This window comes from Crocodylus siamensis, chromosome 1 (assembly GCF_052110815.1).
Source record: "Crocodylus siamensis isolate JL-2025a chromosome 1, ASM5211081v1, whole genome shotgun sequence".
NCBI classification, from domain to species: domain Eukaryota; kingdom Metazoa; phylum Chordata; order Crocodylia; family Crocodylidae; genus Crocodylus; species Crocodylus siamensis.
The window spans coordinates 140,475,737-140,764,094 of NC_143395.1; the positions used below are offsets into that span (position 1 = coordinate 140,475,737).

General features: G+C 44.0%; 3 protein-coding genes across 7 annotated transcripts; 1 reads left to right on the forward strand and 2 right to left on the reverse strand.

Annotated features, from left to right (window-relative positions):
* Positions 1-292: 292 nt before the first annotated feature.
* On the reverse strand, positions 293-84,691 carry TARBP1 (tRNA guanosine 2 -O-methyltransferase TARBP1). 2 transcript variants are annotated; one of them, XM_090044314.1, is made up of 30 exons: positions 83,817-84,691; positions 81,844-81,941; positions 81,047-81,116; positions 78,627-78,775; positions 77,177-77,229; positions 74,637-74,734; positions 69,643-69,778; positions 67,153-67,249; positions 64,871-64,960; positions 61,604-61,742; positions 58,817-58,913; positions 58,393-58,568; positions 54,932-55,029; positions 50,745-50,906; positions 48,932-49,125; positions 48,240-48,501; positions 47,954-48,142; positions 41,732-41,931; positions 41,250-41,321; positions 38,876-38,996; positions 35,899-36,009; positions 33,684-33,833; positions 19,961-20,047; positions 15,123-15,319; positions 13,694-13,775; positions 9,530-9,701; positions 9,067-9,258; positions 8,089-8,213; positions 4,278-4,414; positions 293-685 (listed from the first exon to the last, which is right to left on the reverse strand). In XM_090044314.1, the coding sequence occupies exons 1-30, from the start codon at positions 84,649-84,651 to the stop codon at positions 520-522; spliced, it is 4,755 nt and encodes a 1,584-aa protein (XP_089900440.1). In that variant the 5' UTR covers positions 84,652-84,691; the 3' UTR covers positions 293-519. The 2 variants fall into 2 exon arrangements, with proteins under 2 accessions (XP_089900440.1, XP_089900430.1); XM_090044304.1 differs by having other exon boundaries at positions 83,841-84,690.
* Positions 84,692-84,745: 54 nt separating this feature from the next.
* On the forward strand, positions 84,746-152,005 carry LOC149873412 (uncharacterized). Of its 4 annotated transcripts, XM_090044326.1 has the most exons (7): positions 84,746-84,962; positions 88,830-88,963; positions 90,476-90,572; positions 118,326-118,389; positions 124,902-125,083; positions 140,987-141,075; positions 143,696-152,005. In XM_090044326.1, exons 2-6 carry the CDS (start codon positions 88,880-88,882, stop codon positions 141,073-141,075), a joined length of 516 nt encoding a protein of 171 aa, XP_089900452.1. In that variant the 5' UTR covers positions 84,746-84,962; positions 88,830-88,879; the 3' UTR covers positions 143,696-152,005. The 4 variants fall into 4 exon arrangements, 1 of the variants encoding a protein (XP_089900452.1); XR_016441954.1 differs by lacking the exons at positions 90,476-90,572; positions 124,902-125,083; XR_016441952.1 differs by lacking the exons at positions 88,830-88,963; positions 90,476-90,572.
* A 43,492-nt stretch (positions 152,006-195,497) lies between these two features.
* IRF2BP2 (interferon regulatory factor 2 binding protein 2) lies at positions 195,498-200,095 on the reverse strand. Its single transcript, XM_090044355.1, has 2 exons — positions 199,007-200,095; positions 195,498-197,601 (listed from the first exon to the last, which is right to left on the reverse strand). The coding sequence occupies exons 1-2, from the start codon at positions 199,944-199,946 to the stop codon at positions 196,886-196,888; spliced, it is 1,656 nt and encodes a 551-aa protein (XP_089900481.1). The 5' UTR covers positions 199,947-200,095; the 3' UTR covers positions 195,498-196,885.
* Positions 200,096-288,358: the final 88,263 nt, after the last annotated feature.

Genomic DNA, 288,358 nt, shown 5'->3' on the forward strand with positions numbered 1-288,358 from the left:
TAGGCAGGGCACCAGCATATCAGGGCTGCTAAGCACCATAAAGCAGTGTGGGGTGGGGGGCAGCCACAGATGGACCTGCATCCTGGTAATAGAAGGGGGCAAGGGGTGGTCTGATTTTTGTGGGGTTTTAATCAGAGAATTTGTGATTTTTAGGCAACCAGAATCCCTAGTTATAACACAAATGTCATACATTTTGAAGCAAACTGAAAGAGAATCAAGGGAAGAAGGGATCATTAAAATCTTGTTATTTATGCTGCTATACTGATGTTGAAATAGCAAAAAGTCACCCATATACAAGTAAGAATATTTATTACTAATAAAACAGGAGTATACAATCAGATCATATGTTAAGGCGTTTAAAAAACAGTGTTTGCACAATACAGGAAAATAGTAAGACATGCGTAATTTAAAAACACACTCATTCACCCTGAGCTTAATTATTCCATGTATTTAAAAATATTTTATAGCACCATAAGAGCCATCCATCCAGCTGCACTGTAAGGCACAAGACTCTTCCAGCTATTTCAGTTGTTTCTGCTTGATCATTTGTTGTCTTGTATATTCCCAAATCAGCAGAGCTCCACTTACATGAACATTGAGTGAGCGAATGATACCCTGTTGAGGAATTTCCACACACACATCCAGCAGCTGAATCAGGTTTACTGGGATTCCTTCATGTTCATTTCTAACAAGGAGAAAATAATAATACAAAAAAACCCGATTACACCTCCAGAGAAAGAGGAATAGAAAAAGAAGTATCACTCGATCTGGTCTCTAAGGCAACATTTCCCAAATTTTTGATGCCCAGGACATACTTTTTTCTGGATTAAACTGGTAGAACACTTCACTCTCCAGGCCACAGGTCAGATGTGGTCTGTGGGACAAATCCTGTGTGTAGTTCTGGCCCAGCCAGGGCCCAATACAACTGTGCACAGGGCCAACACAGCTGGAGTTCCATCCAGCCCATTTTTCCTAGCAGGGTGAGGTCATTGCAAGTCCCCTGGCATGGCTTTACGAGCACTCGTGGTGCTCTGGTGAGGTACCGGAGGGCTGGAAGAGGGCCAACGTGGTCCCCATCTTCAAAAAAGGCAGGAAGGAGGACCCGGGAAACTATAGGCTGGTTAGTCTTACCTCGATCCTAGGCAAGCTGTTTGAGAAAATTATGCTGGCACACATCCAGGAGGGGCCAGCAGGGGACTGCATGCTTAGGGGCAACCAACACAGGTTCATCAGTGGCAGGTCCTGTCAGACCAACCTGGTGGCCTTTTACGATCAGATCACCAAATCATTAGATGCAGGGGTAGCAGTGGACATAATCTTCCTGGACTTCCGGAATGCTTTTGACACTGTCTCTCACCCCGTTCTCATTAAGAAACTGGGGGGCTGTGGTGTAGACACCCACACAGTCAAATGGGTCGCCAACTGGCTGGAGGAAAGCACCCAGAGGGTGGTAGTGGATGGGTCCTTCTCAACCTGGAAGGATGTGGGCAGTGGGGTTCTGCAGGGCTCGGTCCTCGGGCCTGCACTGTTCAACATCTTCATCAGTGATTTGGACGAGGGGGTAAAAAGCACCCTGTTCAAATTTGCTGATGACACTAAGATGTGGGGGGACGTGGGCACACTGGAAGGATGCAACAGGCTACAATCAGACCTAGACAGGTTACAAGGGTGGGCGGACGAGAACAGGATGGGTTTCAACGCAGACAAGTGCGAGGTGATGCACCTCGGGAAGAACAACCAGCACCATACCTACAGATTAGGGAAATCCCCTCGTGTCATCACGGAGGTGGAAAAGGATCTTGGGGTCATCATTGACTCCAAGATGAACATGGGCCGGCAGTGTGGGGAGGCAGTCAGGAAGGCCAACTGCACCTTGGCATGCATCCACAGATGCATCTCGAGCAGGTCCAAAGAGGTGATCCTCCCCCTCTATGCAGCACTGGTCAGGCCGCAGCTGGAGTATTGCATCCAGTTCTGGGCGCCACACTTCAAGAGGGATGTCAATAGCATGGAGAGGGTCCAGAGAAGGGCCACTCGTATGATCAGGGGACAACAGGGCAGGCCCTATGAGGAGAGGCTACAGGACCTGAACCTGTTCAGCCTCCAAAAGAGAAGGCTGAGGGGGGATCTTGTGGCCTGTTATAAACTAGTCAGGGGGGATCAGCAGGCATTGGGGAAGTCACTGTTCCCCCGAGCACTGCCAGGAGTGACCAGGAATAACGGTCACAAGCTGGCAGAGGGTAGGTTTAGGTTAGATATCAGGAGGCGCTACTTCACAGCCAGGGCGGCTAGGGTCTGGAACCAACTTCCAAGAGAAATGGTGCAGGCTCCTACCCTGGGGGTGTTTAAGAGGAGGTTAGATGAACATCTTGCTGGGGTCCTTTAACCCCAGTACTCTTTCCTGCCATGGCAGGGGGTCGGACTAGATGATCTGCTCAGGTCCCTTCTGACCCTAGAAACTATGAAAATATGAAATTGCTACTCTAAGGAAACTGAATGCTCCAGAATATCAAAGACAAAAATATAACTTCAGTAGCAAAAGCCACTCAGAAAACACTGTAGTGGCTGCCAGCTCCATCCATATTTGTGAAGTTTACCTGGCCAACTAATATTTACTTCACATATAGTAATTACTGATGATCTCAATACAAAAATGAAAAGAGCAGCAAACAAGAAGTTTTAATACATATATTTTTGCCACAAAGGCAATTTTTTTTTCACAGCAAAGCTTCCTATATTACTAGGGATAAGACAGATACAAGATGTTCAACCACTCCGCTATCCCTGGATATCCTAAATTATATTACCAATTTTATTCAAATCAAATCCTGCCATTTCCAGTGCACATCCTTAAACAGCGCTTATGCAAGCTGTACCTTTCAGAATGAGTTCACTGAAAATGACATACAGGTATTCAGAAGACAAACAGGTAATCTGAAGTGCGTAACAAAACTACGATGTGAAGGTGGAAGGGAAACAAAGGGAACAAGGGACTGGTGAATTATTACAAAAGAGTTATGAGTTTTATCACACTACATTGGCATGCCAAAAGACTCACTGAACGTATCTTTAGCTCCCTGGCCAAGTAATAGCCGAGATGCTCTAAATTAGTGATTTCCAATCTGTGGTCTGTGGACCCCTGAGGGTCCACCAACTACATCTGCAGGGTCTGCAAAAGAAGATTACTACCAACCAAAAGTATGTGAATTCCCACACTTACAATTCAAAGGGGTCTGCATCTCCCTTTGAAATTTTTTAGGGGTCCACAAATACAAAAAGGTTGAAAACCACTGATCTAAGTAAACAGTATACTCAGTTTCTGAGAGATGAGTAGAACTCTTCCATCTGAAGCAAACCCTGTAGTGGTGCAAAGGGAACTAATATCATTCAACTCTGAAAGTCCCATTCAGCATATCTCCAAACAAGGAAGATGGTCGTTGTGCCACAATGCTTTGTGGTAAGAAGAGAGACAGCAATCCTTTTACTTTTTTAATGGCAAACACTGATCCATAGTTTAATGTTGCCAGTCTTTATACTAATAAGCATATGCAGCCCGTACAGCACTTTTCATCTGTAGACCTCAAAGGGGGTTCACTATCATTTCCCCATTTTACAGACAGGAAAACTGAGGCACGGGGAAAAGTGACTTGTACAAGATGTCCAAAAGGGCCAGCAACAGACCTAGAAATCAAGTCCATCTCCCCTAGTACCCTAGCCACTAGGCAAGGTAAGAAAATCACTTGGGCCAGGCACACTATTTACATACCAGGGTAATTTATCTTGGTTTTAGTCCAGATTAAAATTAAACTAGTGTCCAAAGCAGAAACATGACCAGTTTCCTCAAGAAAGCTATTGCTCCATAGTTTTTAATACCTTGCCACTCAGTAGAAGGGGAGTAAGTAGTAGCTTGTGTGCAATGGGCAAATAGCTACTCTGGGATAAAACTGCCTACTGCTGTAAACATGACACTTACACCAGTATAACTCACTCCGTAAAGTTACTGCATTTTTTGGTGGACCAGAGTGACTAACCCCAGTGTACAAGTCATGTGTCCACCCTACTTTTGCCATAAAGTCAAATGACACTGGGGTAAACATGTGCCAGGAAAAAGGTGCGCCTACAATCTAAAACAGAGCATCTTTCCTAATCCTCACATTTGCCAACATGACTAGTTTTCAAATTATTCTACAAATTATTCTACCCACCAGGAAGGGTTAGGTATTATGCCAAATCAATCAATAGCTTCTTTTCTCATGTAGACGCTGATTGTAACTTACCCCAGCAATAACAAGGATTTCTCTGGAAAGCAATATTCTGTCAGGTCAGAACTTTTGGCTGTCTGCTCCACCCCTATGATAGTGTAGCCTTCCAATTTTTTCTGCTGTAAATAGTCTACAAGCTGAGATGGTTTCACCTGCACATTAAAAAGAGGGGAAAAGTATATAAACACTTAGATACTTCGTAAACCTACAAAACTATCACCCAAAAAACTCAGACTTTTTACTGATCTATCTGTATATTTTACTTCCAAAGTGTATCCTAGTTTCTAGATGTCTGAAGACATTTTCATTTAAAAATACTTAGGAGATTTTATATTGCCTACATTTTGGACTGTGATATCCAGAAAATAACTGCAGCCGTTTGATGTACAGCCCATAGGTTCGCAAAGCCTTCTCTCTGTTGACATAGCTTTCAACCCATGAGTGCTGTTAGCAGAAGCCACTACCAAATGCAGTAACTTGCAGAGTTGCAATCTATCAGATGTCCTGGACAACACCATGGACTAATAAGGCTTTTCTGCAGGAGTTTTAAATACAAACTTGAGCTAAACACACAATAATCTGGACTTCTACTTTTTTTCCAAGGCACTGCTCCCAATCTCTGACACCCCTAATCCTCTGCTCCCAATCTCTGACAATCCTTATCATGCAGGATAGTAATCTTCAATTCCTTTCTGGAATCATCTGATTCCTTTATTGGATTCCCAGACTCTTCCTGACTATAGTCTCACTTCTTCCTTTGCATCTCTAAAACCCCTTGTCCATCACCACTGCTAAAACATTAATGAATCTACTCTCACAACATGTCTGAGAGAACATAACTTACAGACAAGGAAAGGAAAGAGGAAATGGGTTCATTTTCAGAAGCGGCTACTGATTCTGGATGTTTAACTTGAGGCTAGATGCCCAATTTTCTGAGGTCCTCTGATGCTGTGAAAATCTGGCTTTTTCCCTTTAGCTCTGTGTAAGGCACCCTATGGGTCCTCTCCAGCAACTGTGGTTAGATATATTGTCGCCATGAATTTCACATTTGCAATGAAGGCAAACAGGAAGTGAAGTCCTATGCATCTAGGATTCTGTCAGTCAAGCATGCTCTGCCTTGGGTAAGATTTGGAGCAGCAGTGGCACCTAGGACTACCAAATGCAGTCCCAATGGACACTGTGAAACAAAGGATCTGATTTTGTGAACAAGAGACGCATGCACTATGCTTGGAATCCATGTGGGCAACATTTCATAGATTTCAAAGATTTCATAGACATTGGGGCTGGAAGGGACCTCGGGAGATCATCGAGTCCAGCCCCCCGCCCAAAGGGCAAGAAGTCAGCTGGGGTCATAGGATCCCAGCAAGATAAGCATCCAATTTACCCTCGAAGGTGTTCAATGTAGGCGCTTGAACCACCTCCGCTGGCAGACTGTTCCAGACCTTGGGGGCTTGGACAGTAAAGAAATTCTTCCTTATGTCCAGCCTGAAACGGTCTTGCAGGAGTTTGTGACCGTTCGACCTCGTCATCCCATGGGGCGCTCTGGTGAACAGACGTTCCCCCAGATCCTGGTGGTCACCCCTGATAAACTTATAGGTGGCCATCAGATCACCCCTGAGCCTGCGCTTTTCCAAGCTAAAGAGTCCCATGGCTCTCAGCCTGTCATCGTAAGATCTGTTTTCCTGACCTCTGATCATGCGCGTGGCTCTCCTCTGGACTCTCTCAAGCTTCTCCACATCCTTTTTGAATTGTGGAGCCCAAAACTGGACGCAGTACTCCAGCTGCGGCCTCACCAAGGCCGAGTACAAGGGGAGAATGACGTCCCGGGATTTGCTCGAGAAGCATCTATGGATGCACGCTAGCGTTTTGGTCGCTTTACTAGCCGCAGCATCGCATTGGAGGCTCATGTTCATCTTGTGGTCAATGATGACCCCCAAGTCTCTTCTGTAGTGCTATCCAACGTAGCACTGCTGAGCCTATAAGGATGCTGCAGGTTTTTCCTCCCAAGGTGGAGAACCTTGCATTTTTCGGTGTTAAACACCATGAGGTTCTCGTCTGCCCATTTGCTGAGCTTGTCCAGGTCAGCCTGGATCACCCGCCTATCTTCTGGCGTGGATGCTTTGCCCCAAAGTTTGGTGTCATCGGCAAACTTGGCCAGTCCACTCCTGACATATCTCTAGGAACCCCAGTTCTGTTCTCTCCTTACAGGCAACTTATTTCTTGAAGAAATTAAGTGGGATTTTTTCAGATGGCTCAACTCTGGAATACAGGATGTCTTACTAAAATTAATCTGAGAGGGGCTAGAGGGCAACCTGAGCCTTAACTACAGTATTTCTTCAAATCCAAGACTATCCCCCCCCAACTTAACGGAGGGGAAAAGCCCCTTGTTTTGGATTTGGGTACCAGGTGGTGAAGGACACAGTTACTATGGATGGATCTAGCTTTGTCCCTGACCCGTGGTTGGAGCTGCAGCTGCAGCCTGCCCCTCTGCTGTCTCTGCTCCCACTTCTCTGCACTACAGCCTCAAGGCCCCCTGACTCGCTCCTCCTTTCACCCCTGCTTACCCTTGTTCCACCAGCAGTTTCCAGCCCTGCTCCAGCCTGGGACACAGAAAATGTGGTTTCTCTGGTTGCAGCCCGCCCCAGTAGCAGTGGCAGCAGAAACTGGGGCTGGGGCCTGGAGCTGGGGCTGGGCTAGAGCAGGAGCCAATAGGTTAACCCACCCTGCCCTTTATATATATGAACAGGTTAATCCCAAACCTTTGGCTGCAGTATGGTTTACAAGGGCCCCTGGAACTCAGGTACAGACACAACAAGCTCTGTAATTCTGAATAAACCAGTCTCATAGTGTGAGATGCACATACATCACCAATGAAATCTGTGGACAATACTTGAAGACAAATGCCATGATTTTACTGAGAAAATATCAATCGCTCTTAAACTGCCTTTCTTTTTTTATATAGCGTTATGCTTTAATAGTTCTTAATAACTTATTTTCGTCATTTTTCCTTTTCCTTCCCTTTACGGGCGTTTTTTGGACTCATACCTAATAAGCTCCAGTTCTATCAAAGAGATATAAAATGTCTCTCACGGTGCTGCACATACATGGACATAGAAACTGTTGTTTAAATGTTTGTCTATTCGTATTTTATTCAGCTATAGTGCCGTATGACCAATATATGCTGAAAACACATCTGTATTTTAAATGCCAGGCGAAAATGTGTAAACACAGAAAACACTCCACATCAGAAAGTTAATTTTTCAGACTGCAAATAATAAATGAAGCTGACCTTGAAAATGGGTAGATCAATATAACCATCTACCAATAGCTTGCATATGTTGCTGAGTACTAGATCTATATTCAGAAGGAAAGAGACGCCTGATTTTGGTAAGTTAAAGAACACGCTCTGAAAGCTATCTTATAAATTGGTTTTAGGCAAACTGTGTGATTAATGATTCTCATTAAGTCACCAAAGGCAATGGGCCAAAGAAGATAAGTGATTCATTTAAATGTTGTTTATCTCAAGTTTTCCAAATGAATGGTAAATTTCAACACATAATCAACAGCTATAAAAAATTACACACAGAGCATGCTACAAAGAAGGCAACTAGTATAATCAGTTTCTTTACACAACAATAACCTTTGAAAATAAAAGCAAAGCAACCACTTAAAAAATTGCCACAAGGACTTCCAAAAGCAGCAGACCAACACAATATACTTGATACTAACAGGAAATGCAGTAGGAGGTACTTTTGCTAAGTAAGTAAGAGTTAATAAGCACCCTGACTTTTATGCATTGGTTAAATTAAATTTAGGTAGATCTCACCTCAAGAAGGGGAAGCCACTGTTCCGCAGAAACACTGAGCTGCTGAAACTGTTTATCATGTATATAACAAAGGCTGCCAACAACTAGAGCAGATGCCCCAAATATTTCACTTGTACGACACAAGCCTATAAATAAGCATAAGATTTAAAATATGATTACCGTATAATGGTTACTATAAACAAAACTAGGATATAGCAACTTGTGAAAAAGATAAGAATCTGAGAACAAATAATTGATAATATACTTCTTTTTTTTTTGCTTCCTCTATCATTCTTTTGCTAATCAACAAAAATCTTTCCAGGACCTTTTTATATCTATTCCAAATTATACCTCTCAACAAGAGTTCTGATGTCACCAGAAAAATGTTTTCTATATCCTATCAGAGTACTTTATATTTAAGGGAATATAAAAGCAATACTATGTCCTAGAAGATATTCTGAAATATTTCTTTCCAATGTTGTTCCAAAACTGTGAGTTAGCATGTATGTATGCATAGAGGGTTACATACATACATGAATACACACAAATGTGCATCTAATTTGCTCTAATTTCTATACTACCTTGCAGTATGTATCCAGTAGAGCACAACCCTGCAAATGTTATCAGTAGTGCTTATTTATCATGAATAGTTTCGCTGTAGTCAGGGGAACTGTCCATAGCAAGAAGCTCTAAACCCTGCAGTATGCATTTCCAGGATTTCCCCTGCTTATAATCAGAGAGTTAGGTTTTTAACATAAAGAAAATGTCTTTTTTGTAAGCAATGACAATAAAATATTCTTGGAAGACAGAAGGAATGGATATATTTTCATTTTGTGAACTAACTCTTCATTAAAATGGAAATGCCTATTTCTATCTAAAACACAAAAATGCATTTTCCATATGGAACAGACAAAATATGCAGACTTGGTAATTTTAAATTAGTTTCACAATTTGGAAATATGCAGTAACAAAGGATTAAAAACATGCATTCAACCTTACCTCCTAAATTTGTGGGTTTATCAATAAGTGAAGCCACTACAATCAGTCTACTGTTTGATTTACCAAGTTTAGCAGCACGGTCCTGAAATACCAGTTCCAGGTCTAAATCAGGAATGCTATTTTTCCAAGGGATAATCTTTTTCTGAACATCAGTCCATTCTGTTTGGTTATCCATTTCGACTGAATTTGAACCTAAGAAGATGTCAGGATTAGTTGTATAGATATGGAAAATACTGATATTATAATGCAACTCGCTCAGTGTCCTAGTAAAGTAACATGCCCCACAGAGTCACGTCCTCAATAATCTGTACACATTATGCTGATTTGGATATGAGATGCTATTAAGGATATCACACAAATAAATTTCTCTCCAAGATTTTAAAATTAAATTTTGTAGAGCAAATACACTGCTACCACTACTACACATCCATTATACTTAAAGTATTACATGTTTATAGTTTACCCTTGTCTTGCTGAGACCAATCACTTGGCTTTAGGTCAAGAAGTTCAGCTCGAGAATGATACCACTGATATGTTGATGGCAAAGGAATGCTAGTGAATCTGGTAAATTTACAAAGTGAGATCCATTCATCTTCAACCAGTTCCGAAAGGCGTGGAAGGGTGTAAAATATTGTCTGTAATGCAACAAAACAGTTTCAGTGCAATGTCATGAAAAATAGCTGTAAAAAGATATAAAACTGACGAGGGGTGCACCAGTATATTGGCTGGCTATTGGATTGGCACCGATAAAAGGAGAAATGACGTCAGGTATCGGCTTTTTTTGGTCGTTGTAGCCAATAGCTGTGTGCCCGGAGCACCATGGCGAGTGTAAACTGGTCCCTGTGCCCCCCTGCCAGCTTGGGCCCACAGCAGAATACTGGTCCTGGCGAGCAGCGGGAAGGGGAAGGGGTGCTGGGGAGTGGTCACGGGGCACTGCACTCAGCATCAAAGGGACCGTTCATTACTGGCTCCTGCTGCTGCTGCCACTTTCATGGCAACATGTGTGTGCAGCAGAGGCCTGAGTATCGGGGCTGCTGCAGAGACATCAGGCTGCGCATGGGCGGGGTAAGACACTATGCAAGGGATATTAGAGCTTGGAATTTTGGAGTAGAATAAATTTTTTAATCTATACATTTCGAAGACAATTTTAATCCCCTCCCCTACTAATAGGAATATTTGAACTCATACAAACAAGCCATAACCAGCCAAAATGTAAAACAAGAAAAATGAGGGGAAAAAACCCATCAAGAAAACCAGGTTGTTCTGCAACAGCAATGGGGCGTTCTGCTTATTCAGTAGAATTATGTCCCCTGATATTTTGGTATAATCACTGAACATCATGTTGGTTTGTAATTAAGAAAAAGTGCCAGCAAAGCTTGAATAAAATTATGCCCGTCTTAATCAAAACGTGGTGCTTCCTTTAGGGAAAAACATGAAAATCTACTCTGCAGGAAAATTAAACTGTAGTAAGCAAAGTAGTAAACTGGTAGTTAGAAGCTGCTGCAATTCTAATGAAAGTGACTCAACTTTGTGCTGTAACAGAAAATATTAAGCACTTTAGATAACCAATCTATTAATCCTCTGGATGGCTTGAATTACATACGCTTTTATAAAATGAGACATTTGTGAAGATGCTCCAAATCTATGGATTCTTAAATGACTGATTCGAAAACAAGTTTTTTGCTCAATGAGCAGAATAGAAGAAAGTACATTTTAAATCCTCCAGCCATAAAAACTCAGAATCTGAACTTCAACATATTTGATAAACCTGCAGTAGAACTGGTATAGTAAAATGATTAAGGGAGGTATTTTCCATTGACTGTGCTGAAACTTCTTAATGAGAATGCATATAGTGCTAGACAATATACCCCGACAACTCCTGTCAAACTTGGACATCTGACATGCTAACATTTTGAGAGACGACTGTTATAAACTGCTGCTAACAAATACTGCCCCTCATACATTTCCTGGCTACAGCAACACTCCAATGCTAGTACAGCAAGTATTGACTGACTTAGTTATGGATATAGGATGGGTTGAAAGCCAGTGGCAAACTCCCATTAAGGCATTACCAAAACAACTAACCATAATTAAATGGAGAAAGGAAGATACCAAAAAACAAAGCCAGATTTGTTGTAGAATTTCAGTTCCAGACCTTGGGACTGTGCCTCCTATGTTACTGAAGATGTTGATTCTGAAAGAATTTAATTCTCCTCCTATTCTCTTTTCCGTGCTGTTCAGAATTGTCACATTTTCCTAACTTGGCCAAATAAATCCAGAAAATGCTTCCTATTCTGAAATATCCAGATACCTTCACAGCTTTCTTACAAGCAACAACACCTCTGAGAGGAGCTGCTAGTTTTGCCAGATGTGTTCTTCTCATTTATTCCTCCTTCTCCCTTCATTCTCCCACTACTATTTCTCTTCATCAACCTTATTTGCCTTTCTTTCTCCTCCCCACTTGCTGACCACCTGGATTCCAGTTCTTTTGAGACATGGTGAAAAGCAGAAGCAGCTCCTCAAGGAGAGAAGAAAGCAATGTGCCTAAATTAATTCTGGCTTTAGCATCTGCTCTCATTGTATCTGTTAGGTCCCTAAATATTACCTTGTTCCACCCTGTTCAAGCCCCTGAAAAAAGACTATATTTTCTCACATAAAACATCCCTCAATTTTCTTTTTGAAAGGCAGAATGAAGAAAAGATGCTTCCAGAGTTAGGGCTGCATAGAGCAGGGGCAAAGCCTAATCTTCAGCTGACTTACTCTCCCTTTCCTGCTTAACTAAAGCTAAAATGCTAGCTGCTACTGAAGACTGGCTCCCATGGGTAGATTTATGATTCTGAAAAGCACTGAAGAGTCTCCAAGGCTGTGAAATAGGTGTCGAAAGACTGAGAGCAACTAGCAGACAGCAGAATTGCCATAAGGATAGCTTGATCAGTGAAACATCCAGACCATTTGAGCACAGAGGATTGAATCATACCTAGGCACCTAGGCTGAAGAGGTTCCCCTTTGACTTTGATGGAAGACAGGGTTTAGCCAAGTCACTTCAAAACACATTTGGACAGAACAGGAGAACCTGCTGTCCAGGCTGCAGCTAAGTTGGGGGGAAGGGGACAGAGTTGAGGCCCCCACAGGGAAGGAAGGAGCTGGGCAGGACTGGCACTGGGGCTGCTGCCCAGTTGGGGGGTGCATGGGGCCCAGGGCTGAAATGTGTGGCCGCCAGGCCCTGGGAGGGTGCGGGATGGGGCTGCTGGCAGCTTGTTTGGGGGGTAGGGCTGGCTCCCTGCCACCACATGCACTCTTGGGGGGGGTGGAAGGGGGACCCGTGCCCCCCAGATCTGTGCACAGGTAGAGGACAGGTTGCCCACTGCAGGCTTGGGCTCCCTGCCCTGCTGCCTTCCCTTGGGACCTCTGTGGCCCAGCGGATGGGACTCAGCACAGCAGGGTGAGCGGGTCCAGGAGGGGAAGCTCCTTGCCCCATGAGCCCTGTATTGACCTGACGAGGCTTCCCTGCCTGCCCAGCAGTAGTGAGGGGTACAACCTTGCGCCACTGCCCCCCATGCTGCCAGGCATGCAGGGGACAACTTGTCAGGGCAACACAGGGCTTGCAGCAGCAAGAAGCTTCCCCGCCTGGCCCTGTTCTGTCCTGCCATGCTCAGTCCTGCCTGCTGGGCCACAAAGGCCCCAAGGGAAGGCAGCAGGGTGGGGAGCCCGAGCCCACAGCAGGCAGTCCACCTCCACACCTGCCCCACACACTAGGGGGCACGGGTCCCCCTGCCTTGCCCTGGGAGTGCACGCAGCAATGGGAAGCCAACCCTAACCCCCCCTGCCCGAGCCTGCACCTGCCCCCCCCTGCAGACCATGCTGCCCACATGGGGTATGGGGGCAAGAGGAAGCCAGACTCCATGCTCTATTTCCCGCTGGGGCTGCTGCATCCCACAGGTGACACCTGGGGCTCAGGCATTGCCGTGAGGGGCAGGGGGCTGCAGACTCATGTCCTTGGCCCTGTAGCCCTGGCAGCTGGGGGGCCCCCTCTGGCAGGCGAAAAAGTTGTGCCAGCAGGCTGTGGTGAGGAGTGTGGGGTCTGGACCTGTGTTCTGTGAGCTAAGAGGGCAGGGGGGGCTCTGATTTTCCATGGTAAAAAGCCCAAAATCAAATACCAAAATTTACAGATATTTACGTTGTATTTTATTATAGTGACTGAGGCACTGGTAGGCTTCCAATTTGCTTTAAAATTGTAAATATATCAATAAAACATTGTGTTTAACTGACACCTATATTTATAGTGGTGTTCCATTTTAATCACAGATTTTGGGGGTTTTATCAGAGAATTTGTGATTTTTTTTATTAAAGAAAACCAGGATCCCTGCTGATCAAGCAACAAAAGAAAATATAACCAATAAGAAGTTAATCTAGCTGTTTCCTCCATATTAACTAATATACTCCTACATCCAAAGCTTTTCTTTTTGATACTTTAGTTTTCTAGACAGGACTACTGTAAAACAATCATCTGCATCTAAATATCTGATACCAATTACAATTGATCATACAGAAAAAATGTCCATATACAAATACAGCAGCAAAGCAGTAAAAAGGCATAGCCCAACAAAGCACAGTATTTTGTACTTGCCTCTAGACTGTAATCCTTAAGTGGATGAAATGTTGCAAAAAAGAAATGTTCTTGGATTCGTTGCCAATTCCTTTTAGCGTTCCTATAAATTGCAAAAATATGGTAAGACATACAAAACTGCTAAACAATTAACTTCTTCATTGTCAGATGGTAAGAAGTCAGTCCAAATTTCATCTATAATATATTGAATATACCCTACAGGAAATTAATTCATTTTGTGTTTCTAGTAAAGCACACTAGGCTCTCTGAATTACATTAGCTAGGAGGATCCTGCCCTGAGAAGGGTTTCATATGTACATCATATTTCTCCTGGAGAAATGAAAGATAAACTATTTCAAGAATTTTTAACTAGACTAGCGAATAGTGGCAGTGCAGGTAATTTGAAAATTAAATTAATTTTAAAAAATGTTAAGCTCCAAAATCATTAACTGGAGGAATGTTTATGGAAGTCAATTTATAAACAAGTACATTTCAAGAACAGCAGACAAATCAATGTCACTATTACTTCTCCCTTCTTTCACCTTCACTGGCAAATGCAATTACAAATAACCAGCTGCAGCCAATGTTTTTCTCCTTCTATTTTACTGTGCCATACAATTTTGCAGGAGGACCCCCATTTCGCAGGTCATACCAGGTCTGCATAGATTTGATTGGATGCAGGGTAAAGAAGCAAGCAGACAGATTACTAACAGCATTCAATTTTGCCTGTTTTCCTGTTTTCACTGTTTTCCTAGTGCAACATTATATGCAGCAAGGCTCATTACAATTTGAGCAAGCCTTTCTTACATGAAAGATCTTTGAATCAAAGGAACTCCGAACAGGAGTCAGACAAGTACTGACATTTCTTTTTATTTAGCCAGGAAATGCAAATTTTCTGGAAAATAATCTGTTAGATAAAATTTTTATAACATCTGTGCTTTGTAAACATATTATACTGACAAACCAGCTCCAATTAGCAATACAAAAGAATAAATTAAAATTTGCTCTAGATTTCTGAGCTAACATACTATGCCTGTTTTTCAGTCTGGGAGAACAAAGCCTGCAAGGAGTGATGAACCCTCTTTCCCAAGTGATTATATTCATCTCTGTTACACTGCTGACACTCTAAATAACAGTCTGTTCGCATTCTCAGACAGTTATTGGATGAATATGGAACTGTCCATTATGCATTCAGATTAAATGAAACCATTTGATTTCTGGACTGGAGAGAACACAGGATGGCTACTATCATTTCACTACATCTCATGTCAGATGACAAGTTTTTTCATTTCAGTTCTAAATATTCTACTTAAATATATGAAATAAAATTATCAAGTGCTACTTGTAAACAGTTTAAGAAGCTCCACATACATCACAAATTAACAGACCTCTGCAATCCAGTAAATACAAATGGATATGTTACATTGTTAGTCAAAAGTATTTTACTAACCCTGTGCCATGCATGTTTTCCACTTGATGGAGACTAGATTCAATTACTGGTGTTAAGGCCTCAAATTCTTCTACATGCAGTGTTTTGCACATGCCCCAGATCTTCTTAAGCGCTATTAATGCATAAAGCCGAACACTGAAATTGTGGTTGAAACACCACTGTAGAACAACAATAAGAGCCTTTTTCAGAACTGGTCTCTAAAGAGAAAAAAAATATTCATTAGACGACATTTTCTTTTGAGTTTTAGTCACAGTATGTGGCACTTAGAAAGCATGTATAATATTTTGAAATGATGAAATAAAAAAGAATCACACAATCATGGGTGGAATCATAAAAAGTAGCACTGGAAAGGACCTTAGGTCATTTAGTCCAATCCTTTACCCAAGGCAGGATAGTTCCTATATAAACTATCCTATATGGTGTTTGTCTAACCTAATCTTAAAACTATGCAAACAACCCTGCCGCACAAGTACCAGGCATATCGCCATGAAACACCAGGAACACTAACTCACCATAGCTAAAGCAGAAGGATGAGCTACTGAATGCTTTTACTAAAATGGTCAGCACTAACCACTGGCATTTAAATTACAATAATTTGTTTTCAGCTTTGAGAAGCCATTCAAACGTATGGGACAGTTCTTACATCTTAGCTAATCCTGAACAACCCTAAGTGAACATGCTTACTCCACAGTAAGAGTGCCATATTGCCTTTATCTCAAAAAACCTAAAAGCCCACAATCTCTTACCTAAGAATATTTATTAAAATAAAGACAATGTGAAATTTAAACACACTAAATACATTACTATTATTTGTATTGTGTTTGTTCCTAGGAAGCCTACTCACAGGCTGTGACCCAAATATACTATATGCTGTACATAAACAGATAACAAAAGATGGTCTGTCCTCCCTAAAGCTTAAAATGATAGAAACACGCTAACTGCAATAGTTCATCTTAAATTAAGAACAGTTATTGGTTTAAAGTAGGACTGTCCTACTTCACAGTAACGAGAAGCCACATGCCATACCAGTTTTAGGCACTGGGCTACACACCACGTAAGCCAAATGCTTTGGGGACCGCATGCCACATGGGCTCCCAGGATCCCCACTGCATGGGCAACACGAACCAAAGCCCCACTGTCACCACTGGGCAGGGAGCATGATCCCCCTGCCACCACGCAGCCAACAGATTTACCAGGCTCCCTCCCATTGTACTATCCTGCCCAAGACCCCATCCTTTGCAGCAGCAATGGAGTGGGAGTAGGTCCAGGTGGGAGGCCACAGGCTGCACTTAATCCCTCACAGGCTGGATGTTAGAAATGGAGTATTGTTAGAAATGCACAGCTTGCATCTTGCACCCAATAAGAAAGAAACACTGCCAAGGACTTCTTTCCTTTCCCTGCCTTGCCACAGCTTTTCTTATGCTAAATCGCAGACTCTCCCCCAGCTTCTCCCGAGCCTTTCTCATACAGATTACAAAAGCTGGAATTCAACTGACTGTGTCCTTGAAAGGGGGGGAGTTTGAACTCTTGGTGACCTATAGTAGTCTCTGAGCATGCTTAATTAGCTGATGTATATTTACCTCTCCGCCCTGCATACTTAAGTAGTTAATAATACTATACATGCGATGTATGTAGTGATATAACCACATGTATGCTTGTATGAAACAGAATTGAGCTGTAAGAGTTCCTGTTTCTGCACACGTGCCCAGGAGGGAGGAGATAAATACAGCCTGCAAAATTCCTTTGTGGGTTCAGAGTAATCTGAGTTTTTGACTCTGCTCTGACCCTATTTGGAAATACACCTTTTGTGCCATCTAATGAGTGTGTGTCTGTGATTTTGGTGGCCTCCAGAGAAACGAACCGCTTTATGCATCAGGATGTATGTAGCCTGTAAGATGCCAGCTGGACAGACCTAGTTTAAAGGATGACTCTTAAGTGCTCTAAAATTTGCATGACACTAAAACTGTCTTGCTATACTTCATCAGACTGAGGTTGGAACAGGGGAGAATTACTAGGAATGAGGGCAGGGAAGGGGAGAGATGTTGGAATAGGAGGAAGAGGGAAGAGAGGACACATAGGTGAGCGGAAAAAAGGAATAGGGAGGTTAGGGCAGGGTAGCCTGATAAACCCTTCTCATGGGTGCTGGGATTGTGGGAGCAGGGCACAGATTCTTTTTTTTTTCTAATCAGTTTAACTTATAGCAACCTTTAAAGAAAAAAAATTCAGGCATTTTTAACTTTTTTAAAACTAACAATGGTAATTTATCGAACCATTCATAGAAGGATGAACAATCCTGTGGATATTTACCATACAATTCAAAGAGAGAGAGAGCAGCAGATGAGGGCAGAACTCAAAGCGATGGATTTTCACTCCATTAGACTCTCAAAAATCATAGAGTAATAATAGTCAGTCACAAACGTAACTAGAAATGAACATTAACAGGGCAGATTTCTATTCACTTTGTGTATCTAACTGGAATTTACCAAGTTACTTAAGTGTTGCTTCTGACATTTATGCACAATTTGTGATTCTGGTCCCCCTACAGAAGGGGTAGGCAAAATGTCGCCTGCCAGGCCATTCTATCTGGCCTGCGGGGCCCCTAAAAAATTAAAAAAATTAATATTTCTGCCCCTGGCTGCCTGTCATGTGGCCCTTGATGGCTTGCCAAAACTCAGTAAGCAGCCCTCCGCCCAAAAAAAAACTGCCCGCCCCTGCCCCTACAGTGTGGGCGTCATGTGGACATGTATATTCTAACAATGCTCTGTGGGCCACACATTGATCAGACAAGCACATGGCTATGTGTGTGCATGCCTGAGCATAAATCTGGGAAAAAAGACAGGAGGAGGAGAAGGAGGACAGCCGGTCCGCATTTTAGCCAACAGTTGAGTAGTTAGGGCACTTGCCTAAGAAATGGGAGACACAGGCTCTAGGCCTCCTGCATGTCTCCAAATTCCTAAACACATGCTCTGATCAATCCACCACATGCCAGAAAACCATCATTTAAGCACACTAAGTGAAAAAGAATTCCACCATAAGAGCCCAAAATGTTAATACAGAGGTGGAAGCAGCAAAAACAGATATTAAAAACACATTAGTATACAACTGTCTATTCCAAAGCTATTTTATTTTCTCCCTGCATTTCTTTCAGAGTACTGCTTCAGATATACTACTGTGTTAGCCTTGCACTGAATGACCTTGATTCTGCAACTTCATGCAAACAGTATTCGTTGAACACAAGACGACAATTTATATGAGTAACAGATTGGAGGACTGCGCTGTGTATCTTTTATCTTCCATTTTAGGGCTTATTTACACATGAAAGTTAATCCAGAATAAAATTGGCTATAAATTTAAAGTGGAATAATTATTCCTAATTAATTCTATGTACGAACAGCACTTATGCCAGAATCATGGTACCTTTTTTCTGGTTTAACCTTAATCTCTTTTCAAAATCAATTAAACTGAACAAGAAAAAGCACTCTTATTCTGAACTAAAAGCATCCATACATGGAGTTAATTCAGAACCTAGAACAGCTATTCCAGAATTCTAATATAATAAAAGGCTTAGTCTGTCTGTATGTATGTCTGTCCATAACACTTCTGCCCTACTGTGCATGCACCAGTGAGAAGGCGGGTGGCAACTAGCTGGGCGACTCGGGCTGCATGGGCCTGAGCTTGCACCGCTGCCAGAACATGCCCCAGCCCTCTGAGCAGCAGGGCTTTCCCCTGCCTGAGGGCAAAGGCGGGGATCATGGTTGTAGTGTCCCACAAAACAGCTGGCAGGGAGGGGGAGGCAGCGGGCAAGGAGGGAGGGAGGAGAGCAGGATGGCAGGCAGACATGGGCCAGGCAAACCCAGAGCAGCGGGGTGGGGGAGCAGGATCAGACCCGAAGCAGTGCGGGGGGGGGGGGGGTTCAGACCCGAAGTGCTTGGCCAGGCCATGGGACGGGGCCATGGGCAGGCAGGAAACAGCATCTGAAAGCAGGACGAGCAGGCGGGGCCAGGATTGGGATCATGGGGCTGTGACAGCACGGGGTTGGGGCCCAGAGAAGAGCTGTCATCTGCTTCCTACACATAGCTGCCCATTGTAGGGATGTGTGGGCAGCAGATTGTGGCTCTGCCCAAGACCCTGGTCCCGTACTGTCACCACCCCATGAACCCAATCCCAGCTCCTGCCCTGTTCATCTTGCTCCCAGATGCCACTCCCTGCCTGCCTGTGGCCTCATCTCATCTGCACAGCCAAGTGCGCACCCTGCCTGCATGAGTCCCGAGCTGGTTTCTGTGGACAGCCTGTCCACCCACTCCATCCAGCGCTCCCAGTGATGGGTAAAGGGTGGATGGGACAGAGTGCCTGGGCAGCAGGGACAGGTTCAGTAGTGGCAGTGAAATCTGGCAACAGCAACTGGAAGGGGCCATTGCTGTGGGAGCTGCTAGGAAGCACGTCCAGCTACCCTGCCACCCCAGCCCTACTGCATGCCAGGGAGTGGCAGGACTAGCTGCATGTACCACAACCCAGGCTACTCCTGCACAACCCAGGCTGCTCCTGCACTATAAGCCAGATAAAATCCGCTGGTGGGTCAAATTTGGCCCACAGGCTGTACTTTGACCACCCCTGGTTTAGATGATTTCAGGAAAGTTAGTTATGAGACAAAAACCACAAGGAAATAAATAAATGGCTTGCCATAGCAATAGAGAAACTGAATAAATTACTAGGAGGAAGAAAAAACATTTCCAAGATCCTGCTGCAGAAAGTGTATTTTTTAAAAGAGGATTCCTATAAAATGCAACTGAAAAGTCCCTTTAATTTTTTTATTTAAGTTCTTAGACATTTGAATTTACCTTCTCCGAGGTATTTTGAAGAATAATATCGAAGTGTGACAACACTGATAAAAATGTACAGATACTAGTTTTAAGCTTTTCTTCATCCTGGGGGGAACAGAATACAGTGAATAAAAAAACCATGCATACAAACCTTTTTAATTATTATTATTTCATAAATAATCTGCAGGCTCCAACTATACTTGTAGATTCCAATTATACCTTTGTATCAACAATGACTATTATTAAAGATTTCTTAAAGATGGTGGGAAAAAACATGTTACCTCCACAGGAACACTTATTCAAATTATATTGTACCAGATTACATTTTTATTAATAGTTTTCTTTTCTAACAAAATAGCTGTTGACCAGTCCTATCTACAGTATAGTTTATATAAAATAATCTGATATTCTCAGCTTGGTGCAAATAAAAAAATAATCACAACTTTTTCTTTCCGGAAAGATCAGCAAGAAAAGTAAAGTTATTTGCAAATAACCTAACAAAGGAAACCAAACTGTTTTCTTATTTAGGCTTCTAGCTTCCATGGATAACCAAGAAGCAGAATGTCAGGGAAAGTTTTTGTTATACCTGTTCTCTAAATATACAAGAGAAATCTGTAAGTTATGTGACCATTCAGCACCTTTTCATATTACGCTCAAAATTCAACTATAAAAAATAAACCCACATAAAAAGGCACACAGGAAAAAATAATGCTTCCACAATTTCATTTCTCAAATTAGGATTCTGGAAGAAAGGCTGGATCATGCCGTCACTAGATCTGAGTGAAATGCATCAATGATGAGTGGAATATCACATCACAAAGGATCATTGAATAACCAAGTCTCATCCCCTAGACATAATGCTATTACATTTCTCCCACCTAACTCTATATTGTGCCAAATAATTTGACTGAAGTATATATTATGCTTGGATAATACCTATCTTACAAAAAGGTACCTAAGCTTGATTTGAGGATAGAAGATGAAGAATTCACTGCTTACTCTGATTATAAGACAACCTCCCGATAGTTAGATTCCATATATGGAAAACTCCTAAAATGTAATAATATTTTCAAGGTATACAACCTAATTATTGGAGGTTTGTTTTGAATTTGTCAACCTCCCACTGCTACAGCAAGGAAAAATAAATTTGTGGGGTCCAGTAGACTCCCCTGCAGTCCCTTCCCCTCTTCTTACTATCAGACCCTGCCCTCCCTGAGCACATGGAAGCGAGAAACAAATTTGAAAAAGCTGACCTTGAAATAAATTTAGCTGCAGAAATCTGTATATAGTACCCATAGACTTGGTTCACTCAGAAATGATACATTTTACTTTTTTCAAAGCTGCTAGTTTTAGCACAGGTACTCCTTTAAACACACTTATTTAATAGATTTCAAATACATTAGTGCTGGAAGGAACCTCAGAAGATCATCGAGTCCAGCCCCCCGCCCAAAGGGCAGGAAGTCAGCTGGGGTCATAGGATAAGCATCCAATTTACTCTTGAAGGTGTTCAATGTAGGTGCTTGAAGCACCTCCAATAGCAGGCTGTTCTAGACCTTGGGGGCTCGGACGGTCCTGCAGTACTTTATAACCGTCTGATGTCATCCCTTGGGGTGCTCTGGTGAACAAACGTTCCCCCAGATCCTGGTGGTCACCCCAATAAACTTATAGGTGGCCATCAGATCACCCCTGAGCCTGCGCTTTTCCAGGCTAAAGAGCCCCATGGCTCTCAGTCTGTTGTCATAAGGTCTGTTTTCCTGACCTCTGATCATGCGAGTGGCTCTCCTCTGGACTCTCTCAAGCTTCTCCACATCCTTTTTGAATTGTGGAGCCCAAAACTGGACGCAGTACTCCAGCTGCGGCCTCACCAAGGCCGAGTACAAGGGGAGAATGACGTCCCGGGATTTGCTTGAGAAGCATCTATGGATGCAAGCCAGTGTTTTGGTCGCTTTACTAGCCGCAGCATCACATTGCAGGCTCATGTTCATCTTGTGCTCAGTCATGACCCCCAAGTCTCTTTCTTCCGTAGTGCCAGCCAGCGTAGCACCGCCGGGCTTATAAGGATGCTGCAGATTTTTCCTCCCAAGCTGGAGATCCTTGCATTTTTCGGTGTTAAACACCATGAGGTTCTCATCTGCCCATTTGCTGAGCTTGTCCAGGTCAGCCTGGATCGCCTGCCTGTCTTCTGGTGTGGATGCTTTGCCCCAAAGTTTGGTGTCATTGGCAAACTTGGCCAGTCCACTCCTGACTCCAATGTCCACATCATGAATGAAGATGTTGAACACTATGGGTCCAAGGACAGAGCCTTGGGGGACCCACTGGTCACAGGACACCATGATGAGTGACTTCCATCAATTACAACCCTCTGGGTCCAACCACGGAGCCAATTTCCCAGCCAGTGGATCATGGTGGACCCAAGGCCACAACTGGCCAGTTTCGCCAAGAGGTGATCATGGGATACCAGATCGAAGGCTTTTTCGAAGTCAAGATATATGACATCAATCTCTTCTCCCTTGTCCAGGTGATAGGTCACCCGGTCATAGAAGGAAATGAGATTGGTCAAGCAAGACCTACCCACAGCAAACCCGTGCTAGCTATCCCTTAGGATGTTGGCATCAGCCAGTCCATTAAGGATGGCCTGTTTAATAAACTTTTCTAAGATCTTCCCCGGGATAGAAGTCAGGCTGATGGGCCTATAGTTAGCCGGATCCACTTTCCTCCCTTTCTTGAAGATCTGCACCACATTGGCCTTCTTCCAGTCTTCGGGCACTACACCAGAGTGCCAGGAGTTCTCAGAGGTCTGTGCCAGGGGCTGGGCTATGATGCTCGCCAGCTCCTTGAGTACCCTAGGGTGTAGGTTGTCAGGGCCGGCTGACTTGAAGGTATCCAGCTTCTCAAGATGAGCTCATGAGCTCAGCATTGATGGCGGGCAGGGGATCTCCCTCACCTGGACTGCCGTGTCTCGTGGTGGGCATGGGTGTCCCATGGGACTGATGAAAGACAGACGCAAAGTACGCATTGAATAGGTTGGCTTTTTCCTGGGCATCGGTTGTCAGTTGCCCCATCTGGTTCAGCAGGGGTCCAATGTCGCCCTTTTCCTCCAGCTCCCCACTTATCTGAAAAAGGATTTTTGTCCTTGATGCTCGAAGCTAGTTGGAGTTCAGTTGCAGCCTTGGCCTTCCTGGTTTGCTCCCTGCAGGACCGGACCAGTGTAGAATAATCCTCCTTGGAGGTGAATCCCGTCCTCCATCTTTTGTAGGCCTTTCTTTTTAGCCTTAGCAGGTCTGCTAAATCCCTGGAGAGCCAGCAGAGCTGCCGTACCCTCTTGCTGCCTTTCCTCTGAGATGGAATAGACTTAGCTTGTGCATTGAGGATAGTTCCCTTGAGGAGCAACCACTCTTCTTGAACTCCCTTCTCCCTGGTGTCACGGCTCTTTAGGGCCTGACTGACAAGCCTCCTGAGCTTGTCAAAGTCGGCTTTCCTGAAGTCAAGGACTTCCGTGTTGCTGACTGACTTGCCAGCTTTACAGCAGATGGTAAAGGTGATCAGCTTGTGGTTGCCAACTTCCCATCATTACTAGGTCACCAATTACATCATCCCCAGTAGCCAGTACCAGGTCAAGCAGCGCTTTGCCTCTTGTTGGCCCATAGACTTCTTGAGTCAGGTAGAGGTCATCCACGCACAAGAGGAAGCTTTGTGACCACTCGGATTTTGCTGAGTGATCCTCCCACAAGATGTCCAGGTAATTGAAGTCACCCATGACCACCATGGTCCTGGAGCACATGGCCTCAGCCAGTTCCTGGGCAAACTCCTTGTCAAGCTCAGGACTTTGGGTGGGAGGTCTGTAGTGAACTCCCACCATTGTGTCCCCTGTGCCATGTTCCCCATGGATTTTAACCCAGAGGGTCTCCAGTCATCCACCCTGGTCACCAACATCAGCGTGCAAGGACGCATAGCTTTCCTTAACATAGAGAGCTACACCCCCGCCCCTTTTATCTACACAATCCCTCCTATACAGGGTATAGCCATCTATACACATGGTCGTCATGGGTGGAGTCCCACCAGGTCTCTGTTATCCCTATGACATCATAATTATTTGCATTGAACAGGAGGATGAGCTCCTCCTGCTTATTCCCCCAGCTCCTGGCATTTGTGTATAGGCAAGCAAGTGTCCCCTTAGGGCTCTTACCTTGCCCACAGATTGTACCAGGGCTGGGGCAGAGGTGGGCTCCCTTAAGTGCCTTGGCCCGCTGGCTTTGCAAGGGCTGCTCAGTGGGCCAGCAGTTGTGGTAGTCCCTCCCGTGCCCCAGTAGGCTTAGTTTAAAGCCCGGTGGAGCAGGTCAGCCAGCCTGGCTGAGAAGAGCCTCCTCCCCAGGGGAGAGAGGTGGAGGCCATCTCTTCCCAGCAGCTCGCTGCCTCTCTCACCAAAGAGTGGGCTGTGGTCATGGAAGCCAAAGCCTTCCCGATGACACCAGCACCGCAGTCTTTGGTTGACTACATGGATCCTCCTCTCCCTCCTCAGCCCATACCCCGAGACTGGGAGGATCAAAGAGAACACCACCTGTGCCCCCAGACCCTTTAGCCCCGCTCCCAGATCCCTGTAGCACCTCACGACCTGGCTGGGAGCGCTCCGAGCCGTGTCATTGGTGCCCATATGAATAAGAAGCATGGGATAGTGGTCTGTGGGCTGGAGGAACTTAGGGATCCTCTCCACCTCGGATGCGGGCCCCTGGGAAGCAGCAGACTTCCCAGGCTAAGGGGTCGGGGCAGCAGATTATCCCCTTAATCCCCTCAGGATGGAGTCTCCCACAGCAAACGCTTTATGTTTTGTCTTGGGGACAGCGGGGGCAGTAGCTGCAGTTGAGCCTGTGTTGCTTGCGGGAGCTGGCAACTTAGCAGGCTCTGTTGGAGCAGCAAGAGGTGCGTACCTGTTGCTAAGCTCTGGCGGGGCAGGGGTCATGGTGCGGCGGGCCTTAGGGCCCTTGACCACCTTGGTCCATGCCCCTGACTGGACAGAATGGGAGGTCCCGGAGTCCTGTGTTGTCCTGGAGGGAGACCATGGTCTACCCTCCGGCTCCTGGGGGACAAGGGCCTGGCAGTAAGAGCCTATCTCCTGCTCGCAGTCCCTGATGGCACGCAGTCTCTAGACTGTGGCCTGGAGCTCTTCCAGCTGGCGCGCCAGAGACCCCAGTAGGGAGCAGACGCCACAAGGGGAGGTGGTCATGCTCCCAGGCCCCAGAGCCTGAAAAAGGGACAGGCAGCTCAAGCAGCCGAGAGCCGGGGCTCCGTCTGCATGGAGCCTGGAACCATGGGCTCCATCTGGCTGTCTCTGAGGTGCCGGTGTGGGGGGGCCACAGAGCCTGAGGGGACCCTCGGAGTGCGGTGCGTGCCCATCTGCAGCCATGCCGCTGGCAGGCAAGCTGGGCTTGAGTCTATCTACCCTAGGGGGCTCACAGGCAGGGCCTCGGGTCTTCCCACGCACCCTCCTGCGCGAACTTAAGTAGCACTTAAAAGCATCTTAGAGAGTACAAACTTTTTTTTTTTTTTTTGCAAAAAATATATATTTATGTTTCTATACACACACACCTATAACATTACAGTTGTCTTGTGACTGATCTGGTTCACTTGACAGTCCATAAAACACATATCAACCATCATTTATCCCTGTTATAATAACCACAAGTGTGCATCTGCATATCTGCATGCCCAATGCTATCTTTTTTAACTGTCACAAACGTACAAAACCACCTCCGCTTTCTGTGTCCTCCTCTCCCTCCTTTCCCCAACCCCCATAACCCCTCCATTTCTTTGCCCAATCTTTAATCTATATCGTCTTCATCACTGTCATCTTCCTCTTCACTCACCCCTGCTTTGTTGCTATCATTGTCGTCCCCGTTGTCATTATCATCATTTTCTTTGGAGGTCTTGTTACTGAACATGCTATGCCAGTCTCTCCTATTCCATGCTTCCTCCACCACTGTCTCCACTGTCTTTTCTCGTCCTCACATATTACACCTACAGATCCCTCGCTCCCATTCTGATGCAGTCCTCAACTGGGAGGTTTGTGTACCTGTTCATGAGCAGGTTTCTGGCCTTCCACAGGGTGTTCCTGAAGCAGCAAATGAACTGGCCAAAGCAGGCTGTTGAGGACCCTGGCTACTTTGTTAGGTGTCTGAACAGCACCATCTCCTTGCTCAGGATCTTGATCCCTGCCACCATCATGAGTATGATTACACTCCTCCACACCTCTCTGGTGTACAGACAGTTCAAAAGGAGGTAATCAATCCTCCTTCCTCTCTACACCCACATGCAGAGCGCTCAGCAGGTTACCTGCCAGTTCAAACCTCTTGGTTCTTTCTGCAGGTCCTTGTTAAAGACTTTCTCCCATGCAGCCTTGCAGATGTCACCAGGGAGTAAGTCCACAGGAAACAATCTGTCCCTTGCCTTTGCCACCCCCTGCATCTTACGGTGATATTTCAGGGGTGTCAGGTCTTCTGTCACTCATATCTGCTCTGTAACTGTTCAAATACACTGTAGAACCATGGCAGTTCCAAGGTCCACGGGCACATGTTTGGCAGCATGTACACACCAGCATACTAGCAGTTACCCCGCTAGGAAATGCTTCACAAAGCAGACTGTTTTGGAGTCTGCCCCACCTGTCAGTTTCCAGATCTGTCTTATGCACTCAGCTCAAAGAAAAAGCTGCACTTTGACATCTACTTATATGGAGTACAAAGCGCTGCATGATATTAGTCCAAAGCCAGAAGGCTCATGATTTATTATATGGCTCATTGGACTGGGCTCCGACATAGTAAGTACTATGGGGATCTTGTGGCTGCCTGCAAATTCATCAAGGGGGGGGAGCAAGGAATGGGGGATGTTCCATTTACCAGGGCACCCTTTGGAGTCACTAGGAACAATGGCCACCAACTGACGGAGAGCAGATTTAGGTTGGACATCAGAAAGAACTTCTTCACAGTAACGGTTGCCAAAATCTGGAACGGGCTTCCAAGGGAAGTGGAGCTCTCCCCTACATTGGGGCTCTTTAAAAAGAGGCTAGACAGGTACCTGGCTGGGGTCATCTGACCCCAGTGCTCTTTCCTGCCCAGGACAGGAGGTCAGACTCCATGATCTTGATGAGGGCCCTTCCAACCCAAACATCCATGAATCTATGAACTCAATTCAATTCATGGCAACCCTACAGCTTAGCACTGCTCAGAATACATGTGTACTCCAAATACTCCCCACAAAGGAGCCATCTGCTAATTAGCCTCCCAAGCATGACTGGAACTGGGTGTTCATCAAGAGTCCTGGAATCCTGCAAAAATTTACATGCAGATGAGGCACATGGCAACCTGGTCTGGCTTCACCTCATTTGGGGTGGGGCCACATTAATTATATGCAACAACTGAGTGACAGACCAACAGAGCGATTCTGGGTAAACTGGGGCCCCATTTGATGATGTTTGCCAGGCATTTAAGGCTGGTAAAGCAAAAGGAATAATTGGAAATGGTAAAGAAAGGTGCAGTTCAGTTGTGGGAATGAAGAGGAAGTTGAAATGCATGTAATGTAGTAGTCTACCATGAAAAAAACAAAACAAAACCAGTTGGCAGTGAGGGGGACTGCACTTAATGAGTACTACCATACATGTTATTCAGATGGGTTGCACTAACTTATCCTTGTGGGAGATTCCCACCAGCACTTCTGGCACCAGGGGAGGATGTTGGAGCTTGCTCTGGCCTCTCCAAGTGCCAGCCTGATATTGCAGTACCTCCAAGCTCAGTGCTCGTTCCCTCCTAGAAGAACAACTGCCCGTTTGCTTGTTTTTTAAGGGCCACACAAAAAAAGGGTTCCCACCAGCATGTTAGCTTTTTGTCTGGGACCAACCTGGCAGGGGAGACTCCATGATCACCATCTAGGTAGTTTTCTGAGGGTGAGACCTATCCCTTGCACTTGGGGAAGGCTAACTCCTGCAAGTTGCTCCAAATGTGGGAAACTCAACTGCACAATTTTATGGTAATGTGGACTGCTTTCTTGCTTTCTCCCTGGCTTGCTCTTCAGCCTTCAGCTAGAAGCAAACAAGATTAGGGGGCATCTGAATCCCAAGATCCTCAGGCCTGCGGCTTGCAGGAAAGATGCTTGTCATGACTTTGGGGAGTATCTGAAGTCCCCAACCAATGGGGCTGGGAGGGAGGATACTTGTCCAGTGGTAGAGCCCCACAGACTTAAACAATTCAGCTCCCTGCTTTGTTGAATTTTGGAACTTGACTCTTGAGATCTGCGCAAGTGAATTTGGAAATGATTTAGCCCGTGAAACAACAACAACAAAAAAAGCATGTTTGCCCCATATATACTTTAGTCATGCTCAATGTTGGCTGCATTTAGTCAACTTCATAGCTGGTTTCCATTACTGATCACCTATGGCTTTAGCAGCAGTTCAAAGATAAGCAATGTATTTAATGTAGTTTCCTTGAATGAGAAAGTAAAATGAAGGCCATTTCTCCCCCATGGTGATTGGGATGGGAAAAACCTCATCATATAATTGAGTAAATAAAGTATTTATATACTGTATTCAAATCAGCACTCAATTTTCTTTTTGCCTTAGCAAAAAATTTTTCTTCTGCTCATTCACATTTTTGTGGCCATTTTCTATGCCCTCTCCTAACTTGCAATATCCTTAAAGTAATAACTAAATTAAACTTGGTATCCCAGTATCACTTTCACCCGTGTTGTATTGAGAAGAAAAGTCATTTTCCTACTCCTACTCCCGAGTTTATGAATCCAAAGACTATTAGTCATTTTAGTCACAGCACTGCACTTGCAGTCCATGTTCAGATGCTTGTCCATCTGAAATTCCTTTCCAGAGTATCCATTCTGTAGGTATGTTCCTAGATGTATAATTATGCATCTGATGTGAATGGTCTTTGACAAGCAATCCAGATCCCCCTGCGTGACTACCTTGTCGTTATCATCATGAATCAGTCTGCCAATCTTTGTCTCACCTAAAAATTGTATCAGTAATCATTTTATGCTTACTTCCAAGTTTATGATGAAAATGTTCAAGTGTTGGGGTCCTGTAGCAGTGCCTAAAGAAATCCACTACAAACACTCATAACTCTTCCCTACACCCATTACTCCCCACTATCAAGTATTTTTTAGGTCTGTCAGTTTGCTAGTTCTTAAATCCACTGCGTGCATCATGGATGTTATATAGTGCCATTTTTTTTAGATCATGAGAGGCCAATTTGCTCAGCACACCGCCACCAGCCTGGGCTCTGGCCATCCGCTGCTAGCCACAGAGCCCAGGCTGCTCCCAGCACACACCTGGAAGGCTGCAAGCCGCCCAAGCTCCATAGCTGGCAGCAACTACCCAGAGCCTGGGCCAGCTGCAGGGGTGGCACCAGCCTCTTCTGGTGGAATGGCAGGGCTGACGGGGTACCGTTCTGTGAGAAGGAGTAGGGTGGGCTCAGCTGTGTGGGGCAGGCAGCAGGAGCGCAGGTGGCACTGGGAAAGGTAGACTCAGCTGAGTGGGGCATGTGGCCACAGCCCAGGCAGTGCTGGAGGTGGCTACAGGGGGTGGGGGGGGCAAGTTTTGGGGTGGTTATAGCCACCCCCCCACACACCACCTTGTGCACCAGGCTCTGGAGCCTAGTGCACAGGAGCAGCGCTAGGTGGGGACTTGGGGGACTACAGTCACCCCAAAATTTGCCTTAGCCCCCCCTCGCCCTCCAGCAACACCCTGGCCACCACTACCCACCCCATGCAGCTGAGCCTTCCCTGGTCCCAACCAGGTGGTTAGTGCTTTTTTGTCTCTTCTTTTTTTCTATTTCTTCTTTTTCTTCCACCTCTTTCTCTCTCACTCTCCCACTCTCCTTTCTCTCTCTCATCACAACATGCTTAAAACATATAAAACAAAGGTAGTACGTGAAATTTTATTTATCACCAGGTTTAGAATATTTAGAAAACCTGGTATTTACTGTGAAAAATGCAGCAACATTTATGATTAACTATCTTAATATGCAGCGCATCCTGCTATGTACCCCCCACATCAGTTTTGTTTTTCTGGCATGCTGGCCCTCCAGCACCTTATAAGGTATACATCGCAGTTTTTTCAGCACAGACCAAAAATGCTGCCCACCCTGTTCTAGTTCATGTTGGGGCTGACAACATACAGCCTGAAGAACAACTGGATCCAGCTCACACCAGAAGAATCAGTAGTGGCAGCAGCAGCCAGGTAAGCTCTCCTCAGACCTGAGCCACGGTTAATACAGCCCAACACTTCAAAACCTTGCTGACTGCAGTTCTAGTTCTTTATCAGTTGAACTGAGTATCAGGTTTTCCATTTTTCTGTCTGGAACTGATGTCAGAATAACTGACCAGATCTTCCCATCTGCCCCTTTTTCAATGTGGGATAGCATTAACCCTCTTCCAGTCTTCTGAAAGTTTCCAAATGACTTAGTTTACAGTAACTTGAGTCTTTCAAGGTGCCTTTGCCCACACAAATCCCACTACAGATACATGAGCATTTTTCATGCACAAGCCCAGTATCTTTAACCAGCTGGGGACACAAGTGGCCATTACACCTTTATGCATCTTACAGAATGGACATAAAAGTGAACCTAAATGATCCACAGTTCCTTCATCAATATAGTTAAGGCCAGATGATTCAATGTGATTGCTACCAATATGACGTATCTGAGAGCAATCAGGTTTCTCATCTCTGCAAGGGGAATCTACTAGCCAGGGTACTAAATGAAGCATCTTTGCAGCAGGAAGGGGCTGCTGCCAAGGGGTTTCTCCATGTCAAGGTAGATCCTTATAGATCTTTTCCTTAGGAACAATTTAGGTGGGCCTCTTGAGCAACTTGTGTGAGCACAGAAACAAAACTATAGCTCGCAAACTAAGAAAGGAGAAAAACCTGGGAAAACAGAGATTTCCCCTTGAAGGCTGGCAGAGTTTCAGCATACAAGAGGTAGCTTGGGACTGAGGAGTGGGAGGAGGGTGATCAGAGGCACGGGTACATGTGCATGTGGCCAGCAATGCAGCCAGACAGTGTGGTGGAGAACAGTTCGCTGCAGGTAAGTGTACATGGGGAAGGAGGATTAGGTGACATATGGGAAGGCAGGAGGACATAGGAAACACGTGTGGGAGCTTGGGAGGGCATGTGCCCCCCTAGATTTCTGCACCCACAGCAGGGCACAGGGACTGCAGCCTGGCTGTATTGGCATGGGCAGGAGATGCCTCCACAGCCCAGTGGGCAGGACCCAGTGTGGAAGGATAGAGCGGAACAGGGAGGCTTGGTGTTGCTTTGGTGGCCATGAGGCTCCTGCCAGTGCACAGCTGTGCCTCCCCACTCCTGCCAAACAGGCAGGAAGTACCACATCTTGACAACCATGCTGGCGTGGCACTCCTTCCTGTACCGGATCCCACCTGTTGGGCCATGAAGGTGGCTCCTACCTGGTGCTAGTCCAGCCAGACTGCAGGCCCATGCTCTGTTATGGGCGCAGAATACTGAGGAGGCACGTGTCCCCCTATGCCCTCCCAACGTGTCACCTATGGCATCACCTATGCCCACACCCCCACCGCTTGCCCCACATACTCTTCCCTACACACTAATGGGCTGGGGGGGAGGGGGGAAATGAATGGACAGACCACGGATCAGGAGTGAGGGGCATTGGGAGGACTAAGGGGATACAGGTTGGGTGTGAAGGGAATCAGCACGGCTGAGAATGAGGGGCAACAACATGGGCTGGGCACTGGTATATCAGGGCTCCTCAGCACCACAAAACAGCTGGGTAGGCCACAGCTGGACCAGCATCCTGGTGAGTAAAAGGAGCAGGGAGAACTCTGATTTTCCATGATAAAAAAACCAAAATCAAACACCAAAATACATACATATTCAAAATTGATTTATTATAATAAATTGACGCATTGGTAGGCTTCCAAATTACTTTAAAATTGTAAATATAGCAAGAAAACATTGTGCTCAACTGATGTGGTGTTTCATTTTAATCTAGGAAAAACATGGACTTTGAGTTGTTTAATCAGACATTTCTGGACTTTTAATCAGAGAGCTTTGTATTATTTTTTGAGAGAGAAAACCAGGATCTTTGCTAGTCTCTTTCTGATACAACTTGAGCATCTTGGAGGTAAGAACGGAGGGAGAACATTCACTCCCTGACAGCCCATCCAAGTGTGAGCTGTCAGGGAGCCTGTCCCCTATCTTTCCCATCACCTGATTGGTAGTGGTAGGCAGGGGGGCATTTTTCTGAGAGGGGAACCCTCTTAGACTCCTGGGAAGGTTTCTGCCACAGGAAGAGAGCTCCCACGTGATGCACTCCTTCAGTTTAACCCAGAGGTGTACAGCAGGAGGCAGATGCAGACTGGAGACCTCCTAGAGCCCTAGGATATTTCCAGCACTGAGAGAATTTTGCCCTTCTTCCCATACTGTCCATCAGCTGATTGACAGAAGAGGCAGGGAGACCATTCTCCTGTAAAGGAAATCCTCCTGGAGTCCCATAAGGGTTCCCACCATAGGAGAAAAGCCCCCACCTGTCTACACCAAGTTTTTGTTTTATTTATGTATTCTGTCTGTTAATCACATTAAAGCAGGGGTGCTCAACTTGTGGCCCATGAAACCATGGCATCTGGCCCATGGGGATCCCATAGGTCTTCCCATAGGTCAGGAAAATTGGTGGCAGAGGAGCAGTGGTAATCAATACTGTCAGCCTCCCCTACTACCAAATTCCTGAGGCCAGTTCAGCCTTATGAGGGCCAAGCCACACCCCCCCACACAGCATGCTCAGTTGCACCACACCCCCTTCCTCCCCACTCCCACAGGGCTGGCTCAGGGCCAGGCCAAGCCCCCTTCCCCCTACCACACACAGGTGGATCAGGCAGGGCTAGGCCAGGCCAGGCTACAGCCCCTGCCCTGCACTGAATCAGACCCCCCAGGTTCAGACCTGTGGAGGGTCAGAGCACTGTCCATCTGGCCTGAGGAGGAAAAACGTTGGGCACCACTGCATTAAAGCCTCATGGAGGATTTTCCTTCAGTGAAGATTGTAAATTATAGAAGTATTTTTAGCAAAGAAAGTGCAACATATTTGCAAAGACAGACATATGCAATTCTTAGAGGAATACAATATTTGTTTCCAAATTGCATAAACAGCTGAAGAAGACTGGCACATTAAAAGATGCAATTTGTCAGTGGGTCTATTCATTGCACAAAATAGGTACACTGGAGCCAGATTCCATCTTGCATTCTAAGGTGAAAGTTTGGAGAAGGGGGCAGGAGCAAAGATAACTATTTGCAACCCCTTTGCAGCTTAGCCCATAAGCATTGGTCAGAGAAACTCCAAAGCTTGCAGTAATGTTATGGAGCCATCCTTTCATATCCTGAAAGTCCCTATGCTGTTGAATGCAAGAAGGAACAATACTAAATCAATACACCAAGAATTACTCTGCATGGGGATCCAGGCTACACATGGAGACTCTCAAGCTGAAAAAAAATTCACTTAGTTTTAGCCCCTTTGATATCATAAAAGTCCTGGACTGGGTTGCAGAATCAGTTCCTGAGACTCACTGATTTTGTATTCTGTAAGCGCTCAATAAATCCACTGACTTAAAATGGAAATTTTGGATGCATGAGAAAAACCATATTAGCTACTATACCGTATCTGGAAAAACATCCTATATTTAGTCATTCAAATTAAGTTAATACATCAATGTGAAAATTTTTACTTACATAGCAAAAACAACCCCAGAATTTTGAAAGGAATTGGGGGTACGTGTGTAGAATCAAGATGATAATCCATTCTATCAAGTATTTTACAGATGCTTGATTGTTCTCAAATCCAGCTTGAAGAATCTTGTCAAGAGTCTCAGTCAAAAAATTCTAAATAAAAGAAAATTAGACAATAAAGTAATGTATTCTTTTTTAAACTGAAAGGAAGTTTCAGAATGTTGCTAACCTTGAAGACCAAATTTTACAAGGATATTTCTACCTAAGCGGGGCAGGGAAGCTCACTGGGCTGGTATGTAGTAGTGCCGGGCACTGCGCGAGCTTTCCCACCCCGCAGAGGTGCACCACTGCTCTCACCATGCTCCTGGGAGGCAATGGCACTCTGTCACCACGCACCCGCACATACCCCCTAGGACTGGTCCAAGTACCCCCGGGGTACACATACATCCAGTTGACAACTCCCGACTTAGATGCATCCAATGTCTATATATTGTATGTTCAAAGTGTGACAATGTAATATGCAATGGGAGTTCAGAAAGAAGTATGCTGCAGAACTGCTGTTTCAGTCTTACCGGCCAAATCTGTTAACCTCAACGCAGTAGAAAGTGTGTTTTTTAAAACCATATGATAATATTTTAAGGAAAGGAAAGGAAGTACTGTTTATATTTAAAAGATAAAACTGAATCAACAAAATGCATCTTATTTGCAAACAATCACTGTTTTATATAACTATTTATAGCTAATATAATATTGAGCATTACCTGTAATAGGGTAGTGATACATGAGTGTTCTATTATTAAAACTGTATTGCACTGCAGTACATTTGGGTCATCATTCTTCCTCTTCTAAGGACTGAACATAGCACCTGTACAATGCTAACAGTTTTCACTGATCTTTAAGATGGCTTCTGGAGCTATATTTTAGACAGAACAGCCCACTGTATTTTTAATCATTTTGACAGTTTACTCAAGCTATGCCAGGTATTCCATTAAAAAGAAACAAATCCAAACAAGTGCTGCCGTTTTAAAAAGCGATTCCTAAACAATCTTAGCATCTAAAAATGTAATATTTTTATTAAATGAAAACCAGCAGTTAACGCAGTTATTGGAAATATGGGGTTTAAGAGCACCAGTCACTCCAAACTTTTAGATACGTGAGTATTCATAATTCAAGGGCTGTAAATAGATCCAACCTAGTCACTAGGGCTACGAGAAACAGCACCGCTTCATTTCGACTTGTGTTTTGCCATTTTGAAGGGACAGTGTTTCATTTCGCTATTTCGAAGCACCGTTCCATTTTGTTCTGTCGAAGCTGTTTTGCTATTTTGACACATTTTGAAGTCTCACCCATAGGCTATAATGGGAAATCACAAAAATGCCTACAACTTTTGCCATTTCCTAATTCGAATGAAAACAGCAGGGATGGTAGCCCCTACTGAGGCCACAAAGCCTACCAAGTTTCAAGGAGATAGGCGGAGGGGTTTCTGGGAAACTGCACCTCAAGGTGCTGACGAGCAAAACTTGTGTCACGTGTGTGTATTATGGTGGAGCGAGGTAAAAGCAGCAGGCATGGTAACCCCTTGAAACCTGCCAAGTTTCAAGGAAATGGGTGCAGGGGTTTCAAGGAGATGGGCGCATAGGTGTTGAGCTGCTGGAAGACACGGCTCAGTAAGCTGACCCAAGGCACAGAGAAAGCTCAGTTCAAACAACGCTTTTTATGCTGTTTTTCCGTCCCTCCCTCACAGCATGGGATTGGAAGGGACTTTGGGGAAGTATCAGTCACTGGCCAGCTACATGTTCAATATGAGAGCAGTCCTTCCCCCCTACTTCCCCCTCCCTCTCCTTAGTTTCTGTTTAGCTTCAAGCCTAGTCACCTCCTTGTGCCTAAGCACAGCCCTCCACAGAACTGGAACTCATGTACAAGTTCCAACATTACTACTGTGCATGCAGATAATTGTAACAGCCAGCCTTAATTTAAAGAGATAAGCATTCAAAACACAGGTGGTCTAACAGAATTTTCTTACTATAAAAGTCAGCTAACATGTAATTTCATGTTGCAGGAGTCAGGGTTGCATCACGTAAGACTTTGCAAATAATCAAACCAGATGGAATAATTTAATAATGCATTTAATTTACTAAACATAACTCTAATTTAATATATAGTTAGAAACCTTCTAAAAGTCCTAACACCAAAAAATCAGAAATAATAAGGGTAATACCTGATCTAGCTTTGGTAAAAGAACCAACAGTGTCTGCCACAACCGGTTTTTAACTCTGTGCTGTAAAGAGTTTGCATAATAACGTGTTCTAGTTTTGGATATCAGTTCATCCTGCGAAGAAATGCAACATAAGAAGAAATGTTTTAAACCTGTAAAATTAAAAAAAAATGGAACACTATATACGTAAGTATTGTCTACTAAAATATTATTTTGAATTAAGCAAAATGTATTATCTTAAGTTTTTGATTCTTCAGAATTGTAGTTTAAACAACACACAACATAAAGGGAGCCAGTAAAAACATTAAGCAAGCTAGTAGCATATTTTTGTCTTTGTAAGAGCATACAAATCTTGTGTGTCAAGATGACAATCTTACTTTGAAACAATGTTTCCAAAGATGATCCAAGAGCAGTACCTAGAGCAGTGGTCTCCAAACTTTTTTTTGATCGTGCAACCCTATCAGTAAAAAAATTGAGCACGCACCCCCAATATATGTATATTTATATAAACAGAAATAGAAGTTCTAACATTTTCTTCCCGCACCACAATGGATCGCCATGTGCACCCCACTTTGGAGACCACTGACCTATAGCACACAAAAAATGTAAACAGAGAATCCTAGACAGAAACCCCTACTTACAGGGATGCACAGGTAAGAATCCATGCTCTACTTTAGGTTTAGGAGTTTGAAAACTGAGTTCAGCATTAACATGTTTGCAATTACTCATCTCTTGAATCTGAATCAGTTGCAAACTAGTTAAAACAGATATTAACTGGGATTCATCAACAAAAAATGACAGGAGAAACATGACAGAAAAAGAGTTGTACACAGCTTGTTTATGTGGCTTTAGGTCAGGTAAGTATTTCTATATATATTCTGCATTATATCATTAAATATTTTATTGCAAGGACTATTTCCTTGACTAATTTTTTATAGTATTGTGGTAGCTCAGTTATTATAATGGAACACAAACTTAACTTTTTATTTAGCTCATCTTATTTTTTTCACACAGTAATAGGGAAGGTCTGGCTACCTGAATGCTTAAAACAGAACTGCGCCATATTTCTTTGAGCAAGCCACTGACAGATGAGATTGAACCTGGAAACTCTCTGGACCTAAAAGCATAAGCTTCTACTGCCTGAACTTCAAGACCCAGCTCTGTTACTTCTTATTGTTGCAGTAGCCTTGTTAATCTCCATCTCTTTCAGGCAACAGACAGGGAGAATTGTTGATTACACTATGATCACCATTCTCAGCAGCATTAACTCAGCCTGTCAATAAATCAAAGAAACCACCTCATCCCTCACATCCTCTCAATGCTACTTCCCCTAAGCCTTCTTAAATAAATCAGTTTCGGATCATGTCCAGATCATCACCCAGTCTGGGCCATTTCACACTGAAAAACGAACAAGTTCCAGGGTTCTGAGACTTTCAAAAACTGTGCTGCATGAAGCCCTTTTGTATAACAAAGAGAATCCAACTCAAGCATTTCTGATGAACAACTGAGGTTTCTATACCTGTGGGTACTGTTTGGAATTGAGATAAAAATAATAAAATCAGAGACATTCAACTTTTCAGCAATGAAATAATGAACAATCTGCTATTACAATCTGTAGTTTTTAAGAGCTAGAGAGCTGGATCCTACAGCTAAATTTGCCATGGTAGAAGCATCAGACCTGTGCTACAAAGTAAAAAAGTTCATATTTTATGGCCAAACAAGTGCTCCAAGCAACAATTTAAAAATCTGAACTCAGACCTTCAGCTGTGGCATTCTATACACAATTCCACAAGCTGGGGACATAGCCCTCGACTCCTACACACACTTACGTCCAACTTTGACCTTTATGCCAGTAAAACGCAAATGCAGAAAAATGGGAATAACAGAGATGATCATGGACAAAAAGCTATTCAAAATATTAATGAATATTCAGATAATTTTTAGCTGTAAAACACTGGGGCTGGAAGAAAAGAAGTGAACATTGGATTTTCCCCCTCACCCTACCAAGATGGAATGGACAGACAAGTGAGTGCATCTATCTGGAATTTAAGTTTACACAACAGGTCTGTAAAGCTGTAAAAGAAAATAAACAATAGTTCAAAATAACAATCCCCAAGGATGGCTCAACCTAGCTTAGGAGTGAAGTTCCCAAAGTAGCTTTAAGCTACCATTGTATTCTTTCATCTTTAATCCAGCTGTCCACTACTCCAGTTCCTGAACAGAAATTAGAGCATCTTAAAGATTAAGCGTCAAATTACACCAACGGGATCTCTCACCATGTGCGGTGGTACACGGAAGGTACAGGCTCAGCCCCAAAAGTAACTACCAGAAAGGAACTTTCATCGGAGTTTAAAGCATCACCAAAGGGTCTTCCTAGACATGGGTGATGTTCTGGTGGCAAATACATCAGCTCCTGATTAGCCTTGTGCCTTGCTGAGGCAGAAAACAGTTCTGGTGAAGATTAGGATTATACCCATCCCAACCCCAACAGAATATTATTGTTTTATTATAATCTATTAGCCAATCTTCAAGGAAATGCCTACCCACAACCTACAGCTTACCAGACATAACACGTACTACATAACATGTTAAAAAGTGCTGATTTTGCCTTGCTGTTCCCAGAGTACAAGCAACCAAAATACAGATTCTCAAGCCAGTGATGCTTCTGATTGGAGTGCAATAAACTCAAAATAGCCCACCACAAACAGAGTAACAAGCCAGAACCTGGCTATTCAGACTGCTTCAGTTCTCGCTGAATAAACGCTGATCTCACCTTTTGGCAAAAATATAGCCAAAAAATAGTCAAACCACAAAAACAAGGGTTTTTGTAGAGGCAAAAAGGTATAGAGACACATAGAAGTAAAAGCTATGTATGGTTTAAAAGGAGGTTTTAACCATTTCACAGTATTACTTTAATTGTCAGTATCTTATATTTCAACTAATCATTAGTAGAATGCATTTTAAAAAAATAAATATTTACTTTATCAAGGAGTTTGGTGACAAGGTCTTCTACAAATATCTTGTGCGAGTTATTAGATTCATCCAACAAACACAGGAATTTGATGACACAAATTCGCACATAATGCTCATCTCGGTTCGTACTGTAAAACAGTTTAATAACAAAAAAGGAGAATAAAGTTATTTACAAATGAGCACTATAGAAAAAGCAGAGTTGAAAGGGATTTTATAAGGTCACCTAGCCCAGTCCCCTGTTGGATCATCTCTGACTACACCATCTGAGCCAAGTATAGGTTAAGTAAAGATTAAGTGATATAGCCCATGGGCCAGATCCAGCCCACAGAGGAGCTTTGTCTGGCCCGCAAAGGATCCCTCAGTCCCACCTGGCCCATAGGCCACCACAATAATACTACCTCAGTATTATTTTAAAAGGATATAGCTATTTACATATGCAGGTGAATACCTACATTTTGAAGAGTCACAGGTTTCTAGGTTTTCCATGCAACAACTGAAACACCTACTATAGTTAGGGACCTATGTAAAATGCACTTTTGCAGAAACTGTAAAAAAAAAAGGCAATCATTTGCAAAATTAACTTAAAAAATATTTAATAAAAATAAAACATAGCCCACCTGGGAGGAGAAGGCACTGGCTGACAGGGTGACATGAAGCCAAGATGGCAGCCACCCTCTCGTTCCCCCACCCCCTGGGGCCTCTCTGCCAATCAGTGGCAAGGGAAGGGGCCACCACCAGGAAGTGCCCATGAAAATCAGCTCTTTGTGCTGCAACCAAGCTGCAAAAATTCTTTTATCTGGTGGTGAATTAACTACACAATGAATTACAAGGATGGAGTACATCTACAATTATAGAACTGGAAAAAACACATCCTGACAGTCTTCCAAGTTGGAATTAACAAGGGAAGTGTAAGTAGGTCCCTAGCAATGGTGGGTGGGTACCACAGAGAAAAGGAAGTACATCTGACACCAAAGACCAAGTACTTGTACGGCCCTAAAGCTTTATGTAGTAAAACTGCCATATTTACTCAAATTTAAGATGAGCCCCCAGTGGTGTTAAGTTTCCATGTACAGAATTTAACTATTGAAGGGTTGTCTTAAATCTGTCCTCAACTGTTGCAGCAGAGCACACAGGCAATGGGAACAGGCAACAGGCGAGTCAAGTGGCTCAATCCCTGCACCTCACCCCCTGTCAACTATCTTCCCTATGTGCCTGTGCACCTTATCCACTGCCCCCTGAAGTACATGTCATTTTCCCCCCCTTCTACCTGCCCCCAGTACCTGACCCCTTAAGTGCCTACCCCTACAGCTCCATCCCTACTTTGGCCTGTGGCACATGGTTGCTCCAACCCAAACCCTGGAGCAAGAAGTGGGGTGGGTAAGCAGAGGGGCACATGACAGACACCTTGTTTTACATTCGAGTAAATACAGTAAACTACAAATGCTCAGAACCAGAGTTCAAAGGTTTGTCAATCAATTACACTGAAAAGTTACCATATACAATGTGATTTCTTTCAGTTGTGTGCATCTGACAGCTTACTTACTTAAAACTTCTATTTTTCTATAGCAAGAACAATACATTTTAAAAATTATAGCTGCCCACTGAATTTGGCTTCTGTGACAGCCATTATTCTATCCCTGCTTTCCATACTCATGAACTCATCAACCAACTCAAATATCACCATTCTCTGATCTCTACTGTAAGTTTTTTGACCACGCAACGTAAGACTACTCCTGCAGAGGCTTATGAACATGAGTAGTTTTATTGACAACTGCTCGCCTGTATAAAAAGATATGCTTGCACGTAAATTTTTACAATAAGAAGGCTCAAGAAAGTTAGTCATTAAAAATTATTCATACTTAAATTGTGATACGCCAAAAGTGTGGTCTAGAAAAGACTTAGAAACTTGACATTCAGAATTAAAGGTCAGTTTTAACTTCCTCTGCTGCTTAGCTTTATAAAAAAACACATCATCTGTGTCGTTTAAAATGGGTATATTATTAACGTCAAAGGGATATTATAAAATTTCAATTAATACTCTTAATATGAAGTCTTCAAATGAAAGGCTGCGAATGCAAACAGTCATATTGCATTTGTTAACTAAAATTCCTATATAACTAGCATGCGAATTATGACTTACGGAATTTCGGAAACTTCAGTAATTTGTAGAAAAGAATTATCCTTACAAGGTGAGTTAAATGAGTTTTTCCCAACCACTAAGAGCTGCCAGCAGCAGTATGTGCATGAAATGTGAAGTTTATTAATGTGCTCATAAGAATTTGGCTTCAAAAGAAAAACAATATAATTCCAAGTCTCAACATCAGTGAAGGATGCAGTACATAATATTACATATTACAAAGCCTATTTTTTTTAATGCTTACCTTTCTGTGACAACATTTGCTGCACAATTATCTCCAAGATTTTCTACAAAGGCATGTACATCCTGAATAAGTCTTTTCATATGAAAAATTATGCAAAAGAGAATGAGAATATAAAATTAGGAAACTAGGAAACAAAAAAACAGATTCTAAATCCGTTACCTATTTCAATGGAAGCCAACCTTTTTGGCATGTGTCATTAATTAGTCACGCACTCTCAAGTATCACTGCAATCCCCTTTATCTGCTCAATCTACTGTTCTTTTTTGCTCCCAGCCTGATCCGATGCATTGCTTTCAGCTTTCTGCCTTGTCTGCCACTGTGCTGCCTGTTCCCTCCCCAGTCTACCAAGTACCACACATGAAGGTTGCCTCTGCCACTTGTGGTATGTGTACTGTGGTATGTGGACTGTCCACCCCAACCTATTTTGTAACAAATACTAGAACACAAAATCACAGCCATAATGCAAAGCTAGTATTTTTATACCTTTGATCTCGCCGGAATACAGTTCCAAAGATACAAGCCTCCATAAGAAGTTCACTGTATTCTCCAGCATTTAAGAAGGGATTCTCTGAAATGTGTGTGTCATCAGAAGTAGAAAGTACCCAAGACTGACAGCAATAGCCAAGTACTATATTAAAGACTCCTGTCCTTGTAGTGGACATTTCAATTAGTCTGCTTATCATCTGAGAAAGGGATCAAAAAGAGAGAAAGAAGAGAGATCAAAATTTAAATTCCTAATAAAATATGTACATTCTCTGAGTGTACTGCAGTAGTATTCTAGTACGCTGGGTTTTCTTCTCGCCTGCATCCAAGATCTGCTCGGCATGTTGGGTATCAGGGATGTCATATAGCCAGTTACAAGTCCCTGATCTGTAAGTTTAACTGGGTAATAACCAGGGATTCTTGTTTTCTCCAATTAAAAAAAAAAAAATCCCCAAATTTCAAGTAAAAACAAAATAACCCAAAATACACATTTGTCCATGATCAAAATGAAACACCACTAATACATAGATACATATAATCTACACATTAGTGGTGTATGACATTTAATTTTAAAATTGAGGAAAAGTGTGAATTTGGGATTACTATTTTTTTAACCTGAAAATTGGGGATTTTTTTTTTTTTTTAATCAGAGAAAACCAGGCTCCCTAATAATGACTGCTCCATCCATACGTACACATTTTTATATAACAATCCGATTTTAACATATATGGAGTCTCATGTATTTATCTGAACTTCAAATAACTGAAATAAATGAATCTGAGTTTATTTCAATGGGTGGATATGCTTGGCACTGGACACTTAACATACCTAATGGAGAGATCTTATTTCTAGTCCCAAACACATTTATTTGTACATGTCTAAAGGCATCTTTCACAATTTATGTAAAGGTTTAAATCCACAGAGACCTTAAAGTTAAAACATTTGAATTACTCAAATGAAAAACAATTTCCATAACATGTGAAAATACTTTCCCCCCACTTTGACATTTCAAACAACTGAATACATTTTCAGTTTTTCCATAAAAACAATATACAAACATTCATAACTGTCTGGATTCAGTTTAAACGCAAGAAATTTCACGCCTAAAAAGCATAAGTCTTTTAAAAAAATTAAAGGAATTTAGAAAGGAAGCAGCTCAGCTGTGGCCAATGATATCTAATTATCATTTCTTCTGAGAATGGCGTAGCAAACCATAATAAGATTTAGAGATGGCAAGATAATTTATGAAATAAGGCCATTTAAAAAAAAAAAAAAGACAGTTCTTTGTTCCTATTATACAGCCAGTCACTTTCACATATGAACTTGTCTTTTGTAAACGAAAAAAACTGTGAATTCCTAATAAGAACTAAGCTACCTCAAAAGAAGGCTTTTTAATTAACTTTTGGATCATATTCTAAAGGGGAGTATCTTTCATGTAATTTAATCATTCTAGAAATATTTCCTAACATACTTACAAAAAAATCCAAACATATTAAACTTTCTTTACAAAATGCAAAGAAGATGGTTGTTGGAGGGAACTAAATTGTTGTCCTCTGATTTGCAAAAAGCAATCATTTGGCTCAGTAGTTTAAAAAGGATTTTCAATTCCCTCCTGAGACAATAGGGTGAGAACCCATCCCATAAAAAATAAGTTTAAAACCTTGAACAAATAACATCAATATGGACACAAGGGGGAAAAAGGAAAACACAGAGGAAATAAAAAATAAGCAAAGTGCTTTGAGCACCTCTATGGAAGCCCTTCTACATTTTATTAGAAAAACCACCCATTTTTAGCTCAAAACACCCATGCCCACTTTTGGCTAGTGTTAAAAGGCCAAATGAATGCACTGTAGCACACTGAATGCACTGTAGTACGTGGACATTTTACACATTTTAGCTGCATTTCCTAAGCTAAAAACTATATGTATACCGTACAGGAATCACTGGCAAGGAGCACTGCCCAGAAGTGAGGTACGTATGTATGTAAATTGACACCTACTTAGGACTTTTATCTTCATTTCCTTATGAAGGTGTACAAAGTAGCTCGGACCAGATGCCTTTAGTTATGTGACTTTCATTACCTCCTTGATGCCTGTGGTCATTGTATGTCCCACTGGAGACAATGGGATAGATGTCACAGACTCAAGACTCTCAACAATAGCTCAATTTTATACCTTGACATGGATGTGTTTAACACTAAGACAATAGCTACAAATATTTAAACAAATGATATGGTGGGGGGTAGGAAGGAGAACCCAGAATGGCTACAGCTCATAGGTTCAGACAACACCAAGTATGTGACTGCCAAGTGTGGAGGCCTGCAGAGTAGGAGACCAAACAGAGAAATCAGATATCAATTTCTAGTATTTGGAGATATTTTACTTTTATAGACTGAGGCAATAATCCATCTTCTTTCAGCTAGGACTTATACAAATGTTGCAACTGATAACCTTATCTAAATACTACTACGTTAATATGCTACTACACTTAAATTTTAACATTTACTGAAGTGCATTTTTAGGAGAATAAACTGACAGGAAGGAAAATAAATGCCCGTAAAAATCAAGAATACACTATCCTATTTACTCAATTTTAATATTAGGATTTTTCCCCATTTAACATGGGAGCAAACCCTTCACCTTAGAATCAGGTATAAGAGTGATTGGGGATGGGGTAGGCATCTGCTATGGCTCAGACTCCAGCCCCTAACCAGGGTTGAGGATGCAGCCACAGCCACTGCCTGAGCCCCCCATCAGATCTAAACCCTACCATCTCCCCCCTACAGCCTCTTCTTTCCCCTACCATGTCCCACCTTTATGCAGCCTCTGTACCCCTTACCCTCGCCCCACATTCGCAGGCTCCGTCCTAGGGCACTGAGCACAACCCCAGCCCAGCTGTTATGGGGCCTGGACTGGGGCCATGCTCCATGCCCCTGGCTAGAGCAGGGATGGAGCCTGCCTGCATGCAGCAAGGATAAGAACAGGTGGAGAAGCAGGAGTGGAGAAGAGTGGCCCTGACACTGCATTTGGGGGGGGGGAGGGGGAGGGAGAGACGGGCACAGCCAGGGAACAAGTTGCTTGACCTCCGCACACTACCTGCACCCCTGCTGCCTGCCCACCTGCAGAGGTAGGAGATGAATTACAGCCAACCATCCAAAAATAGATTGTATACATGGAAAATAATTAAAATGATGTACTGCATCCTTCATTTCCATGTATAGAATCTAATTATTGGGGGATAGTCTACATTCATCCTAGATTTGGGCAAATAAGGTATTTTAAAACTATGTCCAACGTCTATGCATTTATATAAGAGGATAAAAAATTTTAAAGAACCTAAATTTCCCATTTTACAGTGAACTTGTTTTCTTTGCCATTTTGCGGCCTCTTAGAAGGATATTTCAGTATGCCACAAAAACATACCATCTTCTGTTACACTCATTACCAAAGCATCTAAGATTATCTAAAGGAGACCTAGGACTCTTCTCCTTCTCTACCAACAGTAGAAAGACAGTGAAGTAAAAGATTTGTTCTATGCATCACAAACTGACCATATCCCCTGTCAGCTAAACATGACCATAGGCTTAATAAAAAAAAACCTCAACATTTATCCAACTACCACACAGTTGTACTGGAATACAACAAAAACTTCCTAATCTTAAGTATAAGAAAGCACCAATAGTCTCAGATTTCATACTGCATGTCAATTTTTGGCACATGGTGAATTTTAAATTCAATTTTTAATTAACACGTCAAGAAAACCTTCCCAAATTTTCACACACACACAAAAACAGAAGAAAGAAGAAACACTGTAATTTACACCAGATTGGACTAATAGTCATTAAATAATAAATTTACCATCAATAACTTGCATAGTGATATCAGGGGTGTGATGCCCTTAAGTTTTATATTCAATACAAACAATAAAAAATTATCTGGTATTAAAACACAGGAAAATAGGAACATTCAGTTAATTCTAAATCACCTTTAAGTCCCATTAGCCTAGTGAAAATTATCAATGGTTACTAGATGACTGAAGGATAGGAAAATACTTACCTCATCAAAATCAGAAAAGATTAATTTCCTGTCTTTCAAAATGAAAAGTAACCAAACAGGAAGGCACATAGCAGAATTGGCTCCAACATTACACTCATCTTTAAGATGAAAGAGTCTTTGCCTACAAGATTATGGAAACATTTGTAATCTGGAGCCCCAAAGGAATAGGAGTCTCTAAAGCGGCAGTAAATGATGGCTTTATTAATGGTGAGCAGTACAGACAGATCTTATTCCAATCGTTAGTGATCTAAGTGGCACTTAGGCTTCTCGGTGTCTATGCACAAGCCTCTTCCTCCCTGGTTCCCAGCCCTGCAAAACCTTTAACACATCTTTTGTAGCACACCTTATTTAGCCATAAGGCCACGTAATAAAAGCAGAACCTTTTTGCATTAACAGTTGTTCAGGGACTTGAGCTAGATGGTTTAGGAGCATACTTAAATACCTTAAAACATACCGATTACTAATAGATGGAACAGGACCTGGTGCTATATGTGCTTTAATCAAGTTTCATAATTTCTTGTACGTTAATATGTACATACTCTTTTTAAAAGAGATCTGCATTGATGCACTTTTCCAAGATCAAACTGGTCATTATAAAATTTGGAAATCCTGGACTGATATGCAAGATTGTCTGGTCTGTATGCAAGATATGGAATACTTGAAAAAGTGCACTAATCAGAACAAAAGGAACACTGTATTTGTCTTCATTAATCCAGAAGATACCGGATAGACAGAGAGGATAACCACTAGGGCTATGCAAAGCTTCTTCGGTCACTGATTCGATTCAGCGGTGATTTGGCCCGATTCAGCAGCCAAATCTCTGAATCCAAACCTCTGAATCAATTTGGAGAGATTCAATGATTCAGACGTAGACACAGCTTTAAATGTTTTTTCTACATACCTCAAGGTACCAGACAGCTCATGAGTGCTGAGATGGTGGGACAGATGGAGCATCCCCATGGAAGCACTGGGAGGGAAGGGGGGTTCCCAGCATGCTCAGCGGCAGACCCAGAAGTGGACAAGAAGCACTTCCGTCCACTTCTGGGTCTGCTGCAGAGCACGCAGAGGATTCCCCCCTACTCAGCGACTGGTGCCTTCTGGGTCTGGGACCAGCACCTGGGGTCCGCCCGTGGCCAATTGCTAAGTCAGGGGGACCATGGGGAGAGGTCCACAGCCAAGCACATGGGAGGGCCCTATGTGCTTCTGTGGGATACTCTATCCATCTCACCACCTCAGCATTCATAAGCCACGCTTGGTACCTCAACGTATGAAGAAAAAACACTTAAAGCTGTGTCTATGGCTGAACTTGCGTCGAATCTTCAGATTTGGATTCGGCTGAATCGAATCAGGACAGTGATCTGAATCAACAAATCGAATCGCTGTCCCTCGATTTGGGCCAAATCCAAATAGAATATGGCCTGTTTCACACACCCCTAATAACGACCTGCAAAATGAAAAATACAGAACCCTTCCTACCATGAAAAGGAAAACTGGATGAGTCAAACCATAATCAGATGTAAATCCTCTTACTTGTCCGTTATTATACTGAACCCAGCTCACATTGGTAATAACTAAAATCAGTGCCACCCAAGGATTCTCGAGTGAACCTCTGTGAAGTCATCTTTTCCATGTCGTTCACAGCAGTCTTCCCTCAATCACTCACTAATCCCCCAATAGAAAGGTTCAGGTGACAAAGCACTGAACAGAAGTAAAAAAAACAGAGCAACCATCTCTTATCCCTTCCAGATGGGGGTTGGAATTACACTGTACAGCTATTTTGAAGATCCTTTGGGCCCAATGTTCTGAAAACAGCACCTTTTTCAAGTGAAAAAAAAATCACTTAATTTTAAGAGGAAAAAATTACAACCATGTTTTAAAAAAGAAAGATGTCTCAGGCTAATAAAATAGAAAGAGATAGTTAACAGTCTGAGTCTGAAGTCAGGCAGAAGGTAAAGCAAGGTAGCACCTTAAAGACTTATTCAGAAAGGCATTAACTTTCATTGGAAAAAGCCTACTTTGTAATAGCATCTGACAAAGTAGGCTGTCACCTATGAAAGTTTGTCATTCTGAACAGAATCGTCCTTCAAGTTACCACCCATGCCCTGCCCTCTTAATGCAATCAGCTAGAGTTTTACAAACATTTACCAAAAAAAAAAAAAGCACTTACCTCTTTTATTTTTGCATATGCTTGACCTTTGCTACTTGCTGCAACAGCAAGAACCTCAGTATGAAAAACAACTTGAACAAAGGCTTTTAAATTAGACCAAAATATTAGCTGTGTGTTGCTCAGAGAGGATATAATTTTCCAACCCAGATCAAACGCTTCAATGCAGAGAGTCTCAGATGAAACCAGAAGCTGAAAACACAAGAGCAGGAAGCAGTGTTTTATTTTGGGGGGAGAAAAAATATTTCTGGCTATTACTGCCTTTAAACTGCTTTCTGTCTCTTCTTACCTTGGGGATAAGTATTTTCATGCAATGAAACACAGGTAAAACCTGCTCAGAAGGAAGAACAGTTAGAGCTTCCAAAGCAGACTGGAAAGTTCTTCTTGGTCTCTGAACTGCAGGCAAATCTAATTCCAAAGTCTCATCTTCTGATCGTGGTATATGGTTCTGATACTTTTTTAAAAGAAAATGAAGGCAAACCCACTGATCATGTATGTAGCAGGCAACTATTTTCCCCCATCCTTGACAAGAAGTTGATTCTTCAAATAAACTGCAAAAAGAGACCATATGTTCAAGTCCATACTAATACATCAGTTTCCCTACGCACAAACTATGTGATCGTGTACTACCCTAACACAAGCAGAACAGAATCAAAAGTATTTAATGGGACATGAAATTGCCATTTAGACAATTTCTAAGAGCCTTGTTACTGACTTCAATGAGTCTGACTGAGCCCTACATTCCAGAGTTACAACGGAATAGGCTGAGATAAGACAACCCATTTAATCTTCACCAAGACCTGTATCTAACAAGCTGGAAGACTATTTGGATAACTTGAACTCTTTATTTAAATTAACATAAAAAAATTTGTATCTTGTCAAATATTACTAAATAAGACAGGCATTTTAGATTTGCTTTATTTGGTGTTAAAAAATTTATCATGGAGAATGATTCATACATGATTCGTAGCACAAACATACCTACTTTTTTCTTCAATAGAAGATGGCTTCTTTAATACTTGATTAAGTTGAGCAGAAGAAATAAATCTTTTTAGGGTCTCAACAGGTTGCATAGATTCAAGTTGCAGTTCAGGTTTCTGATCAATAATCTCACACACCACAGTTAGCGATGCCATACTAACTACCTTCTGAATCTGTTCTCGAAGTTTTGGCTCCTGGTATATTAAAATTAAACATAAAGAGTAAAACAGTGCAATTTCCTCTGGTAAGGTAAAACATAGCAATATATCTGAAAACCTGACTACAAAATAAAATATAGGGAAAAACAAGTACGTACTGTATCCTGCAAATTACAGAAACTCACTCCAGAATATTCTTGCACTTATGCACCTACAGTTATGGTTGACCTGCAACCAAGGTCAACCTTAAATTCCTATTTTCTATTTACAGCAAATTGATTTTAAACAGATTATTCAAATAGTCACACATCAACTTCTCTCGTAAATTCTAAACTTAAATTCTGCTATGGAAAACTGAACCAAAAAGTAGAATTCAGGCACATGCAGTCACAATCCAAGCTTGTAACTAGACTACTTTAGTTGCTCTTGAAGACAAAAATAGTCATTCCAAAAAGGGAGATATATTCCATTTGAGAAGAGTGGGAAGCAAGAGAAACTAGGCCACTTCCTATAGTACAAGATTCAGTCTAGTACTAATTAAAGTGATTTCTGTATAGAATCATACAAGTTCAAGTGAGGATCAATGGGGCAGAGAAGCAGATTATTTAAAATTGACAATGAATACCGTCAGTGTGCTTGGCCATTTTCAAAACAAAGTTATAATGGTTATCATAAAATTTTTGCTGAATGCCTTTAGGTATCAGGAACACAAAATGGTTCCTCATTCCTTCCCCCAACAGATGACTGACAAAATCTATAGTATTCACTTAGAGCACAGTATCCTTCAAGCAAAACATATGCACTAAAAGATGGATTACACACACACAATCACAACTTAAAGACGCCCAACTGTAAAATTAACAACGGTTTCAAAAGAAGTAGCTGAATGAAGGTCTCAGATGAACAGTTTAGGTGAACACTTGTTGGTTCTACGAGCTTAAAAATTCCACTGAAAGATGCAGCAAATTGTAAGGTATGTAAGGCAAAGAAGTGTTAAAAAAAGAACAAGAAATCTTTTAAGTTCTTCTCCCTTTATGCTGCCTGCTAAAATACACCTTAGGAAATTAAATCCGTATAAAAATATTTTTGATAAAGCAAATGCTCCCAGATCAAAAACTCATTTCAGTAAATTACAAAAATGTAAGGATTTCTAGCAGTATTAATTCAAACATATTTCTCATATTTAATACCTTATTTTCTTCTTTCTGTTGCTAAACATACATTTGCTTTATATGTAAAAATATTTTAATACAGAAACTACAATATAAAATTAATCTTTATCATTGTGTACTTGATCTTGAAAATGTAACATTGTATTCATATGAGGCTTTGAGAGGAACAGGCTTGCAGTTTATTCTATTTTAAAGATATCAAACCTTTTACTGTAGTTGAAGAAAAAGCATTCAACATCATAATCCATTATTACAACCAATAAATTGCTTTCGTTACACAGCAGTTTTGTAAGTTAACAGAGAATTATAGTACTGCAATACTAAAAATGTCCTTTTGCAGCTAAGGTACAGAGCATTTACCTGAAATATTTAAACTGCCAATGAATTACATGAGTATTCTGCAAAATATTATATTAACTAACAAATGTTATCATATAATCAGCCATTCCTTAACCCTGTTGTTTGAAAGCATCTAAAAATTACCTGTTCATTACTTGCCTCCTGCAGAGTATGAATAGAGGCATTTGTCAAAGAAGAGATGAAATTCCAGATGGATGGTCCCTTTTTCCAACCAATGTTCAATGATAAATTTACCAGCTCTGATACTAAAGCCAAGTATAAATTACAACGATCCAAATCTGAAACCTCAAATGAAGAAAAAAAAATTAGCATTAAAAAGGGAAAATTTTCAACTAAAAATTAGACATAACTAACAACTTCTATAGAAAAAGTCAGGAGCAATCACAACCACTAAAATGTTTTCTTTTCCTGTAATTAGGGACAGTTTCTCTCCTTTTCTACCCAGTTCCCATCTACATCAAGGATCTCTGTCTGAGTAACCATTAGCAGCAAAAAACCCGACAAAACCCGACACACTGAAGTAAGTTTCCAATTTTCTTTTCCACCAAGAGCAGTTTTGCCTTTCTTCCCAATCAGTTTTATCAAACACACCACTGCCCTCCCTTCTCCTAAAGACGTTTCCTCATCACAGATTAGAGTCCCAGGATAAAAACAAGCTCTCATTTATCTTCTGTCTTACTTTGCTTTCCTACCACATTCATCTTTTGGCCTGTTGCTTCTGTCTCTTCAGTCCCTGATGCTCACACCATTTTATCTTTTTCCTCATTCTCAAGTGTGGGGTCAGTCTGCAGGTGCGATGCAGTGCGATGACCTGGTCCTGCATACTCGCTCTGCCACGCACACACCCAACCCTGTGCACCAATCCAATCCTGCATGTTAATCCTCCCACAGGCCCAATTCTGGCTGCAGAGCAGCCCGATGTGCCGTCATGACCTAACACACAGGGCCATGTTTGTCCAGCGTGCATAACCCCCCATATGGCTGGAAATTTAGCAGCAAAGTGGAAATTAGTGTTGCCACCACTCCCCCACCAAATTTCCAGACCTATGAGGAGTCCCGCAGGATGGATGACAGGTACATGGGCCAGAGGTTAAGCACCTCTGATCTAAAACATGCCAGACATATGCTTAAACTGCATAAAAGCTTCCAGTCATGGAGGAAAAACAGCTTTGAGATAATAAGTTCCAGTACTTAAAACACCCTCATCATTAGAATATTCTTTTTAACATATAAACTAATTCTCCCATGCTGTAATTCAAGTTATTTCTTGTCATATCATGTGTATCAACTGACTGCCATCCTCTTTCTAACCCATCCTATCAGTACTTGAAGATTTATCAAATCCTTCCCTCAGTCTTTTCTTCTTTAAACTACGTAATTCAAATTCCCACAACATTTCCTCATCTCATTGTTTTCTAGACCATTAATCATTTTTGTTGCTCCCTCCTGGATGCTTACAAATTTTGTCCACATCTTTCTTGAAACAGCAGACCCAAACTGAACAGACGACTTCAGGAATATAGTATAGTACTTTCCACTTGCCTTCAGTGTATTTCATCCTATTTATTTAACACACTTTTCCAATGTATCAAGGTGATTTTTTTCTCTAGAGCAGTAGTTTTCAAACATTTTAGCTGTTTACCCCATTTACCTGCAAAATACTGCTGATTGTACCCCTACACCTTGCATGTGCATCTTTAGAAAGTGTCAATACCAACATCTACATGCAGAAATGCCATTACTTACTGCATACAGACTAATCACAAGCTCCATCACCATTGTTAAAGTTTAGCATTGACTATCTCCAGGGGTACATGAACCTCAATTTGAAAACAGCTACTCTAAAATGCCTGTTACCTCACCCAGCTAAATGCCATTGACAAATTTGCTAAGCATACACGTACGCTCAATTCCATTCTTTGAAACATTAATAAAAGATACTGAACAGCAACAGATGCAGGACAGACCCTTATGAAACTGGAAATATCTCCTCCCAGGCTAACACCGAGTCATGGATGACTACTCTGTGAGCATACTATTCCAACCACTTACAAACCCTCTTAAAGTAGTTTCCTCTCTAAACTATATCTCTTTACCTCACTTGTTTGGTGAGAAATAGTGTCAAGAGCCTTACTAAAGTAAAGGTACATTGCATACACTGCTTTCACTTGGATTTTTTGTTTTATGGGGGTCTTCTTTGTTTGTTTGGGGGGGGGTTGGGGGGGGTTGTTGCTGTTTTTACAAGAGCCACCACGTTATCACAGAAAGAAAAACTGGGTTGATTAGGTATAATTTGTTCTTTACAAATCTACATTAGCTCCTAGTTAACACCTTGATACATTCTAGGTACGGGTGGCACCAATAGCCAATTTTTAATGAGCCATATTGGCCAATATGATTCCAATATACAACCCCACAGCGTGGAAAGCGGCAACCAGCTGGTAAGTCCATTGTGGGGCAACAGATGGGTGGAGGGAAGGGATGGGGGAGGCGTATGGAAGCCCCTGCAGTGAGCAAAGGAGTGGGACTGGGGCTGCCCAGCTGGGGTAGGGCAAGGCATGGGACGGAGTCACGGCTCATCGGGGGGGGCAGCTCCCACAGCTGCACACAAACCAGGAGGGCATGGGGGGAGGGGGAGATGGTGTCCCCAGATTGCATGCAAACTGAGGACAAGCTGCTGCCACTGGCTGGGGCCAGCACTGGCTCTTCCCAGCAGGTGGCTAGGCTGGGCTGGGCTAGGCTAGGCTAGAGGCAGACAGCGGCAGTGCTAGGAGAAGGGGGCTGCAGAAAATGTTGGGGTGACTAGCACCCCAGCCCCCTCCCAGCACCACTGCCACCACCCAACTCAAGCGCAGCCAGGCATAGCCCCTGCCGGGTAGAGCCCAGCACAGCCCCAGCCCAACAGTCACCCCCGCCCTGCACACATCCGGGAGCACCCCCCCCTCCCCCCAAATGCCCTCCCTGGGTGCGTGCAGCAGCAGGAGCTCACCTCCACCTCGGATGAGCCGCAGATCTGTCCTATGCCTTGTGCCATCCTGGTGGGCAGTGCCTGCCCCTACCCCACCTCTCTATCACTACGGGGGCCTCAATCTGCCCCCTCTCCCACCCCTTTTCTCACAACAGACTTACCAGCCGAACCAGGCTGCTCTCCACACCGCCAGGCTGCGCTCCTGTCCACCCATATGCTGTGCTGCAGCTGTGATCCGATATGGGACCCATGTATCAGTGCATCTCTAATTCTAGGTGGTTAGAAATTGATTGACTGATGGTATGCTTCACTATTTTTACAGGTACTGAGTTAAACTGATTGGTTTGCAATTCCTTGGATCCTGCTTTTTTTCCCATTTTTAAAGTTGGACACTGTTTGTCCTTCTCCAATCTTCTGAAATACCTCACAACCTCCACAATTGTCAAAGACTCCACAATTACTTAGCCAATTCCTGGATTACTCTAGCATAAATCCCACCAGGTCCTGCTGATTTGAAAGTATCCATCTTATCTATGTGATTTTTAACTTGTTCTTTCCTTTTACTAGCTGATTACGTACAGCTCATCCCCAAGACTGACTGTGCTCCTCATTTAATAATTAACTCTTTATAAGACTGAAAAAGTAGGCAGTAAACACAACAGCCTTTTCTGCGTAGTATATTATTAACTTACCTTCTCCATTCAATAAGGGACCTACACTTTTTACTCTTTGCAGAGTTCTGTGTCAGTCTGATGCATATAAATGATGATTAGCAGTTTTTTTAGGTAGTTAAACATTACTATCAATGCATCATTTTAAGACTTTCACTAATACAATAAAATGGGAAGATTTTAAAATTTTCACAAGCCTGTAATACACTACAATAAAATGGGAGCAGGACAATAGAAATGTGACTTCAGGAAGTACCAAAACACTCAAAACCTCAAACTGACAGATGTATACCTCCTAAATCTACTCAGTCAGTATCTCTGTTGGACTTTAGATCTGAGCAGTGACATACCATATGGGCAAATATAAAAAGCTCCTTGTCCTTTTCTGTTGCAAATGCCAACTACAAAGTCAATTTAATGGTTAAAAGAAACCAACCAATTTTTCATTTGTATTGTGATCTTTTCTGAATTCCTTTCACTGAAAAAAAACCCGATATGCCTCAGCAGGTTACTGTTAAAATAAGTTTACCATGACTATTTCTATGTAAAATGATGTTCTGAGGATGGGAAGTATTTTGTTTAGAAACTTGTAAAAAAATTCTGCTGAATCAGATTAACAAGCAAAAATGCACCAAAACAAGTAGACAGCAAGTCTTTCAGGAAATACTTACAGTATTTAAATCATCTGTAGTAAGCCTTCGAAGAACAAAATCTAAAACACTATCTACAGAAGTCTCAACACACTTCCAGAGAAAAGTTAATACCCCGTCTGTACAGAAAACAAACAAAAAAAATATCACTAACACAATGGAAAAATACTTCGTTTAAGAAATATTTATCATTTTTCTTCTTCTTAGCTTTAGGCATCCTATACTCCAGAACACATACAATGCTCTGTTTCTTAAAAAAAACAAAAACATTAAACTATATGTTGAAAATCCCTTAAATAAGTATTTAAAACATTTAGTATATTTGAAGGGCATTCAGAGTCCCAAATCAAAGCTGATATATTAGGGTGTCACACTAATAGCCAGGTAAACCTCTAGTTTGTCACTTTCTGTTTATCAGATGCCAATGTAAGTTTATACCAAAAGATGCTCAAATGCAGCAATCTAGGTTTTTTTGGTTATAGCTGGTCTAAGAACATATGCAGACAAGGTTCGTTTGGTAGATGTGATATCTTTTATTGAATCAACTGAATAGTTGGGGAAACATTTTTTGCAAGCTTTCAGGTATTATCACCCTTCTTCAGGCATATGGCATCTTTTCTGTTCTGAGACTCCAAGGAATAAAAGAATCCAGTATAACATCTGAGCATGTGCTTAACTTATAAGCACTCAAATAGTTTTTCTATCTAAGCATATACTCTAGGGTTTTACCAACTGGGAACCCACAGTAGTTAGAACTGTTCTCAAACTTCATTATATTGCATTATGGCATTCCAATAATCCTAACTATGTGTGAGCACTAATTTAATCTTTATTACAAGAGTTGCTCAGTCTTGACTTTGTACAGTAAAGATAAGGCTGTAGAACAGGTTCAATTCGCACTCAAATTTCCTACTTTTCTGAAACATTATTTATTCTCTACTCTCTCCACAAAAACATTTAGTTTCTTAAAAGAAAAAAAATAGAGCAAAATTCCTTCAACTGCCTTTGAAGCTGGAAAAGTGCCTTTTTATATTAAACTAAGATTATATACCTCACCAAGAAGATCATACTTGCAATCATACATATATGTGTTTGAAAAAATAATCCTCTGGCTGCAGGCAAACTGAAGAATGAGCATGCACATTAGAAAAGATCACTTAGGCAAAACTGCCACTTGTCCAATGCTTCCAAGGGACACAGTAAGAGGCACCTACATTTAGTAATTTGGCGACTGTGTGGCAGGTTGTGTTGGGGGTTTTTTTTGTTTTTTTTAATGGGGAATAGTTTTATATGAATACAGAAGTGAAAATTGTTATGTTACTTTCTTAATACTTTCTCAAGTATTTTATCTTTGAGTAGAGCATACCCTAAAACTTATTTTCAGGAAATTATGAGCTAATGAGAGCAAGGATTGTAACTGAAACAACAGTATCTACCATTAAAGGAAGTTTAGGATAGAGTCTGATTATGAAACATGAGAACACAAAATACATTCCCATGACAGTCTACAGATGAAGACATACATAAGTTACAAGAGTAAAAACTGAAATAAATAAATGTGGCAAAACATTCAGTCACTAACATAAGTCAAGGCACTTTTTGGGTGAGCCGTGCCCTACTGGCACTAGACGTGTACCGATACATCGGTCCATATTGTATTGGCACCGATAAAAGGAAAATTAACATTACTGGCAACCAGTTTTTTTTGGCCGATGTGGCCAATAATGTGGCTGATAAATGCCGAGTGCGTGCATGCGCGCAGCTGCAGCATGCACGTGGCCAGCCCGGCAGCTTGGAGAGCAGCGTCTGGCTAGTAAGTCTCTTGTGGGGGGAAGGAATGGGTGTGGGGAGAGAGCAGATCGAGGCCCCTGCAGTGAGAAAAAAAGTGGAGCTGGGGTTGGGGCTGGGGCAGACACTGCCCAGCTGGGGCAGAGTGGGGTGTGGGACAGAGCTGTGAGAGGCTCATTCAGAGGACATGGATCCTGCCACTACGCACACCCCAGGGGAGGCATGGGGGAGTGGGGGCATGTACCCCCAGATTGTGGGGTGAAGCCAGGCTGCCACTTTGTGCTGGAGCGGGGGCAGCACCGGGCTCTTCCCAGTAGGGGGATTGGGCTGGGGCTGCGCTTGGGCCAGGAGGCGGCACTGGGAGGGGGGCTATGGGGTGGGCTACAGCAAATTGTGGGGAAGAGCCTGGCACTGTCCCTGGCCCCACCCCACAGCAACAGCCCACCCTTGCCCCCCCACAGATCAGGGGGCACATGCTCCCCCATGACTCCCCTGGGGTATGCATAGCAGAACCTGCTCTCCCCCCTGCCACACGCCACCAGACGAGCTGCCAGCTCCGTTCCGTGCCCCACCCTGCCTCAGCTGACCAGCACCTACCCCAGCCCCTCACTGCAGGGGCTTCGATCTGCCCCAACCCCATGCTCCCTTCCCTCCTCTCCACCCCTTCCCCTGCAACACTTACCAGCTGGATACAGTTTTCAAAGGTGCTTGGCTGCATATTGGCAATCAGATCGGTACCAGCCAATATGGCTCCTTAATAATCAGCCATTGATACTGGCCCAAAAGATCTTTATCAGTGCACGCCTAACTGGCACCACAAGAAATAGAGATAATGCATCAGCACTGAAATGGTACCAAAAGCTGTTGTATGCCCTCGCTGCTCTAAAATAGAGAAATCAATAGAACAAAGAGAAGATATAAAAGCACAAGAATGGAGTCTCTCTTTTTGAATCTGCTATGAAACTAGCAGCTACGAAGCAGATCTTCAGCTTCTAGAAGAGTTATTCAGAGATATCTCTGAGGATTTCTTCAAGGTCTTCCATATTGACTTTTACATATGTGGGAAAGGCCAGAGGAGGCCAATCAAAGCCTGATGCTTTCTGTGATTATTTAACAGTCAACATTGCTTTACTTTGAACAGGTAAAAGGTTCAATTAAATAAGAAACCAGCCAGGATCTTGCAATAAAATGAACACATTCAAAGATGTTCCAAATCATACTGGGTTTATCACCAATGTTCACTATTTATTAAAATGACTGAAACTGGCTCATTTGACTGCATTTGTAGAAGTCTAATATTACTAATTTGGTTAGAAAATCAAATTGCATATTTAACTGTTAAATTTACTAATTTCCATTATAGTTCACCATAATTCCTGTGTAGCACTGTTCACAAATCATTAGTCATAAAGATTCTGAATTTAAAAACTATTTAAGAATTCTTTTAATAATGTACAAGCCAAAACCGAATGCAACTAACTCCCCCTTAGTAATACTAGCTATCAGGAATGGTAATAATTATTGAAAGCTTACTGTGAAACACTGAAGCCTGTAAACACTGAAGCCTGTAATGCAACTGCTACATTAATTAAAAACTGTTAATATTTGGCAATATAATTTGAACACAACAAATGCCTCATAATTTTAGTTTAACAATAAACAATATAGGACAATATACTTAAGATATTACTAACCATCTTGTGGATTAGAACATTTTAACGAACAGGTCTGTAATAACTTCAACAGCAGTTGCAGGCTTTTATCAGCTTTCAGTGTTGGGATATAAACATTAGTGCCAAGTTTCAGCAAGACATCCAGAAGAGGGTACAAGAAAGCCTTTAATTCAATCCATTTTATGTTGATTTTTTCACTACACAAAAACAAAAATTAAGAAGAGAATCGTCTACTGAATGTATACTTAAAGTGCCCAAGTCAAACTGGTAAGTCACCTTGACTCCTTTGAAAATGTTACCAAGTGACAAGTGCTAAGGCTAAGACTAACATTTTGTTTCAAAGCCCACTGAAGTCAAGAACACCCTTCCCACTGATTTCAATTAGATCTGAACCAAGCCCAAAAGAAAAAAAAATTGATGGGAAAATTAAATTTATAAAACTTACCTGTGTTTATTCTTCAATTCCTCTACATCTGCAGCCAGCAGAATCATTGTAGCAACAAGCTTAGCTTCAAACCAGTCAGGCATAAAGCAACTTTCCCCTGATTAAAGATAATTTAAAGTTTCCATGGTATTTAAAAAAAAAACACCACCTCAGTATGGTAATTTTCTTTAACTTTTAATGTTGTTTATTTACAATCCTATTAGCAGAAGGTAATGGTATATAAATGATTAATGGATTCAATTACTAAATGTCAGGCTAAAGATTTGTAACAAGCTTTGAATTCTTATATATAAATTTAAAGTAGCTGAATTTTCTTCTTCTATTATAGAAGTGCTAAATCTACAGGTACTTATCTTAAAAAATAGGTTATATACTTCATCTTTTAATAATTTGCTTTATTTAAGTACATTTAAAAATAATGCTGAGATTTTTCAGAGCAGCTTCACATGCTTGGGAGGTATGTAAATCCTGTTGAAAAATTCAGCTCCCTTAAAACAGAAATACAGTAATCCAAATATTTTACAAACTGTTTGCTACAAAAGAGTCTAAGAGCTATAATTTGGGATGAGTTTTGGATTTCTAACTCTGGGGATATAAAGACCTGCTCTGGAGTTTCAGTACAGAAGCAGTTACATCCCTGTAATTCTTACAAGTATAATTTTCTCAACAAGCTATTTATAAAATGTGGATAGGTCAAGTAAACTGATAACTTTTTTATTTTTATAATAAGAAGTTTGTTTATTCATCTGACCTAGAGCTCTAAAGCAATGGTTAAATACACATTTCAGAAGATGGGGAGGTTCTGCCGAACTTGTTCTTAGCAAAAAGTGTATCTTGGAAATTTCCAAATGAATATGATAACAATTTTAGAGTCTGTAATTCAGGGCTGTCCAATTGGCAGTTCACAAAGAGTTAATTTGAGGCTCCAGGTTCCCACCCAGCCACTGCTCCTACCCCTCACTCCAGCTGCAGGTCTCCATGCTCCTCCTCCCTCCAGCTTCTACTTCTTGTCCTTGCCTGAGAGTATAGGGTGACAGTGCAGCTCCACAGGGCTCCCACACACTACGGTGCAGCCAGGAAGGTGAGATGAGGCCAGGGCACCCGCATGTTGCAGTGCAGTGGGGGGCAGAGGGGCTTGCATATCGCAGTGTAGTGGGGGAGGCACACTGCTGTTCGGGTGGGGGGGGCAGGAGGAGTGATATCCTGCACTGGTATGACCTGTGCAGCATGCATCCCCCACACACTTAGTAATTCAACAGTCTGCTCTAATTATCACGAGTGAAATGAGATATTTTGGAGCATCTCCAATTATAAAAGATTTTAGAAAAATAATTTTCTAATAATACAATCTTATTCTGATGTACACACCAGTACTAAAATCCGACACATACTTCTTATTCTCTAGAAGGATAAATTTAACATGTCTGACTTCCGACATTTCACATTTATAAACCTCATGTAGCAGCATGCATTTTATCAACAAGATAGGTCTCACACAATAGTCAAAGATGCACAAAGAGATAAATTTGAAAGAAAATGATTGTAAAATAAATTCAGAATATCTGAAGTACTGGCAATGTAAGACAGAAGACACTACATGCCTTTTGGATTACAAATATTTCAACTTTACCCACTGAATAAGCTGAAGACTAGGCTCCAAAAATTATTGTGAACTTCCTTCTGACACTTTCAGGTTTAATATGTGATTTGCTTAATTGCACAATAGCACTGATCCCATGAATAAGCTAGTAATATCCAGTTATCTGCATATCAGGTAAGTGCACAGGTATGCTTTGGTGTCACTATCTACTTTGTAAAATAACTGTACTCAACTGCATAATTGATTAAATAGACGAGGAGCTGTCAATATCAAGGCTTCTAAAACAGCCTTGAAATAATCAGGTCCCATCAATTTCAAGGTTGTCACAGACATAAGGCAGCAAGAAACAAAGAGACTTAAAGAAGCATGGAAAGCAGGCTATTCCTTTAGCTAACGAGCATTGTTTACACTGAGTTCAGGTAAGCACACAGCCTTTTCCAAGCTATGCTCTTAAACGGAGTACTGTAACTTTCAAGAAAGATGCACAGAAAGCTTCCGACTAAAAATACAGTGTATCTGTACCTCCATAACCATGTTAGTTCCAGGGTAGCCAGGGTAGACAAGGTTCTTTGGGTAATAACTTCCAGGGTGTTTATTATACAATTTTTGTTGGTAAAAACTGTGGATTTTTTTAAACCATGCAACCTAGAATCGCACGGTTGGAAGGACCTCAGAGATCACCTGTATGAATGCAGGAATGCAACTCCTAAAATATTCAATACTTATCCAAACTCTTCTTAAAAACCTCCAATGAAGAAGATTTTACAACTTCCTTAGGCAGTCTTACTAGTCTATTCCACTGCAAATACTATTTACTTGAACAACTTAACTATCTCCCCTGAAAAGTGGGCTGGAGAAAGAGAGGGGGGGAAAACAATACACAAAACACCTAGCAATACTGCCATATTAAAATGTAAAGCAAGGACAAGAATAAATGCAGTTACAATTTTTTTCCTTCAAATGTTATTTTTTATTCATTTGTTCTTAAAAAAACATTGTATTTAATATGCATCAAAAAAAGAAAACTAAAGCCTGGCTGGGATGTGGAGTTTAACCAAGTAAACTCTGTACCAAAAACTTTCATCCTAGTTGCACTATTTTTGAGTAAGTGATTTCATAACCTTAATATTCTGACACTAGACTCTGCACTTAAGATACATAAATTCATAAATATTATCTGAACTTACTTTCAGATGGTGGTGTCTTAAGGTAATCTTCAACAAGAGTAAGTACATATGTACTTAATGATGACCTCTCTTGATGCTCAAGATCACTTTCTATGGACTTTCTGAAGTGGCCATCATTAGTGCACAGCCAACTGCAAAGCTAAATAAAACAAATACATTACTATTTATAAACACATCTACAAGTTTTCACTTTGGCTGCATGCATACATTCAAATTATCTGGGAGAATTCTCCAAGGTTTGTTCTCCTGGTAGAGCAACTTACCCAGAATGGCGTGTACACATATTTGAATGCTGAGGCCCTGATGAGTAGAAAGCCTGTAATGCTGACACTGTGCTGCTGGGGCGGCAGTGGCGCTGTCCACACATCTGTGTACTCTGCAAACTTCCTTAGTCTGCCTGGCAACAGATGGCAGCAGGGCATATGGGGAAGTTCTGGTTGGCTGCCCCAGACTCCTCATGGTCAACCTGTGGGGACTGTTCTTCTCTCTACTGGAACAAGAGTCCAGCAAGTGACAGAATCTCTCAAGAAGAGAGGGCAGATGCTGGAGGACTGTTCTCTTCTGAGAGAAGCCACTGCATATACAGACATTTGTTCTCCCCAGTTCTCCTGGGAGTGATTTAACTCTGGTTATCCCCAGGTCATTTTTCTCCTGTACCAGACGTTTTTAAATTTGGAGACAAAGCCTGAATACCTGTGGGTTCTCCTTGGAGAGCAGCAACTTTTTATCAGTACAGAAAAGCATCTACCCATGAGCACACGATCTGGCTGCTAAAAGTTGCATCAGTCACAAATGACACTTTTCACTAATAGTTATACAAAAATACGTTAACGTAAACCTGCCACTACATATATAACAATACATTAAACTGCTTGCAACTACACAATGGATGTTAGTTCTCTAAAAAAAAGCATTATAAACAGGGGCAAATCCAGAAGGGGTGCAATCATGAACAGCGCATGACCCCGGCAACAGCTGTGCCAGTGGGAGGGTGGCAGCAGGAGCCCAGCATCGGCAAACTGGGAGTTCTCACAGATGCTTTCAACAGCTTTGGCCACGGTCAGGGGCAATCATGGACTGCCTGCAGACACTGATAGCACTGCTATTGGCAGGGTGGTGAACAGCGACTGACTGCAGGCACTGCTGACACTGTCAGCAGCGCCTTTTTGCAGGGGGTACACAGCCATGTGCACCTACACATTGCCCCTGGGTGCAGTGGTGTATCTGCAACCCTCTTTTCTGACCACATGGCAGAAGCAGCAACTGGGGACCTTTTTAAGTCCCTGAAGATAAGAATACTCCTCCTTTTCCTCCCAGTGTTCAGAAGCATGTACACTGCCCTCCCCCCTGCCAGCTGCTGCAACTGTCCCAGCAGCAAGGGGAGCTCCAGAGCTGCTCCAGCTGGAATGCATGAGGGCTGGCCTCAGCATGGGACAGCAGCTACAGTTTCCTCATCCCTGCTTGGTTTCCCCGGTGGAGAGAAGAGAGGTTCCACACCATCCAGCCCCAAAACAAACACAGGGAGGGGGAACCCACCTGCCACCAATGTCCCAGGCTGAGCCCAGCCCAGCTCACAGGTCAGCTGAAATAGCTTTGGAGTGCCCAAACTCTCCAGGAGAGTTGGGATGACAGAAGCAGGCAGGGGAAAGGGACAGGGGGAATTCTTATCTATCCTGAGGACTCAAAAGTCCCCAGATGCTAGTCCCATAGTGGTCTGCACACTGTGGTTCAAGGAGGGGCTTGGGAGAAGTGAGAGGAGGCTGGGAAAGGGGTTGCACCCATCACTGCAGCACCAGTCACTGCTCTTTCATTTCCCTTCATAAAATCCTGGATCCACTTGTGTATGAACATTAAGTTCATTTGCTTTCATTTCTATATATCTTTATCTTTTTGTGTATATGTATAATTTCCTTCAAAAAGCCCATGCCTATTTAAGCTTTTATACATCACAATTAGATATTATCCATCATTATTAATTAATGCACCTGTTATGCCTCTGCAAACAGACGCATGTACTTTTTCAACTACTTTGATATGGATAGCTAAACCCCCTTAAATGCATGAAGGAATGTTGGGGGGGGGGCATCATGCACAAGGCATATATTACTTTTTTTTATTATCATTACATAACAAGAACTTGACAACATCACACACTGAAACAGTATGAGTAAACCTTTTGCAACTGATTTCACAGGTGTTACAATGTATTTAATTAAGTCAGTGATCATTTCCATAGCAACAACTACATTTCCCACCTTCTGGTTTCGTTAGCCTATCCTATCTACTCTTACAACACAAAAATTACAACAAGCATTTGCGCAGTGCTGCTGAGTCTAATGGTGAGTTCAATGTTTTTCACACTATTACGAGGTGAAAATGAAGCAGTACTTATTGCTAAAAGATACTATTCTAAAACAAAAGGCAGAAGCTGAAACAGCTACAGTCAGTGAGTACTTTATCTGTGAATATCAGTTTCAATCTCTGAATTTGAAACTTACAGGTGTAGGCAGGGCTGCCCCCAGGGGGTTGTGAATCAGGGCAACCACCCCAGACCCTGCACTTTGGGGGGCCCTGTAGACCTGGATGGAGTGGCTGTGCCGACTACACAACTGCCAGCTTCACATCCAGGCGCTCAGTACCCGCCTCCACTGCCAGCTTCCTCACATCCAGGGCAGGGCCCCACAGAAGCCAATTTGCCCCAGGTCCCGCACCCTGCTTGGGTCATTTCTGGGTATAGGTAATTTAACTTGAGTTAGTCTCTGTTAAGTTTATGAAAGCATATTTTGCATGTCTCTCTTCATCTGGGTTGAGGCAGGGGCACAAACAAAACTAACTCAAAGCGGGGCTCAGCTCTAGAAGTTTGAAAACTGCAGCCTTAATGCCAGTCCTCATTCACAGCAAAAGCACAACAGAAGTGCTACCTCAAGAAGGAGACTTTTTTCTGAAGAATTCACAGTCAGTGAAGGAGGAAAGGAACATTTTTTTTTAAATAACCTACAATACACGGTGAAGATGCATGTATTTTTTTTTAATTCAGAACCTGCGAAATGACTTGCGTACAGTTAAAATTAATTCCTTCTTAACATTAGAAATCATAGTTTCCAGGTAAAAAGCACAAATCTTACCACCTAGGCACAAAACAAGATCAGCATTAAGGTAGTTCAAAATAGAGAATTAAAAACATAAGCTATAGCTCGTACCAAAAAATTAATATGGTTTATTGAAGGACATATTGATTACAGTAACAGCAGCAGTTTCAGTTCTTACCTCCATCCACAGTATCGTCCCCCTCCTTAAGGATTCCTCTGGTCTAAGGGACACAAGGAAACTTGAAATTTCTGGAAGTGACACTTTCTCCTAAAGGAATTATTCAAGAATCAGAATCTCACATATAAAGAAATACACAAAAAAAAAACCAAAAAAAAAAAAACCTTCTGTGATACTGCAGCAGTAATTCAGGAGAGTTTGTTTCCATCTGACAAGAAGATACTAACTTTCTCCCTTACCACTCACTAAGGTGCACTCTCAAGTTACTCATTTCTGCCTTTTTTCAACTTCCAGCATAAGTTCATCAGAACATACAATTCCTATAAAATAACTCCTATAGAATATAGAATTCCTATAATTAATGTATCTAGCTGTGGGAGTACACTGACAATTCAAGTAAAGATGTATTCACTTATTTCATTTTTTTTAATAAGGATCAGATTAACTTTTGTTATACTGATTTTTCAAAGCTCCAACTAAATCTTCTGATTGACAAGGAATCTCTGTTCAAGTAGGTCCACAGCGACCTACAAAATGCACAGGGAGTTCTGCAGTGATTGGAGATCCCCGAACAGAGGAAAAAAAGTGCCATTATACTAACTGAAGAAGAAAGGGTGCCAAAAGGCAGCTTGTACAGTACCCATAGCTTAACCGTGCACAAAAACAGAATGGGCAATAACTAACTAGGCAGCAGCACTGATGAGAAGGAGCTGGGGATTTCATTAGACTATAAACTAGTAGTTCTCAACAGAGATAGCATGATGAAGGCACTCCTGCTACGGCAGCAGCCAAGTAAATCTGCTGCATGAGGGATCTGTTCAGCCTAAAGCAGGGAGGAGCTGGTTCGGCTGCGGCCCTTCCTAAGCCAACACATCCCACGCTCCCCATGGAAAAGGGGGGTGCATGGAACTGTTCCTCTCTGAACCAAGTCCAAATGCAGCAGGAGTGTGCACACATACCACAGCTGGCTGTGTGGCAGGCATGAGCAGTTTTATCAGGAGGCAGTATTGCCTGGTTTAGAAGCACTGAGGTAAGCTCAGGTAGCACCAACACTGGGTCTCAACTGGAGGGGTGCCCTGACCATGAAAAGGTTGAAAACCACTGCTCTAGACTCAATACAGTCAACAATATGATGCAGTCACAAAGCAGCAAGAGTTTTGGGCTACATTAACAGAAGCACTGCATGTAGGACACAGGAAGTGATAACACCATGCTACTCAGCATCCTGGTTAGGCCTCAGCTGGAATATTGTGTGTAGGTCTGAGCTCCATATTTTAAGGATAAGGAAAACTGGAGAAGATCCATAGGAAAAAAATAAAGACAATAAAGAAAGTTGGAATATGAGGAAAGGTTGAGAGAACTAAGTATGTTTAGCTTAGAGAAAAGGAGATTAACATATGAAGGAATGAATATAGACTACAGCAAAACAAATTTAGGATAAATCACAAAAAAACTTCCTAGGTGTAAAACAATATAGGACAAGTTAACCAGGGATGTTCTGGAATCCCTTTCTTTGGAAGTTTTCAAAAATATGATGGATAATCATTTTTCTGGAATAGTTTAGGAATAGATCGTTTAGGTCTCTTCTAACCCCATGGTTTTTTGCATTATACATTAACTGTAGTTTAATAAAATTTTTACCTAGAAATTTTACAGAATATCCTCAAGAAAAAGAAAGGCACAAATCACTAAGCAGTAATGGCAGGTTTCAAGTTCTAGTAAAATGCTTTTTGAGCTATCTAACACACCAAAATAATCTCTGAATTTTTAAGCGATATCAGGCTATTTAAAGATTGGGATGGAAGAAAAAAAATCTTTCTGGTTCAACTTAAGAATCTGAGAGCTAAAGAATAATCAGCAAATTAGACAACTGATATTCAAGACTAAAGACAGTGATATTCCAGCCTTAACTACTGTATCACCATCCTGACATTAAAAAATAGAGACCTGCAAACATACATAACAAATAAATAAATATTTATAATGTAAACTATTATAAGAAGCATTTGTACTTAGTACAATGAGGTCCTAAGTCTTATGGCAATAGAAGTAGATAGTAGAGTAGAGTATTTGACAAAAAGAACCAAATTGTTTCTTACAATGAAGTGAAGTTACACTTCCATTACTCAAACTAACACTTTTTGAACATAGCATTTGACCATTGCCAAAATTACCATTTCAGCAAAATCAGTTGCTCTAAGTTCTATTTGGCAGCATTTTTTATGCTGTGTTATCATCTATAAGTAATAACTTACTATGGAGGAGGTGGTGGCGGCACTTACCACATCTACTAAGTTCATAGCTGTTTGAAGAAGATAGCACTGAGCAGCTCCACGTAAGAGAATCTGATGTGTGATCATAGTACACTGCAGGACATCTCTAAAAATAGGAAAAATGTGCACTTTAATACAGATTTATACATTTGAGCGGACTAAACAGTTCTTCACACACACACCTTTACTGATCAAACATATTTCAATAATGGATATTAATATGATGGATTATAGAATCTGCCATATGCTCTCTACACACAAATAAAGCTCTTCCTGTGTCATATACCATGCTATTTAAATTTTTTTTAAAAAATCAAGACCAACCATGTATCTTAATATACATACAAAAATTAAGAGAGCATATGGATATACTTCTACCTACTTCAAAACACAAAAGCATAGAAATGAAAAATTAGAAGAAATGTCTCCATTTTTAAGAATTAAGAAATGTATTGTAGATATGCGATAGGTGTTTGGATATATTTTTTTTTTTACATGAGGTATAGGCCCATCTTTCAGGAAATTGAATTTGAAGCAGAGACAGACAACACGGACACTTAAAATGCTAATGTTGGCAGTACGAAATTATGATAAGCCATAGATGTGCTAATGTAGGAGAAATGGTTGATAACTAATAGAAAGCTGACTAGCAGGCCAAAGAAGTGTCAAGGAGGTTTGCTCTAGAAAGTCTAGGAAGACCCTCAAGAACGGACAAAGAAAAGGAGGAAGGTTTTGTGTACTGAGAATGACAAGGTAAGTCTGTTGGAAGTTTAGGCTAGTTCTAACCAGTTCATAAGAAGGCAGATGTAATGAGATATCTAGGGGGATAAAATGGAGTGATAGAGAGGGATTCTTTGCTAGTGTGAGCTGATCTGCTAAAGCAAGCCAGCATGGGACAGCTAGAATCTCCCTGACTAGCCCAGCTGAAAGTATTCTGATCAAATGCTTGTACCCATGATTACTGTGTGGGTGCAAGTTATTAATAAGCATTGTAACACCACTATTGAATGTACAGTTAGTATTTTGTTATATAGGATTTTGGAACTTCCATCTAAACTAATGTTATTGGCCTCCAGATTTAATAAAAACTTTCTGACTAAACAGCTAACTGGATCATTCAAAATTCCACCGATGCTTGCATCACTTAAAACCCTATTAATAATACAATCAAGGACTCAAAAGTTTTTACTTCCTTTTTTCTACCAGGTACTGAAATGTGACACAGATTTTTAAGTTCATCAAATACTTCACAAAAAAACTTCAAATGCTTTTATATCACTATATCAGCATATCTACCACACACTGAATACTTTTTGGAAGTTACTCTGTCTTAACACTGCTCAGGATATTGGTAAGCAAAAGCATAATTTATGCTAGCCTCTCCAACCACCAACAGTGGAGTATTTGACAACTTCTCTCAGGCGATTGCACAGTTGGTTGTAGGAAACAGCAGCACACTGGAGACCATGGGTTCTATCCCTGACTGTGGAAAACATGTGGGTACTAGCCAGAGACTGATGTGCTTTGTTCATCCTGTATGTAAGGCTGTGTGGCTAAACAGCTAAAACTGGGTCCATCACACTAGATGTCATGCCAGAATCTTGGGCTCTCTCTGTAGTGATCTTGTGTAAATCCTTTATCTTATTTATAAGATGTACTACAGTCTGGACATGGGGCTTGCTCATGGTCCTGGTTAATAACAGAAGTATGTAAGTGGGGGGGAAGGGGGGGCAGGAAATCACACCTAAACAAAAGCAACTAATATTTGAAACGCTTCTCTCCCCTCACTGTTCACTAGAGAGCATCATTCCAGACAGGTCTCCACAAGATCCTTGTTGTCAAAGAAATCAAGGAATAAATGTGCTGAATTAGTGCATCTCTTGTACCCCAATCATAACCCCTTCACAAGTCAGCTTCCTATGCTATAAGGATTACAACCAGCTGCACACACAGTGCTGTAACAAGGTGTGTAGAAGACTTGTGATGCTGCTGCCATCATCGGCTGTATTAAGCACTGTTTCTCCCACTACTGGCTTATAACCCTTAGCTCTACCAGGACCAACTAAGAAACCAATAAACCAGTCAACACAGGAGACTGCTTTTTTTTACTTGTTTCACTGTTCCTAATATTCACTTAAATGTATTTTTTATTAAGAATACTTCTGCCCCACTGCTTAATCCATCGCCATGCTCACCTTTAGAGAGTAGACCTGTGCAAAAAGGCCTGTTTGAGGAAAGTCTGCTTGAACTGAGCCAAAGCAGAGGAACATTCAAATTTGGACAAATGTGAAAGCCTCTCTATTGCGGAAAGCCACTGTATGGGGGGAAATGCACACTGCATACTTTTTGGATGACTGGATAGAGAAAGAAACATTTTTTTTTTTTTAATGTTAAGCTAACATGTTTTGCAAGAATCAAATTCTGTTGCCATGATTGGGGTTTTTTTAATCTCTGAGAAGGGATGCATCAGAGAGAAACATAATACAATGAGAATTTTACCTTAGTGCATGAAGTCCTTCCATTCCCAATGCTTTACATGCTGGGATATATGCCAGTGCCATAGATAGGAACAAAATGGGAACAGCACACCAATGTCTGCTTGTCATCTTCTGTATAAATTTTAACAGAAAACTGCCTAAAAGCAAACCAAAAAAATGACAAAGAACAACTGAAATACTATAATACTCTAAAACACTGTTGTATTTTGAACACAATACCCTAACAGATAAAAAAAACTTTTTTTTCCAATGTAAATTTCTAATTTGTATTCTCAGACTCCATTTCCTGTTCTCTAAAATCTTTTAAATAGCAGGGAAGAAAGTAGGCTGAAAAAAGTCCAGGTTTTATCATGATGCACATTCAAGATCCTGTTCTGTATCACTTAAGCAAGACATTCAAATCAAGCCCTTAAACAGGAATTTAATATTTTATTTGGTTTAAAATTATTTTATTCAAGAGTTGTTTTAATTTGTAGCATATTTTTTCTTGATCATACAGTGCCATAAAGTAATTTAATGAAAAGGACATGTTAAGCTTTTCTGGTCAGCAAATAAATGTATAAAGGAAAAAATGAATTATACATGTGTACAATATTTTACTTTAAATAAATAAATGCTTCTCCATTTAACACTAATAACATAAAGCTTCCCAGGAAAGCTCATGAACCCACTATCATTTTCATCTTTTATAGTCTGCAATATGGAATTAACTATAATGTTGAATTTAAGTGAAGTTTTCTCTGGAAAAAACTGGACTTTTAACTGCCAAAAGATCACCTCTTTTCTAAGAATATAAATGTTGGCTCTCTTTTTCTGACCTCCTCCTCCCTCAATTCCCTTTTTCTGTAAATGTCTGCAGTTTGTAACCCCCATTAGAGGGAGCAAGAAACTGATGCACTATCAGCCTGGCCAGAAATCAGCTTGAAAGTTCTGGGCCCATAAGACAATCTAAGTAGAGAAATTATCACAGAGAGAATTTTCTATCTGAAATACTGTTACTGGAAAAAAATAACTTCACGGTTAATTAAAAAAATACCTGCATTATGATTGTTCAATTACTGTAAATCAGTCTCAGATTAAAGAGTTGAGAAATAATCACAGGTATTATGTGCAGATCAGATGCCCAGAACCAGAATGCAGGGAATTCCATCACTAACAGGGATAAAAGATGATATATTCCTCAGTTACACTCAGCAGGAGTTCCTGACTGCTGAATACCTTTGAAATCAGGCCCACTGTATTTATACTTCCCTATGAAGCATCCCTTACGCTAGAGTTTGCCGAATCAATTCAATTTTATTACAAAACAATAAAAAAAGCACTAGATTTTTCCAAAGCTGTTCACTGTCACAGAAGAAAAATACTTCAAACTGACATTCTGATTTCTCTGTGATTTCACAGCTGCTGTTACCTATTTAGCAAATTATCTCTTTTCAAAGATAAAAAATGCCTACTTACTCTGTTTTAAACTGTTTGTGACATCTTGATTTAACATTAAGAGGTCAGATGAAAAATACACTGTGGAAATATAACTCAGATATTGATTTGTCTAATTCTGTAATAATGAATAAAATGTTCTTATTAAATGTAGTACTTGTGGCTTTAGTAATCTTATTGAACTTAGATATTTTCCGACTTACACCTTGGTCTTAGAACAAGGTCCACTTGAGAGGAACACGCTGTCCAGAGACAACCTACTGAAATCTAGGAGATGCCAGGAAGCTTCAGGAAGGGGAAAGCAGGTGGAAAAGAGTACAAAGTTCATTGCAGAATCAGGACTGCTGATTTAATGGCTTAACTGCAAGAAGTCTTCCAACTTATAGAAAAATATAGCCCAGGATCTTACTTAGGAAACAGTTTTTAGTTGTCTCCCATGGGATATATGAAGGACTCTTCAGGGTTTGGAAACTATTTTGATTTTAGTGAGATTTGTTTGCCTTGCCTAATAGGCATGTTATATAGAACAATTAATTACTCTTCTTACAGTAACTGGTTCTTAGAGATGCTGCAGTCAGTGTGGGTAGGTGTGTATATGCCCCAGGCATGCAGGTCCAAAAATTTTTGAAGAGCAGCATAATTAACTGGAGCTCATGCCTTGCACTGCCTCATGCTCCTGCTGAGCAGCCATCTACAATTCCTCAGCAACCTCACAACTCAAACCCTGAAGTAGCTGAGGGCTCCTAACAGAAGGAATAAATCACAGAATACAAAGTATCATCATCTCAAAGAGAAAGATATTTTCTTTAAAAAAAACTGCATTATTGTGGATCCTATTCTTGCTGACTTGCAAATAATCTCTGCATGATGGGCATGAGAATATCAGCTAAATCAGTCAAACAGCTCTTGAAAGACTGTTTTTTTTAAACTCCTTAATCTATGCTGTCATTTCAAGGGCTTAACTTTCCATAAAAGTCACTGGGTTAACTCAATGTTGCCACTTGAAGACTTCAGATTAAAGCACTTCAGAGGGAAGCAACAAATTGCGCCTGTGTTCTAGTGGAGTGTTCCAGCATTTTCAGAGATGGGTGGAAATCCATTGTGTAGTACTTCGTAGTACAAAGGATTGCATTTGGATGGGCTGGAAATGGCCAAAAAGAGGTAAGAAGATAAACTATTTTGACAGTGACAGAACATGGTAGAATTCTGGGAATGGCAGTATGTGCCAGCACATGGCACAAGGATCTCAGACATGTCCATATAATCTTTCTTGGGTGCTGGACACACAGCTTGACCAGACCTATGTGTAAAATTTAAATGACTACATTATAATATCAGTGCCTTTTGCACAATGTAAACTCAAGATTGGGACCACCTGAAACAACAATACAGTTATAATCCCATCTCCAGCTTTGGTATCAAGTACACCCCATGCCCAACTACTCTAAAATGATTATGAATAAGTTCCTCTTTCAAAGTGATTACCTCTACCTTGTTACCACATTCCTCGGCAATCTAGGTGTCCGTGCCAGTTGGAAAATATTTTGGGATCTATCCTATTATATAACTATGACTTATACAGTGCCTTACAATTCACGATCTAAGGTGCTCAATTCAAGTAATCAAGCCCTAGTGCAATGAATCAAGTAGTAAACCTCTGGTTTAGGGTGTTGGACTCAAGCAATCAAGCCATATTATAGTTAAGCAAATGATAGACCTCTAGAGAAATCAAGGTTTTTGGGCATTTCAGTTTCACCGACAACAACCAGAGATGGATCCAAAAGGCTAACATTTACAAGACAACCAAAGGACCCTGATCTTCAACCCAACAAGAAAATATGCTTTGAAGAATGAGTATAAGAGAAGGGTGAAGCTGCCAGAGCAAAGGGCGCTCATCTCAGAAAAGCACCATGTTGACCCATCATAACCTGCACCCAGCTAATGTTCCTGAGCAACAGATCCATGCCTGGTGAGAAGCTGCAAAGATCAGGACCGCTTCCTTGCCCACATTGATGAGAAAACCACTATTACAGAAAAATATACTGGACTTGATTACAGCTTATTTTATTTGTAGATTGCAACAGTCTATCTGTTATTTCCTATAAAACTTGTTACTTAATTAATAAAGCCTTTCTACTAACTAGATGGAAGTGTCATTTCAGTCTTCCAAAGAACTAAGCATCTCATTTTAATTGTAACACTGGGTTCTGTGTAATTATCTAAACTAAAATATGTGGTCCAGATGGGCACCATTACTCAAAATTTTCCTGTTACACATGATGGAGCACATGCACACTGATAAGAGGAGCCACACTGATGGGCTCTCACAATCAAAAGAAATATTTTTATGACAATTTTAAAAAGAAAGCACAAAGACTAAAAACTGTTTATCTTCAGTGTTTTTTCTTTAGAATTGTCATGTCTGAGTTTTACCTGTCGGTTGCAATGCTGATGCCAGCAAAGCAAAAGACCATAATATCTTAGTAAGGACGCAGGCAATAAAGACCCCTCAGCACTAGTAGCCTTTATTTCTTTGCTAAAAGAAGCATTGCAGTTGGAGTTTGTTAAAAGTTTGTTCTCCACACTTAAGGAGCTTGTTGTCTGCAATGATAAGTATTGCAGGTGCCAATCATAAGGTTGGACCTTTTGAACCCGCTGAGGGCAGCCAGATGAATAATGTATCTAGGTCACTGTGTAAGAACGTAATTGGCATTCAGTAAATATTCACAATTGTTATGAAGTGATTGGTCACTGCTGACTATAACTAAGAGCAGATTCCCACCATTAAGCAGAGAACTCCGAGCACACCAAGGAGACACAGTCAGCAGACTGGCCACCTGCAGGCATCTCCCTGCCACCGACCTTCATTTTGGCGTATTCGTTTCTCACTGGTTTGTCTGTTCTTCTCATCAAAGAGCTCTCGGAAGTTTACTGATTGAAAGTGCGTTATAGTTTTTCCCTGTGCGTGAGCTGTTGACCAGTTCTGGGACTACTGAGTCGGGCAGCCGCACCTAGCCTCCAGGTTAGAAAGCAAGGGCTCGACTCAGGAACCCCGTGAACCAACAGACCCCTTTAGACCGTTCTGTTTTATGCACTGTGACTGAACAAGTCAGCTATCCCACCTACACTGCAACCATCGGTAGTGTAAGTACAATAAACCTTTCATACAACCAATACGCTTCAAGCCACCTGACTCCTACTCACCGCTACTCCTACTCACCACTATTCCCCACCTGTCCGGTCATCTATCCCTTCTGCGCCAAGCCGGTCGTGCTGACCCAGGCTCGCAGGTCAAGGGTACACTGGTTACAAGGTGCAACAAGAATTAACTCCAATTTCTGTTAAAACACTTTTATAAAGTACTGCCACACCTTTTCACTGACACGTAAGAGCTCTTCCTACACTCTGACAGGCGCAGTACAAAGGGGATGACTGCTTTTCAGTTTTATCAAGGAATGGAGAAACCAGTTGTTAATATTTACATCAACTACAGAAAGTAGATTCATGACCTTTACAATGTTCTAAAAATAAACAAATGAATGAATAAATAAAACATACTCTTTTCTTCTTCTGAAAGGAGTGTGAGGTATGCAACCAAAAACTTCTGTAATTTTATTCCTATGGGAGGACAGGCTCCTATCAATTGCCCTGGTGACCTGTATGGTAAAAAACAAAACATACACTGTATACATATTAACAGCCTCTTAAAAACAAAGCTATCCATAAGTATTACCCAATTCATTAATTAAAACTAGCCACTAAAAGAAGCTTTTCAACCTACCTGAAGAATTTTTAGTTTTATTTAAAAGTACTTCTAATACTTTCAAACAGTACTGTAACTGTAGTATAAAAACTGAAATATAAAAATTCCATTCATGGATCAGATCTATGGTCCAGTTAGTCCATTATTTTGTCTCTAACAATATCCAGTACCAAATGCATCAGACAAAGATGAAAGAGATCTTGAAAAATGCAGCTGTGGAATGATGTAACCTTAATGGAGCTCTCACGTTAATTACTAATAGTTATGGGTTTAAGATCCAAAATATGAGCTTTTATATGCTTCCCAAAAGTGATCAGCACTACCTATTGTAACTCTGGATATTCTTGGTATCCACGTAAATATCTAACTTCTATTTCTTCATATTTTAAAATACACCTATTTAAAATAGAGGCGCACAGAGACTCCCCCACCCATAAATGCTATCTCAATTTTATCTGGATTGACCTATAGTCAGTAGGGGTGTAGAAAAATGGGCCCTGTGCGATTCAGATTCAGCCCAAGTCAGGGACAATGATTCGAATCATTGATTTGGATCACTGTCCCCAATTTGATTCGATACCAATTTGGAGAATCAGCGATTCTGACAGACACAGCTTTAAATATTTTTTCTACCTACCTCGAGGTACCAAGCACAGCTTGTGAATGCTGTGATGCTGGGGCAGATGGAGCATCCCATAGGAGCATGGGGGGCCCCCTCATGTGCTCAGCAGCGAACCCAGAAGTGGACCGGAAGTACTTCTGGTCCACTTCTGGGTCCACTGTGGAGCGCACTGGGGGTCCCCCCGCCTCAGCAATCAACGACAGGGGGACCCCGGGTGCCCCCCTGGGCCCAAAAGGCACCAGTTGCTAAGCCGAAAGGTGCAGGGGGCCCCCCAGTGCGCTCCCCAGCGGACCCAGAAGTAGACGAGTGTTTCTGGTCCACTTCCAGGTCTGCTACCAAGCACACTGAGGAGCCCCCCGCGCTCCTGTGGGACACTCCATGTGCCCCAGCACTGCAGCATTCAAGAGCTGCCTGCTACCTTGAGGTATATAGAAAAAACATTTAAAGCTGTGTCTATGTTTGAATTGCTGAATCTTTCCGAGTCAATTCAGAAGGTTCCGATTCAATTCAGAGAGGTTAAAGGGTCTTGTGGTAAAGGATCCCAAAGAATAATCATATTCTGTGTGCAAGAAAGGTTTTCATTTATCACTTTTAACTTTTCCACCTTTTGAGTATCCCTTGTTCCTGTGTAATGAGATAGGGAGTCAGAATCTCCTGAGCTAACCCAATATCATTCATTATTTTATCTTTTATAGCATCTCATCTGATTTGTCTCCTTTCTAAAGTTTTAAAAATGCACACTTTTCACTGCCTCCTCATATGAGAGTTTTTCAATACACTTAATCATTTTAATAATGCTTCCCTAACCCTTCATTCTGCAATATCCTTTTTGAGATGCAGTAACAGTACAGCATAGAATTTAAGATGAGGCATGGCTGATTTATATAATGGCACTGTAATATTTACCATTTTATTTTTCAAACCACTCATATGTATCCTAATGCCATTTGCCTTTTAGGATTATAGCTACACACTTAAAGTCAAATGTCTTCATTGAGTTTTTCATGGTGCCACCTTTCCCCGCCCCGCCCAGAGTAGACAGTTAATTTAGGACCCTGTAAGGTATACAAATAAATCCACTATTCCTGTTCAATATGTACTGTTTTCCATTTATGAACCCTAAATTTCATTTGCTATCATGTTGCCCATTCATCTACAAATAATTCGTTCACTGTGAATTTATTCAAAATGTTCTCTGAATCTGCATAAGCTAAATATTTTACATCTTCTTGCAAGTTTGGACACCTGGTTTGCTTATTCCCTTTTTCCACGTGATGAATAAATATATTATGCACCAGACTTAATACTTCTCTTCCTAAGACTATGCTTACCTTGAGAAACCCCATTAATAACCTACTGCTAAGAAGAACATTGACCACTTATTTCTATACTTGGTTGCCTGCCTTTAGCTAGCTTTTTATTTGCAAATAGTTTTTGGTTCAAGTTTGAAGAAACTTGGACCAAAAACCAGCTGCAAATAAAAAACAGTTAAAAAAAGGCTAGGCTTAAATAAAGTACATCTGGCTTAGAGAAACAGGGAGTTCCCTCTTGTGGGGGAACCTGACAAAAGACATCTGTGAGCCTAAATCATGTCAACCTGCTCTCCTTTAACCAATGCTTTATTAATATATTCAAAGGGATATCAACTGGAATCATTCAACAATAGCAGAAGCACAGTTCAATAATTACTTAATGTAATAATCAACGGTTTACCTGCTATAGAGAGAGCTTTCTGAAAGTGCATCCATTAATGGCCCAATAATAAACTAAAGAAAGAGAAATTAAATTTATATTAAAGCCAAAAATAAAATTGTGACAAGCACCAACTAGATTTATTTTACTTGTCCTGAATCATATACAGGAAGAATTTCACCTGGTGTGAAACATTTTATTCAATAATAGCAACTCCCAGCAGCAGCCAGGGGTTCCCTGATGAGCTTTGTGGACAGTCATTTCTGTTGGAAAAACCACACTTGTTGAACTGTGTGGTATATGCACCTGGTACAAAGGATGAGCTATAAACTCTTGCAAGGGACAAAAGAGAAATCAGTACTAGAAACACCTGTGCAGCTATGAACCCAGCCATGGCCTGACCCCTGGATATGGCCATGCTGCATGCCAGCATAATCCGGCTCTGGAAGCTCCAGTAATTAATGCTACCAACATTCTTCTGCTGTCAAATTTCTGGACCCACAGGGACCCCATGGACCAAATATGGCTAATGGGCCAGTGGTTGAGCACCACTGGCCTAGAGATATATGCACCTTTCTGTACCTAAGGTTGCTAACCAGAAGGCTTCAGAGTCTATCCTCTGAGTAGAGAGGCACTGAACATGCATTTCAAAGCCTGCTGGGCAAGCTTCTCCACAGACAGATTGTTCTGTTGAATGGGCTCAACAGTTCCATTTAAGAAGCACCTTAGGAACTCTATAGGACTATAACATCAAACAGTACCTTGGGAGAAAACAACTACGTTTGCAACTAGATTTAACCTTCAAGTAAGAGTTGTAGTTGATTAAAGTTCAACTAATCATAAGATTATACTGGCCAGAGGCAGATCCAGGATTTTTAAAAGGCGGGTACAGGGGCAACAACCAGCACTGTAGGGTGTCTGCAGCCCCCTCTTCTCTCCGCGCCCACCCCGCAAAGTGGAGAGGGAAGATCATGCCCATCGGAACAGCAGCCAGAGACCCTTTTTAACTCCCTAAGTCAGATAAGAAAAATGTGTGGAGGGGACGGAAAGTGCCACTGAGCAGTGCAGGGGAATGCTAAGAAAGGAGGGATTCTTACATGATTTGTAAAAAGTTACTAGCTGTTGCTCCTGTGGCAAAAAGGGAGGTACAACTGCAACACTGCACACCGCCTCCCTCTCCACCCCCAGATCTGCCCCGGGCACTGACCCTTAAAGTATGAATCTGTTAATGAACAACAGAGTACTATTAACAAGGACTCCTCACTTGGACTAAATAAATCTGGCCACTTACGTAGATAATCTCAGACTGTAGGCCATTTCTAAATAATATTATTATAATTGTATGGCTAAACTTGTTCTCATATGGGACTTGTCAAATTACATCTCATGCATTCAGGTAATCGACTTAGAATTTTTTTTTGGATTACAATATATTTATTTTGGTAAACAGCAGAGAAAGAAATGCCCTTACCTCTGAAAACCCTGGTGAATCTGGAATGCATTTTGCCTCATAAAGCTCCAAAAAGTGAATGACTCCTTCCTTTGTTATTGTTTTGTTTTCACTCTCAAACGTTCTTTTATAAATACACATATGCCATGAAGGGTGAAACAACCAACAGCCTGTGACAAAAACAGATTTATTTTAAACTGGTACATGAAATAATAATGACATTATAACACATTTAAAGTATACCAAACTAATACAAAACTACTAAACTTATTATGAAATGCTACTAAGGCTTTTTAGAAAGGTGATAGTTAGCTATTTATTTGGCTTATAAAATATGCTTCTCTCTCTAAGCACAACTACAAAATATAAACGTTTAACATGGCTTGAAAAAACTTACCCAAAGCTCTCAAACACAAAGACAAAAACTACTAGCAAAAATAAAAAATGCAGGGTAGGGCACTTTGTGCCTGAAAGCTTGTGTAACATTTCCCCCAAATAGATATTTGGTCCAATAAAAGATAGCACCAAAAAAACTTCTTGCATATTTTGCTTCTTGCATATTTTCTGGACCATCGCACCCAAAAACTCCAACCCTACTACATTCCCCCAACAAATTCATAATCTTGGGGGGGAGGGCGGGAGGCAAAAAGCGTCTTGTTCAAATTCACAGTTGACACTAAGATGTGGGAAGAAGTGGGCACGCTGGAGGAGAGAGAGAGGCTGCAACTAGATCTAGACAAGTTACAGGGGTGGGTGGATGAGAACAGGATGGGTTTCAATACTGACACGTACAAGGTACTGCACCTGGGGAGGAAGAACCAGCAGCATACCTACAGACTGGGGAACTCCCTTCTCGTCAGCACAGACAGAAAAGGATCTTAGCGTCGCTACTGATTCCAAAATAAACATGGGCCGCCAATATGGGGACATGGCCAGGAAGGCCAGCCGCACCTTGTCATGCATCCACAGATGCATTCACGAGCAGGTCCAAGGAGGTGATCCTTCCCCTCTATGCAACACCGGTCAGGCCGCAGACGGAGTACTGCGTCCAGTTGTGGGCACCACTTCAAAAGGGATGTGGACAACATGGAGAGGGTCCAGAGGAGGGCCACTCGCATGATAAGGGGGCAACAAGGCAGGCCCTACAAGGAGAGGCTATGGGACCTGAACTTGTTCAGCCTCCACAAGAGAAGGCTGAGAGGGGATCTAGTGGCCTGTTACAAACTAGTCGGGGGGGACCAGCAGGCACTGGGGGAGTCCCTATTCCCCCGAGCACTGCCAGGAGCAACTAGAAATCAAGGTCACAAACTGGCAGAGGGTAAATTCAGATTAGACATCAGGAGGCGCTACTTCACAGTCATGGCGGCTAGGATCTGGAACCAACTTCCAAGGGAAGTGGTGCTGGCTCCTACCCTGGGGGTCTTCAAAAGGAGGCTAGACAATCACATAGCCAGGATCATTTGACCCCTGCATTCTTTCCTGCCCATGGCAGGGGGTCAGACTTGATGATCTCCTCAGGTCCCTTGCACCCCTACCAATTATGAAACTATTTATCATACTTATCTATGATATAGTGTCAATAAACTTTTCATTTTAAAAAGCATAACTGGTTTCTCATTTTAGTTTAACCTTCTTTCCATTCTTAAATTCATTCTATTTTTTCCTTCTTAAATGGATCATAACCTATCTTCCCCCTCATCCAGTCTGTCCTCCTGACATGTTACATGTCTTGAATCAGAACCACCCCCTCCAGCCCTCTCTGGCTCCCTGCTAGCTTCAGGAAAAGCAGTGTAAATGGGTGTATTTGTCTAAAGCAGAAGCGATGGACACAAAGAGTATGTCAATGTGATAAGCAACAGTGTGGTCTATGTTAAGTATCCTGTCTTGAAATGAAATACGCACTTAAGCACAGTGCTTACTGTCAATGCTTTGGAATTAGCACCCATGAATTTGAATCTAATTTACTCTTGTCATTTTCAGAATTTTTATAGTTAATTTTGGAGTTGCTGTTTGAAGTCTTGAAAATGAGAACTTGTCAGTTTTACAAATGCTATTAGACACCCTGAAAAAAGCAGAAACTAACCAGGTTCATGGCTGTTAGAAGTCTGAAAAATTATAGAAGTTAGTTTCAGGGCTCTTATCTCCTCTCATTTTCAAGGTTTCTAATAGCAGCTCAAAACGAATGTTCAACTGATTTCCCTTCACCATTTTGATGCCCATTAGCACACAGTTAAATAGAGTAGCTGCATTAAGAAGTAGACAGCAGGGTTGAAAAACAGTGTGAACCTGGGCAGATTATGTACTTCACTGGTATGCAAATAACCTGTAACTGTTATGATGTAATCAATGGGCAAAATACTGGAACATGGTGTTATACAAGCAAGCAAATTATGCGCTTATCCAGTATGCATAAATAAGTGGAATAAACAACTATAGCTTACCTTTTTTCCCCGATACTGACAATTCATATAAACGGTTTAACTTTGGCAAAACTGGCTTTATAACATGGATCTGAAATTCAAACTATAAGTTAAGTAATGAATTTACTTCACTTATCAAAAAATATTTTGTATAACAGATACACTTGGGTTTAGTTCTTGCTCTCCATCAAGTACCACTGGTGGCTTAACTTTATTTAAATTAATTAACTTACTCTGGATCAACACCTGGGTAACTAGAATCTGGTACATGGTACTTAGATAAGAAGTGTCTCTAAATTACGGTTAACTGTTTAAATTTGCATTCCTACTGTATAATACCAACTACAGTACTTCCCAATTAGCAACGTAAATGCTTGTGAATAAAAACTAAAATTTGCATTGAAAACCTACAAAACATCACAGAATGTGAAGTTTTCTTTAGTAAAACAATGTAATTAATATTTCTCTCAGCAAAGGCCAGATGAATACCTTGTTTTAAACTGTAAAAAACCGCAGAGCAACTGAGTTGACACTGAACAAAGACTTGGAATCAAAAACACAAGGGATGATTCTGAGTTAGAAGAATGAAACAGGTGAGCACTAGCAGCTAAAAAATAATTAAGGAAACCAGGAGGGTTGGAAGACTCATCTTTCTGCCACAAAAATGATGATTACCACCTTGCCTTTAAACTATTTATGTATCATACGCCAAGTATTTTGTAAGTGGGGACTTAAAACACTGTATTTAATATGCTTAAGATTAGCAGCAATATTATAAATAAGCTTTGGTTTTGTATAGCCCTTTAAAAAGCACGTACCTGATTTCCCTCTAACGTTTCCATTATTAAAATGAAATTTTCCCAAAATTGCACAAGTTTTTCATTCTCCTCAGCAGACCACCAAAAAAGACTCGGTTCTAATTGAAAATATGACATTATTATTTAGACACTGTATTTGTTCAAGTTTACACAAACACACTCTCCAGATGAATTAAGTAAACCCTACTTAACATTTCTTCATCCTATACTCTTTCTGAATGTGTAACTCCTACTGACATCAGTAGCTTTGCCTCAGCAAGCCCTGAAAAAATTAAGCCCTACAGTTTAACAAACTTTTAAGAGCAAATATAAAACCATACACTTTCTTATATTCTCTTGTGGCTCATTTCAAAAGAACATATTCAAACTTTTTCCTGGTAAATCCGCTAAGGAAAGGGAATAAAATGTGGCCGTATCAATCACCTGTCAAAATTTGCAAGGGCAAGTTGCATGGCTTACACAATACTACAACAACCTCTAAAGTTTCAACTAAGCTGATGAAATTTTAATGGGAAGCAGAAATTTTTTAGGCAGCCATTTCTCTCAAGCCAGAAGGACGAAATTATGTCTCTCTTTTTGTGAGGTAAGGCAAGAGAGAAACAAATACAGGGAAGGTTTCCCTAACCTTCATTGCCTTTCAAGACCCAGACATAATAAGGCATCTAAAATGGGGGGTGCAAGAGAAAAACAAAATACAGGTAGCAGTTGCCAAGGACCAAAGTGAGCATTTCAAAAAGTCCTTCTGCTAGTGGTCCACAGCCCTTGTGGATTATTATAAAATAACCTCAGAGGCTGACTTGGCACCAGTGTGTAAGCACAGGAAACATTCAGCAAACTGAAGGCTCTTGAGAAGTCTGAAGATGGATCTAATTTGGAAATGTCATTAACCACCTACTTCCATGACTTCTTAAGCCAAAGGGCCTCTATCTTAAACCCCCCTCAACACTGCATTAATAAGGCTCTAACAATTTCCATAGCTATTCACCACACTGAAGTGAAAGTGGTATGTGGTGACTGCAGTCATGAGAGAGATGGATGCGAACTGTGCCAGCAAGTGCACAGAGGCCTTTCAGTTCAGCTCCTGAAGTGGCTGTAACACTGGTAAAAGGTAGGGTGGCTTTGTACTTTAAAGACTAAGCAAGGGTGGGTGGGTGCATGTGTTTAAACCTGCAGTGTTGAGGAGTTTAAGACAGAGGCCCTATGACTTAAGAAGTCATGGAAGTAGTCAAATTAGACCCATCTTCAGACCTCTCAAGAGCCTTCATTTTGCAGAATATTTCTTGTGTTTACACTCTGATGCCAAATCAGCCTTGTGGATTATTCTGCAATAGCTGATGTAGTGAGCACCAAGCAAGGTATGTGCACTTATATAAAGCTGAGGGAGTGAGATTCAGGACAAATGAGTGAGTTGATGGAGTGAGCTTCTGCACCTTATAGACTAACTAAAGGAGAGACAAAGATACTAACCAAAATAGACAGTGAGCATATGTATATGTGCGTGTCTGCATGTACATATATACATACACACGTGCATGAGGACACACGCACATACTATATTACATATCTACTTGGATAAATATATAAAGGTGCAGATCTACCCTGCCTCCTACTTGACTTCAGACTAACAGCTCTACCAGAAGAGTGAAGACCTACGCAGGCCTGGAGGGGACCGTTTGCTGCGCACAGCCCAGGCTGAGCACTAATCCCTGCCCTCCACATGCACAAGCGTCAGCACCAGCAGCTGGGCGCGCCCCAAGCAGGATCGCCAGCACTGCACTCCACCTCCCACCTCCAGGGCACTTGTGCCCATTTTGAGGGCTTGATGGGGTCTCCAACTGTGGGGGAAGTATATTTCACAAGAAGAGTACAAACAGGTGGGAAGAGGCAACTAGCCCTGAAGGAGATGCAACAAGGCTGCAATGTACCCATCCGGTGGTGGCCAAACCTGTGCCACTCCCACCCAGCAGCAGCGCCCTCCCTCCCAGGAGGGCTCGTACCGTCCGCCGCGGCGGGGGGCCCGGGGCAGTGCTGGCGGCGCCGCTCGGACGCGTCCACGGCGCGACGCAGGAGGTAGCGGGCCCGCTTGCGGCCCAGCCCGTCGCCGCCCACCAGACCGCTCTGCAGCGCCCGCCAGAAACCCGCGCTCAGGCGCGGCTCCACGGCGGGCCCGGGCCCCGCGGCGGGGAAGAGCGCGTCTGCCAACGCGCACAGCGCCAGTATTGTCCGCGGCCCGGCCGCCGGGCCCACCCCCGCCGGCGGCAGCAGCCCAGCCCACAGCCGCTGCAGCGCCACGCCGTCCGCGCCCAGCGCCCGCAGCAGCCCGCCCGCCGCCTGTTCCTCGCCGCCCCGCAGCAGCGCCAGCGCCGCCGCCGCCGCGCGCTCCTGCAGCGCCGGCTCCGCCCCCAGAGCGGGTGCCGCCGCCGCCAACGCCTCCGCCGCCGCCAGGGCCCCGGCCGCCAGGTCGCCCAACGCCTCGCGGGCCAGCCGCGCCGCCAGTGCCCCGCCGCCCAGCCGCACGCACTGCCGCAGCGCCCTGCCCGCCACCCGCCGCCGCCGCGACGCCTCTTCCTCGTCTCCGCCCGGCGCGCGGAGCAGGGGCAGGCAGTGGCCCAGCGCCACCTCGGCCGCTACGCGCGCCAGCGCCTCCCCCTCCCCTTCCTCTTCCCCTTGCGGCGGCGGCTGGAGGCGTCCCAGCAGGAAGCCCAGCGCCTCCAGCGTCTCCGCGCCCGCGCCAGCCCCCAGCTCCCGCAGCAGCGCGCACGGGTCCCGGCACCGCGCAAGCAGCGCGTCCGCCAGCACGTGCTCCATCGCGGCGGGGGGAGGGGGCGCATGCGCAGGGAGGGGCGGGACTCCGGGGGACAGGAAGGAGGAGCAGGAATGCGCATGCGCGCGGCTCGTCCTGTCTCGCTGTCATTTTCGCTCCGCCTGCGCCTCTCCCAGCGGCCCGCGGGGTTCCGGCAAGGGGGCGGGGCCACTGGGGAAGCCTGGCGAGGGGGCGGGGCTCCCTAGGGGCGGGGCTCGAGCTTATCACTGACGCCTTCCCGCCACCCCCGCCAAGCCTCCAGTGGTCCCTGTGCCTATTGGTGCCGGCGCGTGGTAATTATTTAGAAATTTATCTAGTAAGTAAAATTGGCATGTAATTGTAGAGCATATAATTATAAGATTCATACGGTAATGACATTACAGTATAATAGTCTATAATATAATAATTCTATTACAATATAGTAATGATATTACATTATAATCTATCAGATGTTAATTATATTACAATATAATATTCTATAATATAATATTACTAATATTACAATATAGCATGAATTATATTACAGTGTAATATTAATTATAATAAAATTATAATAACAACATAATTAGATACAGTTGTAATATAATTGAATGAAATTACCTAGATAATTATCCAGAAAAACCGCAGTCATTAACACCACCAGGGCCTCTGCTACCAACTCAGCCAGTACCTCGTTGGCCAGTTGTGCCACCAGCGCCACACCACCTAGCTTTGGGGATACAAACACCCTTTGTCAGTGATGCTTTGTCAGCCTGATGAAGGGTATTTGCACCCAAAAGCTTGCAAAGAAGAATGTTTCCAACTATTTGAGTTGGTCTTATAAAAGATATCAGATTGACCCAAAGAACCTTGTGTGTAAAATGTACCATAATTTTTGAGGCAGCTCACTGATACAGCATATGTAAACCCAAGTCACTCCCAGGGAATCTTAACTGACGTTTTTTTTAATTTTAAGGAACGTTTTTCATGTTCCAAGCCAAGTCAGCTAAATCCAAATCCATTAGTCATTCAAGTGGCCCTACTACCGGCAAACATCCTTCACCCCACCTGGGGCTTCAGATGTTTTCAAATCATTTGGCAGGTATCCAGGCCGAAGCCCAGAGGCTTGGAGTTCAGATAACTCCAGGTTTTGCTTGCCCTCAGCCATATGGCTGCAGAAGCAAGCTAGGGAAGAGTCTCCCAGTTTCATAAAGTTGGGCATAAAACCAAGATCTTCCCACTAGAAATGAAAGTGGGAGGGTAACTACATTATCTCCACCCATGCCAGAACTGTGGTTATCCCCTGCACAGTAGGAAAACCACTGTGGTGATCATGGTGTTTCCCCTGCCAGGGAGTCTTAACTGACTTTTGTGTTTGTAGTCAGCAGTTTCTTATGACAGCTTGCCTCAAAATAAAGAAATGCTTCAACTTTGATGACCCAGTTCTCACTCACTCACTGGTGGCTTATAGTGAGCAATATAAAGTAAATAAGAAGACTTATTTGCATGTTTTTTTGGAATTTATTTGCATTTTTTTTCAGTGTACAATAGTTTTTCAGCAAATATGATCCTTTTGAGCTTCTAATACAATAACTTCATATTTAAGACTTGGCAATGCTGCCTGTTCCTGTCCTTTGCCACAGGGCGGGGAGGAGGTAAATCCAGCTGCAGGAGAAGCCAAGGCCTCCTGGGACATGGGGCTAGCCCTGCTCAGGGGCTGCCCAGAGGCTGGCACTGGCAAGTCCTAGTCCAGGGGCAGACTATTTTGGGCTGAGGGTGACTTACCCAGTTTTGGCAAGCTGTCGGGGGCCGCATGGGTAGCCCTGCCCCTTGACTGGTATCCCTCCCCTGGTCACCATCTTGGGACCAATGTCCCAGGGCCAGCACCAGGTGAGGCCCAAAGCGGGGCATAGGCTGGCAGGGGTCTGTGGAGCCAGGCTGGGCTATGCCAGCAGGCAGAGGGGGGAACTGCCCCGGGTCCACAGAGCCCCTGCTGCCCAGGACCCCTGTACTCCTGCCGCCCTGCTCTGGGCCCTGCCGGCGCTGGCCCAGGGACACTGGTGCAGGCCCGTGCTCTCGCTGGTCACCGCCCGCTCACTCCCAGTGCCCCCCAGCCCTGTGATACAGGCGGGAGACAGTGTGCAGCCCCGGCCCCCTGCTCACCAGCAAGGAACGAGCTGGTGCTGAGCATGGGGAAAACCAGCCCCTCCCCGTGACAGCTGAAAATTATGTCTGTGTGATAAAGGTGCTTGCTGAAGGCAATGTTTTTCTGTCATTTGTTCAGATATTAAGCTATATGTTGTTGCTAAGAGCCTAATTAAAGTCAAAGACATAGTAAGGCCTTGTATGAAGTAAGGCCTAGTAAATTTAGCAAAGCCTTGAAGTAGTACGCCCTGGGGCATAGTAAAAATTAACCTTATCAAAAGAATGCAAGGCTTGTACTGCTATTGGTCAGTCCTAAGGACAGTTTAAAGTAGGGAGAATCTGGATGGCTGTAAGTTATCAGCATAGCTCAGAAGTTATAAATTGGCTGGCACATCCAGAAATCATTTAGAAGGATGATGCAGCTCTGTAAAGGAAGCTCCTAATTTAAGATTAGCTGCTGGCCTGGATTCGGTGGGCCCCTGGATCTTGAGGAGGTCAAGGACTGAATACCAGGGTCCTTCCCGGTACCCCTCGGACACTGCTGATTGGGGACACCTGACTTCGCTGAGCTTTGCAGAAGAGAAACTTGTCATACATCAGGCATCAGAGGGGACTGCCGATATATTGCTGACATGAATTATTATTGTCTGTCCTTGTTTTGTTATTTACGTGTAGTTGTGTGTTTGTTAAGTCAATAAACCTGTCTTACCTTTCTACCCCCAACTACACTCTCAATCCTGAACCCTCTGCTGGCGGCTGGGACACTCCCCCGCCCCATGGCCCATGCTCCCTCCTGCAGTTGTTCGCAACATGTGTGGGGCTGTCCTGAGCAGGCACAGGCAGCCCCACACAGGCTGCAAGTAGCTGCAGTGCAGGACGGGTGAGGGGGCCGCTTGTCCCCTCCGTGCTCAGCACCAGCTTGTAACCCACCCCCACAGCCAACCTGGGCCCCGGGCTGGCTCCAGGATCGCCTGTCAGGGCTGCGCCGTGGCGGGAGCAGCTGCTCAGTATGGAGGAAAGCAGCCCTCCGCTTGCTGCGCCAGAGAGTGTTTGCTGCTGCTGTTCACCCAGAGCTCACGTGCTGGGCAGCCCAGAGGTGGTGGTGGCAAACACTGCCTGGTGCAGCAAGTGGGGGGGGCTGCAGCTGCTGCCACCGTGCACAGCGCTGACAGGCAAGCCGAGAGCTGGCACGGGGCCCAGGCTAGCTGCGGGGGTGGGTTACCAAACTGGTGCTGAGCATGGGGAAAAGCATCCCCTCACCCGCCCCGTGGCTGGCACCCCACTCTGCAGCCATTCGCAGCCCGCATGGGGCTGCTTGTACCTGCTCAGGACAGCCCCATGCGGGCTGCAAGTGGCTGCAGCAGGGAGCACCGGCCACGGGGTGAGGGAAGAGCCGCTTTTCCCTGTGCTCAGCTTTTCCCCAGGCCACTTTTCCCCAGAGTCCTCCCCTGCCCTTCCCCTCCCTCCTCTTCCTCTGTTTCTGGTGCCAGGGCAGTCACATGGTCCCAAGCCAGAAGCCCCTGCTGGGACTCCCAGCTGCGGGGCAGGGCCCAGCAGGCCCGGCTGTTGCAGGAGCCCACCAGGACTTCCTCTGGGTCCTACTGCCCCTGGCTCCTGTCATTTTTGACAGGAACTGAGGGCAGATAAATATTAATTTTCTACATTTTTTAGGGGCCCCATGGGCCAGATAGAATGGCCTCACGGGCTGGATTCACCCCGCGGGCCATATTTTGCCCACCCCTGTCCTGGTCCATTGACATTGGAGCTTCCCTAACCCCCATACTCTGCACCCCCAGTCCATTGCCAGCAGCTGGAATTGTATACCTGAATCTCCAGATCTTGGAGTCCTGGGACTCTCTTCCAGCTGCTTTTATTTTTTTCTATCCAGGTCTTTCTGAATAGAACAGGATATAAATCTCAAAATTATTATTATTGTTTTGTTGTTGTTAATCAGGTTTTCATCCATCTGGTTGCAAAGCAGAGATTAGAATCATGAAGCTGTAATGTTTTAAAAACATAAACACTTTTTAAAATAGGTTTTAATTTCCCAATTTTGAAGGAGCCAGATTTGATCCTCAAGACTCTGGCACTGAAAAAATCTGGGTATAGATGATCAAGGTGACAAAGCAAGATCCATCAACAGTAAAGGCAAACAAGGGGCTGCTTCTCCTGCATCTTGCCTCATCAGTTATGGTAATGTAAAAGAGCATTTTCCACTGATACAAACTTCCCAGAACCTTCTAAATGTACTGAGTGTGAGTGGACTAGTCCCACCAAGAAAACTGTTTGTCTCCCCCAGTCAGAGGCCACCAAAAACACAGCACCAGATTCTGGGGGTCAACAAAAGTTAAACACGGCAGTGGGGGGTCAAGGTTAACAATAAATGGAGACGCTAAGCAGAGTACAACTGGTCAGTGCCCGCTGGCCCTCAAATGAGTTAAAGAAGCCAGTGAATGCCACCTTTCTACATAGGAGGAAGCCTAAGGAATGTCTTGCATTCGAAAGCTTGTCTAATTTATCCCAGCTCCAGGGGATCCTGCCCATGAGTTCCCTGTGCGAGTCAAAGTTTGCTTTTCTGAAGCCCAGGATCCTTACTCTGCTGCTCTCCATCTTTCCTTTCCTCAGAATCCTGAACTTGATCATCTTATGCGGCCCAGGTTGACATTCACTACTATATACCCCAACAATTCATCCCTGTTTGGGAGCAGCAAGTCAAGAAAAGCATGACATCTAGTTAGCTGCTTCAGCGCTTGCACCAGGAAGTTGTCCCAAACACTTTCCAAAAACTTCCTGGATTTCCTGTGCACTCCTGTATTGCCCTCTCAGCAGAATTCAGGGTGTTTTCTTGTGGTCAGAAAACTTCTGCTTTTTGAAGAAAATCTCGTCCACCACTTCTTCCTGGTCTGGTGGTCTATAGCAGACACCGTCTACAACAGGCGTGGCAACATTTTTGGGCAGAATGCCAAAACCGCCCACAACCTTGACTCATAAGATATGGGCATGCCAGGGGTGGACAGCGGGGGAGCTGTGAAGGGCCTGATGCTTCTTCTGGTAGCTCAGCCCCAGCCTCTTCCCCATCATCTACTCCAAAAATGCACATGCCAAGTAAAATGCCTTCACATGCCATGCTCTGGCACCCAGGCAGGGGGTTGCCTACCCCTGCTGTACAACATCACCCTGGATGCACTCCCTTCTGTGTGCACTCCCCTCTGAGTGCACTCTCAACCCCAGAGACTTTCAACAGGCCTATCTCCAGTTTCATACTGGAACTCTGAGCAATCATATGGCTCTTTTACATGAAGTGCAATTCCTCCTTCTCTTCTCCACTGCCTGTCCTTCCTGAACAGTTTGTACCCATCCCTGACCAAGCTCCAGTCATGTGAGCTATCCCACTAAGTCTCTGTTATTCCAGTCACACCATAGTTCTATAAATGCGCAAGGACTTCCAATTCTTTCTGCTTGTTTCCCATGCTCTGTGCATTCATGTATAGCACTTGAGGTAACAAGTTGATTGCCTTGATCTCTCAGGAAGTATAAAAACAAACACTTCCACTGTTTTCCCCCTCCTGCTTGCTCTCCCTCCAGGTATCCCATTCCTCACTTACCTCAAGGCTTTGATCTCTCCATTCCCCAGCAAACCTAGTTTAAAACCCTTCTCAGTAATTCAGATCTGTCTTCAGAGATCCTCTTCCTTCTCTCTGTCAGGTGGATCCCATCCCTTTCCAGCAATCCTTCTTCTTGGAACAATATCCCATTGTCGAAGAAGTCAAAGCCCTGCTGGCAACACCACCTGCGCAGCCAGGTATGTTGATCTGCAGGATGCACCCATTCCTGCCTGGACACTTTGAAGGATCAAAAAGAACACTACCTGAGCCCCAGACTGCTTCACCCTTGAAGTCAGAGCCCTTTAGTTACTTTTGATCTGCTCATGGTCTCCTGGCAGTATCATTGGTGCCCACATGGATGAGTAGCATAGGGTAGTAGTCAGAGGGCCAGATGAGTCTTAGTAATCCCTCTGTAACATCTTGGATCGAGGCTCTGGACAAGCAGCAGACTTCCCGAGACAACAGGTCAGGTCAGCAGATGGCTCCTTCCGTCCCCCGCAGAAGGGAATCTCCAACCACAACCACCCATTGTTTAATCAATTAATCGAGTCTGCTCTGACATGCTGAAATTCAAGCATGTTGGAGCAGTCTCCACACTTGTACGTAGGCACACCATTCTCTTTAGTTAATGTGCATTAAGACAGGGTAATGCACATTTTCCTAGTACCTCACAATGGAGGTACTAGATTTAATGCACATTCATTAAAGCGCAGTAATGCATGTATATACATGCCTGGTGTGGCACATCGTACATACAACACAATACATTTTTCTCCAGTTAAAGAGAAACTAGAAGCTTTATTAACATGCAAAGGGGCTAGCAGTATATTATTGAGTTTAAGATCAAAGCAAAAAGAAATATAACTTTATTGGAATGTGCACTGATTTGATAGATTATATATTATGCTTAAAAACACAACAAACTGGGCAAAAAATAGTCAAAAGAATCAAAAGATATTGTTAGCAGTCCCATAGTCATTATTGTTAAATGTGCGCGTCTCATTCAAATTCATGAAACAAAATCTAGCGTTCTCGAGTGTCTTAACAGTGCCTTCAGTACTTCAATGTCAGTCTTTTCTACACCTGAGTTAATATTGCCATACCTGAATTAAGGTTTTTGGCAGGGCTGTGAAAAAGAAGACATAAATTACCAGGAATGGCTAATAGACAGCTACATTGGAAAAGAAAGGCTAGTTTAAACAGTGGGCTATTAAGACCATTAAAAAGGAGAGAGATTTGTTAATGCCTGTAGAGTGGATAATCAGGGGGATGATAGCAGAAATCAGGGGGATGATAATAAGCCCTGAAGTCTGTTGTCTCTCTCACCACTGCCTGAATAGAAGTGCTGCTGACCCTCCCAGCAGTTGGTTTTAAATTTTGAGTGGAACAGAGATCAAAAAGTAGATGCAGCTAAACCACTGCCTCCTCCCTGGATTTGCCCCTGGGTTTGACATTCCCTGTTGCAAGTGATTTGTTGGGGGGCCAGGACTGGGAAACAGAGGCACAGAAGGGTTGTGAGGGCTGGTGGAGGGTGTGGGGGGAACTGAGGCAGGGAGTCCCACATTGGGGGACAGTGAGGGCTGGCTTGGGGGGGAAACTAAGGCACAGAAGACTGAACAGGAAGCATACAAGGAACTCATTTCATAACTATGCCAACTTTCTTTCTTCAACTAGACCTGAGATAGCCCAACTGTAGTTAGCACAGTTTGCACAAAGTACGCTATGGGGTTGGTTGTTTTGAGTGAAACCCAGGTCCTTATGGTTTCCGTAGTGCTGAGGGGGTGTGATCTTTGGAAATGCTATGGCATGAAAGCATGCTTTCTCTGACAGGCGTGCACTGGCACAGACCTTGAAATTGTTGCTGCAAACTTCTTGGTATGAGGAAAAACCTGCCTTGCTCTGCCTGCTCATTTTCATGGTAACTGCCCTATCAGCTACCGACTCTCAGCTACCTTCTCTTCTCTTCCCTTCCCACAGACAAGGGGGGACACCAGCTAGGAAACTCCCCCACCTAATAACTTGTCTCTTCTGTCCCTGTCTCAAGATACTTCTTCTCTGCCTGGTTTCTCCTTGGTAAGTGGATCACATCAGGGCAGAGCCCACTTCTTTAACCATGCAGATGGTGACCCCACAAGATGTTAGGGGGGGTGTGAAGTGGGCCCTATTCCATTCATTGATTCGGATCACTGTCCCTGATTTGATTCAGCCAAATCCAAATCTGAAGATTCGATGCTGATTTGGAGAATCAACAATTCGGACATAGACACAGCTTTAAATGTTTTTTCTACATACCTGAGGTACCAGCGCGTCTTGTGAATGCTGTGATGCTGGGGTGTATGGAGAGTCCCACTGGAGTGCAGGGGAGCCCTCCATGTGGTTGGCGGTGAGCCCAGAAGTGGACCAGAAGTATTTTCAGTCCGCTTCCATGTCTGCTAGGGAGCACACAGGGGAGCCCCCCTGCACCTCCCCCAGCTCGTCGATCAGCTGCAGGGGGACCCCAGGTGCCTCCCCCCAGACCCAGGAAGCACCAGTTGCTGAGCTGGGGGAATGTGGGGGGGCCTACCAGTATGCTCCCTGCCTAACCCAGAAGTGGACTGGAAGTGCTTCTGGTCCACTTCTAGGTCTGTTGTGGAGCGCACTGAGGAGACTCCCGCACTCCTCTGCCCTACCATCGCAGCATTCATGAGCCCCTGCTACCTAGAGGTATGTGGAAAAAACATTTAAAGCTGTCTCTGTGTCCGAATCGCCGAATCTTTCCGAATCTCTCCAAATTGATTTGGAGGGTTCTGATTCAATTTAGAGAGATTAAAGGGTCCTCTGATTTGATTCATATTTGGAGATTTAGCCACTGAATCAGGGCAAATCGAATCAGGGACTGAAGCTTCACACATCCCTACAAGATATGCCTCGCTGCTTCTGTGAACTCTCGTGCCAGTGCACACCCTGGAGGCACAGAAGGGAACTGCTTCTTCTGATGGCTCTCCACTTGTGCATGCTTTCGTGGAGCATGCACAAGGCCCTAGAAAACTTTTTTCACCTGCATTACAGCTTTATAGCTCTGGCAGACTATTTACCAGTTGGTGCAGTGATTGATCACACCTTGCACTAGGATCACCTTCCCTGTCCTTCCTAATGGAGCAGGCATCCTGCCTGTCTGCAAAATCTCTCCTGAAGAATGATACCATGTCCCAAGCAACCCCAAGCTGTGAGGGCAACACCTTTGACTACCATCTGACCTGGCTGTGCCCTGCACCCCCATGGTGAGGGAGGTGGCTGCCATCCCAAAAGATGATACCTCAAAAGATGAGAGAGCTTCCTGGCACACAAGAGTGTATGGGACTGCCACTGGCCTTACCAACAGTGCCTTAGAAGGGTGGGAATGTGGGGTCTCAGATACATGTAAAAAAAAAGGCCTTTGATTGTGTGGTTTTGTACATTTATGCCCTGAAATGTGTCCCAGGGTTAGACCTCTCCCATGCAGGGGGGAACTCTGCCAAGCTGAGCAGCCCAGGTAGAGGGTGGGTTGCAAGTAGCTGTTCCTAGGTGCCTGGGCCAGGGAATGGGGCAGGTGTATTGGGTTTTCACTCTGCTTTTTAATTGAACTCCTTGTAGAAGAATAAGGGGATGCTGGGAGGGGAATTCCCTGCTCACCCCCTTTCCCATGGCTGCCAAAAGCCAAGCCATCACACTGGCATCAGAACAAGCGATGGCAATGATCAGAAGTGGATGGTGAACAAGCTGTTCCCAACATTGCCTTCTGAAGATAACCCAGGGGAAAGCAGAAGGCCCAAGAGGTGAAGGCCTGCTTACTGACTTCTCTCATGGTAGGGAGCAAACAAATCCAGTAGCTCAGGGGAGGGGTGTAGAAACTATCCTGGCTCCTTCTGCTCTAACACCCAAAAGAGCTCCTCCAGGGAACATGGCCTTTTTGAGAAAGAGGCCCTATCCAGGACTGCGGGAACAGGAAAGAGAAAGTTTGAAAGGTGCTAGGTCCTGGGATGAGACCCAAGTGATCCCTGCCTAACTCAGATGATTCCTTTTGAATTTTGACCCAGAAAACATGATCCTTATCTCTCTAGGCCCTCATTTACCATGCAGGGCCTCAGGGAGCAGAAGCTGTCTGCTGCTAGGAGCAGCAAATCTGCTCCCGTGTCTCTGCACATGTAGACACATACCTGGGAGAGTTTACTCTTCACTAATTTACTCTAAAGTAAACTGCTCCCAGATTATTTGCATGTGTAGACTGACCCCCTGGTTCTGGGTTTGGGCTAGGATTTGGGTCAGGATCAAGACTTGGCTAGGGAACAAGTCCATGAGGCAGGCATCCCCATGCTCCTCTATGGCCATTTTAGTAGCAGGCACCAGAGGGGTGACTCCACCATCATTTTTATTGTTGTTGTAATTGTCATCATCATCATCATCATGCTGCACCTGCAAATGTAAGGAGCACAGTGTGGTGGAGAGCAATGGTGTGGTTCTCCTTGATGACCACTGATAGCTTCTTGTGGTAGGAGGCTCACTATGCCCAAGACTGTTGGCATCCTTGCCCTGAAGATATTGTGACTTTAGGCACTTGATTATAGTGCAGATTTGCAAGTAGATCTGCTGGTTACCTGAGCCACCACCTGGGTTGTGATATGCTCATAGATTGCCTGGTTCAATTGGTTGCCCTTTGTGCCATTGGCAATGGCGGCAATAGTTCTCTTCTCATCCCAGATTGCAGTGAGATCTAGCATCTATCCACAAATTCAGTTTGAGGTCTGACTGATAACATCCAAGGCAGACATTCTGCGTCTCAGCTTAGATCATGAAGCTAGGTGATCACTGATCACTGTTTGCACCAGAGTAGTTGAGCAAAAGTGAGTATTTGGGATGGCGGCCTGTAGGCTGGGATCACAACCCTTGGGCATGGGTGGGTTGTCAGCTTGGAGATGATACCACCCTCTGAGCAATAGAGTTTGGGGGGAGGGATAGATTATTCATAGAGTGTGGAGACTGAAAGTGGTGTATCCTAGGCTGTTGAAGGACTGCAAAGTGTTCGTATTGGCACCATGGAGCAGACTGTTCTTAGTGCAAGATATTTTATATAACACAATCCAGAGATCCCCCTCACCTGAAAAGGCATAACTTTGTTATGCTAGGAGCATGTTTTCCTACTTGAATGCATAGACACTCACATTTTAAGTGCAAAGTGTAACGTGTAACAAGGCCCTTAATAACTCCTTGTCCTGGATTCTTCTTCAAGGTATGTCTGACTCTTTTATGAGAGAAGGAAGAGCAGCTAAAAAATATGGAGCAGGAGCTAATATCAGGCATTATCCAGACAAATCAAAACCAAATATCAAGCAGCGACATTGGAGGAAAGGGTAAACTATCAGATCTGTACCTCTACACTGAAGGTAGCTGATTTAAAACGAGAGAAGGCAGTAGAGAATGAGAAACTTGACTCTATAAAAGGAAAGGCTAGGGACAGGATCCTGGATGCATAGTATACTAGTAGATGATACATTTGGAGTCCATTACTTGAACTGATATTCATTAGTCCTAGACAATAAAAAAGAAGGCATTTTTTAAAACCTAGTTAATTAACGTGATCTGAAATACTTCCTGTAGGCAATCTTAAATGTTCATTTGTATGCGGTGGCCACATGGCAACCTACAGGAAGCCTGAAGGAAGAGACAAGATCTATTCAAACTGATACATTTATTTAATGGCTACAGAATGAACAAACTCATTTCTTTCTGTTACATCAGTGTTTCTCAACTGGTGGGACATGAAAGCCATCTATATGGGATGCGGAGAAGTGGTGGACTCGCTGCCAGCAATTCTGGGTTTGCCACCGGCACTTCTGCTACCGTGTGCTTGTCAACTGGCCACTGGGGACCTCCCTCCTGCCCCCAGCTCATCATTTATCATGGTGGGACCAGGGTTTTTGGAACCAATGGTTGGTGAGACATAAGGTGGAAAGGGTTGTGAATTGCTGTGTTACATAACAAGAATATTTACCAGTTGAGCAGTGCTAGGTTAGGTGTTTGAAATTAAAAGTGCTTTTATGCCTCAGTAAATCTAGTTTGTTCTTCTTTTAACTTGTGACCTCAGTTATCTAGTCTTGGTTTCTCAGTTCTTTCACTTCTTAAATACAGTGTGCGGTATACCTGGATGTTTTCTTTACAGGTTATAGGTCTCAATTATGAAAAAGCTCTAGTGAAAAATTTCCTTTTGATGATGTACTTCCGTTCTTCCCTTCCTATATTACTTTGGACTGAACTAAAAAAATCCTGCAAAGTCTGCACAATAAGGAATACAAAATCAACCTGATAGAAAAATGCCAAATGCTTTCCTCTTCTCTTATCTTCTCTATTAATGCCTGAATATATCTAGCCTATGTTTTTATCACACTGGAGTATCAGCAATAAAGCCCAATTATGGCACATTAAATGTCAGCATTTGATTGTTAATTATTTTACTGCTGATCCTTTTGTCAGATAGAATGGAAGTGCAGGGGGAGCTGGGGATTGGGAGCTGTTGGAGGGGAGATAATGACAAGGGACACAAAAACAAAGTAAAAGACAAGAAACAGAAAGAAAGGCATAGAATAAAAAGGAACAAAGACAGAAATAGCAGAGATCCTAAAGAGCGCATTTTTCCACTGACTGATGCTAACTGTAACAGACAGGTACTAAATAAGTAACTAAAGGTTTTGTCTCTGCATAAAAGGCAAGTTCTACCCTTGATCCTTCCATTAACAGTCATAGGTGAACTGAGAGGAATATATAGCCCTACCAAATTTGTATCCTGTCACACAGGGCATAAACATGAAATTGGCCCTGTAATCTTCCGTGCCTATCCCCCAAGCGTCACGTGTTTGGGTTCTTCTCAGACCTCACCGTGGCTTCTTGGGCTGCATGGCCAGGCTATTGGAAGTGGCCTCAGGTCAGTTTCCCAGGGGTCTCGCCTACCACGTCTTTGATGATAAGTAGTTTTCTATCGGGAAGACGATGTCTGGTCCTGCCTCCCCTGGTACTTTCCCTCAGTCGTCCTCATGATATTACTGCTCAGGGCTCCACCTCCCCTACACCCCACCTAGAACCAACCATGATGTTGTCTGTCAGAGCCAATATTCTGGCCCCCCCTGGCACTCGGTCCCTTAGGGGCTGCGGTTGTTAGCTACTGTTGGTATTTGTACCAAGTATCCCCCGCGGCCCCTCTTTGCTCTCAGCTTATGCGGCATCTGACTCCATCCAGGCTTTAACCCCCCTTGCTGCGTTGCTTCCTCCCCAGGTCCAGTACCTGATGTCTATCATCCGCATCAGGGTTCCATCCCTGTTGTCTCTGCCGGTGTCCCAGTCACTGCTGCCACCAACCTCCGTCCATGCTGGCCCCATGAGTGACTCCTTGGGCCCTCGTTGGCCCAGTGTCCCCGTCATACTCCCCTTCCATGGGAGCCACCATGTCCCCTCATTAGGATCGCCCAGGTGTTCTAGCTCCTCTGAACTGGTTGGGGACACTGCTTCCCATCCCCCCAGTTTCCTTCCTGCTGGGCCTTTTATCTTGGTGCCGGGCACCTGCCCAGCCATTTGCCCCCGGCAGGCTTTTATAAAGCACGCCCAGGCAGACATGGGAGCCATTCCCAGCTCCTCCCAGCTCCACTGAGGATTTTCCCTTTGATCTTCGCCTGCGGAGGCTCCAGCCGCTGCATTTTCACTTTTGCCATGATCAGCTGCTGGCACAGCATCCCACTGCCTTTCCTCCAACTCTGGTAAGTTTTCTCCACAGGCCCTCTCTGCTCCTCACATAGGCTGAGTGTAATATCCCAGGAAGCCCCTGCTACACAGGCCTGGACCCATCACCCCTAGACATAAGCAAGCACAGCTGTGGAGGGTGTCTCCCCAGCTGCCACTGACAGTCAGCTGGGAAGAGGGTGGGCTAGGGGAGAGGCTGCACTGGGAGATGTGTGGGAGTGGCCACCACCTTTTGGCCTCAGCCAGTGCAGATATCTGCATGCCCCCCGTACCAAAGGTCAAACATGTTTCATTCACTCTCGGCCCAATCTACGTAGCTTAGAGAAACCTGTGTAGGTTTGATCGATTCTGCCTCAGGCTTTTTGAATGTCTGTACCTAGCCTCTCTGCTCCAGGGATCCGAGTAGACTTCAGTATAATTTAGACAATCCTGGAGGGCTGCCTAAATTATAACCTATCCCTGGCTGCCCATGATTTCACTTAACTCCTTCCTGTTTCTATCATGCTACTCCCAACCCAGACATATCCCCCATGCCACAGTTTAAGAGGCCAGCCTTCCACTATTTTCTTTAGTGTCTATGTTTGGGGAATTTCGTAGCTAAATCCAGAAGATTACCAAGCCCCCCCTATTCCAGCCCATGCTTCAATCTGAGCCCAAGGTGTGTCTATAAGGATTAGATAGCTGCAGCTGGTCAAAATACAGCCTTTTCTTTTCTTTTTAATTTGGTGATGGCCAGGACACCTTGGGAAATATACCACAAAAGTAGCAGGGAGCTCAGATTGTATGCTTGGGTGCTCTTGGTATAAAGTGCCTCTGGAAGGGTGAGAGTTCAAGGCTGTCCATAGCCTATTAGGAGTCTGAGAGAGACAATAGCCCATCCTGTGTCCTCAGAGCACTGGGCTGGGACACTGGAAGAAAGAAAGGAGTATTTCAGAGAGTGAGGCAGGTACAGCAAAGCAGCAGCTAGTTTGCAGGTGTGGGATTAAATTAAGTGAGGAAAGCAGCATTACTTGAAAAGGAACATGGCAACGAGAAGATAATGATGATGTAGTAGAGAAAGTCAGACTATTTATACAATTTTTGCTACTTGGCTCCATCTTGTCCCATCTCTGAATCTCCCTCATGCCCACTGTCAGACCCTCTTTTCTTCTTAACTCCTCATTCAGCTGTTTCTCTTCTCACAACATACACATACTGTATTCTTTCACATCTTACCCATGCCCCAGTTATCACCTCATCACCCTTCTGCCTTTCTAAGCTCAGTGGAAGTGCTGGTCACAAGCGCCTTGTGAACTTCTTTTCTAGCTCCATCCAGACAAGGGGTGGGCAGTTATTTGGCCTGGAGCGCTACTGGATGAATTTTGGTGAGCTGTTGAGGGCCAGTGGCAGGGGAGGAGAAGAATGGGTTCAGGGAGATGACAATTGATCCTATCCATCCCACTGGCCACTGCCAGGAGCCAAAAGAGGGAGCATTGTGCCCCACACCACTCTGCTGTGCCACATCCAGAGCCAGGCAGAGACTCTTCCACTCCTCTGCCCCCCTGCCTGGCTTGCTGTTTGCACTATCCTGGCACGGCAGTTCTGGCACCACAGCTGCCAACAACCAGGCCTGCACAGGATAGGGTGCAATGCAGTGCACCGGCTAGCTATCCTGCCCACCCAACTGCCTGCCATGTTGAGCTGCTGCTGCAGCTGCACCATACCAGGAGTGTCAGGGGCAGCTGCCCTGGGCCAAGCCCTACCCACAACCAGCATGGACTCACTTCTTAGCAGCACTGCAAGGGCAGTGGCTCATCATGGTGGACAGGATGGCTACTCAATGCACTGCATTGTTCCCTGTCCCATGCGGGCCTGGCTGCTGGCAGCCATGGTGCCTGGACTGCTCAGCCAAAGCACCACCAGGAAGCTGGATTGGGAGTGATGGGATGGATGCACGAGGTGAGGACAGAGGAGTCTATGCACTGCATTCCCTGACCTGTCCCTGGTTGCAGCAGAGCAGAGTGGCACAGGATACAGCTCTCCTCAGGCTCTCAACTGGCTGGTGGGCTGGATAGGATCAATTGGTAGGCTGGATACAGCCTGCAGGCCATATTTTGCCGACCCCTGATCTAGACCCTCTTTAGCTTTTACCCTTTACACTTCACAATGTTTTTTTCTCTTTCCAAAGTTTCTCTTCTTAATAAAATATGTGTTGACTTTTTAAAATTTTTGACATCATCATCATTTTCCTGCTCTTCTTGAAATCTTTTCTTCTCTTGGCTTCCATGACTTCATCCTCTCCTGGTTCTGCTCTCACCTGCAGCCGTGTGGAACTGCGGTTCCAGGCAGCAGTGCTTAGGTGTGGGCAGGCTTCCAGCTGTGGCCTGCAGAGGGGCCTGCTGGGGCTGCCAGGGGGCCTGTAGACAGGATGCAGCCTGCCCAGGGGAACACAGGGGCCTTGAGTGCCCTCAGATTCCCTGCTTCCGTGCCCCAGGGCTCAGCATGCCTGCAGGCTTTTAAGGGCCTGAGGCTTGAGCTGCCATAAAGGCAGCCCAGCCCTGGGGCAGGAGAAGCTCCCAGCCTCAGGCTGGCCCCCAAATGACAAGGCTGACCTGGGAGCAAATTTGCTCTGATGTTGTGTCTACACATGCATTACTGTGCAGTAACTAATTACAGGTAGCAAATTTACTTGCAAATGCAGGTAGCAAATTACTTGCAATTAGCAAGTTTTACTGTGCAGTAAGCATATGCACATGTAGACGCATGTGCTTACTGCACAATAAACCAGGCTACTGAGCAGTTAAGGGTCTCATGTAGATGCACCCACCATAGACTTCAGCCATGACTGGTTAAATCTTTTTTCTTCATTCTGTCTTCCCAACAAACAAGGTATAGTATTTGGAGTATACCGTATTGCAAGCAAAAATATGGTATTTGTGGCCCTCCCGCATGTCCATATTCTCTTTCCTGTATATGTCCACTCTTATAAAGTAAGAATAGTGGGCATTTATACACGTGCTGCAGGACATGGGGGAGTGGGGTGCTTTAATTAAAGCAGCTCTAAGAGCCACTCTAAACCACCCAGAGTATCACATGTATCAGTGTCCCCACACTGAAAAATGGTGGCTTGTTAAAGGAGCTTTAGTTAAAGCCCCCTGCCACCATTTTTCAGCATGGGGACACTAATACACGTGATGCTGGAGTCTGCTGGAGGGTGGTAATTATCTTGCTCCAGCAGACTCAGTTAATCGAGTTGGAGCAGCCTCAATGTGTGTGTATAGGTGCCCAATGGGACTAAGTTCCTATCCAAACCCAATCTTTTCCAAAGTTTTAAGGAACCTCAGATCAGAAGATAGTTCAGATCCATGTCTGGATGACTGTCTAGGAAAACTTGATGGTGTAGGCTTTATGCTTCTTAGAACAGTAGATGGTGCTGTTGTCAATAATATTTGGACTTTCTGTTTTCTCAGCTGTTTTGAAAATACAGTCAAAAGCAATTATGTAGAAAAAGAAGTGAACATGATGTTTAATGTCTCCAGTTCTTAACCTATTAAAATGAGAAACACAGGAACAAAGCACTGATGTATGGGAAAAGAATGAATTTCAAAAAGAGAGATGTGTTAAGGTGTGTTTGCAAAGACAGGAGTCAGCAGCTGTCAATCCTAGATCATGTTGTACGTGGAAGAGGTCTGTGCAACCATCACTCCAAGAACTTCAGTGCATACACCTAGGCAAGAGTATGAAGGAGTGGAGGCTGCCCTAAACCTACTATTGCAAAGGCCAGACTGAGTCCAGACATTCAGCTCCTCAATGGTTGTAGCTTCTGCCAGACAGCAACAGACTAGAGCTGTTGTTGGCTGCTTAATGCCTCAGCAAGGGTGTGTATTCTGTCAGGGTGAACTCACTTGGCCTTTCTCCACCCAAAGAGTACCCACAAGGCAGTGGGAGCTAGGGTTTTCAGGCTCCCTATACTTGTCTTACTCTGGAGTTGCAACATTGTGGTATTTTATAGGAGCCATCCTGCCATGAGTAGCCCCACCACATTGCCACCAAACCCTCCAGCTGGATGCAGTTTACAGTCATACCCAGGACCTATGTCCTTAATATGCAAACACAGAGAGGAATAGAAATTATGGGAAGCAGAGTGTTAATATAAAATAAGGCCCACATTTCAAAACTGACCACTGGCTGTTGAGTGCCCAAAATGAAATGGTGGGGACCTTATTTTCAAAGGTGTTTAGCACCCACTGCTCCTCATGGACTTCAGTTGGAGCTGTAGGTGCTAGGCATCTGTGATATCCAGGCCCAACAGATCTCAAGTCAGGCAGCCATAAACTATAATCAGTTTGGAAATTTCAGCCTTAAATTAAAAAAAAAAAAAAAAGGACTGTGACAGGTGACCAGCAACAGTGAATAAAGAATTAGCACACCTGCCCATTGCTCATATTTCATGCATGATTACAGCTGCATAGCTCCTTTCTTTGCCTGGCTATCTACATGAAATTGTGCACAATGAAAGCAGGACAAGATAGAGTTCATAGACACATAATGAAAAAGAGAAAGAACACAAGGAAGAAAAGGTTAAATACCTGTAGGACCTTAGCTTCCCCATAGTTATCACTTTACTGCAGTATCAACCACTTTGGAATCATAGGATCCAGACAGCAAGGTTGGCTCCATTCAACAGAGGTATGGGTTTATACATTTGCAAAGATATTTTAGACGAAAAAGTTGGTGACTTCTTTACAATATATAAATATTGTATGTACAATATGTTCAATACAATACAGATATTGATAGACCAAGGAGTAATGGTTTCAAATTGCAGCAAGGGAAGTTTAGGTTGGATATTAGGAAAAACTTTCTCAGTAGGAGGGAGGTGAAGCACTGGAACGGGTTACCCAGAGAGGTGGTGGAAGCTGCATCCTGGGAGGCTTTTAAGGCCTGGCTCAACAAAGCCCTGGCTGGAATGATCTAGTTGGGGCTGGTCCTGCATAGACTAGATGACCTCCTGAAGTCCCTTCCAACCCTAATTTTCTATGATTCTAAGATTGTCTAAGATGTGAAAGGGGCACTGCTTTGTGATATTTAAGACCCTGCTTGACAGCACTTTATATTGATATGTGTATATATGCAAAGTATGGAGAACAATTTTAATATAATATTTTTTGAAATCTCCAACAGTAAGACAGCCTAAACCAGGGGTTGTCAACCAGGGGTATGCGTACCGCCGGGGGTACTTGGGAAGGCCTTACCAGGTACACGTGGGAGGGGAGGGACAGAATGCCTCCACCCACCACCCCGCGCTGCTGCCTCCCAGGAGAAGGGCCAGACACAGGAGAGGGCAGCAAGTGCCTCTGTGGACCGCATAGGCACCACCTGCCTAGCTGGACACAAAGGGGCAGGGAGCTCACACACGGTTGCTGCCACCAACACCCATCACCTCAGCTGCCGCCGCTCCACATCCAGCCATGCACTACCCTTCTCCCCCCGCTGCATCTGGTCATGTCCCACACCTTCCCGCCCACCCCGCCTCTCACCATGCACCACCTGCCCCGCCCCCGCCCCCCAGTCCAGCCAACTGGGGCTACACTTATTAAAAAAGTTGAAAACCCCTAGCCTAAACAATATGCACTGTTAATCTGAACTGACCCATTTCTGTTGTTTGTTCAAGCAAAGCCCTCAAAATCTGAAGGCAACTGTTGGTAACAGACTTCCTGCTCTCCTCATCTCTGTGACAACAAAATTGCTCTGCTCTGGCACTTGGAACAAAACTGCTAACAACTTCCCAACAGCAGTGTAACTAAGATGGGGTGACTGGGCAGCAGCTTTGGGCACCCACTTCTGGGGGAGGGGGAGCACAAAAATAGCCATGACAGCTGCTGGCCAGCCCACAGACCTGGTCTGTTAGGCCCCTGTTTCCAAAGCCTAGTGCATACTCTAGTCTCAGTCACAAAAGTACAATAGAGAGCACATTTTGTGTTTCAAATAATGCAGTTCTACTGTTCTAATGTTGCTGAAATGTGTCACTGTGCAGCTGAGAATCTGAATGTGATAGAAAAAACAGCTTTGTTTCTGATGTCCAAATCATTCCAAATGAATGATAATTTGCTTATCTCTAGCAGGTGATATGTCACTGTGAACTGTGGATGGGGAAGTTAAGCTGGTAAAGCTTTAGTTAGAATCAATGTAGTAGAGTGGTCTGCAAAGGTTGTAGTAGGGTGAAGGATTAGACTTAATCCTTCACCATCTATCTTTATTTTACTCAAGTACTTGACTAGATACCACAGACAATGCCAATAATTTTTTATCTGCTTTGTGTAGCTGAAGAGCATTTCCCATGCAGCATGGAATGGAAATGAAATGTTCACCCATAACAGTCTGCTTTTCCATTTGATGACTCTTAAGCACTTTTTTTATAGTACTTCCCATTTATAACCAGATGGGCTGCAGCATTCACATTTACACCGTTCCACTCTCACACTCAAAGCCAGGTTATTGTGGTAAAGTTATCTAGATTTTACCACTGGTTCCTAAGAAAGTTATGATGTTGCTGATCATCCATGAGTCTCCACTTTTATCACTGACCAGCTTTATTAGAATTAAGCAGAAATGTGATAAAGAAAGCTACTCTGTATCTTATTTCTCTCTTTCTGCATAAAGATCCACCTTCTTTAATAGGTTGCAATAAACCAAATTATTTAAATATGTCCTAAGAAATAAGTAAATACCTATGTGTTTTGCTGTATCAGGGATGTCATTTCTACAGGATTTGGTGCTAATGAACTAAACAGAAACAGTTTATATTAAAATGTACTGACCGAAATTAAGTTACAGTAAATATCAATGTGGTGCCTATCTTTAAGAAAGGGCAGAAAGTAGATCCCTGGAATTACAGGCCAATCAGCTTGACCTCAATCTCTGGTAAGATTCTCGAGAAAATTATCAAGGAGACCCTTCTGGATAAGCTAGCTGAGGGCAGCACCCTAAGAGATTTGGGTTTGTCGTGAGTAGGTCTTGCCTGACCAATCTCATCACCTTCTATGACGAGGTGATGTATGACCTGGACAAGGGAGAAGAGATTGACATCATAAAACTGGACTTTAAAAAAGCCTTTGATCTGGTGTTTCCTGACCTCCTCATGGAAAAATTGGTCAACTGCAGCTTCGGCTACACCACAGTTCAATGCCTGGGAAATTGGCTCCGAGGTTGGCTCCAGAGAGTAGTGGTTGATGGCAGGAAATCATGAAGGTGTTCCATGACCAGTGGCATCCCCCAAGGCTCTGTCCTTGGACTGGTTCTCTTTAACATCTTTATCAACGATGTGGACATTAGTGTCAGAAGCGCACTGGCTAAGTTCGCTGATGACACTAAACTTTGGGGCATATCATCCATACCTGAGGAGAGGCTAGTGATCCAGGCTGACTTGGATAAACGTAATAAATGGGCAGACACAAACCTGATGATGTTCAATACCGGTAAATGTAAGGTATTCCACCTCAGGGAAAAAAACCTGCAGCATGCTTATGGGTTCGGCAGTGCCACACTTGTTAGCACCACTGCTGAAAGAGACTTGGGGGTCATGATTGACTACAAGATGACCATGAGCCACCAATGCAATGTTGCAGCTGGTAAAGCAAACAAAACCCTGGCTGGCATCTATAGATGCTTCTCAAGTAAATCTCAGGGTGTCATCCTCCCCCTGTACTCGGCCTCAGTGAGGCCTCAGCTGGAGTACTGCATCCAATTCTGGGCTCCACAATTCAAGAAGGACATTGAGAAGCTTGAAAGAGTCCAGAGGAGAGCCACACGCTTGTTCAGCGAGTGGGAGAATAGGCCATATGAAAAGAGACTGAGATCCAGTCTGGAAAAGCACAGGCTCAGGGGGGACCTGGTGGCTGCTTATAAGTACATAAGGGGTATATATCAGGACCTGGGAGAACATCTGTTCACCAGAGCGTCCCAAGGAACAACAAGGAACAACGGTCATAAACTCCTCCAAGCCCATTTTAGGCTGGACATACAAAAAAAATTCTTTACTGTCCAAGCCCCCCAAGACGTGAAATAGACTCCCTCCAAGAGTGGTGCAAGCACATACTCTGAACTCATTCAAGAAACGTTTGGATGCTTATCTTGCTGGGATCCTTTGACCCTAGCTGACTTCCTGCCCCTGGGGCAGAGGGCTGGACTTGATGATCTTCAAGGTTCCTTCCAGCCCTAATGTGTATGAAATATATGAAAATCTATTCAGTCTGCTTATATGTCCCAAAATGAGAGTCCTTACTCAGTTTAAGCACCCAGTGATGCAATAACTGGAGTAAATCTATTTTTTTTAGCAAACAATCAGCAAATCAGAACTACAGTGATTCACTGAAGGGCCAGGTCAACTTCCACAGACTTCAGTGGGAATTTGGTTCAAGCATGACTAACACCCCCCAAAGCATATCGCCATGGAATGCTGCACAGAGGTATGCTGAAACCACTCTGTGGATATGTCTACATGTGCAAAAGATCCAGGAGTAGTTTATGTTCCCAGCCAAGTGTCTACACATGCAGGGAAGCAGGAGCAGATTTGTAGTTACCGATTACTCATGGGCTTTCCTTTACAAACTTAACCTTCATACGTTCCCATGGGGTAATTTCCAACCCCAGATGCATATGTTGTGCAATATCTTAAAGTTAATTCATTCTAAAAAATGTTCTTTTTAGGACATTGTCACTGGCACTGCAGTACACAATATCCCCAATGAACAGCCAGCTTACATGAATGGTTTGCTCTCTGTTGGTGAAAAACTGCCCAGGATAACATGTTATCACAGGTGTAGCAGGGCACTAAGGTGCCTGCTACTTGAAAAGCAGAAGTATTGGCTCAAGTGCTGGTTGCTAGGGGCAACCAGGAGGAGCTAAGGGCCCACACCTAGTGAGTCAGCTGACCGGAATGGGCAGAGCTGACTACTATAAAGCACAGACTGGAGGCCAAGAGTGCTCTGTCAGCTGGCAGCCAGAGAGAAGGAGTACTGCCTGACTAAGCAAAAGAGAAAGGCCTAAATGCAAACAGTTGCTTGTACTAATGAAGGATGGAGCACCCACGGAGGGCGACTCAAAGGAGATTAGCCAAGCGGCTGAGTTTTATATTATAATCCAGGGGCTTGTGTTGTTGTTTTGTTGTTGTGGTAACACGGGAGGACTGAGTGAAGCTATTAGGGGATAAAGGAGGCCTCATAGGGGCTCCATGGTAGTGTGGGGACCCCGGCGCCAGAGAGGGCGCAGCATTCGGGGGGTGCACTGACCCCAGCCCTGAAAAGGGGAGCAAAGAATTGGAAGCCAGGTAAGGCTCAGGCCACCTGAGCCCTGCAGCGGGTTCAAGACCCTGAGGAGATTTGGGGCCAGACAGTAGCCCCAGAGAGGGGGCAGCGGGAGAAGCCCCAGAGAAAAAGGGGACAAGTCAGAAAGCGGCGGTGAGGCGCAGGCCGCGAGACAAGCCAAAGAGTGCCAGTGCGGTGCAGAGAGTGAAATCGACCAAACAACGTCCAGTACATCTGCGAGGCTTGGGGCGTGGTACAGGGGTGGTTGGAGCCACGCATAGCCCATAAGGCTGGAGTGCACTGAGTTACCCAAAACAGCACAGGGACCAAGATACATCAGAGCACCGTGTCCAAGGGGACAAAAGGCAGCCTCCCTTATACATAGTTGACATCAAAGACGTAACGGGCGAGATGTGAGGGTGCTTTAACACCAACTTGGCATGGTTGGGGGCACTAGAGGAGATCATGGCCATCCCTAGGACCCAGCGCTGTTACAACAGGCATGAATGTGTTTTTCCATATGGGGCAACAACTTACCCCAAGCCCATGTTAATGCATTGGGTAACTTGTTACCCCAATGCAATTTCTATATAAATGAGAGTCCTAGACCTGTTTGGCCACTTTGGGTGGATGCTTCTGAAAGGACAGCATTCGGTCACACCTCATTCATGTCCACTTCAGGTATCCATGGTAACTAATGGATGGCCATCCTCCACTCTGCTTTTGCTTTTGATGGAGAACTCACCCTAGTTTCCTATGTTCCAAAGAAGTCCAAAGTTGTGCTGTTCCTGTCAAGCATGCACCATGACCTGTCAGTGGGTAGAGAGCAAAGAAAGCTGGACATCATCCATGACTACAATAAAAACAAGGGTGGGGTGGATAACCTTGACCACTTAATCCATATGAACACCTGCAGTCGAAAAATCAACAGGTGGTCAATGATGCTATTTTTCAATATGCTGGATGTGGCTGCCATTGCCAGGCTCATCATTTGGCTAGGCCACAATGCAAACTGGAAGCAAAGATCACATTTAAGAAGAGGCCACTTTTTTTTGCAGGAGCTTGGAGAACAGTTGATTGACAGATAAAACAAAGAATGATGGATACACGTAATTTAAGTCTGTCAAGTCTGGTATGACTGTCCTAAATTACAAATTGCCACAACACACCCCAGTAGAACCTTCTGCAAGCATGAGTCAACATTGTGTTTTTTGTCCAAGGACAGATGACTGCAAAACCCAGAAACAATGCAAAGGTTGTAAGTGATTTGCTTGTGTGCACCACAGTACATCACTGCTGCTTTGTGAGGAATGCAATATTTTTTTTTAGTTTGAAACAGTGTGAACTACAGACTTAGCAAATTGTTAATTCACATTTTCAAATTCTAAAAAAAGTTTAAATTTTGTTCATAGTTCTAGTTAAATAATATTTTGGATTCAAATTATCATAAATACTCTTCCAAATTGTGGCAGGGCGCTGGTAGTGCCTGCCACTTTAACGGCAATTAATGAGATAATTGACCATAGATGGGAGTATGATGAAGACAACTACTTGACATTAGGTTTGTCAGTATGGTTATTTCTGTCGTCTGAGTTTTAGGTTAGTGTGGGCTCTATTCAGTATTGCTCCATACTTTAAAGCAAATACAAGTGCAAAGCAAATCCAAATAGGACTTAAAATTGGTATATATTATTTGGTAATATTTTATACAAACTTTGCACTGGAGTAAGCAATGACACAAGATACAAAGTGAATGCAAAACTGGATGCTCTATAATAGTATTTCCTTTTTAGTTTTTGACCTGGACATCAAACTGTCAGCTTCAGAGAGCCTCTCTTACTTTACTTGGAAACTTCTTCTATTAAAAAATAAAAACACAAGTCATCTCATCAGTTTGGTTGAGAACAGTATCCTTGACAACATTTGTCAGGAAAAGCACTAGTGTTTAGAAAATAGACCCTAATGCCATACTTCTTCTCTAATGACTATGGCTAATCCTCTCAGCCTGCTTATATTCTCAGCTGTTCTTTCTGAGCTGAGGCTTGCCAATTACTTTGAAAACTCCTGACTCATTCCAATATCACTTTAGACCTCCTTTAATTGAGTGCAGAATATCTTCAGCATCAGAGGAGATCCTTTGTTTGATGCTGTAAGAGGTTTTCTTGGAAGTTAGAATTTCTTTGTTTCTGTGTAATTTACTTTAATGGTCTCATGATCAAAGCGGAGTCCCCAGATCAACTCTCTTTAGAAGAATTCACCTCACTTATACTATCTAATTAAAACAAAAGACATTTGCTTCATTATTTTTAACCTTGGTTTCCAAAATGCACTTTAAGACCTTTTCCTGTCCTATTGACAAGACTAATTTCAGTGAGGATTTACAATACTAACACTATGCTTCCCATAGCAGGACTGGGTCCCAGGGGTGATCATGACATCCCTTGGTGGCCTTATGATTCTTGCCCTGCTCCAGCTCTCTGGGTACCTCCCCTCCTCTTCTGCCCTCTCATCTGTACTGCCTTGCTGGTGTTTCCTTATTGGGAGAAAGAGAGAATGTCCGGGGTCCCAGAATGAGCCCAAATCTATTTGCTGTCAGTGGGTTCTCCCCAAAACCTGCTGTTCACCATCCTGCCCTCTGGTGAGATGGGCCCTCCTGGCCTGTCTGTGCCTCCAGGTCACCTGTCACCTTAAGGGCTATTGGTGGCCTCTGACTTCCCCTACAGCCACGCCCAGACTTTGCAGATGTTATGGGTCATCACTTAGGTGGGGTACACTGCCCCCAAAACAACACCAAACCACTCAGGCCTCTCCTCCCTTGTTGGAGCCTCAGTTACTTGTTTTCCAGACCAATAGGAGCCTCCCTACATAGTTAACTCCTGATGGTTTGATCACATGCAACATAATGTATTTTTACACTTGGTGTATTGCCAGTAGGTGAAGAGAAGTGATTTTTCCCCTCTATTCAGCACCAGTGAGGCCACATCTGGAGCACTATGTTCAGTTTTGGGCCCTTCACTACAGAAAGGATGTGGAGAAATTAGAGAGAGTCCAGAGGAGGGTAACAAAAATGGTGAGGGGGCTGAGGGACATGACTTCTGAGGACAGGGTGAGGAAACTGGGCTTATTTAGTCTCCAGAAGAGGATTTCATATTTCATAGATTTCATAGATATTAGGGCTGGAAGGGACCTCGGGAGATCATCGAGTCCAGCCCCCTGCCCAAAGGGCAGGAAGTCAGCTGGGGTCATAGGATCCCAGCAAGATAAGCATCCAATTTACTCTTGAAGGTGTTCAATGTAGGTGCTTGAACCACCTCCGCTGGCAGACTGTTCCAGACCTTGGGGGCTCGGACAGGAAAGAAATTCTTCCTTATGTCCAGCCTGAAACGGTCTTGCAGGAGTTTGTGACCGTTCGACCTCGTCATCCCTTGGGACGCTCTGGTGAACAGACGTTCCCCCAGATCCTGATGGTCACCCCTGATAAACTTATAGGTGGCCATCAGATCACCCCTGAGCCTGCGCTTTTCCAGGCTAAAGAGTCCCATGGCTCTCAGCCTGTCATCGTAAGATCTGTTTTCCTGACCTCTGATCATGCGCATGGCTCTCCTCTGGACTCTCTCAAGCTTCTCCACATCCTTTTTGAATTGTGGAGCCCAAAACTGGACGCAGTACTCCAGCTGCGGCCTCACCAAGGCCGAGTACAAGGGGAGAATGACGTCCCAGGATTTAGAAGCATCTATGGATGCACGCCAGCATTTTGGTCGCTTTACTAGCCGCAGCATCGCATTGCAGGCTCATGTTCATCTTGTGGTCAATGATGACCCCCAAGTCTTTTTCTTCTGTAGTGCTAACCAACATAGCACTGCCGAGCCTATAAGGGTGCTGCAGGTTTTTCCTCCCAAGGTGGAGAACCTTGCATTTTTCGGTGTTAAACACCATGAGGTTCTTGTCTGCCCATTTGCTGAGCTTGTCCAGGTCAGCCTGGATCACCCGCCTATCTTCTGGCGTGGATGCTTTGCCCCAAACTTTGGTGTCATCGGCGAACTTGGCCAGTCCACTCCTGACTCCAATGTCCACATCATTAATGAAGATGTTGAACAGGATGGGTCCCAGGACAGAGCCTTGAGGGACCCCACTGGTCACAGGGCACCATGATGAGTGACTGCCATCAATCACAACCCCTCTGGGTCCGACCACAAAGCCAATTTCCCAGCCAGCGGATCGTGGTGGAGCCAAGGCCACAACTGGCCAGTTTGGCCAAGAGGTGATCATGGGATACCAGATCAAAAGCTTTTTTGAAGTCAAGATATACGACATCAATCTCTTCTCCCTTGTCCAGGTGATAGGTCACTTGGTCATAGAAGGAAATGAGATTGGTCAAACAAGACCTACCCGCAACAAACCCGTGCTGGCTATCCCTTAGGATGTTAGCCTGGGCCAGTCCATCAAGGATGGCCTCCTTAATAAACTTTTCTAAGATCTTCCCCAGGATAGAAGTCAGGCTAATGGGCCTGTAGTTAGCCGGATCCACTCTCCTCCCTTTCTTGAAGATCAGCATCACATTGGCCTTCTTCCAGTCTTCAGGCACTACACCAGAGCGCCAGGAGTTTTCAAAGATCCGTGCCAGGGGCTGGGCTATGACGCTCGCCAGCTCCTTGAGTACCCTGGGGTGCAGGTTGTCAGGGAGACTGAAGAGGGAGTTAATAGCAGCCTTCAACTGCCTGCAGAGTGGTTCCAAAGAAGATGGAACTAAACTGTTTTCAGTGGTGGCAGATGACAGAACAAGGAGCAACAGTCCCAAGTTGCAGCAAGGGAATTGTAGGTTAGATATTAGGAAGAATTTTCTCACTAGGAGGGTAGTAAAACACTGGAATGGGTTACCCAGAGAGGTGGTGGAAGCTTCATCTTTAGTGGTATTTAAGACCTGGCTGGACAAAGCTTTGGCTGGGATGATTTAATTGAGGGTGGTTCTGCTTTGAGCAGGGGGTTGAACTAGATGACCTCCTGAGGTCCCTTCTAACCTTAATTTTCTATGATTCTATACACATGCAGACACACACGCACATGCGTGCGCACACGCACACACACACACTTGCTCTATATCAGTATTCAGTACTTCATTTTTACTTCATCAGCACCTCCTGCCTGAGCTCTCTCTTTATATCTTTCTCTCACTTTTGCCTGTATGTTTTCCATATGATACTGCCTGGACATTCCAAATGCTTAAAAATAAAGTTCCCTTATATATCAATTAAAATCAAGCAAACCCAAAAAATCTACTGTTGTTTACCTGCCTATAATACGCATATGGGCTAACCCCTTAGTACCAGACCCAGCTTTGCTCTTTCTGGCAGCAAAGGGGCCACCCAAGATCCAAAGAGCAAAGATGTATGTTGTGATGTTTTTTTTGTTGTTGTTTGGTTTGGTTTGGTTTGGTATGTGGACTTAAATAAGTGCCTGGATGCTCCTAGCTAGAGCCCAGCAGGGTGTAAGCAGTTGAAAAGAAGCCAAGGGCTTTCCTGCAACCCTTATACTATGTGATCCAGTACTCTTATATCACATGATACATAAAGCAGGGATCAAAGTCGTCTGTCTTGTACAGCACCAAGTGCTGTGAGCTCTTTATAACAAGCCATGACATAACTGTTATAAAACATTATAGTGGTGCTGTGAATTCACAGAAATCTAGGACAAGGGCATGTGGAGTATCACACTTTTATAGGCCTACGATACAGATTTTTTTTCTTTATTAAAGGGATTTGTAAAAGCATTCAGCATTGACCTACCTCTATTTCTAGGCTTTTGCTAGACAATAACAATTCCTCTTTGGTGATCTAATGAATTTGTTTTTGCATCTGAAACCAGCTTTGCAGCACACACCACAATAGCATTATTACTGTAGGTCCACAAATTAGGGTTTTTCTACATCTATCTTCACCATCTGTGCTGTTTAAAAATAGAATTTACAGTTTCCAGTGCCAGTTTCTCTTTGTATCACCGTCCTCTCTTCAGCCACCACTAACACCACCCCCCACCACATACATGCACACTATAAAACAAAAAGCCACACAGACAAATCCAAATCCCAGCTTTCAGTGAGCCCTGTTAGGAAATTCTTAGAGAAGCTACGATATACATATGTTCCAGAGCAGTGATTATACAAAGCTAAAATGTGTGTGAGACAAAGGGGCTTTGTTTGTTTGTTTAAACCAGGGGTGGGCAAGATACAGCCCAGGGGCTGGATCCAGCCCATCAGGCTATTCTTTCCAACCCATGGGACCCTTTACAAATTTAGAAAATTAATATTTATTTGCTCCTAGCTGCCTGTCAAAGATTACAGGAGCCAGGAGCAGTAGGATCCAGAGGAAGCTGTTGGCAGGACCCAGCAGCAAGGCCTGCCCAGCCCTGCCCCCACAACCAGAAGCCCCTGCCTAGCAGAGGCTTCTGGCCTGGGGCCATGAGGCTGTTCCTTTTTCCCTGCACTGGAGAGGAAAACACAGCCCTCAACAGCTTTCCAAAACTCGGTAAGCGGCCCTTCACCTGAAATAATTGCCCTCCCCTGGTTTAAACCCAACCCCGCTGCTGCAACCCACCTTACCTTCTAAAATCCAGGATGTGTTTCATCATTTTTGGACCATTACAAGTAATAAAGTTCCTTCACTTGGAACTTAGTTAATAGTTCTGTTGATGATATGCAATATAGAATCTAGCTCACTATCCTACAGCTACGGAGAATCCAGAGAGCACAAAAGTAAACGTTATTTTAAAATATATATATAACCAATAAACTAATCAGACGATAAAAACAAAAGGAGCAGTTCACTTAATTACACTCTATAATCATGGTTTAAATAATTCCCTCCTGATAAAAAGATGATCACAGTATTAGGATATTGAAACTGAAGTATATAATTTTGCTTAGCCACAATATTGTGGACTAACTATAAGACTACTTTTCTTATTTGCTACTTCTTTCACTTTTGACTCCAACCACAGAGCAGCAACAGATATTTGAGAAAAGAGAAATTGAGAGTAAAACAAAACAAGTACTGTACTTGAAAAAGTCTCAGAATTTAGACAGCTACTGCAATTACAGCTAAAATCCAGCAGATGGTACAAAGAAACCATGATAAGGGAAGATATTAAGTTCAAAGTTTTTTACAATTTTCATAACAGCCCTTAGGAAAAAGGTTCTGTATCTTATTACTGATAATGTAACTAATACATTATCTATTTTATGAATATAAATGGGATCAAAATTTCTTAGATTTTCTTACGATTCTCAAAAACTTAGGCAAAGTAGTGCAAAAACTCTTGAGCAGAATATCAAATTTACCATCTATTCTTAACATAAAAATGCAGGGGTTTATACCTATTGAAGTCAAACATGCTATTTCTAGTAAAGATAATTTGAACATATAAAGATAGTGATTTCTTATGCAAATATTTGGAGTTGTGTCAAGAATAAGAATATGAGATCAGCAGACATCTCCAAGCATGAATCAACACATTGCCTTGCTAAATTGTCTAAACGTGATAGAGGTGAGAGAAGAAATGCTCTACTTCTCTGCTATACCAATTGTTGGCTTCAGAGATTTCTGAAATACTTTTCAGGAGTGTAAGTGAACGCCCAGAATTGAGGGATACATCAACTGTTATTTGAAAAGATATTTATTCAGGGAGACTAAAATTTTGTTTCATCAGGTTTACCCTTAAATACAGTCTCTACTTTTAAAGCCTTGCGTGTAACACATATAACTAAAAATTAAACCAGCGAGCGGACATTCATATCAGAAGTGTCTAGCCTGTCCAATATGTGGGACAGTATAGTATAGCAACCAGCCCCACTGTAGTGTGTTGCTGTGAGCTTTGTGGTTTTGCTCTAAACATTCATTGACATAAAAGAAGAAGCAGAAGATTTTACTAGAGCTGATAGAAAATAAAACTGGCAATAACCACGGCACAATGAACGCATCTACACAAGACGCTAACTGTGCAGTAGCACATCACAGCACAAACAGTGCTGATACACTACTGCACAGTATTATTAAGCTACTGCATAGCAGTATCCCTAAAACAGGATTTGCTGGTGCTACTGTGCAGTAACTCTGGTTACTTCACATTTATTTAGTACTTGATTATACAAGTACTAAATAAATGCGCGGTAACCACTGCGTGTTAGCATCTCATGTAGATACACCCAGTTACTTCCATAGTTCCAGAGAGCAATCCAGTAGTTCCTCACTCAGCCCCTAAGGCAGCCCTGCACAGGGTGTTATAACTACACCTCAAGGGCTCCAAAGGCCTAGTGCCATGAATTCTTCATGCAGTGCACCCTCTTCCAGAGGCAATGAAGCACTTGCCTAAAAATGCTGGTGGCCTGACTTCAGCCCTTTTATCCATTATCTCATTGGCTTCTGTCTACCCCATCCACCTGCTGCAACATGAAGTTTGCTCTCACAAAACCTACCTGTAGGCTGCCTTCTGTATCCTCTTTCTGCTGCCACATCTGGCCCTCACTGGCAACAGATGTCTTCACTACCTACCTGTCACCCTTCCAGTCCCAGTTTGAAGGCTGCCTGATGTTCATAGTTCAAATCAGTGCACTACTCACCTTTTATTCCTTTTTTCATGGAGACCCTCCTTATTTCTCAAGCACTTTTTGGAAGCAGGGTTCTCTGTGGCCTTTGACATTAACATCTCCATAAGCATATTATCATACTATAGCATCCCTGTTGGGAAGTTACCTATCAGTATATCCCTTTTCAAATAGCAAAATTAAATACAAACACCATGATATGCTTATATATTTAAAACCCTATTACTCCCCCTTAAATGCTCATCATTTAGCTAACAACACTAACTTTTACAGGCTTTTAGGAGTGAAGGAAGTTTATACACATACTCTGGGAGTGGGGAGGAGGAGGGTGCTTTAATTAGAACTTGCAAATAAATACTTTTTTTTTTGCAAATACCTAGTTGGTTTAATAATAGATATCACCTCTGCCATGAGTTCTGATTCCTTTTTCCAGTAGACAAATATGTCTACAACCTTTATCCCTGAAACATGGAAGATATCAAATTTAGACATTTTTAAAACGAAAACTTCATAATTTTACAAGAAAGAGGCAAAATCTACCACCTGGAAACATGAAAGCTGACACCTTGTTTCTGTCCTTTCTTTAAGCTACATTTTCATTTTCACAGAGCTCAGAGGCACCTCAATACAATAGAAATTCCTTACCCAGGAGAGCATTCCATCTTCCTACTCTCCTGAGAAATATGAAACATCATAACCAGGAGGAAACATAATTCTACACCTGCTTACTAGCAGAGAACTTTGAGGTAAAAAGACAGCTCTAATTTTTATCTGAGCCTAATTTGCACAAAATGAACTATTTCAGCCAGGAGATCTTAGAACACCTTCCGCTGTCCTGTGAAATATGAATTTTCATTTCCACCTAGGAGAAATTTTATAATCTTTGCATTCTCCTGTGCCTGAAGAGGGGTGAGTTTGCTTGAAAGCTTCTTGCAAATAAAGAAATTGTTTTGCAAATATCTATTTGATCTAATAAAAGATATCACCTCTGCCACGAGTTCTGATTCCTACCCTTGAGCATTCTGTCTGAACTTTTCACATGCAACCACTGCAAGACATGCCTTTTTTCCTTTGTGTGTATCTCTGTTCCATTGGAGATACTGACCTGGATATGGAAGTTACCACCTGTCTTTTTTATAGACGTGATACCTTGGTGCCCACCTCACCGGAAAAATTATTCTATGTTTGCCTTTATATTCATATTTCAAGATGGGATAATTGGTTACCAAGTCCCTGATAATGTATGATGGCTGTATCATGCCCAGGTAACTGTCTACACTACATCTTTGTGCAACAGTTGTATCACACATTTGTACACATGAAGGCTTGGAAGAAATTGTCAGATGATTTATAAATCCTAGAGTTTCTGAACCAATTTGGTATGTTGTTCAGCACTATATCCAGTAAGGTTTGCACCCTGGACCAGCATTTTCCTACTACAGCTGCTGCCAGTAATTCCTTCACCTCCTAGGCTAAGTACACTCAACAAACCTGAGGCTGAATTGATTCAGTCTTTGTAGGTTAATTTAAATTGCATAAATTGAACCTATAAGCAAGTGAACAGACATTCACTTTTGATTCCAGAAATGCAGCCATGTGCCTGCAGTGGCTCAGGCCAAAAGCTGGGGGGTGCTAGAACACGCTTCCTTCTTTGGCTGGAGCAGACAACTTGAGCCAAGGCTAGCCCGCCCACCCTGTGATGTGGGAGGAGGGCTTGCAGGAGAGATGCAAAGCATCCTGGGATGCTGGGGGACTGCAACCTTTCACCTCTGCCACTGAGTGCCACTATTCACCACTGTTTGCCCCCACTGCTGAGTGCCTCTGCTTGCCCTGGTATTCCCCTGCTGCTACCATTTCCTATCCTCAGCAGCAATGAGCAATGGTAAATTTAGCAGCAATAGAAGTGGCAACTTCAGTATGTGGGGTCAAGAGGGTCCCTATAACTGGCTGCTGTTGCTGCCCCCACAGCACAAACTCCCCTTAGGCCTTCTTCATTCTAGTGCTCCTCTTTAAATCAGCATCTGGGACTGGTGCACAGCTCACTCACCCCAAGTTATGCTACTGAGTGTCTTTAGGAATGGGCATCTGCTATTGTTTTTACCTTGCTGGAGCCAGGTTTCAGCCCTGGGGAAGTCAGCATTTGTCTCCTACAGGGTGGTGCAGTCACTTGCCATTTCAATTTTAGATTTGAATCCTTGGCTCTTTCTAGCAAACAGATGAGGTTGTGGGCATGACCTACCAAAGAATCCACATACCAGAATGTCGTCAGCTATTGCTCATTCCTGAGAACATGCCTTGCTGACAGCACTGATATTTTTCCACTGCAGGTTTGATCCCAAATGGCACCCTCAACCATCTGCATCTATCTGCTGTTGTCCAGAATGTGGTGAGGTAGCTGCTTTCCTTATCCAATAACAGTTGCCAATATCTATCCTTGGCATTATGAACTGTGAATATTTTTGCTTTTGCCAAGTAAGGTAATAGTTCCCCAATTGTGGGCATTTAGTAACATTTCAGTACTTTATTAAATGGCTTGGGTCTATGAAAGTGTGCAGCATGCCTAGCTTTTCAATACCTATTGTGCTACATATCAAACTTGTGGACTCCATGACTTTAGCAAAGATATCTGCTTTTTTCCATTTGCTTCCTTTTAATACCATGAATATCCTCCCAGTCAGATGTTGCACTGATTGAATTATTTTATGTTTCCAGATGGGAATAGATTAAGTCATAAGCAAAGCATAGGGAGAGCACAGGGGGACATGTTCCCCCCACCCAAGACTGGCCTTTACCAGCTAGGTGGTGGAAGCGCTGAGAGAAATGCCGGCCAGTGCCCCCCGAGATTGGCGCTGGCTGGGGAGGGGAGGCACTGAGAGAAGCACTGGCAGCACTTCCAGTTTTGCTGCTGTCACTTCCGGTTTTGCTGCTGGGGGACCTCTCCACTCTGGTCGGCAATCGGCCTCTGGAGGACCCTCTCCCCAGCTGGTGATTGGCTGCTGGTGCCCCTCCAGACTCAGGAGGCACCGGTTACCCATGGATTAAGTCATTTACATGCCTAGAAGACATCCCACTCCACCAAACACATCTTGGTAATCTTTTAACAGCTACAGTGCATTGTTTGCACTAGGTATATTTTCTTATTTGTTTATTTTGCTTGCACCTACAGTATGAATCATTTGCAGTTTAGGTTTAGTGTTATGGTGTTCATAAATGTTAGAGGTGCACCAATACATCACTTTATATCATTTTGGCACTAATAAAAGCAAAATTGAATTATCAGCAGTTGGCTTTTTTTAGCAGACGTGGCCAGTAATGTCACTGATAAATGCTGCGTGCATGGACACAGCCTGGTAGCTTGGAGAGCAGCATCTGGCTGGTATGTCTATGGGGTAAAAGGGGCATGGGAGGGGAAGGGGCATGGGAGGGACAGATAGAGGACTCTGTGGTGATTGGGGGAGGGGGGCTGGGGATGGAGCAGGCTCTGCCCAGCCAGGGCACCATGGGGCGAAGCCATGAGCAGCTCATCTGGGTTTGGGGAGGGCTATGGTGAATTCTGGGGTGACTCTATCCCACCCCATAGCCCCCCTCCCAGTATCTTCTCCCCCTGCCCCGTGCACAGTCCTGGCCCAACCCCCTGCTGGGAAGAGCCTGGCACCACTCCCAGGCCAGTTTGCAGCGGCAGCCCGCCCTCACCCCGCGCACAGATCTGGGGTACATGTGCCCCTCCATGCCTCCCCCAGGGTGCGCCAGTGGCAGGAGCACCCCTCCCCCACACTCCTTGGACTACCCGTTCATGGTTCTGTCCTGCACCCTGATCCACCCCGGCTGGGCAGTGCCTACCTGTGCCCTAGCCCTAGCCCCAACCCTCCCTCACCATGGGGGCCTCGATCTGCCCCTCCCCCCCCATACCTTCTCCTAGACTTACCAACCAGACACTGCTCTCCAAGCTGTCAGGATGCATATTGGCAATCAGACTGGTATCAGCCGATATGCTCATTAATAACCGGTATCAGCCCCAAAAAATCTTAATTGGTGCACCCCTAATAAATGTATTTATTTTATCTAGAAGCAAGGGCTCCTGTGTTATCTGTTCTACCTGTATAGTGTTCTCTTGGTGTTTTGCTTGTAATTTATGTTGTTTACTGGTATTATGATCATAGTGGACACATCTATACATGCATCCGACTCCACAGTTGTTACTGTGGAGTCATTTAGTACTTGCTTTGGCAAATGCTAAATACCTGCTCATGGGTTGTTTCCAACTCTACTGCGCAATAGCAATAAACTACCGTGCAATAGCTTGTTGCTACTGTGCAGTAGTGTCAGCATCATGGTTTGTGTCCACCAACCCTGCACCACCATAGCGACAAGCTACATCACCGTAGCTCATCAGTACAGCAACATAGCATCTCATGTAGAGGTTCCCAGTATGTAGTTTTACTATGTCTTTGCTTGTCTCTAATTTCATTTTAATGCGAGGAAGTCTTTGCAGCATAACACATTCAGTGATGTCCCACTGTCTATTTGGCATTCAAGCTGTCTGTGTGTAGCTGCCTTGTCTTTGCATCTGGCACAAGTCTGAGCTTTACAAATCAGACTAACACAAATGCATCCATATCTCTCCCACCCCTTCCCTTATCGCTCCCCCACCTCGCATGCCTCTGTGATGCAGCAGATGGCCACAAGAGGAGCTGCTAAGCCATTGTTGTAGAATACAGTTCTGAAAATCTCCCCCAAGGAGTGCTCTGAGAGGATGAAGGCACCCAACTCCCATTAAAAGTAATTAAATTTTGTAAAACCATTATATACGAAACTGATATTTAGGGTCCTGGTTATCAGAGTGGCCTATTTATCTCCTGAGCCCAAAACTTCTGTAAACATCAAAGCGAATTTTAAGTGGAGAGGGAATACAGGACTGTATCCAATGACCTTTTTTAAAGGCCACTGAAGAGTCATTTCCACTAGTTATGCAGTGCCTTAACGTATCTCCAGAGCACTTGGCAAAATAATGAGTTAAATACTGGTAGCAGTGTGACTGTTAAGGAAAACAAAGCAGCCGCTATGCACACAACAATAACTTGCATGCAGCCTTGAACTTTGGAGACTGTACGAATATGATTTTATCATTTTCAAATATCCCCAGGGCTCTGAGAATTCCATAACAGCCTTCTTCCACGGTAGCAACTTCTGTACATAGATCTCTGTTTGGAGAGTCCTCTGCTACTAGTGAAGGAGGTATATCCTTATCTCCTCTGGAACATTTTGATCTTCTTAACACACAACAACATGTCCTTGTGCACACAGTTACAATCATCCAGCAGACATGTGTAAATAAGGCAACGTTGCATTTCTTAAGCATTTTTTTTCAAGTAAAGAAAAGCCTGAGTGCAAAAGTCACCAAGATATTTTTAAAAGTTAGTGATAATGGAAAACAGAGAAATCTGTCTGTGGACTCAAAGTGGGGAAAAACTGGTGTATTCAAAATGTTAATCTCGTACTGAGTTCAAAGCAAATGTCAAACAGCGTGAACTGGAAAAGATATTGAAAGGTATATTGGGAGAGACTGGAGATTTTCCTTATTTGAGCTGAACTTTGTGAAGAGGTCCCACTCCACTTTAATACCAATATTCTGTTTGATTTACTTGTCATTATTTCCGTATTAGGAACTGGAAATTCCATGGGCCAAATGGTCAGCTGGTATAAATCCATTTAAGTCAGTGGAACTACTTTGATTTATGGCATCAAAGAATCAGACTTTGTGGAAAGTCTACCATGGAATGTCTTTGCGGGCTGTGTCATTGCTCTGCAGAACAGGCAGAGTTCCAGATTACCACATGGGGTTTTCTTTTCCTTCATCTATCCTAGTTCTCCTGATCTGCCATTGTGATATAGAAAGGAACAGCATCTGCCTCAGCCTCAAGATGAGGAACAAAGCTATACTACTGAGAGGATTTTCAGGATGAGAAGATCTGATGAAAGTAGGCTTAAAAATTCTGTCTAAAATACTCCAAGGAAGAGATTCACCCTTGCATGGAGACTCTGCAGATGTTTCTATGTACCAATTAAGTCCAAAATATAAGGTTTAAGTCAATCTTACAGCTTGGTGTTAGAGGGAGATTCATCTAAAAACATAATTAGGAACGAGAATTTTTATGATCGGTCTTTACAAAATCACTGCTTAATGCAACTATTTTTGCAGACTTGCAATAAAATGTTGTAAAAGTTCTTCTCTGTTACTGGCTGCTATAATCCTAGATGTTGGACATGATCCTAAAAAAAAAGCAAAAAGTGCTTTGGTGTATTTTTTCAAGCGTAAATATGCTTTCTTAAATTTGTCTGCATAGCTTTATAATAGAATTACTTTTTTTCAGTAAACAGAATTACTGATTATTGATGGGGGCACTGTTTCTGTCAACCTACAGACTCCTTAGTGGAAAACTCTCATATACCCAAATGTCAAAACAATGCCTTCGAAGTGAATTGGAACACAGGATGAGGAAGTGTGTTTGCCCAAGAGTGTACTTCAAGGATGTCCTCAAAGTACACTTTGTAATTTTGGAAATTATAATTTGGAGATGCTTCCTTACTTGGAAGATGACTCAGGTTAGTTGTTGGGAGATGGTTCCTCACGTCATTTAGTTACAGAGACTGGACTGCAGAAGCTTACTTACTGCTCCATAAATAAAACTTACTTTTTAGTTTTTGGTATTGTTAGAATGATGATGTAGCCATGATGGTCCAGAAATTATGCACAACCTGAAGCAGAATGTCTTGCATTCTTCTAATGCATGTCTAATTGTCTAACTCTATCCCAACAATGAAGCTGGTCCCATAAAAAATATCACCATAAGAAATCCTTGCCTCTTGCGATATTGAGTTCTTCTCATTCATGTATGCATATGCTTATTGAATCCAATGATTACTACACATCTGTTGGAGCACAACATATTGGCTAACTCTTTTGAGCTCTTAGTCATAAGCAGGCAGCAATGAAGCACCAACATGAGAGAGAGGCCTTTTGAACAGTTATGCCCCTGGGCAGGAAAAGTGTGTAAAGCGAAGAATGCATCATCGTCATCAGCCGCCACCCAACTCATATGCTGAGTGATGCTGAGAAGTATATGACAAAAGGTGCTTATTATTATGCTCAGGGCTGCACAGTCATCTGCACAACTACCACACCTGAATCAACCACCCCCACTGTGACACTGTCATCCTGGACTTTGAGGGACCCACCACAACAGTGGTTCAGTGCAGCAACATCCTCTGGAGGGATTCATTTATCATACCTTGTTTCTCATTTTTTATTCTAATTGTAAAGTATCAAAAGCTGACAAGTAATATGATTGTGAACAAATTACCTTAGGGTCATCTTAAAAAACAACAAAACAGTAGGGACTAGATTCTGATTGCACTTACCCTGGACTATATCCAAAGTAATTCCATGATGTCAGTGGAACTTAAGACCACTGAAAATGTTAGGAAAATCAGGCCCAGGTGGCCTAATTCCATGATGAAATTGCTAGTGTAAATAATGACTGGAAAAGAGGCTGAACAGCAACAAACTGCTTTTAATGAATAATGAATTTTATGAGTAAGCTTTAATGAATGACTGAATACATTTTAATGACTAAACTAATAAGATCATAAGTCAGACTGCTTTCCTTCTTGCCTTCCGCTCCTCCTCTGTCTCCTCCCTTGCAAACACACAAATGTCCCTTATAAAACTTCACATCAATCAGACAGACCAACTGCCAGATGCTGATGAAGGATTACCAGACTGCAGAATGCACCCACTACACTCAAGGAAAACAACCTGCATTGGTTATGGAAGATATGTTCCAAACTCTGACCACGTGAATGGAACTGATATTTAAACATTTATTTTGTGGATTTTTTCTGAGGTATTAAAATGCATCCATGTCAATCAACCAACCCAGAGGAGAACTATAAAATGGCTTATTCACTATACAGGTTTCCCTTGCCAACCACTGGGATTAGGTTCCTGAAAGTTCCTGTGGCTGGCAAAACCATGGTTAGCAATACAAAAGGCTTATGGTAAAAATGGCAGGTGGTGGGCTGATGTGTGGCCACAGAAAACCGTGATTACTCAAAACTGTATACTGTGATAGCCAGAATGGTATATAGCGTATTAAGTGTGGATACTTAAAACTGTGGTTGGCAAAACTGTGGCTGGCAAGGGAAACTTGTATTAAATACCTAATTACAGAAGAAATTTACATCCCAACTGAAGATCAGAGTCTTTGGGGGAGTTACATACTGGGCATGTCTACACATGTATTTATGCATGCCCAAACTTAATGCACCTTTGCCTAAGGTGCATTAAGGCAATTTAGGTGCATGTCTACATGTGAACATGCCAATGCTCATTAAGTCACATTAAATTTAGGCACGAATAGCTAAGTTGCATTAGGCCACATGCAGACATGCTAATGTACATTGATACACACTGCATTAATGCGCATTAAAATTGGCCATTAAAGTGGCTTAAATACCCTTTTGCACTCCTTTAATGGTGTTGTTGTTTGTATGCTTGGCAGTGTATTCCACTTAAATGGTGTTGCTGTTTGTGTGCTCGGTGGTGTATTCTGCTTTAAATGACTTCAGAACATAGAAAGATAAAACATCTCCCAGGTGTTTTATTTGTTTGCTACCTAACAAAGTACAACAGTGCATGGGGCACTAGAAGCTGAGGTGCTTAGTGGGCTTCCAGTGCTTAGTGGGCTTCCAGGGCTTAGTGGGCTTCCAGTGACCCATTCACCATCCCCACTGCCTTCTCCCACCACTATGCAACCCAGCAGTAGCCCGTACAGGCAGGCAGACTCAACTGAAGAAAAAAAAAAACGAAAAGGAGCCTGATCTTTTTTTTCTCTCTCTCTCAGAGCCTGCTTGCCTGAGGTATGCGGGGGCCTGGTGCTTCCCTCCAGAGCTCTGGCACCCTCCAGGACTGCCCAGGCTGGGTGCCAGTGGGCGGGTGCCACCTTGGGGGGCACCCCCACTGCCATGGGACTGCTCAGGGACTGCTCAGCCTGCTGGCAGCTGGCCCCTGCCACTGGAAAGGGAGGTAAGGATTGGGTCCCCACCCATTTGTACATGCCATGGGGGTTTAGTTTGGTTTAATTCTCCCTAAATTGAAATGGTGGAAATGGTAGTTTTTTGAAAACCCACTATTTCAATTTAGGGAGAACTTAACTGAATGAAACCCTTGTGGCATGTACAAGCACAGTAAGCGTGGGCTAATGGTACTTAGCTATTTGTGCCTAAATTTTATATTTGCTTTATGCAGGTATCTCATTTAGATGGGATTAGCCTAAAATTGCCATTTTAAGGTGCATTAAGGGCATGCACATATAGACATGTACCATTAATGCACCTTAAAAATGATGATTTTAGGCCAGGGGTGGGCCAAACGCAGCCTGTGGGCCAGATGCGACCTGCTAGGCCATTCTATCCAGCCCATGGGTCCCCTAAAAAATTTAGAAAATTAACATTTATCTGCCCCGGCTGCCTGTCACATGGCCCTTGATGGCTTGCCAAAACTCAGAAAGCAACTCTCCACCCGAAATAATTGCCTGCCCCTGTTTTAGGCTAATTCTGCTTAAAAGAGGTACATGTAGACACACCCACAGTTGACTAATAATAGCATTTGGCTACACTAACACTTTACTACTTCTATGTATATTAGTGGTGTTTCATTTTAATCACAGAAAAATGTGGATTTTGAGTAATTTTTAATCCAAAAATTGGGAATTTATTTTTTATCAGAGAAAACCAGGATCCCTGGTCATAACAAGAGACGAGTAAGGATGAAGAAGGAAAGATTAGAGAAATATGTTTTTTAAAATGTTAAAATCCCCCAGTGTTGTTTGGCTTTCCACATGACCTAATTTTCCTTTTTTGGTTGTAATGCAAACAAATAGTTATGTGAAACATATGCTTAACAGAGTCTTTGTATTTAAAGCCTAGGAGCTGCCATTTGAGTATTGACCTTTGTAAGTCAACCCAGGCTTCACATTTTTGTTTGCAATGCATTCTTCAATTTTGCCAAAGGGGGATAAAGGACCTACTGCATGACCAAGACCAGCAACACATTTTAGGGGTTTTTATAGCGCATTTTGATGGCTACATATAGACTGGTAGCAGTGACCTAAATCAAGTCATTGTGAAGTTTCTCTTTGAAATAACTGAACTAGGTAACACGTAGTTTTTTTTAAAAGTTGTTTAAAAAGGGGTCAGCAAAATACAAAGCAGCAAGGATGTTTATGATTTGTGGCTCCTAAATTTTAGTGCTTTGGGTACCACTTTCTTGTGAAATGAATAAATGGAACACCAGTCCCTGCAGGGAACCATCATCACCACCACCAGCAGCAGCAATCTTTAACAGGCAAGGATGATTGTCTTCCATAATTGTCTTATCTGTATGTCTGGAGGTGTCTGACAAGGCTGATCTGGAATCAACACACACTGTTGCAACTCAGGTACATGTTTCTGTGGTAGGGTAAGTGGCTCTGGGTTCTTGATTCAGGTCACAACACACTGCTTCTGTTACTCCCGTTTTTCCATTTCCTGTTGTCATCATAAGGTTTCAAAGTACTGAGATCCTTGCAGCAGATTCTTCCTCCATTTGGGGTGGTCCTGGGCGATAGTCTTTCATGAGCTGGTATCCATGTTGCATTTTTTCAAGTTAGCCTTGAGGACATCCTTGAAGTGCTTTCTCTGCTCTCCTCTTGAGCATACACCTTGACTGAGGTTGGAGAATAAAACTTGCTTCCAGAGTCTGGAGTCAGATATCTGGATGATGTGGTTGACCCAGCGAAGTTGATGTCAGATGTTCATTGCCTAGATACTTGGGTATTTGCTTGTGACAGGATGCTAGCATTTGGTGCATCTGTCTTCCCACTGGATCCAAAGGATTTTCCACAGGTAGTGTTGATGGTACTTCTCCAACAACTTGAGACAGCTCTTGTATGTTGTTTACATCTCAGTTCTGTACAATAAGGGGGAGATCAAGATCGCATGATAAACCATGAGCTTGGTTGCAGATCTGATGTCACGATCTTCAACCACTTGTTTCCTCAGGCATCCAAAGGCTGCAGTTACACATTTAAGGCAAAATTCAATATCTTTGTTGATGTCAGTTTTCTGTGAAAGATGGCTTCCAAGGTACAGGAAATATTCAGTGTTCTCCAGAGTTTCACCACGAGCTGGGGACTGCTCATTAAAAGTTTGTTGATGGAGGACTTTAGTCTTCTAAATAGTAAGTGTCAGTCCCATTTTCTTGTATGTCTCAGTAAAGACACTGACGGTTGCCTGAAGGTCTGCTTCCGAGCTCTGCTGGGAACCAAGCATGTGGGAAATGCCAGGTTAAGTTTTGGCTGATTCTTCTACATCCAAAGTGTAGGCAATACAAAGCAGTAATCTGAGTCTCTAGAGAAAGGTGCAGGTGTTGTGACTCCTTTTTCTTAGTGATTTATGCAGCAGCTTAAGCCAGCAGTTTGAAGAGTCATGTACTAATCTTTCACTCTGATTTCTAAAGAAAGGATTGAGAAATATAAGGAAATGGTCCAGTTTTTCCAGTCTTTCCAACTCATGGACCCTTGGGGACTGAGCACTCTCAGTAAGGATCCACTGCGCTGATTCTTTGTGTAACCAGGGTTGTTTCTGAGTCCATGCTCTCTAGCTTTATAGACACACCAGAGTTTCACTGTACAGCCTTCAGTTATTAATCACCACAAACAGATGCACACAAATCACAGAATGAAAACATTTTATTTATTTTTTATGTTCAGAGTGTGCCCATTACAACACACTTGGTCCCACGTAGAAAAAGAATCCTAAAACAATTTACAAAACATGTTAACTAAGGCGAGTATATAATTAAATATACTCACCACAGAGTTAAGCCATACAAAACTCCAGAATCATGGCTTCCAACCAGAGTCTGAGCCAACATACAAATTTTACAACATTATGGTCTGAAACCCAGGATATGTAGAAATAAATTCCAGAAAAAGGGCACCCCAACTCTGACTTTGCCTTCATAGCGATGTGACACCAGACTAATTTTTGCTAGTTCAACCTCAAGGCTAGGGACAGAAATTACACATAAACCAGTATAAGTGATCGGAAACCAGTTCAAACCTGTAACACAACAGAAGTTCAGTGCACATAAACCACTTTCAAAGTGGCCAAAATGCTTTAAGATAAACTTGGATGGATGGAGTATCAGACTTAACTCATTTAGGTTAAATCAGTTTATTGAACGTATGCCCCAGATCTTCTCCACATTCAAGTTAACTCACAGTCCCTCAGTTCCCTCCACAACCCCCACTCCCACCCTCACAGGGTGGGTGGGCTAGACTTGCCCCAAGCTGTTTGCTCCAGCTGAGGAGGGAGGCATGTTCTAGCACTCCGTTGCTTCTGGCCCGGACCACTGCGGGCATGTGGCTGCATTTCTCGAGTCAAAAGTGAATGTCTGTTCACTTGCTTATCGGTTCAATCTATGCAGTTTAGACTAGTGTGCAAAGATTGAACTGATTTAGCTTCGGACTTTTTAGACTGTCTGTAGTTAGCCCAAGTGACTTGCATCCACACACAGCCTTTTTTTAAACCAGATTATTTCATGCCTTCTGTTGCTGGCTGTAAATAATTCCCTTTGGATGCGAAATAACTGTAAGTGTCCTCCCTGCAAGGTCTGTGTGGTATTCCTAACTACTTTACTGCTGGTGGCCTCCAAATGCTACCCCACATTTCATTGCTTCATACCAGGATTGTCTTTTCTTTATACCTCCTCTCCATTGGCCAGGGATCATCTAAACTGGATATCACCTCTCCACTCATATGCTGGCATGCTGCCAGGGATGCCCTTATTTCAATACTAGGGATGAGTAAATACACATACCTGTCATAGCAACCCTACCAGTGCTTCCTTGAGACCTCCTTACATAGATCCTGAACTGCAAGTTCAGTCCTATTTGGAGAAAAGTCACTAGTCAACAATATACTGTCACAGCAAATGAAGAAAGGGGGCAGTCCTTGAACTGGTCCAAGTCATGAGTCATAGTCAAGTTGCTCCATTAGACATACCTTAGGAAAAGGGACTGAAGCAGGATCTCCAAGACATACCTTAGGAAAAGGGACTGAAGCAGGATCTTCAGTAACTGTTCTATTGCCTCTCAAGGGGCACATCTATATGAGCTGCTTAGCTGTGCAGCAGGCTAATTTGCTGCACAGTAAAGCATCACCATCTACGCATGCACAGCAATTACGATACACTAGACTGACACACTTTACTGTACTGCCAGATAGTCCAGTCAGATACAAGTGGTATCTGGCAGCACAGTAAAATACTGCACTTAAACACACATGTAGACAGTAACATTGGGATTAGTTTATTCCAGCTCAATTTGAGACAGAGTATATTTACTCACATTAATTGCACATGTAAATATACCCAGTATGTGCAGGAGCTAGACTACTTTTTAGTAATCAATGAAACCACTGAATCTGAGAATGACATGGTAGAGTTATCCATAAATAGTTATCCATAAATCCAGGCTGGTTTAAATCACAAGTCTGCATTTTTATGAAAATCATGAAATTAAGTGATTGTCATGAAAAATGTGATTTGCAGTGAAATCCCATGATATGGCTACTTGCTGGGGAGTTTTGTTATCATGGCATTTTTTTTATCAAGATGCCTGCTGCAGACTGGGGAAAGCATTCCCTAGCCAGCAGCAAAAACCCAGCAGCCATGGGGAGGGTAAAAGGGGTTGTAAAAGGGATAGGGGGAGGAGAGAGTTTGGGGATGGGTAGGGGAAGTTGCAGTGGGGGGAGAACATATGTCTGGAAAAACAAATAGCCCTTCCCCTACCTGGTGCCAGGACCAGCTGCTAAGGCAGCCCCCAGGCACCCCCAACACCCTGTGCCCACGTTTTCCCACACAGAGGAATAAATAACCACTCCCCTACCCATACCCAAGCTCTCTCCTTCCCCTGTCCCTTTTACAACCCCTTCCCCACTCCCCTGGCCTGCTAGGCTTTTGCTGCTGGCTGAGGAATGCTTTCCCCAGTCTACAGCAGCCATCAGCAAACATGGGCAATCAGGGGGAGTGGGCCATGAAAATGGTGGCCCCCATCACAATTGGGCCATGATACTAGTGAGCTGGGCCCATGAGTTAAACCAGGCCCTATCCATAATGCACCCAAACAACACAGCAAGTGCCAAGTAAACCATCAAGTATGCTTCGGAGTCCAGCCCAGAGGAGATTTTTCATGGAAGACAGGAACAAGGGGATTTGAAGAATATACCAGACCCCATTTGGACAGTTGCCATATTGAAATCAGTGTTGAAGAGGGGGCTAGCTCCAGAGAATCTGAAACTGGTACAAAGGGGAGCTCTGCCAGTCAGTATTATGCAGTGCTGGAAGATTTAATCTACATTTTCCATCTTAGATCTCTTGGCCCACCATGCTGGGCAAAGCTAGGATTACCATATCTCTAGTTCCAATAAAGAGGTCACATGTCAGGGGGGGTTGGTAAGAGGGGGAGTGACCCTCACTTCTAATCCACAGACCCCTGGTCCTGCCAGTGCCCCTCCCACCCCACAGTCCCCCACCCCTTCAGGCCATGCTGGCAGACCTCACTCTCAAGCCACAGGCCCCCGTCTTGTGCCCCACACTGACATTGGCAGTGCCCCACACTCCCAACCCATAACCCCCACGATCTCCCCAGTACCCCTCATTCCCAAGCCACAGACCCATACTCTCCCCCCAGCTATGCCCCCCCCACCCAGGAAGCATCTCCCACCTACCCTGCCCCTGCAAACATAGACACCAGTCCCAGTGGTACCGGCCTGATTACACAACTCCCTACTGCCCCCAAAAGGCCCCTCCACCCTCTTCCCAGGCTGGAGGGGCAGGAGCCTCCGCCTTGCCTCCCATGCCCTATCACAGCCCCAACATCCAGACACCATCCCCCAGTGCCAGCAGGCACTTACCCCCACTCACACACCTGTCTCCTCCACACATCTCTTCCACACACAGACACAAACACACATATACCCCAAGACCTGGACCTCCAAGCTCCACCCCCCATAGACTTACCCACAACCAGCTGCCAGGGCTGCTCCCACCACCCTGCCTGGCTGTATGCCAGACATGTGCATGTGTGCGCACAGATGCATGTGGTTCCCCCTGCCTCCAATCACCCCAAACAGCTCCATGCAGGCTGGAAGGCTGTTGCCTGCAAGGAGAAAATCCATGTTTTTCCCCAGCAAATGGAAAACCGAGATCCCTGGAAAACACACTCGCGGCTAGGGCACACTGGGAAATGCAGTTCTACCAGAAAAATAATGGACATTTGTTCAATTTAAAAAAAACACCCAGACAGAAATCAGAGGCCCCAAAAAGATGACATGCCTGGGAAAACCCAGACATATGGTTACCCTAGGCGTAGTCAAACCACTGCATGCTCAAAACAACATCCATGCTGCTTCCAACTTAAAGCTTTAGAGCTTTATTTCCCTGTAGTGGTGAATCTCAAAACCATCAGTCAGACTTGCTACCTATGTGCACCTCTCCACCTACCTAAGCTGCTGCTTGTTCATTCCCCATCTCTCATTCATCCACTTTTCCCCCTTATCTGTCCACCTACCAGGTCCACAACACTGGAGTTAAGAAATCAAATGCACTAGAAAGCAAAAATGTTTGTTGTAGTGGCAAGCACAGAGAGAGAGAGAAAAGGAACATTAGAAATTGGAAAGGTTCACTGGCTCAGCATTTCATTAGCGCCCTCTATTTTTAGCATAATTGAGATAAGATAAGGCATAAGATAACATAAGACACCACCATGCTGAGACATGCTGCACTAGCTCTCAAACCAGAAGCACTATGGCTCACGTTCATGCAGCACTATGCTGTCGCTGATAAGCTTTGCTTAGAAAAGAAGCTTATGCAGTTCTGAGGATGTTAGGCTTATATTGGCCCACTTGCCACACTGTACTAATGCAGTTATAGTGCTTTGGGTTCTGGAGCTGCCCCAGTGCATCTCAGCGTGCCCCTTCCTTTCAATGTTTAGACATAGCCTTGGGATTTTTGAAAGGCAAAGGCCTTTAGAAAAATTATTGCAGAGATCTATTCATTTTGCAGCATACCTTATGGTGATCTGTAGGTGTCAGCAAAGAGACCGTAAGTCAGAGTGCTTTTTTTTCTTTGGCATGCACACTGCTAAAGGATACCTTTCAGTACCCATCCAATAGCTAGTATTTCTTCTGTGGCCCCATTTTAGCTAAAGTGACTCAATCTGGTATATAGCAACACTGCATATCTTCTGCATTGTATTTTTGAAGACAGCTCCTCCATGTCTCCTGAGGATTTACCTCAGATTATCATCCTGCAAAGTAAGGACAGCCTTCTGGGGTGTATATTTGACTTTCAGGTTTCATCATGTATTTTGCACTGCCACCGGAATTTCAATTTGCAGCAAACCAAAGTCTTGATGGTATGTAACTGTTATGTATTAGTAGATAGCTGGGGGGTCAAATGATCAGCAACAGGGAAGGACTGTGGCTTTGAGCAGCAAAGAAAAAGATAGTTTCATAGTTTCATGGTTTCTAGGGTCGGAAGGGACCTGAGCAGATCATCTGGTCCGACCCCCTGCCATGGCAGGAAAGAGTACTGGGGTCAAACGACCCCAGCAAGATGTTCATCTAACCTCCTCTTAAACACCCCCAGGGTAGGAGCCTGCACCACTTCTCTTGGAAGTTGGTTCCAGATCCTAGCCGCCCTGGCTGTGAAGTAGCGCCTCCTAATATCTAACCTAAACCTACCCTCTGCCAGCTTGTGACCGTTATTCCTGGTCACTCCTGGCGGTGCTCGGGGAAACAGTGACTCCCCCAGTGCCTGCTGATCCCCTCTGACTAGTTTATAACAGGCCACAAGATCCCCCCTCAGCCTTCTCTTTTGGAGGCTGAACAGGTTCAGGTCCCGCAGCCTCTCCTCATAGGGCCTGCCCTGTTGTCCCCTGATCATACGAGTGGCCCTCCTCTGGACCCTCTCCATGCGGTCCACATCCCTCTTGAAGTGTGGCGCCCAGAACTGGATGCAATACTCCAGCTGTAGCCTGACCAGTGCCGCATAGAGAGGGAGGATCACCTCCTTGAACCTGCTCGAGATGCATCTGTAGATGCATGCCAAGGTGCAGTTGGCCTTCCTGACTGCCTCCCCACACTGCCGGCCCATGTTCATCTTGGAGTCAATGATGACCCCCAGATCCCTTTCCGCCTCCGTGCTGACAAGAGGGGAGTTCCCCAGCCTGTAGGTATGGTGCCGGTTGTTCCTCCCGAGTTGCATCACCTTGCACTTGTCTGTGTTGAAACCCATCCTATTCTCGTCCGCCCACCCTTGTAACCTGTCGAGGTCTGATTGCAGCCTGTTGCATCCTTCCAGTGTGCCCACGTCCCCCCACATCTTAGTGTCATCAGCAAATTTGAACAGGGTGCTTTTTACCCCCTCGTCCAAATCGCTGATGAAGATGTTGAACAGTGCGGGCCCAAGGACCGAGCTCTGCAGAACCCCACTGCCCACGTCCTTCCAGGCTGAGAAGGACCCATCCACTACCACCCTCTGGGTGCGGCCCTCCAGCCAGGTGGCGACCCATTTGACTGGGTGTCTACACCACAGCCCCCCAGTTTCTTAATGAGAATGGGGTGAGAGACAGTGTCAAAAGCCTTCCAGAAGTCCAGGAAGATTATATCCACTGCTACCCCTGCATCTAATGATCTGGTGATCTGATCGTAAAAGGCCACCAGGTTGGTCTGACAGGACCTGCCACTGATGAACCCGTGTTGGTTGCCCCTAAGCATGCAGTCTCCTGCTGGCCCCTCCTGGATGTGTGCCAGCATAATTTTCTCGAACAGCTTGCCTAGGATCGAGGTGAGACTAACCAGCCTATAGTTTCCCGGGTCCTCCTTCCTGCCTTTTTTGAAGATGAGGACCACGTTGGCCCTCTTCCAGTCCTCCGGTACCTCACCAGAGCACCACGAGTGCTCATAAAGTTGTGCCAGGGGACTTGCAATGACCTCGGCCAGTTCCTTTAGAACTCTAGGGTGGAGATCATCCGGGCCGGCTGACTTGAATACATCCAACCCCTCCAGAAGCTCCCTAACTAAATCCTCGCTAACCCGTGGCCCAGGTGTGCCTCCCCCCGGGGCCTGAGGGGAGCCCAGCAGGGAGGTGGCTGTTCTGGTCCCTACTTAGGAAGACGGAGGCAAAGAAATCGTTAAACATGTTAGATTTGCCGTCTGGTGTGACAACCAAGTTTCCCATGGCGTCCTGCAAGGGCCCCGCATTACCCTGTGGGGCTTCTCTTACTAAAATGGGGAAGTTGGGACTTCACAGTGAATGAGAGGAGGGAATGTGGGAGTTACAGGAGAAAGGGGCAGTGGCTTTTGTCCCTGAGGAAAGGAATTTTTTTACTCCTCTCTGCCCCATATGGATAGGGGAAACAACCTCTCACACAGGGAGTGCATGACCTCAGAGAAACACTTGGATCTCTTTCCCACAAGTAGATGTGTGCAAACCTTTCACTCCTATTCTTGAGAAACCAGTGGTGTGCACACTCCCAAGTAAGTTTACTCAGTGTTTCCTTTCCACCCTTCACACTGCACGAGAGTAAACCACCCTTCTTCAAATGATTATGATGTGCTGGGTGTGCCTGTCCACCAACTAGCCCATCCCCATTGCTCTACCCAGAAATTTCACAGGTACTTGCAATTCAGGTAAACAGCTCTCCTGGGATAATGTGCAGGATACAAATTCCACAGTCAGAGTCAAAGCCCATGGCCATAGAATTCCCAAAGCTTTCAAGATCTGATTTTTAAAAAACCCTGAAAATTACAGAACTCATCATTCCCGCAACAAAACTCCAGGTTTAATCTAGGGAGGTTCTTTTTATAATCCTGCAGCCTCAGTCAGTCAGCTGAGTAAAAGGCTTGTGAAGGTAATACATCAAGTACTTTTAGAAATGCCCTATCACCAAAATGTAGTTACGGAGTGAGGTCTTAGAATGACTTCTTTAACTTGTTCTTCTCAAACTATTAAATGACAAGTCTGTGATTAACTACTATAACAAGGCAGAACCGACTTAAAATTACCGCATGAGAACAAAACAGTAGCAAGATAAGATGGGATCACATTCTAATTTGGTAAACTTTGCCTATCTGTATTTTTTATACAAAAAGAGAATAGAGAATAGACCCAGGAAAGCAGAAACTGAAGGAAAAGTTCACATGTCGTTTACTACAAACTTTAGTTATTCCTCACCACTTTAACTAGCACATTATTATTGGAAGCTAGAGGTCACTGTGCACACAGCACTGCAACATGCAGGCTTTAACCTAAAGTTACCGTATTTAACTTCCATTCCTGAAGCAAGGTCAGATAGTATAGCCCAAATGTTAGCAAATTCCAACAACTAATCTAACCCAGACGGTTTCATTCTCTACAGTGTGGATGTCTGAAAAGGATAAACAGGGTGTTTTTGTAAAGGCCTGCTGCTTTCCTTACAAATATAAACAGCAATCAAGCTGCAGGTAGACTGTCCACTTCATTCAAACCAAAATGTAAACACTTTGACTCCCAAAAAGGTAGTAAACATAGTGTGTGTTTTTTTAAATGGTTTATGGCAAAAGGATACACTGGATACTCTGTCACCTACTTGTTTTTGGAAAAGGAAAAAGAGCTATTCAGCATTAAAGATTCAGGAATGTCTGTTGACATATTAAGGAAACAACCTCAGGGGACAGCTGACAAGGCTCCAAGAAGCATTACCAAGGGAACCGTGACGCAAATGCCTTCCATTTTTACAGGCTGGCAGTTTGCCAGATTCTCTCGCCTGATGTCTGATGTAATGCTAATCCCTATCTGGGTTAGTGCTTAGATATCAACCACAGCCGTTCACTCAGCTGCAATCAATATAGTGCACTTTTATAGAAGATAGTAAAAATACTCTGCTCCTAATACACCAGGACATGTAAAATGCTGTAATAATAAGGAAAATGCAATGTCAAACGTGGTATCTAGTAGTTATCTTCCTATGTGTGTACATGTGTATGTGTCAATATGTATTTCATACACATATATTCGCATATATGTGACACTTGTAATAATAATAGTAGCAATAATAATAATATATATATATAATAATGTTGACACATATGAATGCCACTCTTAGGTTAGATCAAAGCTGTTGATTTCAATACAGTTGGAACAGGCTTAAGAAAAGCTATATGATTTCTGTGTTACAACACATGAAAACAATCTACCTGAAGCTGAAAAGCACTATTTAGGATGAAATAAAGTTTAAGTTAAAAGTACAAGCAATCATGTTACTAATTTGCACTTATACTGCCATGCATCTAAAGGGCTTTCTAAGTGTTAATGAATTCTCACACTAAAGCTCAGAGGAAACAGACAGTGGTGTGCCTGTGTACCATGGTTGATGGCATGTAGACTAAGCAAAGGATATGTGAAGACTCACTTCCTTCAACAGAAAAATACAACCCCCCTCTGGGAGTTGATGTGCCAGTTTTTTTATTAGCTCATAGCAACACTGCACGACAGTTCAAGATAAGAAATGAAGAAAACAGTATCTCATAGAAATTGCAGGGGGAGGTATGGAACCTCAGTCATTGTGTAATTATGTAATTTAGGGATTCTAAAACATCATGTAACCCTCTGAGTAGGGATCTGTCCTACTCTTTAAAAAGGATGATGAAATCTTTAATGACCTCAACCAGGCAGGGCCTTAGTGACATGACTCACCCAAAGGACAGATTCCAGCTGTACACTACTCCCTAACACCATGCCTGGGCAGTACAGACTAATTAGGGTAACACCATCTCCTGCACGGACTACCCTGTCATTTCCTCAGGATATCTCAGAACTGGGATAGTCCCCTAAACATCATTTCTGGCAGGGTGTATTCTTGCTTTTATGAAAGTTTAGAAAAGTGATGGGTATGGAAGTAGATGAGTCCCAGGGCTTGTTTCCAGGATACCAACAGACTTTATGAGTTGAAACTTTTTAGCTGATTTAAGTCGTCCTTCTATTTTATTTCTACCAAGCAAAATTTAGAGGAGGAAATATAGTGCTTAAAATTATATTAATGTTTCAGTAAGGTCAATCCATGGATTTCTTTCTAGTAGAGGCAAACATAATTTAAATAATGCAGTTACTGAAGGGAGTCCTGAAGGATCATGCTTCGCCAAACAGCTTTACTCAATGGGATGAAATTATGTAACACTGCATGATTAATGACTCAATAACCTGCCACCTGGAGAGTATCAAGGCAAAATCTACATCCCCAGCTCCCTGGGAAGCAAGCTGTGGGTCTAGAGAAGCCCTCCAAGGCCACTACGTTAGTCTATCCACTGAACAGCTGCCACAGTCACTGCCCCTCCACTAAAGCCATAAATAAGCATGCATTCAGTGCTGTCTCAACTCACAACCCACTCCTAATCAGGGCAGGCAGTGTCATGGATCTCATGTGACATGCCTACTTGCCTCCCAGCTGCAATCTTACACATTAACTGGGCAGCAGGCCTCAGGCAAGTATTCCCTTGCAATGCCTCCGCCCTCCTGCCAGAAGCTGCTGGGGCACTGTGCTGTTCCAAGACTCCCTTCCTCTGTTGTCTCACCTCCTGGAAGCCAGCCTGAGGGGCAGCTGCTGTAAACAGAGAAGGGAGGAGGTAGAGGATGTGGGGAACAGCTGGTTTCTCATGTTCCACCAGTAGGGCAGGAGAGCAGGGCTCCTTGCAGAGGAAGGAGAGGTCAGGAGTTAAAGCATGGGGTTCAGGAGCTGAAATAGAGATACAGAGAGGGGCAGGGGGAAAGTGGGGAGGCAGATTCAGCGCAGGGAATCCAGTGCTTTTAACTCCTCCCCAACACACACACAACCCCTTTGGTCTAACTTCGTCTCTCCAATCACCCCAGCTCCCTGTCTTCAATTTCTTGTTCTCCAGTCCGTCTGCCTGTACATTCAGCTCCCCTTGTTTCCCCATCCCCCTTCCAGATCCTATAGTTCAGTGGTCTCCAACCTTTTTAAGTAGAATTTCATAGATGTCATAGATATTAGGTCTGGAAGGGACCTCGGAAGATCATCGAGTCCAGCCCCCACCCCGAGGGGCAGGAAGTCAGCTGGGATCATAGGATCCCAGCAAGATAATCATCCAAATTTCTCTTGAAGACATTCAACGTAGGTGCTTGAACCACTTCCAATGGCAGGCTGTTCCAGACCTTGGGGGCTCGGACAGTGTAGAAATTCTTCCTTACATCCAGCCTGAAATGGTCTTGCAGGAGTTTATGACCATTCGACCTCATCATCCCTTGGGGTGCTCTGGTGAACAAGCATTCCCCCAGATCCTGGTGAATACCCCTAATACACTTAGGGAGTTTAGGATATCACCTTTGGCATTTAAAAGCAACCTAAGATCTACTGTGTGCCGCCGCCACCTGCCCAGCAGGTAAATCTGTGGGAAGTCCCACCTGGCCAGGACCCCACTCAACTTACCCCTGCTCCTGCCTCTGCAGCACTGTCCCTCACTGTGGGGGCCTCGATCTAGTCCCCATCCCTTCCCTCCCCATCAACTGACCTGCTGGGCTGGGGCATGCGCATGCATGCACGTGGGCACTCAGCTGCTCACCCCAGCCTTGGATCGACTTCAAAAGGCTCCAAGATCTACTGCAAGAGGCTCCAAGATCTACCAATGGCATGTACGCTGCTTGCCTCTGGAGGCTGGAGGCACACAGGAACTGCCCACAGGCAGCAGTGGAGGCATGGTGGCAGCAGTGGGGGCATCGTGGCAGCGAGTGGGGAGCTTCCGCAGGCAGCCACAGCAGTGTCAGGGTGGGGGTGGCGAACACCAACTGATGGTCAGCAACCACTCACAGACACCACCGACAGCATCGGTGGTGGCCAGTGTCAATTGGGGACCACCTGCAGATGCCACCCTTGGTGTTTGCGGTGAGGGTGAGGACTAGGGAGCAGCAACTGCCTGCAGGCACGAACGGCAATGTCAGCAGAGCTTTGTGCAGGGGATGCACTGCCAAGCTCAGGGGGTGCACAGGCCCCCCTGTATGCCCCATACGTGTCGTCAATGACCAGTGGATCAAGATCCATTGGTTGGTGGCCACCGCTACTGCTCATTCCAGATTTCCATACCTGCTTATAAATGATGTGCATATGTGTGGAGGAAGGTGGGGGAATGGGTGCATACCTTCCCCTTTGACTTCTGTCACTGGATGGAGAAGGAAGTAAAAAGCAGCACTGTTCTCTCTAATAAACAACTTCACAAAAGAGCTGCACAAAACTTAGTAGGGATGTCTAACATTTACATCCCTTTACTCTGGTCCAGTTAAAGGTTGCAGGGGGGGGGTTTCCCAATAGCCAATTCAATTCCATATCCAGTTGAGCAAAACTCAATAACTATGTCTATAAATATCCATTGGCCATATAATTTCAACCAGTCCTAGCATCTTACTTGCAAGTGCCAGGCCCAGAGGCTTGTGAGTTCGGCTGCCCCCTGTAACTCTTGATCTTAGGCAAAAGGCCAAGAATAACATCACGCAGGCCCTTGGAAGATTGCCCTAACTACACTCCTTTCACCATTCATGAGCAGGGCATAGCAGCTCCATCCCACCCAGGTCTTTGTGCAGACTTGTCACCGATAGGCCAGTACACCTCATAGGTGGAGTTTCAGGGTAAATTAAACAGAAAGGTGCACATTTCAGTGGAATGCCTCTGGAAACAATCTCATTTGATCTCCCTATAAATCCAGTGCTGAAATCCTTAGTCATACCTTACTTGGGCAACATTCCTAAGGGAGTCAATGGGAACTGTAGACTGGAATGACTAGAATGCAGCTGGGCCCTCTAAATGGAATCTCATGTATCAGGGTTTACAAAAAATTGGGTGCGTTGTAAGGCGATGCTTTTAATAGCAAAGTCGTTGTGTTTAACTTTCCAGAGAATTTGTTTAAAGTGAATTGATGTTCTTATTGCAACAGCTTAATAAAAAAGACAAGCCAGGGACACTAATACAATTAGGATTAAGCTCTCTCTTAATTGTGAAGTGCTAGGATATTTGACTACTGAGGAGCCTCTATTCTTAAAAAAGGGACTTAACCCTGGTTTTGCTTATACATAAGCAGGAAAAGAGCCAGGGAATATTTCCATTTCAATCTAAGTAAGGGAAGAGACAAACTGCTTATCATCTATCTTGTAGGCAAAAAATACTTTGAGTATGGCATACATGGTATAATTCTAAGCTCTCCATTAGTTAGTAGCATGTAGTCACAGGATGGAGAAGGAAAAAATACTTTGTCGCTTGCAGGAATGTAAATCAGCAATAACATGCTGAATTTCCCATGTAAAATCAATGTTAAGAGAAATTCAGGGTCCTTAATATCTAGTACCTAGTAAACTTTCATGATTGTGTATTTACTGATTGCTGTTATATTTTCTATTGTATGACATGTTTAAAACAAACATGTTTTCCAAAACACTGTTTTAAATACAGTTTATTGCACTTGAATGTCCTCCAAAGTAGCACAATCTAAATGTTGTTATTTTTTCCACATGTTGATATGTACATTATATTGAAAACATTCAGCTCAGTCAGGCTTGTGTTGTGTGTTTTAGAAATATTTTGCATAGTTGGAAACACAGTTCAGATTTTATCATGTTTTCTCACGTGCAACATATTTGGGCCAAATTCTGGTGTCCATTCTGATCTCCAATAAATAAATCTAGAGTCAATGAAGTTTATAGTCAATAGCCCAAATTCTGATCATTCACCTCAGTAGGGTGTCACTTACATTAATTTATGTAGGGGTATAATACAGAATTTGACCCAATGAATTTACTCCAAATTTACAAAGAACACAATCTAACTTGTTCTCTTTCTTCTAGCACTGCAAAGTGAAGCATCAAGGTCTCCTCACCAGCCATGGTACGCCAGACTATCTACGAAATCCAAGCAAGTCTATAATCCCATCTAGGTAAGGATATGTTCTTAAATATTAAATACAAGCAGAGCCAGCCTTAGGTCAAATGGTGCCCCATTGTATTCTGGCGCCCTTTCTTTAAGTAAGTAGTGGAATTAGCAAAAGGTTCAGAAATAAAGCCCCAGAGCACAGCTGCTGGGCCAGATCCAGAGACTTCACTTGCTTCCCTTTCACTGCTGCTGCTGTATGGGAGCAGAGCAGGCACCACCCCACTCACATGTGTCTGGCCCAGCTCCTTCTGAGCAGCACTTGCGGATGAGGGGAGCAGGCTGGGCTGAGCACCTCACCTCCTGCCTGGGGTGGGGATCAGCCACGGTGGGATGGAGCAGGGGGCAGAGAGCACTGCTGTAACTGCAGGCTGCTCGTGTGTGTGTGTGTGTGCACGTGTGCACGTGCATGGTGCCACCCTGACCATGGCACCCTGGGCAATTGCCCCTGTCACACCTGTAAGGCCAGCCCTAAATACAAGATGCAAGCTAATTAGTGTCACTTCCCTGCAGGGTTTTCTGCTCTCCTTGTCTCTCTCTTTTTCTCATGCTAGGGTGCACCAGTAGTCTCTGGTGACATAGTTACTATGACTCAGGTATAATCACAAAACCTTAGTTACTCATGTCACTCCACTTCATCCGTGTAGTTCTGATGTCACTCAAAACATTTTAAAAAAAAGGTGAATTTATAAATTTTAAGTTTTGTATTGATACATGTTGGTACAAAGACCAATATGCATAATCCATAGCAACTAGTGTAGTAAAAACGGGGTGGTTTTAAGGGGAAAACCTTTCTGCAAATTCACAAAGGGGGAAGGTCAGCTTCTCACTTCCAGCTATAGCAACTGTTCTATAATTTTAGTGTGGAAGATCGTCCTTTTCCAGTCATACCCTGCTCAAGGTGGGGATTTCCATGTCGTTCCTATGCATAAACAACATAAATCAGGGTGTGGTTCAGCCTCTTCTTTCAACTTCTTTGATTCCATTCCAAAATGAAGGTCCTTTCGGATACAAAATATATTCCACCTGCAAATTCAAACAACTTGTGGGCTGCAGAACTTGAGACGGTAGGGAGATGGAGGGACCCGAGCTGTACCCAGGTTAACAGAAAGGTCACAAGGCAAATGTTAGTAAGCAAGAACATTAAATGGACACTCCCTTTAAGATGTATCTTCCCACACCACATAAATATATATTGGCAGCTTGTGAGTGGCAAAAGCTAGTTCCTTACAGTGTCTAACAACATCTTGATTTGGCAATAATGTGGTAAACAAAATTCAGGAAATACTGCTGATGAACAAACTTGTTTGTGAAAAAAGAAAAAAAGCTTTTGAAGAACACTTGGAATTTGGTTACTTTCACAGGAAAAAAATAATGCAGAAGTTGTGCTGATTAAATTGATTTTTATTAACTAATTACCAACAGCAACTATTATTTAGGTCTTGTTTACTGAATGTGTGTCATTGTATGACTGCTGACACCTGCTTCTGTATTGACATAAATCCTCGCTGTATTTGCTTTAAGGTATAGCGTTTCTCATGATTTGCCACTCCTCTACACTGAAAGGCGTGCCAAACTTTTCCAAGCTTGAGACCATGTTCACATTTTAGCATAGAATTGGAGGAGAAAAGTCCTACTACTGCTAACTGAAAGTCCCCCCTAGCTCAGAGTATAGAAATCTGAACTTAGTTCCCTATACTGTTTGTGTGTGATTGAAGGAGAGATGGAGTTACCACTTTTTTGTGGCCGCTGATTTGCTCAAACTGGCTTCATGCACGGCTAAAGGAAAGGTTACCCATGATTCTCACATTAGGACTCCAGGCTATCCAGGGATTCACTTCTTGGCAGGGAGAACAATACCTAGCGCTATCCTTTTAAATAAATGAAGAACTTGCTGAGGAGCTGAATGGGAAGACTGGCCTAGTTAAACATTACCTAACAATATGTGTGTGCGAGCCAGAGAAAATGATGCTTCCCTATTACACATTCTTTCTATGCTCTGCTGTATGCGACTGCGTTGCTAAGTCTGTGACAAGCCAAGAAACTGCATATGGAGCTAACTAGCTGGAATCACTCTACATACCCTCAGGTCATTATTATATTCAGTTATGGTTCCATACTTGAATGACACAGTGGATGTGGGAATTAAAGGCACAAAAACTCCTAAATGCTAATCTTGGCTGTAATACAGACTACCTCTGTGGCCTCAGGCAAAACACTTAACACCTCTGCCTCAGTTTCACTATTTGTAAAATGGGGCGAATAAAAATCGCTTCACTATGTCACTGGGAAGTATGGTGGATTCATTACTTAATGCAAAATGGCTCGAAGATGAAAACCCTGATGTAAATGTCAAGTTGTATTACAGGTGCCTGCTTTGCTTTTGAGAATTGCTTCTCTTTTCAAAACTGAGGGAAAGCAGGCTTTTTTAGCCTGACGCTCTTACTGTTCTGCCCTGTATTTCCTACAGATTTGGCAGAGGTAAGAGAGACACCCAAGAGAAAGAAACAAAACGTGTTGACTCCAATACTAATTTACCTCTCGCCTCCCCCTGGAAACTGATTTGAAAGTACCTGACACTTGGTGCAATATGCTGTAGTCACGAGATGAAAATTTTACCCTTTCAGATGCATTTTCATGAGCCCCAGGGATAAGTTATCTCGAGCGGGGATGATTAAGCAGAATCTGGAGAGAGTGCGACTTCCCCAGAGGCAGAGAAATCACCTCAAGCTTTTCTCCAGTTTGGCTGTGGAATTTTAACAAGGCAGTCCTGAGCATACACCACTGGAATACATGCACTGAAAAATCAGGGGGAAATGCATTTCCTGGCCAAATTATTTTATTCCATCTCAAATCAGTTTAAATAAATTCTTCATTTTAAATGACAGTTCCAACACGGAAAACCATGTGCAAGGAAAAGGAGCCTGTGCTGACAGTATAACATTACGCTTTGGTCATCATCTTCAAATGCACCCCTGTAAGAGGCGCTAAATATACAGGTGATGTTTTAACATTATGGTACTAACTGTGCTGAGAGATTCTTGAGTGCCAATTGCAGGAAATGAGTGAACCACAGTAAGATCAATTTAATATTTGCAAATGCCAACATTACTGAAAACAAATCGCCTCATTATATTCCATCCCAAGAAATAAATGTTTTAGCTTTTTTATGACGAGGCTGGAAAACAACAGCACAGAAATCATTGCCACCCTTGGGCCTTAGAAACATTTGGCTATCACCTACGCTTTATAATAGACTGGTAGTTAAGCGATTGTCTTATGCTAACTAGCATTCTTGTCCCCTCACTTTAAACTATTATTTAACTTTCATATGCATCATAGGAGTAATATAATTCCGGAGAACAGGCATTCACATGATCCGTGCTCCAGGACTTCATTTTTTTTTAACCATAGAGAAAACACTAGGTGCAGCATGGTCTCTTTAATTTTAAAATGTTTCTGTTTCACTGGAAGAAGTAAATAGGTAATGCCAAAAATATTAAACCATGTAGAGAGAAGGGAAGCAGCAGACCAGAACGGAACTATAATGTTTGTTCCTTGCATTCTTGGCTAGCCATTGTGTGGTGCTCCACAGCGCAGACCTGAGCTGCACTATGAGTTGTTCCATGTTGGATAAGTATTAGTTAAATCATATGGGATCAGAGCCAACAGCTGGATTTTGTAGGGTGCTGGCAAGAAGTGTTCATAGGGACACTCTCTTGCTTGCTGTCTCCTCCCAAGCAAAACAGAGGGATTTACAACAAAGTGGGTGGGGTGGCTTGAGAGTCCTCGGCCCAAGAATCTGCTCAGGCAAAGTAGAGTTCAGCTGCCCATATGCTCCGCTCTGTTTATACTGGTGCTACCGGCATTTGAATGATTTTAAGGGATTCTTCTCCCAAAAGATGAGAGCCTGAAATTAACCTTTTAATCATAGGATTGAGAACACATTTTGGTAATGGTTTAGGGAATTTTCTCTTCCTTTTCCTTGAGTGACTTAGCTTTGGAATCCAAATAGAGGCATTTTAATCAGCCATCATGATGGCTTCCAGGATCTTTGGCCTGTTGATGGTGCCCTAGCCAAGAGACCATGACCATGAGACAGAGGCTGAAAATTAAAGGGAATAGGCCACAAGAAAGGGTGTTCCTGAACACTACTGTTGTCCAGATTAATTTGACATGGGGATATATCATTTTGCTGATTATTTGATGAATTTTCATCAAAGAGCAGGCTAGTCCTTTGGAGAGGAAGTTGTCAAGCCTTTGTAGTTTCTCACTGGAGGCAGCTCTGCCTCTGTTGCTCATAGAATCATAGAAGTCGGGTCAGAAGGGACCTTGTAGATCTTCAAGTCCGACCCCCTGCCTGGGCAGGAGAAAAACTGGGCTCAAATGACTCCCGCCAGGTAGGCATCAAGCCTCCTCTTAAAGACCCCCAGGACAGGAGCCAGCACCACTTCCCTTGGAAGTTGGTTCCAGATCCTAGCCACCCTGACAGTGAAGTACTTCTGAAGGATGTCTAATCTAAACCTACTCTCCAACAACTTGTGGCCATTATTCCTTGTTATGCCAGGGGGCGCTAGGGGAAACAAGGTCTCTCCCAAACCCTTCTGGTCCCCCCTAGTGAGTTTATAGACTGTCACCAGGTCCCCCCTCAGCCTTCTCTTGTGAAGGCTGAATAGGTTCAGGTCCCGCAGTCTCTCATTGTAGGGTCTGCCCTGTGGTCCCCGAATCATGTGGGTGGCCCTCCTTTGGACCCTCTCAATGTTGTCCACATCCCTCCTGAAGTGGGGCACAGAACTGGACTCCAGCTGTGGCCTGACCAGTGTCGCGTAGAGGGGGAGGATCACCTCCTTGGCCCTGCTTGAGATGCACCTGTGGATGCACAACAAGGTCCGGTTAGCCCTGCCAACTGTGACTTTGCATTGTCAGCCCATGTTCATCTTGGAGTCAACAATGACTCCAAGATCCCTTTCTGCCTCCATGCTCTCAAGAAGGGAGTTTCTCATTCTATAAGTGTGCTGCTGATTATTACTGCCCAAGTGCAGCACCCTGCACTTGTCAGTATTGAAACACATCCTGTTTTTGGTAGTCCACCCCTGTAACCTATCCAGGTCTTGCTGCAGTGTTTCCCTCCCTACTAGCGTGCTCACCTCACCCCAAATTTTGGTATCATCAGCAAATTTAAACAGGTTGCTTTTCACCCCATCATCCAAATCGCTGATAAAAAAATTGAACAGCGCAGGCCCAAGAATCAAGCCCTGGGGGACTTCACTGCCCACTTCTCCCCAGGTCAAATATGACCCGTCCACCACCACCCTCTAAGTGTGACCCTTCAGCCAATCTGCAATCCATCTGACTGTGTAGGCATCAATGCCATAGTCACCTAGTTTTTTAATGAGGATGGGGTGGGAGATGGTGTCAAAGGCTTTGCTGAAGTCCAGAAAGACTACATCCATGGCAACACCTGCATCCAGTGCTTTTGTGACCTGATCATAAAAGGCAATCAGGTTGGTCTGACATGACCTGGCCCTAATGAAACCGTGCTGGTTGCCCTTGAGCATCATCCCTGAAGCCGGCCCATTGCAGATGTGCTCCTTGAGGATCTTCCCTCAGTCTCAGTAGTGTTCCTCTCAGTCTCTTGATGAGGAATGTAGTTGCTCCATTTCAGGAAGGAGGTAAGCTGAGCCCCCACTTCCTCTGGCTTCCAGCTTGTGCCTTTAGGCTCTCTACTTCTCTTTGGAGGTGGGAATGTTGTTACAGCTTTGGGCTAACGTGTGAGTACCTTGTAGTAAAGCCAGATGTCCTCCTCATCTGTGCACTCTATGTATGCAACCTTGAGATGAGTCAGCTTCTTCAATAAGCTGACCCTTCCTATGGTTTAGAAGCTATGCTGGCAACCCACCAGAAGAGCCAGCTCAACTACTGGCAAGCAGTCAGGTGGTGGGTAGAATGCTTGTAGCTGCCCTTGTAGTGGCATCAGAAACTGAACTAGTACCTTGTAATGGCATGAATCAAAAGGGTGAGTTTCTCCCAAATTGGAGGCACAATGGATATAGGTGTTAAAGCATCTGAATGCTGAATCTGGTTAGCTATTAGCTAGGAACCATGGATAACTAAAAAAAACCCCTTCCATGACAAACTTTCTACTCTAATAGTCAGTTTTTCTTTTGAAAGCTGTCTTCATAATGAGAAAGGGTAGAAATATTCAAATTCTTCCCAGGTGTAATGGTACTAAGCCAACAAAGATGCTCAGTGGATGAATCTGACCAACTGTTTAAAAATTAAACCAAGATTATCATTGATATATCCGACACACAAACAGAAAAAGATGGATTCCCATTCAACAAAGTTCACAAACCTCGTTGTTCAGCCCAATACAAGACAAGCAGCTGGAAACTGTGAGACAACTGATAGATACTACATTCTCTACTTCGCTACCTTGAAGATCATTCATCTGCTCAGCCTTCTTCCCAAGAAACCTACACATTTAGTAATAATTCTTTATACTTCCAGTGATTAACTCAAGGTCTCACAGGAAGTTCAAGACAAGCCCAGGAAGAAAAATCATCCCCCAAAACTCCCCCTCTTGTGCGTTAGTCACTAGAGTACCTCTCCTCTTACAGTGTCTATGCCTGTACTGTATGTTGACCTGCCTGGAAAAGCCACTCAAAATAAATAAAATCCTGGCCAATTTTTAAAAAACATTTTCTTGTCATGGTTCATTGTTTTTTTCTAGCTAGACATTAGGCAGTCTCCATGAAGCGAGACAGCTTTCCTTTCAGAATTTTCCAGGAAACACAGTTGTCTCCCACATGTTACACTTAATGTAGCTCAAACAAATGTTTTAGGAAATTCCTCCTAATTCAGTGAAATTGTGAGCTTGGCAATGTTACCCTGGAAATGAGACTGAAAGATATCATATTTTTTTTAAACTGTACAGGGGAGGTTAGGCTTAAAACTGACTGCTTGGGGAGATAAAAACTCACGTTACGCATAAAGGATTTGGCAGGCTCGAACACAGAAATTTCCAGAAGTGTTTGCGTGGCAAAAGCTCTACGCCAATCCACATTTTTTAGCTATTCTGGCTGGATGCCCAGCCTACAAGAAAGTCTTGCATCTCAACACAGTTCACTGCCTTCCCTGATGAGTTTCCATACTGCATGGCAACATTGGATAATCTCATTTGTGTGCCAAAAAAACTCCTGCTACTTATATTGTTACTAAATACCAGATGTGCTTAATAAAGAGTAAGTGGAGCCAAACCTAGGGTAATCACATAACCTATCATTAACGTTTTCTAAAAACAAAAAATGCAATTGGAACACCAGATTACTGTTTTGCTTTGTTTGCTTTACGCCCTATTACTGGAACCCCTAGGGTGATGGGAACAGAACTCGGTAGGAGTAGACAGCTCTGGCACAGCTGATGACGTTGTTTACAATCACACTCCCGCACATCTGAAACGTGTGAGAAAGTAGAGGCTAAGCAGATTTCCTTTGCACTCAGCACAAGGGCCGAGAGGGAGAAGAAAATTGCAGCAGGAAGTCTACAGTGAGCGAGATAAGTGGTAGAATCATATTTCTTTATCCCATGGAGGGAGCTAGGGGAAAAAAATAAATAAATAACAATGCGGGTTTGATCCTCATGCTTTGCCTGGCCAGAACTCCCTGGTGCACAGGAATGCAAGAGTGCACCTTGTTACATGAAATGTAATGACAACCCAAATCCTCCAAGTCCATTTAAAACACATTTTTGTGTGTGTCAGGGGCCCCGTCACCACATCAAATGTACACACACATTTTAACATGTCAATAGAAGCTGCATATGTGCATATCCTGGGTTGACCAGACCCTTGGAAAAAAGTTAAGTCATGTCAATAATAACTAGATTCTGCTGTTAGACACATGAAAGCCAGAGGGATTTGAATACGCGGTAACATTTACAGGCCCTTTGTGCCACCCCCAAAAAAAAGGCCTGCTGTAACACTGCAGTCTTGAAGCAATCCAGTGCAAGGGGAGATTATCCCAACTGAAAATAGATGGGTGAAAAGGCCAGTTTCTCTCTAAAGGCTTTTTATGGGTGAAATTAGGCATTTTAACTGAATGAGGAGAAAAGGCATTGTACTGTTATAAATGTACTTTTAAATGGTAGTGTTAACCAGATGGAGACACTGCAAAAAAGCACATAACAGAAGTTTCCTCCCAAAAAGCAGTTTTTCAGTGTGTTTGTTTTTCACTTTGCTGTTATGGAAAAGAAGGTGATTTGGGGTGATGATGGTGGGAAGTCCAGGCTTTATCACACACAGTATGACACAGCAGTGAATCAGGAAAAGAAAAGCCAGCAGCAATCCTGTCCCTCTGGTCTTTACAGGAAAACTGTAATTGAAAGCAATGGGAGTTTCACCTATTTAAAGATTGCTAGTCTTGTTCCAGGACTCAGAGCCAAAAGGTGAACACATTACAATGGGTGTGAGCCATCTCTGCCTGGGGATTAGAGGGTGGACACCTCAACTCTTGATCCTCCTATTGTGTAATATGACTATACACAAGTGCTGTAAAGCTTTCCTTGTCAGGGAAAAGAGGAAGCCTGCCCACAAAAGGATACCAAAGCCCTGCATCTTGCTGAGGAACCCACAAAGCTGTCTTACCACTCCAGTAAGACTTCATATGGATATAATGTTCTGTATGTTGCAGGATCAGGGCTGAAGCTCATTTAAATTTACATTGGTATGGTGATGCTGATTTTAAAGACCGAGGCAAATTAATACAACATTTGTGCTACCAGCTAAGAAAAGGAACAGCATATTTTCCCATTCGCCAGCACTCCACACACAACCTCTGCACTCATCCTATAACACCTACTTCTTTTTTGCTCTTGATCATATTTTATTCTGTATGTGAATGTGTTGCATCTTCTTTATTTGCATGTTACTTTTATGAGTACTGACCTTTTCCTTTTTGTCCAATGACATTGTCCCGGGGAAAGAAGACAAGGAGTACTCACCGGCAACAGGAGATGCAGCACAGCAGGGGTAGAAGGAAGAGCCCATGCAGCTCGTCAGCCGCCTCTTTATCCAATTAAGACTGGCTGGTGACATCAACCCCAAATGCTGGCCGGCGGAGATAAAAATGGCGGCTAATGCCGCGGAGAGAGGAGGAGAGAGCAGTGAGAAAGGGGAGCTGCAGCCGCCTCTGGGAGGAAAGAGGATCTTCCCCATGGGACACGCAGCACCCAACAAGCTGGGGGCAGACACAGACAGTGTGGGGCAGAGCGCCCCGTCAGGAGCACAGATGGGAAGGCAAGTGAGTGATAGGTACTCCAGACTCAGAGAGGGAGTCAGAGCCACATCCAACATTCGAGCAGACCCCAGGTGGGAGTATTGGGACAACCAAGGCGAGGAGAGAGCCATGCCAGAGGGAAAAGACCCTAAGAGATCCCCGAGGGGGTTACAATTGGGGCAGATACCGCCGCTGATCCCAGTTGGGTCGGCGGGAGAATGGGAGTGAATCCCAGAGGCTACGGGCAATGAGAAGAGCGTCCCCAAGCTGGAGCAAGGGGGGAAGGATTGTAAGGGGATAGGGCATAGCCACATCAGGAGGTGGCTCATCACTTTAGTGTTTTGTTGATGCATTTCTGTTTGGTTGCCCCGTGCAAAGGGGGAGAGTAGAAAGTACTGGGAGTATCCCCGAGGAACGGGCCAAAGGAGAGCCTCGGAAGTTTTTTTGTGTTTCCCCAAAGAAGGGGTGGAGGCAGGGAAGGCAGAGGGGGTAGGCCTGCATGGGCAAACTTGGCCATAGGTGATGAGCATACAGACGTCAAGCTGTGAGACATGACTCCACAAGAGGGGACAAGGCCAACAGAGGGACAACTCACACAACGGGGCGTGAGGCCGGGGTGTAGCGGTGGCGGAGTCCCATGAATGACCGCCAGGTGAACCACGGGCTGCTGAGCACACCCAACAACCAATCCCATCTACTGAAGAACAACAAGTCGTGGCAGGCGAGAACAGGGGAGGTGACCCAAGAACAAGACACCTGCTCGTGTCAACGACACGAGCCCATAGGATGCCCTACATTTACCACCAGAGTAAAGGTCACATGAGAACGGATATTTGAAGCCCGGTGGCCACAGTCATATTTTCTTGTGGTAGTCCTACACAGAGTTAGGACCAGGTCCATAGCTACTTGCCCATGGTATTCTGTTGACTCCAGTGTAATTTGTTCAGGAGTAACTCTTTCAAAAATCAGACCTCTACTATATTTTCTCACTTACAATACACCCCAGAATAAGAAACAACATTGTTTTTGAAAGGGAGAATGAAGAAAATAAGATCTTTCCCTGTAGTAAGCAACTGAGTAGCAACATTCCCTCGGGGATCTCTTAGGGTCTTTTCCCTCTGGCATGGCTCTCTCCTCGCCTTGGTTGTCCCAAGAAGCTGAGCCTACTCATTGTTCTGTTTCCTGTGGAGTGTGTGCAGACTCTGATTTCCAGTAGCTGTGGGTTTTTTTTAAAGGAAAAGGTACAGTTGTCTATGAGTATAGTTCTGTGGAGCACCAAGCAAATGTATAAAGCTATAAATAAAATAACAAAGAGTCCTAGTGCTTCATCTTTATTCATAGATTCACAGATGTTTGGGTCAGAAGGGATCTTAGCAGATCATTGAGTCTGACCCCCTGCCCTGGGCAGGAAAGAGTGCTGGGGTCAGACAACCCCAGCCAGGTGCATGTCTAGCCTCTTCTTAAAGACCCCCAAGGTAGGGGAAAACCACCTCCCTTGAAAGCCCATTACAGATTTTGGCAACCCTTATCATAAATAAGTTTTTCCTGATGCCTAACCTACATCTGCTATCCATCAGTTTGTGGCCATTGTTCCTCCAAGGGGTGCCCTGGTAGACAGAGCATCTCTTATTCCTTGCTGTCCCCCCATCATGAATTTGTAGACAGTCACAAGATCAACTCTCAGCCTTCTCTTGCAGAGGCTGAAGAGGTCCAAGGCCCTCAATCTCTCCTCATAGTGTTTTGCCTGCAGGCCACTACCATATGAGTTGTCCTCCTCTGACCCATCTTGAGGTTGTCCACATCCCTCTTGAAGTGTGGCACCCAAAACTGGAAGCAGTACTCCAACAGCAGCCTAACCAACTGCACGTGAAGGGGAAGTATCACCTCCTTGGACCTGTTTGTCATGCACCTGCTAATGCATGATAAAGTGTGGTTAGCTTTACTGATCAGTCACTTTGCCACATTGATGACTCATGTTCATCTTGGAGTCAACAGTGACTCCAAGATCCCTTTCTGCTGCTGTGCTGCTGAGAAGATCCTCCCCCAGTACTGTAAGCATGCTGGTGATTCCTTCTTCTTAGGTGTAGCTCCTTGCATATGTCCTTATTGAACTGCATCCTATTCTGTTCTGCCCATTTTCCCAACCTGTTGTAAAAATGTTGTTCATATTGTATAGTATTTCAATCCACATACACCCTCACTGAAATCAGGGAAGCTAAGCTGAAGCAGAGAAAGAGAATAGAAACAGCACACCTTATAAGACAGTTGCACAATTCCTGCTCCAGCTTGCATAGTCACAGAAATCCTGGGAACACCATGACTAATTCAGCTAAAATGCCTTTAGGGATTCCTCTGCCTCTTCCTCTGGGCCCTCTGCCTCTTCCAGATGAAGCCATGCTGCCTAGAAGTATGAATATGGTTCTCTGGTTCAGAGACCATTCAACAGAGCCCAGGAAAGCTATGGGGCTAAGGATCCAGAGTCACATTCAGAACGTGAGGCAGTAACCCTAGACCCCACAGAAGAATGATTAGCCTAGGATAAGCAGAATTCCGAAGAGAAAACTGGGATATTTATGCAATGGTGGCAGCTTCCTCCTCCTCTTCCCACATTTGTGCACCACTTAACTAAAATAACAAGGAAGTTTCAGGTTCAGAAGTGTCCCATCGTGCCACTTGTGGACAATCTGTCATACAAGCAACATGGAATGGAAAACTGGCTTCTTTGCCAGTTTTGGCTTCCACATCAACATATCTACTCTGAGCTTTTAATGGCCCATCCACATCTTTTGGATGGTTTAAAAGAAAGAAAAGGACAGCAACCAGCCCCAGATAACTCTATGACCTCCCTCCCATCTTGGCCTCTGACAGCTATTTCCAGTCTGCTGCCTCCTCCCTGGCCAGATCCTGTGGTTAAAGCACTAGGTAAAAAACTGCATGTGTCAGAGAAACTGACACCAAAAAATTGACAAAAGGACCAAACTCTGACTAGGAAGCTAGGAATTGCTCCAAAACCTGTGTCATTCATCATTTGCAGGGCTCAACATCTGGTCATCCTAGTTTTGTGGGAAACTTCACATGGAATTTTTCACCCCTTTTCCTTCAGGCTTTAATTGTAATCTGGCCTCTCATTCTTTAATCAACCATGTTAGCTGAGAAGTGTTCCTTGGGAAAAACTGAGTAGAAAAAGGAGAAAATAAAGAAAACAGAAAGGAAAATTAAGGTGTAGTTGCTACTCCCTGAAAATACCCTGCCAAATTGATCCTTTCCATGCTGAGCACACACATTCCATTTACTCTAATATACAGCAGGAGCCAAAAGATAAATAGATTCTCTCACATTCACTTAGAACCAAATTTTTATGATGTCCAAGTAATTTATTAGAAAAAAAGCCACACACACAGAAATGATCTTGAATGTGAACTCCTAACTCTACCTGGAGTTCCCCAGCTCCTTCAAGGTAGAATACTATACCTGGTTTCTGAAAACCACCTTACTTTCAAATTATAACACAATACTTGGCTCCTTACTGCCCAGTCACACAATAACATTGAGATTTCAGCTGCTCCAGTTTCTCCCCAAGTAGACACAGTGAGGCATCTTCTATTCCACCTACTAGGTGCATAAGTGGACTCAGACACATAAGCATGCTCCTACTCCACCCTTTGCAAGTCCCTGGGTACATCTACATGTGCACTTATGCAGTAATATGCATTAATATGCATTAAATCTAGTACCTTCATTGTGAGGTACTAAGAAAATGTGCATTAGCCTACCTTAATGCGCATTACCTAAAGAGCACAACAGTTTTTAAATGTGCATTAGCCTGCTTAACGTGCATTAGCCTATGTTAATGTGCATGAACTAAATAGCACAGTTTTTTCAACCTAAAATAGGCTAATTCACATTAAAGTGCATGTGTAGCTGTGCCCCCTGAAAATCAGTTAATGCCCAAGAAACTTTAGGTGGATCTTCCTCCTCCTAGCTGCTTTCCTGTGACTGTATCTGAAAGGTAAGATGGTGGTGTGTTATATTATAAAAGTAAATGCAGGGCACATCTACATGTGTGCTTTAGTGCACATTAGCCTATATTAATGTGCATTAAAATAGACTAATGCACATTAAGCATCACTTAAAAACCATGAGTGTTTATACTCATGCCACAGGACTGGGGGAGCGGGGGCACTTTAATTAGAGCAGCTCCAAGAGCCACTCTGATTGAAGCACCCAGACTGTCTCATGTATTAGCTTCCCTGCCTCACACGAGCTTTAAGCCAAGCACCTCTGCTGCCATTTTTAAGCACGGGGATGTGCACACATGAGATGCTGTGGTGCTTTAATCAGACCTGAGGTTCTCAGAGCCACTCTAATTAAAGCACCATCCCCCCTCACCACCACCAGAGCACATGTTAAAGTGCCATGTGCTCTTCAGTTAATGCACATTAGGGCAAACTAATGCACATTTTCTTAGTACCTCACAATGGAGGTACTTGACTGAATACACATTAATTAAAGCACACTAATGCACATGTAGACACTCCCACATTCATGCATTTCCAGGACTTGAACAGGATGGAATAGACTTACACTGAAGTGTCTACATCCACTTAGATGTCTTACAGGTGAAACACAAACAGGCCCAGTCTGTTTCCAGCTGGGATTCCTCTCTTTTTTGGATAAAGCAGTGTTTTCTAATTCCAACTCTCATAGGCTCTTTTTCTAGTTCCAACTCTCTTCATGCAAGAGTGAGCACTGCTGTTCAGGCTCTCAGTGAAGGCATGCTTCCCCTGACTGGAGCCCCTTTCTTCTCAGAAGTCTTTTTAACCTATAACTGGGCCCAGCTGCAGCATTTCCTGTTGATCATTGACTCTGGCTTAACCTCTTCCCTGCTGTGCTGCATGCTTGGACATGCCACCACTGAGCTACACAAATCCCAGCATCCAGTCAGAATTGTCAGTTGTCCCACAGCCTGTTCTGCAAGTTACAGTACTGGTCCAATATGATCTGGCAATCCCTGGATTTCTTACCAATGGAAACAGTTGGCCTGGTTTAGCTTTTAGTTCCCTTGGTGTAATGAATATGAGAAATCGTGTTGCCATCTCTCTCGCTAAAACCTTTCTTAAGCACAGCTTATGCTGGAAAGGCACAGAAACAAATCCTCAGTCTGTAGCAAGAAGGTCTGAATTAGGTTTATGTCTCTTCTCAAATTAAAAGGTCTTCATTCTGGTCTCAAGTGAGTCTTGTGTTAGTGGAAATCCATTGGCTTCTATGAAATATGCCTGATTATGGTCTTGGTCCTGAAATACATCTTCCAAGGTGCTAAATTCCTCCAACTCCTTTTGCCTCTGTTGGGAGTCAAAGGCGTACAGGAGCAGGCCCTTCCAGTGGTGTGGGATCAGACTTAAGCCATTCTGGATACTCACAAGTTCTAAAAGTAAGCTTTCCCCCCTCCCTTGCTCAATGTATAGAGCAGCTCTTTGTTAGTCATATCAATAAAAGGGACACATATGCGATGCCCACCAAATTTCCCCATGCTTAGAGTCCTATGTGAAGTAGCCCACTTATTCTATAAGTATTCTTTCCAGGAAAAAGGCCTAGAATATAGTGCTTCTTGTCCCAGCTTAGTTGCCAGTAAAAGACATGATGAAAAGCATAATTCTTCTGATGCAACCTCAGTCAAGTGGTTTATGGATAAAGGTAAACCTAATATATGTCAGGCTTGCTGGATGGCAAACAGAAAGACCACTTGTGAAATCTCAATGATTACATACTCTGGAGAAATCTTAATGTAAACTTCTTTGAGCTTTGAATCACGCTATTGTTCTCAGGGCTTTGGGTGAAAATTGTTCTGGATGTTATAGAGTATTTCTTTGATAATGGCTCATTTCTTATTAAAGTCTTAAGGATATCCTACATCTTTTGAGCTTTCAACCACATGTTTACATTTTTCCCCATTTGCAGTATCAAATTAAGCAAAATATCAAATAATGTTAAACCCTGGAGGATAATTATTTATACAATTGGTCTTCTCTTTGAATATTATTGCTGTGTTAAAAGATATATGAAAAATAATGATGGCTCTGTCAAACAGAACGTTTGTCATTAATTCATCATTTGTCCTTCAGATTTACCACTACAGGGACAAGGAAGAAATTGGGCTCTAGGGTTCAGCACTGGGACATTACACATGGGTTTTGTTTCTGGCTTTGCCACAGGTTTCTTGCACATGTTATTTTGTTTCTACTATGCTGGTTCAGCAAGGTGTTTGAGCACATTGTTCAACTGCACATTGCTTAACAGGCGAACTGGACTCCTCACAGACACAGAGTTAAGCACATGTGTCAATATTTAGTGAATCTGTGGCTCTGTGCTTTACATCTGCATTTATCAACATGGGAACACTAATGCCTTCCTGCCTCAGTTGTAATCTTACACTCAAACACTGTCCCACCCTTAGAAGGGAGGTTATGCCATAGGAGAGTTATGCCATGTGTGCCATACAATCCCTCCCTGGAGGAAACTGCTGATGGAATTAGCTGCCTGCACTAGCTCTGCTCTCCCCAGTCAGAGCTTCGTATGATCCAAACTTCATTGACTTTCTCTGGGCTCCCACTGAGATGGAATTCCAGGCATTTTTTACCTGGGTTTCTCTCTGGTGGACTTTTGCTGCCAAGGCCAATCCACCAAGATCTTCAGTAGTTCAGTACTGTGTGAACTCAGCTTTCTGTAACTCAGACTCCTCAGCTTTCCAGTGAAAATGGAAGACTTTTATTCTTAGATAAGGGGGTTTATGCAGATTCTTAAATTTTCATGGAAAAAAAAAAGAATTTGTGAATTAAAACTGATTTAGTTTTGTGCAGTGCAGTGCAGCTTTGTGAGCAGACCGATCCTTAGGTTGGTTTGAAATTGGCTTCACAGCAGTCGAACTGTCATTAGCAGATTTACCAGTGCACATGAGACTGTTAACTGCTGTAAGCCTAGTTCAGATCATATTCAGATCATATTCAGATCATATTCAGAACATCTGCACAGGGTTGTGCACTAGTTTACTACCCCACCTCTTGTTAAGCCAGTACAGCTTTGCATGGATATTTCCAGCTCTGGTTTTTTTCCTGGTGAAAACAGGCCTGGGAATCTCACTGATGTCAGCAATTGGCCAGGGTTCACAGGAGCACTCAGCTGTGGGCTCTCACTCTGCAGGCAGGAGGCCACACTTGGGGTATATCTCACAGAATCCTCTTGCTGACTTTTTCTGTACTCTTTTACTGAGGCTCTGCACATGGGGACCTGATCAGCAGAGCCAGGAGTTGATTCCATTTGAGGCTGCCATGCCGATGCATTAAAAACTGGTTTCACAGGCTCACCCAGGAACTGCTCAGGCTGACTTGGCCTATTAATATTTTCAGCCCTGCCTGAAGCAAGGATTGAGTTGGCTCTGATTCATTATGACAGCTGCCAGACTAGATGTATGCTTGCAGCAGCTGCTGGAAAGGGCAGCTCTTGTGTCCCCTGCCAGTGCTAATAGGGTCACATAGGGGATAGCCCATGGAACCTCCTCCCCTGACCAGCCACTCCAAAAGTACAAGAGGAGGAGGCAGGACCAAGATGCAGCCACTTCTCCCCAGCATGAAGAGTGAAGAGCTGATGCTGGGAAAGAATGTGGAGTCCTATTCCTCTGTCACCTACCAGGAGAGACCCTGAACTATTGATTTGTTCCCCTATCTGTAAAACTGTTGTGTTCTTAGAGTCAAATGGTGCCTGTATGTCCATAGAGAATGTCCATGACTGGCTGCTTACAGGTCAGTGTATACATAATTATGGGCAATTCTGCTGGAGCTGGCCCTGTAATTATAAACAGTAGTACTAGTAAGAGCAGTATGAGAGTGACTAAAAGCCTCAACCATGATCAGTGCCCCAATGTGCAAGGTACTGTACAAAGACACAGTAAAGGACAGCCCCTGCTCCCCAAGACTTTGAATTAGTACCAGACAAAACAGTGGCAAAAAGGGAGAGCTGTCCCTGTGACACACAGGAGGAGCTGATGCACAGGATGACTATCCAGTTTTCCTGAGCTCACAGACAGTCTATTGCATAGTCAGGATCTGAACCCAGATTTTCTAGTTCCAATCCAGGGACAATCCCAAAACCAGTCGTCTTCTCTAATGTGTCTGCCCAACTCTTTGTAATGACAAACAGCTGCAGAAAGGCTCAGTTTGTACTCTAAATAAAGTGCTCCCAAGTCCTCCTAAGCCGACTGACCCAAAAAGTAAGCATGGTCAAGGTATATCAGTTTCTGTAGCCAACAGCACACAAGCAAGCAATTTAGCCAGTAACACATCCAGCTACTTTTGACTCCCCTGTACCCAAGCAACCAGGTACCCATTTGCAGCTGGGTTGGCAGCTTTTGCCAGAAGTCCTGAGCAGGACCTTAACTCATAAACCAGAGCCATAGCAAGACTGTCTTACCCACACTGCTACTGCAACCCTGTACTAGGTGGAATCGTTCTTTACTTGTACCAGTTCACTTCAGAATGTCCATAAGCGTCCTGTTGACACTGGATGAATGTATGAGGCTAATCTTTCCCTTGCTTTCTCACAACAACAGACATATAAAGTTACATAGACATAAATCTTGTGGGTGTTGGTCACATTTATTCCTCCATTAATCTTTATATAACGACTGTATGATGTTTGTCCTGAAACAAGAACCATTTCATGTAAAAACTTAATGTATCACATCTTCCTGATGGAGGGATGTTTTATGCTACAGCAATTAAAAGAATGTCCTTTTGTGAGTCATCCACATTTCCCCCTTATAATTCCTTCCAAATGTCTTTCTGATGCTTATCCTTCAGCTCAGCCTGTTCACCCAAAAAAGCAAAATAAAACCCTGCTTGGAACAAGTTCAGCCTGCAGTAATCTCATTTCTGAATATCAGTGGGCCACCCATTATTATCAACTCTAGTTGTCCCTGCCTACAGAAGAGTATGTATTTTGCAGTGGCACTAACTTTGGCAGGATTTTATTCCTGCTGTTTATTGCACAAGCCCATCAGGCAGACAGACAATGATGGAAAGGAAGCTCAGATGGGCTTGTTTAATAGCCTTAAATAACAAGGCTGCAGCACAGCAGGTCTGCAGTAAGGGCACGACTACACTAGGCTGCTTTTCCCCCTAAGACTTCTTCCTACTGCAGTGCCACAGGTAGTCACAACAGTGGAACTGCTAGGGTAGAAACTAAGATTTAGACAGGGTTTTAATGACCTTGCTAAGAGTAAGGATACGTTACACAGTGTTTAAAAGTCTAAAAGCCTAAGACTCGTCTATGCTATCACCCTTACCTTCTCTATCAGCAGCATGTGTGAAGTGATTCATGTGTTTTATGCATTTAGTCATACACAGGTTTTAAATTAAGGGCCAGATATTCTGGTGGCATAACCTGACTCATTTAACGTTGGTGCAGCTATTCCAATTTTCAGTAGCAGAGAAGATTGCTCAAAATCTATTCTCTAGCAGTAAAACTTGTTTTAGGTTAAAACCTTCAGTTCCACAGATGTAGTACTCATCCAGAAGAAGAGTCCTATGTCTATTTCCCCTACATATGTGGTAATGTAATATCTTTAGCTGGATATACACACCCAAAAGGGCTTCAATATAGACATTGTCTAATGCACTCCGTCTGTCATGTCACCATTTCCACACTACACAGCATGGGATCACTATCAATTTCTCCATACTAGCCTGCTAAAAAACAACTGAAACTAGCTACATACCAGAAATACCAAGTCCCCACAAAGCCTCTGCTATATAGATTCTCTTTTTTGTCTGATTCACTGGGCTTTGGCAGAACTCCAAGATTTAGGAGTGGGGGGGTGAAAAGACTTCCTGAGCATACCAACAGCCTCATTTTGATCTGTGATACTGAGCACTCATTTCCACTTCACAGACTCTGCTGAGCTGTGCCACAGAGAGACAAATCCCAGAAGTGGAAGGAGTGTGGTGGGGGGAAGAAAAAGATGAAAGCTGAAAAGAGCCGCATTTATTAAGCTGTTTTTCTTTCAGTGAAAAGAAGCATTTATCAGTGATTTCATATATCATGTGAGAGATGGCTTCCTGCCAAAATCTGAGGATCCAAACAGCCCACTGACATCATATGCTAAATATAGAACAGCTTTTGCTTTAGGTGAATAAATAATGCAGCTGCAAAGGCATAGGTCTTCAGTTACAGGTTTATTATGATCAGGCTGTCAGGTTCTTCTAATCAAAAGAATAATGTCCAATTCCAACAAGAAATGATAGTCAAAGTACCCAAAACAATTACAGACAATAGCTGATTAAGCCAGTCTGCCACTGATTTCCTTGTTCACTAGTTTTTCGTGCTGCTGAAATGAAATGTAGCTGTAATCCATGTTAGAGCTTTTCAACATAGAACTGTTCTGTCCCTCCCTTTTCCTAAAAGCCAGGCTGTAAAAATGAAAATGGGTGGGGAGGTTTTGAACAATGAACATGGCCAAAAATATGGAAACTTTTTCGTTCTTACTGAAAAAAATAGCTCGTATCACACTAACAATAGCAGTATCTCTGTAGGAGACTGCTTCACTGCAAGAGGTTTTCCATACCCATTCATATACGTATTTTAATTGTTGCTCATCCCTCTTGATTCCTTAACTCTTTTATTTAAGGGAACCCTTATTTAATAGGCATATATCCAAGATCCAAAGCCAGCTATCTGATAGTTATGTTACATCCCTGAAACCACTTGAAAAAAGATTAGGATTTGTAATAATACCCAGTCATTTTTTTGTCTTCCTTCAGATCAAAGGCACTAAATGGGGGGGGAAGGGGGCGTGCTACATCTGAAGCCATTCTTAATAGGGCAAATGCAGAAATTAGAGCAGGAACTAAAAAGACAATGCATTATAAAAGCTGCCGCAAGGTGTTGGAGCAAGGACAACATCTGCATGAATTCTTTTCTTCAGTCTTGGATACAATAGAAGTTGTTACTATGGAAACTGGTGTAAAATCATCAGAGACAGAGAGAAGGCTAGCACGAAAGATGGAAAAGTAAGAGATAACATTTTTAGATCACTTAGAAGGAATGCTGTGAAATGACATCATGCAGGCTCATTATGTGCACTGGTACTATATAACACATTATGGTGTCTGTGCTGGGCTGTTAAATGGAAAAATGTTATTATATCTGTGAATTACAAATACTGCAGTAAAATGAGTTCAGGAGTTATTAGACATCACCTTTCTGTAATGAACAGGAACATTTAATACACCATACAGTGTGGATTCATCAGGCAATGTGAGAAATACTGTGCCAACGATTGTAATATTCCCAGAAAGTAATAATGAGTCATCCTTTTACTGCTATCAAGAAGCAAAGTGCAAATAATTTTACACATATTTTATATTGGGGATATTGACAGAGAAATATGGCCTCATTTTCAAAATGCAGCTACTGTTGAATTCCAGGCGAGTCAGCAGTGCTCAGCACTTCTGAAAAATCAGGACAGACAATTCAAGTCAGAAAACCTTATCAATTGCAAAAACACCAAAAGCCCATGCAATTATTTGCATCTTGCTTTTTAATTAAGGCCTGATACTATTCAGAGCTCAGCAGCTTTACAAAGGTGCTGAGCACACTGAGCTCAGTTCACCCTGGCCCTGATTCAGGAAAGCATGCAAGTATGTGTCTAGATGTTTTCCTGAACCAGGGCCTATGGTGAACACTGAGGCCAGGTACAAATGTTACACTTATACTGGCATAAGTGATCGTGAATTGGTCTACACCCATAACCAAACAGAAGTTCAGCGCACATAGACAGGTTTAAAAATGGCGGAACCCAAGCTAAGATGGCCTGGATTGATGTGGTATCAGACTTAAATGATTTAGGGTAGTCCAGTCTGTCAAACTTCTGTACCAGATCCCCTCCTGACTCAAGTTAGGTCACAGTCCATCAGTATCCCAGACTTCTTTGCTAACCTTCCTTGCAAGAAGGCACACTGTAACATGCCTTGCGCTCAGCTGCTCCAGCCAAGTGCGTAGCTAGCCCCACCCCCAGGTTGTCACAGAGCCCCCAGCCCTGCATCCTGCTTCCAGCCAGCTGTCAGCTCCAGCCAGGTGGGGAGTGGGAGGTTGGAGGCTTCTGCTGCACAGACCTGGCAGCTCAGGTGTGCTTGGCAATAGGGAATCCGCTGGGAAGTGTGCAAGAGCACCCCCAACCTGTTGGACTCAGCCAGTGCAGGCAGCCTGCGTGCCTGCCCTTCTCTCCCCCCACCCTCCCAAGGGCAAATGTTTGTTCTGTTTACTTCCAAACTAACCTAGGGCACCTAGAGTAAAGTGTGTAACTTAGGTCACTTCCACCTCAGGCTTTCTGAACGTCTGAACCTGGCCCATGGGTGACAAGCACCTCTGAACTGCATTACGCATTTTAGTGTGCAAGATTTTAGGCACACAGGTTCACAACTCTTGGTCTCAGCATTTTTCAGGATAAAAACATGAATGTGCACAATGGCCTTACCAGCAAAAAAAAGATATATGTTAGATCCTCCACATCTGCTAAGCAGAAGAGAAAATGTAAGCCAACTTTAGAGGGGAAGCAAGAATGGACTTGTTTGCCTTGCATTAAGATGCCAGTGTGTGAAGCCTGCTGCACTTGAGAGACTTGAATCGTTATTCCAGTCACAGCATCATCAGTAAAGGGTAAACCCAAAGGAATGTGTTTCTTGTGACTCAGAAACTTTGAGCCTGCTCACTGCACTGGAATAATGATCAGTAAGTGCCATGCTCAGCTACAGAGCACAATAACTGTCACTCCCATGAAGCCTGTCACTTAGAGATGGGCTGGGATTGCAATTCCCAAGCCATGTCGATAGCTGCAGACACTGCCAAAATATCTCTGGATAACTGACAGGGCTAGCCTTCTCTTTTCTTCCATGCAAAATAAAACATGTGGGTCCCCAGCTGATCATTTTCACACACATGGTCAGCCTTTGCATGGCCATTGAGCAAGGGCCAAACTTGTACACAAGCAGCATGGCAGGGCACAAACAAAATGAAGGAAAAACTGGTGAGGAACAGCTTGTGATTCAATGACTGGCTAGTTTGAGCCACAAGATAGCAGACACCAGGAAAAGAAACAAAGGGGATGAGGTGGGGTGGGCATTGCAAGGCAGTGGGAAAGTAAAAGTCTCTAGCAGACTGCTATGACTAGACATGCTTCATCCCAGGCATCAGGATTTACAACACCGTATATGAACACACAGGTAGCAAAGACTTTAGGCTTCCATGTAACTCAACATACCTGGTATCTAAAAAAAAAGAAAAAGTGGACCAGTTGCTTAGGATTTAAAATCATTACCTGAGACATTACTTCAATCCAACATGAGGTTGAATGAAGGCAGATCAAAGTTACTTATTTGGCACGATCCTAATGTTGGCATTGCCAAAGCTAATATATAATACAAAATAACATCTAAAGTATACTTAATATTATTGCATCCACATCCAATACTAATATTGTCAGATAAAGAACCCTAACGTTCTTCCTCAAAAGAAACATGAGAAGATCCCAAAAAAAAGAAAACAGAAAAAGGCCACCGTCCCCGATGTTATACACATGCATGCTAATGCGCGTAAGCCTATTTTAATGTGCATTAAAGTGTCACTGAAAAAACTGTGCTATTTAATGTGCATTAAAATAAGCTAATGCGCATTACACATCACGTAAAAACTATGGGTGCCTTATACACGAGCACAGAGGCTGCTCTGATGTGCTGTAATTACAGTAAATTGAAGCAGACTCAATCAAATCTGCTGGAGTATGGTAATTACTGTGCTCCAGCCAGTCTGCGTATCTCATGTATCAGTGTCCCCATGCTTCAGAATGACAGTGGGGGTGTTTTAACTAAAGTTAATCTGACACGCTTTAGATAAAGCACTTCTGCTGCCATTTTGAAGCCCGGGGGCACTGATACACGAGACCCTCCAGGCATTTTAATTAGAGTGGCTCTCAGAACTGCTCCGATTAAAGTGTCCCCCAGTCCCTGGAGCACACGTATAAGTGCCCCATGCTCTTTAATTAATGCGCATTAAGACAGGCTAATGGGTATTTTCCTAGTACCTCACAATGGAGGTACTGGATTTAATATGTATTAACTAAAATGCATTAATGTAGATGTGTCCTGTGTTGGACATTACCTTGACTAGCTGATTTTAGGCTGGGAGTAGTCAATCGAATGCATGTTAGACCATACAAAAGTAGGATGAAACACTGTGACTCAGCTTAGGTAGTCAAGTTAGAATCCAGGCCCCTGTATCAGTGGTGTTCTAGCTTAGTCCCAAGCCTGTTGTGCAACTTAACCAGCTACAGTAGAGCTGAAGATACTACAACTACAAGCAAAATGGAGAAAAGGTTATGTTGAGTCTGAACTTGACATTTTCTAGTCAAGAAAAAACCTGTGATAGACTTTCGTTCTCTGAAGGGACTCCTCGTTGTCCTAAACCACCTTGTGCTAAACAACTATCATCTGCATCTTCTGGCATCTCAAGATGGGTCAGAAGCAACACCTACACAACAGCATGCTCTTCTTTGCAATAGCTAACAAGCCACCAAAGAAACAGATCATACATGAAACAGGAGAGTTGCTGGCAAACACTCTCTGTTGATGCACAGGGAAAAAATGGACCAGGCCAACTATCGTTGTCATTATGAGCAGCCTGAAAACAGCAGGAGGGCTTGGAACTGAACCCATGTGTCATTCCATACATCTTTTTCCGTTACCATTCATCCACTCATCTGTCCTTCATAAAAATACAAGATTTTCCATTCAGATCTAACTGTTATTTGAACAAATCTCACCTCACATGGGGTGCGTGACTTCCTTTTCTAAGAGGCAAGGGGTATATTTTGAAGACATTATGCAGTCTGAGGTAAGGACTGTCTCTTCTGTCTTTGAGAGTCACCTAACACATGGTGTCCCAATTTAAACTATAGAAATGGAGGGTTGCAAGGGGCTTTTAGTTTATTCCCCTACTCTGAGGCAGGAACCTGTTCCAGTGCATAACTATCATTCCATTTAGAATGTTTTCCCTAATATTTAACCTAAATCTCCCTTGCTGAAAATGAAGCCAAATACTTCTTGTCCTGTCCTTGGTGAATGTGAAGAACAGTTGTTCACTGTCTCTTTTATTAAAGCTTTCACATGTTTAAATACTATCATCATGTTCCCTTTCAAGCTCCTCTTTTCTAGACTAAACAAACTCAGTCTTTCAATCTTTCCTAATAGGTTGTGTTTTTCAAACCTCTTATCATTTTTGTTGCTCAGCTCTGTAGCTCTCCAATGTATTTGTATCTTTCTTTCCAGTGATGTCCAAAACCGGATATAATGCTTCAGCTGAAGAAGATGGCTAACGGACAACATTCCTGTTAATACATTCCAGAATACCATTTGCTTTTTTGCAGCCATAATATTTGAGTTACAGATATTCAATGTCCACTATAATCCTCAAATCCTTTTCTGTAGCACTGCAGTCTAGCCAGTTATACCCCCATTTTATATTTGTATATTTGATTTGTGTATTTGTGGATTTCCTAATGTAGTACTTTGCATTTGTCTTTATTGAATTTCACATTATTGATTTCAAACCATTTCTTCAATTTATCAAGAGCATTCTGAATTCTCATCCTGTCCTCCAAAGTACTCACAACCCCTCCCAACTTGGTGTCATCCACAGATTGTGTAAGTGTACAGTCTATTCCATCATCCAAGTCATTAATAATCTAAAGAATAACACTGTGTTCCTTCCTTTTCTATCAGCTCAAGCCTTTGCCTTCCTTCCCTTCCAGCCCATACATTAACCTTTCCCTTGATCTACTCTAAATAAATCCTCTCCTTTCCACCATACCCAATATTCTTTGGGTAGAGAGTCTTAGGGGCTTCTTCTACTGAAAAACTCCAAATTGTATTAGGCAGACAAGGTTCTTTGGATGAATCTGATATCTTTTGTTAGACCAACTTAAATAGCTGGAAAACAATTTTTAAGCAAGCTTTCAGGTTCAAAAACCCTTATGCACCTAAAAGATCCACTGTTTGGCATGGCCTCTCCACAGTGTAAGGCCTCAGCAAGAAACAACATCAATGCAGTGGAATTTTTATTAGCTCAATAGAGGTAAAGTACACTTAAAGGAGACTGAAAGAATTGGTGTAGAAAAGCAGCCTTTTTTATTTAAAAAAGCAGATGATTTGGGTAGAGTTTGGATCAACTGTAAAGCTGAAGTTTGGTCTGGTTCAGATATTTACCGAACCAGTTTGTCCTGCTTCTCAGGAGATTTGCCAGGGAGCCAGCTGAACAATTCAAATAAATATCAGCTGAGACACAGACCTTGGTTAACAGCACCCACTTATAGCCCTGCCTTCCATGCATAAAATTAATCATTCTCACGGATTCTCTAATCAACCTTATCTTGAGAGGTGTAAATTAGTGGCAGATGTATAATCAGGAAACTTTTCCAAATTAGCCTTAAAAAATCAAGTAGGAAGCTTCATCTTAGCTGCACAAAGCAAGGCCTGTCTGTCTGTAGCAAGTACAACAGTGATAACAATGTTAGACAAAAACATGCTGAGAAACAGCCAAGGCTGAGAAAAAAAAGACATTTTTAGAGCTGCTAGCAGTTGACTGTATTAGCTACAGCCCTTTTTTATGAAGTAATTGTTCTGGTACAGTCCAATCCTGCAGGTCCTGAATGTTTTCTACAAGGCACTCAGGGCTTGTCTCCCCTGCCTCTATGACGAATTCACTGCCATGAAGCATGCTCTGTGTGCCAAATCATGGAAACAAGGTGATGTAGCCAACCTAGCTTGGACCTTAAGCATCCGGCAATGAGCACAATTCATAGATTTCATAGATTTCATAGACATTAGGGCTGGAGGGACCTCGGGAGATCATTGAGTCCAGCCCCCTGCCCAAAGGGCAGGAAGTCAGCTGGGGTCATAGGATCCCAGCAAGATAAGCATCCAATTTGCTCTTGAAGGTGTTCAATGTAGGTGCTTGAACCACCTCCGCTGGCAGACTGTTCCAGACCTTGAGGGCTCGGACAGTAAAGAAATTCTTCCTTATGTCCAGCCTGAAACGGTCTTGCAGGCGTTTGTGACCGTTCGACCTCGTCATCCCTTGGGGCGCTCTGGTGAACAAACATTCCCCCAGATCCTGGTGGTCACCCCTAATAAACTTATAGGTGGCCATAAGATCACCCCTGAGCCTACACTTTTCCAGGCTAAAGAGTCCCATGGCTCTCAGCCTGTCATCGTAAGATCTGTTTTCCTGACCTCTGATCATGTGCGTGGCTCTCCTCTGGACTCTTTCAAGCTTCTCCACATCCTTTTTGAATTGTGGAGCCCAAAACTGGACACAGTACTCCAGCTGCGGCCTCACCCAGGCCGAGTACAAGGGGAGAATGACGTCCCGGGATTTGCTCGAGAAGCATCTATGGATGCAAGCCAGCATTTTGGTCGCTTTACTAGCCGCAGCATCGCATTGCAGGCTCATGTTCATCTTGTGGTCAATGATGACCACCAAGTCTCTTTCTTCTGTAGTGCTAACCAATGTAGCACTGCTGAGCCTATAAGGGTGCTGCAGGTTTTTCCTCCCAAGGTGGAGAACCTTGCATTTTTCAGTGTTAAACACCATGAGGTTCTCGTCTGCCCATTTGCTGAGCTTGTCCAGGTCAGCCTGGATCACCCGCCTATCTTCTGGCGTGGATGCTTTGCCCCAAAGTTTGGTGTCATCAGCGAACTTGGCCAGTCCACTCCTGACTTCAATGTCCACATCATTAATGAAGATGTTGAACAGGATGGGTCCAAGGACAGAGCCTTGAGGGACCCCACTGGTCACAGGGCACCACGATGAGTGACTGCCATCAATCACAACCCTCTGGGTCCGACCACAAAGCCAATTTCCCAGCCAGCGGATCGTGGTGGAGCCAAGGCCACAACTGGCCAGTTTGGCCAAGAGGTGATCGTGGGATACCAGATCAAAGGCTTTTTTGAAGTCAAGATATATGACATCAATCTCTTCTCCCTTGTCCAGGTGATAGGTCACCTTGTCATAGAAGGAAATGAGATTGGTCAGACAAGACCTACCCGCAACAAACCCATGCTGGCTATCCCTTAGGATGTTAGCCTGGGCCAGTCCCTCAAGGATGGCCTCCTTAATAAACTTTTCTAAGATCTTCCCCAGGATAGAAGTCAGGCTAATGGGCCTGTAGTTAGCCAGATCCACTCTCCTCCCTTTCTTGAAGATCAGCACCACATTGGCCTTCTTCCAGTCTTCGGGCACTACACCAGAGCGCCAGGAGTTTTCAAAGATCCGTGCCAGGGGCTGGGCTATGACGCTCACCAGCTCCTTGAGTACCCTGGGGTGCAGATTGTCAGGGCCGGCTGACTTGAAGGTATCCAGCTTCTCAAGGTGTTCCTTCACGAGGTCAGCATTTATGGAGGGTAGGGGATCCCCATCACCCGGATCTCCCTGTCCCATAGCAGGCATGGGCGCCCCATGGGACTGATGAAAGACTGACGCAAAGTACCTATTTAATAAGTTGGCTTTTTCCTGGGTGTCAGTTGTCAGTTGCCCCATCTGGTTTAGCAGGGGTCCAACATTGCCCTTGCTTTTCCTCCGGCTCCCCACATATCTGAAAAAGGACTTTTTGTTGTCCTTGATGCTTGAAGCTAGTTGGAGTTCAGTTGCAGCCTTGGCTTTCCTGGTTTGCTCCCTGCAGGACCAGACCAGTGTAGAATAATCCTCCCATCCTCCATCCTTTGTAGGCGTTCCTTTTTAGCCGCAGGAGGTCCGCTAGGTCCCTAGAGAGCCAGGGCTGCTGTGCCTTCTTGCTGCCTTTCCTCCGTGTTGGAATAGATTTAGCTCGTGCATTGAGGATCGCTTCCTTGAGAACCAACCACTCTTCTTGAACTCCCATCTCCCTGGGGTCACGGTCCCTGAGGGCCTGACCGACAAGCCTCTTGAGCTTGTCAAAGTCGGCTTTTCTGAAGTCAAGGACTTCTGTGTTGCTGACTGACTTGCCAGCTTTACCGCGGATGGTGAAGGTGATCAGCTCGTGGTCGCTGTCACCCAACTTCCCATCGATCACTAGGTTGCTGATTAGGTCATCCCCCGTAGCCAGTACCAGGTCAAGCAGTGCTTTGCCTCTTGTTGGCCCATAGACTTCTTGAGTCAGGTAGAGGTCATCCACGCATGAGAGAAAGCTTTGCGACCGCTCGGATTTTGCTGAGTGATCTTCCCAGGAGATGTCCGGGTAATTAAAGTCACCCATGACAACCAAGGTCCTGGAGCAAGCGGCCTCAGTCAGTTCCCGGGCGAACTCCTGGTCAAGCTCAGGACTTTGAGTGGGAGGTCTGTAGAGAGCCTAAGAAAAGCTCTGGATATGCTCTCAAAGGTGATCCCGGGGGGCTATCTTGCCTCATTCTGGGGCCGTGGCATGTTTGAATAGGAGTCTGCGGGTGAGGCATGCTTCATGACAGCTTTCTTGGGCATGGCACAGAGGTTATTATAGACAAGTCCTAAAGAAAGAGCCAAGAAAAGGGTGAGGCATCTGAAATAGATGTTAGGCAGAATTTTAGTCCAAACTGGAATTCTTTAAACTCTTATGTTGGCTCTGGAAGTGTAATGCTTCTGTGTTTGATTTTAAAGCTCCCAGGGCACATAGATGCATTTCTGTACATATCACAAATCCCCTGTCTTGACAGGGCTGAGCAGCTCAGTGCTTAGCTCACCCCTAAACCTAGCAGGGATTCACGAACAGTAACTAGATCAAAACCAGAAACTGTTCTGAGAGCAGAGACTGGAACCCAGGACTCTTTCCTCCAAGCTGAGTGTCCCAAACACTAGGCAACAGAGTCAGTGATCCCTCGTTTGCTCTCTCCTGCTCTTTCATTCTCTCCCTCCCTCCAACCCTACCTGCCCCCCAAAGTAATTTTTTTCTTCACAGCAATATAATGTCAACATAAAGGATGAGGAAAGAACACACATGATCAGCCTGCACACTGGCAGTGAGGGTACTCTCTTGGAAAGGGAGAAGATATGAGTTTGAACCACTCTGGGCTGAAGAGAGAATGGAGCTAGGGTTTCTGACCTTTGAGACAGCACTTGAACCACTGAATTCCTTTGTAAAAGGTGGCACCACACCAAGGCCACAGAAGAGACTGCCCAGGGATGTTGTGGATTCTCTTTTATTAGAGATTTTCAAAAAGCACTGGATAAGCCTTTGACAGGTGTCATTTAGAAGCAGCATTCCTTTCTCTGCGCAGGGAGTTGGATCAAACGACCCTTGAGATCCCTTCCAACCCTATGATTGTAGAGAAGTAGTTAGCCATGTCAGTCTGAAGTCCAGCAGAAGACAGTCCCTTCACACTACCTGACAAAGTCAGCTCACTGCTTATGAAAGCTTATGCTATCCATCTCAGATTTAGTTAGCCTATAAGGAGCAAAACTGCCCTGCCTTTTATTAATAGATTCATGATGTTTGGGTCAGAAGGGAGCTTAGCAGAGAGTGACTCTATCCATACTTTGTCTGTGGGTATTTTATTGTAGCCCAGAAATGTAGATTAAAATAATTTTGCAAATACATACTTAAAGCAAGAGAGAGAGAGAGAGAGAGAGAGAGAAAGTAAAGAACCCCACATCTGTTAAAAACATGAAACATGGAACAGGAACTATTTTTTAAAAATTGCATAAAGTTTGGCAGTATCTGAGAGTTTGGAAAGCAGAGAGCGAACAGAATTGGGCTAAATCTGCTGTTTTAAGGGGCACAGTTTTATAACATGAAATAAAATAAAATGGATTCTAGAAAATGATGTTAAATATTTGATGGCATAATTATGCCTTATTAATGCCATGTTCTTTATTTTGTAAATTAACATTTCACCAGAATTCATTGGCCCTTTCATTTTTATTACTGAGGCAGTGAGCATGCCATACTTATTGGTTATGTATTTTCATAAACATTTGATTAATAGGAAAGGTTTAAAATAAAAACCCAGTTTGTATTTTAGTTGTACTGGCTATGTGAACATATTATTAATATGTGTCAGTATTTATGACACACATTAGTTCTTAGTGCTTCTTTTGATGTTTTTATTGCTGTACAGGATAAATACAGATCATTACATAAGAAAAATGGTTTAATCTCAAGGCTCGCTACAATGATCTGTAAAACAAAGGGTTCTGAGTACTAGTTTGGCTCCATCCCTCCCTTGCCCACCCTCCCTGCCCTCAGCTCCTTCACAACCCCCCACTGCAGGCCTTAAAACTCCTTTTGTCATGTTCTCCCACCCTTACCTCTTGTTTCTTCTATATAACTTTCTGCCTTCCTAACAAAGTCTCTGTACCTCCATCATCTCATCCTTTCTTGAAATATACTGCTTTCAAGACATCTATAAAGCCTAAAAGAGAACTTACCCAAATAGATAACAATAATCATTTGTTAGCAATTCCAACTGGAGTGCAAGCTCCTCTGCTGAGCCACCAGGAGGTAGCCAACCCATGATTTATGCTGAAAGGTCAATCTTATGGCATAAGCTTCAGACAAGATAGAAAAGAGAATGGAGTGTCTGTGGGGTAAAGAAGCTTGGGGGCTGAGAGAGAAGAAGTGCTGAAGGGAACTCCCAGGAAAGGTTGAGAAGAAAGGTCATCCCCAGATACATGTTTTGTAATTGCTATTTGAGTTACAAACAGAGACAGCCTCCAAGGTAAGTGTTAGTCTATACTGTGTGTGTTTTCTCTGTTCGGAACTGCATGTGAATGCTTACACTGCAACTTCAGTTTAAAAACAATGTTTAATTATGGAACAAAGATGTGTACTCCAGTAACCAAAGCAATGCCTTATTGTTGTGGTCATCATTCTTCCTTTTGCTTTCCCGGCATTTGTGCAATTCTTTGTTCTCTCCTGTTTTAATTTAATGCAAAACCATGCTTGTTCATGTAGCCCCTGGTATAGTGTGTCTCACTGAAATAAACTGTTAACTTGAGTAAGGTTTTGGTACATGAGTGACGGTTTCAGGATCAGATATTAGTACTGTCTCTCTTGGGACAATTACGATAGGAGCCCATATCAATGTTAGTAACTCTTATTTATACCACTAGTTCAGTAGACTTCAGTGGGACTAGTCTTGTGAGTAAAGGATCAGGCTCAATGTCAGAGGCCTGAAATGCGTCACTTGAATTCCCTGAGCCTTGGTTCCACCATCTGTGAAAAGGATCACTTTGTGATTCTCACATGAACATACTGTATAAATACCAGGTCATATTGTCTGAAGTAGAAAAAGCATACTTGCCCATTTGCTCAAGACGTGCAAATTTGGCCTGGAGCCAAGTAGCTACTGGAATGGAAGGAGTGGCCCAGCCAAAGATCCACTGATCCTTTCCTACCTGGGAAAGGTAGGAGATAGAGCAGTCCATGGCCTCCTGCTCTCATTTGGTGGGGACTGGGATAGGAAGCAGAAGTGAAGCTGAGTCGTCAGCCCTCTCCAGAGGTCACTATAAAAATATCCCATAGAAAGGCAGGGGACAGTGTTCAATTAACTGAGATTCAGGGGCATCACATTACTTGATAATAAGCTGTACTTATTATCTTTTTCAGTCAACTTCACCAAACACTGTCCATTTGATTTGGCACCCTGCCATACAAGGGCCCCAGATATCAAGGCACTGCTGACACCACCCTTGCTACCAGTAAACCAGTATTGTGTTCTGGTTTAGCAGACTTGCATTTGCCTGGTATTCGAGTTTAGCAGACTTACGTTTGCCTGGTATCAGAAAATAATACCCAACGTGAACTGGGATAGTAACCAGGGCTCACGGACCTGCTTGTGTTTAGACAGCCTCTCAGTCTATGATATCTGCTTGAAGAGGACAGGTGGTGCCAAACCTACATGAATCAGACACTGCAAATGCCAATAAATATTTCTTCACTTTAAACACATGTCACTGTCTCTGCAATCTGACAGCATGCCAGCCTCATTTCCTACCCTTCTGTTACAGCAGCATCTCCTATGGTTTGAAGTTCACTTAGCTTCTTTTTTTTTCAACAAGATAAACTGTAACAAAAAGCTGCATGCCCATTATCATTATCTGTGGCTTCCTAAGTGACTTTTCAAATAAGCAGAGAAAATTTAACTGAACTTGTAAAGATTTAAGTGCCAGAGGTAAAGGCAACTCTCCCTCCAAGTGAGTGCTCGCTCTCAGGAGCTTATACTGATTTTCATTACAGCTCCATATGCCTCAGATGCATATCGAATGTGGCATTCCAGTGAGTTGGAACCTCTCGTTTCAGCTGATGTTTAGCAAATTGTTTTCTTCCTGGAGCTGGTTCAGGAATGTTCAGGTTGTGACAGAACGGACAAAGTGCGCCCAGTCTCATATACATTTTCATTACCACGGTTATTGCACATACACGCAGGCGCAGAATTGCTGCCAATGAAGATGTTGAAACAACATGGAGTTCAGATAGTCACTACCCTTAATCCCCAAACTGAGGTATTCACTTTATGTTATACAATGGAACCACATTTTCAGGTATTTAAGGAGTAAACTTTACTGTAAATTGTTGCTGTCACCACTGCAAAATGATAAATCCGGTCAAATCTTTTCAATGCCTTTAGGAATCTTAGTACTATTCTTTAGAACATTTTAGCCATAGATCTAACAATGGCAGAAACATACTGTTTGGTTATCCATGTTTTATACATGGGGAAAGAGAAACCCAGGAAAGCTTAATATCATGCCAGAAGTAATAGCCAAGTATAGGGTATTCAACAGCAGAGTCTAGAGTAGAATTCATTCCTCCTCACTCCAAGCTCTGGGCACAGTTCATCTGAGCATTATAGACTCCTAATATCCTTGCATTTTTCTTGATTTCATTTGTATCAAGGAGGTGGGACTTGTCAAGCCTGGAAAACTGGTTAATTTGACTAACACGATAGACAATGTACCTAGGTGGCTAACTACTAGTCCCACACTGTTCCTTTGCTGACTTGCACTTCAAGCTCCTTACCATGGTTCAGAACATATATTTCCCTTCATCTGAGGGCTTCAGGCTGTCTGAAAACAGAGCTGTGTGATATTTAAGCTATGAGAACTAGCACCTAGACCTGGGAAACTGTCTCACTTATTCTGTTAAAAATACACAGCCAGTCAGAAGAGCAGAAAAATGTTATTATGCTGTACTGATTGTGGTTGAAAAGTAGTTTATTTGCTACACATGCAGTGTTGTATGATTGCCACAGCATACGGTAAACCAAGATGACCAAATTCTTTTGTCCTTGTAGGGTTCATAATGTCATCTGTGTTGCTGCCAGGAGGCTTTCTACAGTAAGGCCATCACCACTAACCTGCCTATGGGTGCTGTTGCTATACCTGTTTGCTTCTCAACTGTTTGAATAGCTGTTTGCTATTCAAATATTGTGCTCTAGAAATTATGATAGAGGGAGGCACTTGTACATCAGGGTTGAAATAGGAGCTGAAATCTATTCCTAGCAATGACTCTAAGCTAAACTCAAGGTCACAAACCAACAGAGTGCCTACCCTATTGGTATGTGTGGTTCGACAGATGCTGCTGTTACTGTTTATTTGGCAGTGACAGATTTTGCCTTTACTGTGTGCGCCCCCTTTTCAGAAGTCAGTTTATTTTTTCTTCCAGTCTGCATTGCTCTCACAGATTTTGCCCATAGCCTGATTTCTACCCATTTTGACCCCCAAATAAGATGCTGTAAACAGGCAGCTGTGCAGATCTGCACCATCAGATTATTCCCTCTTCTTGCTTACACACTTGATCAACAGGGAAATAGCTGACAGTGTTGGCTTTTTGTGTTGTGTTTAGTAGGCTTCAATGTTAATACCCCACTGAGAGGAATGGGAACAGTTCACTGTTCCCCAGGAAAGACTGTTATGGGGTGTCTCTAGATTCATCCACACACCAGTGCCTTGGTTAAAACTTGTCTCATATTTTGAAAGGCTTTGTTTACAGTTACAAGGACTAAATACCATTTTTTTAAAACAGAAGCTTAGATGCTGGGACACAAGAAGCAGTTACCAGAGGAAAGTGCCAACTCACTAAGCTACCACAAGCTGTTCCCTGCTCTGTTTGCTTCTCCTTCCTCGCACTATCACGGAGAAAGTTACTGTACTCGGGGCCTGAAACCTGAAAACAGGCACAGAGTATCTGCTGTTATTTTGTCCTAGACACAGCTATAGAAAGTTATTACCACTAGGTTTTTGTCAGCTAAAGGAAGCTGTTTAGGGACCTGGGCATGGCTTAAATGCTGCTTCTAGTCACACTCTAGTCGAGCCATTGCTAGAGCTGTCTTAGAACAGAAGGGAAACACAACAGCAGCTGTGGCTGCTGAGCCTTCTAGCAAGCTGTTGGAAGCACTGTCATTCCCATATTTGCTGCCTGTAGCCTTAACCCCTGTTTCTCGCAGCACTTTCATAAGAGGAGGAAGACACTGAAATCTATAGGTTGTGTGATACTTATTTTCTACTGTGCTGATCTCACAGATACTTCTATCTAATAATATGCATGCCTATGTACTTACAGAGTGCTAGCAAAGCACCTTCAAGAATAATTAATGAAAAGTGCTCTCTCTCTTTCCAGTCAGACAGGTTCTTTTTATTTTGTCCTGTTGTTGTTATGGATTTGTGTTCTGTTGAAATACACTTTGTATTTTACTCTGAAGTGTGCTACCCTGAATGCATGAGTCCTACCCTTCAAGTTAGTTGACAGCTCCATTTCCTCAATGGAAAGTAGCTGCCGTAAGACATCATAAGCATTCATTATGAAGCAATTATCTGGGTCATTTGTACTCATCCATAAAGGACTGAAATTTGAAGAAGCCTCAAACTTTCGTTTTGACCCCACATCTTACAAGACAGTGCTGGGCTGATGCACTCCTAAATAGCAGAGGCAGTGTTTTCCGATAACACTGAAAGTTTCTAAAGCTCCTGATAAGCAAAATTCAGCACTGTAGGGCAGACCCAAAGATGGTATAAGCATGTGAAGATCTAATGGGCACAGCTAGATCCACTAAAGTAATTTACAGCAGCTAAGGACCCTGATCCCTTTTAATTGAAAATTGCAGCAGAGCTGTAGCTCTGACATGCTTCTGCACTTTAAGAGTTATGGTGTGATTCTCCACTGCTCCATACATCACATAGCCCAGAGGTAGCCAGCCTGTGACACACATGCCACAAGTGCCTATGTGTGTGGCATGCAGCAAGTTGTGGGAGGAAGCAGAAAATACAATAACAGTTAGGGCATGGAGCAGAAAGCAGAGTAAGATCAAACAATGAGCACAGAGCATGGAAGAGTAAGCAGGACAACAGATCAGGCAAGGGAAAGTGATTGGAGGGGCACTCAGGAATGGGCCACAGCTTACCTTGTGGCAGGCCTGCCAAAAATGTTGGCCTCTGTTGACATAGCCAGTTTTACCTATTTGATATAGAAGGAAACTGGTACCATCCTCATTTGCTACTTACATCTACTCTGCAAAGGAGTAAATCAAGTATGGCCCCTGCCCTCTTAGTACAACATGCAAAGCAATAGAGATTCAAGCCCATAAAGGGTTGCCATGCCAACTTGATGCTGGCATCATTTACCATTCATTTAATTTAGGAGTCACTTTTAGAGGTAAGAGTTAGTAATGATTTTTTATATTAGGGAAAGACAGGAAAGGAGAGTTGATATAAAGAATGCAATAGTGAGGCTCACTGAAGGTGAATGGTATATATGAAGAGGGGTTGGTTGATCCTAGAGAAGTCTGGGAGTGAAAGAGAACTGAGTGATGGAAGCCAGAAGTACTAATGATCACTAGGAACAGGGATGGATCGCAGAGAAAAGTTGGATGTGTTTTTAACTTCCTGACCCCTTACTGCAGGCAAATGAAAGATGAGGCCAAGGATCTTGTCCCTTAGTGGGAAAGCCTTGAGAAACAACTTTTTTTCCAAGGGGAAAGTCAGTCTTCCCAGTCTTCCCATATTACATCACACCAAGCTCAGAGGCAACCTTTTTTATTTCTGAGCACAGGGAACTTTTCAGCAGATAACAGGATTGATCTGAAAAGAAACAGATGCTGATGCAGAGGAGTTTGCATTTCTGCTCTCGGCCCCTTCCTGTGCCTAGAGAGATGGACGTGTGATTGATGTTTCCCCGGCATATTTGATCTAACTGTAGCCAATTTTAGCTTGTGTTTGTATTTACTGTTATGAGTTAGGGAAGGTGCACATGGCAAATTCATTTGTTAAACAGCGTTCTCTGTAGTTGCCTAAAGCTGTGTTTGTACTTCCTTCATGTCATGGTTACTGCATACTTGAGAAGACCTTGAGGGCCTCTTTCCTGTGTGGTGAGAAACTTGTGAGTATCAATTGAAAAATCAAGATAATTTGAGGTGACTTCCTTTCCATTGCCCTTCCATCCTCCTCCTATCCCTTTGTTTGTTCCACTCCCTTGTTGCATCTTGTCTTAATTTAGAATGTGAGCTTATTGAGGCACATAGCCAACTTCTGCATTAGGCTTTTCTAAAACACCCATAACCATGGCATGTATATACTTTATCATCACATGCATAGAACAGAATGGACAAAGAACTTTTTTTCAATTTTCTCTGAAGAGACCCGTAAGCTGGGACAAATGTACCACCTGAGGAGAAGTGAAAAAAGCTAGCCATGTTCAATCATAAAACATCTCTGCAAGAGAGCTATTAGTATCCTACATTTCTAGGAAAGAAAATATATGGATTAGTGCTCCCCAGAACAGCCTTAAGAGGTGGAAGACAAAGCCTAATACCCATGGTCTCCTCCGGTGGTTTGTAAAGGCTAAGAAGCCTTGAGTCATTACTTCCTCCACCACAGACAGTGAAGGGCTTATATAAATGCAATGCTCCAAATCCCCTGTTAAGTCCTCTCACAAAGAAAGGGTAAATATAGTTTGTCACACAGTTATCTTTAGAACAGTCTCATCTGCAAGGATGCATCTTTTCATGTGACCTCTAAGACAGGACTGCTTCTTTTCCTTGTTTGATTATTTTTGCTTGCAGTGGATCATTTCAAGGGAAAAAAAGACAAAGGAGATGGAATGTTCCTGCTATTAAGGAATATGTAGGTTTCATTGCTAGTTCTGCCAGACTTCCTCTGAGAATTTGGGCTAAGTACAGACAGTCAAAAAGCCCAAGGCTGAATTCAGTCAGTCTTTGCAGGTTAGTCTAATCTGCAAAGATTGAACTAATAAGCAAATGAACAGGCATTCATTTTTGATTCAGGAAATGTAGCCACATGCCTGCAGTGGCTCAAGCCAGAAGCCAGGGGAGGCTAGAGCACAGCTGTCTGGCATGGAGGAAAGAGAAAAGGAATCTTCCTGCTGTGCCAGAGGTCTCTGGGATTTGAAATCCAGACTCACAGCAGCAGGACTCTGGAGGATTGCTTGTCACTTCTTTTTCTTGCTTCCACGTGTCTCTGGGATTTGTTGTTCACAGTCACAGCCAGAACTAAGTAGGCAGGGCAGGGCAGGGCAGCTCCATACTTGAGGGAAGGAAACTATAACACACCTCTTCCACTAGCCCCTCCCCCCCAGGTCACAGACCCCAGTAGGGGTTTGCCTGGTGTGGCCAGTGAGATTGCCCCTCTGCTCCTTAGCTGGAACAGTGAGGGCTGGGGCAGGGGCAGGGGCAGGGGCAGGGGCAGGGGCAGGGCCAGCCCTGCTCTCTGTAGCAGACAGCCCAGCCCAGGGCTGCAAAATGCTGGAGCACTCTGATTTAACTTGATTCAGGAAGGGGTCTGGGACAGAAGTTTCATAAACCAGTTTGACCCAAATCAGTTGTCTTCATTCAACCAGGTTTATCTCATTTTGAAACTGGTTTATGTGCACTGAACTTCTATTCCATTGCAGATTTAAACCAGTTTCTGATCATTTAAACCAGTTTATGTGTGACTTCTGTCCCTAGCTTTGGACATCTTACTAGATCTTTAAGCCTAAGTTTCTCCACCTAAGAAATGAACTTTAAATCATTCAGGTACCTCACCAGGGTGCCACAAGTCTACTTCATTAGTGCTTTCTGGTGCATTTTGAAGTTTTCAGAGGCAAGTGAACATTTAGGGATTGTGGTGTGGGAAACAAAAGTTCTACTTCATTTTTTTCTATCCACTTAATTACCTTGGACACTTACATCTAGGTTTGCGAGCTGGGCTACAATTCCCTTTCCCTTCCTGAAGATGCATGAGTCTCCAAAATTTGAACTCAAGGCAATGGTTAAAATAAATTTAAATAAGGGGAGGAACTCTTATAGCCCACACCAGTCAAAGAGGAGATAGGAGCTGTGGAGAGCACTGATTCACATTGTTTTTTGAGCCTCAGGAGTGAGTTGGTAAATAATTGGCCAAGTAATTTTACAGGTAGTTCTTGGCCTGGAGAGCTCAAGATTCAGAGATCATTGTTAGTCTGTGGTGAGTCAGTTACCTGTCAGGTTTCTCCTTCCTGTGTGAAATCAGGTTTTCAGTCAAAGTGCTCGCTACATATTCAACATTCGGTTTCCCTTGGTAGTTAAATGTTTCCCTAAAATGAGCTGCTTCTGCAGATGATCTTATCTATGAATGCCTAGAATATGAACAAAAAAGTGAGCAAGAGAAATGCTAACACAGGAAAATAAAAAATAATTCAATGCTTATTGATGGAAAACCTTTAGTTATTCACCCATGCCTAAACCTCACTGTGAAGTTTAGGTGTTGCAACCACTCCTCCTCATGATTTTCTAGCTGCATGAAACAAAAATGAGGTCTATTTGTATTTCTGACAAATGGTCAGTGCAATGCAGTTCAGTAACCAAGAATGCTCAAAGTTGCTACATAGCAAATCCAACTTTCCACCTGTGAGAATCAAGATTAGTGCCACTGAAGCAAATACATAATCAAGAGGAGAATGAGGTTCAGTAGATTTTGCTTACAATACCTACTGAACATATGATAATGGTGAATTCCATAGCATGCCATCAAGGTAACCTATGCAGACTGCGCAGAAGTATCCCCGCTTGATATTCTAAGCTAGCAACAGAACCTTTTCACTGAGCTTTTTCAAACAAATGTTTGCCTTTGGTGTCATCTTTATCACAGTGAAGTCCCATCTCTTCAATCAACTGCCACAGGCTATTGGTCTGGCACAAAGCTCAGTTGAGACTCAGACATAATGAAAAAAGGGTAGATTACAGAGACCCAGTTAATGGCCACAGCTGCTAGTCTACGCTTTACTCTCTCAGGCTCCACTTAGTTCAAGAGGCATCATGTTGCAGATATTTTGCTTGTGCCACTATATCTAGCGTCATTGGGGAACTCTCCAGAAAAAGAACAGCATAGTTTCAGTACTGTCTGCCAGACAGAGAAAACCAATCATGCTCTTTAACAGGGAGGCCTCCCTGCTTCCTCTAATACTAAAAAAAGTCTCCTCCAAGCTTCTGGGAGCCAGATTCTGCTCTCACTTACACTGCTATAAATGTACAGAGACTCAAATATAGCAGATCATGTTACACCAGATTTACCTTTGTATAACCAAGATTGGAATTGAACCCAGTGACCTTTTATTTAGCCAGCAGGGTTAAAGAATGTATAGATGATACCCAGGGAGACACTGCAATTTAAAGATATCCACACCCTGTCAGAAGAAATTCCAGCCATGTTTGGGGGAATGGTAGAAAATCTGATACAAGCTCAGAGTCAGAAAGGGGACAGAGGGAGATTCTGTGTCTCAGGCACTGAGCAGCCCACTGCTGAGATTTAATTCCAACAAACCTCCCTCTCTTGGCAACAAACAGGGGGGCTTCTATTAAAATCTACCCACTGTTGACTAGCTAGCATACTGGAACATCTGCATGCCAGATATACTGCATAGAGAAGCATGTATTCTGCTCCTGAGCCATCTGTAGCTGCAACAGAGTTGCTGCTTTCCAAAGGATGGGTTGAAAGGCAGAATGTATCATACGTGCTGTTTTCCAGCCTTGCATTGGACTGGGCCCCAAAGAAGTATTGAATACAAGCAGCCCTTGGAAGACTCAACAGCAGCATCAAATCTTCATCCAGAATGCCCTATCTAAAAGGAGCAGAGAGACCAAAAACACTCCAGTGATACAGCTGAAGGAGAGATGAGATTAATTCCTCATAAATCATAGCATGCCCGTGTTTTTCTTTATTACATCATTTCTCTCCACCCCCATCTTTTCAACCAGAAATTGTGAAAAGTCAGAGTACAACAGCCCATGAATTTTCACCCTGTTCAAGCATAATGTGTTTCTTTTTGGTCTGACGTATTCAGAACCCGGAAAGAATCAACTCTTATTCTGAATAATGTATATTATAAAAGATGATAATGCTGAAGGATAAATCTGCTATAATTTAATTAATTATGAATAAATGATAACGTAGTGCTGGTGATGCATTCAGCTATAGTACATAATAATATAATGAAATGGTTTCTTATAAATAATTATAAGAAACTACTTTGAAAATATATGATGCACATCCAGGGCTTGATTCTGCAAACACCATTATTAATGAGCTGCTTTACATATATGACTAGTTCCATGAAATGCGGAGAATGTATGTCTTCATAGATGGGGTCTCAAGTTTGTGCTAGTCATAAAAGTAAGGGCTTACAAAAATATAAACTTTTCTAAATCATCTAAACACCCACCAATTTTTTTAAAATTTGCTGTTTTTTGTCTGAAAAATAAATTGCTTTTCTGTCACTTTAAACTGGCTTTTTAAGAGAAAACAAAACAAATAACACAGCACTTCAAAAATGGTAGTGTTAGTGATGTAGCCGTGATAGTCCAAGAAATATGTGAAAGGAGAGGATTTTTGAGGGTGATACCTTTTATGGGAACAACTGCATTGTTGGCATAGACTTAGAGAAGCTTTCGATTGCAATGCACTCCTCAGACCTGAAGAAGAATGCATGTATTTAAAAGCTTGTACAAGTCTACCGTAACTGTGTAGTTGGTCCAGTAAGAGATAGCACCTACAGAAATCCTTGCCTCTCACTGCATTATGGATTTTTTTTTAAATTTAGTTTGTAACTATATTAAAATATTGCCAAAGAGGGTTCATTAGTTTTAACTAAGCTTATTTAATTTTTCTTTATAGGGGCTCCTGGCCCTTTGGGTCCTACTGTTAATCTTGTGGTAAGTCTCACTAACATGACAAAAAGCACAATGTTTATTCAGTGAAAAGCAATGTGCAAAAGGCATCCCCAAGGGTGGCATTTCATATATTGCTCCTGTTCCAAGCAAAAACAATATGCATCTCCATTTGGCATTAAAAAAAATCAGTGTGTTCTTGATTCTGACAAGGAATAATCTAGCTCAGTGGGGGGACTAATTAGTGACATGATGCTAATTAGCCCAATATCCATCCCAAGTGCCACTCCAATCCCCTTCCCCTGCCTGAACTGCTATTCTGCTTTCTGATCCCTGTTTTCCCTGACCTGACTGATCTGCTGCTCTGCCTTCTGCTTTTTTTCCCTATACTCCCTGCCTGCTTTCTGCTTCTTGCCTTATCTGCTGCTCTGCTACCTATCCCTTCCCTGATATGCTAGCTGTTATGCAGAGGCAGTCCATGCCACTTGTGGCACCCATGCTGCAGGTTGGCTACCCCTGATCTAGCTAATGGGAATTCTACAGCCAACTACAAATAACAGCTGGAAAAAGTTGCTTGATTTATTATGAAGAAAAGGACTAGAAGATCAGTCACCTTAATTCAGTGACCTAAACTAGAGCTTTGCATAAGTGAGGGTTATAAATGTGGAGTCCCTTTCAGAGCATCAATATGGCTCTACTAGCAATATTTGCTTCTCTCCCTGAATTCCCAGCCTGGGATTCAGTCTCTTGTTTCCTTCTGCTATTGTAACACAGTCCTGTAGTTTTGTATTATGGATGAGATTTAGCATTGTGACACCTCATTCCTCATTTCTGGTGGAAATTTAAAAGGTCTTTTGGTCTCTCACTTTATTTCTCATTCATTCTAATTAAGAATAGGGGCACTGACAAGACCACACCCTGTGGGAGAGGATTGTTTAATTTGTGCTATCTTTACTGATGAGGATTTCACATAGGGGGATCCCCCACCCTACTTAACTGTCTCTTGTTTTATTAACTATTGTTTTATGGCTTTGAGGTGGCCAGTGCAAACTTCCCAGGCAGCAGTCTAAACTCTACCAGAACAAAGTTTACTAAAAGAAGGGCTATTTATCCAAATGAAATTATATATACAACATCTTTTCTCATGGTGGATATCTAAAGTGCTTACCCCTCAGCTTCTTCTCTCTCTATCTCTGGTGGAGATCTTTGCACTCCATTGCAGGCTATTTGTAAACATACAAACCTGGTCTCTGTGGGCACGTCTATAGCTGGGACACAGGCTTTAAACCTGAGAATATTCTGATGAAGACATTGCAAGGTTGTTCCCAGGTAGCTTCCCTCAACCATGACAGAGACGAAGGTCTCAAGAATAGCCACTGGGATGGCCCCAGAACATATTCCCAGGTTTGGAGTACATGCGTAGGAGTGGGCAGAAGAGACATAATCAGCAACCTCCTGCCTGGAACATGCTGCAACCACAGTGTGGACATGCCCTTTGCTTGTCCATGCAGGTCCTGGATGAACTACGTTAATGAATTGCTTAGAAGTCTTTAATATGAAGTTGGCATCATCATAATAGTATCATATTCTACTGCACGTCCCTTTTTGGTTTGATTGGGAAGATGTTTAAATGAACCCAGGGTCAAGTCTAATAAGGAGGTTTAATGTGATTAAACAGGACCATTAAGGGACAAATTCTCTGCTCTCTTATATCACTGTAAGCCCACTGAGGTCAATGGAATTGTGCTGAGCATATCTGAGCATGTCTTTAATGCCAGTTGTGATACACTGTGTTTTAGAAAATACTGGAGGAATAACAATCAGCAAGACGAGTAGGAAGGCCATCCACCTGGTGTGCTTATTATGGAGAATGAGAAGGTCTAAAACAAAAAAGCACATAGGCCTTTATCATGAACTGGCTGACTAGGGGGATTAGCAATAGAAACTCTCCATCAGCTGTTTCAAATTCAATCTAGGATGTTATTGTCTGAAAGGTATTACCAGATCATGATTGTTCACTGGTGTAACAGGAGGGTTGTACGTTCCCTCTAAGTCTTGGCAGACTCCAGTTAGTATTTACAGCTCCCGTGGTGTATCAGTGACATCCTGCCATCCTATCTGTACAGGGTGGGCCCGTCCTATCCTGTGGAACCTGCAGCTCACCCCCGTGCCGTATTTAAAGGGCTCAATGCAGGCAGGGACCCCCTTCCCGACCGAGCAGGGGAAGAGTTCCCAACTCCGCTCCTGCTTTGGCCCCAGCCCCGGGGAGGGAACCCAGGCATCCCCAGCTTGTGCTGCCCCCACCCCATGTCCCCGCAGCACAGCCCACGTGTGCATAGCCCAGCCCCAACTATTTAATTTCAGTGAGTTTATATCACTAATAACCTCAATTTTGATGGATCAGGGGGTCCCAAAACTATACCTTGTAGGGGGCTCTAAAAATTGTGGGCCAGCCCTGTATCTGTGAGAAAAGGTCTCAATCTTTTTCCACTCCTGAAACCAACTGCTATCAAGGGATGTGCCCGAAGGGTTCTGCTTTGCTAGTTTCTTGACATCTTCTTGCCCTCTCCTCCCCCCACAATCAGTTAGGACACCCAGGTTCTCAAGCCTTTTACATACTTCAGCTGGCCCCAGTACACCTGCCCTCAGTCCTTTGAGCAACCAGCATGACTCAGTAGTTTGCTCCATCAGGTCCCAATCCAGTGTCATAAATGGCTGTGAGGATTGCCCAATGTGCCACCCTCCCCTCATGCCTTCCTAGACGAATTCCTACCTTCATCCACATGTCACTATCTCTGTACTTTTCTGCTTCAGTTCTCCCAAGTTCCCCATTGGGAACAGGTCATCATTAACCCTCCAAAACCATAAGCTCTGCTCTTCCCAAGAGGCTGGCCACCACTGAATACCCCTTCTGGCTTGCAGTCGTCTATAGTTCCAGAAGGGGAAAAGCTGGAAGTGTTTAGCAGCCCAAGTCATAAAGGGCTCATTACCAATTGTTACCAATCTCTCAAGTCCTGTATTCTAGTGTGGGGGTCTCCTAACCCTGTCACATGTGGCCTGTGTGTAATCAGTTTGTTGATCTCACGCCAACACCTAGCGGACAGCTGTCCACAAAAAACAGCACCAAAACTGGCACTCTTATTAGAGAAGGTAAAAACCCAAAAGCCTTTTACCCAGCCAGGAAACTTTTGTGGCAGAGGATGAAACGCAAACTGCTGCTGCTTGTACTGTTTCTAGTTTGCAGATAATAAATGGATAGCTTCATCCTCCAGGGCTGCCAATCTGGCACCTGTAAATCAGCACTAAGATCACACAAAAAATTGCAAACCCATTACAATTCATACTCCCAGAGCTGTGGCTGAAGGCCAAATGACTAACAACCCGACAAGTGCAATAATTCCCAGAAATGCTTTGCCTGGAATGCCTTGCTGCTATTATGACATGGATTTCAAAAAACAAAAGAAGAAAAAGAAAGATCAAAGTTAGAACTGCACATTGACTGGTTATTATTAACATGGCTCTGACAATGAAAGCCAGTCAGCAAGCTCTGTTTGTGTCCAGAGTTCTAAATCCATGGTAATCCAAACACTAACTGAACAAAGATGGTGTTTAATAACATCCAAGACTATAAAAACAGGACGGGGGGAAAAGACGTGAGTATGGTTAGTAGTTGTTACATTATATGAGGAAAAAAGGACCCACATAAGGCTCCAACAATGTTTAAAAAATCATATAAGGAACTCTGGTGAAGCCAAGGGAATGGTCATGTTGTTTTGTACCATTTATCCTCCTTTGTTTCCTATTTGAAAGCCGGAGGATGCAACTTGGCAGTCTAAACAATAGGTTTTTAACTGATTAGGCTCCCTAGAATTGCAGGTTTAAATCCAAACAGTTTCCATTCACCCCTTTTTTTATTTCAAAGGTGCATAATTAAGATCCATCCCTTTGACAGTGTGGGGTGACTTGGCCAAGGCCCTCAATAATAAACAAGTACTCCTGCCTACCTGGACATTAAAGATTTTGTGGCACTTGTTGTAGAAAAAGGAAACATTTCCTTTGCTGATTTATTAGGAATGTATTATTGTAAAAGCCTTTGGACAAGATCCTAGCTCACCATTTAGGTGCCCAAGTGCCAAGCGCTTATGTGCTGATCATGATACTATTCCACCTTGTTCAAATGGCTTCCCAAGCAGAGTGGGAATAGAATCACACTTAGGCAGCTAAGTCTGCTTGGGCACTGACCAGGTTCAATAGGATCTGGCCCTCAGTGCATTAACTTTCTCATAAGAATATAATCACATCTGCAAAGAAAATATAACAAAAGGCTTTACAGATATAAAAGTAACTACAGGGTGAAGGACTTCACCACTGAAATGAAAGTCTTTGTGTTTACAAAAGCCTAATTTTTAAAGGTGCAATGGAAAGAATGAACTTTACACTGTTTGTGCTTTACTATGATGCACAAAGCAGAGCTGAAAAAGTATAAATAAGCATGGGTGGGTATGTCTGAAGGAAGGGTAAGTTGGTTGGTGCATCTCTCCCCTGACTTCCCAAAGATAAAAGGAAAGTAATCTCAAGCCTGGACTTCCCCTGTTTTTATCAAAGGGATGACATGGTAATTATGAGTTTTCTATACCCTTAGAAGAGATGGGGGAAATGATGTATCTTTGATGAAAATCTTTTCTTCCACTTCTTTGTAGAGCATTTGAGCTAAGGTGAGAGGCCTGGCTCAAACTTCATTGCAAGGTGCACTTTCCAGTGGAAAGTCTTACTGACATCCATTTTGAACCAGGGTAAGCCCTTGACACATTGCCAAGCAGGAAACTAGATGGCACATGCAGGTACATATGTGGATAATGAACTGCTTCACAGCAAGGACACAGCACTCACTGTTTTGCTTTTCAAAACCTTTTTTTTTAATTTAATAAAAGGGTTTAATAAAGAATGCAGGCAGGCTACTACAAGTGTCTTCACAGGCTGCATGCAGCCCACAGGCCATATCCTGTGCAACCCTGTAACAAAAGTTAACCAAAACCAAACAGTTGTAAATAGTCCGAATAACATTTACAAGTTCCATTCATCAGGTATTGATTGCATGGTATCTCCACTGTTCTATGACTAGTAGATAGCTGGAGAACTAAAGCTTTCTAAGGAAATCAAAATAAAAGAAAGTCTGAATTGTTAATAGGAAAAAAATGGATGTTTTTGTTTGATTAATTTAAAGAAAGTAATTCAGGGCTTCATAAGGCTGGGGGAGAGGGAACGACAAATCCTATTTTTCCATTCTCATGTCACTTTTAAGAATATTTAAGCTACTATGTAGGCTACTATCTGACCAGTCCTGTCTACACTTGAGCCCACAGGTTTTGCTAGCTTCAAATGGGGACTTTTTCTAAGTACAGAGCACAGCACTGGAGGACTTTTCTCAAGCAAGAGAACAGACTTAACAAATCAATGCATCTCTTCCATTTCTAAATACTCTGCCTGTTATCTTTTTTTTCATTTTGAAATAGTTCATAGGAAAAAAAAATGTTACAAGGAGTGTTTTGCCTAAGCAGTGGTAAAGAAGAAAACTGGCACGATAATAGAGTATTAGGTTTCCAAATTGTCAAGCACCCTAAGGAATATAGTTTTAAAATTATTGGGTTTTATGTGTCAGCTTTCAAGATTTGACTATGTCAATGAAAAAATATTTTAAATTGATTTTAAGTAAGAAAACATAGCTGTTAGGGGACTAGAAGCCAGGAACCCGTTGTACATTCCTGACTTTTTGTTGACTCATCTTGTGATGCTGCGGAGGGGTCATTTAGTTGACTTTCTATGCCTCGGTTTCCTGATCTATAAAATGGGAGTCAGGTTTATTTGCCTTACATGCATGTTATAAAGGTTGGTTAAAACTCACAGGGCACTGGAAGACTGAGAACAGGTGAAACAGCAGTACAAAATATAACTGAAATAATGTAATGCCCTTGGTCCTAAATGAGTACTTTGTACGTACATAGGTGTACACTTTAAAGCACTGTCTAAACAATAATTACAGGCTTGTCTACAAAAGCAGCTGTTCCTGATTAACTCCAACTACGAACACTTATTCCGGAACAGGAGTGCGGTCACATGGAGTTAATCAGGAATAACGCCCTGTGTAATGAGTTCACAGCCTGTAATTCAAGAAAATGGAGAATAACTGAATGAACCAAATGGAGCAGCATCTTAATAGGAAATCCACTTCAGGATGACTCGCTGATGTGAACAAAAATAAAGCCATATGTTTTTATTTGTTTATAAGCCCAGTATATGATCAGTTGTACTGCTTAGTGTATCAGTGTTTTCTCAATAACTGTTAGATGCATATCACGAGGCTTCAAGCACAAAAAATAAGAGATAGCCCTTCTCCCATATAGCAGTGATATAGCAGGGATGCCTTGAGATTGTCTGAGGGGTGCTACAGGCTGCCATTAGCACACAACATTGGCACCATTAGATGTGTGTGAACACAATTCACAAGGTTCACCCAGAGACTTCAAACAGGAATCCTGCTGAGGTCTTTGGAACAGGAGAAATGTTCCATTATGTTTCTGTAGTTAAAAAAGATAAATCAAGAGACAACAAAGAGCTGGCATTTTCCAAGGCGCGCCTTATGTCTAGTGAGGGGCACCTTGCATCTAGTGAAGGGCAGCTTGAGTCCAGCCAGAAACTCCTTAGGCCTAGTGAGGGGCACCTTGGCTCTAGTGAAGGGTGCCTTGAGTCTAACCAGTTTGAGAACAACTGCCATATAGGATAGTGCATCACCTCTCTCATATAACCCTGCCAGGAGGGAAGTGACATGCTCAAGGCCATACGCACTCTCTCCATCTTCCGGTGTTCTAAAGGACAGGTTGGAACAAAGGCTTGGCCAGGATGGTTTATGTAGGGATGATCCTGCCTTGGGGGCATGGGGGGTGTCCATTTCCTGTCAGCCCATTTTTCTGTCACTGGAGTTCCTGGCTGTGCCCCTGGTCCGTTATAGCTAGGGTGACCATCATAGAGGACATTCCAGTTTTCTGCTACTCTGTCCTCTATTGATAAGAAACTCAACACCTTTATGTCCTCTATTTTTCTCTTCAAAAGAGGGCATAAAGGTTTCATATCAATATGACTAAGAACAGGTTTCCTGCTGGGAGGCAGGTTTCTGGATGGGAGCAGGAGAGCTCCCTAACTTTTGAGCCAAGGGGGATGTTCTGGGCCTGGCTACAGGGCTGCCCTGGCAGCTGTCCCTGCGCTGGCTGCTCTGAGCCCAGGTGCTACTGTGTACTGCCAGGCTGTTCCCCTGGGTCCTTGACTATATTTGGTTCAGCACGAGGTGACCTGTCCCTGTCCAGCCATGCGGTCAGTACACACGAGGGCCTTTCTTGGTGCAGCAGGGGGGACAAGTCACTCAAGATGCTGCAACTCCTCAGTGAAGCACTCTGATTACACAGGCTGCACAGCTGCACAGCCGCCAGGCAAAAAAGGGCAGCTTCCAGAGCCTCAGCTGCTGCGCCTGACCCAGCGCATTGAACCCTGGGCAGAGGCATGGTGCAGGCAGGGAGGCTGCCCCTGCAGGGATTACAGGTCCCTGCCTTTTGCAGCCTCCCACCCCCAGGCTGCACCCCAGTAGGGGGAGAGCTGGGCCATGCTGAGCACAGCCCCCCAAAGGACCCGCCTGCAGCTGCCATGTGCATGCCAGGGCATGAAGGAGAGTGGAAGCTGCTTATGCAGGTGCTGGTGCAAGGGCCAGGACTGGGCACTGCTTTGCAGAAGCGTGGGAGTGTGTGTGTGGGGTGTATATATTGTGTAGTGTGTGTCTGAATGCGTGTGTAGTCTATTGTGTGTATGGTGTGTGCAGTGTATATATTGTGCAGTGTGTAAAGGGTGTGTATACAATGTATATACACACATGTATAGTGTGTGGGGGGTGCATCCTCCATCCCTGAACCCTACTCTCTTCCCCTCTCACACAAACAAAAGCCTCTGCTTCCAGCTCTGTGCAGGTTACAGGGCCACCTCTGAGAGGCACCCAGGTCAGAGGCTTCCTGAATGCTAGCAAAGCTGCCCAGAAAAGCCCACGTCCATAAAGGACATGCAGCTAGGCAGTCCCCAGCTCCAAGGGCATTTTGATTCCTTCCCCTTTCCACATTTGTCCATAAGCAGCTCCCCTGTCCTTGCAGGTTCTTTAGGTAAAGCACCTGCCCACCACTACCTGGCAATGGGAATCCCAACCACAAGCTGGCTGTAGGGCCCAGCAGCTTTATTGCAACACCCTTCCTCCTCCCCAAACTCATTCATTCCCCTCACAATACTCCCCCTCCACCCATTCTCCTTCTCCAAGGATAATCTTTTCCAGCTCATATTGGAAATTGGTTCCACTACAAATAAAAACCATCAGCCAGAGGCCTGCCTTAGAGGAACTGCAGTTTCCCCACCACTCCAATCAATTTCTATAACACTGGCCCTGAAGATTTTTACTTGCCTAATACTCCCCCCTCCACCTAAAGGCAAAGTGCTGTGCCCAGTAATATCAAGAGCCACCTCACTGGCATCATCAGTACTGTTTGTGTAAATGAGAACAAAACCTTGCCCTGCTGTTGAGAGGAATTTGCCTTGTATCAGGAAGTTGTTCCAAATCCCTCTGGCTCCAAGTTTCCAAAGTCAGTTCAGAGAATCTTTCCCAATTTTTCTTGTGTCTTTGATCCTGCTCAGAGAATACTGGGCATTGACAAGCAATGTTCAACTCCTCCTCCTTGAATCCTCCCTGTATCTTGTGTAACTGTCAGTAAACTGCAACCACTTTTAATACAGTTAACAGGGGTAACTCATCTACAGCAGCCTGGGGCACAGGAAATAGCTGACACTTACCCTGTAATCATCCTTATAATTTTGGTTATTTCTCACTACAAATACGTTTAACTATAAGTTAATAAATTACAATTTTGCAATGTGCTGAGTTAACGATAAAAACCTTTCAAGATAATTGGTATATGATAGAAATAAGATTACAAGTATTAAATACCTTTCTGCTTTTCCATGAACTCATCTTGTACTTATCATGATGCTACTCTATAAAGGACTTTGACTGCTGTAGTGGAATAAATCTTCTAAAGCTGACACAGTAAAAAGGTTCTTCAGCTGTGGAAAGAGGAACTAACATAGGCACGTGCAAGAATAGCTGAACTCATTGTAGAACAGTGGATGGGCCAGCTTATACATTTTCTAAAGTATATTTAGGATCTTGTAAATAAAGGTGTTCATATACTCCCATTGCTTTTTCTTCAGAAGGAACATTTTCATTACATCCATTCACAAATGTTGTGAGCAAAAAGATACAATTAAAAAGCTGAACTTCAGGCTTAATATTAGTATTAGAAAAGTGCTTCTTCTAGTAATCCAGCCAAAGGCAATGAACGAGTTAACCCTGGCATACCGGCTGCAACAAGGCTGGAATGATGAAATGGGTAAATATGTATTCCATTCATCTGTTAACACAGCCTGACCTTGGTCTGTAACAGAGGAAAGGCGGGTCTTCTCAATAGGCTCCGGTAGAACACAAGACAAGCACAAATGAGGGTGACTCAGGACTTCTAGTGGCCTACATGTGATTGAATGTTTTCTGAATGATCCCAGTTTACACTCAGGAATCAGGAAGAGAACCCTTTTGCACTTCACTAGCCAAACAGAACTAATCTATTAATTGTGCTGAGGCACTTTCTTTTGGGTCTTAAGGAATGTGAAGCGTGGAAAACATTCTTTGGCTTGTCCAGTAATCTATCAAAGTGCAGGTTTTAATTGATGTTATTCTGATCTATTAATAAATGCAAAATCAACTTTAATAAATGCAAACACACTTTAATTTGTGATTAGAATTAATAGTAAAGAGTTATCTAAAACTCAGTCACAGGTAGAGGCACAAGAAAGTTTACTTTTGCATTCTTTGTACTCTCGCTTCAAAAACAAGCTCTTCCTGAGAATAGATATTGAATGTCTGGTACTCCATTTTGCAATCCTCACTCTGACAAAAGCCTCCTTAAATTACTTACGTGCTGGGTTTTAGGACCTTTGCATGTAAAAAAGAATATGTTAATAATTACAATGATTGCTCTTTGTTTAATTTGTGATGGGTCAAGTTTATTTATCTTCCTTGTATTTAAAATCAGAACACTTTATTTACATTGCACGGTTGCTAATGTGGATGCACCATACTATTGCTTAAAGCAGTGATTCTCAACCAGGGTGATGCAGCACTTTGGGTTGCCTTGAGATTCTTTCAAGGGTACCACACAATATTAGCACTTTTAGGTGTGCAAACGATTCATAAGATAAACCCAGATATTTCAAATATGAATCCATAGGGTTTAAAAATAGTCTGATCTGTTGTGGTCTTGCTGATTGTTTTGCAACAGAAGAATTGCTCCATTTTATTTTTTTAAATCAAAAAATTGAGTGAACAGTATACTAAGAGCTGACATTTTCTGAGGGATGCCTCAAGTTCAAAAAACGTTGAGAACCACTGGCTTAAAGTGTTGCTTTAGACACGCATGATACAGGAATTTTTTAACTATCAACTACAAGCAATGGGCTGATTAAAATGTAAAGGGAATGGAGTTAATACAGTGTTTGTCCTCCTCAACTCTATCTTATATTCAGGGTCCCATCCAAGCCTGGAAACAGAAAAATGGCAAGTCACGTTTCTCCTTTCTAAGGAGAGAAGTACCACTGAAATCAGTTATCCCTGTTAGTAGGGCAACTGGGATCTGGCCCAAGCACCGAAGGAAAGGATCCAGGGGCTCTGTTGACATAATAAACCACTAGAGAGCACTCTCAAATATATTTATACCCTTTTCCTAAGTGCTAGTTCATAAAACACATGGTTGCCATGGCCTGGTTTACAGCATGTCTAAAAAGAGAGCTCCAAAATATACCAGGTTTTCTGAGGCCACCACAAGAGCTGTCAGAACCTCCCTTATGCCATGACTTTCCCATCTACTGGGAACTTTGATGAACAATAATGCACATTATCAAAGCAAGGAACAAGGAAAAAAGAAGAGGGTTCTTGGCCTTTTGTTCATTCCTTTTCTATACTGGTTGGGGGAGGGAGAAGGGAGAGGAAGAGGGAGGAAGGAATTTTTTTTTTGCTTTAGTTGACAATCTATTGCATCTCCTTTTCTGTATTCATCCCCTACAGTTTGTTTCCCTACACACCAACATTTTCAAGAAGCCTTTTTTTCCTTGTGTTAAAAAAGGGGGCATAGGGTTTATTTATTTTGCCACTATGCATTTGCATCTCTGTAACTGTGGCCTTTTCAGTTTATTCTTTTAAAAAAAGAAAGAAAAAGAACACCCACAGGAAGTGTTTAAAGCTCCTAATTTCATTTTATTTAATGCCAAAGATAAAAATAGGTAAAAAGAGCAATGTGTTATTTTAGCAGCTATAAACAAAAGCAGTGTAGGTGATATTCCAGTAAAAAGTAACTTTAAAAAATGTAATGAAAAGTGAGATTTGAGAATCACACATTCTTCATTAAAACACCTTGCTTTAATACTACACAAATTATCACCTTTAAAAAACTTTAAAAAGCAAGATTAAACAGCACTGTTGCAACTAAAGCAGTTTCAAAAAAAATTGTAACTGAGGAAACAGTAAACTGGTATAGTAAATAGAGTGATCTGTAGGGGTGTTAGCATAACTTAGCAAGCTACAAAAAAGGATGACACCTAGTTTAACTAAAAGTTTGAGAAATGGAAAAAAACCCAAAAAAGCCTAAAAAGCCTTGCAGGTTTCAAGCATTTTTTGTAATTGTGAAATATTATGATGTGGATTAGAATTAGTTTTGAAAGTCAGCTAAACAATAAAGAAACATTTTGACATTTTTCCAGCTGTGTTGCTTTTGTACCATCACCTAGTATCACAAGGCCTGAGAGTTGCCACTGCTTAAACTACTTTGAAAAACACATACAAATATATTGCTAAGTTGCAATGTATTGGCCCACTTCTGCCAGATAAAAGTTAAGTAAAAGGCCTCTTTGGAGAGCCACACCAATGCCACTCAGCCCCAGAATTAGGATATGTTGGTGTGGCAAAAAAGTTACCCTCCCACCTCACCTAAAGATGCTCAAAGCTGCAGTCTGCCAATATAACCCTTTCATACAGGTTAGTAGGGATATCATCTCATCCAGAACACAAGAACACCATACTACATGAGGTATTATGCCACCAACTTTGAAGAACTGGTTACCATCTATCAGCTCAAAATCAATTTTTAATAAAGTGCCTAAATATACATTTACACAGACCATAGCGATTCCAAAGAATCCTTTACAGTTGTACGTATATATATCTATATATACACACACACATAAATATATATATATATATATATATATAAAAAATGTGTGTGTTTTCTCCAAATTGTCTATATGTGTTTACGTAAGACACCAGTCTGGACTACAGCTATAATTTTAAAGCGTAATATTGAGCCAATGTATTGGTTTATCATGCAAGTTCTCTCTAACATTACATTGACCTGTAATATGGAACACAATGTAGTGGGTGTGCTTATTAAACATGTCAGAATAAAAATAATTACTGTGCATGTGCAGGTCTGATTTTCAAATGTTAGTAATAACCATTTCATTTCTAAAAAAAAAAACCAAAATCGTCCAAAAGGATTTTTTCTGCATCGAATAGCAGTCTGAATATTGTCACAAGAACGAACAGCTGACTAAAAAAAGTACCCAAAACTGCTACAATTGGTAAAACAAATTCCCCTCCCCCTCTCTGAAATGATAACCTGTATTTTTCCCCCCAGGGATGGAACCTTATAACTGATCGCCATCTTGCTCAGAACTGTTTATGACCACGTTATAAGCACCCAAGCATAAGGATTTATACAAGCAGCAGTGTTGCCAGCAAACTGTAAAAAGGAACACAAAAACATCACTATAAGACTCAACTATTCTAGTAACCGATACTTTATTGGTTAAAAATTCTGCCTGCTAAAGCAGAAGCTTGATCTAAACAAGTGACTTTATAAGGAGCTCTCCAAAGTAGGTGAAAAGGGCACGGTGTATGCCCATTATGTGAAAACCTAATAGTGCTTCCATTTCACCCAGTTTATATTTTCATTTTCAGAGAATTGAATCAGGTTAGTTTCAAGCACACGTAATAAGGAAATTACAGGTTTCCTCCGCCCACATTTCGGCTGTCACCGATATGCCTGAAGGCAATCCTGGCAGAACCTCAGTCACTTCTGTCATTGTACCACACTGTACCTACCACTACTTGGAAATATGATGTAAGTGATAGTAACAATAGCAACAGCACTAAGGGTAACTGATAAGAAAACTCAAAGTCCACCTGCACTATCTGCAAATTAAAAAAAAACAACAATAACAAAAAACCTCAGCGCTCTATCCACCCTGCCCCCAAGCAGTTTAAAAAACAAAAAAAGGAGTACTGAAAAGCTATGGATCGTTAAAAATGGCAGTGGCATATTGTTGGTATATCCACCAGAGAATTAAGTTCATTATCAAAATGTCCACATTATGTAATCAGTGAATAAATGCAGCTTTGTAATCTTACAACCAATCACATGACCTACGGTCAACTTTGCCTTTAAAAAAAAAGGACAACAAACCCAGAAATCCCTAACTCTTAACAGTGCCTCTCTGATACCGCTCAACATCCTACTATGAAGGCAACTTCCTTTGAGCAACAGGGTGGAATTGGACTTAGAATCTGGCAAATTCACTATTGCAACAAGAGAACAGATGTTTTTAAGTGAAACCCCTTTCGCTTTCTAATGTTCACCTGCCTTGGGGCTGTTATACTGACATCCCCATTTCAGCCTATGAACTATGTTTTCCCCACTACCATTTCATATCAAACCTGCATGCGTCCAGCTCAACTGAGTAAGGGCCAAGAATAAGGAATCACAGACAGTAAGGCAATCTTTACAATGTCAGAATGTGTATTTGGCATTTTAAAAAGAAACAAGTGCATACAAATACAGCTAGAAGCATTTCTGGTTTGCCAAGTGCTCTCTAAAAAAAGCAGCGCAAGTCACAGCCTACGTTGAACAGTAACTGTCACCAGGGAAGCACAACAAATAGTAGCTATAACAAAAAAGAAGAAATGCCTTTATAAGTACATACCTTTCGTCTTCAAAAAATATAGAAACACAATGTATTCAAAAAAATCAAAATTATACAGCCATGTTTTATGAAGTCTACATTTCCCTTGTCTTGGAGATATATTTATATATATATATATATATTTATAGATATATACACAATTCAAGCAGTTTTAGTTAACGGTGCTGCTGGATCGCGACACTGGAAAAAGTCATGATTCTCTCTCTTTTTTCACTTTCACATCTCCAGCAAGAATAGTTGCAATCTCGCCTTGCATGAAGGCCCAAGGGACATTGGAGCCCACCAGAGGGCATTTTTCCCCACTGGGACAATACACCTCCCCGCTAGCTCCTTGCTGTTTGATGCTTTGTCTGGAGCAAGGGAAGCAGAACTTATGAGAAGGAACTGAGGGGCACTGCACAAAATGGGTGTCTTCTAGGCGCTCGTGGCACAGGGTGCAGCACAAGGGGACGCTGGCTGCTAGAGACGAGTCCGGAAGGCTGGCAGGATGCACAGGCTCCAACCCCCCAGCAGTGTTTGCCCCCTGATTTGACACCTCCCTGCTGGGACCCAGCCTTCTTTGGTTCATAGAGGACGGAGAGGGTGGGCTGCTGCTATTCCGCCGGGTGGTGGAGTGAACTTGATTGGCATCTTTGGAGGCATGGTTGCCCCCTGCATTGTCTGCTACCAAAATGAGCGCAGCCATAGGGGACTGGCCATTCTGGCCTGTCTCCGGCGACGTGGTCCGGTTGGAATGAGGCGAGGCAGTTGGTGGCGGAGGGGACATGAAAGGTGCTGCTGTCATGGGCATTTTCATCCCTTCTGATGAGGCTGGCAACCACGGCTGTGATTCTCCATTGATCTTAGGGGGTCCAGCTTCACCTTCTGGTTCTGGCGAAGGCTTCCTCTTCCTCGCTGCCCGAGCCCCTGGAAATGCAAAGGAATGGGGAGGAGAAAGGTGTAAAGAAAGCACAATAATAAGCAACCAGATTAATACAGACAGCTATAAAGGAGCCAGTTACATGAATCCTTGAGGGTGAAAAGGCACTCCTGTTTTAAATTTACATGCAGCATTGTTGCCCACGTGCACAGGGATAGGAGATGACGGGAGGGCAATGGCACTTGCCCTCAATGTTTCATTTAACCAAGGTGTGCCCGTGTAAATTCTAACCAACACGTGTGTGCACGCTTACACGGAAACCCCAGCTGCACACACACACACGCACTCAGCAAAAAAAAAAAAAAAGAGAGAGAACATGATCTGCAACACATGGCAGCTGTTGATTCAGTTCAGGAAAAAAAATAATGTCTGCTCGCAGGCTAAAGGTGATTGGTGCCTTTCCCGCATGCATCAGCACCCATGGCAAGACCAGCCGGGAGGAGGAAAGCCCTCATCAGTGTCTGTCACCCTGACCTGACTCATAGTGCTGTGTTATGCTGCTTCAGCACAATGACACGTTACAGCGGTGCTGCGCTGAGCACCAGGAAGTCCAGGTGCAGGAGCTGCAGTTTTGCAACTCTCCCTCTCCATTTGCAAAGGGGGTGTTTTCTTTTCCAAGGCACGGCAGATTTTTAATGTACAGACTAAGCAAAGTAGGTATACCTAGCTAAGCTGGTGCAAATTACAGATACACATACACATACATATATACACACACACAAACATACATATATGCACATATATAGGCACACTTTGGTATTACCTATCTAGATATATATCCAGATAATAAGCAACCAGAAAACTGCAGCTGGTTGCTTATTACCTAGGTATAGATAGATAGATAGATATCTAGATAACAAGCAAGCAGATAATTGCTGTTGGCTGCTTATGAAGCTCACTTCATCAGGTGCTGTCTTCTCTCTCCCCAAGGAGGGGGTTGTATATTATACACCGCCCAAAGTGTGTGTACACACAACCAATGTGTACCAGGGGTTTTTATGCTGGTTCTACCTGTGTGTGTGTAATATACACACACCTCCCAATGTGTATGGAGTGTGTGTTGTTAAGGCACGTGCATGTAAATGTATGTGTGTGGGCATATACATATATGGGGGGTGTATACATATATGCAAGGGTTGTATACACAACCAGTGTGTGTGTGTGTGTGTGTGTGTGTGCTAGGTCTACCTGTGTGTGCGTGTGAATGTAACATACTCACATCTCCTAAGGTGTATGGAATGTTACATACTGGCTATGTGTGCGCACATGTGTGAAGGGTATGCCTATACACAAGGCGGGTGTCCACACACAGATGGGGGGTGTACCCACACACAGACACAGACAGACGGGGGTGCAGACACAAGCCCCGTGCCCCGGGGGGCCCGCACTCACCGGCCTTGGCGCCGGCGCCGTTGGTGTCGTAGGGGAGCAGGCGGCCGCCCAGGCCAGGCTCCTTCTTGAACTTGCCGTCGAAGGGCGCGGCGGCGTGGCCGTGCTGGTGCAGGGCCAGCAGCGTGTCGCGCACCGTCTTGGGCTTGCCCAGCCACTCCTGCTCGGCGCTCGGCGGCGGCGGGCCGCGGCCCTTGCCCTCGGCGCCCAGGTCGGCGCCGGCCGCCAGGGGCTCCCCGGAGCCGCGGGGCTGCGGCGCCTTGTCCTTGCCGTCGTGCTCGCCGGACGACACGGAGCCGGGCCCCCGCTTGTGCGCCAGCTCCGCGCTGGCCGGCGCCACGGCGACCTGCAGCGACGCGGCGCGGCCGCCCAGCCCGCCGTTGACGAGCGGCACTAGGGTGGGCGGCACGGCGTGCGTGCGCCGCGGGTTGGGGCTCTGCCGGTTCAGCTCGGGCGGGTCGTCGGGGCCCTTGGGGAACCCGTTGGGCACCAGGATGCCGTTCACCTGCCCGCGCCCGCTGTAGTCGGCGGCCAGGCGCTGCGCCGCCCGCTCCGCGCCGCCCAGCGGGTAGCGCTCCAGCGGCGGCCGCGGCCCGGCGTCGGGCGGCCCCGCCGCGTGGTTCAGCTGCGGCGGCTGCACCAGCAGGTCCTTGGTGCTGAGCGGCGGCTGCGGCGGCGGCGGCGCAGGCTTGGTGTGCGCGGCGGGGGACGGCGGGACGCGGCCGTCGGGGAAGCAGCCGTGCGCCCGCTTCAGCTGCCGCGCCGTGTCGATGACCAGCTCCACGCGGTCCGCGCCCTCGTAGTTCACGCAGCCGCGGCACACGGGCTCCGTGAAGTCCCAGATCATGGCCCACGGCATGCGCGGCAGGTCGCACAGGTAGCACGACTGCCGGCGGGACGCCGCGGCCGCCGCGGCGGCAGCTGCCACCGCCGCCGACGACATGGCCTCACCCCCCCCCCCGAGCGGGCCCCGGCGCTGCTGCTGCTGGCGGTGGTGGCGGCGGCGCTGGAGGGGCACGACGGAGATCCCGCCGCTGCTGGGGTGGCTGCTGCCGCTGCTGCAGCCCCGGCTGGCTGCGGTCAGAGGGAGGCGGAGAGGCGCATAGCCCCCCTGGCGCTGCGCGGCAGCTCTGCTCCTGCCTGCGACAGCGCTGCCCGCCCAGCCCCGCCGCTCGCACTGGGGCGGGGACACCAGCTCCAGCTGCCGCCGCCGCCTGCCCGCTCTGCTCCACTGCCGCGATTCTTCGACAGTGCCTCGGAGCGCCTGCGCGCCGCCCGCTCTCCCCCCGCGCGGGCGCGCGCACACACACACACGCCTCTCCCTCCAGCACACGGGGCCCCCCTCCTCTTGCTGCTGCCGCTGCTGCTCATTGAACGTCTGCCAAGACAACAGCGCTGCAAGAAGAACCCGCTCCCTCTCGGGCGGGCAGCGCCGGGCGGGGCAGAGCTGGCCTTTTGGATGTGAATGGGAAGCAAGCTGGGGGGGTGTCGGAGCTTGGAGGGGGGGGGGTGTATGGGGCCTGGGGTTGTGTGTCAGGGACCTTGAAGGGTGTGTGTGTATGGGGCCTTGGGGGGGTGTATACGGGGTGGGGTGTGTGTGTATGGGGCCTGGGGCTGTCAGGGGCCTTGAAGGAAGGGGTGTGTGTATCAGGGCCTTGGAGGAGAGGGGGTGTCTGTTGGGGGGGCTCAGACTTCTTCTCTTTTCCTGCCCCCCACCCCCATCCCCTCTGTGCCAGGTAGGTGAAGGGCCAAGGCAGGGCCCAAAGTATCAGTGCAGCAGCAGTTGTTGTTGGTTTTTTAACCCTTTCTGGGGGCTGCTTTATTTTGACTCTTTTTTCCTCACACGGCTGGGGCGGGGGGTGGTTCACCAGCCTGGTCATTCATGCCCATTGTGTCCTCAGAGGAACACCAATTCTGGTGGAGACTCTACTGCATGACCTTGGGCAACTTCTTCCTGGCCTGCTTCCTCCTGGCCGCCAAAACCTCCCGGAGCTGAATGAGCACTGCCCCTCTGGTTGCCTCCCCCCACCTGCTAAACCAGGGCCTGCTCATGTGGCCGAGCCCTGCCAGGCTCCAACTGCAGCGCAAAAATGCACCTGGACTGCACACAAGCAGCGGCATTCAGGGCCTTTGTTTGCACTGTTCTACCTTGCCCGGTGGGCAGCAGCATCCTAAATACAGTGATTCCCCCCCCCTTTTTTTTAAAGGTGTTTTCATTGAGTCAGGAAGTGGGACAGTCTAGATTTCCTGTCATTTTCAACCACAAACCCATCAGGGGCAAGAGGAGCAAAACACAGCCACCCTCCCACCCTGCAGGCGGGTTTTATTATTATTAGTATTTCCCTTCTCAAAAGGATTCCAGCCAGCTTCTCTGACAATGGCATCCCTGATCAGAGAGAAAGAGAAAGGGGCTGCCCCTTTGTCATTGTAAATGAAGGAGTCAAGCCCAAAACACCCAAATATATAGTGTGCGTGTTTGTACAAATAAAGGAATCAGTCAAGCCAGAAACCCAACTATATAGAGGGGCGGTGTTTGTGCAAATAAAGGAATCGGGGTATATGTGCATGTCTGTGAGCATGTGTGTTTGTGCAAATGAATCAGTCAAGCCAGAAACAGCCAAATTATAGTGTGTGTGTGCGCAAATAAAAGAATCCATCAAGCCAGGAATACCCAAATATATAGGGGGGTTGTGTAATAAAGGAGTGTGCATGACTACAAAATGAAGGAATCAGTCAAGTCAGAAACACCCAGCTATATGGGGGGGGTGTTTGTGCAAATAAAGGAATCGGGGTGTGTGCGTGTATGTGACTGCAAAATGAAATCAGTCAAGCCAGAAACACGAAAATATATGGTGTGTGTTTGTGCAAATAAAGGAATCCGTGAAGCCCGAAACAGCCAAATATGGGGGGTGTTTGTGCAACTAAAGGAATCGGTGTGTGGCTGTGCACAATGAAGGAATCGGTCGAGCCAGAAACACCCAAACAGCGAGAGGTGTGTGTGTTCTTGTGCAGAGTAAACAAAGTGGAGGCTGCTTCCTGCAGCTCCTGCGTACGGGTCACCATTCCCACAGTCCCGCTGCTGAGTTATGTAGGTTACAAAGGAAGGGAGGGCGGGAGCGGGAAGCTCTGACGTCCGCATTTTGTTCCCGGGCTGCTGCAGCCCGTGCGCGCAGGCTCGGCCGGGGACGTGACTCCATGCAATTGGCACTTGAGGCTGCCGAAACGAAATGCACATTCCAGGGACACGGAGCCAGCGCCGCCGCGGCCCCGTCACGCTGCTAAGCACCGCCTCCCGCGCTGCTATTTCTGGGCTCGAAGCTCCCTCCCGAGCTCAACTTTTACTTAACGTAGCGAGAGCAGCGTGCACAGGATCCCCGCATTGCGTGTTGTAATAGCCCCCCCCTCGCCCTGAGCGAGCTCGGGGCTCTGCGGCTCATCTCTGCCGCTCTTCTCCCTCCCACCCGCCTGATGCTTTGCCATGTTCGTGGCATTTTTGCTATTATTTGCTCGCCACGCGACCGATCTGATTCTGCAGCACGTAGCTCCCTCCTTTTTGCCCCCCGGCCTTGGCAGCCTGGGGCTTGCTTGCTTGGTCAATGGCGATCCTGCATTGCTGGCCGTCGAAGCAGAGGCTGCAGTAATGGGCAACCCAGGTCACATCCCAGTGGGCACCTGGGTGTTTCGATGTGGCTTCAATCGCAGTGCTTTGTCATCAGAGCGAGTAACTGGCGCCCTGTAACTGGCGCCCTGCACCCCGGCTGCTAGGGCATGCTCTCCGGCCGCAGGGGGAGGCCGAAGAAATGATTCCCTCACCCGCCATGCTCTTGATCCGCTGGCCCCACTTCGGAGCTGGACGAGGGCTCTCGGTCCCCACAACCCGTGGAGTGGCAGGGCTAGCTTTCCTGCTTTGTAGCGATCACGTCGTGTCAGCAGAAGTGAAAGCAATCGGGACTCCTAGTGGAGGTGACAGCTTTTATTAGACCCACTGAATAGTTGCAAAATAAATAAATGAGTCTTTTGTTGCAAGCTTTCGGGCACACCCTCCCTTCCTCGGCCCGGGACAGGTCAAAGATTGTAACATTTCTCCCAGGTGGAAATGCAAATGCCTATCTTTCTGCCTTGCTGTGTTTGAAAGGGTTGCTGAGGCGGGAGGCAGAGAGAGAAGCGGGCGTGGGAGCCCACGAGGGACCGGGCTCTGCAGTGATCCCATGCAGTTTTACCCCGACTTGGAAGCGGGATTTAAAAACACACAAAGCATGCAAAAGCGCCGCGGGGATTTCCAGAACCCCAGCCGGGTGATCGTGCCCTTGCACCGCCAAGTCCCGAGGCCCCTCCCCGGAGGCCGGGCAGAGGTCAGCCCGTCCCCGCCGCCTGCAGCCGGGGGCCAGCCCCACACGCACGGCCCCGTCGCCCGCTGCGCTCTGGTGCGTCCGAGCAGTTTCCCGCCCTCGCTCCCCGGCCCTGAGGGAACCAGCGCCTCCCCCGGGCGCCCTGAGCTCCGCTCCTGGCCCCGTGCCGGGGGAAGCTCGCCCCCTTCTCAGAGCCGTTGCTGTGGGGCAAAACAGGGTGGGGGGGGGGAGACTGTGAAAACACGGGGGCATAAAAACCCACATCCAAGCAGCGTTTCAAGGGGCGGCCTCTTCCCATGTGCTTTTCCTCTCGGGTTTCACCTTAAGTCATCCATTACCGCCGCTGCTTCAGCATTCCCAGCGCGCCTAGGGCCCATTGTTTTGCCTTTCGGGGCTCCTGGTTTTTTTTTTTTAATTATCATTGTTTTTTTTTCTGGAGACAGAAGGGTTAAGGCTTCTTGTTTCCCGGCTCAAAGCAGCTCTCCCCTTTTATAATTTAAAGCTGCTTTTTCCACCCTCTACCCCCGCTTCCTCCCCCGCTTCTCTAAGAGCCTTTATCAATGTATACTAAGTAAACAGCGCTTTGTTTTCGTCTTCCACCCACTGCCCTCTTTCTCCAGACTGAAGCTGGAGCCCTTCCAACCCTGCTGCAGCAGTTGCAGCCTCCACACAGAGAGAAGAGGAAGGTTTCTAGGGTGAGGCAATGCGTCTGCAATTCGCAGAGACAAGGCAGGAATTGTAATGGGACTTCATCATGTGATGGCTTATGAAAGAGGAAGTCAGGATGCTTTAGTCACGTACTCTTTGCCCTCTTGCTTAGCCTCCAGATTCTCTGAAGGGGGGGAAGTACATATATTTATATATGTTGGTCGGCAGCCAAGAAGTAGTGTGTTTGCGCATTTCAGATCGTGGGCAAAGTTGAGTGTGAGCAGTCAAGGCTGCAGGGAAGGAGAATTAAGAGGGGGAGCAACCTTTTTTTTTTTTTTTTTTTTTTGAGCAACCTTTCAGCTGGGGCTGCCTTTTGGCTGCAGAACAGAAACCCTGATTTCCTCCCCCAGAAAAATACCTTGAGGGAAAAGTCAAGATGAACCTTTTTACATTTATCCCTCCCTCCCATTACCGTTGCAAGATAATTCTGAAAGAAAGGACAGAAACATTTCAGAACTCCACATCAAAAGGCTGAACATGATTCGAAGGGGAGGAAAAAACCCTAGCAGTGGCTAAATTAAGTAGAAAATGTGGTTTATAATCAGCTCACATACGCTCTCCAAACTTGAAGTGTAGCACTGAAATCTGAAATGGAGGCTTTGCTTACGTGTTTATTATTGCTTTTTTTTTTTTAAAAACAGAAAATACCCCTTACTGCTTGTCCATTGTCATGTTCCTGTGATAGTAATTGTTACTGCTAGAGGGCACCTAATGGTATTTCGTGGTAATGCCGTGTGCCTGGAGAGGAACTTGTGTAACTACTGATGGCACACACTGGCCAGATTCTACTAGTTTTCCACACACGCAAGTTCAGTGGATGTCAGTAGGGCCACCTCACAGGGTCATTGAACAAAATCTGGCCCATGATAAAAAATAACATCCCTTCAACTGTGCTTAGAGAGGACGTTTCACTACTCCAAGTAGCTTGTAAGGGTGTGACATGCTTTTTAGCTTCCCTAGGTCAAGCATATTCTTCTATTCCCCCCACAAGCTTCCCGTGTACTACTCCTATTACCCTGTATTTCAATACCAAGCGCCATTCTTCACACCATGGGTGCAATGTGTCCTTCTCTTCCCTCTTTTCTTCTCTGACAAATTAATTAAATGCATATTCTCCTCCTGTGACAAATGTTCAGTTCATTTCTCTGTTCCTTTCTCGCAAGGCCCTTCATTTCCTTCTTTCCCCAGGACAGAGCTCTTCATGTCCCTAGACTCCCCTCCGCCATACCTGGAGTGACCCTTGTGCCCAGTACACCAAGGGCTCTGTATATGCCCCATCCAATTTGTTAGTGTCCACTTCCTTCTTTCCTAGGAAAGAAGACCTGGTCTACACTGCAGCGTTCAACCAGTAGAATTCCAGTTCTGTCCACCAAACTTTGCCTGCACCTATATTCAAAGTGCCTCTAGGACAGCATTATCCTCCTTTTTGTCAGCAGACGTGCACAACTCCTCCAAGATAGAAAAGGTTTTTGCTACCACTCAGCAGCCAACAGAAGGCATGTGTAGACCAAATGCCTTGGTTCCTTCAGCAGTGAGTGCCTTATCACGGTGCTCTTCTGTGCCAGCAGAAGGCTGGGACAGGGTGGGATCTTGTTATGCGAGTTGTTGCTATTGGGTGCTATTACCCTTTTCCTCCATCCATAGAGAATTGTGGAGCTGTACACAACAGGGTGGATACACAGAACGTTCCCTGAAACGTTGGCATTGGCCAGATGCAGTTACTGCTTTGCTTCCTGACAATAATATATATAGTAAAATGCCATTGCGTTGACTGTTGGACTTCACAGACTTGGCTGGCTATAGCCTGACTTTAAAAGACAGACCTAACCAATGCACATTCTGGGAGTGCCATCATTAAGCATTTGGTATAATATTTGCAGAGCTTCTGCTCCCAGGTTCATTCAAGTAAAAATGTAGCTCCTGTTCCTACACAGCAAAAATCCTCACTGACTTGCTGACATTTCTGCCTTGTTATTGCTATAGGAGATGGCAGGTGGCTTGAAAGCATTTTCCAAAAAGGTAAATGTGAGCTGACTTCAGTGGGCGATTTGCCTAGGTAACAACTGCGTGAGGAGTGCCAAACCATTCAGAAGCTCCTGAAGGAATCAGGATACTTGCCTGTAGACAGCCATTCACTCTGCCCAAGAGAGAGTCAGTGGCAGCCATTTTAGAAACATCTAAAGTTTTATTTTTCATAAGCATGTTTTCCTGTTTTGAATGGAAAAAAAAATCCAATCTACTTACAAATTTTGACACACAAAATTCAAGCTGCAGCAGTAAGTGAGGCAGAAAACATTACTTACTATTCATCTGAAACAAGTCCAAAGTACATTAAAGCAAACTATTCTATTGAAATAGAACAGTCTCGTGGCGGGATAAATACCACCCTATCTTGAAGTAGCCTCATTGGCCACATGAGCATGGGCATGTGTTTGCAACAGCACAAATAGTAGCAGCGCAAATTTTTGCCACCAGTTTTGTGCTGCAGTGCACGCCCCTGCTCATGCGTCTTGCACAGGACATACTGCCCTGCTGCTCCATGTGCTCCATGGGGGGTTGGCTGACTGAGGCACAGGGTGCCTCAGTGCAGGGTGCTCCCATACTGAGGCACCCTGTGTCCCAGCTAGCTGTTGAGTGGCAAATGGAGGCAGGAGAGCAAGCACCCCTGCCTGCTCCTGTGTCTCCACATTTGTCCTGGCACACAGCACTTTGGCGTGCTTTGCACCACTTTTTTTCTCAGGATTGTTTTTGGTACCAAGAAATCCTGGTAGCAAATTTTGCCCCAGCACTGCAAATGAGCAGTGCGGGGCATGGTTTAACATGCAATATACATGATTTGTGGTGCCGCAAAGAGGTCTGAGGTGTCAGAAACTACACGTGCCTGCATATCTGGATCCCGGCACCGTGAGGAAATTTGAGCCTAATAAAATAATAATAATAAAAAAAAAACAAGTTCAAAGACAGATTTTAAAACGAAGCTTGCTACAGCCATATTGGACTTGTTTCTCTGATGTCCCAAAGTGCCTGTGAAATTTTTAAAAATAAATAGAATCTGCATCGTATCCTGTTTGCTTTACTCAATGACTTAAGTAAACTGTTCACACAAGTAAAGTGAACAGGATTTGTCTCTTTCATTATGCTTTCCATATGGTCTTGGAAGTCCACAAGACATGATTCAAAGGCCAATGCAGCCAGTGGGAGTTTCTTCACTAGCTTCACTGACCTTTGAATAAGCCCACAGTAAACCCTTGTCCCTACAGACACGTTTGACAATGGTTCTCAATACTTTTAGACTCAAGGCACTCTTCATTAGACTCAAGGCAGCCCCTGGAAAATGCCAGCTCTTAGCTTTCATAACAATAGAGCAGTTCTTCTGTTGTGAAAAACTTGAAAGACCACATCAGGTCAGAGAGTTTATAACACTCTGAATTCCTATTTGAAATCACTAGGTGGATCTTGTGAAATCATGTGCAGGGTTTGCACACCTAACAGTGCTGACATATTGTGACTGCCTTAAATCTCACAACACCCTAGTTGAGAATCATTGACTTATGCATACTTGTAATATTATGCAGCAGTGAATTAATTTAAAGATATGTGTAAGTGTACATATTTGCAGGATGCACATGCTTAAACTTCAAGTGCATGTCAAGTGCATAAGCTCCCCCTTTCACTGAGGGAAGCTTTCACTTCAGAATCAGGGCCTGAGTTTTGAAATGCTGTTAAATCACCAGTGTTTTGCCTGCCTCCACCTACTGTAGAGTTATAGCTCAAGAGCCGCTCTAATTAAGGTGCCCGGAGCATCACATGTATCGGCATCCCCACACTGAAAAATGGTAGCAAGGGTAATTTAGCTAAAGCTCATCAAATGAACTTTAGTTAAAATGCCCCTTCCACCATTTTGCAACAATGGGGATGCTGATACAGGTGATGCTGAAGTCTGCAGGAGGTGGTAATTAATTACCACACTCTAGCAGATTATTAATTGAGTCTGCTCCAACAAGCTGTAATTACAGTGCATCAGAGCAGCCTTGCTGCACGTCTGTAAGCACCGAAAAAAGGAGAGATGGAGGTCAGTGCACTAGCTTACTTTGGAAATGGATTAGAGAATTGGAAAAGATTCAAACAGCAGTTTGATTTCATGGAATCATAGAAAATTAGGGTTGCAAGGAACTTAAGGAGGTCTTCTAGTCCAACCCCCCTGCTCAAAGCAGGATCGTTCCCAACTAAATTGTCCCAGCCAAGGCTTTGTTTAGCTGGGTCTTAAAAACCTCCAAAAACCTCAGCCATATACATCATATAGACCTCTTATATATTGACTTTCTGAAGGCTATACTGCTGAACTATACTCTTGGATAAATTTCTTGGTGGATATGGGATACCACCTAAGTATCACTAAGTGAGACACTCATGAAAAGGAAACAGCAGGGATGTACTGATAAAGCAGCATGTCCTTCATCCACAGATAGGGCCTGAGAAGCAAGATTCCAAATTTTCATTTATTTTGTTCTGATTTTTCTTTTAAAAATGTTCAGGTGCATACATAAGTAAGCTAAACTGGAGAGGAATCACACTGTTAAGGAAGAGATCCCTAAACCAGCAAGTTACAAGAAACTGCTTTGCAAAATGTACTTGTTGCAGAAAACAGAAAATGTCACACATTGTCATTAATTTTTGTTATCAAATCAGCAGTTCATTTTTTTCCCACTTTTTAGTTAATACAGTAGAAAAAATTAATACAATGACCTTATTCCCATGAATTAGACTCTGATGAAAGAGATATTCATATTCATATTACACTTGGCCAGGGAAAGAGAAGATCATGGTGGGGGAAGAAAATCCTCAAGAAGTCTAAAAATTACCAAAGAAAAACAGAGACTTCAGAGAGATGTTCCCAGATGCCAGAAATGAGAAACAGTTGATATGGTCTAACTCCTGTCATTTTTCATCAGTCTGGTAAATAGTAAGTGTCACATTATCTATTCTTCTTTTGCCTTGCTCCTTTGCACCCAAAAATACAATCCAACAACAGCTGGATTAGTTGATGGTCTCTGGAAGGGGGTGGTACATACCCTGCCTTTGGATTTCCTGATGTAAGGGGTGTGCAACCCCTTTTAAAAATAAACAGGAAATCATGGAATCTGTGTGATTCCTCTCTCCTCCCCAACACTGCCTTTGCTCTGCTCATTGCTTTATACATATTAGTTCAAAAGGCTACCATATACCCCACAAAAAGTGGGTAAAGGACAAGAATTTCACAGGAAACACATAAAATAAGATCAAAACACAGAGCTATGAATGCCATGCATCAGGCAACAACAAAAATTGTTTAAAGAATTCCTTCTGGTTGAGCCTCCATAGCATTAACAAATAATACGTCATTGTGCTACATCTGCACCCAGTCCTTTGTCAAAATAATGTGCAAGACATAAAAATATTTTAAAAGAAAAAGCAGACTTGTTTGGTAAATTATAACAGCCATGGAGACATATATTTAAGAGCTGATTATGCTTCTCCACAACTAATAAAGTATCCATGAGAATGTTGTGCCAAAGTATTCCTAAAATAGTGTGGAGAAATCAGACTGCAACAGTTTGTCTCTCTGAGTCCTAAAGAGTTGGAGGAAAGATATGATTAAAGCCTAAAACCTTCTGACACACAGCCAAAAACTTCTTGAAGCCTGTGCCAGAACCATTAAAATGTTTCCAGTGTGGGAATTCCTGTATTACCAAAACACCCCTGAGAAACATTAACATGATGTTGGTTTCCAGTTTAAGCTTCATATCAAACCAGCCAGACCAGACACTTTCCCTAAAGGCCTCTTCTTATGGGCAGGTGTTACATGCACAATATACAGTATAATAGTCTAATAATTTCAAGGGACATATCAACTTGAAATCTAGTTCAATTAAAAGAAGAGATAAAGGTAGTTTTAGGTGCTACTCTTGACCTTGAGTCTACCTGACAATTTTTATGTTACAAATCACAGTTTTCTATTTGTTTAGCTGTTTAAGTCAGTGGACTCCATACTCCTAAGAGCTTAGCTGTTTTTGAAAAAAGGCACTTAGTCTCTAAGGTCACTTAAGTACTTTTGAAAACTTTGCCCAAAGTGCTGTCAAATACACACAATAAACAAACTTAAAAGATGGGATTTTTATATCTTTTTTTTCAGTTATGGTAGTGGTGTCTAATGTTATATATATAACAAAGGTAGCTAAAGGCGTGTTCAGAGATTTAATGTTCAGAATCTAAACTCTTAAGATAGGTTAATGTAACAGGGGGCCTTCTCAGGGCCAATTTAGCTTTGGCCTGCCCACCTGTTCTGGGCCAACCACCCACCTTCTCATTCACCATGCCTTGATGTTAACTAATGAATTACTGATCTTAATAAGTGGGAAGCTGCCCATTTCTTGCCCTGATGCCAGGGGACGCTATCTGCGGCTCTGTACCTTCCCTACACCACAGCCCAAGCCTCACAGATGGCATCCTCTGTTCTTACAGTCACTGGCCCCACTCGGGGCCCCAGAATCCTACTGTTTGAACCCCACCTGGATCCCTCCATTCAGGTGGCCGACTCCGCCTTCATTCTAGGCTGCCTAGCTTCCTGATCTCTTCCCCTTTACAGGTGTGGTCCCCTGGGACCTTTGGCTACAGTGGCCCTGGCCCACCTCCAGACCAGTTGAGAACCCCAGGCCCTCAGCTCTGGGCATCCCTTGCAGTGGGCCACTGGCCCTTTGACCCTTCCTGTCCAGAAATCTAAAATGGCCACCATAACTAAGCACCTGCTGGCTGCTCAGCCTCAGATCTTAAAGTGGCAGGCACAAACAGTGCCCTGACACAGTTAACTTGATCTTATGTCATTCTTTCAATAATGTTTTTCGGGTAAAAAATGAAACTAACCCTCCTACAGACACATATACACACTACTCTAGCTCACTTGGAGGCCACTGATATAAAGTATAATTTAAATAATATTTCATAATAATTAATACATACAAAATCAACATAGATAACTAATGATATTTTACATTTTGTTCCGTGTCTATTACTAATGCATAACAACAACAACAACAGTATGATTATCTTAACCTCATAACACCCTGTGAGGTATGTATTATTTCAATTTTGCTGATGAGGAAATGATGCCACAGGAAAATTAAGTGACATGCTTAAGGTTTCACTAGAAATTTCTGGCAGAGCTGGGAATCAAACTCAAATCTTGCAGGTCTGGGCTTTAACAATAAGATCATCTCACATGGATTATTCTTCTATAGAGGGGCTAGATGAGGGCTGTGGGCAGATTGTCCTTTTGTTAGTGCCTGTGCAGCCTCAGTTTGTCAGGAAGGCCTTCGTATTGGAGGAAGTCATTAAGGTGGACATGACAGGATAAAGTGGACAGATTTCATGTTTACAGACCCAGTGAACATGCAATTGGCCCAGAATGAAATGCCAGTGGAAGTTACTACCTTGAGAACCCTGAGGCTAAGTCCTTTTAGCGGTAGTGCATTAGTCTATGGGTAAATATTCCCACAGTGACCTGCCAGGGTGTAACCTGTCATGGTCAATAAGGGTCAGAAAGTAATGAAGCATCCATGCCTTTTCATTCATTAGCTTGTCTACAGAGACTGCTAGCTATGAATGGCAGTGATGGGATACATGTGCATGAAGGGCAGAATGCTATTTTCTCCTGACTTCCCAACATAGTGTTTTAACCACACCACCACAGATTAGGCATTATTCAGTCCCCCTCTCCAGTGCTCCTTTACAAGTTGAGCCACAGCCACTTGCATTTCATAGTCATTGGATAGGTAGCAGGGCATGGGGAAGTTTCTCCCTCATTGAGAGCCAAGGTCCAGGACAGCATTTAGAGCCCTTTTCCATCCAAGGATGCATCAGTTTAACTAAACCACACACATTGTAGAATGGGCTCTTTCTCCTGACTCTACATACCTTTCTCTCGGTTGCCCACAGCACCAGCTTCACTGGAGAAGGGAGTGGATAATACTTAACCTGTGGCATGGTGGTTGGAGTATTATGCTGGGGAGTCAGAGGAGGAATGCAGATTCAAGCCTGCTCTGGGGTGAGCAGGATCACAAACCCACATCTCCAGCTTCCAGAGTGAGTGACCTAACTACTGGGCTACGGGGGCTAAAACAGAGGAAGGCTCTCCTCCTCTAACACCCCCAGGTTGAACTGAAAAACTTGCTGGTGGTACTTAAGGTTGTATCATTTTAAATTGGTGGTGCTCAATCTGTCAGAGTTTGGGAATCACTGCCCTATAGTCATTTGTTTTTGACCACCTATGTGTTTTGTAACTTGGATGCACAGACACTTCCCCAGTAGGCACATATACGCAGTCCAGCCAGTGAGTAACTGACTGCCCATGCTTTGTCATGCATGTTTATGCATCCATTCTGCAAGGAAAATAGAACTGGTACTGCAGGTAAGCGCCAAAACCGCTGCTTACTGACTAGAAAACTGCCATTTCGTCACATGAGGGAAAACAGAATTTGACCATAAAAATGTATGTGTATTTCACCATAATGCAAGAGATCCTGAATTCCTGCAGTACAGATGGGCCACCTTTAACCTTGCTAGTGCAGGAAACAATAGCGGTGAAGAAACATCAGCACAGACTTCAGCACAAAAGAGTTCCCCAAACATACCAAGAGACCCCAGTGGACTTGCACAGACCATGCTGGAGCCCAGGCCACTATGCTATTCCAAGGTGTAACTGAGCTGTTTTTGCCCTGTGGGGTAGCGGCAGTGGCGGGGCCACTGGTGGTGGTGGTGCCAGACCAACAGTGGCAGCAACTGCTATTTTTGTGGACCTTCCCTGAAGTAATCATTTCCCAAAGCTGGTGCCTGGCTTATCTCTCCTTTGTTATGCTACTGATGCTTTCACTGCTATTGTTACCTTTACTGGTTAGATTAAAGCTTGACTGAGTATACTGCAACCCTCCCTTCAACTGTAAGTTATATATACACCTCAAGTGGATTAAGGCCATCAAATGCATTTCCCATAGGGCACTGAAAAACCTTTAGATGGTAATAATTTCTGGACACTAATGACCTGGACCGGATTTGAATTGCTGACCTAGAGGTGAAGGGCTCTGTATCTCATTACTAATCCCCTGAATCATCCATTTCCCCTCCACCAGTTTCTATTATGGCTGAATGCAGTGCAACACACTTTACAATTAAGGGGAAAAAAATCAGATCAAATGAAGAAGGTGTGAGCTTCTGAAACACATCTCTCTATTAGCTGGATTCTGACTCAACCTTCAATTAGCATTCTTGCTAATTTTTTTTCCAACATTTGTTGTCTCATATAATAATGGGCCACATCACACCCCTGTGAGCACAGCCCTCTCAATCTGACTCCCTATGAAGAGAGATGTTCAGCCATTTCCATGGCAATATTTTCTCCCTTCCCTGATCCTGGAATCAACCTAGCCTGAAAAGCTCAGAAATGGGTGAGCTAAAAGAACAGAAGACATGGTACCCATTAGTCCCACTCTGGCCTTGTGACTACCACCACTGCTTTCCAGGTACCCCCATAGTTGGGACTTCCAGTTAATGGCAGCAGTTTGCTGAAGGAAGCTGAAACCAGAGCCAACCTTAATAGCAGTTTGACTAGAACCAAACTAGCATGGAAAAATGTGGGAGCAGTAGGGTCTGATGTTGCTCTAGACCAGTGTTTTTCAACCTTTTAAGTAGCAAGTACTCCCTAACTTCTGAAATTTTAATAAGTACCCCAGCACTCAATTTTCCAGGGGATTTTATACTTACAGACTAATGTATGCCATATATTGGAAGAAGGGCTGTGTATATAAGGCCGTGATATGACAGATGTCTGATCTGGTGTGGGTAGAGTTGCCACTTTTTACACCAGGGGTGCACAACTTAAGTATGTACCTGGGCTAAAGGTGAGGTTGGCCAAAGGTAGGAGGGCTGAACCCAGTGCCGCGCAAAGTGTGGCTCACCAAATTATTACTGGACGATGCATGGAGCACCAAATTTTTTGCCATAGTTTTCAGAGGAAAAGAGGGCGAGAGACAGAGAATGTTGGGGTACCCGTATACCCCCTGCCTGTGTCTCACCTACCAGAGGTTGAGAAACTATGCTCTAGACCAAAGACCTCTTTGAAGATGGCTCTGATCCCCTGTCAGGAGCTGCAGATTTTGGAAGCCTGACCCACAACTTCTTTTATAGTGGTGGGACAGTGACCTAGACCTCCATAGGAGCAATGGGTGGAAACCTCTGTTCAAGGTTCCTCCTCCATTCCCCTGCGTAAGATTAACTGTGAAAAGGTTCACTGGATGTGTCTACACATTCATTAATGCACCATAGTTACTGTACATTGAGTTGTACTAAAATCAATGAACAGTAACTGGGTAGCACCGGTGCACAGGTTTTTACAGACACTAACTGTGCAGTAGCCTAATACTACTGCACAGTAGCCTATTAGCACAGGTTTTGCCTGGCATGCTACTGCACAGTGTTATTATTAGGCTACTGAGCAGTTAGTGTGTCTTGTAGACACATCCACTGTGGCTCGTTGTTATAAATTCCATGGAACTTCAATGATTTTTTTCTGTTTTTTAATTTTTTTATTTCTGTTACCTCTATTGAACTAGATCCCCGGGTAGTGTAAATTAGCATAACTCTTCATCTCTAGTCTGTCTAATCATTTGACTTCAGTGTAACTAAGTCAGTTTAGGCCAGCTTTGGCCCCGAATCTAATCGATTCTGTTTCGGAGGCAAGGTTATAATAATGTTCTTTAAAAAAAAAATAAAATATCTACTCACCTATGAAAACATCTACTCACCTGAGGAGGATTTGTTTTAGTGCATCTGATACGTGGGGATAAATCCTGCCCTTTGTTGAATTGATGTGAAAGATGAGGAGTGAAACATTGTAAGATTTTGTGTAAGCTGCAGGTCTTGCCATAGGTCTTGTCAGACAAGCTCAGAAGATCCAGCCAACTTATTAAGCTGCAGCAAAAGTTTAAAAGGCATGGCAAAACAGGATCTAATCTTTTTGAGAGACGCTAGCATAATATAGCACAATATGTTCAAACTCCCAGTAAATTGATTTGCAACTTCAAGTGTTCAGAATATCAAATTGATCTTATCAAGTAACCCATAATTAATGACCACCAAAATTAATGAAAAATTGGCTCTAAAGTGACTTACCCAGCATCATACGGGAATTCAGTAGAAGAGGCAGAAATTAAATGCAGTTTCCCAGAGAAGCATTCTACTTACAATAGCCATGACATCTTCCTTTCCACCTGTAATTTACTGCATACCTTTCAACTTCTGCACAAATAAGACGGGGTGCAATAAACAATAAGCTCCTTTACTACACAATTCTGATTCATCCCTGGGCTACGGCCATCTTTGTGCATTGAAGGAGGCAGGAGGCTTCTAGAAATAATAGTATGTGATTATATGATTAAAGGCTGTGTCCTAATCTATATGCTCAAGAAAGGGCATTAAGACTATACAAGCAACCTGGTTCTTAGAGGTTGGCTTTGTAAGCTTATTTGTGTTCTCTTCACATAGTTGCTGTGTGTAGTTTCCTAGGTTTTTAGAAAAGCAAACCAAAAAACAGAAATTCTATCACGTGGCATCATACTGACACCTTTATAGGGCACCAGCCCAGTTGGGACCTTTTTTCTAGATTAGTATCCTTATGGACCAGCATTTGAGGGGGATGAGATGGCCACCTTGCCAGTGAGTTTCCTAAATATCTGCTGAGAGCTGAGAAATGGTGAGACACAAGAACCTGGGTTCATTGCCATTTTAGATGGGCTCCCTCCCTTATGTTTCAATGCCCAGCTCCAGCAGGCATAGAGTAGAAGCTGTAGAAAAAGTCCAGCTTCTTTACTGTACGCCTTGTCTGGACCTTGCTCTGTCCCTCTGTGGAGATGACATATATGCAGTCTGGCCGGAACTAGGAGCTGTGAGGTGATGTGCAGTCTGGTCACACATGAGGGTTTTGACTGACTTAAGCATAGTCAATGAAGATAAAATCTTCAAAGATTTCAGCTGCTAAAATCTACTACGTCTCTACCGATCTGGCATGAACAGCAAACTTTTCAAAAGCCTAGCAAAACAATTGGCTGATTTTCAAGGAGTTGGCAAAGGGCATACACATTCCAGAAATGACTCCTAAGAGTAAACAGAATAGGCACTGCATACTCTCTTTCCAGTTAAGTACAATATTAGAGGTGAGATTGTTAACACTACTTATTATTAAAGTGTCAAGGCTGACTGTGTAGTTTTGCTCACAGGTTAGATCAGGGGTGCACAACCCCCCAGCCTGTGGACCTGTGCCCCTTGCACCCTGTCACCTGGCCCACAGGGCTCTTCCCATGGGACCGTGACCCTGCATACTAAATTGGGTGCACAGGCTATCCCCAGGCCTAGCCATGCACATGGGGCCAGGAGATGGCACAGGGCCCTGAAGCTCAATCCCAGCATGTGGGACTGGGTAGAGGCAGTGCAGGCCCCCAGGAGTCCCATCCCAGGGGCAGAGGCAATGTGTGGCCCGTAGAACCCAATCCCAGTAGGCAGAGCAGGCACAGGGCCCCTGAGGCCTGATCCTGGTGGGCAGAAGCAATATGGAGCCCCCAGAGCCACATCTCAGTAGGCAGCATCCAATGTAGCCTACAGACTCGCTCCACTACACTCATCTGGCCTGTGGGGCCAAACAGTTGAATACCACTGAGTTAGACAATGGATTTGTATATGGTTTGGGTAGGGATGATCTTGCCTCACACAGGGGGTTGGACTAGATGTGCTCTGGAGGTCCCTTCCTACCCTACTTCTCTATGATTCCGTGGCTCTAGGATTTAGGTTTAGGTACATATCATTTCTCTTCAGCATGCCTGAGACTTTGGGGACAAAGTTAATTTCTGCCTATGACTGAATTTACCTGGCCTTTGTTTTGGGTTTTTCTGATAAGGTCTCTCCAATTATGTAATACTGCTTTATTTCCTTCCCCCACCCTAATTTAACAAAAGCAAGATGGATTTGTATAGGGCTGTTTGGAAAGGGATGCTACTGTCTCAGGCAGGGAGTAGTAGGATTAGATGAGAAATCCCTTCCAGCCTGACTTCCCTATGATTCTATGATTTCCAGGAACAGACTGGGAAAAATAATTGTTTTGCCCATGTTAAAACATTCTGGAGATCTTTCCTTTTAATGAATCTTTCAGTCCCAGGCCTTGAAGCAGGAACTTGAAATTTGGCAGGATGGGTGGCCTATGTGCATTTTGTCATCTTGTTGGTATGATGTCGAAAAATAGTAAGTCATCATATAATTAAGGACTGTATCATAACTCATGCACACAATAGAATCAAAGTAAGACTACACCAGCAACATTATTTCTGGCATTTGCCAATGCTGGAACACTTAGCTTTGCAACCGTAATAATGTTCTTTTCATATGCATGCATAATAATATATAAAAATGGAGGCTTATATTACAATCTGAGTAAGTTACACGTATATGTCAGATTTGGAGATCATTCTAACATTTCTACCTTTTTAAACATGTACAGTAAAGAAAATGTGGATTTTGTGTTTTTTTGTGAGACAGCACACAGTTGTGGGGCTGGAATGTGCACGGCTAAACCTATTATTGCCTGGCACCTCTGACTTCATGAAACTGATGAAATACATTGGCCAAAATTCCCCTCTAATGTAACTCCAGGAAGCTACTGGTGTTACATCAGGGAAGAATTTGGCCCAGGGTGATCATGAACAATGTGATTTGACACAAGGTCACAAGGTTAAGTAGGTAACAGATCATCGCATCATTTGAGAACATCATGTCTGCCGGCTAAAGTGGCACTCCCAGCCTAGAATGTCTAAACCACTATCTGCACTGAGGCTACATGCTATGTTAAAGAGGGCTGTGCCATCAGAAGTACAACCCCTTGCTGATTAATTTTGAAAAAATACAGTATGTATACAATACAATTCATCACAGATTATATTCAGCCCCTTCCCCCTCAAAACAGCCTACCCTGGTGCACAAACTGGGAAAGAAGCATATTAATATATTCCTAGTTCTTTTTATGATTTTAGAAGAGAGCCCATCTAAAAGAACAAAAAAAAGAGTTTCATGCCCTGGCCGACTTTTTGATGAATAGGTCAGCAGGGTGCGGAAATATGTTCCAAGGCTTTTTGCATCCTTGCACAAGTTCCCAGTTGTTTCAGGGTTGTGTGCTACTTCCCCTGAATAGGATTAAAAATAAATGTACAAGATGTAAATTGTACAGAAAGTCACAGATATTTTTAGAAACAAACTCTTGTAATTTGTGTAGAATTTTGGAATTTATAAAAACTGAATTGTTTTATGGTTATGAAAATTAGAGCACCTCTCTTTATAATGTTAAATGCATCATCATTTGACAAATTTATGTATTTTTATTGTGGCTAAAATTGTACATAAATATCCACAAAATTCTTGTTCATCCAGAATTTGGTTAAGACTAAGTAATGTAAAAAGACTGGGGTTTTTGGGAGGGCTAGGGGAGGGCTGTTCCCTCTCCCCACCATCTCCCAAAATTAGCAACAGTAACACAAGGAAATCATTTCACATATTTATAAAACAAGTCAATGTTTCTCTACATAAGGGCTTCAGAACCAAATTTCTAGATTCCTTTCCCATGAATGCAGCATGAGGAAAAAAGAAAAAACATTCTCTTTGGATGCAACCAGATATATCATTTGACAGACTGTAATGCTTAACATCCTTTTTAACAGAAGACAAGTCACGACATGCCTGTTTCAGATGCTCTTAAGAAGTTCAGCCCCCATATTTTACGTACCCTCCTAATTACATGTGTATGTTTGGTTTTGAAAAGTTAACCCCTCGATTTTAGTTGTGATAAAACCAAATAAAGCAGCACTTTATGTAGGTCTCACATACAACTAAAGCTGCATAATGCATGATTATAAAACAGATACACTCAGATATGATAAAGATGGGCACCAATAAACAGTATTACCAAACATTCAAAATCATATTCAGATCTCCTCCAAAATTACAAGATAATTATTTTTTTATTAAAATATTCACATTCAGATTCTTTCTATTGGCCTTTTGGTTTTGAGCTTAACAGTTAAAATTTTCAAGATTTTTCTCTGCAGCAAGGGCTAGAAACTTTTGGCTTTTATTTAAAAAGAAAGGAAGGGAAACCAAAAAAAAAGGTCTTGCTAAAATCATAAGATTCTTGGGTGAAATTCTAACTCACTGCAGTCAATGGGAGTTTTGAGCTGAATTGAATAAGATTGATACCTGAGGTACATAGATGACTTCTTTATCATCTGGACTGAAACCCTGTAGTCTGATTGATTTTCACCAAAAAATCAACAATCATCACCCCTCCATCAGACTATCACTTGAATACTCTAACACCAGCATTTTCTTTTTGGACACCATGATCAATATCCAAAATACAAACCACCATATACAAGAAAACCACGGACCAACATATGTATCTACACAAAACCAGCAATCACCCTAAAAACACACAAAGAAAGCTGTAATTTACAGCCAAGCTCTCTGATACCCCCAAATTTGCACCAAGGAGAATACCTTCACTCAACAAGGACACTCCTCCAGAGAGATAGGCTGCACTTTTGAAAGAGCCATCCAGATACCATGTAAAGATTTCCTTTAGTACAAAAAGAAAATCCCCATGAATTGCACACCATTAGTTATGACATATCATCATTCCCTGGAACCTACATGGAAAATCCTCAAACAATTGCAACCCATACTAGAAGAATACCCAATTCTTAAAGAGATCTTTTCAGAACCACCCAGCCTAGCCTTTAAACAAGCACCAAATCTCGCTAACCTCATCACCAGAAGCAAACTTCTTATGACCCAAACCACACAGAATGGATCCAGACCATGCCAAGATAAGAAATGCAAAACCTGGCAACATATCTCCACCATCCCCACAATAACTGCACCCCACGACAGAACTATCTCCATTCCTGGATCTTACACCTGCACCTCCAGACATGTAATACATCTCATCCAATGCACCAAATGCCCTGGTGAAAAATATGTAGGAGAAACCAAACAACAACTGTGCACCAGAATGAACGTACACTGAAAATCTATCAAAGACAAGAATACCCAACTACCTGTGGGTGCACACTTCTCACAGGACAATCACTCCCTCTCCAATTTCTCAGTTCTAATCCTCAAAGGGAACTTACAAAACACCTTTCATAGATGAGCCTATGAACTTCACTTCATAAATCTACTGGATACAAAAAATCATGGACTTGAAATAGACATTGGATTTATGACACATTCCCACATGCCTGATATCTGATTCACCAGGTACCTACCAGACCTGGCCTCTTGCACTTTTCTTTTCCCCTCTCCTCCCATCCTTTTCTGCCCTTCGTCTTCCTAATTTCCAGCTATTTTTTTTACAGACAGCCTCTTTTCTATCTTGAAAACCTACTACTGTAGAGCCTCCCTTACTCACCTTTGGCTCCCCCCCCACCTAATTTTTCCCCCTCCCTTCCCTGCTTTACCTTTTGTTTTCCTATTTTCCACCTATTTACATTCTTACTGTCACACTTTAACATCTTTTATTCTTTGGAGTCTCAGAACAACAGAGACTTTCTGTGCCTGAAGAAGGGTGATTGCACCTGAAAGGTTGCAAAAAACTTTTTTCCAACTACTCAGTTGATCTAATAGAAGATATCACATCTCCCAAAGAACCTTGCCTGCCTTGAACAGGATCAGGCTTTCAACCTGTACTGTACGGCATTTAGGGAAAGGCCAGATGGTTAAACACCACAATAATATTGTAAGACTTGGCACCACAGAATGTAAGATCTTTAATCAACAAATAAATGCATCATGCTTATTCATACTTTGTGATCTATATTACCTGACAGTGCCTCTTTATAATTTTTTGAAAAAACAAGCAAACAAAAGGATTACAACTGACACCCACCTAGAAGTGAATTTCATCCTCTTTTTTTTCCCCCTCAGGAAAAACTAGAGTACTTTTTGTGAGAAAGGACTATAAGACTTGATCCACAGCTCGTCAAGCTTTATCAAGTTAGGATTTTTAGATCAAAGACAATATGTCTGCAGTTTCCTTGGTGGGTTGTTCTCCCTTTATGTTTTCCTTGGACAGTATCATTTAAATACTGTTTTGCTCTGCTACCATTTAGCACTGTTATTACAACGTTGTTTATGAAGCAAGAACAGTAATCCTCATGCAAAAATAATAGTATTGCAGACCTAGACAGCAGATGGTGTTATTAAATACCTGAGCAAAGTCTAAGGTCATAATGCACTAACAATCACCAGAATATGCTTGCTATCATTTAATGGGTAATTTAGGAGATGTAGGATCTTTCCGGTGCTGGGTAGGGTGGCAAACAGGATCCTGTCAGAGTCCCCCCTAAATAAGTTCTACAATATTTTGCAATAGTTATCTTGCCTAAGCACCCCCAATACCAACAGAGCAGATATAAATAATACTAGCCAATTCTGTCTGTCCTAACAGTTCCTTTCCTTGGTTATTAAGTTACATATTTGTCTTTAAAACTGAATTTAATGACTCATGATAGTGTAACATGATGCTGTAGCAGTGATGGTCCAGGCTGCATTTAAATGCAAGACATTTTTCTTCAGGTTACAATGCAGTTTGGTCCAATAAATATCCTAAAAAATCCCTGCCACGTATAATAATTCAAGCACCTACTAGTATAATGATTTAGGAGACATTCAGCTCAACTTATAAGAAAACAGATGGGAGTTGATCTTCATCAGCCTGGATCTGCTGAATGGAGCACACCTACTTTACCCCTGGCAAGAATGTGATTCACAAAAATCCTCAGCTGAATAGCATTTTCCCTTCTGATGTGTACACCACCCCCTTGCTAAAGTATGCATTTATCTAGCTCAAGGCAATTAAAACTGTACCCTCACAATGATGGGGTCCTCCCTGCATTGGTAATGAAACTGTCAGTCATCCGTCAGCTGCCTAATTGCCTTAACTTATTCTAAGGATTAATTTTCTTTTTTTGTAACTGTTCTTGGGTCTTTTGTCTCTTCCGCCACAGGTTAACTTTTAGTTAACTTTCCTTTTCAGCACATTGACTACTATGAGAGGCAGCAAGCTGCTGGGAAGAGATGGCCTCCACCTCTCTCCCCTGGGGAGGAGGCTCTTCTCAGCCAGGCTGGCTGACCTGCTCCACCGGGCTTTAAACTAAGCCCGCTGGGGGATGGGGGGACTACTGCCCCTGCTGGCCCGCTGAACGGCCCTTGCAAAGCCAGCGGACCAAGGCACTTAAGGGGGCACTTAAGGGAGCCCACCCCTGCCCCAGCCCTGGCACAATCTGTGGGCAAGGCATGAGCCCCCAAGGGGACACTTGCCTGCCTGTACACTAATGCCAGGAGCCTGGGCAACAAGCAGGACAAGCTCGTCCTCCTGCTCAGTGCAAAGAAATATGATGTCATTGGGATAACGGAGACCTGGTGGGACTCCACCCATGACTGGACCACGGGTATAGAGGGATCGTGTTGACAAAAGGGGCGGGGGTGTAGCTCTCTATGTGAAGGAAAGCTACATGTCCCTGCAAGCTGATGTTGGCGACCGGCATGGACAGCTAGAGACCCTCTGGGTAAAAATTAATGAGGAATTCGGCACAGGGGACACAATGGTGGAAGTCTACTACAGACCTCCCACTCAAAGTCCCGAGCTTGACCAGGAGTTCGCCCAGGAACTGATTGAGGCCGCTTGCTCCAGGACCTTGGTTGTCATGGGTGACTTCAATTACCCGGACATCTCCTGGGAAGATCACTCAGCTAAATCTGAGTGGGCGCAAAGTTTTCTCTCGTGCGTGGATGACCTCTACCTGACTCAAGAAGTCTATGGGCCAACGAGAGGCAAAGCGCTGCTTGACCTGGTACTGGCTACGGGGGACGACCTAATCGGCGACCTAGTGATTGGTGGGAAGTTGGGTGACAGCGACCACGAGCTGATCACCTTCACCATCCGCCGTAAAGCTGGCAAGTCAGTCAGCAACACAGAAGTCCTTGACTTCAGAAAAGCCGACTTTGATAAGCTCAAGAGGCTAGTTGGTCAGGCCCTCAGGGACCGTGACTCCAGGGAGATGGGAGTTCAAGAAGAGTGGTTGCTTCTCAAGGAAGCAATCCTCAGTGCACAAGCTAAATCTATTCCAACACGGAGGAAAGGCAGCAAGAAGGCACAGCAGCCCCCCTGGCTCTCCAGAGACCTAGCAGACTACTGTGGCTAAAAAGAAAAGCCTACAAAGGATGGAGGATGGGATTCACCTCCAAAGAGGATTACTCCGCACTGGTCCGGTCCTGCAGGGAGCAAACCAGGAAAGCCAAGGCTGCAACTGAACTCCAACTAGCTTCAGGCATCAAGGACAACAAAAAGTCCTTTTTCAGATGTGGGGAGCCGGAGGAAAAGCAAGGGCAATGTTGGATCCCTGCTAAACCAGATGGGGCAACTGACAACTGACGCCCAGGAAAAAGCCAACCTATTAAATAGGTACTTTGCATCAGTCTTTCATCAGTCACATGGGATGCCCATGCCTGCTATGGGACAGGGAAATCTGGGTGAGGGGGATCCCCTACCCTCCATTAATGCTGATCTCGTGAAGGAACACCTTGAGAAGCTGGATACCTTCAAGTCAGCTGGCCCTGACAATCTGCACCCCAGGGTACTCAAGGAGCTGGCGAGCGTCATAGCCCAGCCCCTGGCACGGATCTTTGAAAACTCCTGGTGCTCTGGTGTAGTGCCTGAAGACTGAAAGAAGGCCATTGTGGTGCCGATCTTCAAGAAAGGGAGGAGAGTGGATCTGGCTAACTACAGGCCCATTAGCCTGACTTCTATCCTGGGGAAGATCTTGGAAAAGTTTATTAAGGAGGCCATCCTTGAGGGACTGGCCCAGGCTAACATCCTAAGGGATAGCCAGCACGGGTTTGTTGCGGGTAGGTCTTGTTTGACCAATCTCATTTCCTTCTATGACCAGCTGACCTATCACCTGGACAAGGGAGAAGAGATTGATGTCATATATCTTGACTTCAAAAAAGCTTTTGATCTGGTATCCCATGATCACCTCTTGGCCAAACTGCCCAGTTGTGGCCTTGGCTCCACCACGATCCGCTGGCTGGGAAATTGGCTTCGTGGTCGGACCCAGAGGGTTGTGATTGATGGCAGTCACTCATCATGGTGCCCTGTGACCAGTGGGGTCCCTCAAGGCTCTGTCCTTGGACCCATCCTGTTCAACATCTTCATTAACGATATGGACACTGGAGTCAGGAGTGGACTGGCCAAGTTCGCCGATGACACCAAACTTTGGGGCAAAGCATCCACGCCAGAGGACAGGTGGGTGATCCAGGCTGACCTGGACAAGCTCAGCAAATGGGCAGACGAGAACCTCATGGTGTTTAACACCGATAAAAGCAAGGTTCTCCACCTTGGGAGGAAAAATCTGCAGCACCCTTATAGGCTCGGCAGTGCTACGTTGTTTAGCACTACAGAAGAAAGAGACTTGGTGGTCATCATTGACCACAAGATGAACATGAGCCTGCAATGAGATGCTGCGGCTAGTAAAGCGACCAAAATGCTGGCGTGCATCCATAGATGCTTCTCAAGCAAATCCCGGGACGTCATTCTCCCCTTGTACTCGGCCTTGGTGAGGCCGCAGCTGGAGTACTGTGTCCAGTTTTGGGCTCCACAATTCAAAAAGGATGTGGAGAAGCTTGAGAGAGTCCAGAGGAGAGCCACACGCATGATCAGAGGGCAGGAAAACAGATCTTACGATGACAGGCTGAGAGCCATGGGGCTCTTTAGCCTGGAAAAGCGCAGGCTCAGGGGTGATCTGATGGCCACCTATAAGTTTATCAGGGGTGACCACCAGGATCTGGGGGAACATCTGTTCACCAGAGCGCCCCAAGGGATGACGAGGTCAAACGGTCACGAACTCCTGCAAGACCGTTTCAGGCTGGACATAAGGAAGAATTTCTTTACTGTCTGTCACGGATGGCCCCGCGAGCGGCCGTGAGCTCGCGAGCGCCCCTTTGCCGTGCCAATTAGGGTGATCTGACACCCTCTACTCGCCCGCCACGTCTTAGATCTTATTGGTTCAGTATGGGAGGCTGCCTACTCGCACCTAACGGCGCCGCAATGGTATCACTACCGCTCCAAAGTGGGGTCCTCTCCCCCAGCCTTATGGGCAAATGCGTGCCTCCAAAACCTCCCCTTTAGCACGCCCCAAGCCTCGCAGCTGTCCCGGGGGACGTTGTCTGGTCCCCTTCCTGTTCTGCGCCCTCTCCGGGCCTCGCCCTCTCTGGGGCCTGTACCGCGCTCACCGCGCCGCGCCCTCTCCGGGCCTCGCCCTCTCTGGGGCCTGTACCGCGCTCTCCGCGCCGCGCCCTCTCCGGGCCTCGCCCTCTCTGGGGCCTGTGTACCGCGCTCTCCGCGCCGCGCCCTCTGCGGGCCTCGCCCCCTCTGGGGCCTGTGTACCGCGCTCTCCGCGCCGCGCCCTCTCCGGGCCTCGCCCTCTCTGGGGCCTGTGTACTGCGCTCTCCGCGCCGCGCCCTCTCCGGGCCTCGCCCTCTCTGGGGCCTGTGTACTGCGCTCACCGCGCTCTGCGCCCTCCCCGGGCCTGGGGCTCAGGTGGCCTTAGCCGTGCCTGGCCCCCTTGACCCTTTCCTTGGGTCTTTTCTCGTCACCCACCTGGGCAAAGTGCCGTCCTTACGGGCCAGGGTCCAACCCCGTGCTCCGTGCCACGCCGGCACAAGCCGCTGTGCCTCCCTGGCACTGTGCCCCTACTGGGCACCCAGGGCCCCCACTGAGGCCTCCTCGCTCCCCTACAGCCTCACCCGGTCCTCCGGTGTAAACTGTAACTCAAAGTCAAGCCCTCTGGCTCCAACCTAAACCGAGGCTCCACACGCCTATCCGTAACTCCAAGCCCTACCGGGCTCTCAGTCCTACCTGCAGTCAGGGTGATCTTGTTCCCTACATCATCGCAGCCGGTTAGGGTGGCAAGGCTGCTCAGCTCAGCCACAGAGCTCCTGCTCCTGCGGCAGCCAGAAGGGAACTGCTCCCTAGGCTTTGGCCTAGCTGTTTATAAGGGCCTGGCCCTGCCCCCTCCTGGCCACATGACCTGCCTGGTTGCCCTAGCAACCCCCATCTGTGTTGCTTCAGGCCTCTCCTCTTCCTGGGGCATCTCCTTAGGAGCGGGGCGCGGGAGTGCCCCGCGACACTGTCCAAGCCCCCAAGGTCTGGAACAGTCTGCCAGCGGAGGTGGTTCAAGCACCTACACTGACCACCTTCAAGAGTAAATTGGATGCTTATCTTGCTGGGATCCTATGACCCCAGCTGACTCCCTGCCCTTTGGGCAGGGGGCTGGACTCGATGGTCTCCCAAGGTCCCTTCCAGCCCTAATGTCTATGAAATCTATGAAATTTTACTTTTCTAATCAAATTCCCAATTCTGTGAGCAACTTCTGACATCAGTTCATACCTCTTTTTTCTTCAGTTCTCTCTCTCATTTCCTGTTATGATTAGAGGGAAAAATCTATTCTTCCCTTAGGGCCAATCCCACTAGTTAGGGCTTAGTAGAACTTTCACATTCAGCCTCTTCTTGATGAAGATACAAACTCTCCCTTCTAAGTATACTGCCAAAAGCAGTGACCCCAAGAAAAATCCCTCAAGTCTGCTCTTCCCAATCTGGAGGCCTGATTTCACAGGCTACAGTCACTTGATCCTCAGGAAGGAAACAGAGGTTATCTTATTTAAACAAAGGGCAAGGTAGAGGGGCACCTTGGCTAGGGACAGACCTTACACATAAACCAGCTTAAATGATCAGAAACTGATTTAAACCTGTAAATTCAGTGCACATAAACCAGTTTGAAAATGGCTGAAACCCATTTGAGATAAACATGGTTGAATGTCATATCAGACTTAACTGATTTCGGTCAAACCAGTTTATGCAATGTCTGTCCCAGACCCCTTCCTGGTTTAACTTAAACCAAAGTCCCCCAGTATCCCAGATGCTTTGCAGCCCTGGGCAGAACTCTCCTCTCCAGAGAACTGGGTTCGCCTCACCCCCACCCTGCTCCCTGGCTGGAGCTCCAGCAGAGACAGCAGGTACAGTGGCATCTGCCTGGCTTCCCTCTGCCTCCTCGCCCCTCCCACTCAAGCAGGGATTTCCCTCTCTCCCCTCTCCCACAGCACAAATGTAGCCAGCATGTAGTATGTGTGATCTGTGTAAGGCAGTCAGGACAAAGGCAGACCAGACAGTGTCCACTTAGGGCTTTTTGGAGTTAATCAACAGGTAGCTGGTAATGTCCCTCCATTCCTTCCTTGAAAAAAGGGTCAGGAACAGCGAGGGCGTGGTGGGGGGCAGACTCCTCCCTAGTCATAGAATCATAAAAGTAGGGTCGGAAGGGACCTTGTAGATCTTCAAGTCCAACCCCCTGCCTGGGCAGGAGAAAAAACTGGGCTCAAATGATCCCAGCTGGGTAGGCATCAAGCCTCCTCTTAAAGACCCCCAGGGTAGGAGCCAGCACCACTTCCTTTGGAAGTTAGTTCCAGATCCTAGCCGCCGTAACCGTGAAGTAGTTCTTACAGATGTCTAAGCTAAACCTACTCTCCAACAACTCGTGGCCGTTATTCCTTGTTATGCCAGGGGGCGCTAGGGGAAACAAGGTCTCTCCCAAACCCTTCTGATCCCCCCTAGTGAGTTTATAGACAGTCACCAGGTCCCCCCTCAGCCTTCTCTTGTGAAGGCTGAACAGGTTCAAGTCCCGCAGTCTCTCATTGTAGGGTCTGCCCTATTTTCCCCGGATCATGTGGGTGTCTCTCCTCTGGACACTCTCAATGTTGTCCACATCCTTCCTGAAGAGGGGCGCCCAGAACTGGATGCAGTACTCCAGCTGTGGCCTGACCAGCGTTGCATAGAGGGGGAGGATCACCTCTTTGTCCCTGCTAGAGATGCACCTGTGGATGCATGACAAGGTGCGGTTAGCCCTGCCAACCGCGACCTCGCATTGTCGGCCCATGTTCATCTTGGAGTTAGTAATGACTCCAAGATTCCTTTCTGCTTCCGTGCTTTCAAGAAGGGTGTTTCCCATCTTATAAGTGTGCTGCTGGTTACCACTGCCCAAGTGCAGTACCCTGCACAAATCAGAGCATCCTGCCAGAGCCTGGCCACACCCACCTCAGCTCAGCACTTTGGAAGCAAAGGGAGGGATGCTGTAGTGCTCTCCGACTTCTAGCCTGAGCTACTAGAGGCATTTGCCTGCATTTTCTCATTCCAGAGGGGATTTCTGTGCTGTTACAAACCGGTTCGCATAGCCCAGTTAGACTAACCTGCAAAGATTGAATCAATTCAGGCTCATAATTTTTGAATGTCTGTCCCTAGCCAAGTAACTAACTGAACCAGGGGTACATAAGCTTTAGCCATAGCTCACTTTAATGGATGCTATGTTGCTCTGATTCAATTAGTCTATAAGGTACACCTCCACTCTGCCTTCTGCCTGACTTCAGACCAACATGGCTAACTGCCGCTCTCTGTTTAAACAGTCACAACTGTCCTTGCTGGGCATTTTTACATATGAATGCATTGCAGTACTAGGCGCTTTGAAAAGTGCCCGGTGCTGTGACACATGCAGTTATATAAAAGGCAAAATGTGCATCAGTGCTGAGAATATGGTGGCAGCGCACTTTTTAACTCAAACACCTCGGAAGTGCTTTAGTTCAAAAGTGCACCACTGCCATTTTCTGCACGCTGACGCACATTTCGCTGCTTATACAACTGCACGTAGCACAATGCAGTTCGCCTCAGCTCACATTCAGATCTCTAGTACATCTCTGGAAAAAAAGTATGTGTATAAATGCCTGTTATGACTATCTTTTCCTCTGACAGAGCATTTTGCAGGGTTGTTAATTCTTTCTGGTCTGCATGCTCCATATATTTATGAAGGATGTACCCCTTTAGGTAGCATTTGCCTTCCTTTAGCGTTACCGCACCTATTTTAGAGGTATTGAAACTGGCCTCCAGACCAGACCATTCATCCATCTGGAGGCTCTGAGGAAGCAAAGAATCTTTAAAGCAAATTACTGACTGCTTTTCCTGGAAGGATCTCTCTTTAATTTAATTATTGTACAGTGCCAAGCACATTGTCAGCACAAACACAGTAATATATAGAATAAGAATTAAGTACCTGTGAGTCACTACATTAGTCACCTGGTACAGACATTCAAAAAGCCTGAGGCAGAATCAATCTTAAGTTATATGGTTTTCTATTAAGTGATGTAGTTTAGATTACTAGTGAACAGAAGACACATTCACCCTTTGGTAGGGGAGCACAAATCTTGGACCGGGTTCCACCATCTTTAAATCAGTCTATGTGTGACAAACTTGTGTTTTGTTATGGCTATAGACCAGTTTCTGATCACTTGCAAAGGTAAAAGTGTAATGTCTGTACATTACCTGGATGACAGACATAGAGCAAGGAACAGACCTTTTGATGAGCAGAGATCAGAATTCTGTTAACTTCACACTGTACTTTTCCTTCATTGTAATTGTGATCCTGCTAAGAACTATGAACCTGTCAGCAAAGTACATTTTATTATTTTCAAGGTTCAGGTGACAATACAAACAGATGGTGCAAAGATGGCTCCTATTGCATAGTGAACAGGGTATTTTCCTATTCATAGGCCAAACCATGGAAGATTAAGTAAACAGAATCAAATCCATAAGAAGTGTCTTATCACAAAACATAAAGTCACCATGACATTTGCATCTATTTATCATTCAGGTCAGTTTAGATTAATGTGTTGAGAAAAGCTGACCAGCGTTTTGGATAAGATCAAGTTATGCAACATAAACTTCTTCACAGTTAGGGTGTCCAGACTGTGGAATAAGCTCCATCCACACATGGTGCAATCGCCTACCCTAGAAATCTTCAAAAGGAAACTAGATAATCACCTTGTTCGGGTCACCTGACTCCAGTTATCTTTCCTGCTTGGTGCTGGGGGCTGGGCCCGATGATCTTCCAAGGTCCCTTCTGGCCTTACAATCTATGAATCTGTGAAACATCTGGTAGGCAACATTAGAAACCAGGTAGACCCTCTCAGTTTCTTAGTAAGACTGAGAATAGTTTAATTTCTCCATTTTTCTGCTGTATTTTTCCCAGGCAGTATTATAGACAGGGTGCTAATGATCATTCTTAGCTCCCATCAGTGCAAAAGTTAAACATCAAGTAATGTCCTGCTGCACTTCTGGGAGTAGCCATATGCTGGCTTGGTGGTGGTTCATAGTTCTGTTGTCTTTATTTGGACCACCTGAGTTAAGATTACTCCTGTGAACAAGAATTGCAGAACTGGATCCTTATCAAGCCACATTGCTTTGCTGGCAAAGGCCAAATTTCACTGTGGCTGCTTTTCCCTGTAGTCATCCTAGGAAGGATTTCAATACTTAAGAGTGTTTCTAGTAAAGCCTGCAGCTTGAATCAGACTTTGCTTCCAGATGGCTTTTTCTTACTGGTTTGCATCAGAGGTATGGAATTTTAACACTCTTTTGTGTACATGAATAATAGACAACTTACATAAGAATTGATTTCCAAATTGCTGGGACTTTCCTTGAGCTCTGGTTTTGAGTTAGTTATCTTTCTCACTGGGGTCAACTGGTCATTGCTTGTCTGGTAGGGCGCTTCTAAAAGATCAGTGGGTAAGCATTGAACTGAAAGCACTGAGAAGAATCAGGAAAGGAGGAATTTGCTGAGGCTATTGCTAGATTGTGCTGATAAGATTGTTCCTTAACATTGACACCTTCGCTCAAATGTAGATAGCCCATTGAGTAAACAAGATCACTTTGGGCCTGATGTATCTTCTCCACTTCCTCTTTTATAGGGATCTGAATGTGTGTGCAAATGGAGACAGGATATATGCAAAGAGCAGAGGCTTTGTAGAATACCTTCCCCTCTTTTCTTGGACTCTTGCAAGCCCCGCAAGTATACAATACAGGGAAGGGATTCATGGGCTGGATGGGAGATGTGGAAGAGCTGGATAACAGCTGAAACAGAAACTCAGTGGTGACACATAGAGGTTGCAACCCCGATGGGCCCCGCGCCCCGCTTAGGCGATGGGAAGGGTGGGCAGGCAGGAGCGCCGGTGCCCCTCCTGCGAGCACCAGCTGGGGAGTGGGAGCACCTCAGCCACTTCTGGGAGTGCTGGAGTGTGCTCCATATACTCCATGCATTGACCTGGTATTACAGTGCTTCCAGGACCGGTGCAAAAAAAAAAAAAAACTGATTCCCAGTCAGCATGATTGGCCACAGCCCCCCCCCGTCCCCCCCCCCCCCGGTCCCCACCCTGGTTGGCAAGGTTGGCCACAGGAGGACCCCCTTGGTTGCTGACTGGTCACTGGAGTGGCACATACCTCCCCCCCCACACACACATACACACTAAGGTGGCACCAGTAGTCCATGCAGCAGCTGCTAGGAATTTACAACCTGGGTTGATGGAGGTCTCAGAAGACAATGGCCATAGGCCTCTCCCAACAGAAAACTTCCCTGCTGGTGCTCCAGCAGGGCAGTTCCAGCATATGTTCTGCACAGACCTCAGGGAGATGAGGCTCCTGTATTCTGCTACTGTTAAGAATTTCTGTTCTGCTCTCCCATCCCAGCCCCACAGTCTGTACTGGCTGGCTGCGCTATACTAAGCAAGGCCACGCCAGGAAAACATCCTGCAGAAATAACTGCTCAATTTCCTCCTCTGCCTCCTCTAGGAGTATCCACAGCAGCTATGCATGTGGCTGTCTCCCAGCTCATCCAATCCAGCTGGCTCAGGGACTGCCAACACACTGTAACACGCTTTTTGTATTAATGACTGTTTCAGAGCTCAGTAGCGTTTCTTCCATACTGCCTGGCAGGTGTCTGAAAATAGCACCCGATTGCAAAAGTCAGGTCAGGTATGGTGTAACCAGGAAAGGAATCCCTAAAATTTACCCATGACTTGCAGGTCATACATTGGTTGAAATAACCAAAGTCCTGGCTGCAGGAAAGAAAATAACTCCTGGCCATTACACACACTTTCCAATGTACAGAAGGCTGTTGTCCTTATCTGGGGGTGGAAAGCTGTACAGTTATTTTTCCACTTTGTTCAAAGTGTCAGTTTGTTGCTATGTTTTGTTTTTCCCTGCAGATCAAATTATTTGTGTAGTGCAACTGTAACAATAATGGATTGTGTAATTGAGTTGCACAATTTAAAACAGTTGGCAGGGCTCTCAGAAAGTGCGTGCAGACTTTTTATTTCTTCAGAACTGCAAAAAACAAGTCAAATAAGTGGAAGCTCTGATGTGATGACATTTGGAAATTACCTTTTTCATATGCATGTTTCTATGGGAAAGTGCAAGTCCTGTGCTGCACAGTTATTGTGCCTAGGTGCACCTTATGACACCTGCTATAGATGCCCTGCTATGTTCTTATGAATAGAAGATGAAAATTGTTGGTAAAATGCAATTATCAGGGCAGCCTAGCAGTAAAACTAATGAGCACAGGAAGCACACACATTAGCACTGCCTTTTCTTCCATAAACTGTAGAGATGCTTAAAAAGTGTAAATAAAAATTCAAGGTAGTTTAGGGAAGTTCCCAGGGTTGAAACATTCTTTCAGGCCACAACAGTCCAGTGCCAGCTATTTAATTTACCAGATGTTTGAGTGGTTTTGTCAGGGTTTGGTGTTAGTATTTTTGGATGGGTCTGAAGAAAAGTTTTTTCCTTTCTCCATCTAAATGTAACCAAATCCTGTCTGCCATGATCACACCATGAGGCAGGGCTGCCCTGTCAGCTCTGGGGAGAATTTGTCAGCTGATTCTTTGACATAAAACCTCAAGTATCATCAATTATTTTTCCATAAATATGTGCATGTTAGAGTGCCAGTAAGAAGGCGAGTATTCTGTGAAGTAGTCACTTCTTCAGTGAACCCGAATTGTACCTCACTTTCCCCAAGAGTCTCCCTCCAGCTGTTTAGTTGGCTCAATCTAGAAAAGAAAGTAGCTAGGAACATCTTGGATTACAAGCAGACAAAGAAGAACACACCAACATGATTTAGAGTCCAGGCTCAGAGTCAAAGTAAACCACAACCGGTTTTATGCTGCCGCCTTACTTTCTTAAAGTCAAGTTTTTATTTTTTAATGCAAGTTTCTCGCTGTTCTGTTTGCACAGAAAGCCTCCAAAATGTCAACCCAGGGTAAAGGATGCTGTGACATCTGCCTGCATTTGCAGAATCTGAAACAATAGGGCTGAGAGGTGTGAATTGTCCCATTTATCTCACTGGATGCCAGCTCTGATGGAATTGATAACAAAACTGACATTTAAACTGTCACCCCCTGTAAGAAAGGAAAGGGAGCCTAGAGCAAGGCCTGCTATATTTTCTACATGAAAGCTCACTGTGGCACTACCAGAAACCAGCAGTTCACAGGCTTTCCCAGCCCAGAGTCATGGAGAGGCCAATCCCAGGGAGCCCAGCAGGGCTATGAAGCATCTCAAGCCTCCCAGACAGAGTGCCCTCCTCTACACTGCTATTTAACACCATGCATTACATACTACTGTTTATTCTTTCTTTCTTTTTTGAAAAAAGCCACCTGTATATAATATGATATAATAACAATAGAAAAGAGCACATACCTCAAGCTTATTATTATTATAACCCAGTTTCTGAAAATGATCTCAAACAGGTACCAGAATGTTCCAGACTGAAATAGTGCTCTTGGTTTCAGATGCATACACACTATTTCTTTTATTAAAATAATCCCTTTTCAAATCAAAAACAATGTTTATTAAAACATGTCCCCAAATTATTATACATTCCAGAGTTTTTGAGAGTGCCTACGAGGGAAAATTTCAGATTTTTTCCAGGATTCTCAGAAAATCCTGGCCTAGTAGACATCTTGTTTAACTATTTATTTACCTGACCTTTAAAATAGCAAACCTGTCAGTTAAGGAATGTAGACCAGCAAATGCACTTTGTCTTACTCAAATGACAGGATTACTAGGCTGAATACCCTTTTTGTCCCATCTAAGACCTTAGGTAGTTTTTAACCTATTTTAATTTATTGAAGCTGGGCCTGGCAGTTCCAATAGTTACCGGCAATGTCAAAAACCTCCTCAAGGCAATTTCAGTATTGAGCTACCTGGGGCAATTTCAGTATTGAGCCCCAGAGTCCTCAGCTTGTCCTGCTTTATGATGCTAGCAATCTGATCACCTTGCCTGCTGGTCACTGGAGAAGCCAAGGATTTGGAGAGCAGTTTCCTGAAACCATTTTCTATGTCACTTGGTTTTTGGCAGCACAGAAGGGCCAAGCTCAGGGGGAGCCCAACAAGCTAAGCAGGGTCTGAATCACAAGCAGCCTTTTCTTTCTGCCTGGCTCTTTAAAAACTAAAGTTCTCAGTGAATTGAAACCTTTAACAATCAAGATGAATTGATCTCAGGAAGCAGGTGTCTGCATCATGTGGCCCAACATTGTTGAAGTCATTCTGTTCTGCTCAGCTGAAAGCAACTGGGACTTTTCTTTTTCCTGGAAAGAACCAAAATGGTGGCCCTGAATGCCAGGCGGAAAGGTTTGTGGCTTTATAAGATGGTTCATATCAGCAGTCCCCAAGTTAGAGGCACCATGCACCTCTCCCAACATACTTCAGAGGAGAATCCACTTGTGAAGTTGTACCCTGTCTATGGGCTGACTATGTGGCCCATTTGGCCAGGACAGCCCTGTTTTCAAAGCTGCTGGAGGAGCAAAGGACACTCCTGGAGGGAGAAACTGAGGAGGTGTCTGGGACTTGTCTCAGCCTGGCCACCATCCTGCTGCTCCTACCACCACCCATCCAATATTGCACCCCCGGACCTACCAGCCTCTGCCCTCAGTGTCAGGCACCTCAGTCTGCCCCAGCCTCTCGCTGGTGGGGCTTCCTCAGCATGGATCTTAGCTGACTCCAACCTTCCTCCATGCCTGGAGCTGGGGAAAGGCAGGGCCCACTTGTATTCACCTGCCTACACAGGCAGCAGGAAGACTACTCAGTTGAACTGGGCTGGCTCCCACAGCCTGGGCCCTCCCCTGGGAGCTGAGCTTGCCCTTGCCCAACTCCTTCTCTGCACAGTGGGCAGAATGGGGCAGACCAAGGGGTCTAGAGTAATTCAGTATATGGGAGGGGAGAGGAATAGGACCCAAGGAGCCAGTTACCTACCCCCAAAGATGTGGGCTAGTGAAAACCCCTGCTGGGCAGGGACAAGGTTGGCTCCTGGAGGATGCCCCAGGCTGTGAGAGGAAGTCCATTTGAGTGTGGGCACACGGGGTCTCTCTTCCACCTGCAGGGGTGGGCAGAAGCAAATGATTTACATGTCCCCCCAGAGCTCTGGAGCAGCAGGGCACCAGTCTCCCATCCAGTCATGTGCATAGGACAGAGCCTGTACAATTCATGCCAAGTCTCACCCACTGAGACAAATTTGGCCAGCAGTGCAATGGGAGTCCACAAGAGTAACTAAACATTGCTACCCTTTGGTTTGGCGCCCCCACTGCAAAGGCACTTGGTGCCACTGCTGGCACCACCCTTGTTAAGATACTGCAGGTGGATGGCACCAAGGAGTCCAATCTACCCTGAGTGGCACATCAAGTGGTTAAGCTTCCATTATGAGTGAAGTTAGGAAGAGCATCACTCCCCATTCTGGCACCTGGTGAGAGCACACACCCGCAGGGCAGTGGCTTTGTCTTAGAGGAAGGTGCATTTCTCAGTGGAAATAGGCAGAGAACCGCATGGGCATGTATTCACCAAGCACAGTGAGTTCTGTCACTCCCCAGGGACAAAGTCTTTGGTAGGCAAGCCCTCCAGCCAGGATAGAAGAAAAGCCTGAGGGGTTGTGAGTCCTTCCTCCCTTTTTCAGCAAATTAATTGCTGATAAGGTGGCATTGTTCTGCTAAGGCCAGATGATTCATTTCTTCTGGAGGAAGATATTAAAATGTGGCCTTGCCTCTGAATTTATCTCCTCTGAACCGTGTCTGAGAATCCCGGTTCACCCTGCAATCAGAGCACTTTGGAAGCCAATGTAAATATTCCTGCTTGAAGTTTTTCTTTTGAAAGTGCAATTACATTGCTATCAAAGAGGAAGTGTTTTGCAGCTGTCAAGTGCAACTATTCTGAGTGGTAGGGAGTAGAGACTTCTTCACCAGCCGGATAGATCTGGGACACAGTTCGGTCAACACAAACAGGTCCAGAGGTGGGGGCTCACAGCAGCTCTATGTCTGAGCCCTAGGGATCTGCTGGTGGGTCAGGGGGCTTGCCAATTCAAAGGAAGGACTGGCCCTCAGCTTGTGAGGAGAGGCACCCCAGAAAAAGTGCTGGAGCTTCCATGGTAGTGTCCCAGCCCCCTTGAATCAGCCAGAATTGCCCTGAGGAATCCCACCCTGTGACATCTCCCTGTGACACAGCCCTCCTCCCCATTACCCTGCAGCTCCTTAAAGACATATTCTAGCCTTTAATCAGAATTAGCTATGCACTGTTAACTGTCAACAGCTCTTTTCCTCTAATGGGTGTTTGCTGTTGCAATGCTTGTGCTTATTAACCTTGGTCAGTGACTCAGCATGTATACTGTTATCACACTGAATGCTGGAGTGCTGAGATGAAGTGGGATAAGATGGTGATGGCGTGAACACATATGTCTGCAGGGTTTTTCTCATTTTCCTCCTCCTATTCTAATGATATCTTTATACTGTTTAAAGATGTTTTAATAGATGGACAAAGGGATGAATACACACCCACCTGACATGAAAATTACATTAAATACTAACTGTTGATGTGCCTTCACTGTAGAAGCCAAGGTGAATAAAAAGAGTGAGGTGTAGAAGAGAAGGAGGAAGCACCAGGAAGGTAAAAGGAATTCTCTATAAAGAACTCAGCACAGAATCAAGAGAATTAAAGATAAAAACAGCACAGTGCCCTTAGGGAAATATAACCTAGTAGGTGTATCTCTTATCTTCCATGTTTGCATGTAAAAACAATTGTTCACAGTAAAACAAAGTAATGATTAATCTGTAGCTGAGGGTTAGTCTACATGAAAAGGGTCATTTAATTTGAGGTTTGGGTTTGAACAGATTGCATTAAACTAATGAACCCTCTTATTTAAAACCAGGGTGATTTGACTTCAGTGTAAAGGGACTGGAGTGTCTACCCCACTTTTTGCACCTATGTAGCTAGATTAATTTAAAAAGTTAAAGTACAACTGCTGCATGTTAGCATAAGAGAAACAACAACCTGGTATGCGATTCATTTACTCAAGTCTTTAAATTGAAACATACCCACTTTTTAAGGCCCCTTTATGCTGCTACAGTGGCTTAAAGGAACCCAAGGTCCTGCAACTTATTACATTCTTGGTTCCATCCCCCACCTGCCTCCAAACAGTCTTTTGTTTGACAACCAGCCATTTCCAATAATGTATTGGTCCAGTCTCTCATTTTTGAGAAATTATATTTCTACCCAGACAAGGTAGGTGTCTTGGTTACAAGGGGGACACAAAAGAAATGAGTTTCTGGGAATTTGGAAAGTCTAAGTTTGCCTGTATCAGTTCTAGTATGAAATATTCAAGTGTCAAAGGAAAAATCCTATTTGAATTGTGTTCTGTCCTACACATCTCTTTAAATGTTTTTCACCTTTGTGCAGCCTCAGAGCACAAATAATGAACCAGGGACTTTTCTACACCACTGACATATATCATCCCTTTTCATTCCTGCTTTACATAAACTTGAAGTGGCCTAGTACAGCAGCAGCCAACCTTTTTGGCAGGCATGACACAAATGAGCTCTGTACCTACGTCAAATGCCACTTCAATCTACTCTCCCTGCCTGATCTGCTGCTCTGCTTTCTGCTTCCTTCCTTGTGCTCCCTGCCTGATTTTCTCATTTGCTTTCTGCTTCTGCTGCTATGCTGCCTGTTCTCTCCCTGATCTGCTGTGTGCCACACACAGAGGCACATACGTGCAGCACTTAGGCCCAGGTTGGCCACTCTGGCTTAGTGTATCCTTAAGAGAATCTTATGTTGTGTCAACTGTAACTATAGATCAAATGAAGACTGTTAAACAGTGTGGCTTATATTATTCCACTGGGATGCACTTAAAGTGGTTGCCAGTGCAGTCTTCCCATGAGGAATTCAGTTTATTTGGGCTTGCAGGAGTTAAGAGTATGTAACACAATTTAAAAGCAGTCCTATCATACTTTCCAGTACATTCCCAGGTATGGTTATTTCTGGAACAGTCAAAATGGTAGGACTGAATATATAGAAAATAATTAACAGAAAAAAAATAAGTAATAGAAAACACGGTTTCTGGAGCCAGCCTGTGGCTTTTAGGCCTGAGATCTATCTATTTAAATTAACAATGATAATACTACTCCACTCACTGCTTCTACATTATTGGTTTATTTTCAATATGGAGGCCTGAATTCCTCCACAGGACTGAATGCTCAAATACAGCTGGAACTGAAACGGGAGTTTTGAGGCAAGGTAGGACTATATTTCTGTAGCAGTTGCTACTAGCAAGGATTTTGCTGAGTCTCTGAAGCAGGTAGGGCTTAAGCAGTAGGCAAATGGAAAAGGGTGTATTCATTCTGCATGTACTAACGGCATAGTCCTATGTATAGTTCTATGTCTGTTTCATATTTGATAGGCATTTTTCAGTTGTGGTGCCCATGGAAGGGGAAATCATGCTCTCTCTCTGCCTATTTTTCGGGCAGTATCCACAAAGACCTTGTGTTCTGTCAAAGGAGAAGAGGACCACTGAACCAGGGTCAAACCGGAAAGAAAGTTTCATGTGCCCTGCCCTGCAATCTGGCTCAGCAGACTTTAATGGCACATCTGCCTTGGAGTCATGTTGCTGGAGGGAGGAGAGAATGACAACAGATTGAGGTTTGGCTTGAGGAAAATCTTGTCTCCTTCGTTTTGCACTGCAGGAAGGTAGGTAGGGCCAAACAAGTGTGGTTCTTCAGGTCAGGGACAGAAATAGCAAGTATTTGGTAGGGCCCCAAGCAGGTTTCAAATTATACTTTGGCAACTGGGGGAGAGGGGTCTGCAAAAAAATTGAGCTGTCCATCACAATGCCCTAATAAAATCAGAGACCCTCCCAGGTTATGGTTTTCAAATCTTACAGGGGGGCTCTTATCTCTTATGCAGGGCTTAACCCCCCCGGCCCCCCGCCCCCCAAGTGCCCTTGTAATTTGAATCCTGGCCCCAGGCAGTCTGGAAAAGGAGCAGATACGGTTCGAAAGTATGTCGTTATGGACTTCTGGTAGTCCTTGCTCCCAGTGAAAGGGAAACTGCAACAGGTGATCTTAGAAGGTATGGAGCAGCCTTGCTGTCTTTCCACAGCAAGTCTGAGAGGATTCCTGTCCTAATAGGATTCATATGCACCCTCCACAGGACCATTGCATTCAAAATAGTATACAGTAGGAAGAGAGATGTGGGCCATGAAAGTAGCATCACTGATCACTGCTGAAGCAGGGAAACTTTTTTTTCTGCAAAACATGTAAGTTCCCATTTAGTAAAGAGGGTGCGTGCTATGGAGGAAGCCAGAAGACAACAAACCCCTTGCAGATTCCAGGAAGTTAGTTGGAGTGAGTAAACCTTGAGACTTATGGTCTTCATATGAAGCTTTAATCAGGAAGGTGAATGAGCTGATGAATTTCACCTCCTTTTGCTAACAATTCCTGCCTCTGGAAGCAGTTGGGGAGCTAAAAATCTACAACAGGTCTCTTTGTCTTAAAAATTTTAAAGCAGTTTCTGTTCTCTGTGATCTGTGAACTTTTTCAGTACAAAACTGTTTCAGGCTAGGAATAGGTCATTATTGTTTAGGTTCCTTCTTTAATATACAATAAACTGTAAGGGCAACTGATAATAATAGTACAGTACTACTACTACTACTAGCCAGAATTTGGGTAATAGAAACTGTTGGCTCTTTGTAGCACATTTAATACCAATGGTACAGTTTCCTCATGCAAAGTTGCTTTTTGGACCCAGTGGGCACGTCTACATGTGCAATTACAGTACCTGAATAAACTGCAGAGCTTATTGCTCTGGAGTTAATTGCTCCCAGATGCACCATTTGAATGTGTGCCCAGGAGCAATTAACTCCAGAACATTAAGCCGGGAGATTTATTTAGGCACAGTATGTGGAGCTGGGGCAGAGCAGCCGTGGCTGTCAGTGGGCTCCAGGAGTCAGCCTGCTAGCCTGGGGCTGCTCCCTGCAGCTCAGGGTGCTGCAGAAGGGATGGATGGGGCACGAGAGTGCTCTAGTGCTGGATTAGCCAGCAGGCAGTGTCTGTGCTGAAGCATCCTCATGTCCAAGCCAGCTAGGCAGATTCTACATGTGAACTACTATGCAGCTTTTTATTCCACAGCAGGACAGTACTTGTATTTACAAGTGCTATCCTGCTGCAGAATAAATTAGTTCGCTCCAGGCTGATAAGGGCACATATGTAGAAGCCAAGATGCTTACTGTGCAGCTAATTAGTCAACTGCACAGTAAATATCTCGTGCAGGAACAAGTATGTTTTTCTCTTTTCAGGCAAATTAAAATGGGCACTTACTATGAATTTATACCTCTTATGAGTTATAAGAGAAGAGAGTTAGAAAGTTTCTTCCTGTATTTCATCACTTGAAAGGATACATTTAGTGTCACTGCATCACTTTGGATATCTGTCATGTGCTGGGTTGAAAGCAGTGTTAAATGGGACAGAGGTTTAGCGTGTGTCTTTGAGAAAACCTCACTTTTATTCTTAACGTCTAGATGCTGTAATTCTCTCCCTGTCAGAGCCCCTACTTATAAACCTCTCCATCACTTTCTACATTTTTTTTCTCTATGAGTATCATTATCTTTAACAAGCCTTTGACTCCTCAGACTGTGTCTGAATGGAAGGCTACCCCTTCAGGGATATGGGATGAAACCTGATATTGTGTTTTGGAAAGGTATTCTTGTCTCATCTCCTTTCTATAGGAATTCATATGAAGCTGGTTATCAATTTTTTTGAATTCATACATCCAGGAAGTGCATTTCCTTAGAATGGTGTGAAAATTTTAATAGTCCTGTGGATTGAACTGACATGAGAGAAAAATATTTGAGGTTTCTGTTCAGTGTTCTCCCAGCTCATAAAAATATCCTCTTTGTGTATAAGACAGTGTTTGATCAGAGATGAATAATGACTCTCAGAAATGTATCCCCATGCCATCTTCCTACTGATGACCCTTTATCTGTGTCCTGATTTAGGGTCTAATTTTGTTTCCATTGAAGCAAGTGGGAGACTTGCCATTGTTGTCAATGGGAGCAGGAGTAGGACTTTTTCCCATTTCCACACCAAAAACTTTTAAAATAAAAGAGTAAGGCTGAAAGCATGTTTCAATGGAATTATGTGTATACCTAAAAAGGTTACATTTTTGTTTGCATCTATTCTATACCCTTAAAAAAGATAAATGTTAGTAGACCTGCAAATGTTTAATTAAGAGATCCATTCTAGTACATAGAAAGTGCAAACAGAAGTGCAGCTCCCTTACTGTAATTCATGGTACTTGGCAGTGATTCCCCCAGACCCAACAGACATTTACTGTTGGGGCCCAGGGGTTGGGGGATCAATCTGGAGTTTAGAGTGGCTAAGAGTCATCTCCACCCCTCTCTCCTCTAAGCTCTGGCACTTTCTTCAGTATGGGAGGGGGGAAGGGAGCAGAGGAATTCTAGGGGGCTCCAATCCACCTACCCCAGGTTCCAGCAATCCCCAGAGCGAGCGAGCTCCTCTCTCTTTCCCCACTCCCATTCTGAAAACAGCACTGGGAACAGCCCAGCCCTACTCCCAGCACATGCAGCACAAATTAATGAAGGTGCTCCACTTTGGAGCAGCTACATCTGAACCCTCATGTAACAAGGGTTCAGAGTGTCACAGGATCAGGCCCTTTTAAAGTGTTCTGCAGCCATGCACTTATGTTAGGTCATGGCTATAGTGTGCTTTCACGGGCCAGATTGGGTGAAAATTGTCATTTCTGTCTGCACCTAGACTACTCAAAATGTGGTGATTGCTCTTAGTAGTGACAGCTATGAAGAGCATATTCCCTCAGTGCTCTGAAGACTGTGCTGGCTTCCCAAGTGATTTCTAGGTTGAGTTCAAGTTGCTGGCTGAAGATCAAGGTTGTACAATTTTAATGACCTAATCTAGCAAAGCACCTCAGCCTATGCTTAAATCTCATTGAAGTCAATAGGCTTTTAAACCTAGGCTTAAAGTACCTTGCTGAACTGGGACAAGCTTAAGCATGTATTTGGTCCTTTGCTGAACAAGGGCTTAAAGTCCTATATGAATTAGAGCTACTTAGTTTTTGAGTCACTGACTTCTGCCTAGATAGTTGAAACCCTCCAATATACTTCATCTTGTGCAGTCCCCCACTTGGCCACTTCAAATGTCCTGAAGCTGGTGGGATGACAGAACCAGCATTATCAGTAGGAATTCCTGATCTCTAGTAGTTATTCCCCTTCAAGACCCCAGCCTGTTACCATTCAGGACATAGTGACCAGAATGTTTTCGCCAGTGTTTTTATCAGCAATGAGTACCACAAGTTGTTTAGTATTTGGGGGAGAGTCTCTTGTTCTTTTTCAGTGGGTGTGTTGATTTTTAGACATTGCATAGAAACCCAGAAGGGTGGGAGGGAAAAATATTTTTTAAAGAAGATTCATTTTTTGTCCACATTCACAGCCAGTCAGTCCTTGTGTAACCTCCAGCAAAATCAGTGAATGGATCTGTGACAGAGAAGAATTGGTCATATATGTATTTGTACCACTTCTCTTGTCCTCCAAGGTTTGTGACAGGCCTGGTAGAGAGGACAGGGTGATGCATGGAGCACACAGGTACCTGGAAGAAGATGGTATTATTCTTTTTTGATACTGAACCTTTAAGTGTTGAGGAGGTTGTATCAGGTCCTGGGGCAACTGTGAGGCACCAGTTATTGGGTGTTTCTCAACTCAGATGCAGACTGTTCCCAAGTAATATGGAACACTCACTCATGGAGACAAGGACAAGATCCTGTCCTTATTGTCATTAACATGAGATTTGCCATTTTCTTCTGTAGGGCCAGGATGTAACCTATTGATTGTTCTTTCTTTGTCAGATGTCCAGTAATCTGAGACAACGTAATCCAGACTAAGAAACATAACTTTTGCTCTTTGAACATGGATAAAAATAGCATACCACACAATGTTCTCACTTAGTTGAAAATAGCTGTCACTATATTGTCTATGTCCAAAGTAAATTTCTAAGAAGTTTGGGTTTTTTTTGCTAGGAGTGTCTTTAGCCTTCTCACCTCCCTATATGCACAACTTTACAGTTTATGTATAAAGGAATCAAACAGTTTATGTGCAAGTGGCATCTCTTATAACTACTGAACCCCGTTTTACTGCAGATTATAAAGTGAATCAATATGGAGAGCTGATGGTGGAGTCAAATAAAGCATTTTGAAGGTTTCTGTTAGCTACTAATAAAATAATTTAAAATTAAACTTATACTAACTTTTGAAACAATCCGCCACAAGTGGTTACAAGCCTCAGTGTTGTAAAACTGGGTTATTTCCTCTTTTCCTCCCAACGATCATGTCCTTTATTTCTCCTTTAGGCTTCTTTGGCAATTCTTGCGTAGTAATAAAAAGACATGACACAGCATATCTTTTGTGGCTCACCTTGCCAAACAAAATTACAGTGTTCAGGTAGTTTCTTTGCCTTCTTTGCAAAATTAACTGCACAAAGGAGAGGCAAAGAGTGGGTAGGTAGCTGTGCTAAGATAAAAGCAAAAACAAGAAGTGCTGAAGACTTTTTAAAGTAATCTCTGTTTAAAGTGTTTTTGAAAATGACTTATCTTGAAACTGTTTGAGAAAATTAGGGAAAGTCAAACAGTTTCTAAATGCCTGTTATGTCTCCAGCTAGGGTGCTGAGATAAAATAGTAATAGCTCTTATTTTGGGAGTCCACAAAGGCAATGAGACCTGTTCTCAGCAGCACTCAGAGAGCAGGGGACTGCAGAAAGTGGGCTGTAAAGGAACTATTTAAATGCATGACCATGGGGCTCAATCTCTGCTAGTTTGATTCTCAGTACAATTTAGAGCAGCTTTAGAGTTGTTATACTGCATTAGCCATCCCTGCTGAAAATCGGTGACTGGGGTACTAGGTGGGGCAAGATAGTAGTCTAACCGTGTTCCTTTCTCCCTAGCCATGTTACTTTGCAAGGGATGGGGAAAAATCTGGTGTAGGGACAACTATGTCAGTTCTATGCTGTAGTTATTGTCAGAAATGGATAATTACCAGGGAAAACAAGAATTCCTCTGCTTTCAGATCTGCCAACATACTTGCTCAGGAGGCAGGCATAAAGCTGCCCTGACAAGCCCAAGAACCATGTAATCATTGACAAATAGTGCTGGAAGGTACTTCAGGAAATGACATAGTCCAATCTCCTGCTCAAGGCTAGATCATCCTAGTCTAATCCTCCCAGGCCAACACCTGTCTTAAAAACCGGCTTAAAAACTTTTAGCAATGTCAGTTCCTGCTCCATATTTTAATGCTGCTTCTCTTGGTTGCAAAATGGCTGTATAATATTATAAATTGAATGAAATGCCGAAAGGTGATTAAAATCTGATTCTTTTATGCACAGACCATTATTTCCATTAAAATCAATGACAAAACTACTGGTGATTTCAGTGGTGCGGCATCTGGTCTAGTCTTTTCTAGAAATTTCTTATACAGCTCAAATATCTTAAACACATCATTGGCCAAATTCTGCACCCAGCCCTGCCTATTGGCATCAGTAAGGCTGCACAGGTAAAGCAGGGGGTAGAGCTTACCTCTGTACTGCTATATTTTCCCCCTCAAATTTAGATAGCACCAGGACATTAAACCAAGTCTTGTCATAATATATTATTGCAATTTAACATTTGTATTATGGAAGTGTCTAGAGGCCAGTCAGCTCAGGACCCCAGTGTGCTAATTATTGTCCAAAAGAAAAGGAAAGAAAGAGTTCCCAAAGAGCTTCCAAACTACCTTTTGCAAGGTCAGTTCAGTTAAACATTGCTTATGCAATACTTGCTTGTCAGCACTGAGGTCACATCTCTGGACAGGTACTAAATACATCAAAGCATTATATGCATTGAACTGTCCCTTATTTCTCAAAAATCCTATTTATCCAAATTACTTGCATATCTTCTGTGCTATTTAATAAACAAGGTTTGAGTCTGTATTTCTAATTATTTAAGAGTTGTGCTGTCATCGATTAGTGGTGCAAGTGTGCAAAGATTTTTTGGCACAAATATGCACCCTATACAGTAAATGGACGTTATTCTTACATAAAAAAGGCATTGTTAATTTCAGGTCTCCTCAAAACACATTGGAAAATTAAATTGATGCTTGATTAACTAGACAAAAAAATGAGCATGGAACAAAATATGATTTGAAACTGCAAAGTGTGGTTACAGCTGATGGAACCTTTAAATATTTTACAATGTTTTTCTTACATGGGACATTTCAAACTTATATTGATAAAACCTTTATGCTGCACTGCCTCTTCCAAGGTCTGTGGAGGGAGGTGTTTTATCACTACTTTATGGCTAGCAGTCATCACTTCTACTACAGTCAACATGCCCCATAAAAAAAATCAGAATCTGTGGTTCCTACACAAATGCGGCCTTTTCCAAATGTGATATGCCTGAGTGTACCAAACATCCTCATGGCCACCATGTGGGTGAAACTAAACACCAAATACGCACCAGAATGAACTCTTACAGAAAAATATAAAGGACTGAAACACACATATATGGGGTGACAATACATGCCAGTCTGGCTGGGGCAGTCCCGGATTCTGTAGGCTGGTCCTGGCCAGTTGGTCAAAAGACCCAGGCTGGAGTCTAGTGGGAGGTGGAGTGGCATGGTGCACCAGGCAGGTATGTAGGCAGGCACCACTACCACCATGTGGAAGCAAGGCGGGCGGACATATTCTATCTAAGACACCATATCCGAGGTCCCTATACTCCTTGTTCCCTAACAGTGGCAGTGGCCACCCACCTGCATGGCACACCATGCCACTCCGTCCCCTGGTGGACTCCGGCCCAGGACTTTTGACCAACTGGCTGGAACTGGCCTATGGAATCTGGGACTGTCCCAGCCAAACAAGGATGTATGGTCACCCTACAGATATACCATTAGAAGCATATTTCGCCTGCAAGATCCAGGAATACTGATGGCTCTGTTGTGGGGTGTAGTAATTGTGGGCGTGGTGGAGATAAGCTGGCAGGTTTTACATTTCTTGTCATGGCATGGCATGTCTTGTCATCCATTCAGTGAATTTTGGGCCCAACCCACTGAATGGATCCAGACCATGCCATGACAAGAAATGTAAAACCTGTCAACATAACTCCACCACCCCCACAATTACTACATCCCACAACAGAACCATTTCCATTCCTGGATCTTACATCTACACCTCCACAAATGTAATATATTTCATGCAGTGCACTGAATGCCCTCATGAAAAATACGCAGGAGAGACCAAACAACAACTGTGCATCAGAATGAATGCATACTGGAAAACTATCAAAGACAAGAATACCAATAACTTGTGGGGGGCACATTTCTCACAAGAAAATCACTTGCTCTCCAATCTCTCAGTTCTAATCCTCAAATGGAATTTACAAAAAACACCTTTCATAGACAAGCCTATGAACTTCACTTTATCAGCCTCCTGAATACAAAAAATCATGGACTAAATATAGACATTGGATTTATGACATACTATACCCTGCCTAACATCTGACTCCCTAGGTATCTCTCCATTATTTACCAGCTACGTTCATTGGAGCAGACTCAATTAATCAAGTCTGCTGGAGTGTTCTACTCAGAACTTTACGTAACTTTATATGAAGCTCATTGAATGAGCTAAAATGAGCTAACAAGCTCATCAAACAAGCTCATGAAGAGCTAAAACCCATGATGGGCTGGGTTCTTATACACGCGCAGGGAGCCTGCTTCGACTCACTGGAAATCTAGCACATCAGAGCAGACTCGGTTATTCAAGTCTGTTGGAGTGCAGAAATTAATGCAAGTGCTTTTAGTAATTAATGTAAGTGCTTTTAATTGGCATGGCTTGCTGTTTAAAGTGCCCCCCACGCCTCCTGGACCATGTGTAAAAATGCCCAATGAGCTCATCATTTGATGAGCTTTAATTAAAGCAGCCCCCTCCACCATTTTGAAATGTATGACACTGCATGTGTTTTAATTAAAGCAGCTCCTGAGAGCTACTCTAATTAAAACTCCTGTATAGGTATCCTTTGGTTTTTTCAGGAGGACCTTGAAAAATCAGACCCAATACATAGATCTCATTCACATGTTGTGGTCTATACCACCCTTAAAACTCGAGTGCAGGAGAATCAGCACATGTGGCCTTTAAACACATCTCTGCTATCCATGGGGTCAGACAATTTGGTCTGTACCTAAGTAAGCTTATCTGCAAAATAGCTTAAAGTGCCTCACTGTGAAGAATACTCAGCTCAGCTGTAGAAGGCGAATGAAAAAGGATTGATTAGGCTGTTCCCCACAAGAACAGAACCTTTCCTTAGCTGCCGTGCTGTAAACACTCTCTGTGTTGAGGGCAGTCAAGACTCAGAATGCAATACCTGACTCACACAGGCAATGGCTGTCCCTTTAAGACAATCTTGGTATTCTGTTGAGCCATGACTCTATCTGGGGAGCTGAGTGAACAGTTGGCTTCTGCGCTGCAGCTAATAGATTAAAGCTTCCAATAAATCAAGTGTTTTACAAAAGCATGAATGACTGATTTCATGTTGTGATTAAAATCATCAAGGGAAAACCCTTTCAAGTGTTCGATAATTCACTCTCACCCATCTGTACACTTAAAAGTAACTTTTGCAGTGCAGTTTCCTTAACTTTAAGGAACTGATGCTACTACTTAAAGCCACTTCATCCCCTGATTTCAACTCCTATTGCTGTAGGACACCTCAGTAATAAATAAAAAACTATGCCGCTAGAGATCATTCTGGGGACTACATGTATAAGACATTTCATCATAGCACAGAGGCTGCAGGGTCTGTCAGAGGCATAATAAGCTGTTTCTGCATCTTGGGTAGTAGTTGTGGCAGCCAGGGCAGTGGCTGCCATGCTTGTGACCACCTAAAATCAGCACCTGATGCTGGTGCCCCAGTCACCCACCCTTACTGGCATTTCTGTGTGCTATATGTACCTTCACTCCTCTCACAATAAAGTGACCTGCCAAAGGTAATGCAAAGTTGGGTTTGTCCCAAGAGTGATTGCTTTGACCTATATAGAGAATCCGTGTTGTTTTAGTTTGTTTTTCCCTGCTTCCGATTTTTTTTTTACCTTCAGGAGTGGTGACATCATGTCTGTCCTTCCTTGCTTTAGCTCGAAGAGCAGGTAAGGTTTCAGATGTGTATTATGAGTTTTTATAAAAGACCTTAATCGAAGAGATAAAGTTGTTGGGGGGGTTTTAACAAGTCATTGTTTTTCCCCAGTGTGCTTTAGATATTAATGTTGCTCTCTTAGTTGTTCACATATCAATCTCTTACAAGATCATCACTTCACCAGTTCTTCATTTGACAGATTTAGCCCTTCAGAGTAAACAAGACCTGATCTTCTAGTGGAAAAAAGAAGGAAAAAAGAAGAAAAATCCCCCTATGTTTTGACACTAGAAGCAATTTAATTTCCTTCATACAAAAAGGGAGCAGAAGAATCATTATGGGACAGATCCTCAAAGATGTAAATTAATCATCATTCCATTACAGCTAAGGGAGTTGATATGAACTGGGGTTCTTCCACTGTCACGCAGTTACTCCTGACCTGTGGGATTATTTGAAGGAAAAAATAGCAACATGTCACTCTTTATGCTGAGCTAAAGGTAAAGGCTAGACCTGGAGGCAAGGGAAAGAGAAAAAAAGGTAGACAGGAGTGGAACTTCAGACTGCTTCTTAGATAAGTACAATTAGGCACATCCTTAGGTTTTTTGTTTTTATGCAACAAGCCAATAAAATAGTAATGGAAGTAGAAAATATTCTGAGTCTCTTTCTGAGATTTTGTTTGTTTTCTATTTCAAAGACCCAGAATGTGAAAAATCATAAGCAATGCTTTACTGCTTTAAAGCAATACAAAAAAATTTAAAACATGTATTTGTAGGTTGGCTTGTTTTATTTAAATTGGTGCCATTTCTGGCTTGTGAGCAGCTCAGTTGGTTGGTCACTTTTCATCAAACTCTTATACTTGGAAGGAGCCACTAACATTGCTGTCTCCCTACCCCTGCTCTGGGCCCTGAACTTAGAGCAAGAGAAGGGCTGGGAGGCTCATCAGGTAATCCCCATGGCCAGCTGAGCTGGAAAGAAAAGTCCCAGTCAGTCTGTGGGGCTTAAAAGGGGCTGTGAACTTCCCTGACATAGGCACCACACTTCAGTGGGTACAGAGATGGGCTAAAGGGATTTCTTAATTTAACAACATGTTTCCTTGTGGGGAAGGGAATAACAGGTAGATCTTAGAGATAGTCACAGCCTACCTTTGAGAAAGGGAGTGTTGATTTGGAAAGAACAGAAAGGGGAGGCCAGGACTCCCCTGAATGTGATGCATGGGAGGGAGGAGTGAGTAGAGTTGGGAGAGAACATAAGTGGGTAGATTGTTGCTTTGGTTTAGAGGGTACTGAATGTCTGATGGGAAACAAGATTGGGTTGGGCACGGGGAAGGGGGGATGTTCTCCCTGGCTAGATGTGGAAGAGCAGGAGGGAGTGGGGTAGGGTGTCTTGCTTTTGAATCTGGGTGAAGTTTGGTTTGTTGTACCTTCTTATTGTAATATTTATGTTGTTTCTATAATAATTTTGTCTTTTATTGTAAGCTGCCATAAATATTTAGTTAATAAAAAAGTTTAACCAAAAAAGAAAGGTTGACTAGCTCGAATAATATGGCACATCCAATGAAATCACAACTTAACCCCATATAAGAACAGTAAACAAGATGTAGAAATAGGATTTACAGGAAATGTCAAAGAGGAATTTTCTGGAACAAGCATCATCTCCATTTTGGAGGATAAGATTACTGTATTTTCTGTGACGTTCATCTAAGAACATCAGCTTTGTTTAGTTGAAGAGTATTAGCATTTTATTGGAATTACATGATAAGTCCATTACAAGTTTCCCTCACTATGCTGTACACGTGTTCCTGGAAAAGGGCGCATAACTCGAATTTGCATAAAAGGAACCCACTTTACAAGGTAACAAATAGGGATATGTTCCAAGACCTCAACTGTACTGACCCCCAGACCCGTTTTTACCACTTTTACAAGACAATTTTGGTACTCACCAACAGCAGACAGTATGCACAAGCACAGGCACTATGATAATGGGAATGGCCACTGTAGAAGCATGTGTCGCAGACAACAAGCAAGAAACACGAATCCACACAGGGGACTATATTTTGGTACATATCACTCCCACAATGCACTGCACAAAGCAACTGACTGAGGGCTTCCACCACACCGATCGCAAAAGAGTGCATTTACCTTGCATATACCTGTTTCCCTTGATTTATACTGTACATGCATTCCCGGAGAATGGTGCATAAATCAAATTTGCATAAAGCAAACCCACTTTACAATGTAACAAATAGGGATAGGTTCCCATGGCAGTGAGGGAGCAGGGAGGAAGTGAGGCTGGGAAGGGGTAGGGGAAGGGTGCCGCTCCCAGGGCTGCGCAAGGCACCCCAGCGCAAGCCCTCACCCCAGCCCTGGCTGCAGCAGCCCCGGGAGCGGCTGGCACTAGCTGCCCGCAGCTGCTGGGCTACACCATGATCCACCTGTCCCCACTCACCTCTGCTCCTGGGCTGCGCCTTGCCCTGGTGCAGGCAGCTGGTGTCGGCTGCTCCCGGGGCCGCTCTAGCACGGGCTTGGGTGAGTGGGGCCACAGCCCTTTCCCTTCCCCCCACAGACTTACCTGCTTGGGTTGGGGGGGGCATCTATTCTGATCATATAGGAGCGAATTTACCTCACATATGAATTATGGGTCTGAATATGCTCATCGCATAAAAGTGAATTCACATCACATAAATTGAGGGAAACCTGTAACAAATTTTTGGTATAAAAAGTGTCATTGCATAAGAGTGAATTCACACATACAGAACCTGCATAAAGCAAGGGAAACCTGTATCCATCGGTTTCCTTACAAATGGGACTCTGTGGTAACATGCTGGATGTTACATTTCTCTTGCAGTTTTCTAAAAGATGGCCCCAAACTTCTTGAGGTCAACAGGGTTTTTTTCAGTCAACTTCAATGGACTCTGGAGCAGACCCTACAAAGAACAGGGGCAAGACAGAATCCTGTTCTCACATTTGTTTTTTTGGAGGAACTTTCCTTTAAACATCCAATTTGATAAGGAACATATGTGGCATATGACATTTTTCCAAGTAAGGTTGTCCATATCTACAGTTTTCTCCCCTTGGGGTCAGAGATTTCTGCATTGTTTCCCTGGAGCTTTTGAGGTCTCTATCACAGAAAGATCCTGCAGATTAAAAGCAAAAGTCAGATCTGCCTCAACATAAGGAGTTACGAAACCTCCTTTGAAATGGGAAAACTACCAGCCCAGAATTTGGGGATATATGCATATGCAGAGCTGCCTATCTGCCCATCCAGAAGGCAGTCTACTGTGAATGCTCCATAGCCATGGGAACACTTGTAGGTATAGTAGATCTGCCAGCTGTGCACACATGCCAAGAATGGTGGGGTAACAGCTGTCTAAGTGTGTGAAGTGGAAAGTCTCCTGAATCAGATAGGGGTTGGGAACCACGTCTGCCATAATGCTCAGGGCCTGGCCAACAACCTGGAGAGGAGGGATAGAGAGAATCTCAGGTGCCAAGTCAAGAGTCTGGAGTCAGAAACCAAGCAGCACTCAACAGCCAGAGATTCAGGACCCAAGGTCTGTAGTCAAGGCAGGTACCAGAGACCAGGCTAAAACAGGTACAGACCTGAGCTAAGGCAGGCAGAGACCCAGGTGGAGCAGAAGGCCTGCCAAAGCATTGAGCAGACAGAGTTCGTCAGAGAGTACTGAGTTTCTTTCAAAATTTGGCCACTTGCAGCCAAGAGAGCAGTCAGGCACAGCTGGATGCAGGTAGCTCCCAGCTGGCCCTGAGCATAGTGCAAATTATTAGCCCTCACTGTTCCATAGTTTCATAGTTAGCAGGGTCAGAAGGGACCTGAGCAGATCATTAAGTCTGACCCCCTGCCATGGCAGGAAAGAGTACTGGGGTCAAACGACCCCAGCAAGGTGTTCGTCTAGCCTCCTCTTAAAGACCCCCAGGGTAGAAGCCAGCACCACTTCTCCTGGAAGTTGGTTCCAGTTCCTAGCTGCCCTGACGGTGGAGTAGTGCCTCCTGATGTCAGGTCTGAATCTACCCTCTGTCTGTTTGTGACCATTATTCCTGGTCACTCATGGCAGTGCTTGGGGGAACAGGGACTTCCCCGGTGCCTGCTGATCCCCTCTGACTAGTTTGTAACAGGCCACTAGATCCCCCCTCAGCCTTCTCTTCTGGAGGCTGAACCGGTTCAGGTCCTGTAGCCCCTCCTGGTAGGGCCTGCCCTGCTGCCCCCTGTCCCCTAGCAACAGTCTGCTCATAAGTTAAATTGATTCAATAAATTTAACTGGAATAAGAAATAAAAACAACACAAATCCAGTCAGTAGTATATGAGGCTTTATTCTGTTTTGCATCCAAACCACTCCATTTATAGCTATGGCTTCACACACCTTTGGAAAGTTTACCTGCAGTGTTCCCAGCGGTCGCTATGCACTATCCAGAGAGTGGCTCCATGGGTCTGAAAGTTTCAGACACCCCCAGAAGTGTCCTTGAACTCAATGCGACCTTAGATTTCTCCTTCCTGGACCTCAACCTCCATTCCTCTGCCCAAGCCTCACACAGAGTGTCTGTGAATCTGTCTTCCTGCTCTTATGAAACACTGCCTGTCTTTATGGCCACATTAACTCTCCATGTGGAAATCTTCATCTGTGCTGGAAATGCCATCCTCAGGTCCTAGATGTCCAGACTTCAATGTGTGTTGTTTCCTGTCATTTCACAAGTATACCCTTGTCTCTCAGAGCTCCTCCAGCTTCCAATCCGTATCAGGAACCATTTTTCAAGGCCTCTATCCATTTTATATACATATGCATGTATTTATGTATTGGATTTATATGCTAATTCGACCTCATAGGTCTTTTCTTTTGTTAACCCCCTCATTGCTGTCTCTTCTCCTATAACCTTAGTTTCCCCTCTGTTCCTTTACATGAGCTCCCCATTCTCTGTGTTAGCTCCTGCAGAAGGTAGAACTCCTGGGGCCCTTCACCTTAGACTCTCTAATTTAGTTTGTAATCTCCTTGGGGCACACGCTGGCTTTTACTGTGAGATTGCTCCAACACTGGTCATTCTGGGGAGGGAAAGGGAGGCTCTACCTCAGTTTGCAGGCACTTTTGCATTCACTTTTGCCAGTCTTATCTGAAAGCTTATTTTTCTCTCTTGCTTGAACTGATGTTTCTGTCCTGTATGTCTTCCCATTGGTCTAGTTCCAGTCTCATACATCGGACTGATGGCCTTCAAATGTAAGAATGATAAAGTAAGCAAATTATTTGGGTTAGCTAGCACCAGCTGTAAAAGATGTATATGTTATAGTGTTAAGCAAATACTACAGCAATTACTACTCAGTACTCCCAGGCTTGGTGTTATCACTGATTACATCTTGCCTGAGGAAGTAAAGGCTTCAGTGCTTTTATATGGGTAGCTTTTCCATTTGCATGTTTTTTTGCTACATGTATTCACAGATGAACCACTAGATTATTTAAGTCTATAGCATTATGTAACTATACCTGGCACATCTTAAGCACCATCTAGTCATGTTCTTCTTTAGAAGGGATCACAGCCTCTTCCTTTTCAACCAAACTTCCTGTTATGGTAGTTCAGGGTACGCCTAAGTCAAATGATGGGGACATTTATTGCTAGCTCAAGCAGGTACTTCATTGACTCAAGAGAATTGTGCTTGTTTATGCACAATATGCAGTGTTGTGGAGTTGTTCCGTGTGAACGAATTAAGTTGCCCTCTAGAGGTTGGTAAGTAGAGGGGATAAAGGACCAGCCACTCCTGGCTGTCAGATTCAGGCTCCAGATTCAGGTACATGTGTGTGACTGTGTATGCACATGACTCTGTGTGTGTGTGTTAGACAGAAGGTAGGGCAATGTGGCACCATAGAGTCTATTTCAGAAAGGCATGAGCTTTCACAGTCAACAGCCTACTTCATCAGATGTGTGTGTGAGAGAGGGAGAGAGAGATTTATCTGGCTATTGTGAACTGTGAGTAGCACACAAATCTCTTAGATCTAGGACTGCCTTCAGAGGAAAAACAAAGCAAAAGTCTTCCCATCCACATAATTTAGAAAAGACCATTACTAAAGAGAAAACCTTTAACTTTTCCTTTTAGCCCCTCAGCAGACACATAAAACAAGAGCAGCCAATAGAAACTAAAAAAAAAATGCTTGGAGAAAGTTTGTAGACAAATTAATTAATTCAATACAAATGCTTCAGACCAGAACTGCCCTTTATGGCCTTGCAAGTAAAACACACAATGCCTAATTCTCCCAATGTTATGATATAAATGACAAAGCAGGGAAACAGCTGGCTAGCTAGCTTAAATAAGCACTGGTAAGAGATTACACAAATTATCAGAAGAACACTACATACTGTCCAAAAGTGTTGCTCAAAGAATTTTTTTTTCTCCCCAGCACTGTGGAAAAAAATGTATAAAATTAGAAAGTCCTCCCAATGTTTCCTTATGGGAGGCTTAGCCCATATACCAGAGGAGTATATTCCAATATTCCCCTTCCCCTCCCTGCTTTACCTTTTGTCTTTCTAATGTCTACCTATTTATATTCTCACTGACTTCCTGCCTCACTTTTAGCTTCTCTCATTCCTTGGAGTCTCAGACCAGCAGAGACCTGAAGAAGGGTGACTTTGCCCAAAAGCTTGCCAAGAACATTTTTCCAACTACTCAGTTGGTCTAATAAAAGATATCACATCTACTCAAAGAACCTTGCCTCATATACTAGGGAAGGGCACATTTCCCACCAGTACTGATCAGTCCTAGGCTCATGAAAGGCAACAGCAAACTTCTATTGACTTCAATGTGTGCGTGATCAAGCCAATTATTTGTACCTTTATCTTTAAATGGAAATCTAAAAAATTGCATGGGTTGTAATTTTCAACAAGAGACTTTGACCCTTGTGTTGCTAATTAATTCTTGTTTAAGACATATATACTTTCAGGGGTCTACACATCCATGGAGAGAGAGATGTCTTCTGCTTCTAGAGGTGTTAACAACAGGTAGTGACTCATTTCACTCACGGACTCTTAATCTTCCCAGGGATTCCAAGTGGGTTAGCAGTGACCCACAACTACATATTGGCTCCTTTTGCAACTCCTCTTTGATAGAGCAGCCTTTACTGGGCACAGTCCAATGGATGTGCAGAAAAGGAAGTACAAATAACCTCAACCTGGATTTTAAGAGGAATATCTTGGCAGATTCACTTAGCATCATTAGCATGTTGCAGCACAACTCTCATGCTCTATTAGGATCATTGGTTTAGAGATTCCTAGGCAGAAGTGCTGGATGCCTTAGCACCCATCCTCTAGGAAGCTTCTTCAGCCAAAGGCAATGAGTCCTGAGGTCATTCCTGAACAGCTACTAGCCAGGATACTGTGACAGAAGAAATGCTTTGATAACTTGTCAGTTACCCTTATAGGAAGTATAATGGAAAGTGATGTTTTAAACACAGAGTGGTTGGCAGTCCACCAAGGCGACAGCCCTCTTGTCTGCCCCAAGAGTGGACGTTTTAACCACTCACAGGCTAAATTTGCAAGAGAAACTGAACTTCTCTATACATAAACCAGGAGGACACCGGTTGCTGTTCAGCACTCAGGAGGACATCCAGAGTGCTGTTGACTGCTCGCTTGTGCAGAGAAAAGTAACAGTCACTCACCCCACTGAAAATCACCAAGAGTGCTGACCTTTGGACCCTTGACCAGGGTCATGTGGCTGAGGCCAAGAAATACCATTCCCACTCCTTGCCAGACCTCCAAATTACAGACCATCTGACAGCACATTTTATAACTATAACAGCCTTCCACGCAAGGGCAGGCATGGCAGCAACAGTACCGCAATGGAAATTATTACAAAGGATTACCAGAAGCCCAAAGAAATAAAGCCACAATGAAAGGAAACTATACAAAGCAGCACAACATTTGACTCTAAGTATTGTGGTCTGAAGCATAAACCCAAACAGTACTGAGTGTTTGGAAAAGCATGCACCAACTGTAATGAAAATAATCATTCCACTAATGTATGCCTTACCAAGGGCAAAAGTAAAAGACGAGAGTTGATTAAGGGAAAAAATCCATGGCTCTTGGCCCAGGGCTGGAAAGGCTTCTAAAGACAAATGCTGGCTCCTTGCCCACTTGCTTGGCATGGGAGGTGGCTAGCAGTTAGGGGCAAAACAGGGCAGTGGGCCACCATGCAGCTGTTTGTGTGTCTGCCCTCAGAGCTGAGCCAGTTGGAGAGGGAACGGCATTTAGGAAGCCGTAGACCGTGAGACCCAAAGAATGCTTCCCCCTCAGGTCACTTAAAGTTATGCCTTGTCTTCCATATCTAGGGGAAGGAGCCATTCATGTGGTTGGTGGCAGCAGCTGCTGGACCTGAGTGACCCGATCAGGGCTCAGCTCATTCTTCCTGTTTGACTGTTGTAGTCTCGCACCTGACAGGCGAACTGAGCCAAGACCCAAGACCCAAGATCAGGTCAGTCAGCCATTCAGTTAGGTTGCTGCCTGATTGAAACAGTTCCAGGACTGGCTTTTTTTGTTCCTCTGCAGCCAAGTGAAAGGAAGCTTGAGGAGAACGAAATACCTCAACAATCCTGCTTCTCTCAGTTCCTTTTTCCTACCTAGAGGAAAGAGGGGAAAAAAATCCCAAAACAACCCACAATGGCTCACTCACCAGACCTGGTGGAGGAAAAGAACGGAATAAATCTCCATGTCCCGTTTATTCAGGCAGGTGGAGATAAGAAAACCCAACAGTTCTTCCCCTGGCTTGGGGGCAGAAGGGAAAAGTTACTTTACTGCTAACATGGCAATGACAGATCTGAAAAGAAAGAAGGATGAAGGGAACGGGAAGAGATGGAGGATCCTGAGACACTGAAGGAGAGATTGGGACACTAAAATAGATTCGCTTAGATTACAAACTCTTTGGGACAGATGCAATCTCCTTGTTAGTCCCTTGCACCATGCAACTTTGGCCTTTAAGGACATCTTAGCACAACTACAACTTAATTATGTAAGAATGAAAAAGATAAGGGATTAAAAAATAGATATGATGTACAGAGAAAATAAAAATTAGAGAGATAAAAGGAAGAAGAACAAAAGGAAGGAGGCACATATTGCAGCCAGTTTGTTGAAATGTCTTTAATGTTTAATAAAGTTTAACGCTACAGATACTATAAATAAAAAGACATAAATGGTTGATTCTGTGCAAAGTCTTGCCAATGTTATATAACAGCATGACAGCAAATGAAGAGTCTGTATGACAGACACAGACCCAGGCATGCTCCCTAGAGTATAGAGCAACCTGGTTTAACTAAGATATTCCAGTTTCTCTTGTGAAGCCGTGTAAACGTCTTTTAGGACACCTGAAGCATCCCAGTCTTATTCAATGAGTCAAACCTCTTTTTAATAACTACAAAATGTTTATTGAATGTGCACTAGTACACTGAGGAGAAATTGTTCTGTGTTCGCCAAAGGAAGTGAGTAGAATTAGTGTTCTGTAATGATGAGCCATGTTTGGAGTGAAAAGTTGAATGAGTGCAGGCAGGTATCCACTCAAAGATATTAATTTTGCTCCAAGTAAGTATTAATGATGCCTGTTCAGTGTTTCATGATTAATGCTAAATTTTTGGAAGAACCCTCTACTTCTAGAAATACGCTAGTGACCCAAAACCTGGGGGTAGCAAAACATGAGCCTGCACTAAAAAAAAGAGGTTTTGTTGGAAGAGGTTCATCACTCTAAAACTGTTGCTACAAAAATGTCACAATTTTAACTTTGAAAAATAGATTCATGTTATCTGTCAATATAGCTCCAAAAATCTACCATTTCTGTATATGTGTATGTAACAGGTCCTGCTCTCCTCAGGGGAGGCCAAGATGCTCCTGGTAGCCGTACAGTTCATGCCCAGCTCTGTCTTCAAGATACCCTCCCTTTACTTTTCACCTGCCATGCCCTGTTCTTATTAAGAGATTGAAAAGGGAGGCTGCCCTCAGGTCTTATAGTGACCTGCAACCTATTCGCTTTCCTCACAGATCCCTCTTAGACCCTGCTGTATGGGCCCTTTAGCTGGCACATGCCCCCCACTCAGGGAACCCATTGCCTTACGGGCTAATTATAGCCTCCAAATCTCCCCTTCAGCTGTACCCATGCCTTTCAAGTGTTTCCATTCATCAGACCCACCAGGCCGCTTCCAACCTCCACTCCCTTGTTGGGGCCTCAGCCTTCCCAGGTTTTGCCTCCCACTGCTCTGGCTGGTCTCTTTGGCCCAGATTCACTGCACCAGGACTGGCTTCTTGCGCTCCAGCCCCTATCTTGCCCTCCTGGGGTCTCATTTTTGCCCATGGCAGGCTGTGGGCCTATGGCCCCAAACTCCACCCCTCTCTGGGCTGTGGGCTCTCTATCCCTTCCAGGCTACAGGTTCTTGACTTTCACTTTGCCTCTTCTGGGCTCCTGTCTCTGCCCTTCCTGAGCTGTGGGCCTTTGGCCTCAGTCACTGCCCCTCTCTGGGCTGTGGGCTCTCTAGCCCTCTCTCTGCCCCTCTTGGGCTCTGGGTCCCAAGCCCCAATCTCTGTCTCTCTTGGGCTGCAGGCTCACTGGCCTGCTCTCGTGTTATAATCAAGCCCCTGCCCCTAGCAGACAGCCACGTGCCCTGTGGACACCACTGGGACCTCGTCCCACCCCTTTCGAGCTCCATCCAAACCACTTATTATAACAAAAGAACGAGTCCACAAGCTATAACCAAGACTCGTGACACACCAGTTGTTTAACAAAACCTCTACTCATCCTGGGTCCCAACTCCCTGCAAGTCCTCAGCTCCCTACTTGTCCCCCGGAGTAGCTCAGCCACAGCCAGCTTGCTGCAGAGCTCTTTCCCCTGTGGCTTGCAGGGCCAGATTGACTGCCCTGGCTTAAGCCCTGGTTTATATGTTGCTATAGTTCTGCCTACTTCTGGTCAGGTGACTCGGTGCAGTTATCTGTTCTGCTGTACTATTGGTACTGCAATAGGCACTGTCAGTTTTTAGCTTCTAGCTGTTTATCCCTTTGCAGTTAGCTTTTGTTTGTCCCTCCAAGATCTATCTAGTACTACTTTTTTCTCTTAAAACAGCAAAAGCCCCAGGCTTCCTGTTACAGTGTATATGAGGGGCAGGCAATTATTTTGGGCGGAGTGCTGTTTACTGAGTTTTGGCAAGCCATTGAGGGCAAATAAATATTAATTTTCTAAATTTTTTAAGGGCTCTGCGGGCTGGACAGAATGACCTAGCAGGCCGCATCCGTCCCGCAGGCCATGTTTTCCACCCCCGGTGCTTATGGACAGAAAGGTAGAGAGAGGAGGGGAGAGGGAGGTATGATACACATAGATTTTGTGGTCCAGCAAAGGGAGGAGACACGTCATGGATTTTTGTAGGACACAAAAGATATTGGTTAAGCTTCTTTCACTTGCAAGCTCAACCCTAGAAGAGGAAGAGGAGACAAGACTGTTATTGAAGGGGAAGCATATGTGGAAATAGGCCTCATTTGGCCTTGGTCCACCTCTGCTACAAGGCAGAAAAATTTCCACACTGTAATGAGGATGGAGAGAACTGAAGCAAACTGAACTGAAATTGTTCTTTGGAAAGAAGGACCTCCAGCCACCAAGGACTTGTGTACAACAAAACGCATCCATGGAACAGAATTTGCACTCCAATTGCCAACCACTGGGTAGCACTACCAGAGGTCAGTTAGTGGCTCATATCACATTTTTAAGGGGTGACCTGTGAAGAAGACAACATGAGCCCACCACAGAAAATGTTGTGCCGCATGTTTTAATTAAGCAGACTGATACGGGAACAATTCAGCACTGTCATAAGCATAAACAGAGAACCTGGAACCAAGCAGAAGACAAAGGGAGACCTACATATTTGTAGAGGTTATTTAGCACCACTTTAGGCATAATTCTAGTTTATCCCTATTCTGATTCTAAATGCTGCCCCCCACAGTATGCTTTGGCTGTTCAGCAGCTGTTCCTGTAGATGGTCCCATTTGTGTGTTGTCTCTACAAGCTGTCTTCAAATTGGACAGGGCCTTTAAAATAATATCAATAATCATGAAGCCTCAAGCCTAGGCTAGCACATACAAGTGATGAGGTTGTACTTAAACCATAAAATAATGACTGAGCAACTGAAACAAAAGGTAGTGTGCATGAATGTGACCAAAGAAGGTAAAAAACATTACAACCAACAGCAAAAAAAAAAAAAAAACAGACGGAAGAGGCTCTCCATTAGGCAATCATGCACGTGAAAATCTTGAGCCAGTTTACAGAGCATACAATCTTACAGACAAACTGTGGGAGGGGATACACTCTAAGGGTCCCTGCAGACAGATAAAACACTCTTTGCCCTGTTTCCCAGAATCTGTAAGAGACTTGGGACAGAACTGGAGCAAAGAGGAAACTCTTTCCCACAGAAAAAGTATGTGGCATGGTGTCCAGTGATGTTCTGTTGCAGGATGAAGCAGTGACAGCTGATGGAATTGTAAGGGTGAAGCTACATGTTGCACTTAGCCCATGCTGAATCTGTGGAATGTTAAGCCATGTTAAAGTTAGGATGTGGTGGCTGTGTCTACATGAGATGCTTTACTTCACATTAGACTAATGTACTGTACAGTAAAGTGTCATCATCTACACATGTGCAGCAATTTCTGTGCAGTAGATTAGTTTAATGCACCATTTCTAGTATCTAAACTAATGTGCCGAAGCACACGTGTACACACTAACCGGGAACAAATTGCCCCTGGTCAGCCTAGGCAGCATGGGGCCACAGGGGCCAGGGAGAGCTGTCCCAGCTCAGTGGGATGCTGCTTCCCAGCCACACAAAGATCAGGACATGTCCCAATCTCCACATGGCTGGGAGAGCTGTCCTGGCTGCCAGGCTACTACCTCCCACCCATGTGGAGTTTGGGCTGGCACCCTGGGGAGCCTGGAGCTGCTGCAGGGGTTGGGTCCTGCAAGGGGACAGAGCAGGGTAGAACAGCCCTAAACTTAACTGCTCCTGTCAGAAGCAAATTTGCTCTCAACAGGTGCATGTTCAGATGTGTGCAGGGCTGCAGTTTATTAATTAATTATATGTGTAGATGCACCCACTGTGAGCAGTTGCAGGTTGAGGGTTAATGCCGTTTCTTGCTTGCACAGCTTTGACTTGTCACTAGAGGATTGGTGAGTAAGGGTGTGGCTAGAAGCCTAGGATGCTGGATGATTGCGAACTGTTCATTTGATCTCTGTGAAACAGACTAAAATTACCCTAACACAAACTAGGTAGCATGGCCCAGAGTTAACATTTGCCTGAAGTGGCATAACCTTGAGAGGCTCAGAGGACTTTTAGCATGAATTAATGAGCTGCAATGTGCAGATGCTTATGTTTTAAGTGCTCTTAGTATGGTCTAAGTGTAACATGTAACTTCACCCTTTGCATAAGAGAAGAGGCAGAATGATCCAGTGCATCAGACACTGGATGAGAAATCAGGAAATGTGGGTTCTGTTGCTGGCTTTGCCACTGACTTGCCTTATAATAACTTTGGGCAAGTCACAACCTTCCTTGTGCCTCAGTTTTCTGTCTGCCTCTCCCTCTACCTCCAGTCTGCCTTGTCTATTCAAATGGTAAGTTTTCAAGGTTGGGACACTTTTTTATGTTTGTACATAAACAAGACCTGGTTTTGGTGGAGTTAAGGTGGGCTGCAAAAAGAGCTTCTGAAGTCCTCTGACTGAGATGGAAATGCATTCTCTCTCTTTCTCATTTTTTCCAAATACCTCAGAAGCACTCATTCTCCAATTTGTTTTGAGATGATTTGGGAAAGGAGCAAAATCTGTTGGGCAATGGGCCAAATCATCTGTTAATGATGTTACCCAACTTGAAACCCGAGCTACAGCTTTTTCTGCCTCCTGTAACTGGGGAAAAGGTTAAACCTTTAAAAGTCATAGGGTATGTCTACCGTGAGACTCAGAGGTATGACTGCAGTGTAGTGTACACATACTCCAGTTAGCCCAACACCTAGCTGGTTCAGATACCAGGGGAAGTATAACTGTCAGCAGCAAGGGATTCAGCCCAAGCAGCAAAACCTGTTTAGGGCAATGGTGGCCAGGCCACATTAAGCTGTCACCATACTTCTTTCAGGACCTGTGCTAACTGCATTCAAACTAGCTAGTGTGAGCTGCATCAAGCCTCTGGATTGCAGTGTAGACACATTTTCTAAGGCTCATCATGACAACAGAATAGCTGAATTTACAACCCCTGGTTTACAAGGCCGGTGTTCTAAGCCCCTCATTTATACAGCATTTATACATCTACATTTTTGTGCTTGGACACGCCAAAGATCCAGTGCATCAGAGCAGACTCGATTAATTGAGTCTGCTCCGCATGTGAGCTGACGCGCATGGCACTGCATTGCTTGAAGTTGTATACGCAGCAAAGTGCACGTCAGTGCAGAGAACATGGCAGTGGTGCACTTTTGAACTGAAACACCTTCTATGTGTTGTAGTTCAAAAGTGCACCATCTTCATTTTCTGTACGCTGACACGCATTTCACTGCTTATACAACTGCAAGCGTCACAGCACCAGGCACTTTGAAAAGTGCCTAGCACTATGGCACCTCCATGTATAAAAATGCCCATAGAGCCCAGGCCTTTTCAAATCACTCTCTGTGCCTTCTTCTTTCTGCATATAAAGGAAACTCAGTCTCCACCTTCCAGCCTCTCTTCTTTTGGTCACCTTTTCATCACACACATTCATCCAGTACTACCTACTTTCCCTCTGTCACCTAGCATTGCGTGATAGAAGGCAGTAAGAAATGGAGGGAACACCACAGCATATATATTATCCCCCCTCTGAGGAAATCATATACCCAGGAGCAATATTCCCTTCACGTTGTTTTGTGCTGTGCATACCTTCTGTCTCTTTCTGCCTTCCCTGTTCAGCGTGTCCTTTGATTTCCTTTATGCAGGCCTTGAGCTTGCAGGTACAACACCTATCAGGTCAGTTTAAATGTGTTCACATATTGAGGATACCACATCCCCTATCCATTTTCCAACTCCCCTAATCGCCTTAAATGTGGTAGTGCTAATGAGCAGAAGTACGTAGAACAGCATCTGAGTGCTCTTTGAGTGCAAGGCCCAATGCTGTTCCTTGGCTGTCTCAGGAATGGCTCATTAAAATACAGCATCAACAAATCCTTGCTTCCTGCATATTTCCTCATGGACTGTCAGGGCTACAACCACACTCCAGGCCTGCTCCTCAAAAGCCCCATCACCTGGATGACTGGGTGGGCATAGGGTGTATGAAAGTAAAAGGGAAGGGGCCATACAGGAGGCTTTTTAGTGCAAAAGGAGTGTTTTTCTCCTATCCCCTCCCTTTCCACATGGCAAAGAAGCTGCAAAGGTCTCTGGGAAGTGGAACTGGTGTTCTGAGTGCCCTGCTTTTATTTGGGATCCTTTGTTTCTGAAAGTTTATGAACGCACCCCAAGGCTTGAAGACTGAAGCTCTGCGGCTGGGGACAGTGCTATTCATCTTCCATGTCGGCTGGGAGTTCTGCCCACCGGCCTGCACCGTCTTGTGTCAGCAGCATCAAAGGCAACTGCCAGATCAGAAAGAATCAGCACAGACACCTGGCCTCTCCTACAGGTGGTGGAAAATTGTAGCATATGCTGCAAATATCACTCTAAGGAGCCATTTGCAAGGGATAGGGGCAAGTCAGTACTCCTGACTGAAGGTGGACCCGGCATTATTCATTCCCTGTAGCAGAAAGCTGTGCTTGTTTATTAGTATTTCAGAGACCATGTTTCCAAAGGCAAGCATGGGAATGCTGCACAAGACGCCTATTAGCCAGGCACACAATCTCTGCAACAGTACTGTTGTCGCATGGAAAGACAATAGTCCAGACAGCCTCAGAATACAGACTTTATGAGCATTAGCCCATTCTTACCCCAACCAAATGGCAAAAAAGGGAGGTACAAATGGTCAAGGCATTGCTAAAAAATAACAGATACGAATATTTACTATATCTTTAGATACTGTAGCAGGGTCTGTGTGTTATTATGACATATTTTGAAAGTGCTCTAAGGGCACTATAGCAGATCACATAATAATCACATCCATATTTGGCTGTATTGGTTAATTGTGCAGATCCATTAGGATGAGGATTGTCTCTTAAGAAGCTGTTAATGGGATGCAAATTACATGAAAGATTTCTCTGCATCAATAAAAAAATAACGCAGTAATAAAGTTTCACATAAAAATCTGCAACAAAAGAAATACTTTGAAAGGAGTAAAAACCCTGGTGACTAAAAGAGAAATACACCACAAAGTACAAATGAATGTCAGTGTGGGAACCAAAGGTCACACATCTCAGAGTTGCTCAGATACCATGGTGATGAGTGCACTATAAATGCATAGATCATACAATGTCATGATAGGAGGCAGCTGAATTGTTTATTTCCTGGAAAATGTAGTTTGGGGTTAATGAAAGGAGAATTAGGTAAGCACTCTATGAGTAGTTTGGGCCAAAATAATGGAAAAGCATTTTTTAGAGAAAGCAAAACACTTTATTACACTATTTGGTAAGTGCAGCTTCTTGACTTTTCATGTCAAAACAATGATTCAAGAGTAAATTTAACTAAATTTAATTTAAGGGTAAAAACACCCAAAAACTAAATGAAATGTCTAGTTGTCAAATGTTTCATTCAAGTGACATGAATTTGTTTGGTTTTTCCTTTCCAGTGCAATTTTTTATTTAATTCAGTACCTGCCCCCAAAATATCAATTATTCACTTATTTACAGTATTCTAGTCATGACAAACTATTGCTTCCATGAACTAGGTAACCTCTCCTACAAATGAATGAGTTTCAGCCAACACTGTATGCAGGTTCTTCATTCTGCTTCTGAGAGGGTGACCCCAAACCAGGGGAAGATGGGCTGTCTGAGCTATTATTTAGCAAAACCAAGTGGCTTTCCATCCTTCGTTCTGATACTGCTCCAGGGAACTTCAGTCAAGTCTCACAAGCAGGAAGGAATGGGATGACTAAACTAGACTGAACATTTTAGGGTAGGGAGCACAGTTTTTGTGGCCCCATTGCAATCAACGGAAAAAACTATTGTTGGCATCAGCAGGGCCAAGGTTTTGCTCTCAGGTCTTAAGTCTGCAAAGTGCCACTTACACTGTTAGCAGGCAAACCCTACTAAGTAATGATGAGGAGTCCTATTATTTCCAGCTTCCAGATTCAGTCCTCAGAATCCCACTAGCAGCAGAGTCTCCAGCACAACCACGTCCCTGCAAAATATTCCTTGTATGCTCAAAGTGTTCCTTGTTTTTTGATGCCCTGTGCAGCCACACACACTGAGGACCAGTCCTGCAGGGGAAAAAGTGTTAGCTCCACAGCATCTGTGGGAATCTTACACCATCTTTGAGAACGTTGTAGTCATCTCAGAAATGGGAACAGCTCTAGGCAACACCATGGTGTGCTGCTATGGCAACCGAGCCCTGGTATAGACACAGCTCTGCCACCAAAGTTACAGCACCTGCTCCATATGGTGGAGGCTTTGCTGATGAAGCTGAGTCCATCCTAGTGGTTTTGCTGGCAGAGCTGTGTTGGCAACTGAGCAGTCTTTCCACACCCTTAGTCAACATAGCTCTGCTGCCAAAACAAGGTCTGCAAAAGACATAGCAAAGGGGGTACTGATTCTGCAAAGGGAAACTGGTAATAAAGCCATCACTTTCATGTGTGGGTAGGAATTTAAAGCCATCAGTGAAGGCAGAAGGATCTAATCAAGTGGTGTTCAGTCTTCTGAAGCGTGGCATGGAGCTCGACTGTGGCTGGATTCTGCAGACGGGGGTCACTTCACAGGCTGAATCCAGCCTGGGGTCTGCACAGGGGGTTTGTCTGTGGGTGCAGTCTGGCTTATAGCTAAATCCAGCTGCAGACCATCCCTGCTCACTGGACCTGGATCTTGCACCACATACCAGAACTGTGGAGCAACCCCACACTATGACGCAGTGCAGCACATTGGCCATGTCATCCATCCCCCAGGGCTGGAAATTTGGGAGCAGGAGAGCAGTAGCACCTTCACATTTGCAGACTCAAGGGGAGCACTACCAGCTGGATGACATGGCCCTGCAGGCTGGATTTGGCTGGCAGGCAGGCGGTTGGCATCACTGCTGGTCTAATCTAATTGGCAAAAAGAAACTAGAAGTGCACAATGGAGTGAATGTCTAATTAATGGAGCAAAGTGAGTGCAAAGGGGCTACTGGCCTGACTGGGCCAGTCTTCAAGCCCAATTTTATCAGCTGTAAATGATTCTATGAGGTAGTCACAAAGTAGTAGGGAAACAGCCTTGAAGATCTTAGCAAGAGAGGCAAGAAAAAGTTAATTGTAATGTTAATTGAGAGTTAACTGTACCACTGATACCTCCTCCCAGACACTTGAGCTAGGACAACAGATTTTTCAGTAACAAAGCTTCATTGTTTAGAAAGAAATGGTTTGTATAAACAAAAAGAAAAATATAAGAATCACAATAACAATCATAATAATGGGTATTTTGCATCATCTTATACTTGTATTTACTTGATAATCAAACTTCAGTAGCTAAAGCCCCTTAGACTTAGAAAGAATTAGACAGTTACTGCCACAACCTAGCACACAGGGCCTGTTGTCCTCAAAAATAGTTGGCTCTATCCTTGAAGCAGAAAGTGCTTGTGGTTATAGATGTCACAGCACTTTCTGTAGGTGACAGCCCCGGACCACTGTTTGTGGTGGCCTTACCGCAGCCTGTCAGATGCTACACTCATCTTCATCTCTGATTCTTTGCAAGTTTCTTACATTTCAGTCTGCGCTTAACTTTCCTAGCCCTGCAAAAGCCTGGAATACCTAAACTTTCCTATTGGCCAAAGGATCTTAGCAAAATACTGTGGGGAAAAATAGCAGCGTCTGGTTCTGCAGAAGCTGCTTGTTATAAATTTGCTTTGCTCTGCCTCCTGGAGTAGTTCTTGGTCTGACCCATTTCTCTATCATTTCTACCCCAATATATCCATCAAAGCCACAAAGTAGAAAGGGACAGGAGCCTGAAGAACTAGGGGTCACAAGATGAAACTAGCAGGTAGTAAATTTAAAACTAACAAAAGGAAATCCTTTTTCACATGGCGTGTAATGAAAATGTGGAATTTATTGCCACCAGAGGTTGTAGAAGTTGACCGTGTAGGTAGGAAAGTTTAAAAAGAGATTGAATAAATTCTTGAAGCATGAGAATTGGGGAGACAGCCTCTGAATCAGAACTTCCTAGACCTCAAGTGCTGGAGGCTACAAGTGAGAAGAACTGTGGAAAAAGCCCTGGCCATACCCAATTCACTCTCCCTTTCAGCATCCATTCTCTGCCACTGTGTGACACAGGACAGAGGGCAAGATGGACCTATGGTCTGCCCAGTTCTTATGTTCTAGATTCTGTATCTCTTTTCCTTTTCCCCATATGCGCTGCCATTCCCAGTAGCCACAGGATCCAAGCTTGGCACTTAGAGGCAGCTTCACGTATTCTGGGGCTAATCTTTTTAGACCATTTGGCTTAGCTATGACTTGCTAACCCAGTGGTTCTCAACCTCATTGGATTCAAGGCACCGCTCAGAACACAACAGCTCTTAGCTTTCACTTGTTTTTTACTACAGAAACAAATTAAGCAATTCTTTTGTCGCAAAGAACTCAGAAAGACCACAACAGGGCAGAATGTTTTTGACACTGTGGATTTCTGTTTGAAATCCTTGGATTTATCCTGTGAATCAAGTGCAGGTGTTTACACACCTAACAATGCCAGTGTTAAGCAGCATGCCACGGCACCCTTAGCAGGATCTCATAGCATCCTGGTTGAAAATCTTGTGCCAGACTATTCTTGAAATAAGGCTGACCTCCAACCTTGCTGTATGAAGAACAAGTCTGCTATGTGCATAAATCCATATAAAGGCCAAACTCCATCCAATCCTAGATAGTTCTTTGGGCTAGTGTACTTAAGGCACGCCAGTTTCTGTAGTCAATGGTACATGAGGAAATACATGTGACCACCATTACACCTAGCTGGCTTTGTCTCTAACCTAAATATTTGGGTACCCATTTACAGATGGGTTGACTGGGGTCTTTTGGCATACATTTGGAGTAGGTCTTAAACTAACACCTCTGGAGCCATAAGGACAATCTTAGCTGCTCTCAGTCATGCCTCACCATAAGCCTAAACAAAGAAATGCAAAACCAGCCTCATTGCTCAAGCTTTTCCTTACCAATATCTGCATTATTTTGCATTCATTAAGAAAAAATTGTCTCCAGCCAGTGGAAAGGTGGGGAGGAAAGAGAAACATTACTGCCATGTTCACTCTTGGTGAAAGGCACCATCAGAGCACAGACAGATAGAGCCAACTGATATTCGAGAGAGGTTGTAGGAAAACAGAGAAAATAAAAATCCATTACATCCACCTTCAAATGTACAGCAGAAAATAAACCGCTGCATCCTTCTAACAATTAGAACCTAGAGAGCAAACAAAAACACTCACACAATAGGGAGACCACCAATGGACTAGGGTAGCAAGAGGTCATAGATTCATAGATTCATAGATGCTAGGGTCGGAAGGGACCTCAATAGATCATCGAGTCCGACCCCCTGCATAAGCAGGAAAGAGTGCTGGGCCTACATTACCCCAGCTAGATACACATCTAGCCTTCGCTTGAAGACCCCCAGGGTAGGCGAGAGCACCACCTCCCTTGGGAGCCCGTTCCAGACCTTGGCCACTCGAACTGTGAAGAAGTTCCTCCTAATATCCAATCTAAATCTGCTCTCTTCTAGCTTGTGGCCATTATTTCTTGTAACCCCCGGGGGGGCCTTGGTGAATAAATACTCACCAATTCCCTTCTGTCCCCCCGATGAACTTATAGGCAGCCACCAGGTCGCCTCTCAACCTTCTCTTGCGGAGGCTGAAAAGGTCCAGTTTCTCTAGTCTCTCCTCGTAGGGCTTGGCCTGCAGGCCCTTAACCATACGAGTGGCCCTTCTCTGGACCCTCTCCAGATTATCCGCATCCTTCGTGAAGTGCGGCGCCCAGAATTGCACGCAGTACTCCAGCTGCGGTCTGACCAGCGCCCGACAGAGGGGAAGTATCACCTCCTTGGACCTATTTGTCATGCATCTGCTGATGCATGATAAAGTGCCATTGGCTTTTCTGATGGTTTCGTCACACTGCCAACTCATGTTCATCTTGGAGTCCACTAGGACTCCAAGATCCCTTTCCACTTCCATGCCACCCAGCAGGTCATTTCCTAGGCTGTAGGTGTGCTGGACATTTTTCCTCCCTAGATGCAGCACTTTGCATTTCTCCTTGTTGAACTGCATTCTGTTGTTTTCTGCCCACTTGTCTAACCTGTCCAGGTCTGCTTGCAGCTGCTCCCTGCCCTCCGGCGTGTCCACTTCGCCCCATAGCTTAGTGTCATCTGCAAACTTGGACAGAGTACATTTCACTCCCTCATCCAAGTCACTGATGAAGACATTAAAGAGAATCGGTCCAAGGACCGAGCCCTGCGGGACCCCACTGCCCACACCCCTCCAGGTCGAAACCGACCCATCCACCACGACTCTCTGGGTGCGACCCTCCAGCCAATTCTCCACCCACCGGACTGTGCAGTCATCCAAGTCACAGCCCCTTAACTTGTTCACCAGTATGGGGTGGGATACCGTATCAAAGGCCTTCCTGAAGTCCAAGTATACGACATCCACCCCTCCTCCTGCGTCGAGGCGTTTTGTAACCTGGTCAGAAGGGTTACATTTATTTATGGCAAATATTTAGGTCTCCCTGTATTAGATCAATGGGAAAATAATATTACTAGAATGACTAAAACTGATAGCAAATGACAAAACATGGCTTTAGATCACGTGGCTATAAAGACAGAACTCAAGGTAAAAATGCTCCTTGGCACAGACCTCAAAATCAGCAGGAAGCCCCTCATATCCTGTTCTGTCTATTGTTCTATTAACTCATCTGGTAACTGAGAAAGTTTCTTCCAGCTATTTAAACCATCCTTGGGCTGCAGCTGGCTTGCAGTCTTAACTATTGATTCACTTCCCTTGACATTTCTCTTCCTGTCATGTTCTTGTGGTTTCATCAAGAAATTCACTGGATTTGAGGATGGTCATTTCAGTCTGCATGCTGCCAACACAAGCTTTCTTGTGGACCAATGAGAATAATAGAAACAGGTGGGTACACAAGTGAGCAGACTGAGCATTACAGCAGACTGTGAAAGGTTCACAACTGCCTCAATTGTGAAATAATGCATTTCAAGGGCCAGAGCTATTTACTTATGGCTATTTTCCCTAGGTTTTCTAATAAACTCTCTATACCCTTTGGATAAAATGCCTTCACATAAGAGCCTTTTTTTTTATGCGTTATCAATTTTTTTTTTTTTAAGTGATATCTGTACTCAATACATTTGATCCATTTTTAATTGTTGGGTGATTAAATGTTTTGTATATTATACCTTTAAAGGAAAGAAGTCCCCCGTACTCACTCCTCTCCCATATACCTTGTTGCAGAGACAGCTGTTTGAAACAGAGTTTACATGTATACAAAGAGCCCAGGGAGACCTTATATTTATTCAGATTTTATTTTTCTCTCAAGGGAAAAATGAAAGTTATTCATGTTCTCCCCAGGTGAACCTGCTAAAGGTAGGTGCCTCCCTGAGTGCCTTCCTAAACAGCACTTCAGGGCTGCACATGGTTTGTCCGCTCACTCTGCAGAAGGGCGTATTTCATTCCATAAAAATACACGATGATCACTGTTTTTGTAGCACTGTGTACCATAACAGTTGGTCAGTTTGGACAGTTCAGGGAACTGGGAACAAGCAATGGAATTTTAACCTCTAGGTCACTGGTTTGGATTTGGTCCAGGCTGGGAGTATAAACCAAGCTATTTTCGTTTAAAACCATGTGAGATAACACCACATGATAGGAATGGGACGGAATTCAGTGACACAAAGAAACAAAACTCCTGTGCTCTGAGGGATTAAGAAGAACTTCTGTTGGAGATGGGGGCTGGTCCCTTGGAAACACTGAAGAAGTGGACCGAGAGGTACTAGTCTAGTCAATAACAGGAGGATCGTAAGCTACCAGTGTGACATCACCATGAAAAAGCTAGATGCAACCCTAGGATATAGCAGTCAAGCTATTTCCAGTAGAGATAAGGAAGCATTAATGTCATTGTTCAAGTCATGGGTAAGCCCTCATGCCTAGACTTGCTCAGCATATAGTTCTGGTCACCCATGTTCAAGGGAGATGGACTCAAACTGGAACAGGTACAGAAGAGAATGACAATGAGGATGATCAAGGCAATGGAAGGCCTGTCTTAGGAAAGGAGACTACAAGAGCTTGCCATTTTTAGCCTATCAAAAGAGTGATTAACAGGTGATAGGCAGCCTATTTCACTATATATATATTTCAGCTAAAAGACAGTGCTGTCACCAAAAGAAAGTCTCTAATCACTGAAGCGGTGAGGTCCTGGAACAGCTTGCCAGTCAGAGCAGTGGGTCAAAAATGTAACCCCTTTTAAGATGAATCTCAATCTGTTTATGAAACTCATTAGGTGATGTGGTTGTCTGTGACCACAAAGTACTGGCCCACAGGAGAGGATCTTGGGGCGGGGGAGGGAAGACGGGTGCAGTGATACAGGTGCACTCTTCTTCCACTGCTGCTGCTGCTATCCCCAGCTGATCCAGGCACAGAGGGACCCCCAGAGCCACTCCTGCTCCACTCCAGCTGTGGTAGCACAGGATCCCAGGCTTAGCAGGGGACAGCAGCAGTGGCGCAATTTCCTCCTTCCAGCCAGGAGCAGATGTTGGAAGGAAGAGCCTGTGCACCATCATCACTGCCCTGAGCTGACATGGGCACAGGGGTGGGAGGAGCCCCATTGAATTCCTGGGGAGAGGGTGCCCCAGATCTGCTCCTGACCTGCTCATGACTCACAGTACAGGGAGGGGCTGTGCAGGAAGCCAGACTTAGCCATGGACAGCAACGCACAGGTACCTCCTTCTAGCCCCTGCTCCAAGGGGGAAGTGGAGGCAGGCAAGAAGCAGGGGCCAGAAGGAGGAAACTGCATGCCACTGCCACTGCCGTCCCCAGCCAAGCCTGGCAGAGTAGAAATAGTTTTGGGCCCCATCCTACACCCAGGTCATCTGGGGACAGTGACAGTGGTATTGTCAGGGAACAGGTCCTCCCTTTCATGTACTTGTTCCCTCCCTGGTGTCCTATAATGCAAGGAGCCCTAGCTATCCCTTTCCCCATACCCCTATAGTCTGGGGGTGCCATGCGCTGCATCCCTCTTGAGTCTGTCAATGTTGGCCCAACAGGTTTGTGCTGATCATATTTCCTTCTAAAATACATAGAATCTGCTAAGGAAAGTCTTTGTAGCCATTTACATACATATTAAGAAATCCTGCAGATACATCCCTGGAACTTTTCTAACCCCAGAAGTAGCTAGCCTTTGATCTTATGCTTTTAACACACTCAATAGATGACACTATAGCAGCAAATTCTGGCTTGCATTATTGCTTAGTTGGCTTAAAGAAAAGTGGTGTTGTCAAGGACATTTCATGGTGGTTACGAGGGGAGAAAAAAGGAAAGAAAATGAATGATTTAAATGATGATGGTTCTAAGTGCAGTGAAGGGCAGACAGGCAGGAGACACTGATGGTAGGTGCAAACAGAAATTAAAAGTGACCTCTAATAGATTATTTACAATGAGCAGAAAACCATTAGGGTCCAATCTGTTTGGGACATGGAGTCTGCTTTTTGGCACAACTTACCTAATGAATATGTTCATAACCCTGATAACACTATTTTAATAGTCCCTGATTGAAAGAGAAAAAGGACTACTTGTTAAAAAATTGGGCTATTGAAACAAACTTGCAAATTATAAAAGCAGTTTAGAAAGCTAGTGTAGTCCATAATAGAGTTTTGGTTTAAATGTCTCTATATGGCTGGTATTGCAGGAGTCTTTTCAATATGGTTTAATTAAAATATACACTATTATTATTTTATTTATTATTTATATTGCAGTGGCACTGAGGAGCCCTAGACTTAGGATCCCTTTGGGTTAGATGCTGTTTAAACAGAACAAGAGATTGTGCCCTGCCTTCAGTACTTTACAACCTAAAAAAGCATATCCTTCCCATGTTTTATTCCTTAAGATATTTTGGCAACCCAGTGGGCCTTATAGAGGAGTGGTATGGAGCAGACCCCTACATGAAGAAGAAAGCCAGTCAGCCTAAAAAATTGCTTGGCTGCTCACAGGGCTTTGTGAAGAGTGAAACTGAAAATATTTTGTCTCTTCCCAAGACAAAAAGTAGTGAAGGAATTTACGTCTCCCTAAATGGTTGGGGATGTAGCAAGGAGTAGCAAACACCCTGTAACACATGTAATAGGGTCACTGTCTACCCTTCCTCATGGTGGTAAAAATTGTAGGCTATGTTACAGAATTAGAGTAAAGAATGATGTCTCCAAGAATATCAGTGACTAGGAAAGGTGAATTGAAAACAAAACTGCTTTAGATCTAGGGTGACCAAAGTGTGCCCCCTACCTGGATCCAGTACAGCTAACTCAGGGGTGGGCAAAATGCGGCCCACGGGCCAGATGCGGCCTGCCAGGCCATTCTATCTAGGCCACAGGGCCCCTAAAAAGTTAAGAAAATTAATATTTATCTGCCCCTGGCTGCCTGTCATGCGGCCCTCAATGGCTTGCCAAAACTCAGTAAGCAGCCCTCCGCCCAAAATAATTGCCTGCCCCAGAGCTAACTGCATGTGTAGCCTGCAGCTATCCATATCTTTCATATGGAGATGCAGCCCACAGAGAGGGTGGTTTTCAAAATGCAGTCAGAAGCCAAGCAGTATCCATCCATGCTGAGCAGATGGATTTAATCTTTATATAGAGAAGCATCTATGCATAGACAAGTCATTAATAGTAGCGATGAGGGAGGCTGTAGGCAGTTCCTTCTGCAAATTGGATATGGCCCATGTATTGCTGGCAAGCTGCTAATGCAGTAGTCAGCTGAGCAAAATCTGGGTGTCCAGTGAAAAAGCATCTTAGGTCTTTCCTTGCCTGAGAGACATGCTGCAGAGAAGCCATTCTCCTCAAAGGAAGTTTGTTCAAATGGCTAAAAATGGACTTTAGATTTCCCAGGGACAAAGCCTTTTATTCTGAAACCCTACAGGCATGCAAGGTCATTGCCCCATATTAAGTGTATGTGAACTACCAAGATAACACTTCCTCCCTTCTGGATCCCACCCCCACAACTGGGGACAATTTCAGTTAATTGCCATTCACGGTGCACATGTAACCCACTGTCCCATGGTGCAAGTCACAGCCCTGGATAGTCAGACCCAAGATAAACTCCATATCTGTTTTTCCCTTGTGTAGCTCCTAACCTACAATTAGCTTTTCCCTTCCATGGGGAGACGTGTGTTTGCACATACAGAAGTTATTCCCTGGGTATGTTGTCTGCTCATTAACATTATTAAGACCAACACTGCTTTCTGTTAAAAGGTGTTTCTTCCTGTAGCCTACGTAAATAGCAAAGAAACTATAGATAGACTATGAAAGGAAGGAAGAAATGTGAAGACGTGAAAGTAGCTGAGTTGTCACATGGATTTCAGGTGCCAGACATCAGAGAATAGGACCTACAGCACCAGGAAATTGAGGGCGAGGGGAAAACACCATGTGTTGTGTGGAAAACCCTCTAACAAGCACCTGTCTACCAGGGCAATGACTCATACAGAGGGGATAAAGGTAAGAGCAACACAGAAAAAGGTGATTAGTCAAAAGCACTGACAATTAATTTATTGTGTGGGATGCATATTATCAGTGATAATGGAGAGCCAGCTGCAGCTGTACTTTACTTCATTTGAATACAAGGGACTGGATTCTTCTCTTACAGTTGCCTGGATCTCTGTCGCGGCATCAGTGGAGGCACTTTGGATTTACAAGTCCGCCATGGGTGAAATCAGAATCAGGCCCAGAGCTCTTTTTTTGTCTGGATTATTTACTTTGTGTAGTTTAATTTCCTTCTCCCCTCCCACCCCCAACCTCTCCCAGCAGCTTGAAAAAAAAGGGCAAAAATGTGATTTAAGATGCTGATCTCTAAAACTCCTGCCAGGGATTTATTTTCTGTGTGCTCCCCCACATGTGTTCTGTGCATGGCTATGACTGAGTATTATCAGGCCACATCCTGCTGCCATTTTACATAGGTGTTAGGGCAGAGCCACTTCACTGGCTCAGCTGGAGCTCCTCTGAGTTTATAAGGATGTCACTGAGAGTCAAATGTGGTGCGCTCCAAGCACTTTTTTTTTTCAACAAAGTAGCTGTCGCACAAGCCCAGAAGAAAAAATGCCAGCCTGAAAATCTAAAACATCTTGGCCATTTTGAGTGGTTTGTTTTGTAACTAGCCCAGAGCAGAGGTGACCAAAGTGCAGCCTTCTGACCTACACAATCCATGTGTTTCTTTAACAGGGCTTTCAGCTACCCTCACTGTCAGTAAGCAGATGCAGCCTACAGACACAATGGTCCAGATCCGCAGCTGGTATCAACTGGGAAACCACCAGGGACTTCAGTGGAGCTGTACTGATTTACTCTGGCTAAAGATATGGTCCTGTATAGTCTCAGCCAGCGGCGTTCCATCTTGATCCAGCTTCCATGTTGCTTGGCTTGAGGCAAAGCAACGCATGCCAGCTGCTGCAACCTGACATCGCTGCAGGATGCATTGCCATTTGAAAGGTGTAAGCTTCTCTGGTTCATGCAGCTTAGCTGGTCTTAGTGCTCCCTGGCTCTTTGCCAATGCAGGCCTCACATGGGCAAAATTTGGCCTTTGCAGCATTACAGATTGAATAAGAGGGCTTAGCCCATTGTTGCTGTTATTTGATAAACAAGCCAATTTTCCCAGTACAAGGAAATACAAAAAAAACCCAACCCCAAAATGCAAAAGAAAACAAACAAAAAAAACACAAATGCCTTGGAAAGGAAAACCTAAATTGATTTTTGTGCACCTGTAACATAAAGGCCACCAAACAGCAGCAGCTATTCCCAGAAATAGTATACAATTTTGCCAAAGCTGAGGTTTTCTCAGATGCCAAGTTTCAACTCCCAGCAACTCCCAACACTTGGCTGAATCTATATTAACAATAGACAGACTCAAATTGTGCCCACTGCCCTGAGGAGCGGAGGGGGAAAGGATAGCCTGCGGAGGTAGACCAGGCTGTTGGAACACCTCCTGCATGTCACGCAGACACATGGGCCCATGTATAATTACAAGAAATGAGGTGGGAAGGGACTGTGGTGTGACTAGTGAGCAGAGCTGCCATAAACATTCACCAATCAAATCCACTACACTGGAGGCAAGTGGGGGGTGGGGACACAACCCCAGGGGCAAACGGGATGCAGAAATGCCTAGGGAGGGGTCTGTGCAGCTGTAGAAGGATGCTTTTATTGCAGATAACTCTCTCATTTGTTTGCTTAAATGTTGTTTGGGCCAGGTCCACACTACAAACTCAGCACAGCTGCTTGGGCAGGGGTGTGAAAAGGTGTGATCCCTGACTAGCACAATAGGGCTGGCAGGAGCCCCAAGTGTGGACACAACTACCTCAGCAAAAAATCCTCTCTACTGACATTGCTTGTGGGAGGTGTTTTTTCTCTACTGGTACAAAATGCAGCTTTGCTGACTGAGCTGCCTCCTCACAAGAATCTCTTGGCCAGTCTAGTGCACTGGTATTAGCCAGCATACGCCTAGTCTAATTCAGGCTTTGTGAGGTGGGGAGGATTTATCGCATCGTCTGAAACTGTTATAACCAAACCACATGTTGTTGTAAATCCCCAGATGGGGGCAGATTCACCCAAGCTGCCTACCAAAACCCAGCTGCTAAGTGGTATTTGCATGCAACCTACACAAGAGAGTTATTTAATACAATGTTTCCATTGAAACAATCTTGGTAGAGTGTCTAGGTCTAGCTGATGCTAGTTGGGCAGGAGGAGGGACTAGATGACTTCTTGAAGGCCCTGCTGGCCCTGTTTTCTGTGGTTCTAGAAGTCTGTGCAACTTGCACATGCGTAAAGAAGGTAGCATACGATCCATAAATAGAGACACTTTAGAGCCTCTTTAAACATTCACGCATTTTGCATAATTGATGACTTTCCATAATAGATATGGATGATAAACAGCTTTAAATAAAATGAAAATTTATCAGTGTCATATCATTTATCAACATTATGTTAAATTGAAAAGTAAGGGAAGAAAAAACACTGCTTATATGTAAACCCTCCGCAAAGGTGAAAGATGGAGAATAAGCTCAATGGGCCAAATCCCACTCTCATTTATACCTCTGCAACATCATCACATTCGGCAGATTTTACAGTGTGAGTTTTGACAATGAAGAACTAGAGATGGACTCAACTGGAACATGAAAATCAAAACAAGACTGTGTGGTGCTTGGTTTGCATCCTGTATAACAGGCCGAATTGTGCGGGCTCAATATGGTGGTAACAGGGTGAAGTTTAGGTGGTCAGCTAAGATTGGGGTGGCCAAACCATGGCACTTGTGTCACAAGTGACTCCTACAGCTGCTTTGTTTAGCACATAGCAGACCCAGCAGCCAGTAGGGAGAACAGCACAGATAAGGGAGGAGGATAAGAGAGGAGAGGAGAGCAACAGATCAGGAAAGGAAGACAGAACAGAACAAGAGATCAGGCAGGGGAAAGAGGTTGGAGTGGCAGTCAGGAAAGGATGAGGCCCACTTCGTGGCACATCAGCCATAAAGGTTGCCTCCCATTGGACTAGAGGGCCTAATGATCTTTTCTGTCCTCAAGTGTCTGAGCCCAGAATACTTTCTACAGGATCTCAGCCCCATCTGCAGCTGTAGCCATTTCTACATGTCTTCACCGCTGTGTTTGTTCAGGCTGTAACTCAGATCCTGTCCCTAAACAGATTCCTTTCCACAGACATGTCTAGCTCAAGCTAAACAGCGCTATCAGCTGGGGCTAGCTGACTTCTCAGGAGAGGGTGAGATGAGGCAAATGGGGGTTGAGCTAGTAAAGATGTGTCAGAAGTAGGACAGCGTGGAACTCAGCTTCTCTATGATACCAACAGGATTGTTCTGTTCTGCTAACTCAGTTCTTCTGTGCAGCTTGAGTTAATTCAGTAGTTCAGTTGCTCTCACTCCACCTAAGCAAACACCACAGTGAAGAGGAGCCCTAAAACAGGCTGATTAGGAAGAAAGGAACAACAACCTGAGGTTTGGGAGCATTTAGATTTGGAGCTAATACAGGACCCACTGGGTGCGTCTACACAAGAAGTTTACTGAGCAGTTGACTAATTCACTGCACAAACATCTCATCTTCTACATGGGGCCCCTATTAGGGCTCACAAAACTAGCAAACTCTGCAGCAGGGTAGTACTTGTAAATATTAGCCCTGCAGTGAAGCACTCTCATGCCTCAGCCAGCCCCTTCCCTGCACATTGAGCCAGGTCAGAGCAGTCCTGGGCTGGCAGGCTGACTCCCCAAGTTCCCTGCCAAGTGGGGCTCCTGCAACTTGGCTCGTGTACACATGTACATGCATCCACAGACTCTTAAAGATCCCTTATTACTTGTATCTTTCATGATCGGTAAAGGGAATTTTTTAATAGAAAAGAACAGAGTCTTTAGGGTAAGAATTGGTATCTACTGTTACGGCTCCCAACCAGCAGATTCCTCCCCTTCTGTTGCTATTTAGCATGGGTTCAGGCATACCTGACCCTGTTAATCACTGTTATCAGACTGCAGATCAGCCTTCCAATGTAGATGGGCCTTTATGAGGAATTTAAATTACTACAAAAATGGGCACTTACGTACAATGAGACAAAGTAGAGATCACCAAAAGGGTACTGGGTTGGGGTAGCGGATGCTAAGGTAGGGTTACCATATTTTCAGATTCAAAAAAGAGGACACCTGCCGGGGAGGGAGGGAGGTAATATGATTGTGAGGGGGAGCAATGATATGCCCCTCTGGTGCCCCTCACTCCCAACCTGCAGCCCTCTGCTCCCCCCAGCCCTGCAGTGTCTCCTGGCTGTCCCAGCTCTGTGAGCACAGGCACCAGTCCTGGTGCCACTGGCCCAGCCACACAGATCTCTGCTGCCCACAAAGGGACTCCCTGCCCCATTCCCGTGCTGAAGGGGCAGGTGTTTCCCCTGCCCTGCCGCAGTCCTTGTGCCCAGACACCATGCTTCCCCAGTGCTGGCAGATACCTCCCACCACACACACACCCATCCTGTCCACACACCCCTACCATGCACACATACACATAGTCCCCAAGCCCTGGCCATCCAAACTCCACCCCCAACAGACTTACCTGTATGCAGCTGCCAGGGCTGGTCCTACCACCATGTGATGCCCCTGCCTCCAATCGCTCCTCCCCGCCCCACTCCCCGTAGCCCCAACCAGCTCCTTGCTAGGACAAGCCAGAAAGTGCCGGGAAAAACTTCAATGCTGAGCAGAGCAAAATTCCAGACATTTTTTTATATTTTAAAAAACTGCCCAGACAGAGATGGGAGGACCCAAAATGAGGACATGTCAGGGAAAACCTAGATGTATGGTAACCCTATCACACAGATGATTGCCTGGAGGTCACAAGTTTGAGGCCATAGCAGAAGCACTCACAGCATGGCCAGTCAGGTTCTAATGAATCTGTGAAATCTATTAAAACTTTGTCATAAGGACACAAAAAAGGGAAGGACCAGTATGGCAAACAGTCTAATTATGATTGAAACTGAGCTTACCATGGGGCTATCTCTGAGCTGTAGGGCTAGGGACAGACATTCAAAAAGCCTGAGCCTAAATTGGGTCAATCTTTGCAGGTTAGTCTATCCTGCCTAGGCTAAACCGGTTTGGTAACTGTACAGCTATCCCCTCTGTACTAAAGAAATATAGGCACATTCCTGCAGTGGCTCAGGCTAGAAGCTGGGAGGGGCACTAGAGCAGCCCTCCCCTTCCGCAATGCTGAGCTAAGGGGGGCATGGCCAGGCCCCTGCAGGACGCTCTTATTAGAGAGGGGTTCCCCCGCCCCCCCACCCCCTTAATAACAGAGCATTGAGTTACACAGCAGGGAGTTACACACAAAGCTGTTAGCATTTATCAGCCCATCACACAAAACAACAGCCTTCTTAAGCTCTTCAACTAACAACCTCTTCTTAAGCAACTTTTTACAAGGAAGGAATGGAGGGACATATCCAGCTACCTGTTGATTAGCTCCAAAAAACCACAAGCTGACATTATCCTGTCTGCCTTTGTCTTGTCTCCCACAGCACAGACTGTAGCCAACATGTGGTCTGCTAGCTAATGCTGAGAGCTGTCTGTGTGAGGCAGAGGGGAGAGGAGAATCTTGAGCAGGGAGTGGGAAAGGGGAGGGGGAGAGCAGAAGGAAACCAGGCAGACACAGCTGAGGCCAGGGAGCAGAGGGAACGGGCCAGCCCTGCTGGGCTGGAGCAGAGAACAGAGTCCCGCCCAGAGTTGCAAAGTACCTGGGATGCTAGAGGACTCTGATTTAACTTAAATCAGGAAGGGGTCTGGAACAGACATTGCAGAAATCCCATTTGACCCAAATCAGTTAAGTCTGATATTACATTGAACCAAATTTATCTCAAACCGGCTTCAGCCATTTTCAAACTGGTTTATGTGCACTGAACATCTGTTCTGTTACAGGTTTAAACCAGTTTCTGATCATTTAAACCGGTTTCTGTGTAATGTCTGTCCCTACCCTAGATGACCCTTTGTGTAACATATGGCAATGTTGTCACTAAGGAGTTTTCTGTACTCTAAAAATCCCTGTTGTCCCATTATACTGGTATTTCAGAAACAACTCACAACAGCTCTGAAAGGTAGTGAAGCCTCTTACAATGTGCTGAAATAGTCATATTAATTTTTCAAAGTATTCCTCTATCTGTCTTTGAAGCTATCCCTATTAACAGAGTCAACCAGAAGCCTTTTTGAGAAAAACAGTATCCTTAAAAATAAGACAAGAAAAAACAAAATAATATTTTGGATGTCATCAGTAGTCTAAACCAGTGATGGCAGTCAGGATTTTCTTGTCTTTACATAAATGTTGAGCTCTTGAAACCTAAGGACTGAAGCATTTTCAGTCACAACAGAACAGACAGAGTGAACCAATGTATTGTGAGCTCTCCTACTGTGTGTGTCTTTCCCCTTTTAATGTAAGGAGGGGAGACTAGAGCAGTTCAGTTTCCTGGGCAGATCCCCAGCTGGTATAAGTTGTAACAACTCCCTTGACTTCAAGGAAACTATGACAATTAATACCAGCTGAGAATCAGCCTCTCCCTGACCATTCAAACTTTGGTTTCTCTGCTTAAGCCAATGACAAGGTGCCAAACAGAGTGGGAAAGAGGAGGAGTGTTAAAGCAACTCTAGCAATAACTTTCTAGCCCTAATAAAATAATAGAATAAATACTAAAAGAATAAAAGCTATATGCACTTAAGAGATACCAGACATGTGACCAATAAAGAGCATGAGTTTCACAGAGAGCCAAGCATTCCAGAGAACGTGTTTGTTTTAACCAAGTTACACAATTTGACCCCAGTTCTGCGCTGAGAGCCATTAATGTGGACCCTTTACCCTTTCAGCGTCCCACTGACATCAGCAGGACTTCACAAATCCACGGGGTTCAATGCTAGCAAAGCCGCCTCCCCAATCAGAGTATTTATAGGCAAGAGAGCAAAACAGCAGGTCCGGTATGTCTGGCTTGGAGCGAAGCCACTGATGGAGAGTCTTGTGAAATCTTCCTTGAAATGAATTCAAGTTGGCTTGGGTAGGAGCATTTGCACATATGGACTGAATGCTGTATTGAGCACTGTAAACAAAGGGAAACAAAATGAGTAACAGCACTGTATCCCACTGTGAGGGGCCGGCCAGTGGAGTTATGCAGGCTCAATACTAGGCCAAATTTTATTTAACATTTTTATTAATGTCTAGAGCAAGAGGGTAAGCAGCATGTAGGATGCCCCATGTGGCCTGGATTCTGTGAATGGAGCTCCCACTGACTTCAGGCGCAGTTGTGTCTGCCAGGAGATAAGGCCCTGAAACTGCAGATAATACTGAACTGGGAGGAGCTGCAAGCACCACAGGGGAGATGACACAGGAATAGTGCAACAGTACAAGCAAAACCAGGGAGTGCAAAATCTAGTTACAGAATTGTACTTGTCCAGGAAAAATGCAAGCTAGTACATCCGCTGGGGTAGGGCAAAAGGCAAAATACAGCTATTCATCTGCAAAGAGTATTCACTGAAAGCAGTAATGCGGTGAAAGGCATGAGAACGAAAGCAAACTGCAAATTGCCTATGAGCTTCAGTGCCATCTAGAGTCAAAATGGCCTGACAGGCTCAGTGCTCCAATATTCTCTTGTCATTTTGGCAATGCTGCTCTTGTGGTACAACGCAGATCCAGGCAATTTTAACAAGATGGCCCTGAGCTGATGCCATTAATGGCACAGTCCCTGCATCAAACTCCCTCATAGCCCCCTGTGCAGGGAGCATGGCCAGGGAAAAATGTGGCATCTCCGCACCTGAGCAGTCTCTGGTTAACAGAATAGCTTTCAGGACCATTGGCAGACAGTGTAAGAGGATCAGGTTGGTCTAGCCTGTGCCAGTCATTATACTAATGCTGACTGGCCCATGACTGGGAAACCACAACCTTGCCAGAAAGCCACTTTTGCCTCTCTTGAGACTTGCAGTGACCATAGCTCAAGCAAATGTGAACTGCTATATTCCTGGCCTGGAGAAATAAAGGCAGGGAAGTGAGTTTATCCCAGCACAGAATGGGTCAGAACGCATTGCACAGAGCAAGAGATGGGTTTCGACAGAAAGCAAAAAATGCACAGAACTGCAACAAAAATAATTAAGGAACTAGAACAAGGGTTAAAGCCCATGGGCTGGATCTCGCAATTCCATCTGGCCAATGAAGCCAGGAAGCTGGTGGGAATTTGGTAGCAGGAAAACTGGTGGCTGGGTCAGAACTGTGTTCGCAGCATTTCAACAGTTGGGGAAGTAGCAGCAGCTCACCTTCCACATGAGCCACACTAATTCCCAGCCCTCAAAAAGTTGCTGACCCCTGGGCTTGAAGCTGAAGACTGACCTATGCAGAAAGTAGAAAGAGCTGAATATGTATACTGGGCTACAGAATGATGGCCAAAGGCGATAAAGTCTACAAGCATCCAATGTGCATAAAGAACAAACAGAAGGAAGAAGCACTGAAGCTGAGTATCTGGAAAAATGTTTCCCAGGACAAAAGTGTATTAGCGAGCAGCAGTCTCCCAAAGGAAGTCCTATCACCTGAATCATTGGAAACTAGACTGGACAAAGGACTGGAAAATATCCAAAAGGGAATAACTCTTCCTCAGCAAAGAGACGGCACTGAACAAAGATGAATTCATAGGTCTTTTTCATCTCCATGAATCTATTTAAGGCATGCACTTCTCTCTGCGGCAGAACATTCTAAATTCTTTTCCTATGTAGGCAGCCCGTTTCATTCATACAGGGCCTGTATGGCAGCCCTGGGGGTCATTTCCTTTTGCAGATACCCTTGCATTGCACCATCACTGCACAGGGTACAGGTAGGCTGCATCTCATGCACAGAAACCATCTCTGCTAACAGGCATGAAGCAGCATAAGGGCTTTGGTTCCCTTGCCTCCCCACACTGAGGCTAACACCTATATCTGTGTTCCTCCACAGCATCTGTACATTCAGGATGATGCTAAAGCTGTATTTGCAGATCAGCTCCACCACAGGTCTGGAAAGGAAAGAAGAAGGGCCTGGTGGGTAAAGCAGTGGACTCCTATTCTCAGCTCTGCCAATGGCCAGCAGGTGATTTCAACTCTCTGTGCCTCTCTTTCCATATCACTATAATGGGGGAATGATACCAACCTCTTTTGTAGAGCACTCGAGAACTATGAATTCAAAGAGCTGGAGGTTATTAATACTTATGTTTAAGATTCATTAATACTAATATCTGCAAGGTTAGGGATAACCCAGCCAATGAATGTATCTGCCAAATTGTGGCAGATACGTTAAGTACATCCCGCCACTTACCTCTGGAGAAAAGCTATGGGTTACCTTGCAAGCATGCAAACTATGTAAGGAAGCAGCAAGGTAAACAGGTTGCATTAGCAGGAGCAAATGAGAGAAGGCTCTTCTACAGGAAGGAGATCATCCCTCTGGTTCTTATTATGATATAACTCTCATATCACACCTCTCGTTGATAGCTCTCCAACTACTTTATTGAGGTGGATAAGTTGTTTCCCCATTTTAGAGGGAGAGAAACTAAGGCAAGAAAGATGAGATCACCCCGTGAGAAAGCCACTTCATTCTCAGTGCTGTTTTCTGACTGTTAAGAAAACGCTGCCTCTGTACAACTGTATTGCAGGAGAAATAAGAAGGCATTTCTCTCCCCGTACTCTATTTCTATGCCCTCCCCCATTTATACAGTCCCACCTCTAAGGATATTTTAGGAATTAACATATCTGGAGTGCAACGTATGAACATCGTGCTGGTAAAGCCATCTTCAAGATCATGGCTTCTCCCTTACCAGCTGGTGGCAGTTATTTAGTTGTGATGATCAACTATTGAACCGCCTTAATTCTTCAAGGAGGGCTGTCTGTTTATTACGGGGTGTGCTTGGTGGGAGTGCCTGCATCAGCCAGCCTCACTGGTACAGCATACACCTCAGTCATTCTGAAGGAAGCCACTGCATTTTCAGGCCATTGTTTAGTTAACCATTTACAATTCATAAAATTCCAGATCCCTGCACAATGCGTGAGTCCTCTGAATGTTATTAGAAAATCCTATTTCTAGTCTGTTATGAAACGGATGTTTTGATGTGCTGCCAATTTTTCTGTGGAACTGGAAACAGAGCACTTGCTGCACTGTAAGCTGGAGACTGCAGCTGTTACATAAAGCTTTCTAAGCAACTCATGTTTATAGCGTGTGCCTATGCATGGACGCACACACATGTGTGCACGAGGTGGAAAAGCGGAGTGACTTGATGCAAAAAACTGGACAAGTCATTTGTCCAGTGCTGGGAAATAATCAGTGCTTTTCAACACAGAAAGTGAAGGCAAACAAAGGAAAAATCCAATATGGTGTGCCGTTAGTGTATAGAACGGTGAGGTGCACATTGATACAGATAGCTGGGGCTGTAGAGATAGCTCAGACGTGCTCATATATGGACACCTCCTAGGCGGATAGACTTTTTTGGCACTGACTAATCTTTCAGTTAAAGCACATAAATCCCCTTCAGGCCTCTCCTACTGTTTCTTGTGCGGCAGTGATAAAAGGAAGTAAACATCACATCATCAGGGATGTGCCAAGTGAAAGAAAAGTGTCCTGGCAAAGCAGCATATTTGAAGGGGATGCAAACTTTAGAGCAGCGGTTCTCAAACTCTGACAGACTGTGCACCGCCAATTTAAACCAATACAACCTTAAGTATCACCAGCAATTTTTTTCAGTTCAACCTTAAGCACCACCGGCAAATTTTTGTCATATAAAGTAATTATAAGAAATTTGTCAACACGTACCACCGACAGGTTGTCTGCATACCTTCGGTGGTATGTGTACCACAGATCTGGAACTGCTGGAAAATCCAAACTTAATGCAGATCAATGCTAAATAGGTTTGCTGGGGGAGGGAGTTGTTGGTAAAATCCCTTAAGGTGAAGGAGCTGTGCTGAGTTTAGTGGAGCAGCACTGTGCAGTGCTCTTAGCAACAAATATTGCAAGTTATAGAAGAATTTGAGGAAAGGGGGGAATGGAATTTCCTTAGAAGAGAATGGATTGACTATTTGGAGCTAGAAAACCAGTCTGGAGGGAAGGGCGGGGAATCCACTAGTTTCTCTGGCAAACCACTTGTGCTGATCTCGCTGCCCTGCCATGTATCAACACCTTCTAAATAAAACTCCTTCACTGAAAGACTCCCTAAAGAACAAAAGAAAATCTGTGCTGCAGGCTCAGGATCCAAACCTCCTCTGAGATGTTTATATCTGCTATTCCAATTCAGATCCCTCTTCAGGTTCATAAACATGGCATTGATTCCTGATTCTGCTGATAGGCATTTAAAACCTGAAGATAACCTCCTGAAAAAAAGGGAATCATTCAGTTAGGATTTTTTTAAAGTGTCAGGCAATTCATAATCTGTCAGCCGTCCCTTATTAACGTGGGGTGAGAGGAGAGCTTTGAGGATTCCCAAAAGCTCATCGATCGTGTTTAATTCTGCATTTTCAGTTGGAGTTTTCATTATTGCCAAGTCGATTGAAGGAAAACAAATGATCTCTTTTATATATAAAATGAATCAGCCCAGTCTGATTTCTGAAGCACCAGCCACATGCTCTGCTGCAGGGTGTTGTAAGGTAGGGGGGAAAGCTGGAAAAAACACATTTGCACTGAGTCATTTTCATTTTCACTGCCATATTTGTGATGAAGGTGCATATACAATCAAAAAGCAGGCGGGCAAGAAAGAACAGAGGCTGCACAGCTGGTGTAACTAGGGACTTATTCTGAAGCCTAGTGAAGTTAAATGGGAGAAACTCCCCCACTGACTGCAGTGGGCTTTGAATCAGGCCCCACGAGCATCTTAGCCCACTTAGAATCACTTGCAACAGCAGACACCATACTGTGGTGTAAAACAAAGCTACCCCACCATTTTTAAAGCAGGGTCTCTTTCATGCTGCAGGCAGTGTGAGTGGATGGAGGGTGCCTGGAGGACCATGCTTGCCGACTATTAGCCGCCAGCATGGTCACGAGCCAATCTCTATTGAAATTAGATCAATACTCTTCTTTTCTAACACCCCCCCCCACCCGCCCTCCTCCCCGCTTTCCCTTACTGGCTCCCAAGTGATTCATGAATCTGAAAACTAGTTCATGAATTCAGGAAGAAGAGGGGAGGTGGAGCTGGAATCTCTGCAGTCAGCAAACCTCGCCTGTTTCATGAATCCAGGCATGAGTTACATAATGTTCTGCTAGAACCTGTATTTTAGGTTGCCTTTCAAAATGCTTAGATATTCGGGGGGATTGGTTGTTTTGTTTTGCTTTTCCGGGAGCCAGGTAGATTCACCTTATTGCACACTCATGCTCACACATGCCTGTGTGTTTGTGTAGCAAAAAATTCAGAGCCATGCACTACTGAATTATCTTTCAGTGTAGTGCATCTGGGACACATCACAGTCACTCTCTGCATGTGTGGGGAGGTTAAAGCACACAGCCATTGAAGGCACTCAGGGTGAGTCAAAAGCCAGATCCATGTCATACAGCAGTGGTCCTCAACCATTTTTTTTCCAGGACCCATTTGTAAACATCAGTGGCCAGTCCCGACCCAGTGCCCCTCACTCCCCCCAGGCCCCAGCCCCCCAGTGTGTGGGGCAGGGAGAGTCCCAAGCAGCCCCTTGTAGGCTGGAGCTCTGCCAGCCTGCAAGGGTGAAGCCCTGGTTTCCCCCGTTTTTCTCCTTTCAAGGAGAATCCATTTTCAAATTTGTTCGCAACCCTTTCATATATTTTTGTGACCCACTTTTGGGTCGTGACCCACAGGTTGAGAAACACTGTTATACAGCAATCACCTGCACACGTGTGCTTGTGACAAAGGCTGGAGCCACTCCGGATGGCGCAGAGACCGGTCTGCGTGCTTGTGCGTGTGACAAGAATTGCTTAAATGGTCGTGGGCCCTTTAAATCTGTACCCGAGCCAAATCTGTTT

What these genes read in the sequence shown, in the direction of transcription:
- IRF2BP2 (XM_090044355.1), bottom strand. Translation starts at nt 199,946, where the DNA reads ATGTCGTCGGCGGCGGTGGCAGCTGCCGCCGCGGCGGCCGCGGCGTCC. An exon ending in CGGCGCCGGCGCCAAGGCCG is followed by an intron (nt 197,602 to 199,006) that starts GTGAGTGCGGGC and finishes TTGCATTTCCAG; the next exon opens with GGGCTCGGGCAGCGAGGAAG.
- TARBP1 (XM_090044314.1), bottom strand. Translation starts at nt 84,651, where the DNA reads ATGGAGCACGTGCTGGCGGACGCGCTGCTTGCGCGGTGCCGGGACCCG. An exon ending in GAAGGACTTCATGCACTAAG is followed by an intron (nt 67,250 to 69,642) that starts GTAAAATTCTCA and finishes TCCTATTTTTAG; the next exon opens with AGATGTCCTGCAGTGTACTA. An exon ending in ATGTTCTAATCCACAAGATG is followed by an intron (nt 55,030 to 58,392) that starts GTTAGTAATATC and finishes TTTTCTGTACAG; the next exon opens with ACGGGGTATTAACTTTTCTC.
- LOC149873412 (XM_090044326.1), top strand. Translation starts at nt 88,880, where the DNA reads ATGATCAAGGTGACAAAGCAAGATCCATCAACAGTAAAGGCAAACAAG. An exon ending in ATCTTGCCTCATCAGTTATG is followed by an intron (nt 88,964 to 90,475) that starts GTAATGTAAAAG and finishes TCTCTCTGTCAG; the next exon opens with GTGGATCCCATCCCTTTCCA. An exon ending in CCCTGCCACTGGAAAGGGAG is followed by an intron (nt 125,084 to 140,986) that starts GTAAGGATTGGG and finishes TCTTTCTTCTAG; the next exon opens with CACTGCAAAGTGAAGCATCA.